Source organism: Etheostoma spectabile, chromosome 1, assembly GCF_008692095.1.
Source record: "Etheostoma spectabile isolate EspeVRDwgs_2016 chromosome 1, UIUC_Espe_1.0, whole genome shotgun sequence".
NCBI lineage: Eukaryota > Metazoa > Chordata > Actinopteri > Perciformes > Percidae > Etheostoma > Etheostoma spectabile.
In genome coordinates, this window is record NC_045733.1 from 10,945,880 (window position 1) to 11,218,962 (window position 273,083).

General features: G+C 39.0%; 1 protein-coding gene and 4 long non-coding RNA genes across 5 annotated transcripts; 2 read left to right on the top strand and 3 right to left on the bottom strand.

Annotated features, from left to right (window-relative positions):
* Positions 1-1,624: 1,624 nt before the first annotated feature.
* On the bottom strand, positions 1,625-18,078 carry LOC116689880 (uncharacterized). The gene is made up of 3 exons (XR_004332117.1): positions 18,067-18,078; positions 7,083-7,090; positions 1,625-1,844 (listed from the first exon to the last, which is right to left on the bottom strand). It is a non-coding gene; the product is annotated as an uncharacterized LOC116689880 (long non-coding RNA).
* Positions 18,079-34,505: 16,427 nt separating this feature from the next.
* On the bottom strand, positions 34,506-218,030 carry luzp2 (leucine zipper protein 2). The gene is made up of 12 exons (XM_032515646.1): positions 217,768-218,030; positions 130,241-130,358; positions 124,372-124,442; positions 118,296-118,377; positions 112,237-112,299; positions 82,757-82,819; positions 66,208-66,270; positions 57,230-57,304; positions 56,392-56,559; positions 49,207-49,311; positions 45,418-45,492; positions 34,506-35,364 (listed from the first exon to the last, which is right to left on the bottom strand). The coding sequence occupies exons 1-12, from the start codon at positions 217,827-217,829 to the stop codon at positions 35,257-35,259; spliced, it is 1,053 nt and encodes a 350-aa protein (XP_032371537.1). The 5' UTR covers positions 217,830-218,030; the 3' UTR covers positions 34,506-35,256.
* LOC116689233 (uncharacterized) lies at positions 42,635-50,468 on the top strand. Its single transcript, XR_004331956.1, has 3 exons — positions 42,635-42,766; positions 48,682-48,684; positions 50,456-50,468. It is a non-coding gene; the product is annotated as an uncharacterized LOC116689233 (long non-coding RNA).
* LOC116689220 (uncharacterized) lies at positions 60,419-76,315 on the top strand. The gene is made up of 4 exons (XR_004331953.1): positions 60,419-60,831; positions 71,437-71,442; positions 73,018-73,022; positions 76,304-76,315. It is a non-coding gene; the product is annotated as an uncharacterized LOC116689220 (long non-coding RNA).
* Positions 197,693-214,934, bottom strand: LOC116689225 (uncharacterized). The gene is made up of 4 exons (XR_004331954.1): positions 214,827-214,934; positions 210,603-210,618; positions 208,664-208,666; positions 197,693-197,704 (listed from the first exon to the last, which is right to left on the bottom strand). It is a non-coding gene; the product is annotated as an uncharacterized LOC116689225 (long non-coding RNA).
* Positions 218,031-273,083: the final 55,053 nt, after the last annotated feature.

Sequence of the window (273,083 nt, forward strand, 5' to 3'; positions counted from 1 at the left end):
GGACACGGATATGATCTATAAAATGTCAACATAAACAACTTCTATTGTTGTATGGTTTAGACTTGGTTGCCCTACTGTGACATCTTGCAATTGCTACTTTTGTTTGACAAACTAAAATCCAAAATAATTTCAATAGTAATGACAAAACTGTCAGCGAGTTCACACGATACAAGCCTCCCCCCGAGAGATATGGAGAGACTTGTGTGGAGCTGATAGTCTTCATTAGCTTAAATTAACATTCAGATCAAATTGGAAGTGAGACATTTTGTTGTAGGCATCACAGGTATTTTCCAAAACAATGATATAAAAACCTATTCTAACCAGACACAAATCAATTAGACTTTAACAGTTTTTCCTAGCAAAGACTTAACCAGTTACTCTAATTACTGCCAAAAGAATGGTGTCACAGTGGGTGGCAGAACTGAGAAGATGTTTTGCATATGTGTGTTATTTTACATCTCTCTTTCAGTTTCAGTCAGTAACAATACATCATCATGGATTTTGATATTATGAGACAAGCCAGTCAGGCTGTTCACAACTCCTGCTAAACACACAGAGACAGCTCATGGATGGACTCATTCCCCAGGTTTAAAGCCCACACATGATTGTTGCTTTTGAAGTTACCCTGGAGTACAGGTATATTTTGTAGTTTTTTTTTAAATAAAAGAAAAACTCAATATATGGAAATACCGTGCTCTGTATGAGAACTCTACGTTCCAAACATAAAACCTTATGACATCTTTATAAATGCATCTTCCACATGGGTTATATTGTGTTCAAATGGGGAAACAAAGAGGCAGTTGATCTCTTGCCTCATTTAGTTTCCTCTGAAAACAACATCATTTACATGTTCAGCTCCAAATGGCCACTGAATTTGGAGTTGCCGCCTGAGACTTTGCCTTTGGTTTTGTTCAAACATGACAAGGTTAGCCTCCTGAGAAGAGCGAATGGAGGAATTTGGCAACTACCTTTTGGTAGGAGGACCAAAAAAAAAAAATTACAGATGTACCATGTATTGACATTTTAGTAAAGGAAATGCATTTCGGCACACCATATAAACGCAGGTGGAAATAAATGTTTTATTTTCTGTTAATTAAAAAGCACAACAATAGCTTAACTGGTAACATTGTCAAGCTTACCAACATTTAATACGTTAACAAAGCTACTAGAGCTTTCCAATTTGGGTTGAATTCCCCCTTGCGGCTGTAGCTGTTCTGAGGTCAGGTTCTGCATGTGCCTGGTGTTTGCTAACTTTATGTAACAATATATTGCAGTCATAAGTTATCCCACTACGGGGAGCCATTATACTCCACATACACAAAAATCACATCTTTAAAAATCTGAAAACGTAAAAATGGCTGTTAATTCTCACACAGTCAAAACTCCACATATTTTCAGTTTACTATCATATGACAAGGAAAAGCAATACATCCTTCCATTTGAAAAGCTGGAAAATATTTGGCCTTTTTGGATAATCTGTTTGTTGATGATGCATTATGTATCACGCACACAGACAGATGGACCCACAATACACAACTCAGGTATGTAAAATGTTTATTTAGCAAGTATTATTAGTTTATTTAATATACTTACATCAACAGTGTCCTAGTCAGCAAGCAAAGGGAAATCCAAACATGCAGGCAATGGTCAAAAATCCAGGGAAACAACAGAACTCAAAATAACAGGACACAGGGGAAAAACACTTTAAAGCTGAACACAGAGAAGCAGACAATGGCACACTAGGGTAAGGGGAAGGCTGAACTTAAATACACACGACAGGCGGACAATGAGACACAGGTGCAACACATTAGGGAGGGGACAGGTAATCACACAGGTGGGAAAATCTACAAGTGGAAGTAAAACGAGACAACACAAGGGAGAACAGAGAACTTTCAAAATAAAACAAGAAACAGGAAACAGAAAACATGAAACATTGCATTGTAGATCTATTGACTAATGGATTAACTGTTGGAGCTTTACTCATATCCAAACATTCAAGCTGCAAAACCTTAAACTCAGGCTGAAGCTGCTGTTTTTTTTGCTGTTTTTATCGTGTTAATCGTTGTGTGGTCTGTGTTGTATATTTTTATGTGATGTCTTCCTGCTGCATACAAATTGCCCTTCTGGGACAAAGAATAAACTGAACTGAACCGAACAGAATATTCTGCCTAACAACATACCTAAGTGTGTGTTCTTTGTAGACATAAAGGATCCTCTCTGGATCAGTAATCATTTGGTCTTGTAATAGTCCATGTAACTAATTTAAGACTAGGAAATAGCTTTATCTGGATTTCTACTGGACACATGAGATGGTTTTTATTCAGTTTGCCTTAAGCTGCTACTAAGAGTCCCTTGCAATTACTGACTGTACCCGATCCAGGTCCAGAAATGAATAGTGTACGTCCTCGGTGAATAGAATAGAAAAATCTATTGTCATTGTACATACCAAGTAAGTATACTATATTATTACTGGTCCAAACACTGTTCATTTCAGAGAATATATAGTCCTTTTACAAACATGCAATGTTATACTGCTCTAAGACTTGTCCTGTGCTCTTCTAAATTCTGTAAGGTTATCCTCTAAAAGCTCAGCCATCACCCTTGGGGTTAGAAGTGGAGCTAACAGACATCTGGAGCCTCTCGCTAGTCTGTTTTAATATCAGATATGGGAGATTATGGAGGAGAGAAGTCCTTCACCTACACTGTCCCCACAGTTGTAAAAGCACATACAGATACTTAGTGTCCCTCTGTATAGCACAGAGATTAACAAGAGAGAGTAAGCTATAATGAGAATATGAAGTGAACCCCTCTATCACTGAAACACAGTTTCTTTGTGGCTTACCACCCCAATTATTCCCAGTGTCTTATCAGGATACAGACTGAAAACTGTGTCTCAAAATGATTTTATAAATTGAATTTTACTTCGATGCCCGATACAACAAAAAAAAGTCCGATTTTTACCTGCCCGTTTGAAAAGGTGTTTTAACGTATTGAGCTCCATACCAGAAGAGGACCAGTATTTAAACATGTGTGTTATCACAAGATTATTGAGTTAAAATATCAATGGCTCAGACCATTATGGTTTTAAGATCTTCTGACCTAGTGAGGTGCCAGTGACCTTCTCTATAATAATAAAAAGGACCTTTAAAAATGTAATTTTTCCCAATAGCAGAGTCAAAGTGAAAACACGTTCTATTGCTCACCCTTCTGGGTCTGGATGCATGGGTGCTTTCAATTCCAAACAAAATCCCATTCAGCCAAATCAATGAGGACGAACAAATTGGAAGAGACACTAACATACAAGGGCATTGTTCATTTGGGCCAATTTGATGCAGAGTATTGCCAAGGCTGGGATTGTCCAGTCGAGGCAGGTCAATGATCTACTAATCCATCATAGGGTGGACATTTCTCCTCTTGAAGCACAAAGCTGAGATGTGGTGCAACAAATATGCAGGTATATTTTGAGCGGCAGAATAAACTGAATAGCTGAATTAGCATTTCTCTGAATTCAGTTTGCACCCATACAACACAAAGTTGCCATTTCCAAAACTGAACGCACAGAATGCAATTAGGGAACAATAAATAAGCTTTTGAATAGCATGCTGATGTCAGGTGGCAAATACAGACAAAGCATACCCAATTCTGGTGATAAGATGCTTTTCTTTTCAAGTTGTCTTACATTAAATCTGCTGTATGGAATAATGTATGCATGTAACAATTATCAATTGCTGTTTACAATTAGCGTTAAAACTAGTTGATTTTGGTCCATAAATTCCAACAAATAATGCAAAATGCCTGTCACTGTCAGTTTCAGCAGGAGGACCTAAATGCAAGACTCTTTCAGGAAAATGTGCAGAAAAAACACTTTATTTTGTCTCTACAACTTAGAAACCACAAACGAACAGGACTCTCACAGGTGCTAACAGAGAGATGAACTGAACAAGAGACAGAGGAACAGAGGAGTGTAGAAATACACAGACCAATCAACAGAAAGACAGGATTGGACAAGACAGTAACAACAAAACAGGTGACAGCACAAACGGACGGAATCTAACAACACAATAGGGAAGAGGTGGGAGCAGAACTGGAGGGAAACTAACAAGACAGGAAGTGCAGACCATATGTGGGGATGGGCGGAGACAAAGACACATGACAGACAGGTAACCACAGAGTACATGGAAGACATCAACAAGCACTAAACACGACATAATACACAAAATGGCCACGAGAGTGGCACAAAGACAGTCAGTCACAGCAGGATCCTGACAGTCACAAGTGTAAACCCAATCTGGCATCTGTAAATATCTTGTCTCAAACAACGATCCAAAACACAATGAGACATGGAATAGGTCAGGCTAATGGTAAATTAAAAAAAAAAAAATCTCTCTGCTAGTCACAAGAAAACTTTGTCATATGTTATATTACGTTAGAACAGATCATTACAGTTTGAATAGTACATTTTTCCCCACATGCAAGCAGAAGGTAACAATCAGTCTGATTTATGATGTTATATGTCATTGCAAACTAAATAATGACAACGATCAATGTTTTTTTATTTTAATATTGCTGGGACACTGGATGTCTTTAAATGTGAAGTATTTATATAGCGCTTTTCCAGTCTTAACAACTGCTCAAAGCGCTTTTACATCTACAGGAAACATTCACCATTCACACACATTCATACACTCTGGCCGGGGCTGCCGTACAAGGTGCCACCTGCTCAATAGATAAATACTCACACACATTCACACACATTCACACACCGATGCGCAGCACCGGGGGCAACTCGGGGTTCAGTTCTTACCCAAGGACACTTCGACAATGACTGCAGGGGCGGGAATCGAACCACCAACCTTCCGATTGGCAGGCAACCGCTCTACCACTAAGCCACAGCCGCCCCTTTAGCTGTCAGTTGTTGTAAATGGGCTAAAATCACACCCGGAGACAAGGCATGGCACTTTAAGGGAAGACTGGAGGTGATGGGAAAATGGGTCCTCTCATTTGTTCTTCTGCTTGCTGTTTGCTCAGGTGCATTCTATATCAGGTAGTTATGGAGCATTGGAACTCAATACAGATTAATCTCAGTCACATAATATTATGACCAACTTATAATAAACCATGGTTATCTTTTTGTGAATGATTAAACCCTTAATAAACAAAAAATCTCATCTGCTCGTATTAAATACATCGTTAATTTAAAATGGACTCCTTTACAAATAAGATCTGGAATGTATGTCAACAATAATATTCCTCCTGCAGAGTGAGATGGGGGGTGCCAAGTTTAATGGGCTGTCAGGTTTCTGTTTGTTTTGTAAATGTTGAGTAACCTAGAGCAAATGAGGATTAATTCAGCACAATGAACACTAATCAACATTCCAATGGGGCATCTAAAAAAATAAATAAGCCTTGCGTCTGCAGAATAGTAAGACTTGAAATTCGTCACCAGCTATCTGAGCTAAAAATATAACAGCATTGTTAGTTTTATCTAAAATATCATTTATTTGTGTTTTCAGGACAACCAACCTCTCATGGCTGTGCGAATAATGATTGCTTTCTCTGAGAAGAAAACATTGTTAGAAGTGGGATGCTGTTATACAGCAGCAACACCTCAAAGGGAGGAGCGGTGGGTGGAGGTGAGAGGGTCGGGTGTCTGACTTCGACACCAATCCACAATGTTTCTTTCCACCATGATTATGGTTGATTCCTGACCTTTACCAAGTATTTTCTTTTGACCATGACTCACCTCATGTTTCTCACTGAATTAAGAATTTTTAGTTGCCTAAAGTTAACCAAGTCTCAACCATAGTGGTGGCGTTAGGTCATAAAATGGTCATATCATTTTCTATGTGGCGGTTTGAAAGGCAATAATAAGGATTTTGTGGTTTCAAAAAAAAAGAAAAAAAGTGCTGTGCATGAAATAGAGTGGGCTGGGATTGCCTCCACTTGGCTCCCTTAGACCGTTGGCCATGGCCGCGGAAACATATTTTGAGTTGGGGGTGCTGACAAATTTTCGAGAGTGACATTTTTAGCCAACAACAAGTCCATCCAGACCACCACACACCACACGCATCATTACTAAATGTACTAATGAAAAATATATAATATAATAAAATCCAAGAATCATGGGGCAACACCAACAAAAAAACACATCACTGAATAACATTAAATCAAATCATATCAACAGTTAGCTGCCGGGTCGTCTGTTGCTAGCAGGGTCGCTGTGGGAGTGACAGGTGGAGGTGCTGCTGCTACTTCTTTTGGGTAAAGTTGCTGGGTCTTCTGACCCAGGTCTATTAGGCTTTTTAGCCTGTCATTGATTAATGAAGAAATCCAAAATGTGCTTTTGTGCCATGTTATAGGCAAGCTAACTTCTGTACTGTTGAAAGTTTCCACAACTATCTTCACTCGTGAACAGTGTTGGGTAGTAGTGGAATACATGTAGGCCTACCGGCGTTACGTATTCAGAATACAAATTATGAGTAACTGTATTGTGTTACAGTTACATTTAAATAGTTGGTATTTAGAACACAATTACATTGTTGAAATCAATGGCTTACATGACAATACTTCTCTTTCATGAGATTATTCACTGACTAAATAAATTAAGGCAACTCCATGCATTTCCTAGAAGCGGCAATATCAAAACAAATTTTTTTAGCTTTTTGGGTGATCACTGACAGAGGTAGAGATGGAGCCAGAACCGGAACAACAGAGCCAGGGCAGGAATGCGGGTCTATCTTGAAAATTTAAACAACATTTCACATTAAAGAAAGAACAGGGAGAACGAAATATAACTGTGCAGTGCAACCTCTGCACGCAGCAACTAACTTGCTTTCAGCGTTCAAATGACTCCACCTCCAACCTGAAGCATCTTAAAGGAAGTTATTTGTTTAATTAGCCGATGGTAGTTGTCTGCTGTAGTTTTACAGGTCACCTTGCTATGTTATAGTTGTATCAGGTAGCTACCTGCTTAGTTGATCTTAAGTTTACATTCTCCTGTGTGCTGGAGCCATTGAAAGACTGACTAGCCCTGTTGGACATGCTAGCTAACGTTAGCTAAAATTAGCTTGTGGTAGCAAGACTGCGGTTACTGTTGGGGACTACAAATACAAAAATCTATCTACGTGTTCATGTACACATACAGCCAGTTGGAACCAAAGAACACACCAGAATAGGCATGTTTAGTATGCAGTACTATGTCCAGCATACACTTATAAAATGCAATTAAATATGGAAGTAATCCAAGTATTAACGTAACGGAATACATTACAAATTACATTTTTGGGCATGTATTCAGGAACGGAATTTGTTTTGAAAGTATCCTTCCGAATATTGCTCATGGATGAGTGTCAGAGAAGGGCAACGCGCCTTGCTTTTGACAAAATTGGCAGATTCATTCTCATCAAATTATGTGTTTATCTCTTACCAACCAAATTTTAAAAATATATTATGTAATTATATAATTTTTAGTTATGGTTCTAGTTTGTCTACCTTTCGCTAAGGGGGTGCTGCAGCACCCTCCGTACCCCTAGTTCCTTCGACCATGCCATTTCCATACAGTATATGAAAAGTACCTACAGTTTTCACTGCCACATGCACCAGCATGCACACACGGCCGGATCGGTTATCAAAACAAAACCAGAGAAGCTCGGATTATACACACAGAGGGAGGGTGAATTAATTATCTGCTAACAACACCATTACTCCACTAAATCTTTACACAGAAAATATTTGTTTGCCACTGTGTTAATGTTGTGGATGTTGAGTGCAGCCAAGGTAGAGGATTTGTTGGTGATGGTCACTGTAATACATAGTTTTTATTGCCAACATAATTGTGACAGCTCCTATCAGAACCTCAAAAGATTTCATGCATCATTGACAATAAACTTCCTTTACCACACATTGCATTATGTGATAATGTGGTATACACTTCAGGGAAATCAACCAACTTTTAGGTTTTGTTTACGCAGCTAAAACTTTGTCTATTTCACCTTGACACCTTTAGGTTGGTGGCAGTCAGCCAGTCAACAACAACTCATGTGTTTTGTCCCCTCTTTGTCCTCCCTTGTGCGTGTAATTTACTCCACTCCTTTCTCTCCTCCTCTATGCCTGATGCAGGGTGTACTGTTTGAATAGCTGAATTTATTGAAAAAGTCAACAGTAGTTGTCTCAAACGTGTTCATGCATATGTCACGGTCAGTCCACACTTTGCTGCCACAGCAGACCTGCCTTCCGTTACACTCTCCAACAACCAGAGGTGGTAAACAGAGAAAACTTATCAGGACAATTTCATGCTGGACAGCTTAGAAAACATTTAAGAAACATAATAGAAAATTGCTCTTCCCAACAAGATTCTGAGATGTAATTTAAGAATCCACTTACTGTACAAGAATAAAAGAACTTCACAAGTTAAGGTATAACCAGGCTATTTGTTTCTAGAGTCAAAAAATTAAATGGCCAAGACTGCTTCTCTTTTATCTTGACAGCCAATCGAGAACATATTCTTACTTAATGCCTCCTTTCTCAAGTCATACATTTTAGCTGTGAACAGTAAGAAACATTTAGTAATCTGGGCCGACCTGCTTACCTCAAAATGTCACTTACAGTAGAAAACCTACTGCAGTGTCCAGTTTTCTCTGAAACGCTTGAGAGGCTAACCAGACTGCTCCACGATTTAAATTACTTTTCTGTTACTTCTGGTCTGCCTTACTTGCTTTAATCGAGCTATTTTAGTGTGTATCTGTTGTCTTCTGCTTGTGTTATTCCTTGTAATAGTGGGAAACATATGCAGTATTTTTGAATTTCAAGTCCCTGGGTTCATTTATTAATATATGAGAGACCCCACATCTATAGTATCTGTTTTGCATATTTAAAAAAAAGGCTGATGCATGCAGTTTTAATGTGTTTTGCTATCAGAGTTACTAGCCTACATTATCTTGAATAACAGAAAACAGGCCTCACACTCAAGTTAAGGGAAATGGGTGGGGTGGTTATCGTTTGCTGCTGCAGTTTGTATGTTGTAACAGTATCAATTCTGCTCTACCATTCATGTTACAGAAGCAGTGATGTGCATTCATTTTAACAGCCTTAAAGCTGCATTCATCTTTTTTATGTTAAATCAAATGGCAGTAATGGGAAAGGGGTGATTCAGAGAGACAGAGAGAGAGAGAGCCCACAGAGACGTCACATACCACTCAAATCTGCAGGTTTACAGAGCTTTTTGGCCTGTTTTAGCTGATTGTTTTATGGCTCCGTCTCACCGCTTTTATTACATAGCTAAGTATACATTTTAAGAGATTTCCAGCAACAATTCCTTTCAGCACAAAATGGCCAACAAAGTAAGTGACTAGTTTGTCAGAAAAGTACAATAATTAGCAGCTACAGACCCAAACACAGTTGGTGGAGACCAAAGCAGAGCTAAAAGACGAGTGAATGTTAGATTTACCTATATATATGCCCAAAACACGACTTCAGAGGGATGTTGTTTTGCATCAGCTTTCCAGGGCAGGAACAATAGTTTAATATTGATTAATCTGCTGATTAATGTGATTTTTTCTCTTGTACAGAATGTTAGAATTCATACTTTGCACACAAGCGATCACCATGGAAACCTGGCGGGCAAGAAACGCTGACAAAATGGCAACAGACAGTGGCCAGCCAGCGGAATTGCAGCCTTGGAAGATTTCCAATACTACAATTAATCAACTATTTAGACAATATGTTACCAAATATTAAATTTAACTAGCATGACAAGATTAACATACTCGTAACTTGTGATCCGTACACAGCACCTGTCGATGTTTTCATTGCTTTGAAGCTGGCAAAGTCTCTATGAGACTTGGAGATATTTACATCTATCTTAATAGAGAATATGTCACCTTACACCGTACAAAAAATGAAACCCTACAAAAGTATGGATAGTGATCTTTTTTTCAAGTGTGGATGAACAGGAATATTTTCATACTCAAAGGCAAAAAGGTGTGTGTTACTAGCTAGCTACCCACTAACGTATGCTAACGTTTGCTAATCTGTTCCATTGTGTGAATACGTAGCGCTACACCCTGCCTACCCTAAAATGTTATTATAGAAATTACATCCCATTCACTAACTAAACCCACGTAGAAAGACTAATAAAGCGCCCAGCGTATGATTTCAACTGTGCATGTGTGTGTGTGTGTGTGTGTGTGTGTGTGTCGTTGGTTACTTCTGTGTTACTGGCTTTATACACTATTAGAATAACATATAGACACAGAGTTTGTCATAATGTAGTGCTGGTTATCAGTTTTTTTAAACTGATTGTTGTTGAGTTACCAACTACAGTATATTAAACCTTAAAGCAGCATCAATTCTGCCTTCTTTTAAGAAAGAATTATTTTCTGTGCCAAACACTGCACAGTTTTCTCTCCAGACATTATTGCTAACAAATAGCTTTTTATGATCTAGCAAAAACATGCAAATGCTTGCTCGCAGCTGCACACAGTGTTGGGGGGTGGCCCCTGCTTAATAAAAAAGAACTTACATGCATCTTTATTGTAATCTTTACTGAGCCGCACAAATGAAATATTAAAATGAGGGTCCCTTCATTCTGTGATCGTAATGCAGTCATTTAAAAACCCATGGTATTGCTTAAAGTAAAAATTTAATTTTCTTGCCTCTCCTCTCCAATCCTTGTTGAATAATGTAGCGTTATTCTCTACCACATGTGACATTATCTCCAAACTAGGGTGTAAATCCTCACAGCTTAATCCCACCTGGATACACAGTGACATTTGTCTGGAGTGTCTTTTGCTTTGTAAGTGCTAACTGCTTGAGAGAGAAGAAAGATGCGTCGGTCTAGTACATATTGCTGAGCATTAGGCCATTGAAGGCTACCCAGAGCCATGGATGCGGTAGGATGTATTTTTATGGTGTGGGCCTTAATGAGACAGTTGACAGCTGTTATACATTTGGGATGGCTGAGGGGTTTAATGAGCATTTTCACAGCATCTAAGATAAAGGTGCACAATTTCCCACAAAGGCCTGCGTATGTTATTTGTAAATTATTCAAAAAGTGGTGTTGTAGTTGGTATTCATCCAAACTTTAATGGTGCCCAGTTGTTTACTAAACATATTCTGCTTGATTGTAGAACATTTGTGCTGAGAGCGGAATCCTTTGCAGCCTTTTGTTCAAACATGCAGAGCATTATCAATTATTTTGTCCTTCTGCATAAGGAATTGCATGGCGTGTGGCAGACTAGGGATGTCACAATACCAAAAATGTAGTAGTCTGTACCGATACCACCAAAAATACACAATAACTGTAATGAAAAAGTAATTGATAACAACACCTGTGACATTTCATGATTATTGATATCCAATTTGACTCCACGGTAAAAAATTTAACAATAAATCCCTTGTCCTCATTTAGGATAACATTTAGGGGTCTGCGATTGGGATAGTGTCATGTCACTCTTTTTTCATTGTCAGGTTTTTTTTTCTCTCTCACCGTTTTGGTGTGGGGTGGAGGGGGCAAAGAAGGCATGATTTACATGAAATTTGAAGAAAACATAAGTGTTCTGGACCAACAGCCTGCTGCTCTGAAGCCTGGCATCACTACACAGCCAGTCGCGCATTGCCAGACCGCTGCGAAGGAAGGTCTGGCGAGTCCACACAGCATTCTGGGATGGGAGAAAAACATGCTCTGGTTTATTGACATTTCTTTAAACCAATCACAATTGTCTTGGGTTGTGCTAAGCATTGGCACCTCTGCAAAACAGCCTTGAGAAAGAAGTTTTAGTGGGACACGTATACGTTCAAAAGTTGTTTTAGTCATGCAACAGAAAACTCAGATTGGAAAGATAGTCTAGGTAGCTGTCTGGATTTACCCTGCAAAGATCAGAAGAACAGTTAACTATAGTCCTCGTAATATCCTTAGAATTTCCTGTTAGGAATGTTCTTTTTACTTGCCTCAATTAAGTGCAAAGCAGTGGCAACCGGAACAGAGAAATAAAGTGTGCCAGCGCCTGGATGAGTAGCTAGGTATTGTCAGTTTATTAAAAGATAACAGGGAATATTACATGGTGTTGGAATAGACAAGTGTATAAAATCAACCTGATGACGGAAGATGAAACACAGAGGTGTCCCCACGCCAGGGATGGACTGGGATTCATCCAATCTGCCCAACGCATGGATGAAATTCTGCCAACATGTGGAGCTGATGTTCTCTGTACTGCCACACAGCCAACGGCAGGAAGAAAAGTGCAACTATCAACTTCTATGGATCTGCGTAAATGGAAGGAATATATTAACACATGGAGATAAGATAAGATAAGATAAGATTCAACTTTATTGTCATTACACATGTACAGGTACAAGGCAACTAAATGCAGTTTCGGTCTAACCAGAAGTGCAATAGCAGTAAGTGCAGGATATATACAATGGTCCTATAAGTGCAAGACATGGATATGTAATGAATAAATATAGAAAAGAATACTATTATAAACAGAGTTTTACAGATGGGTTTGTCCTATGAATACAAAATATAGATAACAAGTATTGTGAGCAAGATTACAGCTAGGAATTTGGTGGGTATTACTATAATTGCAAATTTTACAGATATGTGCAAATAGCATAATATACTAATGGTTTACAGATTTTACAGGTGAGTATGTACTATGAATATATATATATAGGCGGCTATTATTATTGACAGAATTTTACAGATAGCTATAATAAGTTAGGCTAAAATGAGCAGAATAACAATGATCTAAAGGTAGTACAAATAAAGTAAAGTTTGGGCAGAAACTATCCGAATTAAAGTGCAGTGGAAAGTAATTGCATATTACAGTTAAAGTACGGTAGTGCAGATGTAAATGTAAACAATTGGTACTGTAAATAAACAGTCAGCAGTGCAAATTGAAATGTAAGTAGTGCAAAAAGATGCCGATGTAAACAGTCGTTACTATAGTAACAGTCAGCAGTGCAGGTGAACATTATAATATTGCAGATAACAAAATGGAGGCAGGTGTGAGGAGGGAGAGGACAGTCTATCTGTATTTGAGGGGAGTGGGATCAATGAGGAACGGAGTTCAATAAAGAGACAGCTCTGGGGAAAAAACTGTTCTTTAGTCTGCTGGTCCTGGTCCGGAGGACCCTGAAACGACTGCCGGAAGGCAGGAGAGAAAACAGTCTGTGGGCTGGGTGAGAGGAGTCCTTCAGGATGCTGCGAGCTCGATGCAGACAGCGTTTCTTCTGGATGTGCTCGATGGCGGGTAGTGGAGTCCCGGTGATGCGCTGGGCGGTTTTCACCACCCGCTGCAGTGCCTTGCGCTCTGCCACAGAACAGCTCCCATACCACACTGTTGCACAGTTGGTCAGGATGCTTTCTATTGCACAGCGATAGAAGTTCACCAGGATAGTTGAGGAAAGGTGATTCTTCCTCAGTGTCCTCAGGAAGAAGAGGCGCTGGTGAGCCTTCTTGACCAGGCAGGAGGTGTTGGTTGACCAGGACATGTCCGCCGAGATGTGGATCCCCAGAAACTTGAAACTGGAGACACGCTTAACAGCCATTCCATCGATGTGGATGGTGTCGTGCATGCCTCTTGGCTCCTTTCTGAAGTCCACGATGAGCTCCTTGGTTTTGGTGGTGTTGAGGAGCTGGTTATTTTCAGTGCACCATGTGGCCAGGTGCTGGATCTCTTCCCTATAGGCAGTCTCATCGTTGTTGCTGATGAGACCAATCACCGTAGTGTCGTCCGCAAACTTGATGATGGAATTAGATTCGTACACAGGCTTGCAGTCGGAGGTGAAGAGGGAGTAGAGAAACGGGCTCAGCACACAGCCTTGTGGTACACCAGTGTTGAGTGTGATGGACGTGGAGCAGTTGGAGCCTGATCGAACATTCTGGGGTCTGTTGGTGAGAAAGTCCAAAATCCAATTGCACGTGGAGGTGTTGATGCCCAGGTCTCCAAGTTTGGCTATTAACTTGGCCGGGATGACAGTGTTGAATGCTGAGCTGAAGTCAACAAACAGTATTCGTGCATAAGTGTTCTTATTGTCCAGATGTGTGAGCACAGAGTGCAGTGCCATGGAAACCGCATCCTCTGTGCTCCTATTGCTACGGTAGGCAAACTGGTGTGAGTCCAATGTTGATGGTAGCGAGTCTTTTAGGTGTGCAAGGACCAGCCGCTCAAAGCACTTCATTACAATGGGTGTGAGTGCTACAGGGCGGTAGTCGTTAAGGCACTTCGGGCTGGAGTGTTTTGGCACTGGCACAATGGAAGTGCATTTAAAGCATGTTGGTACAGCTGCTTGGGCAAGAGACAGGTTGAAGATGTCTGTAAAAACTCCAGCGAGCTGCTCCGCACATGCCCTGAGTACACGTCCAGGGATGTTATCCGGTCCAGCCGCCTTGTGCGTGCTGATCCTGCTCAGTGCCTTGCAGACGTCTGTGGAGGTCAGCTGAGGGTTTGAGCTTGGTGGCAGTTTCTCTGTTGTCTCTTTCAAAGCGAGCATAAAAGTCATTAAGCTCGTTCAGGAAGTTGACATCAGTGGCTGTGGGGGTGGAGTGAGTGGGTTTGTAGTCACTGATGGCCTGAATGCCCTGCCACATGCGTCGAGGGTCAGCGTTGGAGAAGTGTCCCTCTATCTTCAGCTTGTAGCAGTGCTTGGCCTCTTTAATGCCCCTTTTCAGATTTGCCCTGGATGTGCTATAGGCCCGTGCGTCTCCTGATCTGAAGGCAGTATTGCGTGTCTTCAATAGGAGTCGCACTTTCCTGTTCATCCATGGCTTCTGATTTGGGTATGTGGTGATCTGCTTCTGGGTTGTAACAGTGTCTATGGTGGTGTTAATATAATCCAGTACAGAGGAGGTGTAGCAGTCAATGTCCGTGTGAGAGCCACTGGTGGCTTGAGTAGCAAACATACTCCAGTCTGTGTGTAGAAACCTTTCCTGAAGTGATGAATCTGCTCCTGCAGGCCACACCTTGATGGTCTTCACTGATGGCTTCACGCGGTTGATGAAAGGTGCATATTTGGGGGTGAGGAACAAAGAAAGGTGATCTGACTGTCCCAGGTGGGGGAGGGGTGTCGCGACGTAGGCTCCAGCCATGTTTGTGTACACATGGTCTAAAGTTTTGTTTCCTCTGGTGTGACAAGAAACATGCTGGTGAAATTTTGGTAGCACTGACTTCAACTTTGAATGATTAAAATCACCAGCAACAATAAACGCAGCTTCCGGGTGAACGGTCTGTTGTTTACTGATGGCTGCGTGAAGTTCTTTCATCGCAAACTTGGCGTCAGCGTCCGGGGGAATATAGGCTGCAGTGATAATCGTACAAGTGAACTCCCGTGGTAGATAGAACGGTCTACATTTAACCATGAGAAACTCAAGGTTAGCTGAACAATGTCTCCCGACAATAGCAGAGTTTGTGCACCAAGCTTTGTTAATGTAAATGCACAGACCACCACCTCTGGTCTTGCCGGAGCCATCTAGTGTTCTATCCGCCCGGAATGTGTGGCGTCCCGCTAGCTCGATAGCATTGTCCGGTATTGCGCTGTTTAACCATGTTTCCGTGAAGATTATGACATTACAGTTCAAAAGTCTCATACTGTGTGTAATGCTGAGTCGGATCTCCTCCATTTTGTTCATCAGCGACCGTACATTGGCAAGGAAAATGCTGGGTAAAAAGAGCCGGTGTGGTGTTAGCTTTAGTTTAGCTCTTAGTCCTCCGCGCTTCCCCCGCCTTTGTTTACGATCTCGACGCCGCCTGCGTGCACTTCCGCCCGGCCGGGCAGAGCGCGTAGCCTCGGGTCTTCTGGCGATCTCAGGAAGGAGTTGAAGATTGTCCGTAAAACTGTCGGAAATTTTGAGAGTCACACTTTCTAAATTCCACCAGAGAATACAGGGGGAGGGTGAAAGTTTTGACCTTGTTTGTAACCAAGCTAAAAACTTGTGAAAGATTGTGATTTCCCCAACAGTGACAAAATGATTAGAGACAAAATCGTCTTTGGCACAAACTCTTCTTAAGTGCGTGAGAAGCTGTTATGCCACACAGACTTTATATTAGAGAAGGCTATTGATATTGCACGGACACATCAGCTGTCACAGCAGCAGTTAGAAACCATGCATAGCCCCACTGCTAGCACAGCTAATCAGTCAGCTCATGCAGTTAGCAGAAAACCACAATCAAACTACGCTGACTCCAAAAATACAGTATGGAACAAGGACTGTGGAGCACACGGTGGAGAGCTCAGACACACAGAGGACTGTGAATGCCCCGCCAAAGGAGGCCACTGCAACAAATGTAAGAAGCCCAACCTTTTCTCTAAAGTGTGCAGACAGAGTAGAGCAACCACCAGATGAACTGTACATATATTGCTACTATCACAAAGCTACATGCTAACACCGCCAAACAACACGCATGCAGAGGTGCAAATAAGGGAAAAGAGGGACAAATTGAAATTTAAAATTGACACGGGTGCTGTTGGGGCCCCCCCACCAAGTTGGTTGATAGAAAGGGACCCACACGAGACTTCAATCACACGTCAGAAGTTTATTCACCAAGAAGATTTATCTGGAGACACAACTCCTACCCTTACACAGTTATGTCTGAAAGCTAACTTACAGCGTAGCAGATTATGTAGAAAAACCACTCCTTGTTACACACATTTAGTACTTTTCCATATCCCGTGCACCCCGCCCCAGTCTGTTGAGCTGACCTTTGACTCACCCTTTGTCTTCCTGCTTTTTACTGACAAGTGCCCAACTGTGTTGAGTGTGGCTGAAACCAGGGTGCGATTGCAGCCTAAAATGTAGCAGATAATGTCACACGATGTACTGTTTGTTCTCTTTTCTGTAACAGTCAAAATAAGTCTAAGCAAACAGCAAGTTGAAACTAAAACATGTTATTTTAGCTCACAGTGCCCAGGCCAACATAATACCAGCCAGCACATTCCACAAAGTGTTTGGCAATAAAGTTCTAAGCCCACCAGACAGTACTATCTCAGGATAAGGTGGACAGAGACTGGTAGTGGAAGGGTCATGCAAACTCACATGCAGATACAAAGAAAAAATCATCAAGTCATGCTAGACTTTGACATAGTCTGTGCAATGAATGCACTTCCTCTTTTGGGAATGCAAGCATGCCTAGATCTGGACATGGTCAAGCTAGTACATATGGTCAACACACTGCCACACACTAGCATTAGAGATGAGTTTGCCAACGTATTTGAAGTCATTGGACTGTTTCCTGGGGAGTGCAACCTTTGCTTTCAACCTGCCATAACACCAGTGGTGTGTCCGCCTCGCCGCATCCCATATGCCCTGCGAAGCAGACTCAAAGATGAACTAAAAGAAATGGACGATATACATAAAGTCACAGAGCCGACTGAGCAGGTAAATGCCTTAGTTGTGGTAGAAAAGCCAACAACAGGGATGCTTAGAATATGTTTTGACCCCCCGCTCTCTAAACAAACCATTCACAGACCCCACTCTAGATGATGTCACACCAATACTTCAGCATACTAGATGCCAGGTCTGGGCGATAAAACGCAGCCACAGGTTATCCATCTATTCAACACCATCTATGGCAGATATTGTTTCAAGAGGTCCCCCTTCAGGATCATATCTGCACAGGATGAGTTCCAGAGGGGAGTGAATGAGGCTTACGAGGGGCTTCCAGGCGTTGTCGCTATTGTGGATGACATCTTGGTGTATGGCCGCGCCAAAGACGAGCATGACGCCAACCTAAGTGGCATGCTGGAGAGAACAAAAGAGAAATGCATAAAGCTGAACAAGGATAAAAGTGAGCTACTTTGAGTACAGGCTGACACAAGAAGGTATCCGACCCGACCCTAACACGATCTAGGCCATAAAAGACATGGCTCCCCCATGCAAAAGCCGCAGACTAAACTGGGCATGCGCACTTACCTCTCCATGTTTACCCCCAAACTCTCAGAGGCCACAGAACCACTCTGGCAGCTGCTAAAAGAGGGCAAATTTGTATGGGACTCAACCTTAACGTTGCATTCACACAGGTAAAAGACCTCTTAACACAGGCACCCGGCCCAGTTTTCACATACTTTGACCACACCAAAGATGCCAAACTTCAAGTTAATGCATTACAATGCGGCTTAGGAGCAGTCCTGGGAGAGAGAGAAACCAGTTGCATATGCATCCAAGGCACTAAATGAGACTAAACAGAACAATGCACAAATCAAAAAGGAATTCTACGCAGTGCTCTTTGAATGTAAGAGGTTCCACCAGTACCTGCATGGCCGACAAGTGATCATTGAATCAGATCACAAGCCACTAGAGGCAATCATCCGAAAGCCACTGGCAGCTGCACCGCCCAGGTTACAGCGCATGATACGACAGTTAAAAAGGTATGACATCACCACTGCACACAAGTCGCAGAAAATTTGTGCAGAAAGCCAATTGAAAGCAGTGATCAGTCAATGAATGAAGGTACGGACTCACAAATACACACAGTGATCAGCAGCGCTCCAGTGAACGACAGAAATTGGCAGAGATCAGAACTGCAACAGCCCAAGACCAACAGCTCTCAGTGCTGACACAGGTTACCTTGTTAGGATGGCCTGAGTCAAGGAAAACATGCCCATCTTCTTTCCCCGAATACTGGAATCATCGAGATGAGATATCCCAGATGAACGGCATCCTGCTAAAAGGAGAAAAAAACATTATAGCACACTCACTCACGGCTGAAATGCTTGCGTGCATACACTCAGGACATTTAGGGATAGAAAAGTGTAAACAACGGGCAAGAGATGTGGTATTCTGGCCCGGCATGGGGAAACAAATGGAGGCGCTAGTTGGATCCCGCAACATCTGCCTCGAACGACGGAGGCAGATGTTGAGCATTGGCTCCATCCCTGAAAAGCCTTGGGAAGTAATAGCCACCGGCTTATTCACATGGAATAACACTAACTACATAGTGGCAGTTGATTATTACAGCAAATATTTTGATGTACAGAAGATCAGCAGCCTCAGTTCCACAACCCTCATCCAAAAGATGAAAGCCATGTTGCTAGGTTTGAAATACCTCAGACCGTAATCAGTGATAATGGACAGGAGTTCTGAGCATACACTCATGCATGGGACTTTGAAGATGTCACAAGCAGCCCACTCTACCCATAACGGGTTGGCTCATTGATAAAGCACATGCACAAGGGACAGATCCTTCTCTCAGCTTATTGGAGTACGGAAACACCCCGGCTGATGGACTGAAGTCACCAGTGCAGCTGCTGATGAGCAGGCCTTCCTCCTGCAGTCGCAGCAGTCCACTAGAGGAGACAACTGTGCCAAAGGCGGCAAAAGCAGTACTACAACTGAACAGCCAAAACACTGCCAGCACTACCACTGGGTGCCACAGTTTGCTACCAGCTCTCAGCGTGGAAACGTGCAACTATCAAAGAAACAGCAGGTACCCAGAGGTCATACAACATCTGCACTGATCAAGGCCACAAACCCAGGTGAAACGGGCGTCACCTCTTGCAGACTCCAAAAGGTGGTACAAACCACAAAGGTCCACCAACTGGCCATGAACTGGAGCCTGTCACTCTGCAACACAACACTGAACACACACAAGACACACAACCAGCCCCCACAGCATCAGCACACTACACTACACTACCACAAGTTCAGGCCGCATATTATGGCCTAGAGAAATTTTGAAATTTTGAGGTTAAAAAAATAGACACAAAAGAGTGAACAACGATGTTTTGTGAAAATGTTTAGGTGTAGAAATGCTTACTTGGTGTATACTTACCTTGTTTTGTTTAAATGATACAGCAACGTTCTATCAGAGAAACTACCTGATAAAGTTTCAATTTCAGTTGTGTTGTCAAGGTTCAAAAGTTAAAGTTTACATGATAATCTTATTATCCCATCGGCAATGCAAGGTAGTTTAACGTGTTGTGTATAGGTTCATTTAAATTCCTAAATGGGAACAGGGACGTCTACTGGCGTAATTTTCACATTGCGCTGCAGTGCTAAAAGTAACAAATTCTGGGTAATCTACAGCAGAACTCCTGATAACTGCGGTGCTAAGTTGCACATTAAACGCTGCAGAGACAATATTAGCCAAATCGTTTTAAAGTCCACCACATATTTTATTTTGCTGTATTTTTGTTGGGATTAGATTAGAGAGGAATGCTGTTAGTTTGGCGTCAAGTGAGGCACCAATTTTGAGCTCAGAGCTGAATGTTAAATTTAGCTAATTTTGCATTGATTCTGACGCTCGTTCTCCGTCTGACTCACTGTGCGTTGTATAGGGCTGCTTGTGTCTCTGTCCTTGATGAAGTGCTTGCCCTGATTTGGTCTGGTTTCCCCATATGCAGGAAACTGTTATTGAATTTGATGTTGACTTTTATGTGGAAAATGTACAATGATAATGGAAGAGCTGTATTCCGGTGTCAAAGACACTGTAACCTACTATTTAATACACTGTATTTCTAATACACTAGAAATGCCTTTTAGGAGTTCAGGATTTTATTTCATTTATTTTATTTTACTTGGAAATAGACAAAGCATTGTAAACCATTATTGTTATACTTCTGTTAAAAATAACCCTTCCGCTATCCGATCACAGTTAATGTGATGTCAACGTGCTCGCCCTGATTCGGTCTGGTTTCCCCATATGCAGACGCAGCTTCACACACACAACACAGCGAGACTGTCCCACAGAGGACCGTCCCAGTAGCAAGATAAATTGACTGATGAGTTGAATGCCTAAAGATGACATAGTTCATTAATATATATGGCAGCTACTCTATGTATGTTGATGACCATGTTTTTTTTTCAAAAGAAGGGGGATATGTAATATCCTAGTATAGGATTTCCTGAGAAATAAAGCGTGGCAGCGCTTGTATGAGTAGCTAGGTATTGTCTGTTTAGTCGTAGATAACAGTGATTGTGACACTCAGAAATCAACCGTTGATCAAAATGCCAACATAAAGAAAGTGGAAGTAAACGTACATCCTACCGAAATGAAAGACATATGGCAAAATTCCGGCGGCACCAGACCAATCCTGGAAGTGGAACGTGGTGGATATAGACCTCCCCTGGAACTCACAGACAGAGAACATGTTTAGTAACGTATATTTCTCTCTGCCATTGTCGTTTTTCACATTTAACCGAGTTGGTTAAAGTGAAATTAACTGACATAATAAAGGTCTGCTAAAACAAGCGCTAAATTTAGCTTATGTCAGCTATCGAAGCTAACTGCTTCGATAGGCTGCAAGAGACAATGGCAGAGATGTACACATATACCTTTTGTTTTGGAGCTCCAGGTGAAGTGGGGAAGCTGTAGCTGTAGATATACGGTAAAGCCAGAGGTTTACTGCGGTTGGCTGAGCAACATGGTGTGTGTTCTTCTTCTCCAGCATTGAGCAGCAGATTAGAACAGTCAGGTCTGGAAGAATTGCATCCCCCGGTGTGAACGGTACTCTAGAAAACAAAGTACTGCCACGTTTTTAGAGTTTTCGTACTAACTTGGTACCAAAGTTCTCGTGACATCTTTATGGTGGACTGTATTTAGGGATGTCAAAGTAAAGGCTGGCTAATTAAAGAGCAGAAGCATTTTGTGACTATAATCATATTGTGAACATTGTCTTTTTCGAGAGCTGAAAAGGTTACTTGAATAATCAATTAAGCAACCGACACAAAATCAACCTGCAGCTGTTTTCATAATCAATGAAGGATTTCAATAATTTTTTTAAGGAAAAATGAAGCTTCTCCATCGTGGTGGTAAAATGCTTTTCTTCATCCTACATGGTGGGGTTGTAGTAAATTGAATATGTTTGGGTTTTGACTGTTGTTTTGGTAAATCATGATTGGATTTTCTTGAGTTGTTGAGTTATTATCATTTCCTGACATTTGTACGCACAAAACAATCCAGAAAACCACTGGCAGATTAATCAATAATGAAAACAATCATTAGTTGCGGCCCTGGCTTTGTCATATTTATTGCCTTTTACAAAATTGCTTAAAAGCCCTGTCACTCGCCTTAAGCAACATCTTCTATCTTCATGCTGTTAAATGCAAGTAGGGAGGAATAATGGTGTCAAACTTCAGAGGACAGAGAGTTTAGTTTGGGTTCCAATAGTGTAAAGACCGGAAGACGAGTTTTGTAAGCCAGAAATCTCACTCGTCTTATTGGTATTGATCAACAACTCCATCCACCACTGGCAGATATATTAAGGTCATTTTGTGCTATGAGGCAGTAAAACCTTGAAAAAGCTTATTTGGAAAAAGCTGTGCCAGAAACCTGTCAATGTTGTTGCAATTCCTTGGTAAGTACGTGACTGTGGAAAGAGTTACTACAATTTGAATTCATCTGAAGTAACCTTATGATCTTTTTATGACATTTATTACATCCTTTAATAGTAGATTCATAATACAATTTATTACATAATATATACTGTGTATATATATATATAAACACAATACAGTAATAGAAGCTCTGATCTTCTCTAATATTGCTCACTACTGTGTTCAGACTACTTACCATGTCAGACCGTGCATGGGCAGGATGAAAAGGTAGGCCATCTACCGTCTTCAGGTCTACGAACAAGAACCTGCTTTTCTGAGAAGTCCCAGTATACGCTTGGCTAAAACAAAGGAATTATTGCGTTTATATGAATAAATACTAAACACCATCAAAGAGGTGTACTTGCCAGGCTGACATATGCTGTGTATCAATGGTTTTAAAACACTGTGAACATGGTAATTGCAATTTGTTATTTTTACTTTCATTGCCTATTTGATAAGGAAAGTTCATTTTTTTGGACACTGTCCATTTGCCTTAATTAAGGAAAGTGCTCATCATTGTTGCTTAAGAATTTCTCCAGACTGGAAAACAGTTTTTACAATATCCGACCTTGCCCACCGGTCTGCTTTAAAATGAGAGCATATGTGACCAAAATGAGGGTGTAATTACAAAGCAAATGCAATTGATATTGGCGCACGGATGTGAGTTTTTCTTATATTAGAATACAAACATTTGTTTTTACATAAAAAATTATATCCGTAATCTGTGTGTAATCTATTCAGTCTTGGCTGCCTTTGGTGTCTTCTGCTTCATACTCGTGCAGAGATTAATTGAGCTTTATTATTTCAGCACTCGGGCTGATCACAAAGGCTCTTGTGTGGCTCAGGTGGCCCTCTTGTGTGACATTCAGGCAGTGTCTCATTAGGACACAAACACATCTTTGTTGAACAAAGGTTTCACAAATGGGCATGCTATTACAGGATGGTGTTGAAATATGTTTTACAGTTGGTCACGGAGCGAGTGTAGGGAGTGGATAACTGCTGACGTTTGCAAACACAGGGGAGTAAAAAAGGATTGAAATGACATCATGCTAAATAGAGATGGAATGAGATCAAAAACCAGTCTGGTTAGCAAGTAGAGAGATGGTCGGTGCAGGTTGTATTGGCTTTGTCAAACTTTGTTCTGTTCAGGAACAAGGCAAAAAGCTCTGCTTAATATGTTATCTTCAAAAACATATTTTTTTCTACAGTTAGAACTTTTGCTGCCCTTAACAAAAAACAGTTTGGCATCAATGACTAAAACAGTTTGGCATTATAACTCAGTCTATACATCTTATTTACCTATAAAACATTTTAAAATGAAAATGGGATTATTGCTACTCTATAAAAATACATTTTTTGTGAGATGAAATATGCAGAATGTAGCCAACTTTTATATGTGCCAATATTGTAATGTCTCTTTAAATGTGCTGCATAGATGTTTACACTCATACAGTAAATTAGATAATCCCTCATGGTCTTATGAATGAAACCTCATAAGGAAATGAGCTTTTAAATTTAGAAGGTAGGGAAGATTTATTCCACAAAACGGTTAGAGTAATGTAATGGTGGCTAAGGTTACATAAGAACAGGCATGTCATTTAGTCAAAATAATGTTATATTCTCTTTCCTTCCAATTTGAAAGAAAAATGAAAATTATAACCTCAATCCATGTCCTCCTTAATAATTTTGCCTAATTGGTTTAGCTTTGATAAATTAAAAGACAATTGAGTAAATGAATAAATTTTAACCCCCTGGGGGCACAAGGAGGTTACAAAACATATTATTAGTAAATAGGTTTCTACTGCTGCAGTCTAATTAGGGGGCCAGTGGATGGTGTTCTGGGACTAATGAGTGCTAGGCTCTCATCAGAGAATATCAAAAATTAAAGCAATGCTAATCTGTGCCATACATCTTACCGCTCGCCACTTGTGCTTATGTGGTAATTTTTCTGGTACTTAACACAGGTTTAAAACAAGTGCTTAAAAAATGTTATCCGCACCAGCTTTTTGACCCAGGTTTGCCTACCACAGTGTTCAGAATTGATGGGAGTGCAAAGCAGCTCCTCCATCACAACCCTCCACCTCATTAAAATCATTTACTCTCTCAGCGCATTAGCAAGCTGAGCGTTAAGAGCTGTGGAGAAAGGAGCAGATGAAGTGGGCAATCTTGACACACTCGCGCGCGCACCATAAAGATTTTGCAGTCATTGGTGTATGTAACTATTCAGTATCAGCCCCAACAGCAAGAGTTTAAATAGCGAGGGCTATTCACTGTCATTATACAGGTGACCTTTGCCGTCTTGAATTATAATTCCTCATTTGTTATTGTAAAAAGAATGTTAATGTTATCCTCAAATGTAAACCTGGGTGGGCAGCTGTAGAAAATGAAACCATGTAAAAAAATACTCCTAACTCCTATCCATACCCTCAATGGTTATTTAACTGATGCATTTTGAATACTTGAGATTTGGTTAGATAACAGATTGCCTACAAAACACATAATCAGGAGCTAAAAATTCAAACTTGATTCATATATTTAAGAGAAACAGAGCTGGTATCAGAAAAATCTATCTACTCTGGATTATGAAGATATTTTATAAACTTGTGCTGCTGTCACTTAACTTAAACTATTAACCACAGGGCCATTTACTTTTACTTACTTTTCATTCATGTCACCTTTCATCCCAGACTGTGTTCACGTTTACATCAGCGTACACAAACTATACAGCTGAGATGCATGTAGTGATTACAAGATAATTTTACTTAGATGAACCCAAGACTGGTTCAAGTGGGGGATTGTGATATTTAATAAAAACATACGAGATGAAGTCACATGATTGGCTGGAAAGAGATGGCGGCTTAAGGTGTAGCTCCTGGCCACAATTTGTCAAATAGTTGTTTTACATGGTTCCAGCTTTGATGTTATACCACTTTGGGCTTGTTAGAGTAACTTGAAGCAGAATGGCAAACAAAAAAGTCCAACGTAGCATTACAGATGCCATTGCAGAGGCTTCGCTGGACAAACAGAAAAGCTACCTCAAACCACGTTTTTGCTCAGATTCAATCTCAGATTCAACAGATGGGGGGCGACAAAAACAATGAGCTAACTGATATCCATGCCCGGCTAGCATCTCTAACGGCAAGCTTTGGCTCTATCAGATAAATAAACCCTTTTAGACATGCTATTCCAATCTGTATGAATCTGAGGTTACTTTGGAAAAACCCCACTGACAGTTGGTTAGCCACAATTATCAGCAGAGGAATCAGCTAATATTGGCAGTACAGAATATGCAAAAAGGAAAATCACTGGGCTTTGTTGGGATAACTTATTGTGAACAGTTGGGCCCTTTCCTGTATTTGATATGATTAACTTCTCTATTGAAAAGGGTGAATTCTCAAAGGATGTTAACACAGCCTTAATTTCCTTACTCTTTTAAAAGGATAAGGATAAGGATCCTACAGAGTGTTCTAGCTATCGACCTCTGAGCCTGCTTAACGCTGACATAAAAATCTTTACCAAGCTCCCAGCCCGTTGTTTTGAGTCCCATATGGCGAAATTACTGAACTCCGACCAAACGTGATTCATACTAACGAGACTAGCAGCAGATAATGTTAGACGCCTTCTCCACATCGTTGATGCGGAGGACAGTAAGACCCCTATGTCATTTCTTTTTCTTGATGCAATGAAAGCCTTTGACAGGCTTGAGTGGCAATTTTTATGGTCAGTCTCAAAGGTGATTGGCTTTGATAAAACTTTCATTGGTACAATTAAAGCTTTGTATTCTAATCCCTCAGCTCGAGACTTAACCGGACGCACCTTCTCCTATTTATATCCAGTTTCTAGATCCATCCGCCAAGCTTGAGTCCCCATTAGTCCTGCATTATTTGCCGTCTCTCTAAAGCCGCAGGCGCAAGCCATTTGGCAATTGATTATGTTGTGACCAATATGCATTTTTAATACACAGCATCATCTCTCATTATTTGCGGACAATGTTTTTTTTTTTTTTAGAGAACCCCTCTTGGTCTCTCCCTCACCTTGTCTCATTATGCGAGGAGTATGGAAGCTTATCAGGCTTTAAAATGAACTGGTCAAAGTCTACATTACTTCATTTAAATGATTCTGCCCGCAACACAACCATCTCTGCCAACATCCCCATTGTTAAGCAGTTTAAATATTTGGGCACTGAGGTTTTGCCTTAATAAAATCAGATTAAACATAACTATAGTGTTGCTTCGACCAACGTTTTGAAGGATATGGAAAAGTGGATGGGTCCCTCTCTTTGTTGTTTGGCCCTGACATGCATCCATTGTCCCAGTGTATTGTTTCTAACTGTGTGTAAATGTTTATAGCTTTTGAATTAAATAATAAAAATAAAAACTTACAAATTACAAATCAAAACATATGAGATGTCACTGTGGGGCCGAGTGCGTTGGATTTGTTTGGTGCATCCTGTCCCAGGCACGTGTAAGTATAAAAAAGAAAACGTATAGATAGCAGATATGGGATTCACACAAGTCATAGGGAAGGTTGTGGTGGAGGAAAGACATGTAAATGAGCCTTCTTTCTGCAGAAATCTCAGTGACATTAAGAGTGAGCACGCCAAAGCAATATCTAGCAAGTAAGATAGGGTCCTGGTATCGTGCATGCTGGCTCCCTGTTACGGCTTACTGGGACAGTTGAAGAACACTTATGCTTTTCCCACTATGACAAGTCCAAAAGCTTGTCAAGTGCTGTGAAGAAGGCCAGCACTTGACTAGTAGAATACATTTCAATGTAACTTGAAGTTAAAAACATGCCCCCGAGGGACTTTTTTACAGAACGTTTTCCTTCCAAGTGTTTGTGATTGATTTAGGGATTCCATTGTTATAAATCCAATTTGCATGAACAAGAGCTGACTTAATTTGAATGCAGTACACTAATCCTACAATAAATTATGTTGTAAAATTAACATTCTGTTATAATTGTACTATGTTGTGTATGTAAATTTGCCAAGTTTTTTGGCCCTGATGCTGATCAGTGTCTGCAGGACTACATTTTTAGAACAGCGTTTTTCTTCAGGAAAAGATTCTTTGATATAAGATTTGTTCTCATCTTTTGCTGGCAGTAGTCATCGCCAGTCAAAATGGTCATTGGACGAGTGTTTGTAGCTGCATACTAGCACTACAGTACTACAAATTCAGCTTTTCCGTATCCAAAGGTAATGTCTATGAAAGCTCCACAAAGTGTAGCTCAACATTCTGTTGGCACACTTTGGAAATGTGGAACTGAAAATCTTTTAGACAACACAAAGCTACGTGTTCTGTACTCCAACATAAGAAACTGTACTCAGCACTCCACTCTCCAACACTCTCACTTGTGTTCCACATCATATTCAGCACACCTGAATATGATGTAGGAAGACCAATATAATAACAATCTGAATATGTCAGGGGCACAGACAAGCACTTTTAGTAGACAATGAATCAATCTTTCCGATCTAGATGTTTGTTGCAGCACTGTTTCTTTTCTTCTACTGACTAGCAAAATATCCCTGCCTTTATAGGACTGGAAACGTCATCATTCATGTCACTTCATTTGGGAATCAGAGGTGGTAAACGGGGGTTAGAGTTTGCTAAAAGAGTTTCCCAGTTGGCGATGCGTTGTTGACCACTGATGCACAGAAACACGGCCGACGATCATTCAAATGTGTTAAATTGTTAGAAATGTTTTCTAAATTCAGAAAATTCACGCATACATGTGATATATTTTGCCAATTTCCACAATGTCCTATCAATTTAGGTTGTAGTTGTCCATTGGTTTTAACAGAGTAACATATACTAGTTTTAAAAGTTGATATTGCCAGTAATAGGTAAACCAATTCAAGTCAAGTAGGCCTATAAAAATAAAACTGTCTATAAAAAGCCTTTTTACTCCCTATTTAGCCCCATTGTACCAAATTTGCTTGGAGTTCCATTTGATTGTAGTTTTTGCAAGTTTAACATGGATTATAGGTCAAAAGTTGAATGAACAAGTACTTACATCCTTCCGATTTCTTACAGGTTGAGTCGTTGTTGCCCATGGGGTGCTGCGGCTCAGTGCTGGAGTGGTCGCCTGCCAGTCGGAAGGTTGGGGTCATTGTGTCCTTGGGCAAGACACTGAACCCCAAGTTGCCCCTGATGCTGCGCATTGGTGTGTAAATGTGTATGAGTGTACACTCACCGGCCACTTTATTAGGTACACCTGTCCAACTGCTCGTTAACACTTAATTTCTAAGCAGCCAATCACATGGCGGCAACTCAGTGCATTTAGGCATGTAGACATGGTCAAGAGAATCTCCTGCAGTTCAAACCGAGCATCAGTATGGGGAAGAAAGGGGATTTGAGTGACTTTGAACGTGGCATGATTGTTGGTGCCAGAAGGGCTGGTCTGAGTATTTCAGAAACTGCTAATCTACTGGGATTTTCACGCACAACCATCTCTAGGGTTTACAGAGAATGGTCCGAAAAAGAAAAAACATCCAGTGAGCGGCAGTTCTGTGGGCGGAAATGCCTTGTTGATGCCAGAGGTCAGAGGAGAATGGCCAGACTGGTTCGAGCTGATAGAAGGGCAACAGTGACTCAAATAACCACCCGTTACAACCAAGGTGGGCAGAAGAGCATCTCTGAACGCACAGTACGTCCAACTTTGAGGCAGATGGGCTACAGCAGCAGAAGACCACATCAGGTGCCACTCCTTTCAGCTAAGAACAGGAAACTGAGACTACAATTTGCACAAGCTCATCGAAATTGGACAATAGAAGATTGGAAAAACGTTGCCTGGTCTGATGAGTCTCAATTTCTGCTGCGACAGTCGGATGGTAGGGTCAGAATTTGGCGTCTACAACATGAAAGCATGGATCCATCCTGCCTTGTATCAACGGTTCAGGCTGGTGGTGGTGGTGTCATGGTGTGGGGAATATTTTCTTGGCACTCTTTGGGCCCCTTGGTACCAATTGAGCATCGTTGCAACGCCACGGCCTACCTGAGTATTGTTGCTGACCATGTCCATCCCTTTATGACCATAACGTACCCAACTTCTGATGGCTACTTTCAGCAGGATAATGCGCCATGTCATAAAGCTGTTTCTTGAACATGACAATGAGTTGGCTGTACTCAAATGGCCTCCACAGTCACCAGATCTCAATCCAATAGAGCATCTTTGGGATGTGGTGGAACGGGAGATTCGCATCATGGATGTGCAGCCGACAAATCTGCGGCAACTGTGTGATGCCATCATGTCAATATGGACCAAACTCCCTGAGGAATGCTTCCAGCACCTTGTTGAATCTATGCCACGAAGAATTGAGGCAGTTCTGAAGGGAAAAGGGGGTCCAACCCGTTACTAGCATGGGGTACCTAATAAAGTGGCCGGTGAGTGTATATCGGATGAGGAGGTGGCACCTTGTACAACAGCCTCGGCCACAGTGTATGAATGTGTGTGAATGGTGAATGTTTCCTGTAGATGTAAAAGCGCTTTGAGTAGTCATTAAGACTAGAAAAGCGCTATAAAAGAACAGTCCATTTACATTTACATAACATGCTAGCATTCTACTAATGAATGCTGATTGGTCAGTAAAGAACTGGTTATGACCAGAGATCCCGCTTAAAGGCATCTGAAGCGAAACCAGAATGTTAGAGTAAATAACCTAACTTGTCAGCTGTGTTGTCGATGCCTCAATAGAACAAAGGAAGTGACTCAGAGCTTGAGCTTGAGCATTTTAAAAGGCTTTTTAGAAGAAAAAAAATTAAACCTAACTTCCAGCAGGGTGTATTTTCTTAGCCTCCCCTTTCAAATGCAATATTTAAATAACTGGACAAAAAAATGATATCCTGAGAAAAGTAGATTTTGAGGGCTATGGCTCCATAAAGTCCCATTCATTCTGCACTCACCTGCGATCACCCCCAGTGGAGCTCTGGTGAAATTGCAACCAGTTCAGAATCCAAAAGTATTGAGAGAAGTGGAACTTCTTCCCTCTTTAGAAATTCTTTGGCCTAAGTTTTGAGCTCTTGTACAAACTGTAGTGTAGTGTAGTGAGAGCTTTGGGGTGTCTTTTGTTATTGTGGGCTCCATGTTTTCACACACCTGATGCTCTAGGCTATGCTCTAGGCAGTAATGCACAAGTTGTTATGCCAAACGCCAGTATAACAGAAAAGAAGAACACACATCCAGACCATGTGAAAGCTGGCAGTCGGAAAAACAACGTAATCCCGGGGGCGGTCCCTGAAAGTGCCAGGTGGCATGAACGGACCATCTCAATCTACCTTGGACAGCACCACTATGTCCCCGGAATGGGCCTACAAAACATATCTAACATTACAAAATCTCCACAAAGCTAGACTCACTTTGTGCCTCTCTACACAATTAAAGCACACTTTACGAGCTAAGTAACTCCCTCAATTACCCCTCAAATGCATTGAACAAACTCATGAAGTCTCTCTACACACAAGAAAACCCCTATCAGTTGGTTCTGTCCTATGATGTCAGTGATGACATCAGGAAATGCTCGGCGGCTCCACCCCAAACATGGTGGACCAGAAAAACAGCCTACAGGCTAACAGGCTAATTAAATTAATCTTGCCGCCCTTTCTGTTCACTCAACAGTCATACCAGCACACACTTACCTTGTTTTTATAAGCCTGCATTAAAATACAGCAGGTACATATTGCTGTTCAGTTAAGTACTGTTATTATTTGGTGAATATAGCATGGGAGTAAAGATTTTTAGAAATGGCTGATAAAGTTGCAAATTAGTTTTCATTGAAGGAACACGCCACCGTTTGTAATAGGGTTTATTACGGTCTCTCCTAGCTGTAGATAGGTGGGCCAAGACATTTTTTATCTCAGTTTATGCATCGTTTTAGGCTGGTGCAACACCGGTAGCACTGGCGCTAGTTAGCTTAGCTACCGGTTAGCATATTTTGATTAAAAATAACTAATTACTTCTTGTGGTCTGCATATTGACAACAAGAACAAATAGCAATGCAGATTAAGACTAGACGATTTCATAGGCAGATATTGATTTGGGACTACATTGGGTGGAAACCCCCCCCAAACACCCCAACATGGGCACCGAATACCCAGAAATTGTTGCAAGACGGTCCAATATGGGTTATTACCTTAAAAAAACCATGCGTCATGTTTACAGTGATACAAAAAACTCTGTACTTCATGAACAAAGGAACCTCAATTTTTTTTTTTTTCCCTTAAATTTGCTTTTGGGAAAAAATACGATGAGTATTTCGTGTTAAGCCATTTTTTGTGTTACAGTGGCATTTTAAAAGTTCATTTAATTTTCTTCATAGTTCCCATTTCAGAGTCAAATTCCCGTGTCTTTTTTTTTTCCCTAATCAAGGTAAAAGCATAACTGTTAAAGAAAACCTTGGCCCCTTTAAAAAAAAAGTCTTACAAACCCTTAAAGGGTTTTTTGTCTTTGCCAAATAAAAGTTGTAACTTTGCCTTAAAGCGAGCAGAGAAGTTAAAGTTACTAATTTTTTATTTGCAAGAAGGAGAGAGAGAAGGAGAGTTTTTTGCACTATTCTAGGAATGTGGATTATGTTTAAAATTTATCCCGGGAAAAGTTCCTGGTAAATCTTCTGCCACTTTTAAGGCAAAAAAGTTCTTCAATTTTTCCAAAGAAGGCCTAACTCTTTTTTAATTTTTATATTATAGGTTCAGTTGAGGCGCTCGTGAAAAGCATATTTTTTGCAACTTCCTCGGTACAAAATTGTCTGCCACGCTTTCTCTTGCTGTTTCATCACAGAGGCAATGTTTCTGTTTTACAAATGATGGTGTTTCATTTTATCATACTTCCATTAGAAGCTGCTGCTCACTCTGTGTAATATTATATATGCACAATGTGTATTCTCCATGTTAGCATCAGTAAATCTGTGCTCGACCTCGCGGTCTGTTAAGTAAAGCCGTGAATGCGCGTCTATCCAAAGGACTTTAACCTGCACTGATGGGTGGCACTGATTAGACTAGGTCAAGATTATTTTGTGAAATAGACCCTAGTACACAATGTAAACAATATAACAATTCTAACACAAAAAAACAGTGATAATAAGTGCCGAAATGTGACACAAAAGCGATAGTAAAATTGTAGTTAACTGAATGTTAATAACTAGAGCTATGTGTAAAATAGCTGTGGACAAAATTATGTAGAAAAACACTGGAGACAAGTGGTGATGCAGGGAATCTCCCCCATATTGTCACAGATTCTACTATCTTCTTTTCATACACATTTTTTATTTTGATAAAGAACCACTCTTGATTTGTTGATCAGCCTAAACAGCAATTAACATAAATAAATTGTATTATAATGCAATACAATAGGCAGTATTTTGTATTCATGTTACACAGAAACCATTGGCTGGGTGCTCAGCAGAGATTAAGTCTGAGTAAAAATACATTATTTCCGCAAGCTGTGAATAGGATGCAATAAATGAAGATGGCATACAAAAATCACACTGTCACTTTGATCAAATCCCAAGCCTGTTTACTTGATAGGAAGCTTGACCATCTTTCTTCTCCCCTCCCACCGCTCCGGCCACTGGCAGCTCTGAGGTTTAATGGCAGCATTTGCAAGGTCTGTCATTGGTCTCCAAATCCTGGCTACGGGCCCTTTTGTTTGCTCTCAGCAAGATGTAAAGCTAACCTGGAGGAGGCTCTCAAATTTGCAAAAAAGATGGATTACTGGCCTTAAAATAGAGCTGTGCACCTGTCGCCTAACATTTTCCAGCATGGACACTGTTGGATCCAGTGGCCGCACCGAATGTCACATGAAGGAGATGCTGTGACCACAAAGCTGATTAAAGCTTTGAAAACACAAAAAAAACAAGACATAACATAACAAAACATTGTAGAATTACACTGATGGCACGACTCTGCAGCTGGAGACTGATGGGTATTTTATGGTAATAAAGGCACTGGAAGGGGAGGGTGTAGCTGTAGCTTTTAAAAAACTGTTTTTATGCTTTAAGGTTTTTTCTTGTTTCTTTACGTACATTCTCTCTGCAAATTTGACCGCCAAAGTGTTTTTTAGTTCCTTGGTTAATCACCTTTTCTATTGTGTGACTGCTGTCTGACCCTGACTGATCTTGAGAACTCCACTTTTTTGTTTTCTTACAGTCCATTATCCCATCCCCTCCTGGTAGACATTCATGAGACAAAGTCATTCAGCCTCGACATAAGCACAACTGTTTTTTACATTTGAAACCTTTGTTTCTTACCTGGGCGTGTCTTTGCCTCAGTCTGTGCCTCACAGGTATAATTGCATCCACTTTGCATTGACATTTGAAGCAATCAGGCCACCTTAAAATTTGCTTGTTTTCAGTCTGAAAGCCTCTTAAGAGTTACATGAATGTTATTAAATACATATTAATAAAACTTATTAGTTTACAATTCCAATCCAAAAAGTTGACTAAAGGTTGCAGCTCTAGTGCTTTATCAATTAATCTATGTTTTGGTTTACAGAACGCTGCCAACTGTTTTGATATTGAAATCATCATTAAAGTCAGTTTTCAAGCGACAATCCTTGACATTTATTGTTTTCAGCTTTTCAAAAGTGAGAACTTATTGCTGTTCCTTGTCTCACAGAATAGTATTTTAAATTGAAAAGACAATTGAAGACGTTTCATGACTGGGTCTGGGTTATTGCAAGGGCTTTGTTTTAACCAAAAGGTTAATTAATGAATCCAAAAAAATCAGCAGATTAATCACTGGCTGGTTTGGCTGGTGTCACGTTTATACAGTATACTAGAGACAGTTAGATGTAGTTTTCAGTGATGAAGTAAGACTTTAATAAACCATAAACAACATACTCTGACAAATGCACCTTCTTAAACAATCTTCAACAATTTGTGTGTTTTGTGAAGATTTGCAGTAATCCACGTCAGTGAAAATTTAGATGCAGTATTTAACATTTTGGACAGCTAGGACAAAAAAAGGTCATGCTGTGACTTTCCTCATTTGTATCAAATGATTGTTCAAAGAGTCAAGGCTTTCTAAAATTATGTGATGAATAATTTCTCTTTTAGAAAATACTACATTTGTTCTGACTTCAGACGTGTCGTCTCTCTTCTACTGGTGTAGACATCTCATTAACATTCACAAGGTGTTCATCTTGATTGCTCTCTGCACAGGCAACCTTTTCCTCTGTTGATCACAAACATACTCACTCATTTCTTTCCCACGAATAACCATTTATTCTTCACACATTTACTGAAAATTACAGTTTATTGAAAGGACACAGAAAGGTCAGATAACACAGATACATGTAGCTAGGAATTACTACTCAGTGCATGGCACATTCTCAGGGAGACGACCCATTGTGAGTCTTTGGCTCTTTGCCTTGAGTGCTGAAATATTAAATGTTGAACAGTTGGCCAGCCAACTTGAGCCTCTATAATTCAAAATGTAGAGGAGTAAATTAACCTTGCTACAATGAGTGACAAACAATATTTTAAGTTGGGTAGTAGTAATAGTAGTAGTATTTTTTTATGTGTCAATTGATATACTTATCACAGGATACAGTGTCAGACCTCACCAGTGCAAAGGGATTTTTCTAGAAAGATCACACATTTAGAACGCAGTGTCCTTACTCAGAATAAAACTCAGATAAGTAAACAACATATGAACAATCATGAAACAAGTTACCAGTGCCATTGCTACCTTTTTAAAAAGAAGTTCTAGAATGCATGCCATTTTACTATGGAGGTTTGCAGATGACAGTCTGAAATTCGTTGACAATTCCAGTGTCTCAGCTTTTGCAAACAATGCTGATATGCGTATGTGTAGTTCTGTGTGTGTGTGTGTGTGTGTGTCAGTGTGTGGGCGCACATTTGTTTTTTGTGAGAGTGCGCAAGTGTGTGCTCTTAGAAAGATCCTTCAGGCAATACAGGAGCTCTGCATTTGGGATGATATGCCGTCCGCTCAGTTGGATTCATGTGGCTTTGTCTTTTTGCTGATGCCTCCCTCTGCCTCCACGCTGTCGTCTGAGAGCTTTGTGGTGGATTTTTCAGTCTGCTCTTGGCTCCTTTGCTGTTAAGTTCAGAAGATAAAGATTCTTAATGAGGCCGACACAATAACATTCCACCGTAGACATGTGGTGGTCTGTAATCCAAGAAGCAAATGCTCCTAAATATATCTGTGGGATGCAAAGGAACTTATTTAAAGAATATTGATATTTACTATTGGGCATTGTCACCAGACAGTTTTATTCATTTTCTAAGCACACAACTTCTGTCTAATTTTAGGGGCTGCTACTTCAGTTGATGCAGCTAAATGAAGGTGTTGCCTTTGCAATGACTAAGTGCTATTTGTCTGAACCCTCTCATCTTCTCCTAACAGGATTAGTGGATAATTCACCATAGAGTTGTTGTTTGCTTCTCTCTAGTCGCACAGATACCAAACATAATACTGCGATAATGCAAACCCCTTTAAAAGAACATTTCCAACTGGGCTCTCAACATTGCTCTAAAACACTCAATACTATTGAAAACCACCCTAAGCATGCCCTGTGGAGTTTTTTCTTTAAACAGATGTTATGTTTACATCCATTGTTTTCATACCAAAGCATATTATGTGTATTATTGAGTTCAACATATACATTTCTTTACACCTAAAACACTTGCTAAACCAATGTCTATCGTGTAGACAAACAAAGCATGGACCCACTCATACATACCCTTCCCAATAACACTGCTAGAGGTCGAAACTACACAGGGGAACTTTAAGGGCCCAAAGTTCAACCAGGTCAAACTTTGCGTTTTGCCTGACGCAGTGAAACGCCGTCGTGCAGCCTCACTTAAAGCTATAGTAAGCGGTGTTAATCTAATACACTTTTGGTTAACCCTCAAGTCAAATTGACCCATTTTCCTATATCAATGTTCTTTTTAACTACCCAATTGTCACTCCCTAAAATAACATGATTGATTCCACACAACGCTCTTTGACAAGTACAAATCTCTACTTTTATTAATTTCAATAAAGTCTTATTCAATTTTATATTCAATTGGAAAAAAAAGTTAAAGTGGTTTAGAAATAGTATTGAGTAAAAGTGGACACATTCCACTCTGAGATTATTCATCAACATACAGTACATTCCTTTAAAATTAAAATTTCTGCTTTTGCAAGTCAAAAAACGTCAAAAAGTGACAAACTGAAAAAAAAGCCTGTGTATTAAGAAAAAGTTAAAAACATCGATAAAAAGTGTTGATTTTCAATTTTGACGGGAAGACAACACAAGGGTTAAATTCAGCAAATATTTCCTCACGGTCACCAAGCTCTCTTATTTTCTGTGTACGCTGAGAACAAAATCTGGTGTTCCTACACAGACCTGAGGCCTGTATTGCAAAGGAAGATTTGGCGTTATCGAGATAACTTCAGGTTCAACCCAGGGTTTTCTGTATCACGGCGGTGGATCACTTGTTACTGGGTTAAATCACCGTGGTAACTCATGCAGAACACTGACTTGGCTAGGAGCAGGTTATGTTGGAAACTGGATATCAACCAGTTTAAAAGCACCGCCAACTGACCAACCAATACTCGATTGATAATGGCGTCACCATTCCTAAAAGATAAGCTGGAGCTTGGTGCACGGAGAGAGATAGAAAAGGAGAGAGAGAGGGGTATGCTCATAACATTTTAACATTCCCTGATGGGTATCTTTATGAAAGGTATACATTTTCAATGGAGGGAATTACATATAGACTATTTGTGTTTTACAATAATAAAAGTACTGATCATTTAAAGGGAGTCTGGTGGGTTTGGTGATGGTAATTTTTCCCTTAAATTAATAAATATAAAAATATATTCAAATGTTGGCTGAGTGAGTTTAGCCTATGGGATTTCGTACAGGCTATTTGTCAGCTTCTTCAGCCGTGTGCAGCCAATGAGCTCATCGGTTTAAATTATGTTTTTATATTTTTTATTTGCTCTCAGATTGCTTACCACTGCCAGGGTAGCAACTGAAATAATAGGCTAAAGCAACAACAGTTCATGGAAAGCACAAGTGTAATTATGGTCAGATCTTGTGCCTGACTGATGGGGAACTGATATTGATAAGCGCTGTGATTTACACGTAATGAAGGGAAGCTTTCCTTCCTGTTCTAGGAAGTAGCGACTGTATTGGCTGTAAAACCGTGTCTGTGTTCTTCATATTCGTGTAGAATTGTAGTTTGCTCTTCTGATATATAAGAGATATTCTAAAAAATGCGGCTCTGGTCGATGTTTGTGATTGATCATGCAGTGCAAACACCGCCTCTTGTTTGGGATTGGGAAACTCTGGGTTGATTGAACTAGTAGTTAACCACCGTCGTGACACAGCTTATTTTTTGTTTGGGTTAGTGAAGCCAGGTAACTGAAATAAATGCAGGGCATGTTGATCTGGATTCATACTACAGGCCTCTAAATGCAAAACAAACATAAAAGGACGCAACAGGCGGCGCATGCAAACGAGTGACGGGGAGGGGGGAGAGGGGGAAGGCAGCAGTTGGCAAGAAAACAGCTAAAGAGGAAAATGACTATATAATACGAGAGCTTTGTTAACATTGGTGTTAGCACTTTTCTGAACAAGGTCACAAAGTGCTTCCAGAAAAAAAGGAAACAAAACCAAGAACAACACAGCCAACAACAATGAAGTAAAATATACGAAAAACAGGTGTCACCTGTTTTTTTATTTATATATAAACACACACGCGCACACACACACACACACACACACACACACACACACACACACACACACACACACACACACACACACACATATACACATGTAGCTGTAAATGTACACAGACATACATTAAATGGGCAAGGCACGGTGGATGGTAAAACCCAACAGCATATTACATTTTTATAAACGCTTTCGCGTGTGGTGTGTCTGATTTCAGACCTAACATCAAAGACCTGGTCACCTTTGGACACAAGCCTGGATCTCTGGAACAAGCAGAAGAGCTGCATCCACTAATCTGAGGGAACACCCAGGCACACAGGGGGACAAATAAATCCTCAGTGGAATTTGGAGCAAGGCCATTCTATGCTTCAAAAGTGATTGTTACAATTTTAAAATCAATACAAAACATACAACAGCAAAAGCAATGCTAACTTTACCTTTAAGGTCCCTAACTGTTGAGTTTACAGTGTAAATAGTAAAATTTACAAAGTCTACCAGTTTTAGCTTTAACATACACACAAATAAAAAAATACATTTTGGGTGGATAAGGTGAACATTGTAATTTGGGGGCATGGAGTTTACCTTGTAAGGCATTGATATTTACTATAGCCCTTTCAACCTGTTAAGATGTACTAGGTTTTGAAAAGCTGACCCGGAAGGGGGTAATGCCCATGGATTGGGAGACAGCTACAGAGTCCAGCTGGTTTTCATTCCAGCTATCAAGAAAATGAGTTACACATGGGGAAAAATGCAATTTACTACCTGGTGGGACGGAAAGCCAGCAGCTCTGAGGGTTTGGAAGACCCGCACTGACAACCACAGCTGTCTGTGTACAGGTGAGTGGCACATTGAAACAAAATGCAGTTTAAGAGAGCGTGTGTGTTTTGTTGGGGGGGGTTACTCTTATACAAAACACTTTAAAGACAAAATTATTGGGTTCCAATGTATTTCATTAATGGGATGCAATTATCTTTGGTATTTTGAATAATTTAGTCAGTTTTTAATCACATGTTTAAGCAAAGCACACTGGCTCTGGAAACCAATTCCACAAGAAAAGCATCTGTCTTGTGTTTACCAATGTCACTTAGGAGAATGCCTTTAGGCTTGCTGGCTGCTTGCAAATTATTGAGTTACACATCACTCTGCATGGCAGTGGGTTATAGTTCTATTACCTGGCTTGAGGCAACAATAAAAAAGAGGCAACACACACTTCTACATTTATCGGATCACTTTCAGGAGAGCTTGAAGGTAAACTTTGAATTTGACCATACTATAATTGGGCAGTTATGTAATTATAAAATACTACTTGTAGTACATTTTTTATTAAAGTATGTGCAGGGAGTCAGTGACTGAGACTGCATTCAATGACTCTCCCTTCCATCTACAGGCAAACGATTTCTCAGTGAATACACTCCTGTGGCTTCTTGCCAACCAAGGGTTGCTAACCACTTTGATGTGGGTTTGGGAGTCTTCTTTTTTATCCCCAGCTAAAACTCTCTTAAAGGAAAATTCCGGTTGATTTCAACATGTAGCTCTGTTTGGAAAATTTGGAAATTTGGAGTGCTGTCAGTAGAGAGAAAAAGGAAACCAATCGGTGCAGCCTATACCGAGTTATCCTCCTGCTAGAGTTAGCACCCAACAGGCTTAAACAGGGCAAGTTGTAAACGTGTTTGTAGCCTCTAAACATGTTCAAAATGTCATTACCAGTGCCTAGCCATGTGCAGTGATTCCTTCTAAGTGAACACAGTGAATCTGACTGCAGTAGATGTGACAGAAAGGCATAAAGGTTGTGACATTGGGCTAGCGTGGACATCACCGGAAATCAGACAAAAAAAAACAGAGGTATGTGCACTGGATGATTTAGCACAACCTTTATGCCTTTTTGTCACATCTACTGCAGTCAAATTTGCTGTGTTCACTTGAAAGGAATAACTGCACATGGCTAGGCACTGGTAATGGCATTTTGAACATGTTAAGAGACTTAAAACACATTTAAAACTTGCCCTATTTAAGCCTGCTGGGTTCTAACTCTAGCAGGAGGATAACACGGTGTAGGCAGCACCGATTGGTTTCATTTTTCTCTCTACTGACAGCTCTACACATAAAAAAAAAAAAAAAAACAGAGCTACATGTTGAAATTGACCGGAATTCTCCTTTAAGGACATCCAGTAGTTTTTTGCAAGGGTAAAAAAATTGACACAGCTCTCGCAGTAGCAGCTTCACCAATGTCGGCAGTCAAGCTGATTTCTAAACAAATATTTGACAAACAACAACTTCTTACTTCTGTATTGCTACATACACACAATTTAGACTGAGGTTGTCACTGTCATCCTATGGATTTCAATAAATAGTAAAAAGAAAGTAACCATCTCCAATGCCCTACTTTATTGTGGGTGAAAATGTGAGTGCATGCCAATTAACTAATTAACTAATTGACTGTGCCACAGCATGTAAATGTAGTGTTCTTATTTCTAATATTTTGGCAACTAAAACACATCACACAACTTTAGTTTTTTTGAGATATTGAGGCCTTCTCATTGTTAATTACAAAAAACAAACATCACCGGCAGAATAAACTATTTTTAAGAATCCCAAAATGTAAAGAATCAAGAGTTGTCAGACTTATTTATTGCTTTTCAAATTATTTTGAATGATAAATTAATAATTCATGATTTTGCCCAACTGCATATCCGGCTGAGTAGAGTTTGTTGTTGCTTTTCCCACATTCACTCTTTTTTTATTATTATTCCAGCTTCTACTTGCACTTTTTAAAAATGAAATCAGGAATGTCGGAAACCAACACTACTGATGCCACTGTGCTTCAGAGATTTGCTCTGTTGTTTAAGAATGCCAGGGTTTGCTGAAATGTGTTATATTTTTGACTGAAGAAGAAAAATAAAATCTTGACTCTTAATGATGGACTCAAGCTGATTCACTTAACAGCTCAATAAATCTATTAGGCTAGATTGCATACTGTGGCTTTATAGCAGGGGTCTTCAATGTTTTTCAGCCAAGGACCCTTTAACCTAAAGAGGGATGGAGCAGGGACCACTTTGTATTGTATGAAATTAAGTTGGATATTAAACTTGGCTTGGGGTGGTCTAAAGCCTTTACACATTTTTTTTGCATAGAATAATAATTTATAAAAACTGTTGGCATGATTTTATAAGCCTTCTTTTAACGCTCTGGGCCCTGAGGCCATTTTTACAGTTTAATTTCCGTCTGGATTTATTTTATATAAAAGCTCGTAAAATATCAACCCTGTTGTCTACAGTCAAGATATGAACATCATTTTTTTTAGGACAAACTGGGTTATTGGAATATTTGGGTTGCAGTGAGGTCACGTGCTTTTTAAAAATGGTTGTAGGGCCTTAAAGATAAACAAATAAATAAATAAATAAATGAATCTTCCAGATATGTATTGATATCACAGACATATAAGTGAAACCTAAGCCATTTTCCTTTCTAAAACACTTCTCATATGTCTTGGGAGTCACACTGTGAAGAAATAATCATTATAACTTATACAGTTGACAAAATACATTGATTTTTTTGCAAAAAAGTCAAGACGTTTTGCTCTCATGACATTTACTTATGCCAATAATAACATAATAATGTCATATTTATTGATATTACACCCACAGCAATGTTATACAAGCAAATATGTGTCTAAATAATGCATTATTTTGCCTTCCATAGAGTCTATAGGCATTTTTGTCCCCTCTGGCCTTCCATACAAGAGGGGTGCTTTTATCTCCCATATATGGGCATGTACTTCCTGAAAAATACACAGGACCGACACAGAGCGGGGGATCAGAGATTAGACGAACGATACAGCGGCGGAGATGAGCCAAAACGCGATGAATTATGGATATAAAGTTGACCAATCTTGGATATAACAGTATGGATTTAAAGCCCAAAGAGGCTGAAGTTCCAGGCTGGACAGAAAATCCCCTGTAGAGGCTAGAAAGACACGGAAAAGACCGCCGTAAACCCGAAAACGTCAGGATTCAAACGAAACCGAAAGTGAGTAAATCGCTTGTATCGTTCAAAAGTTATTAAACTATGAATCAGAGGTACGTTTTTACTCGTGGGCGAGTGTCTCGGGCTCAGAGGGTTAAAGTAACTATTTCTGTGGGTGTCTAGCTTAGTGACCACCTTACCTATAGGCAAGTAGGCCTGTCATCAATTAGGATTTATATTTGCTAATACTATGTTGGAATTATGTAATGCCTATTTTTGTAACCTTAAAAAAAAAAAAAAAAAAAAAAAAAAAACTGTCAATAATTTGGAGGCTCCCCTGCAGAGACTCTCACTGCAGGGGGCCTCCAAATATTGGCAGTTTTTTTGTTTTTTTTCTTGGGGTCCCGGAACCTGCTGTTGGAGATCTCTGCTTCAAAGCCTACACTGTGTACTTACCAAGCCAGAGAATTGTTTTTTTCCTCCATGCTGTTGAGGAAAACAACATGTGAGTCTAAAAAAGCCTTAAAAAGTCTGAAGTTTGGTGAAGTATGTTGTTTTTAGGTCTTAAATAATTTTAAACAGGTCTTCATTATGCTAATTTTTGAACATTTCGTGTTGTTGTAGTTCTTTCTTTCACTAGTCTAAATATAATTTTGCTGTATTGCAACTACAAATGAGACCAAACGTGTACCTTATATTGCAGCTTTCATATTATTGGTGTGAGTCTCTTTTGGATTGTATCACAGACACAAAACTGATTTTATACTTCAGCTACGGGGAAGTGCATGTTCAGCGATACTTGGCGTGATAAAATCCCATTAAGACTTAGTTGATGTTGTGATAAAGGTCTTCATCTTCATTGATAATGCTCTTAAAACGTCTAAAAACGGCTTAAATTTGCCTTGTTGAAACCTTAGAAATCCTGCTATAGTTAATCTGGCTGAAAACTGCTCTGTGGGTGTTGGTCTGTCAGCCAGCCCCATCGATGAGAGCCTCTTTGTCTGATCACTGTGCTATGGGAGACTGAATGAATATATTATTGTGCAATAAGTCTTGCCTAAAAAGTGCCGGTGTAATTTAAACACTTCTTTGAGTTGTACGAAAACACAAACATGTACAAGACTACACGAATAGCCTTTTCTTTCAACAGCAGTTGAACATTAGGCGAGATGCCACTCAGGTTCTCAGTCTCCCAAATCGAACATGAGAACACATAATGAAGGTAGTGACAGGAATAGAGGGCACTTTAATGCAGATTGATCCTCAAAGACCAGGATGCAAATCATTGCTAATCAAATTGTTTACAACACCTGGAATGGCAAGTGCAGTGCATGACGGATACCACCTGACAACAGGAAGAGTGAGTTGGTTGTTGATTCAGTGCTGCGACACAATATGAAAGTCTCCCAATGAATGAGATAAAAAAAGTATTCACAAGAAAAGGTCAGATGTCTAGAAAATGAGTAGCACAAACGAGATATTTTTTTTGTTTTCAACGTTGCTATAACTGCAAAAAAAAAATAAAAAAAATAAAAATACACTGGAAAAGCAGAAGAAATCATCTTTTAACATAATTTCGGTTACGATGTACATGGTTAACTAATTTTTGTCTTGCATCTTGTATTCATACAGATCAGCACAAATGCCTCTGGGAATGAGATGCTTTTGACTTCAATGACGTGTAACATAATGTCGAAATTTTTCACTGCATTGCATCTAAAACCCAATACCGTCATCATGTACTGTTATGAATCAGTGACACAGGGCAGTGTGAAAAGCAAATTCAGTCAGACCACCTCTCGGAATGTCGCTCTGGCACAAAACAAACAAGTGAAGTCAAATCTGCCCATTTGTCGAGACCTCTTTTGAAATATTCTTGTATTCTCTTGCAAATGTGTCTAAAAATGGATCGCTGCCACTTGGAATGCAAGACAGTTGCTCAGTTACACAGTATTGCACTGCATTGAAATGAGATGCATTGTTTTGTTGTACCATCTGCCACCGCCAAACAGGTGTGACTCAATTCAATAATATGATGAGGGAGGCAGTTATGCATAGGCGTTGGCAGGGCATTGATTATCACATATACTATATGTGACTTTGGCACACTTAATATAAGGCTTCGGCAGATTGGTTGCCCTCTATTAGGAAAGTGTTCAAGGCGTCGTGTCTCTCCCCATCACATTCTATCATCTGCTGTGCTTCAATTCACTTCTTTGTGCTGTTCTTAGTTGCATACTGAGTCAAATCATTTTGGGTTATTAGTTATTAGTTATGAGTCCCCGTAGCCACAGTGGGCCAGTTACATCTGCTTAATTCTTCTTTTCTTTAATTTTTTTTCCAACATGCTTGTCTTGCAACATGTTTTTGTTTGTTTTTTTACATTTTGACTATGCAATTGTCGGGTAATGCAACAACTTATTTTTAAAATAGCTATAAATAGATTTCTTGTTGTCAAAAATATCCATGAAAAGGCAAGATTTCCTTCAAAAGACCAAAACCAACAATGATCCACTATGTGTTTCCCTGTGCTGCTTATTCCTCTGTGCCATAGACTTTAAAATGGTTTTTAAAGTCACATCAAATTAGCTCCAAAGTTGCACTGGTTGACATGTTCCTTCATTATCAGGAACCCACGCACTGTAGTTTATTCTGAGTCCCAGATACACGTCATTGACGGTGCTGTAAATACTTAATACTATAAATCCACGGCTGAAAATAGTCCCCAACAATGCACTAGTTACTCATCTTAGTCATGTTTTTTGATTTAGGAAACTGAGCCTTAAAAAATAACCTATTTGATAGGTTGGTATTTATGCATGCAGGTGTTCGAATGTATCTAACTATTCTTCAGGAGCTTCCATGGCAGGGTCAGCTTGAAGGTGACACTAGCTCGCGGGAATAGATTGAAATGTGTAAAGCTATTAGAAGTGTCTTACAAATAAGTAGTAGTTTGAAGGCAACCCTATCCCACAGAATTAAATAGATTGCCATGTGTGAGGACAAGAAGAAAAGTATAAAGGAGGAGTTATTCTGATGTTCATAGAGCATTTGGGGTACACACTCGTGTGTGTTCCAACGGTTTTCTTCCTTGTTTAATAATTGAATAATCTGCATTTAATCTAAATTAATCAAACTCGTCATGTGTGAAGTCTCCACCCTCATTTCCGGTTATTACATCATTACACTATTTATAAAGATTTATGTATTTATTTGGAACCAATGGGCTTTTGGCTGAGTGCCACAGACAAGGATGTCAAGTCAAAAAGTATTGTGAGAGAGACTACATTGTCGATTTTGGTCTTTTGTGGGATTTCTTGAGCATAAGAAAAATATGAAGAAAAAAAAAACCTCACATCCCGTACGCCATTCCTACTGATGACAAATTCCCGGTGGGGCCAAAGAAGAACATGAATTGACCTGTATGTGATTATAGAAATTTGAGTGACGCTCACCTGCTGTGGCTCTGGTAGCTTTTTACTTGCTGGGGTTGATTCCGCCGTCTGATTGTGGAAGCAGTCGCCCCCAGTCTAAAGGAGTAGTGTAGAGGGAAAATATTTCAGTGCAGTGTGGAAGTTGTGTCAATTTCCCAGCTGTCATCAGATGAATAGACCACTCTAAGTGACATTATTATGCACGTTTGATTTTCCCCAAAAAGCTACCAGAAGTTTCATTACTTATTCTACGGCCATAGAATCATCCAATTAACATTCTCATTCGATTTATGACAGTTTACATGAGCATGGACAAAAACTGTCCAGTTTTCTGGTGATTGAACCATTAGATCATTTAGTTATTAGTCACTGAAAGGTACAGTACATTAACAACAAAATTGATAAGTGAATAAGGGATAATTGTGAAGCAATTTACCAAACAAAAAAATGCCATTTTGCAAACATTTGGTAGTTCCAGTGAGGATCTGCTGCTTTCCTCTGGCTTTTACAGCAATTTTTAAGCAAATTGAAGACGTCTCCTCCGGCTCACAGAACCTGAGATGGCCATTTCTCAGCATTTTATAACATTTATAGACTAAACAATCAATCATTAAATCACCAATACAGAAAATATTGATTAACTACAGCCCTACAGGATGTGTTATTGTTATTCTTTTACAGAATTGCACATATGGCTAGAAGCCATGTCAATCCTTTTAATTGCTGCAATACATTTGAGGCCATTTTGCACCCATGGTAATAATTTTGCTTTCATGTAACATTACTACACATTGAAAAACTAAACATGGTCCATAAATTACTCCTCTCTAATCTTATTAGGTAGGTTAATTACTTCATGAACGGGTTTGTGTGAAATCGAACAAAAAATTTGTGCACAATTTGTATGATAATCCTACGAAAGGATGCCGATCGCCACATGACAGTGAAATTTAGTGGCCTTTACAGTTAAATTTAACCAATAAAAGTTGACTGTGAGCCGGGTACAGAGAACCTTGAGGTCATGGTCGTTTCAGAAGCCGATGCTGTTGAGTTTAGCTGACATGCGTGACTGTCCTGCGACAGCGACAGTTAGGTTTAGCCACCAAAACGACTAGCTAGAAAAAAGCTTGTGGTTAGGGTTAAAGGGTCCCCTTAAGTCGCCTTGCTACGCCCTGAACCGCTACAATTTCTAGTCACAGTTCCACTATCTTTATTGTTACTATAACTGCCACTGTTCATCATTCCAACTGCTAATTATATTTATCTATATCTCTAGATCTGTATCTGTGACAGGTGCCGCCCACAGAGAGCCTGGGTCTGTCTGAGGTTTCTACCTAAAAGGAAGACCTCACCAAATGCTTGCTTGTGGGAAATTGTTGGCTCTTTGTAAAATATAGACTTACTCTATCTGTAAAGTGTCTTGACATGACTCTTGTTATGATTTTAAACTATGAATAAATGACATTGAATTGAAGTAGTACTCTAGGGACAGAAACACCCGTTTAACCGGGGGCAAGTCTTGCGTTTTAGGTTTTAGAGCCATCCATCCACCCTGACCTCTTCCCTACGCACATCTTTGCGCTCTTCCACAGCAGCAGTCAAAGTGGTGCATAAAGAGAAAAATACGTGGAATGCATACAGATTACACAGCATTACTTTTTGTAGCTATATGACCGAATGGTTGATGAGAACAGCCTGATTACTTGCTTGAATCACCTGCTGCACAGAAGAACATTTGGATGCATTGAACCACATGTTGACGAATGAAGGTGAACGCCTGGATGTGTCACAGCACTGTGAGTCAATCTCCAGCCCACTAGATTTTGTGTGACATATATTTCTATTTTTCACATATCCTTAACAGTTAAGTGTGACGTCTGTCTATGAAAAGCAAATCAACTGTTGAGTGGAGTAAAATCTATCGCATTTCATTTCCAAACTAAAGCATAGACTGCGAGCTATACACACTCATACAAACTGTCTCTCCTCATTTCCTCCCAGCCCACCGGGGGGATGTGGCGGCGTTCATGAGCAAACACCGTATCTCAGTCTCTGCATCAAACATGTCTCCTGTTATCTGTATCAAAATGGTTCTCTCTTTTGCTGCACGATTTGTTTTACAACCCTTCCAAAATGTTATAATCAATTATGGGACACGAGTGAGCATTGTTTTAAGCAGAATTTCATAAAAAAAAATATTTCTTTGACACGTTGGCATCCCTCCGTACAGTACTCCCCTGTTTCCAGTGGTCTATACACTAATATCTGTAATAGTTCTTGATAGGCACTTGTCAAAAATCCTTATGTATCCAGTTCACTTCTCCTGCTTTATTCAAATCCTATTGGTTTAGTGTTGTGGTCTGCTGTCTTCCCCCAACCTTTGGCATGTTTTCCCTTTCCTTTGTGTTTGTCTTGTCTGTTGTCTGTCTGGCCGTGAGGGCGTTCCTACCAGAGGCGTGGCTACCCATCTCCTATTCCGTCATCCACTCAGCTGTATCCCATCTACTCATCATCTCCTGCCATACTTAAACCCGGGCTGACCACCTCTTCAGCTCCAGATTGTTACAAACTCTCACGTGATAACTTGGCTCACAGTATTTGCTCTCGTGTTTTGCTCTCGTGTTTTTCTTGTGTTTCACCGTTTCTACTCTGCCTCTCCCTACAGATCCATCCGAGCGGCCTTCCACCATCCCTCCGACCTGTCAAATATTCTTTTGGAATTACCTCTGCATCCATTAAACTACCTTTACTTTATCCTGTCTACCGTGCATTTTTTGTATCTCTGTGTTTCTGGGTCTCACTAACCCTAACATTTAGAGATTCCTTCGTGATGACTGACTGCTAACACTTGCCTGGATTGTAAAACAGCATTTCTGTGAGTATACGATACCAAAGTCCTCACCAAAATAATCTAAGTAGGACAGGTCAGTGCTTGCTTCGCTCTCCCCTCCTTCTATAACTGCTTCCAAAGTCCTAGCAATGCATTCGGTTACTTGAACTGATTCAATGAAGATCCCCAGTGTATAGTTCAGTGTATGTTTGCACTGGACAAGTGTAGCTAGGAGTGAAAAGCTCTTTGAAGTTGGTGTGAATGTGCAAATGTTATCTTCACTGCCACTACAGCACTCTCCAACTACAGCACACTCCAATGCAGTTGCAGTTAACATGCATTGCTAGAATCATAACATTTAAGGCTGCAACATGCACATATGTTATTATTGTCACTATTGATTGATCTGTCAGATTATATGTTTGATTCAATTGACTCATTATTTAGTTGTGTAGTTAGTTGACATTGTGCACAAAATGCACAATGTCACAAGTTCTCTCAAACCCAGATAATGTCTTCACATTCCAAATCGAAATGCCCTTAGGTTGATCTAAATAAGAAAAACAACAAGCAGCATGTCTTTGCATTTTGAGATCAGGAAATGAGTCTTCGATAAAAAAAAAAAGCCCAATGGCTTCAGTCCTACTTTTTACCATGGTTTAAAACGAATGTTTGACTGAGGACATTTTTATCCTTTGGTAATGTGCGTTAAGAACCAATTCAACAAAATGATAAGTGTACAAGTTGAACTAAAAACTATTGACTGAAGAATGTATCATCAGGCTGAAACTGGTTGCAGTTCCTGCATACAGTTTACCAATCAATGAACCTGATGAAGACACTTGAAGTAAAAGTGGCTTGTCTGGTTTCTGATGAGGGACTTGAGCATGAATTCAGTGAAAAGGTGAACAGATGAACCTCATGGATACAGGCCCTCAGGTCACATAGGCCATTATAGTTTAATTACTCTAAAGGCTCACCTTTTCCATCTGGCAGTCTTTAAGTCCGCCGCTCTCTCTGCTCATTACTCCGATGTTCATGGGTGATTTACTGGCTGTGACAATTCTCTGAACTTTAGAGATATCCTGTTGGGAAAAAGAGAGAACATTTCAACTCAAGGTTAAAAATAAAAATGTCTGAATGGCTTGTTGATGCAGCAGTGGCTCTGGGGTTCTTGAAAAGTAAACAGTTGTGACTCAAAGGTTCGTAGCTGTTTCATCTATACTTGTACATCCAAACTAATCCAGTTTATTTGTTTGTAGTAAATAAATCATGGCTTATTTTACAACAGGCAGCAGGAAGGGCAACTGAAACAGAGTGCTGAACAACTAAAAAGAGAATTATTGAAATACTTGGAAGGCTTGGAGGTGAACCTAGTAATATTCCACCTTACTGTATACCACATATCTAGTTCTAATATCAAAATATTTCAAAATGTTTATTACTAATGGCACAACTAGTTTTAAAATTTGAACAACTGCAGTTAGAAGCCAGACTCCACAAAGAGTTTCTGAACTATGGTTTACAAATTTAGCATACAATATGCAAAACAATTTTCATCTGACACTAACAGCTACTGTGATGAGGGATGCAGTTATATTTTAGTAAAGTAAGTCTACAACCATGCTAGCGGTTCTGTGAGGCCATTCTTGATTAGCATGCTAAAAGACAATGCTAAGATGCTTATGTTCAGCAGGTATAATTGTTAGCATAGCCAGAATAGGTTAGAGTGTTACCATGCTTAAACAAGCAGTACAGCTGAGGCTGATGGGAAATGTCATTAGTTTTGCAGGTTTTTGATTATAAACCTTGGCCAGTAGTTATTTGCCTGTGAATCTGGGGGGGGGGGGGGCGGAGCTTCTAAAGGGGTTGTATTTGTTTGGCAGTTGAGTTCAAGTATCAATAATCTTTGCCCAGCATCGCTTGAATTGCCAAATGATTGGCATGAACACATCTCTCGTGCAAAAAAGTTAGTGCAGGCTCCCTGACAGTGTATTCCGAAGAAGACTGATGTCAATAACTCAGAGTGGTGGAGAATATTTTCAGCTCAGGGTCCCCTGAGTACAGCAAAGGCCTTCTGCTTGACCCTCATGCATAAGGAATGTTGACACTACTTAGGGTCAGCTCAAGTTTTCACCCACAGGGAGGCACAAACTTCAGCAACAAGCCAATCAAAAAAGTCAGATACTTGGAACGATCTATAGGCCAGTGACTCATGTGGGTGTTAAGACATTTTTTTTTTCTTAGGCTCTTTTAATAATTTCTGAATCCAATCATTAGAATAATTAAACAGTAACACAAAAAAAAGAAAAAAAAACATATGCTTGGACCATGTTCTGTGTTCTTTCCTGCTGTCTACCACATATTGTTCAGTAAGCACCAAACAGTAAAAGTAAACTGAGTTTGTACAGCAGATATCTCTCAAAAGTAACTCTGCCCATCTTTTGCTGTAGGCTGGTACATAGTACATTCTTTAACTGGGTCAAAAGTGTTCTCTTGAGAGCATAAATAAGATGTTTGCAAGATAACCTGTCACTGTCACACTCCATTCTTACTTTCTCAGCTGAAACAACATCCTTTTAGACAGGTTCAGTAGAATTGGCTTAACGTTTGGCAGTGACCGCTTTTGGGCAAACACTTCACGTACTATTTCCTGACTTTTGACAGCTTCCATCAGATCCAGCAACATTTGACACTACAACAGAGGAGGGAGGATATTTAACATGCTCCTCTGTCTCCATACAGCCATTGATCCTTCAGGAGAAACTTGATGAAGTGCTAAAGCTGAGAACATTCATTAGCAAGGAAAGTACCGCTTCACTGTAGACCACATTTATAAATATAAACATATACACAGTATATTTTATCAATAAGATAATGGAGTTTGCTTCTTAAAATACAAATATTTTTTCCTGATCTGAAACCTAGCATTGCACATGTAAGTGTTGTTTAACCCTCATGTTGTCTTTGGGTGAAAGTGATCCATATTCCTATATCAATGTTGTTTTTAATTATTAACGCTCGTTGGCAAATACAAATCTCTACTTTCATTCATTTTGGGGCATCCTATTTAATTTTATAGCATTTGAAAACAAATTAAAGTGGTTTTGAAATATTATTAAGTATAGTTGACATAATCCAGTCTGTGATTATGCATCAAATAATTCCTAATTTCTGCTTTTCTAACTCAAACATTGGATATAATTTCCTATAAATGAGGTTTATTGACCATAAATTCTAAAAATAACTGTAAAACTGAAGTTAATAAGTTAGTGTTACGTGGTGTTGAAAACTTCAAAACAGTGACAAACACTGAAAAAAAAAGCATCAAAATTGTTGAAAAAATGAACAAAAACATAAAAGTAAAATAAAAAGCGTAACAAAAGTGTTGATTTTAAATTTTGACAGGAAGACAAACAAAGGTTAATATCTAAGATGAATTCAATAAAAAGGGTGCTTTACTAGAACGGTTACTTATTTCTTAGTAAGAATTCTCATGTTTGTTTCATTTTATCTCCACTATCCAAATTTAGCTGACAAATATCTTCCGCTGCTTTTTTTTGTTATCAACCACCTACTACCACCTCCTTGCGTGGCAGAGGATGAATATCCCGTTGATTTATATAATCAAGGAAACAATCATAAAAGTAAATAGTGAGTGCTTAGAACAGGGGAGTGAAATGCCTGATTTCTCCTCCGGCACAATGCTCCGAGCATCTAAGACATCATCTCCCATTACGTTGATGAAAATTTCATCCTAACGGACCACACGGCTTGGCTCTTTCCCCGAGACTGTTAAACATGAAGCAACTTCCACTCCAATCGTGCTGATCCCTGCATCTTCACACTAATTAATCTTTCACCAGCAAAAAGAGCTTTGTGTGTGTGTGTGTGTGTGTGTGTGTGTGAGGGGCAAGATCTGGGAGAGTCTTTTCTGTAGCTTCTACCAGAGCTTAAGGCCAATTATGTTAAGTCAAACTACAAGTGTAAAACTCAAAGTGGTGTCAGTGTGTGCTTGAACAAACATCCCTGCACTTACCCACTCTGGATTTCAAAAACACAAAGTGATTTTTAGTCTTAAGTGTGCTCATGGAACTCAAATGTATGTTTTATCATCCATTCAGTGGATAAATACTTTTTCCACATGTTAAAAGCATTGGAGCATTGTTCTTCTTTATTCTCATTGGTGGTAGTGCCCATCATACCCTGCTGTGTGCAAAATAATTGCCTTTTAAACTCCAACAAATAATTAGCATATGATTAGCCATGCATTTTTGGAAATAGCAGCATGTATAACTGAAGGAAGTCAGCTACAGTTCACTTACACTAATATGTCAGCTTCAAAACCCCGCGCAGCAGACACTTGCAGAAAGACTATAATAAAAACATTACTGAGTGCTTTCATGCTGTTAAGCAACACCACGTGGTCCTGAAATAGCTAAGTTCCTGACATTTGCCTCTATGTCAGTTGTTACCTAACTTCTCAGCTGTGGGCTGTTTGGCTGCACAGTAAGTGCTATAGTGAGCTGTTATTTCTTTACTTAATTTGAGATAAATTTAGCAGTGATTTAAATGAGTTTTGACCCGCCTCCACATGCACAGGCAGAGTGGACAGATGGAGCACCCCGGTAATCTTTACAGTGAGTGAAGGCGTGCTCAGATTTATCAGACAGCCCGTCAAAGTGTCCAGCAGCCACAGGAGATAATGGAGCTAGCAACTGCTCACAAGCGGAGTGCTGCTACTTGTATGCTAATGAAGTAGGAAGTATAAACCTCATTAGCATAAAGTCAACCCACACCTACCTTGAGTTTCCTTTACTTGTCTTTTCTTTTTGTGAGATTCTTATTTTGTCCATGTGCATGCATTTATTTGGCTCACAGTAATGAAAGAAGGAGGACGGGAAAATGTAGTTATATAGAGTTTATCCGGTTTTGCTGCCTCACCGAAAAGAGTTTAAATGTGGGCAGAAAGTATCAATTGCCCACTATTGTGTTGTTTGATGCACAGCAGAGGGACAGTGTTGACACTGGTGTAGATGGTGGTACTGACGCATGATGAGAAATGAAAAAAATCAAAAAAATCTTCTAAGGCATGTTAAATCTCTTAGGCACAAGAGAGGCAGAGTAAATTGTGACTGCTTGAAGGGGAGAAAAGCCTCTTAAAGACAGAATTGCTCACCAGGATCATGGCAGATAAGGCACGGCGGAGCTGTGGCGGGCTAGATGATTTCAAAACGACTGCAGCGACTGCTTTTCAGGAATTAGAACTAACCTGATCTTGGATTTAGATTGACATGACTGCTTGGAAGAGGGAAACATAACCACAGGAGAATATTTTCAAGAAACAAAAGTAATGTGTATATTCCGCTGGTTTTCTGTTCTGTTGTTTTAGGGCTACAGAGTCACAGAAATAAAGAAATGTTTTTTTCAGACATTATTATTGGTTGTTTTCAAAGAAGAAAAACATATCGTCTGGGTAAAATCTTTACACTTAAATGTCAATGTGTTTTCATAAAAAAACAAGACGCAATACCTACGCTGAAGGCATAATCCTATTTTACAATGACTACAGGCCAGTTACTTTTTATTTATTTGTTTATCTATTTTCTTTACCCCTAAAAGGGATTAAATCCTGAGCCCTTAGTTGAATCTACTGTGACCTTGACTTTGAAAGGCTCCAAACAAAGCCTGTGTCACACTGAGTTAATAATTTCATAGAGAACAGATTTTAAATCCAACATACAGTACCAAAAGTCCCATAATTCCCCAAAGTAATTGGGCTTTACCTCCAAAGCTACGGCACCACGGAATACAAATACTGATGTAAATGACTTAGGCTGCTGCTTGATTTAGACATGTTATTATTCTGAACAACCTCTGAAATCGTGTTTGCCCAACTGTTATATTTGGTAGTAATTATTTCCTGGGCTATTTCCCTCTGGAGAGATATACTCAAGGCATCAGATAGACAAATAGCCACTTGAAAAGAAGGTAATAATCGGCTAACACTTAAATTCATATTGCAGACAGTGCATTATGTGCTCTCTGATGTGTGGTGAGGTGAATATTTTGGCACAGAGTTATATTCCATGATGTAACTGAGCTGGGAGTTACAGTGTGAAATGAATTTCAATTTCGGAAGTGTTTACACAGAGAGGAGCGGAAAACAGCAGCCTGCTTTATCTTATCTGGAAAGTCAGAGGGACAATTATACTCCCCCATTACAGAGGCAAATCCAAATTCCAAGCTTTCCATTTTCACTTTACAAAACAAACTTCTCTTATTTCTATCCCAAGACATGGTAACTGCTGTGTTTAAACTGGGGTCACTGACAATCAAACCTTCCAGATATTGTGAGGCAAAGTCAACACTGCAGGACTTTCCATTTCAGAACACCACAAGTGTAATTCAAATTATTAATCAGCGTCACACTCCACTTAGCTCTACTTGTTCAAGGGCACTCTCTGACATGGACTGACACACTTAAATGGCATAGAGCCATTGTTAATAGTAATAATAGCACCTGTGATTCCCCCTGCTATGACAAGTCAAAATGTCTGCTGTGAAAAAGGCCCGTTGGTCATGCTTCTGGTAATATCAAAGGGCTGTGGAAATGCATTTTGACATTCAGCCTGCATTTGTCATTCAAAGACATGGTAAGGAAGGTGCTTTGTAGATAAATAACTGTAATCTGCAATCAACCATGATTACCAAACAGACATGTATCCATGGCACAACCTGTGTCGCTTTGACGTTTTTGATTACAGCTGCAGTAAATATTCACCGCTAACATTATTAGTCAGATAGCAGCGTTGCTACTGTAGTTCAACTATAATTGTAGTGATACAATGCAGAAACCCAGAAACTCAGGGTTAAAAACAAACTGGACTGTAGTTTAGCTGTTTTGGTTTACTTCTGTCAATGTGTCCACACATTATAATTCTCCTAGACTGTCCCAAATGTTTTTGTTTTTTTGTCCATGCAGTTATGTCAGCATCTATTTCTTTGCTAATTTCAACTTTAACACTGACAACGTGATAACAAAAGAGTAATTATTTAAATGAAACAATGATGTTGCCATATATCTACTAAAGAGATGTTGTTCATAAATGTTCTCATGGTTGAGAAATGTTATAAAATTAGAAAAAAAGTAGATTGTGACAAAAGACTGCCACCTTGATTGATTCATTTATTTACTGAAGTTAAATATTCCCTTTAACCCTCATGTTGTCCTCGGGTCAAATTGACCCACTTTCCTATATCCTATACTACCCAATTACCCAAATAACCTGGTTGATTCCACACAAAACTCTTTGGCAAGTACAAATCTCTACTTTCATCAATTTTTTGGTGTCTTATTCAATTTTATAGCATTTGGAAAAGTGATGTTAGTATTAAGTATAAATAGTATTGAGTAAAAATTGACATATTCTAGTCTGGGATTATCCATCAACATACATTCCTTTAATTTTAGTCTAAGTAAGTCCTAGTTTCTGCTTTTCTAACTCAAACATTAGGTATAATTTATATACAAATGAGGTTTACTGACCATAAATTCCAAAATAACTGTAAAACTAAAGTTAATGAGTTAGTGTTACGTAGTGATGAAAATGTCAAAAAAGAGGCAAACTATGAAAAAAAATATTTAAAAGTATAAAGGGACAAAAACGTAATAACTTAAAAACATTGATTAACAGCCTCAACAAAAGTCTTGATTTTCAATTTTGACGAGAAGACAAAACAAGGGTTAAAATGTTACGAGTAGTTATTAGAGATATACAGATATATGGGCTTTAAGTGTCTTTTTGAGCCATTTTAAAATCAAGAAAAGTAGAGATGAAGGCTGTTACAACCTCATGGAATGAGAATATAACTACTTGTATTTCAAAGTATGTAACAGGCCTATTATTTCATGATTAAGAATAGAAAGACTTCACATTGTCTAAATGCTAGCAATAAATGCTTATCTTTGTGAACTCCTTGCAGAGCACATGTTGACGTCTTACAGTAAGACAAAGTGTTAGCCCAAGGACAGCGGGGCCGGATCTACAGTAGATATATGGGACACTGAGCGCATCACTCGACCCATTAAAAAAAGGTTGGATTTGGTTGGAGGCCTGATATCATCATGACATCAAATGGAAGTGAAAGGAATGTTGAATTACCTTGGCATGTGGCTGCTGAAAGGTGACTCTGGAGCTGTTGATGAGTGATGAATATCTGAACAAGTGGGTGGGGGAGGTGGGGAATCTGGGACTGCTGCTGGGCTGGTTGTGCAGGACAGCTGAGAAGCAGATGTGAACTGTGTCCTTCAGCGCCTTCAGCTGAGACTCCTGTCCCCAAACAAAATCACACACACAGACAGATTGCTGAGTCCCTCCTTCCATCCATCCACATGAGAAATGTACTTGAGCATTAAAGCCGTTGGCCATGCTTTCAAATGGCTTTAGCACAGCTAGGAGGCATCGTTAGGCAATACATGAAGCGGTACTCACCAGAGCAATACAAAAGAAGGAATGCTGAAAAGATCATTTACTTTTAATCAATAATAATAATGGGCAAAACGATTGGTATAATTATTTTAAAGCAGCCCTATGATGTCAGTACTCCTGAGCCGAGCACTGGAATCACCTGTTTTCCTCAGCAGCACCTTTCCCCCTGCATTTTTAACTCATCTAACTTGCCCCTACTGACAGGTTGTCAATAACTACATATGGAAATAACTGCTGCTGCATGCTTTCAACCTGCTGAAGCTAGCATTTTTGAATAATAGATCCTCGTTTATCAGACAATTGTTCATGGAAAGGTCTAATTTTGGGAGTCATTTTACAATTTAATCTAAAGCTATATCTATACAGACTGATATTACTGGGTCAGATGAAAGAGACATGATTAGTTCAAAGTTATACAACCTACAAATATTACAAAAGCATTGAAAATTACAGCACAAAAAAATCATGAAAATCAGTACTGATTGTTTCTTTTTGTTATTATGTTATTCACCTTATCCAGTGCAGTCTTCTCCAGTTCTTCCTTGGCTACAGTTAACTTGTGCTCCAAGTCCATTAGCTGCTGGCCCTGCACAAAGACAGGACTTTTGAATCAGCTTAAGCCTCTTTGTTCTGTGCATCACAACCTTGTCTCCCGAGCACTATCAATAACACAGATCTATAACGCAAAGGGGGATATCATGTGCAAGTACAGTACATTTCAATTTACCTTTTTTCAAAGTGGCTTTTTCAACATAACTCAGACATAATGAGCAACCAGGAACCTTCAAGAGGCCCCAAATAAATAACAGATGAAGCAAACATTGATGCTCATGCTAATTAATGAAATTACACTAAACATTCTACCCCGACTTTACCAGGTTTCCCATAAATCCTAAAGTCCTTTCTTCTGACATAATTTGGTTTTGAACCCCGGCTAACGCTCCGTGATTAGATTGCTTTATTGATTGTGCCGGAGCCGTGAAGGTCAGACTATCACTTGACTCATGGAGACCGACCTTCTGAGGAACTCTGGCACAGATAGTTGTCTCATTTCATTTGACAGGGATCCTTTACAGCAGTTGATGTTTTTTGATATAAGATATACCTTATATAAGATATGTGTTTTTGTTAAAAAAAGAATGCATGTTATAGAAATGTGCAACTCACATTAAATATAGTTACTCCACAGATTCTTACACATGAAGATCACTTTCATATCCATCCTGTCTAAAAAGTTGTTTAATGACCTCATTGGCACCAAATGGAGCTTTCAAAAGTCTGAGAGATCAACACTGACAATGTCATCACAGATATCTCAAATTGAGCTTGAGTCTTTTGAAAGACATTTACTAGGCATGGAGGTCCTCACAAAAGACGCCAATGATAAGCATTATCAACAATGTAGGACCCGGTGTTTTGGGAGCTTACTAAGGACTTAAAGTCTGGATATTGTTGTCTCTGTTGCTTCAATGTTGACCTTTCTTTGATTTACTTTGTCTCTTGTGAGCATCCCAACTGACAGAGTGCCTTCTTAAATTGAATTGCGTTGTACTTTTGTGATAAAACAAATGGAATTGTCTGGGAATTGCAGAGATCAATAAATGGTCATAAAGTTAGCAAACTGACTCAGTAACTTCTGTTATCATACACTGACCAAAATTATAAACGCAACACCTTTGTTTTTGCCCCCATTTTTAATGAGCTGCACCTGCAGTTCTTTACTGAGTGTCGTTCCCAGTCTCTCTCCCCTTTCATGTCTTCAGCTGTCTTGCCGAGGACTGTCAATAAAGGCCGAAAATAAAGGCAGATGTTCACAAGTCTGTCTAAATCTGTTAGTGAGCACTTCTCCTTTGCCGAGTTTTACTGTCAGTATCTGGTGTGACTACCATTTGCCTCACACAGTGCAACACATCTCCTTCGCATAGAGTTGATCAGGTTGTTGAATGTGGCCTGTGGATTGTTGGTCCACCCTTATTCAATGGCTGTGCGAATATGCTGGATATTGGCAGGACCTGGACCATGCTGTCATATACGCCGATCTAGAGCATCACAAACATGGTCATTGGGTGACACGTCCGGTGAGTAAGCTTGCCATGCAAGAACTGGGATGTTTTCAGTCTTCCAGGAATTGTGTACAGATCCTTGCAACATGGCGCTGTGCTGCAACATGAGGTAATGGTTGTGGAAGAATGGCAAAACAATGGGCCTTAGGATCTCTTCAGGGTATCTCAATAAAGTGCACCTTTGTTTGTTTTCCATAACATACACCTGTCCACAACGTTGACATCAGCCACACAATGTAATAAACTCTGTCTGCCATCTGCCCTGTACAGTAAAAACAGGGATTCATTCATGAAGAGAACACTTTCTAAAGTGCCAGACGCCATTGAATGTGAGCATTTTGCCCACTCAAGTGAAGTCAGGTCGAGACCCCGATGATGACGAGGAGCATGCAGATGAGCCTCCCTGAGACAGTTTCTGACAGTTTGTGCAGAAATTCTTTGGTTATGCAAACCGATGGTTGCAGCAGCTGTCCGAGTGGCTGGTCACAAACGATCTTGGAGGTGAAGACGCTGGATGTGGAGGTCCTGGGCTGGTGCGGTTCCATGTGGTCTGCGCTTGTGAAGCCAGTTGGATGTACTGCCAAAATCCCCAAACCCCAAACTTCCCTTTCCTGAGCCACATTATCCAGCTCTGACTGGGGGAACCCCAGGCGTTTCCAGGCCAGAAAAGAAACTCATATTGGATCAAAATATGCATGCAGTTTCTCTAAAACTGGCCTTAAGGTGGTGGCACCGTTGCCACTAGTCGCCCCTCTTTAACCTTTTATTGCTGTTTGCCTTCTGCCCTAACTTTTCCTAAATACATATTCTGCACATACCTATATTGTCATAATAATAGAATAGCGTTAAGAAAACTAAAAAGATGTTTTTTCATAATACCCCTCGTTATTGGCCAGGAGCAGCACCGATTAGCATTGGTACTCTCTATTGCCTCTCCTCTTCCACCGAATTAATGCATTAGCATAATGGCTGTACTGCACATTGAAAACACGAACTAGACAAAGAAACTCATTTGCACGCCAGTATTTACTCACATACACTTATAATCACTTATTATCACAGTAAGGTACGAAGGCCCACAGTATTCATCTTTTTTTTCAAAAATGAAAGCAAAACTAATCCCACTTTCTGTCTGACTATAAAAGTTGTGTCTCGGCGTAGTACTCCCGAGTGTGCAATCAATATATCAGAAAAGTGATTTATGTGACTAATTTCATCAAATCCCTAACGTTCCTAAATTGTATTACTTTCATAGGTTGGTCTGGATGTGTGCAGTTAGATGGCAGGCTGTGTGTTGATTGTTAAACAGGAAAACACACTGCACACAGAAAGAGGGAGAGAATTATAAATGATGAGGTGAATTATTGTTGTACTTTTATTAAACAAAAGGTGATAATGTAATAATCTGCAGCATGATTGTATTTACCATTTAGTTTACTTGCTAAAATGCAGGATTTGATTACAGTGTTTCATCATTTGTTAAATGTCTTTTATGTTGTACACTGCGGGAAATACACAGGATATTCCCCCTTCCTGATCTTTATATCCCCGTCTCTGTTGAATTGATGTATTTCCCCCTCAAAGTGATCAATGCTACTTCACCAATAGACCATTTTATACCTGAAATAGAAGTGTTTTTTTTGAAGATTAGTTTTGGGGAGCATTTCCGCCTTTAATGGATAGGACCGCTCAGATATGAAAGGGGAGAGAGGGGGGGAAGACTTGGAGAAACCCATCACAGGTCTGATTCAAACCTTTTGTCGAGGAATGAACCTCTATATACTGTATGTATGCCTGCCTTACCAACTGAGCTAACTGTCCACAAAATAGGATTAATTTAAACTAAGTAAAGCACTGTAACATGAACATAGTGCGACAGAATGATAAAGTCTGAGCAGCAGTTGCTGGTTGTATTTAGCCGCTACAGAGCTCCGGAACACCGGCTACCAGTTTAACTGCCAATAGGTGACTGTGAGCCGGCTACAGGCACCGCCAGATGACGGTCCTTTCAGGGGCCGTGGTAGTGGACTTTAGGCAGGAAAAAGTGAGCGTCGTGTGGCGATGGCAGTTAAGTTTAGGCACCAGATTGACTAGTTAGATTTAAGAAAAAGACTGGTGTGAAACACACTCGGTGTACAAACCAGCGCTTTCTGGGTGAAAGGATCTTGTTTTCGCCGCAGAGTGAACTTAGCTCCCGGGCTTGAATGCACCGTGTTTTATGTTGACACCACGTTGTGCTATTTCATTCTGAGATTCTTTTCCATTGAACATTGTGTATAGTGCATAAATAAGTGTTTTGGCATGGCTGGCCGAGTGGCACTACATCCATGGTGTTAAAAGGGGGATTTAATTCCTTTGTTTTGTAGTGCATGATCAAAAAACATCCCCCTTTTTACTTTTTTCACAGATCACCCCCAGGATATACACATGCTTACAACAACACACAAACAAACAAATGTTTGTGTAGTGCAAGGCAGATGTATGAAATACAATGTTTAATGTGTATTTCAATGTTAGACAGTCTGATTGTGATCAGTATAGTTTTTTAGCAGTTGTACTGCTTCATTTTCTTCCGTGTGTTTTTTGTGTATTGTTCAGTTCTGAGTGTTTTAGTGAGCTAGCTTGCATGTTTTCACATGTATCTGCATCGGCATTTGCTATTTTGTGTCCGTATAAGTATATGTATATCTCTTTATGTTGTTAGGCATGTGTTGAGGGCATATGACCAACGCTGTGTTTTCTCCTCCTAAAACACTGAACAGGTATGTTATTTGCCCAGAACCTATTGTGATTTAAAGTGTATATTTTGTAATGCTGTGAGGAAGTGTGAGTGTGAGTCATCTGAGAGCAATTTTATTTAGGCTACACATTACAAAGCATTCTTACATTCTTTAGTTACATTTTTGCATTTGTTTCGTATGTGGGATTTTTATTGTATTGAGAAATTAAATGATCTCGTCAGACGATGTTGCATCTGGCTGTGAGTGGCGTTTGTTTTTGCATATGACCAACGCTGTGTTTTACAGCAGCAATAAATTTCCTGTGCCAAAGCCTGAGTCTCTCTGCTTCACTCGTTAGACACAACACAGGTAACCGGTATGTTGTGTCTTTTACTGGCCTCTCAAAATGAAAAACTGCATGTCTTACATTCTGAAACACCCAAGGTCAGCTAACCCAACAAACAGCATCCACAATCTTTGAAAAACAAACGTCTGTGAAATCTCAGAGACGGCTGATGAGGCTGATTGATGGTTTCTGGTGAGTTTTATAGACCTATGTGGTACCTCAGTGACTTTTGTGACACTGTCACTTTTGTGACACTGTGGGGACTCCTGGAATGTTTGCCAATTTCATCTCATTTTAATCTCGATTTCTCCTGGCAAACGATGGACTTGTCTGTCACTTCTACCACTCACGGGGCAGCTGAAATGATGTTTAAGTTTTTACTGATAGTTGAGTCATGCAGTGACAGTCAAGGACAGACCAACATTCACCACTATGGGTTTTCAAAGTCAAAATTAAGTCTTTCTCTCAGAAGCTTTTTTTTTTCCATTTACAGGGAGTTTGGGACAATCGCACAAAGCCATTTTTAGCTGTCGGGCTGCACTCAAGAGGGAATCCAAAGGTAAAAAAGTTTGAGTAACAGTTCTTTAATCATCAACACAAAGGATTGCATATAATCTCTTTGGGGCAAATGAAAGGTATAAGTATTCACTGATACACATTTGGATATTTTTCAGCATAATGGGATACTGAAGGTTACTGATAAAAAAAATATTAAAATTTCAAAGAAACCTACAACGTATTATTGGATATGTGCCATTAAAGCACTACATTATAATGTGATTTTACAATCAGCTAAAAAAAGAGAAAGTAGACACAGATACAAAAAGCCGCTCTCTGAGCTGCTGTAAATGTAGCTGAATATGGATATGGGTTTGGTTGAGAAGAAAGTGTAGATTAAGGAATAATCATGGGTCCAGAGTCTCACAAGCACAGAGAAAACAAATGCTTCTCTCGTAAAGGATCTCAAGTATGTGTTTTTGTATGTGCATGCATGTTGGATTTGTAACATTACAGTATTGAGCCATTACCATCCATTACACTATAAGCATCATCAGTGAATAGTCCTCTAAGGATTGTGGGCGCATTGACCCAGAAATGCTGACTTTCAGGGTTAGTGCCTCCAGGTCTAAAGCTCCATATTTCTTTGCCGAATCCATTATGGAGGTATGGGGTCAGTGGGGTACTAGCTGCTCTGCTAGACGAGGCACGCAACTACATCAAGCCGTCATTTTTCTTTTCTTTTCGTTTTCTTTTTTTCTAAGCTGGAGGAGAAACAGCTCTAGGGTTACATTTAAAAGTGGACTGGCGAAGTGAAGAAGATGTGAAGGCTTGAATGCCGCTCCTCTGCCAAAATGTTGTCTCATAGGGAAAGGCGGGGAAGGCACCGTCAGTTCATCTGAAGTTTTTAATGTTTTGGCTGAGCAAGTGAAGGGAAACCTGCCTGTGGGTATACTGTAATTATTGGCTGTGAAATCTACAGTCATTTACATTAGATTTCACAGTAACATTACTGTAAATTATTTTTGCAGTAGCATGCTGTAAAGTTCACATTACAACCATAGATGGTCAATATATATACAGTCTATGATTACAACCGTGTCGACCTGATACAATCACAGTAGTCTAAGTATTACAGTTGAAATCACAGTAGACAAAGCATTACTGTAAACAAATCATAATATAGCCACTATAGTACTGTAAATAGTAAACTACTGTATTTTTGCTTTTTTATCTTTTCTTAGCTTATCTTTCTTTTAACTCATACCCAGTAAGCACAAATATACAAAAGATCGCTTCATCGGCATTCAGAACATAATTTATTGAGCACCTGGACATCTTATTAGGATGGAAATCTTTGCATCGGAGCAAAATATTAACTTGGTTGGTTAGATCATTTGGAGGCATTGTTCATTGAGTGTCTGGACGTCTTTACGTTACACACACTGTTGATGTGATGGACAGAAAATCTGAATTCTGCCCAGCAACATATTCGCGCCGAAGAATCTCACCATCTACTACAAAATGTCAGGAATACTCTGTGTTCTTTGCAAAACAATATTTTGCAATACTGGAAATACTGCATCCTCACAAAAGAGCAGTTTTTTTTATAGTAGCTTTTTTTTTTTTATGTTGGTATGATGTGTAGCGGAAGATCAGAAGACGTGGGCAGGAGTTGTGAGAGAAGGCAATGCACAGATGATGGACGTCCATTATCCCTTACGTACCTTATGTTTTGTCATGTTCCTGTTCACCAAATCTTAAGTACATAACTGTTAGAAATTTTCTTGTTGTCTGTAGTTAATTGAAATATTTTAGAATATGGGTGATTCTATTGATGCTGGCTAATATTAAATCACGGTGATACAGTAAACAGGGACGTTTGGGGTCCCCTACTGGAGCTGCTGCCCCCGCGGATAAGCGGATGAAGATGGATGGATGGATGGTGATACAGTATTTAAATTGTACAGTGAGAAACTGAATTTACAGTAATTAAATGTTACATACTGTTAAGAGTACAGTATTGCCATACACAATACATAAAAAACTGTGTTTTTATTCGTACAGTAAATAAACCAGCACTGTAAATGTAACTGAAATCACAGTATTTAATTAATATTTAATTTACAGTAAAGCAATACTGTAAATACAACTTAAATCACAGTGTTTAATTGTTTTGTATTTTAAATACTGTAAAAGGAAGTGTGGTACCTTTAATTTACAGTAACTCGATGGCCAAATGTTGCCAGTAAGTTACTGTAAATTTTACTGAGTTGGGTCTCCTTTAACTTGTCCTTCAAATCGGAGAGCTATTAATGAAAAATGATCCACTGAAGAAATGATTGCCGATTTTGGCACGTTTTCAGGCACTTTAGGTGCAGGATGTCTTTATTTTGTGAATTCTTTTTCCTTTATGAAAATACCTGCCAGATCTAAGAAAGACCAAATTGTGCCCAAGATGAAATTGGAGTTATGTTTGGAGGTTGTTTTTTTCTGTTTCCAGTCTTGTGAGTTTGTGGTCTTTGTGTACTGTTACACTGTGCTGCAAAATGCAGTTTAATATGGTACAACAGCCGTCATAACCAATTCAAATGCCTCCAGGTCAAGGTGCCTTGACTGACATCCCTCCTGTGAGGCTGATGACATTTCAAATTTTGAGTGACTCTTCTTTACTTCCTGCTCTCTTGTCCCCCTCTGGGATTATAAACAGAGCATGTGGAATACAGTTGAGTTTTCAGGAATAGCAAAAGAAATCAAGGGAGTCAGAGGGACATGATGCATTTCCCTTGGTCCTTTCCATCAGGTTAAAAAAAAACTAACTGTCATCTCCCAAAGATGACTTTTTTTTTAAAGACAAGTGTGGAATACACTAAAATTAGCTTCATCCAGAATGCAACTGCAAATCACCATAGACCATAATGTTCTGAAGGTCTACACGACATGCTCGGTGACAATGAGCAATAAGGTTGTGTCATGTGAGTTACTGATGCAATTTAGAGACGTTTGTGAGCAATGCCACCAAACAAGCAAGTCATTGCATCCATCATTCACAGGCTAGAAATAGAACAAGGAACAGGACGTCCAGGGACAATATATTCAGGTGTGGGGCTAGAGGCATCAAATTCCCTCTGTGAGGATTGAGGCCTTTATTTTCATTCATGTCTGACACAGCTTTAGGAATGATGGGTCTAAAGGATCAAAGCATACATTTAAGAAATGACATTACAGGGCGTTGTGGCAGAAACGTGGACTGACATTTTAACACCGCAAACAAGGCCTGAAAGGTCAGTCCATGTACCAGTAAATGCCAATAAATATTACGCAAGTGCTCAGAGCTTTCACAGAGAAGAGAATGTTGAAATCTCGCAATACATTGGGCAGTGGAGTATGAATGGGTGGGCAACTGCTTGCCACTGTTTATAATGTTATTGCAGAGGACGGATGTGTGGGGGAGGCAAATTTCTGATGCCCTATAATATATGCTATCCACTGACTTATAGGCATACACGGTGTCATCTGTAATATGTGTCTGGAAGATTCCTTTTACATGATCTAATGCATAAATCTGTATCAACCACATCCACCACTGTCAACATAATTTATCCACATACCTCCCACGATTGAAAAGGATGGGATGGATCTTGCAGAGGGGAAATCAAAAGGGCAGGACAGAACAGTACGTGGACTAAGCGTTGGCCAATTGGCTTTGCATGCAGCTGACAGGGAGGGACTTTGTAATTGCAGACTGAATTAATTGGAGTACCTCCTGTGATGGGATCATCCCTTTCAAGGTGGTCTGAAGTACCTGTTTACCCCTGGTCTGGAGCTGTTATAAAGCCACCCCCCTTCAGTTTGAACTTACCTTAAAAATTAAATCCTTTTTCCCGTACCGCAGTTCTTTCAGTTGAGCCTGGATTTTTTTGGACTGCAAGGGGGAGATAAGAAAATAAGTGTTAGCTTATTCAAATAGAGAAATTGGTTTTAGATCATATAGCAGGTTTCTGCCAGCTGCAGCAGAAGAGTCCTTTGTGAGTGTTCCCTGGGTAAGGCTCTGGCTTAAAGGAAGACTCCACTGAGAGGAAGAAAATATCAAATCTCCCCTTCACTGAACAGCATAGTCCACACAATGATGCAGTCATGCACTGGCTTCTTGCCCACTGTCTAAACCTGTATTCTCACTCCCACTACACACATTGCTGCCACCATCACCACACACATGCTGGTTCCTAGGTTACAGCGGGCTCTCGCCTGTCAGCGGTAAACAGCGCACACACAAACAGAGCAGATCTTTATTGCCACCCCCCCAAAACAGACACAGTGACCAGCCCTGCCTGACATTCACTCTGCCGTTCCACTTCAGTACGCACATGGAACAGAGAGGCTGTCTCCTAGATGGACTGATACCGTACACAGCCATCCACAAAGCTGCTCATGATGTGAGCATGAACACTGGAAGCCTCCACACAGGACCCTGCTGCAGTTCAGAGGGTTTCTCCCTGTGTCTGGAAGATATTTTGATATGGTTATTGTGAAGCCTTGCAGGATTGTAACTGTGATTAATTGGAATGCAGATAAATCTGCCTTGACCCCCAGCAAAGTATAAGGCTAAAATGAAAGGATGGGTAGGTCGGTGCATGGTATTTCAGTCGTTAAGGGTTAATTGGAGCTCATAAGAAAGAATATAGTATAATAAAATGATAACTCCTATAATCTATCCATCCATCTAGTTACTGTATATATTTAACATGTTTTGTTAATCTCTCTATAGCTCTTCTTTCAATGTTTCTATATCTCCTCCTCTGTATTACACATTAGTGACTTTCCATCTACCGATTTTTTATGTCCATTTGTTTTTCACAAAAACATGAGTGAGAAATTTGAAAAACATCAAATATCGCTGAAAGGTTTCATGTTAGGTCGAGGTGGAAAAGTTGCTGTATTGATAAAAACAAAATGCAATGAAAACAGACGTGTGCATGTGATTGAAACGTCACGCAAATCGCGGCCACGCCGAAGAGACAGAAGAGGAAATTTCATATAGGTTAATCAATGAAGAGACTATAACGTACCTTAATGAAAGGTATGAAACGAACAAAAATGTCTGCCAATCTTTTATTTATGTCATTTTGTCGTTCTCTCTTCTTCTGCAATGGTTTAACTGCAACCGAGACTGTACAGTTCCTGGAAATGCGGTTGAAATTTGCATTACATTTGGATGGAAACATGACTTATGTCTCTTTCTTTCTTACTTTCTACCCACCTATCTATCTTTATGTGCGTCTTTACATCTCTACATATAAAGTATGTCTTTTTTCCACCTGTCTGTCTATCTGTCTATATCTCTTTCTTTACATGCATCTTCACGGTAAACATCGTTCTTTTTTCATGTCTATCTCTATAAACCTCTCTTGCTCCCTTCCTGTCTATCTCTACACATCCTTGACACTGGCAGTAAAAATATGACATGAGTTCTAATCTTTCACCAAAGCACACTGAACCCGATTATGAAGGACACCTTCTCTTCAAAGGGTTTTGTGTACTTGACAAGCACCTGCACCTTTTTATGATATTCTTTATCTTGTTATTCCTCTTCCTGGGGAGCTTCCGTGTCCCAAGACACCCATCTCTGTCATGTGTAACTGGATCCAAAAATTGCATCCTGAGGCTCAATGTAAAAAAAAACAAAAACTGTAAGGTTAAATAAACACAGGGCGAACTAAAACTCCAACTCAGTACAGTGGGGCTCAAAAGTTTGCAGACACTGGAGTTGTGGTACACCATTCCACTATAAAGAATCATCAGAAGAAAGCCTCTTGTACTACAAAAATCAGCATTTGAAGTTTGCAAATGAACATACAGACAAGCCTGATGCATTGTGGGAAAAAGTTCTGTGGACCGATGAGGTTCAAATAGAACCTTTTGGCCGGAATGAGCAAAGGTATGTTTGGAGAAGAAAGGGGACAGAATTTAATGAAAAGAACCTCTGTCCAACAGTTAAGCATGGGGGGGATCAATCATGCTTTGGGGTTGTATTGCAGCCAGTGGCACAGGTAACAATTCACAAGTAGAAGGAAAAATGGATTCAATAAAATTTCATCAAATTTTGGACGCTAACTTGATGCCATCTGTGAAAAAGCTGAAGTTAAAGAGAGGATGGCAGAGGGTTGGGGCAGTACAAGGTATTAACTCTGCAGGGTGCCCAAACTTTTGCAGACGCCATTTTTTTGCTTTCTGTTATTTTGAAAGTGTAAATGATGGAGATAAAATCTAACTTTTGGTGACATATTATACGAATGTCTAATCTGTCATTTGATGCCTTTGGAGATTTTTCCATCTTCTCTTGGCTTCTTTATACACATTAATACAAATTTTTACCTGGGGTGCCCAAACTTTCGAGCCCCACTGTGTATTTGAGTTGAGATAGTCTGTGGTCCAGGTCATAACATAAATTGTTAACAAATTTAGTTTATTTGTATCAGTTAAGTGGAGCTTTTGAGATACTCTCTGGTAATAGAATGAATCATGTTAAGTGGCCGCAGAGTCACTGTACTCTGTGGAGTGTTAACTTATAAATGCAAATATATGACTCTCTAAAAGTACTGAGCATTCACACTTGCCAAAGCATTGGTCTATTATTTACTCAGAATAAAGCATGTGAGCTGCCTTCTCGGCCCAAGAGAATCACAGCAGCACCTCTGCCTTGTTGTTCCTGATGGTCCAAATCCTGCAAGGGGGGGGGGGGACCTGCATTTCAAATAGTTATAAGCAAGACAAAATGTAGCGACATGGTATTTTATAAGCTTGGTGTAGTTAAACAGCTCTCCCTTACTTTTTCAAAAATATTCAAGTAATGTATTACTGTGAGTCATCGTCCTTTTGAGAATGATGACAAAACTGTTTAATTCCAGCAGCCTGTCCCAAGGACAGACATGTTAATGTGTGTGAAAGTACACTAATGTTCTGCTAGGTTTAATATTTATTTATTTATTTGTGACAAAATCAGACAAATTGAGGATGCCAGGTTCTGAGGGATTTGGTCTTTTAAGATTAGAATTTAGAATGATGTTTTTGTGATTAATTTACTCTTGTTAAGTGTCAGTTGTTCTAGACTCAAACTCTATTGACTAAGTTATTAATATTCTACAAGTGACAGTATTGTGTAGCTTTATATTATTTTTAAGTTGATGACAAACCTATCTTTTGTTCAGTTTTTTTTTACCCAATTGTAAATACAAATATACAATAGGCAAATGAAAAATTTAATTGAAAAGCCATTTCCTAACCAAAAACTGTAGCACCTGTTTCTGAACCCACAGAAAAGCACACAATCCCGTAGTCACTGTTAAATAAGGAAATTACCCACAAATGTTTCTTTGAAAATTTACTCTTCTTTAAATTTACTTTCTTTTGTCCCCTTATCTTGACACATTTTCACCTCTCGACAGGCACGTGCATTTTGTATGTCCAATGAACGAGCCGTTTTGTTAGATGCAGATTCGCTTTTCAAAAATAAAGTTTTTTGCTCTTTCATTTTCAGAGTGTCAATGACTTTGAGTTAACTGCATCATTTAGTTCTGCATCTCAAGACATAACTCCAGAAGTATGGCACAACAGCCTTTGTGAGTTTCTCATTATCCAAGTTCAAATAGCCTACAGTATACAGTATATGACACAGTGTATGAGTGTGTCTTAAAATGGAAACATAAAGGTAATATCTATGAGAAAAAAAGAGAAGCACAATCAGGGCAAGACAGACAGAATTTGGTTCGGTCACAAAGCAAATTTGTCTAAAGTTTAATAGGAGTGTGCATAATATAACTTCTCAAACACTGATGTTTTCTAAAAATCTGTTCATCTTTTGTAATTGCACAGTAGCTGTCAAAGCTATATCAAACCATTGGATTACACTGTTTGTGAGAAAAAAAGATCTGTTTTGTATCTACAATCTTGTGTCCATAACATAATGTGTCACAAATCCTTCCTGTGAGACAACAGCACATCTGCTCACGTCACATAAAAGCAGATACAAACAGGTGACATGACACTTTAACACACCTACCACCACCCTGGTAGGTGTGTTAAATTGTCCGGACACCCCCAATTCAAATCAATTTTATTTATAATATCCATTCATAACAAGAGTTATCTCGAGACACTTTACAGATAGAGTATGTCTAGACCACACTCTTCAATTTCCAAGGACCCAACAGTTCTAGTAGTTCCCTCCAGAGCAAGCAACAATGGCGAGGAAAAACTCCTTTTAGGAAGAAACCTTGGACAGACCCAGGCTCTTGGTAGGCGGTGTCTGACGGGCCGGTTGGGGTTGAGATGAATAGTGGCAATAACAGTTACAGTAAAATATAATGGAACAGTTACTAAAAATAGTAGCTTGTAGTAGTTCATGGCATAGCAGGGAACTGCATAGCAGGGCTTGATTGATAGATATAATTGGGTGAAATACGCATACCAATGAAAGTTAATTGAGTGTTTCCTAATAATATTGCCTAGAGAAAGCATATATAAGGACAATAGAATTGTTCCAAGCACTGAGCCTTGTGGAACGCAATGGCTAACTTAAGCGTACTTGGAGGATTTATCGTTAACATTAACAAATTGAGATGATCAGATAAATATGACTTACACCAACTTAGTGCCGTTCCTTTAATGCCAACCAAATGTTCTAGTCTCTGTAACAGGATGGTATGGTCAATGGTGTTGAATGCAGCACTAAGATCTAGTAAGACAATTACGAAGACAAGTCCTTGTCCTTGGCTTAACTGAAGAGACCTTTGACATTAATTGTTGAAGGTCTATAGGACAGGAGCAGTCTAAGTATATGTCAGGTCCTGTCATTATTTCTTGTGCTACTGCGTTTAATGGTGAACCATTAGAAATTGTGGGCAAAAGGTGATACATTTTATCTCTAATTGTTATAATTTTATCATTAAAGAAGCTCATAAAGTCGTCACTATTCAGAGTCGGGTAGTAAGAATTCAAAAGTTATTAGAGAATGGTCTGATAATAAAAGATTCTGGACGAGGATGTGGTTAAACAGTGCGTGGCCTTATCCACACTCAAAAGCAATACTAAGGCTATTGTCAGCATCCACATGGATATTAAAATCACCTACAATAAGTACTTTGTCTGATTTAAGGACTACACCTGATTAAAACTGAGAATTCAAATAAAAACTAGGAAATGTGGCTTTCAAACGAGTTATAATTTAGTTTAGGTTTAGGATTAATTAACAAGCTTGAATAAAAGATGGCTGCAACTCTCTCCCCCTCGGCCTGAGCCTCTAGGAATTTGAGTATTATTATGACTGGGGGAGTGGCTTCATTTAGACTAACATATTCTTCATCGCCCAGCCATGGTTCAGTAAGACAGAATAGATCAATTTGATTATCTGATATCAGATAGTACTGCTTTAGAAGACAGAGATAAAATATTTAATAGTCCAAATCTAATTTTCCTATTCTGTTTTATCATTGCAGTGGTAGTTTTAATTCCAATTAGGTTGTTAAGTATAGCCCCTCTTTTGTTTACCTTTGATGTATCCGATTGGGGGACAGACACCGTGGTTATTAGACTATGAGTGGACAACTGACCCAGTGGAAGCACAGAGGAGGGCATTGTACTGCACCTCTGATTACTAATATCAGACTTGGGTTGTCGTGGTTTATGGCCAATAATAGACTTGGTCAGATTTTTTGATATGAGAGCGGCTCCGTCCAAAGTGGGATGAATGCCTCTCTACAAATCAAACCAGGCTTTTCCCAGAACACCCTCCAGTTGTCCAAGTAGGCCAAATCATTAGCTGGAAACCACGCTGACAACCAGCAGTGGAAGGATGACATGTGGCTGTACATGTCATTGCTGATGACAGGTTTGGTGGGGGTCCAGAGAAAACTACAGTCCAACATTGTCTCTGCATATGCACAAAGTGACTCAACATTCATTATAGTGATCTCTGATATGCGTAATTGGGTCTATGTGAAGTATGATCTTACTGTATTTACGGTTAGTTTTAGCCAGCAACTTTAGATGGGATTCTATATCTTGCCCCAGGGACACACACGACCACGGCCGCTGGAGCCACCAACTTCATGTTCCGCAGTATAGAGCTCCCAATAACCAGAGTTGGCTTCTCAGCCGGTGTGTTACTGAATGGGGAGAAATTGTTAGAAAGGCAAAGATGTTGTCGGCCAGCCATAAGCTCAGATTTGGAGCGGACGCCGATGTGTGCACTCCCGAGTTTGAAGCTAGCGTTACGCTTCCTTCAGAGAGTCATCCACTCTCCCGGCTGCTCGGGGCCTGCCAGAAGCTGCAGCATGTTGGCCCCCACTGGCTACGGGGCGCTGGCTAGCTATGGAAGCATATGATTTTGATTCCATGGTGCGGAACCGTGCCTCAAACTCACTAAGTCTCGCCTCCAGAGCCGCGAATATACTACATTTATTACATACTGTATATCTTTATCACTAAAGGAGGCAGAGGAATAGCTAAACATCTGACACACAGAGCAAGAGAGAGCAGGATAGGGACAGGAATTAGCCACTGCTAATGGTTAAGCTGGAGTAGCTAACAGCGTTCTAACAAGTGAGATAAGCATAGAAGTCGCTGTAAGATAATAAAGCAGTGTTGAGTACGTTTTTGCTTGGCAGAAAAGTAGCGTCCGTAAACAAATATGCCCCGTTGATGCGGGCTCTAAGCAAAGCAAGTGTAGTTTAATGCACAACTCTAATCTCTAATTCCAGTCACTTAGCCACCAGAATTAAACAATAAAGCAGAGTTCAGTAAGTTTTTGCTGGAGCAGAAAAATAGCGTCCGTGAGATTGGAGCACCGGAAATAAGACAACGCGCTTACCGTAAGCGTCAGCACGTCCAAGAGATACAGCCCCTGCCTCAGCATACATCTGTATGCACTTGCAGGAGAAGAACAGCAGCATCACAGAGCTGATATATCTCCTTCCCCGTTTGAACAGATATTACAATATTTGTGAAGGGTGGCTGAAGCTTGTGAGCTGAGGCGGACCAGTAACTGGCTGGCAGCCAAAACTTACTGACAAAAGTATATATTTTATTTCAATCATTTCAGTAAGGGTAATCTGATTTATTCAATATGGATGGTGAATGAAGTAGAGCATAGTAATACTTTTTTCAAGGATCCACTATGCTCCCTGTGCACATAACCTATTTTACTGTAGGGCACATCACTGAAGCTGGGAGCACACAACATGTGGCTGACCGACAAATTATCAAAGCTGCCAAACATCAAACATTATGTGTATTATTTTACATAGCATGTAACTGCACATATGTCTTATTTTTGCTGCTTCCTGATTGGACAGAGAAACCAATGAATATTGAAATTTAGAATAAAAAAGTGGGGTGACTAGGACGAGGTTCAACACAGATACAATATATGTTAGCGGTAATATAATAATAATAATAATAATAATAATAATAATAATAATAATAATAATAATAATAATAATAATGATACTCTTCCTTGGTTCTCATTTCAAACCCACATCTAAACTTACCATCTCTAATGTAATACATACTGTAATTGTTGATGTTTAGTCTGTAAAATGTCAAAAAGAAAAGAAAAATGCCCATCACCAAATGATACAATATGATAATGATATCCACTTCAGAATCAATGTTGTAACTTTAGTTAAATCAATATGTAGAAATCACTTGTATGACATTCTAGACTCGCTTGAGATACATTTAGCAGTGCAAGAATAAAACCAGTTCGGCCAAGTGTCTGAGTTTACAACATACATACAACAGACGATGTAATCAGTTTGATTTATTGCCCCAAAATACACAAGATGATGGTGATGACAATGGCATGCTGCGCCATTCAATAAGCCATGAGGCCATTCACCTCGAAATCAGTCATTACAGGAAATCCTTCCAAATCCAGCGTGAGATATTGTATCAGCATAAGGTTCTGGTTACTAGATGTTTTCAATAATTACTGATGCAAGAATTAAATGCATATTCTAGTGATAACATGGAGTAAAACTGTGCAGCAACACCATAAATCTGACATAGTAGGACACGTGTAATAAATGTATGCTCTTGAGGAAAAGATGCACCATAGATTGAATGGCATCTCTAATGCCACATGCCGCTCTCCTTCACCTTGACAGTGACTCAGGTTTTTGAGCTATCAGATGTTTCCCTTGAGGAAAGCACCGTCTGGTTCAGAAAGGTTGCATGACATTTCTTCCAATGAATCGGATAAAGAGCGAAAATAGCCAGATAGGCAGCAGGAGCTTCCCCAGCAGCAGTAGCACACAGAACATGCAGCATCACAGACCTGGCAAGTATCCTTTCAAATTTAAATGGTTTGCTGAAATTTGGGAAGTGTTTGTGATTGGTAAAGGCAACAAACACACAGCCGAATCAGGCCCCGTGGCTGCCAGCGAGTTGGCTGACTGAACTTCACTAAGCCCGTGATACTGTTTTTTTAGTGACCTATTCTCATTCCTGCAATGACAATTGAAAATTCCACTATTGTCTTTGCCAATATTTTTTGAGATTAAGAAAATGGATTGGCGTGGAACAGTGCTTCTATCCATCTGACTATGAAATACTTCCCGGTTTTAGTATTGTTCATCATTCTCATTCTCATATCTAACTTATTATTTACTATTTACTCATCATTCCCATTCTCACATCTCACTTATTATTTTTTTTTAAAATGTATTCATCATTCTCATTTCCTATTTCAGAATTGTTCATAATGTTCAGACTGTTCATATTGTAATACAATAACATAATACTATTTATCCCAGTCTCCTTGCACTATGCTCCATATTTAAATATTTTTTATTGAACTCTTTATTGCACTCATGCCTCTATATTGTTTCTGTTTAGAGTATGTATATATTGTGTATATATTAGTGTGTATATTTTTGTTTTGGTTGTTTTTGTATGTGGAAGAACATTGTGAGCAACGATGCTCCAAAGAAAAATTCCTTGTATGTGTCCTCATACCTGGCAAATAAAGCTGATTCTGATTCTGATTACATAGTGTAACCATTATCAATCATTGGAAATTAATTTAAATGCTAACACCGACACATCCTTGAATTGTCTTCACTCAAGCTGCGGCATAAACATAACATGGCCAAGAGTCTTATTAGCCCTGGCAACACTCATAGCAGCTAATAGAGTCCAAAAGAGGTTGAACCAACTGACCAAATTACTTAGCAACTGCACAACCAGTGTGACTGTTCTTAAAACCTCACACGCTTACTCAGAAGGCAGATGATGACCACAAATAGTATTATAAAGCAGCGCAATATTAAAACTCAGGGCACAGTATACCTTCAATATTGTAGACATGGATGTGATATCATTGTTATTTAATGTAATTAAACATATGCCAATATTAACTGACAAATACATACAGTATAATATAGAAATCATGGTTCTATGAGATTAAATACAAATTCTATCCTGAAACAATCAATTATCAACATTAGACAGATAATTGGTTGGAGAAAACAACTTGAAGATGTCAGTGTTTTAGAGAATTGCGATGGATATTTAATCAGAAAAAGAATTAGCAGATTTTCTAATAATTCAAATAACTAGTAGTTGCAGCCCTACCCCACACATCGGACGTTTCCTCATAAGATAAACTACCAACCAAAACAAGCGCTTTTATATATTTAGAAGCTACATTGACAACAGGTATGTTGTTCATAATCAAGCACCACCCTATTGTGTTATCTAAAAGCATGCAATTGTTTTGATGGTTGTTTATTTCAATGTATTAATTCATATTGTTGATTGTTGAAATGTGGGGGGCACCTTTAATTGCAACATGAAATGTGACAAGCAAATCAGCAACGTTGTTAGAATGAGCTTTTTCCAGCTTCGTCTCCAGGCTAAAGTTAAGCCTTTCCATAACAGGCATGGCATGCTTTTATTAGTTCAAAGTTGGATTACTGTAATGCTCTTTATGTTGGTTTGGATCAGACCTCCATCTCACGTCTTTAACTTGTACAAAATGCTGCTGCTCGTTTTTTGACAAATACTGTACATCTAGACGTGCACACATCACTCCCGTTCTCTACACCCTACACTGGCTCCCGGTGTGAATGGAATCGGTTTTAAGATTTTATTGTTTGCATGGCCCCGGGGAATTGGACTATGGTCTGAGATTTTAACCCTGCTAGAGCACAACCGGTCCTTGCGGTCTTTAAATCAACTGGTTTTAGAAGTCCCAATGTGAAGGGGGGGAGTGATCAGGCTTTTGCGGTTGCTGCCCCGAGATGCTGGAAGAAGTTACCCCCTGATATTCGGATGATCACAAATGTAGCTCTTTTTAGGTCCAAACTCAAAACAGATTTGTTTAGAATGGCTTTTAATACCTAGTAGTAGTAGTAGTAGTAGTAGTAGTAGAAGTAGTAGTAGTAGTAGTGTGACAGTTTCCCTCTCCTGGTTCTATGTAACCTTTTCTGATTTTACTGTTTTCTATGTTTCATTCTTTATTGTGTGATATGTTGTTTTATTCTTGGTTTCTGATGTAAAACACTTTGGATACCTGCTGGTTACTGTAAAGTGCTATATGAATAAATGTTGATTGATTTTGTTTTCACAATATAATAGCCAGTTTGTTCTAGACACAGGCTACATCACTAAGTTAGAGTCAGTGAGGATACAGGATCAGTTCATGCATATCACTGTAGAAGCAACCATACAACCTCCTTTACAGTGTTGTTGACATATAATTTCATGTCTTTTCAGCTAAGTAGTTTTCACTACGCAACACAGATTAAGAGCACAAAGCTTGATCCTCCACCTCACATAAGCGGAAGTAAAGCACAAGTTAAAGCAGCTTTCTAAAAACGATTACCACACCAAATCAAATGTATTCCAATATACAATGCAGGAATTCCCAAAGCCAATTTTCAGAAGATGTGAATGCAAATCACACTTAAAGGAAACACTGCTCTTTACTCATGAAAAAGGTCCTAAAATGTGTCATTTGCAACAAAAGAAGCTTATGTTTAGAACGTCTATCCAAGGTCAGCTAAAAAAAGATCTGATCAAGCTTGGTACTTGAACATGGCTTCAAAGTCTAATTTAAGATTCACATTTCAATGCTCTGTGGGACTCTTAATTAACACGGTTTTTAAAGCATGAAAACGTGATTTCCAGACAACAATTCAGTAAAAGTTTAAGGGTAAACATGGCCTTAAGGGTTATTCTAGGTCCAACTTTTCTTGTTTTTGGACACCCAATCTACAGTGAAAGGTGCAATAGGTCAATAATGTTTCCATACAGACAGAGCACATATCAGATTTTAGAACCCATAAACAGAAGTTATGTTTGAGTGCTTATATCTTACTTCTTTACCAGTCCCTCCAGGATTTTGCAGCCTTTTTTTAAGATTGTTGCAGCCCAAAATGCCTGATGTTGCAGGAGCTTTTGTAAAAAATTGTGATAAAAGTTGCAATGTTTTTTGTAGGTTTGTTGCAATTAAGTTGCGGGAGACAGAGAAAATATATAATGGAAAATTCTTTAAAAATAAAAAAAAACCTATTTTGAGGAGAAAAAAATTACTGTAGGCTGACTTTTCCCTTTAACAATAAGGCTGAGGATGCTGCAAATGAAAATGACAAAAATAGTAATTTATTAAATTAAATCAATTTTGAACATGTCTGTCAGTATCTTGTTAATCTTTACATTGTTAATTTCCTATGCTGGCCTAGGACACACATACGGTTTAATAAAGGACTTATTGGACTTTAACTTATGATTGCACTTACAATAACGAGTGTAGCTGTCCACAATTTAGGTCATCCTGTACGTCTCATCTCCGGTTTTTCCTGCATCCATCGTGTGCAGCGGCTTCAGAGTGAAAAATTGTTACAGCGTAGGTACGTTGATATTAAAATGTATATAGTTTGGCAGGAGGGTCTGACATGTTTTGCACGTTTTGTTGGTGAATGTGAGATATTCGCGTCTCATCAGAAACAAGGAAATTAATTTGGTAACGTACGTGTGGTGTCAACCCGTTCTCACCCCTCCTTGGTCAGTGGCTCTCAGAGTCACGTACTGATACAAAGTCTGGCTCGTAGGACTGCTGGGATTGGTTGAAGTCGCGGTAAACTACGGTTAGTGGTCAAATTTGCGTAAAAGTTGCGGTGATTGGTCAAAATCGCAACATTGCGGAATCCTGTAGGGATTATGCTTTACCAATAGACAAACTTGTAATAGAATAACAATGTTTGCAGTTACCTTCTCAGGTGGCAATTGTTTTGCAGCTTTAGTATCCATCTCTTCCTGCGACTCTGCAGTCATTACAGTGTGATTACAGGTTCAGTCCCTCACCCTTCCCCTTCAAACATAAATAACTTTCCAGGATGAAAGTAAGGGCATGTAGGAATGTTCCTCTCACTGATTTACTGCATTTTATAGCCGCCGAGGGAATTGAAGACATGGACCTCCAGTGATACCTGTGTTAAAGGAAATTCTAGTAGCGATTTGCCCCCTACAGAACTCAAAGTCTATACTTGCCTTTATACTACTTCTGCAGAAATAATCACTGTCACACAAAGAAGCACTTGGTCCAAACATACTGTACACTGAACATAATATATTCTCGTCTACAAGCAAAAAGGCCACCAGTCTTTGCGGTCATTAGGAATATTCTGGCTCTGAGTAGACTGACAGAACTTCAATCTGGACCTTGACATAGCATTTCTACTGTTTCCAACTCTTTTCTGAAATGTTATAATAAGACTTGGTTGTTTAATCAAATATGCCATCAACATCTCAGAGCTTGAATATGTGATGATGACTTGGATAAGCTTAGCTGTTGAAATATGGAGGATGGAAGATTTGTAGAAGAAAAGAAGCTTGCAATTTCCAACTCCAATTTCCCCTGTCACAAAAGGAACTGAAGAATAACTTAAGTCGAGTGTTCGAGCAGACTTCAGAGTCAACGAAAAGCTCTTCAACATCAAGAGCTTCCAAACACTAAATTCTCTTTGTGGACCTTTGGGCCGCTGCGGTGCACAGGTAACTATCCTGTTAGAGCCATAGCGTAATGGGCCAGGATTTGCCGAGAAAGTCTGCATCTACTGTGCTTAGTCTGTTTATCCTCATGTTAATTATGATGTGCAAGTCAAAATAATAGCATTCAGTTATTGTAACAAGAGGAACGGAAGTCACAGGTTGTGTGTCATTTAGGGAAAAGCACCAGCGATAAGCAACATGTCAGCAGCTCAGTGCTCAGGTGTCAGCTAAGCAATGTTCAGACTTGGCATCTTTTTTTAAACTGCCAGCGTCTGTTTTACATGATAATCCTACGGAGTAAACCGGGTTTTCAAAAAAGGTTCTGAGCACTTCGTTAAACGCCATCGCTGTTTCTTTCTGCAGCTCAGAGCATTATTTTTGACCTTGAAAAACGTGCATCATTTCTAAAAAAACACCCTACACCAATCGCTTTTTTGACAGCTGGCTAATGACACACAAAGTAGAGAGATCTGTCGTTTCCATAACAACAACGAAAAATGGAGAAGGTGCTGATAGATAGACTTGTCTACGTCTTACTTATAACTTATTCCCTGTTACATAATGTTCATATTCTTATTCAGTCAGTCAGTTTATAGGTTATTATGTTTATACTTTATAGTCATAGTCAATATTTCTATCATGATCTACTGCCTGTTCATCATTACACACAGTCTACAATAGTATCTCACCTTATCATGGTCATTGCATTTCTGGGAGTGATTTTTAATTTTATTTTTATTCTTATGTATGTGAGACATATGTGTATATGTGTTTGTTGTGTTATGGTTGTCTTCTTCCTGGATGCCTAAAATTTCCTTTGGGATGAATAAAGTATCTATCTATCTATCTATCTATCTATCTATCTATCTATCTATCTATCTATTCTATCTATCTATCTATCTATCTATCTATCTATCTATCTATCTATCTATCTATCTGTCTATCTATCTGTCATTCTATCTATCTATCTATCTATCTATCTATCTATCTATCTATCTATCTATCTATTGTTCTATTTATCTATCTATGTTCTATTTATCTATATATCTATCTGTCTGTCTGTCTATCTATCTATCTATCTATCTATCTATCTATCTATCGTTCTATCTATCTATCTATCTATCTATCTATCTATCTATCTATCTATCTATCTATCTATCGTTCTATCTATCTATCTATCTATCTATCTATCTATCAATCTATCTATTGTTCTATCTATCTATCTATCTATCTATCTATCTATCTATCTATCTATCTATCTATCTATCTATCTATCTATCTATCAATCTGACTATCTATCTATCTATCTATCTATCTATCTATCTATCTATCTATCTATCTATCTATCTATCTATCTAGTGTTAGTGTTGAGTGGGTGCTCCCTTTTAGGGAATGACAATTGGGAGAACTCGCTCTGATTTATCTAACGCTAGTAGCAGCACCGCTCCCTCTCTCTGTTCATCCTCTAGATCGCTCGACCACTTTGATTTATCTCACACCGCATAGTACTCTTAGATACTGTAGCAGTTGTTATAGCAACAAAAGACACTCTTGGCTGCTTTTTGGAACCGAAATGCTGCCAGCTATTTTTTTTTTCTACAAAAGCGCTTTAGTCAACTTTTTTTTGTCAAAGATGACACCAAGTGTGATAAGGGCCTAATCATTACATTAATTCCCTTGCGATGATCATTTTCTTTGCATTTGTCCTTGTCCCTTTGTCTCTTTCTCATGCAGCTGTCAAGCTTCATAGGCCGCTGTATCAGCACTTTGCTGGACAGCTTTGGTTGCTTGAGCATGTAATGGCTGTGTAAAATAAACAGTGAAAGCTGATGAGTCATGTAACTAACTGTTTTATTCGGATTATAGTGGATGCAGGTATTTGAAAGTGGAATAAGCTATGTTTTGAGATCCTAGAGCTCTTGATGCCCAATAGAGAGCCCCATTTCAAGATAACCTTTGTGGTTAGTATTTGTCTGACTTTATACACTCAGTTGCCAGGTAATAAGATGAACTTGTTGATGAAGGTAGGATTTATTGCAGAACCTGTTGCGTTAGACTGCATTAGTTTTAGCTTGTGGATCTACTACAGTGGTAACTGAGTGTATTTCCCCATAGAGCATAGTGAACAGTTTCGGACAGCACTTTAAACTCAAGAGGTGCTCAAATTGGAAAGAAAATGTTGATAGTATCATGTTTCAGGTTTTCAAAGGACAGACAAAAGAAACCGTCAAAGGGAAATTAAAAGCTAGTAAAGGAAAGGCGGACCTGTGGGAAAGAAGTGGCTGATCAAGAGAGAAGGAGCAGGCATATTAACTAATTTGTGAATTCAAGGGCATATTTTTTTAAAGGTACAGATTACAGTACAAATTTAAATTCCTTGTCTTCACCTAAAACTGCAAACCCCTAACTGTCTGTCATTCAAACACCTTGGGAATATTCTCCGTAGCATTGACCAAACAAGCCAAGCTGCCTTTGAGGAGGTCTAGCCCAGGGTCTTTCTTTCTATCTGCCTATCTGCACAACAAGGTTGCCATCCATCAACCTGTCTGCATCACCACACTGCTCTATGTGCTACATGCAAAGGATTTCAAGTTTTTCTACATACTGTAGCATGGATACAGGAAAGTGCTTGGAATTGCCAACTGCACAACTACATAACTATTGAGCCCTCGATTACACAGCAGCAGCTGCACTCACATGGGCATGTCATCAGACGCCTGCAGGACCCGCTGCCTTGTGAGATGCTGCATAGCTAAATTACAGCATGAGCATTGGTCAGCAGCATGGCCAAAGCAGCAGTTCAAAGCTCAGCTCAAGGCTTCACTAAAGATGTGAACCTGGTGGACGCTGCTGACCGTAACAACTGGCAGCAGAGCCAAAAGTAGAAAAAGAGGAAAAGTAGGTGAAAGCAAAAATGACACAGACGGAATGTACTCGAAGCCGCTCTCGCTGCAAGCCGAGCTCCTCAGATTGATCTGTACAGCCATCAAAGACGCTGATGTTAGAGACAAATTGTTCTGAAATTCACTGGACAGCCAAAACCAAGCAAGTTTGGGTGTTTATATGTGTGAGAGAGAGTGAGAGTGACAAGACTGGACTATTTTTAACCTTTAGTGGGTCTTTTTGTGAATCTTTCAACACTTACTGTACAAGTACCACAACTCAAGACAAAATGTTCTGTTACATGTAAGAATCCATATTTGTTAACATCGCTTGCTCAAAAAAAAACTAAATTTGTCTGCAAAATGTTATCATGAATTGCACCTTTTTTGTGAACAATGAGCAATTAAGTAGCTGGAGCTGGGGATTAATCATGTATGTGACAAAAAAAGAGAATACTTATTTGAAAAAAATCTTACCTCTTCAGCATAGGCGTCACAAAGTTTGTGTCCCGAAAGCAGTTTGTTTTTCAAGCTCTTGTTCTGAAAAAGAGAATAAAAAGAAACAAGTGATGCCATTGGTGTCTGCCCTATTTTCTGCACTTCATGTTCCTTTAACATTTTTGCTGCTTCATAAAAAGTACTATTTACTCAATATGCTTCTGTTGCTCCTTCAGGGCACTTGGCTGTTGAAGAGATCTGACAGCACCTCTCAATCTGAGACTAGACAAGCCAGGAGGGCCCAGTATGAGGATCTGAAAGTGCACTCAGGCTCTTGGGCAACTAAAAGGTCAGCATTGTAGCTCAGGGCCAAACCCCTACTGAACTTTAAAGGTGATCAGTAAAGCCATAAACTCATTTGACTAGCAGCCAGTGGAGAGAATCCAAAGTAGGGGTCATAGGGTCTTGATTTTTTGAAGAAGTTAAGATCCTCGCTGCATTTTTCTAAAGAATCTAGAGGCCTGAGAGGGATTTTTGACTTAGCAATACAGTGTGTGGCATTTACTTACATGAGATATGTTGAAATCAGAACTGTACACTCTCATCACCAGACAACATATATGGCAATAGTCTCAAGTCTGAAGAATACAATCTCTGAAAAATATTTCTGAATTATTTTTTTCTCTGTCCAATTTTCTAAATTTTTTTGAATCATGCTTTAACTAAAATACCTCTGGTGAAACGAGTAATTATAGCACAGACTGTAAAAGATAGCACAAAGGTTCGTGGCCACAGGCTTAGTGGGCCACAATACCAAGATCTCTCTCTCTCTTTCGCTCTCTCTCTCTCTCTCTCTCTCTCTCTCTCTCTCTCTCTCTCTCTCTCTCTCTCTCTCTCTCTCTGAGTTGAGTTTGAGTCAAATGCACGGCTATGCATTTAAAAAGATGTGTAAAGACACAAGGGAATGGGACCTGAGGATAATAAAAGCATTGGAAGAGAAGGGATTTCCCTTTTTAATTGACAATGATCTGTTGGTAAGACTGCCCTAAACCAACTTAATGCTTAACCCAAAGTACCCATTGACATCTCATGCAGAACCAATAAAACAGCACGATCAACCATGATGCAAGCTTCACTAACATCTAACAAAACTAAAATGGTACAGTCTCCAGCATTTGCAGTTAAGAGAAGGTCATTCAAGGCATATAGTCTCTACTGGCAAATTAGATTGACTGTCTCAGGAAATGTTATTATAGTGCAACAGTAAAAACAGTCTTATGCAGTGAATTGAACATATTGCACTATACAACACAATGTACATACCAATCCATCTCATATGATGTAAGGGCTTACATGTACATGCTTTTATTGGTTTGTACTGCAGCCAGTCTCAAGCTAGCATCATGTTTTAACAGCTATTTTAAATATGACTAATATGTCAAAGTTAACTTGTATCTGCAAAAAATAAAGGGAGGAGCTCCATGTTAACACTTCTCAATTGTTGCATCTTTGCTTTCACATGCTGTTTGATAATAAGACGTTCAAAGAGAATGGATTGTTCATCATTCTTACACAATGTGAGTGTTTACTGAAGGACTGGGGAATTATAGTAACATGGGATCACAGAGCCTTATAATAAGTTGAGGGAATATAAAATGATTATGAGGACTGAGGAGACCTAAAGGTGAAGGTGAGCCTATAACACTGGATATTGACAGGAAATGACTGCCACTGTTGCGTAACTAAACCTGTACCACTTCTGTTTCATCTAAAGAAACACATCCAACTAGATGCAAATTCTTCATAGCCTGCACTGGGGAATTAGTAATGCTTTTCATTGACTCAAAAACACATTTAAAATTCTTAATGAGTTTATCAATGAGCCAATTACCTGTCGAGGGTCTATTCTTCATACCCATTCGGCAGAACTCAAGTGAGAGCAATGAATAGTCACTTACTTGCTTTAATTCAAGGAAACCAACTCAATGACCAAAGGTGACAGAAAGCCCTTTCCTTATACAATACATGCAGTTTTTTATGCTGCAATAAAACAAGTGAACGCAACAGCAACTACTTTTCCACGCTTGTTTCACTTGTGAACAGATTACAGTGTATGAGCTTATAATGTGATCCAACAGACTTTGAAACAGCATGATGGCGGATGCCAGGAGGGGGGTCCTGAGCATCGCCAAGACTGTAGTGTTGTTGCAAAGGCAGCAATCTCCTAACTGCACAAAGCATGGACCAGAAAACTTGATCACAGCGTTTGCTATGTGGGAGGCTGCCCTGAGAAGATCCACATGGCTGCAAGCAGTTCATCGCTATGCAACAGTAAGACACAGTTGACATCACTAAATGATTGTGCAACACACAATGCAGTTCATTAATATGACAAATCTCAACTGAACCAAGTGAAATCAAAAATGGAGTATTATCAACACTGAGGAAGCTGTTTTTGGTATGATGATTATTATGGTCGTACCACAATTAGGAAAAATAATGATTTCAAATGAATGTGAATGTGTGAACTGTGAATAAACTAAAACTTGAAACGGTAGAATCAATGACCACAATACAGAGTTAAGAATATGATTTGATTTAATTTAGGAAATGTGAGGATGTTTTAAAACTGAAGGGGTTTCACTGTTTCCATTAGTCAAAACTAAAAGGAAATCTAACAACGCAGATTGGGAATACTCATAAAGGCTGAGTGCTTCCTACACTTTTGTATGTTTTTTAACAGATTCTTTTTTTATAATCACACCACATTTTAGATGTTGTTAGCAGGTCTGCTTGTCTGTCTGCCCGTCAGAATCAGCCCCAGTCAATGCTTTTGTTTTTGGCTCCAGTGCAGGTGAGGTAAGTTTGTTTTCACCTTGAGTAGCAGGTAATTTGGAAAATACAATATCGTCGTGAGCAATTATGACTTATAGATGACAAATTAATTTAATTTAGGTGGATATAACACATTTGGCTATTTCAGTATGTTGCTGTGCTCTGATGATGGATTTGCTGCTCCATGTTGGAGACAGCTCAATGGTGACATGTTGGCTGTGCACCACAAGGACGATGTGGATACAAGGAGAAGGGGGAGTGTGCTTCCACCAGCTGGCCCTTCACATCTACTTATACATTATGTGGCCACATCCACAATTCTCACTATGTCATGGCTCTGATTGCATTGCAAATCATTGACAACACAGCTGCATCTGTATATAGTTATATTGATCAATCTTATTTTATTTGCCATGCTAACGGAATTGGTCCAGTTGAAAATATTTCAATGACTATGTTGACTATTGGATGTATTAACATGACATTTTCCAAACATTTAGGGTCCCCAGAGGATCAATACTATCTACTTTGGTGATCCCCTGGGTTTTACAGCACCCCCTCAGGTTACAGTACTATAATTTGGATTTCAGGAAAAAGCTACATTAAGTTGAACAAGTGGTCGTTTCTCAAATTTTGACCCCTGTCTTTTCCTTTGCAATTCAATTCTCACTCCCACCACACACACCCCACACACACACACACACACACACACACAACCACACACACACACACACACACACACACACACACACACACAGACACACACACACCTGTGCAATGTGTACTCCAAAACATTCACACATAGATGTAATGAGCTGGGATAGTTGTTTCGTGATTCAGAGAGGCATAACTGTCCGAGAAATCAATTTCTCACAGTTGCACCTCCTCTCGCCCCTGCTGAAAGACCACAATGAGGACATGTAGAACTGGCAGCTGTCATAAAATATGACGTAGTGTAGCCCCGGGAGATACTTAGAGGGAAAATGAGATCCTCTGGAGCTTATATGCCACAGTGCATTATGCAAAGGGTGATACACTGAGCCACATATGTCCTAACGTGTTATTCCTGCAGCGTTGTCATTCTGTGGCCCTGGAAATAAAGGAACATTTTCCATTTAGAAAAATGCAACAGCACACACGTTTTACAAAATCTTTCTCTCAGTATGCCACGGGGCCTTTATCACTGATCCATGACTCTGATCACTGATCCAGGAGTACCATTTTGACTACAAATCACACAAACGAATGATAGAGCACTGGCATCATTTGGTTATGTGATGATTTTCAGTGCACAATCACATTATGTTCCGTTTCGCATGAAGTAAAATGATATTAAATAAGATATAGTCAACTAAATATATATTGTCACACACAGCAATGACTAACCATCTATGGCCTATACTGTCAGAGCTCCTAAACTCTAGAATGCACCTACTGTAGGGATTCAATCATCTACCTCCTTTTGTTTTTTGCAAACAAGCTTTTTATAATTATTATTTATTAATTATTTTTCATAATTATCCCATAGTTGTGTCCATAGTATATGTGTGATGAAGCATGTGTACAGAGCATGCTCGCATGGGTATGTGTAATATGCATTTGTCTGTATGCATAAAATGTATAGACATTCATGTTTACAAATTTCTTTCTTTTGACTAGTATTACTATCTGTATTCTGTTATTGACATACGCTGCTGTTTTAACAATTATTTTTATTATTGCCTCATTCAACTGTAAAACACTTGGTAACAGCTGTTTTGAAAAGTGCTACTGTACATAAATATATTATTATTGTCATTATTATTATCTAGGGGACTTCAGCACTCAAACAAATTCTATCTGACTCAATTCAGCAGTTATTGTCACACATTACAAAGTGCTGCATGTGTGGATATTTACTGTCCGCAGGTCAACCTTCACACTCGACACACACATCAGTGTTGGATCCTTTTAGGCCTGAGGTGTGAGATGGCAATAACAAACTCTTCAGGTAACACATTTTCTTAATTTCATTTCGATCGAGTTTTTCCCACATTAACACCATGAAGTGTGAATGTAGTAATGTGCAAATAAAGCTGCCTTATTGCATATTTCATGTCTTAAACAAATTCTATCCCTTCTGTGACTACAACGTATGAATAAATCATCAAAGTGCAATGCAGGTTGCCGAGTTGACTTTTATTTTCAATGAGAAGAGGCACATCAGCCACACCGCCTGACACCACTCAGGGGTGGTACAAGCGAGAGTCAGTTGTCAGAACATTTTCAGCCTAAAACATCAATAAGCTTCATTGTTATGACAAAGAAAACAAAATGGCAAGACGTTTCTGTTCTATTACTGATTTAATAGCTTAGGCATCTCATTTGTGAGAATATGACATTATTATTAAAGCGCCCATATTGTGCTCATTTCCAGGTTCATAATCGTATTTTGAGGTTGTACCAGAATAGGTCTATAATAGGGTGACCAGACGTCCCCGGTTTCCGGGGACAGTCCCTCGATTTTGGCTACCTGTCCCCGGCTGGATCTGTCCCCGGAAATGTCCCCGGTTTTCACTGTGACTGAAAAACCCAAAATTGGAATGAAAGAAAGAAAAAACTGACAAAACGTAGCCGATAATCGCACACCCAACACACGAAACCTCCAGGCGCCAGAGCCCGCTCTGCTAAAGTTTAGAAGCCTGTGTTACGATGCTAAAATCACGATTTTTATGGAGTCGTTGCTTAGCGAACGCAATTTCACGGACTTTTATATTTAAAAGGTCTTAACTTAAAAAAGTCGACCTCCTTAGAAATCCTTCCTAAGTTGTCGACTTAGAATAAATTGAGTCTGTTAGCAGCTAAACAAGCCTTTATGAACGAATACAAGCTGCAATTACCATTAACTGTCCATGCAGTGTTCGTTTAAATTTCGCACATGTAGGAAATATGTCCCGAGTTATTGTATCTGATTCTCATGAATTTGCAAAACAGCACTTGAGCAGTACAGCAAAAGCTGTCACTATTCAGTAACTTCACATTATGAAATGACTTTATCTTGAATATTAACTTTCTATCTTGAAATATTAGTAGACTTTTTTATTTTGAAATATTAAGACTTTTATCTTGAATATAGACTTTATTGAAATATAGGACTTTTTATCTGGTATAAGGTGTTTTTATCTTGAAATATTAGGACTTTCTATCTTGAGGTGTAGTGGAGTGGAGTAGGAAGTAGCAGCAGGGGTGGGTCTAGGATCATACCTTGGGGGGGGGGGCTCAGCCCCTAATAAGAACAGCTCTAGGTCTAGTGTCCCCGTTTTAAGTTTAACAAAAATATAAACATTACTTGTTTTGGAGGTAAATACGCTTCTGAGCTGAAAATGTCCCCGGATTTTGTCTGAGAAATCTGGTCACCTTAGTCTATAAGGTTTCATTTTAAAAAAAAAAACATAATTTTTGTTGTACCGCACATTGCTGCAGTTCCTGTTTTCACCCTGTGTGTTTAGGTCTCTATTTTAGCTCCAGGGTGAGACATCTCACTTCTATACTATCTTTGTTGGGAGTCACACATCTTCAGTAGCTAGGTAAGACAACATCAGCTAGATAACTCTTTCTCCAGCTTTGGTCAGTCCAAGGCAGGATTAGCTGGGAGACTTCTTCTAGACGGGGGCACTCTTGTAGAATACCTGCAGAACAGGGACATGGAAGTAGTTCTTTTGGAGATTATGGTGAACTAGTGTGTGTTGTAGTAGTGTTTTGCAATTGAGAATGAGCTAGCATGTTAGCACTGGCATGCTTGGGTTAGCCACCTCGTTTCTAGTGGCGTAGAAAGCCGCCCAGATGTTGAACAACTCACCAGGAAACTGAAGGCAGAGGACATTCAGAAACCTGTATCTCACATAAAACTGTATTGGCAGTTTTTTTTCCAAGTTGCTATGCATGTGGAAGCACCAGAGGCACAAAATAACACCCCAAATTCCAGAAAATGTGATTTTTTTCACAAGGCCCTGAATAGTCCGCATAGAGACAGTAATCAATCAATCATCAACATTTATTTATATAGCACTTTACAGCACCAGCAGGTGTCCAAAGTGCTTTACATCATCAAGAAAACAAACACAACATTCACGTGAGACACAAACAAACAAAACAAACAACAGACAAGCATAAAAAAAAAAAAAAAAAAAAAAAAAAAAAAAAAAAAAAAACAGACAGATTAAGTAACCTATAATCATCAGAAGAAGAATTGTTACACCACTACTGTGTATTAAAAGCATTCTAATAATAAGTTTTAAGTTTTGATTTAAAATGAACAACATCCGTTACAGTGCGAATGTCTGCGGGAGCTTGTTCCAGAGTTTTGGGCCAGCAACAGCGAAAGCCCGATCGCCCCACTGCTTGTACCTCGACCTCGGGACTTCTAGAGTCCGCAGATTGGAAGACCGCAACAACCGATTTTGCCCACCCAAATTAAAGCTCGGACAAATACTTTGGGGCAAGGCCATTTAGGGCTTTAAAAACAAACAATGCAATTTTAAAATCAATTCTAAAACGCACACGAGCCAGTGTAGAGTAAAAAGAACGGGAGTGATGTGTGCACTCCGAAAGTATTTGTGAGAAGCGAGCAGCGGCATTTTGCACAAGCTGCAGACGTGCGATGGTTTTTGATTGAGGCCACCATAAAGAGCGTTGCAATAATCGAGACGTGAACTAATAAAGGCATGAATAGCCTTTTCCAAATCGTGCCTGTTAAGAAAGGCTTTACTTTAGCCAGGAGACGAAGTTGGAAAAAGCTTGTTTTGACACATTGCTTATCTGTTTGTCAAATTTCATGCTACAATCAAATGTCACACCCAGATTTTTTACAGTTTGCTTGGCGCATGAAGTCAGAGCTCCCAGACTTAAAGTTTGATTGTTTGACATGTATTTAGTACTGAAGATAATACATTCGGTCTTGTCCTCATTCAGGGTCAGGAAATTGCGAGATAGCCACAACTTGATATCATTAATGCCATTTAGGAGGCAGTTTAGTGCAACACTGTCATTGGGTTGTATAGGCGATAAATTTGCAGGTCATCTGCATAACAATGAATGACAGGTTGTGCTTTTCAATTATAGCTCCTAATGGCAACATATATAAGAGAACAAGATAGGGCCAAGATTGAACCCTGGGGCACCCCACCAATAAAGAGAGCAGATGAGGAGGAGAAATCACCCATTGTGACAGAGAAAGTCCACTTGTCAAATAGAGCTAAACCATTTAAGTGCAGTTCCTTGAATGCCTACAAAATGCTCAGGCGTGCAAGAAGGACTACATGGTCCACCGTATCAAAAGCTGCGGTCAAGTCCAACATCACTAGCACAGTAGGATCCCCAGCATCTACAGACAAAGCTATGTCACTGTGAACTCTTAGAAGCGCCGACTCAGTGCTATGGCGCGTTTTAAAACCAGACTGAAATTTTTCTAACACTGAGTTCTGTTGTAAAAAGACCTGTAACTGATTAAAAACAATTTTTTCCAACACCTTCGAAAGAAAGGGCAGATGTGAGACTGGTCTAAAATTGGACAACACATTGGGATCAAGATTAGGCTTTTTAAGTAGTGGCCTAACCAAAGCATGTTTAAAAGCTTCTGGGACAGAACCAGAACTTAGACAACAGTTAAAAAAGGTAAGTAGACTTGACCCAATGGGGGTAAAAACCTCCTTCACCATCCTGGCAGGAATGATGTCTAAAGCACAATTGGTAGGTTTCAAGTGTTGTACAACCTCAGTGAGCAGCGACAGAGAAACAGGCTTAAATTCCTCAAACACAGCAGAATGCACAGGAACAACAGGTACAGACACATTAAAATCAACACTGGCGTTTTGCCTGACTGAAGCTACTTTATCAATAAAGTAACAGAGAAACTTCTCACACATACTGGTCGAAACCTCTGTCAAAGAAGAGGTGCATGGATTTACAACAGAGTTTATAGTGTTGAATAACACCCTAGGATTATGGCTGCTGTTAGTTATGACAGATGAGAGATAGTTCATCTTTGCCACCTTTACAGCTTTCTGATACTCTGCAAGACTATCCCTTAACAAGCCCAGAGAAACTTTTAACTTGTCCTTCTTCCACCTCCGTTCAGCTTGTCTGCAGCGTTGCCTAAGGGCCCTCGTGTTGTCGTCTAGCCAGGGGTCCGCTTTAGGTTTGATAGATTTAAAGCGATGAGGGGCAATATAGTCCAGGATTTCCACACTTGTAGAATAGAAAGCTGAGAGAATGCTGTCTGGGGAAGATGGTAAAACCAGACCATTAGTAGCATAAAACTGAGAGCCAAAGAATTTTGAAGCAAACTCTGCAGCTGAGGAGGGAGTGATACAGCGACGCCTGGAGACTGAGGATACAGGTTTACTAGGCGGTGGAGGAACGCAAATGGCTTCATTGTTGGCAAATACAAATACGAACAGTAGATAAACAGCAGAACAGTAGTAATTTATTAAATGAGAGGTGGGCTGTCCATGACCAAAGTAGCAATAGTAATTACTTAATTTAAGTTAAACATTTTCTAAATGATATCTTCTGTTAAGCTATTTGCAGATGAATTAGAAGGTTAGGGTTAAACAAAGGGTTTAGTTCATGTGAGAGACCAAAACAATTTATGAATCATTGTGAAACCAGAGATGTACTCTTCAATTTTTAGTAATCATTGATTAGAAAAAGGCTAATTCATTCTGCATTGGAAGACTAAAAGTAAATAAAAATAAATTGGTTAAAATAAAATATGAAAAATGAATAAATATGGTAATAATACCCTTATAATTTAAGACCTGAATTAAATAGTCAATCAGCTACTTAAGACAAAACAGCCCTAAATAAAAGTGGATAGTGGTTAAACTGATAAAACTTGAGACTATGTTATGAAAACGCACTATTCTTCTAAAAATAAGAATAGTGTTTCTGACGCCATAGAGTCCCACTTAGCTGATGAGTCTGGAACATATGAGACTGAGCAGGTGTCTGATCTCCCCCAGGTCTGCAGGGCTGCCAGCAGTGGGCGGTGTGAGTGTCTCAGCGTAGCTCCTCTGGCCCGGGTGCTCAGCGTGGTGGTGGTGGTGTTGGGCTAGGCCAGCAGGGTGGGGTCCAGGGTGAAGACTGGGGAATGAGGGCGCGGTGGATCTCTGCCGGGCTGGTGCTGCTCTGGTCCTGGAGTGGCTGCCTTTTGTATAAGAAGGTGGATGGTGGGGGCTGGCAGGGTGTGGGCTTGGTCTGTGAGGTGGTGGAGGGGGATTGGGCCTGGCTCTGTGCGGTGGTGACAGCTGCAGGCCGACTGGTTGGAAGCTGCTCCATCTGTTGGTTCTGTCTATCTTTTAATGTCTTCGCAAAGGTGCTGACGGTATCTTTGCGGAGGTGGACATTATCTTTTCTATTAGCAGCGTTTGGGTATTTGCTTGTGTTTTGTCTATTTGTGTGTTTCATAAGGTTGGAGTGTGTTTGCCCCTGTCAGCCACTGTAGTCAAACTTAGAGTGTAGAGTAACACAATCATAAATGAATGTCTATAATTCAACTGAAAGACAGGTGTTGCGGCTCAGAGTTTTCATTTCAGCTCAGTGTGAGTCTTTGGAGTCTGCTGTCTTTTCTCTCTTCTTCTTCTGTGTTCAGCTGAGCACAGGGTTTCACACACACACACACACACACACACACACACACACACACACACACACACACACACGCGCACACACATACACACACACACGCGCACAAACACGCACACACACACACACACACACACACACACACACACACAGCTAACCTGTTGCACTTGCTATCAATATTAGCTATTTTAACAACGTGTATGCAGGCTGAACTTACATTTACATAAATCTAGATAATCCAACATTGCTTGGGTACTGAGCCATGAGACAGTTTCCAAAGATTTAAAAAAAATCTGAAAACGTTTGCTGCTCAACTTCTACTTTTATAGTTTTGACAAAATTTATGTTAAACGGGCTTCTGGGGAAAAAAAGTTCTGTTAGTCAAGCAGAATGGAATTAAGAATGGGACAGAAACTTGGCTTGTCGTTTAATGTCAGCTCAGCTATAAAACAAACCTAAAACTTAATGATGAATAATTAACATTAAATAATTCTCAGGAGACCTTCTTTTCCCCACTTTTCCATTGTCCCCCTGACCATTAAAGATATGTATTCATGAATAGCAGCTATAGCAGTTTAACTGCTTCTTCAATTGATTTTTTTCCGTGGATCTTGCTCTCCCCTATCAGTTAAAAATGTATTTATGTAGTAAAATAAAAACACATTCTTGGTTCTATACATTTGACAGCCTCTGTCAAATGTTATTAGGCTAGATTCCACACATTACAGTCTGTGCCCATGCAGTCTGACAGTTTGTCTGCTTTCTCAAAAAAAAGAAAAGAAAAGAAACTCACAATGCAAGAAAGCTGGGGCTTAGCATCTGCACTTATGTAGCTATGTAACCCTGGCACTAGCCAAGCAAATGTGTACTGTGGAAAAGCTTTTAAAAATGACATCTTACAGAGTATTTGGCAGCTTGAGCTTAACGTATCCAGGCGGTTTTTAAGGACTCTTGAGGACAAAGAGGGGTGTAGGAGCCATTTGTATCCACCGTTTTAGTTTGGTTAATTTAGTTATTTATTTTACCCACACCTGGGTGTGGCACGTCACTGGGAATTAGGTATGTACAGGTGTGCTAATCTGTGAGGGAAAGGTGTGGATGGCGGGGAACACACGGTTCTTACCATAGCCGTGAGCATACCACAGTTCTTTATTAATCAGCACGCGGTGAAGTACTATTTTAGGTAAATACTCCTTTTCTACTTTTATAATAAACGGGAACACCACCCAAAGAGAACTAATGCCTGGACCTAAGATCTTTTGCTACGCGTTGAGAACACCGTGCCAGCCATACCGAGGCTTATAGGATAGCCTCAACGGAGGGATTATGCATTAGGAAAGTGAAAAGATTGCTTTCTTGTCACTGTTTCATTGTTCTGGCACATAATAATATGCATGTGGTAAGCATGCACTGTGTATTAGAAACACTGCGGTCTTGTGGTTGTAAGATTTCAGCCTTCTCAAATTATCTTTGAGAATGACATCCCCTTATGTTCTTATCTGATGAATCCAACAAGGGTGTTAAAGGTGCTCTAAGCAATGTCACGTGTGTTTTAGGTGTGTTTTATTTGTTGTCACATACAGCAAACATCTCCTCACTATCTGCTAGCTGTCTGTCCCCAGAACACACTGTAAAAACATCTCCTCACTATCTGCTAGCTGCCTGTCCCCTGAACACACTGTAACAAACATCTCCTCACTATCTGCTAGCTGCCTGTCCCCAGAACACACTGTAAAAAACATCTCCTCACTATCTGCTAGCTGCCTGTCCCCAGAACACACTGTTTTTCCTTGCCACTGTGGCACTGTTGCTTGCTATGGAGGGAACTACTGGAACTGTTGGGTCGTTGTAAATTCTGACGTATGGTCTGGACCTACTCTATCTGTAAAGCGTCTTGAGATAACTCTTGAATTGAATTGAATTGAATTAAAAAACGGCGGTCTCTGTTGACAGCCCAGGATCTACAAACGTCAACAAAAACAAACTGCTCCCACCTGAACCACGAAGGATACACAAACAGTGTTCCAGCGTTCCAGCCAATAACTGACAAGAAGGATTTGTTTGGGGGGGGGGGGTTAGTGCACGGAAGCACAGGAGGGAGGGGGAGGGGACGGGAATTAAGCTAATTAAGCTAAGCTAATTAAGACTATCAGCTTCACAAAACACTCTCTCTGTATTTCTCAGTATGTGTATGTGTTTAGGAGATTGTGTCGTCCGGCAACTATTGAGCGCAGAAACTTGAGTGAAGATAATGACCTCTTCTGCAGAGTCCATCATGTGGATCATGTTTTTAATCATGTTTTTGTGTCCTTCTTGGCTACTAGCAACTGCGTGAAGAAGGGGTGCTCGATCACGGAAGGCTTGTATAATGTGGACAGTTTTGTTGTCATTACTTAGAATTCCTCATGGGGGAGACAGAAACTACACACTATAGCTTTAAGGGGAAATCCAGAAGTGAAAGAAATGAGCCAAACATCTGTCAAATTGTTTGTTTTTTGCAGAAGACATTATTGCCCTCTGAAATCACAAACTTGAATTACAGTTGATTATAAATTTGTGTTTAAATTAGTAAAATGTAACTAATTTTTTACTCATTCACAAACTCATTAACATTTCGTAGGTTGCATATTCTCCTAAAGGAGGAGGTTTTGTCATTGCCAGACCAGGTCCATACACACCAACCTGCACCACCCATTGGAAAGAAAATGTAAAAGCAGCAGTAATGTGTCAATGTCGCCTACGACAGGCAAATAAGGTAACTGCTTCTGCAATCTGAATACTTCTACTTCCATCTGCAGGCAAAGTGTACTACAGCTGCATCTTTTTTTAAATAGCTACTCTTGTGTGTGTGTGCTTTTTGGAGCTGTTGAATTTTTACCCTTGTGCTACCTATTTGACCAAAACAAATATACTCCCTTAAAAATAAGGGACAGGTAGCTTAACCATACATAAAAGATTAAAGTCCCTAATTGTGCTTGTGCTTCTCAGAAATAATTTTAACTTTTAAGGATCAGATTAGGTTGACATGCAATGTATAAAGGACTTTAAAATATGAAGTTTGTGGGTTTGTCCCAAACAGAACAATTACTTTATATATTACTTTATATGTAATGTTGTCTGTTTTTAGGCCATTATACTGTATTTATTTGTCATCTGCTGTTATTGGGAACTTTACATTTTACATGCATAATATTCCAGCTCATACATTGTTAAAAATTAAAGGACTCAAAAAACGCCTACCTGACTCAACTCAGCAGTTATTTTCACACATGAAGTGCTGCGAGTGTGGATATTTACTGTCCATAGGTCAACCTTCACACTCGACACACACATCAGAGTTGGAACCTTATAGGCCTAGTGTGAGATGGCAGAAGCAAACTATTTAGGTAACACATTTTTTAAATTTTATTTTGATCAAGTTTTTGAATAAAACTTCCCAGACACTATATCTAATTTGTGCCTTGACCAAATATACCGATAACATGCTACTTTCACATGAATGCATCAGTAATAATGGTATATGTAAAATAATGGCATATTATCTTACAGTACTTTCAATACTTACATTTTGCCAATATGAACATAATGTGGTTTTACTCAAGTGGAGGACCTCTGTAACATTTTGTATCTTTACTGTATCTTTTATCTGTATAATTCCTTCACTACTGGCGCGGGGTGAACATATCAGTCTTGCACCACTGTATTATTATCATGTATTAGATTTTGCTTTTAAGAAAACATTGTCCATTTCCTTATTTGGTCATATACATCTGTGCAGTGCTTCTTTCCAGGTATTCCTCATTGAATGGCTGGTGAGTTGTGAAAGATGCTTGACAAGGCTGGAGGCTAATCGTTGAAAAGATTAGATGCACTCTATTGATCCTCGCAGGGAAATTGAGATGGACTGGCATTTCAAAGAATAGTTGAAATATTAGAATAGTCTAAATTCCTATCAGCATTATAATAAAGCTGTAGCCCACCTCTGCAGTTACCCACCCACCTGAACACTAATCCTTTCTGGTCATTTCATTCATTGTCATTCCTACAGTGGTATTTGTTCAAGCTGAATCCAAACTGGCAGACCCATCTGATGATTCAGATAGAAATGATGTCAGTGTAGTCTCTAATGCTGAGAGGGAATTATCTGAGAGATTAATTAAAGCACTACAACTGTAAAATATGAAGAATGTCTAGACAAACTGACTTCAAATTGAATAAATCAAACCTTGATATACACAGTGAGTTCAAAGCATTGCTATCCTCTCTCTGAATTGTAATAGTGGAACAACATGGAGTTCCTTTTACTGTGACATTTCCTCTACAGCTCTAAGGGCTGCTGCACACTGCCTGTGTGGTGTGAGCGTGTCAGCTGTGTGGCGTGTTCGTTTTTATTTTGGCTTCCATGTTAACAGGTTAGAGCTTGCACAGTTCCTGAGTTGCACGCAAGTCTCGCGCCAAAAACGCATGCATGCTAGAAATAGGACCGACACCTAAGTTTCACGCGACAAGCAAGCGTGTTGGAAAGGGTTCTAGGAAAAATGGAATAGAAAAACATGTCATTTTGAATACACTAAACAATAACATGGACTTTATTATCTCAGGAAATGAAATTGAAATATAAAAAGATATACTGTATATCGAAATGTGTGCAAACAAATGTACAAACACCAAAATACTGACAAAATAAAGCGTCAGACATGTTTCTGGTGTGCAAAGACATAGACATCGCCACGCAACTGACACACAACAGAAACGTCACGCTCATGCCAGCAGGCTGTGTGTTGGAGCCCTAACCTCTAATTTCCACCAGGCACATCTGCGCTGCGTTCCAGATAAGCCGAGCCCCCCGTGAGCAATCGCTGCCTTCAAGTCAATGTTTGGTATTCCACCAGCCGCCAACGCCACGTCCCAGGAGCGTGCATGAAGCGTCTCTCCGCTCCGCTAAAGATATGCGCCAGGTGTATTGTGACGTGAGCCGCAGGGCACTCGGATAGCCAGGCAGAAAGTGAAACAGCTTAGTCTATCCAGTCAATTCCCCAAAAGACACCCCCTAATATCGTTTATGTCTCCTCTACAACACCAAGGGCAACAAGAGATTCATCTTGGAGGTTGAAAAAAAAATACAACATTACAGATCTTTTTTTTTTAAAGACATGGAGTTGAATTCCAGAAGAGTTTGGAGTGGAAGGGAGATACTAGCTTAATAAACATGTGATTGTTCTGTAAAGTACTTTTAGAGAGAGTATGCTCGGGCGATCGGGCAGCAACATGCTCCGCTTCTGAGACGTTCCCCGTGTGGTATGGCGTTTGGAGGACGGAACATAACTAGAACGCAGCACAGACATGCCCAGAAGCTTTTACTGTGCACTCCAGAAATTATGAGTATTTCATCTCAATCAGTCTCAATTACTAAATATTGCATTTCTCTCATTAAGGTTTCAGAGTTGCAATAAAGACAATTTAACAAAAAAAACAATAATGTTTTGAGTTTAAGTAAAACTGTAGCCTGCTCAAGTAATAGAGCAGGTTCCACATAAATCACATGGTTAAATTGTAGTAGAGGAAGACACTGAACCTTAAACCGCTCTCACGTGTAGGTAAAAAAAGCTAGGTAATGAAAGATTAATGACTGGCACAAACTTTGGTCTCCATGGTCAAAGCTGAACATTCAGTTCACCACACTTCCTATATTGGCAACACTGGCAATGATGAATTTTGTATACTGAATAGTGCAATATAAGGATATGCTGGATACCAAAACTTCATAATGGCAATTTGGTATTTGGAGCTTGTATGGTTGTTAAGCTGTGTTTGTAGGCAGCTCCTTAATATCATCACAGTTTGAGCTGTTAAGCATGATAGGTACTTATATTTGTATTTTTTGTGCTTCAGCTGTGTTGCAAGCAAACTAAGTAAACAATATGCAAGAGCAATTTTCAGTGAGCAAAATAAGAAAAAGAAACTACTGCAACAGAATGCAACTAACTTATAGGGATATTTGAAGGCCTACCACCTAATTGGAGAAGTTGTACATATAAAAAGTACATTTTATAATCATTACAAATACTTCAGAAACTTTAGAAAGCAAAGAATATTATTGCATTGATAACCTCTGTCTTCAGTGATAGTTTTAAGGTAATTTTGCGGGTACATTTTTACTTCACACATTACAGACATGGTAGATTTTCACACAGATTAGATACATCTATACATCTTGTTAGAGACAAGCATATATTAATCTGGTCAGATGGGGGCTTCAGCCTGATTATACTCGAAAGTGCAAACAAAACACTGAGATAATTATCTAATCAAGTTGTATCAATTAAAAAGTTCTGAAATGTCATATTAAACTCAAAGAGTTTCTGTAAATAGAATTTTTATCTTTTCAGCAATTGTATGCTTGACTACTTGAATTACTAGTAAGTAGCAGTGAGTAAGCATTTGTTTTCCCAGTAAGTTTCCGTGTTACATCCACACCTTTTACACGGTTTCTCAATTTGGTAAAGAACATTCCTTCATGTCGGTTAGAACAGGTGGACAAAGTCACACAATCTGCATGCTTGAAAACCTGTTCCATGTTTTGTATTTCAGATTTTTTTTTGTAGCTTTTAAATCTATCTTCTTCTTTAATGGCGGTCCATGCTCTCATTCCCAGGCACTCCACTAAAGTTTCCATAGTAAAGAAGAAGAGTTTGTCAAAAGCAAAACATTGTTTTAATTGATACATTGATTTATTTGGTATTAGTGATATCAGATGTATTGCTTTGTCAGTCAAATAGCAATGAGGTACATTGTTATAGAATTAAAAATGAAAGAAGGATATTATGGTTTTCCTTTTCTAAAATAAGGCACTGTTTTACTGGTCTGAAAATATTTTCGGATGTCCTGACACTTTCTCAGGGTGTCATGACATTTTGAAATTGAACGTCCTATGTAGCCACAGAGTTTGTTATGAATGCCTCTGGCTCCAATAAAGTAGGAAAAAAACATTGAATGTATTTTTGTGAACATGTCAAAGAAATATTGGCAGTCACTGCCTTCATCAGGGTTGAAGTACTTGGATGTATTTCTGGAAAAAATTGAAATCCACTTGATAGTGTCACAGCTGAATTCCACAGAAAACTGGTCACTTGTCTGAAAGCAGAGGGCCAGAAATCAATATCCATGGCAGACTGAGGAATAAAGAAACGCTGCTAAGTGACAGCATGTCACCATGCCTCTGCATGCATGTGGCCTGTCTTTACTTCTCTCAGACAAGTTTCTATGATTTGAGTTCAGTGTCAGTGGCCACAAAGCCACAGAGGCAAAACTTTTAAGTGCAAAAGAACGTGGAGAGTGACACAAATTTAATCCTGTTTCTAAAAGAAATTCTAAGACTTATGCATGATGTAGAAGCTGACAGCAGGTGGCTGAGTTACCCAGACAGACATCCCACACACTGCAAATGAGGAAGTGTGATTTTTCACTTCAAGTTGACGCAAAGCTCAGAGAGAAGAGTCTTCTTGATGGCGGGGGTAACTTTGTGGCTGATTGTTACTTTTCTTCCACTGTGGAGTTGAGGGTCGATATGATTCAGAGTCTTCTGATGGCTTGTCAAATGCAACAATATATATAACGTGGGATAATCAAAGCAGCGTAGGGCAGCATTGTACATCAGTCCTAGTTCCTACTGTGTAAATAAATACATCAGACTAATTTGAGCAGGCTGGATTGGTGATTTGCAGGTCCATATATGTCAAGCCGTGAGGGCAAAACTTGACGTCTAGGTTGCACGTAGTTATGGCATGCAGCATCCAAATATAGTCATTTAAATGCTTTTGAATAAATCGTTTTATGTTCCGTAGACGTTTTAAAGATTATGCTTTTTGACCCAGTTTTAACTCTGACTAGCTGTCTATAATCACCAAATCAAGACATGTTTCGAACTTTGATAAGCGTATAAGTACAGCTGCATTTACGTGTAGTTACTGCAGTTTTAATATAAATTGTACAGCTGTAGAAAAAGGGACAAACACTAACTTCCATCTATTCTGTAACTGTAGGCGTCAGGATATTTTAGGCTAGTATTTAGGATCGTATTTATAAACTGCCAGAAACGGAAAAAGGAGTTTGTTTCCACTCTGATTATCACAGAATAAGTTACACGGAAAATAAATCGTAAACAATAGATAACCTGACTGTGACCGCAGTGTTTTTGTGTTTATGAAGGAGCATTCTGGAATAGGGAGTGCTGCTAAATGTGGAGATATTTTGGACGTACCAATTCATTAGGAATGGAGCATCCCTCAGCTGGGCAGTAAGACAATAGATTAGAGACTTGTTTCTGTGATTTCTAATATTGTTAGTAAATGGTTTATGGTTTCAAACTAATTGGACAATCCCAGGCTGTGAGAATAATATATGGAAATCGTAAAAGTGAGACATATTACCTGTAAATAAAAGAAGATGCTGCATTGGCTATTTCACGGTAACTGCAATTTGTCTTTTTGCATATTACAGTACTTTGACAGTGTTGGGTGCAAAATGCAGATTTACTACGAGCTGCCCCCTGCCTCCCAAAAGGAACATGCCCTCTTGTTAGCATGAGACACTCAACCAACACATTCTGCACTCAGGTTTACCTCCCACTCCAGATTTCATTACAGACAAGCTATGGCCGGATGACTGTACTTCAGAATTTGAATATTCTCTAAACAGCTTTTCTCTTAACTCACAAAGTGCTAGATTTGCTCTCTGTGTTTATGTCCAAACTCAGTGTCCCTGGAAGACCTTATATTTACTTCTCATGCAGGGATTTAATAAGGCCTACACCATATATGCCAATCCCCCAGCTCTGTGTTATCAGTTCCAAATAAAAAAAAGAATAACACATTATAGAACTGAATGGGGAATAGTTCACAACGTTCCTCACCCTGATGCCATCACTTGCGTAAGCGGCCCTACTGATAATAAATCAACAAACAACAATGCGAGAAAACATCTCCAGCATAGCGGCCTCAGCTATGGATGACACAGTTTGCGGCATAACCCAGATCACATAAACACTCAAATCCACTGCAGGTATTATCCATACCGCTCATGGCATCTAAATCCCAAAGACTTTCACTCTAAACCCTGTCACTGCAAAACTTGTCTCTTTATATATTGGCTGCAAGACGTTTCCGCATCGTGAAAATTTACAGTACAATTTCCAAAGTGTATTTTATAGACACAGTTTTTTTTAAATTAATTTTACTCCCTACAGCAAAAGTGAACAGTGAATATCAAATAAATTACTTATCTTTGTGCAGAGGTAAACAAATCAAAACTGCCTATTTTGCACTAAGGAGAGAAGAAATCACTCAACAGACTTGGGGTTCGGACGTAGAATTAATCCAAGAAAGCATTTTCCCTCTAATAATGAACCAGGGGAAAGTAACCTATGGTTTTGTTTTTTACAGAATTCATTTTTGCTCTGATGTCAGTGTCAGAGAAGCAGACACTGACTCAGTATTATCGCTTAACCCAGAGACTCATTTATTTAATGCAGCACTCAAGAAATAATGGTTCCATGATTCCAACAGAACCATTTTCTTCCAAATTAACCCTGATCAATAGTATAAAGTTAGACCAGTATTAGCAGCTGTAGGAATGTGCTGGTGTTTGGTTGGTATACACTACCGGTCTAAAGTTTGGGCTTAATTTCCATTCCACTCCATTAGACAGAATACCAGCTGAGATCAGTTTTTTTTTTTAACCAGGGCAGCAGTTTTCAGATTACATTGTTATTGCAAAAGGTTCTCCAATGTTTTCTCAGCAAATAGTTTAAAATGATCTATGATGATAGAATGTGCCTTTGGAACATTGGAGGAATGGTTGCTGATAATGGGCAATGTAGATTTAAAGATCAGCCACCCACTCAGATCAGCTGGTATTCTGTCTAAAATGGAAAATTGTAAGTGAACCCAAACTTTTGACCAGTAGAGTACATATTATCAAACAGTAATGTGCAGTTATTTACTATTTACTCCTGAATCGATTTTGACACTGATTGAGAAGAAGAGACGTGTCTACAGTCAACTCAGAGGTTTACCCCGAGCCACATTTGATTAACTGCTAAACTGGCCTGTGTGTGTGTGTGTGTGTGTGTGTGTGTGTGTGTGTGTGTGTGTGTGTGTGTGTGTGTGTGTAAAAGAAAGGATTCACTGACAACTTTCCAGGTTTCCCCCTGATCTCAGTGGAGGTAGCATCAATGCTACGTGTGGAGGGCTGAGATCAGACCTGTGCTCATGCTGCAAATTGTGTGAAATGAGCATAATGTCACAAAATGCAAGTACATGCTCTCTGCATCAAAATAGAGACAAAGACAAAGGATTATGTGTAAGGTAAATGCCAAATATAGATCTGACACTGAATCAGCAGGGTGGATGTGGGGCATACAGTGTACACATCTGCCTTCAATTCTGACCAACCAGGCATATTTTCAAACAACCCATCTCACTCCTTAATAAAATAAAGTTTGCACCCTAATCAAAGCTTTATTATGCTGTTGATACCCTCATTCATAATGATCTAAAATAGTACAGGAAGCTCTGAATTTGTAACCAAATAGGTGTTGATTGCATGGGTAGTCTTGCCATCCGCTCTTAAAAATGTAATCAGCTGCTGTTGATTTCAGCTGTGTGTTACTAAAATGATATCTTCATGTTCTGGTTTTGCATGCATGGCATATTTAAAACGGCTCTCATCTGGATGTTGTCTTTGGTGAGTGATTGACAATCAGAAGCTGCTCTTTTGTATTATCAGTTCAGGTTGTTGGGGGGGTCAATCCTATAGTTTTGGCAGTGAGAATATTGTGGTACTTTCCCACTGTCTGCTATGTTTGCATATTGTCGTAGCAACCAGAGACACATGGATTTTCTATTCAGACTTTATTTGGCTCTAAAAGAAATGCCTGTACCATCCCAGCATCTGGACTTCTGTGAGAAAAGTCTGAATAAATTGTGGTGATTTTAGGCGGTGCTTTGATGTTTTGTGTAACGTTAGGGTTTTGCACAGTACGTCATAAAGATGTATGCTGGTAGCTTGACTGTTCAGTTCACCTTTCAAAGGGCGAACAGGAGACAACTTGCTAATTTCATATTATCTACATCACCGTGGAGGAATTCAATTTGCAACCACATCATACGTATCATTTGCTTCAGAGTTCATGCTCAGTTCACAATAAGTCATGGATGTTTTCTTTTAGTATTCAGAGCACAACACACACACATCATATTGAGCTGCACAGATCTGTTTCCACATACTTTAGAGGCCGACATATTCTTTTGTCTAGTTTTCTAGTTTACAATTTTTGGGTTCAGGTCAGAAGAAACTTAATTTACTCACCTGAAGTGAACAAGGAACATCCTAATTTAGCCATGTAGCTAGAATTCCTACCAGGTTTTCAAGGAGGGGGTTAACTTTTCCTGCTACAGATTTCTTCCCGTGGTCAGAAAGTACGGGCAAGATCCTTTGTTTCTCTCACTACGCCTCTATAGTCGGTACTCGCTCCCAAGGGGATCAATCAATCCATATCTATCTATCTATCTATCTATCTATCTATCTATCTATCTATCTATCTATCTATCTATCTATCTGTCTATATAAATGATTCAATTTCATAGATGGGGCATGGAAAATCTCTCTGTGGCTAACTCTTCACAATTTGCAGACCAACCCCTATTGACATTCCTTTGTTTTAAAGGGTCAAGTGCTGTAAAGTGCACCATTCAAAAGTTCCTAGGTAAACCCATAAAAAGTCAGAACTCATTCAATGTTGTGATGGTGTTTGGTTAATTATTTTAGTGATTATTTAGCTTACAGAACCATCACGCACGCAGTTTCTGAGTGATGCATGCATTGAAGTCGCCACTGAAAATACACTTGTAATTGTGTGTACCGTCATAACATTTCACTGCACTTAAATCGATCATTGCTGTCTAACTAGACCTTTTTCATTTACAATAAACACTGTCACTCTCGCTGGATGTCGAGTTCACCATCGCTCTTGCATAACAGGTCGGCCTGCTGTCTCCGAGATGTGAGTGTAATCGATCAGGCTGTGCATCAGCCTGTCTATTCAGTTTAAAAAAAATGACATGCATGTCATCACCCATCCCACTCCATTTCCAGTAACCCTCCATTATTGTCAGTACACTTTTGCGCCTAATTCATCTCAGTGATCACAAGTGTAAGATGAGTTGTGATGGAGTCTTGATGATGTTGAGAGCCTCTTTGTGTAAATGCAGTAACTTCTCAATCGTTAAGTTTTTCTTCACAAGACAGAGAATTAAGGCATTTACTAGCCAAATTTACTTTGTTATTTAATCTGTGCCTTTGTTACAATTCGGCGCACACTATGAACACATAACTGTATGGCTTCAATCAGTGGTAATTCAATTTTTTATTTTTTTTAACTGCTCAACCCGTTCTCACTCCAAACGCGTAAAATACGCACGTTTGGACAGTGGCTGTCCGCGTCTGATGTGACAAATAAAGCACCCCTTGGCGTGTGTGTAGAACGTACTGGGGAGAGCAGCATCTAGACGGGGCGTAGCGAGTAGTATGTAAGGGAGAAAATTCTGCGTTGGGCGGGGGTGTGGATGGGTCAAACACAGGATTTTCACCCAGGAGAGCGGGGTTTGTGTCCCGCGTGGGACCTTAACCGGTTATCCCGCGTGTCATGGAATTGTAAGCCCACCCTCAAGCTTTTCTTTAACCTAACAGTGTCAAAAGGGACCCCAATAGTCCCGACCTTTGCGTTTAGGTAAAGCTTGTTATTAGACGCTAAAGAACAACGACAAAGGCACCTGACCAAGTGTCCGTATTTTACGAGATGGGAGTGAGCATGTGTTGACTTGCTAGACTATGAAATTAAGCTTCTTCTAACTTTATTATTTTCATCTGTTTGGTCTTTGTCCTGTTCAACACATAAAATGATGCAGTTTTTATTTTCTGCCTACTTTAATTGCTTGTCACTTTTTTTTTCTTCCAGTAAGAGTGTCACTGAGCGAGCCAGTAAATGCCCTGATGCACAATTCTTTTCTGCCATTCAGCCGGTGAAATTACATCAGGATCACATAAAGGAAAAAGACAATGACGGGAAGACATTTTAGAAGAAAAAAAAGCATTAGCATCAGTAGCAAGGAGCTGAGTGTGTGACAATCTGTCTATTACAAAGCTCTGCAAGGACCTGATGAATCCCAGCAGGATCCAAGTCGGTTGGCAAATCAATCTTCCTCAAAATACTCATAATAAGCCCTGAAAGCAAATCATTGATAATGACTTCACAGTGAATTGCAGCCATAAAGCTTCCATGTTGACACAATTTGCAATGATGTGCGACATAAAAACTGAATGCTGGTGTAAACAAAGAATATGGTTGTCTTTACAGATGTTCATTTCAGTTCTGTCAGGAATTTGTATACACTTTACAGAACTACTCAGAATAACAAATCTGAGTAATGGTATAACATTAGAGTTAGGGTTGATGGATAATCAAATTTTAGGTGTGCCAGTTCATTAGATACTACTAGATACTACATGAATGCAGTCTAATACAACTGCCCTGCAATAAATCCCACCTTCATGTGGTTGTTGTTCCATGTTCATGTACGTTAATCATAGACAGAAATGGACCAACAGATCCCGTTGTTCTGGAGCGAGACCAGTGAAGGATATTAGAAGCACTTTTCTCCAGTAATAGCTGAGCGTTACTGCGCAGCCTCCAACTGAGCTTGACAACGTAGATGTGACCTGGGCAACCTGTCTGAAAGTTGTAAGTCTTCTGGTAGCTGTGCCAAGAGAAATCTCAATCATTCCCAATCAGCAGAGACGGAGAGCATAGGTATCTGTTAGGTGATAACAGAGACGCAGGCTAATTAATGCTAACTAACATGCTAGTTAACGTTAGTAATTAAACCTAAACAGCTAATGGAAGTCCAAACTGTCTGCGAGCTTATCCTGTACTGTTCAGTAATTCCTCTACTGTGCGACAGTAAGTCGCTTGGTTATGACATAATTGTTAGCCTAATTTTACAAAAAACGTCTGCTACGGAGCCATAACGTGATCTACAAGGTAATGGAGCTTTTTATACATTGTTGTTTCTTTAGAAATAAACAACAGACAAATAGAGTCTTGAAACGCTTCAAATGTAAAGTTATTCACTGTCAAAATGAATGGCAGTCAATGGGATGCTAGCGACATGATGATGGCTTGTTAGCCACAAAATGGCATCAAGGGCGCTGCACATTCCAGAGAGAGGTTTACCCCTTGGCATTAATAAGGGCTGTAACAATATGCAATATGAAACCGAAAGTATGACACTCAGATACACAAACCGGTGTCACGCTGTGAGAAGGCAGAATCCCCCAGAGTTATCCTTCTGTCCAGATCACCTCTTTTTTCTGTTTGTGGAGAGCTATGTGACACATGAAATTATGTTGATGAGGACCGGCGAGTTAAATCGGCCGTCCGAGAGTAGGCTACACAAGGCAGACAACAGCTGACAACCAGCAGGTGGATACTAGCTAATTACTTAGCCTGAGTTAAACGCTAGCCAATGCTAACGCTAAGGTAGTGGCTGGTGTGTGTGCCAGTGTTTCTGCGTTTTTGTTTTGGCCCACCTCCACATTTGGTGAGTGTTCATTTTGGACCCTGCACAGTACTGGGAAACAGCAGCCATTTAATTTACTTTATAAATGTCAGAGAACTAGACTGAAGAAGAATTTTCAACATGCTTGATTTATCCCCACAATGGAGTGTAATCCTGTTTGTATTTAGTTACAAAGAAAACAAAAGTGTTATAGCTTTGGTTATTTATTTATTTTACCTAAATAAGTTGTTAATAATTTGCATAGTTAATATTGTTCTTTGGTGTTCATTTCATTAAGATTTTTCTAACGTTATTTAATAAAATAACATCTTGTTTTTTCTCAAAATCTTCCCTCCTCCTTCAACATTACAACCTTCATGAAGATAGGATTTATGCAGGACTGTCATATTACACTACAATTGTTTCAAATAGGTGGAAATAGTAAGCTGGAAACTCAGTCCAAAGATATTCCTGAGCTAACGATTACCATTCTTTTTTGTCTGTCATGTCAAAGTACCTTTTTGTTTGTTCTGTAAAGCGTCTTTGAGTGTTTAGAAAAAGGCTAAAAAATAAATGTATTATTACTGTAAAAATAATATAGTGATATAATCTATGCATTTACTCATGTTAATACTCAGGGAAGAAATACTTTGTATTTGAGCGGGTCCCAAGGAGTGCACTGTATCTTGAACTGGAACATGACAGACTAATTCAAGCTCAAAATACTGTCCACAAGATACTGTTTTTATCTGACTTTTTATTTTATTTTAGCTTTGCAAAATTGCACAAAGTTTTATTTACTTTAAAATGTAAATATTAAAAGGATACTAACAGTATATGATGAGTACTGTATAAAAACTATAGTTCAGTTACCACTACCACTAGAAACACATGTTAGAGGTTACCGTAGCATCTTTGATGGTGGTGTTCAATGATATGTAATGTGTGTCATTATGCAAGAATTTTGTCAGATGACTTTCCTTATAAGATGAAAAATTTAGAACGCACTGTAAGACCAATGTTAGCGGATTCTGTAGTATTAAGACAGTGGACAGTGGATTCTGTGGTAGTAAGACCGAGGATAGAAGATTCTGTATTAGTAAGACAGTGGAGAGTGGATTCTGTAGTAGTACGCCCGAGGATAGCAGATTCTGTAGTAGTAAGACCGAGGCTAGTGGATTCTGTAGTAGTAAGACAGAGCAGAGTAGATTCTGTGGTAGTAAGACCGAGTATAGCGGATTCTGTAGTAGTAAGACCGAGGCTAGTGGATTCTGTAGTAGTAAGACAGAGCAAAGTCTGTGGTAGTAAGACAGAGGAGAGTGGATTCTGTAGTAGTAAGACAGAGGAGAGTGGATTCTGTAGTAGTAAGACCGAGGCTAGTGGATTCTGTAGTAGTAAGACAGAGCAGAGTAGATTCTGTGGTAGTAAGACAGTGGAGAGTGGATTCTATAGTAAGACAGAGGAGAGTGGATTCTGTAGTAGTAAGACAGAGGAGAGTGGATTCTGTAGTAGTAAGACCGACGATAACGGATTCAGCGGTACCAAGGCAGAGGAGAATGGATTGTGCGGTATTAAGACAGGATTCTACGGTAGTAAGACTTTAAGGCCGAAGAGTGCAGACTCTGAGGTAGAACATTGATGATACTTAAATACTTTTGAGCACACAATAACATCTCTGTTACTGTAACAGATGGAGGGGGATGATTCTCAAGATTCTCTGCATGTAGCCATGACTTAAATGTCAGTGATACAGATGTCAGAAAAGTTCCCACACTTGACTTTTGAGCACAAATGACCCCTACGTGATTATAAAGACCCTTAAACCTTGCGTCCAAGATATAGAAAGATAAGAAACCGCAAAATGTCAACAATCAAGCACTTGTATGATAGGGGGGCAATGGATCTATCAAAAAGGTGCTTCCCATTCTCGTACTCCTGCTCTTTGCTGTGTCCTCCCGCCTGCAAAGTAAGTCTCAGTGACTAACCTAATGTTACTTCAGTTCATATGCAAAAATATTTACATGGAAATTCTATAGTTTATTTTTCGAGTCTCTTCAATTACATTTCAGTTCACTGTAATACAGATCTAAATGTTGGCAACTTGCCAGGTCCTTGTTTTGCAAGATTAGTGTATATGTCGATGACTGACTTATGTGTCAGAAAACTGAACTGTGTTTGACAAATATCAGGGCAAAGATAATTATCCTACCTCTCTGTCAGTTTCTTGGTACCTGTTCTATTTCCAAATCAAGATGATGTTTACGAACAAAGTTATCCCTAATTATTCATTTAAAAGTCAAATCATGGTCTCCTTTAGTCACTACAAGCGATCTGCCTCACAGTATTGCCAACATGGGCAACCTCTTACTGTGAAAATGACTTGATTGATGGTGGAAGTGTCTCTACAGTTAGATCTGATTACCCCTTACAGAGTTAGGCATGCAAGAAGAAATTAAATAGATAACAATCAAAAATTCATGTATAATAAACTGCCAGCTGAGATGTTACTTTTTAAATGCATCCATCACATATTATTCAAGGCATACCAACTTTAGAAACTCTTATTATATTGATTTTTTTTAAACAAATATGTTATTAACTTTTCTTTTTTAAATGTCAATACTTTCATCATTGAACAATTGGCTCATTCCATGAGATCAAACATCACAATCTGTGAAATTTAAGACAACTACATGCTAATCCTTTTTATTCTCTCTCCAGGTATGACTTCATTTGCTCCTTTGTATCAACTTTGACAGAAATACAATTTGGCAGGGTATGATCAAAAGAAGATTCATCTGATAATTTCTGTCTTTTATGATCAACTGTGATGTTTCATGTCTGATAAATCCACAGAAACCTTCATTCTGGCAGGCACTTCCCTAAACAGTTTGATCGCAGTAAACTGATGTCATTATGTCATATTCTGGTTCCCGTTTTCTCAGTCCAGCAGTGAGCAGTATGGCATGGCAAGTTTTAGAATCTCTTCATCATTTTTCATGATCTTGTGATGTAATGAAATTGTCTGCCTTCAGTTCAAAACACAACAAATAACATCAACATTACCAGGGGACCTCATGTGATTTACAAATTGCGCCCACATGTCTGTGTTTCCCTGCGACGCGTTGGCACAGGATCAGCAAAGTCTGTCTTTTACTGAAACTTACTGACATTATCCCCCACATATGATGTAAAACTTGTATTTATAATTGGCAACACAGCGAATACAACTCTAAATCACAGAGATGCTGATTCACATTCAATAATATTTTAACACAACTTCTGTGATTGGCAAATTAAGGGAGGTAATTTGTGGTGGAATTTATACTTTACTAAATTAGAGAAAATTATAGACATCACATCTGTGGTGATTACAAATTACCAGAGGTCCCCAGGTAATACTAGTCCTGTGCGAATAGGATTTATGAACGTGCTACAAGTTGTTTGTTGTGCCATTAACGTTCCAGATGACAAAGTAATCACCTCAAAAGCTTGTTTGCTCAACAAATGCAGTCAAAATGAGCTCAAATTTGTTTTTGCATTTCTACTGCAAATGGAGTCAGTTAATTTGACTGAAAAACAAAAAAGATATACAACCTTAGTGTCCTATGGAAGCAAGCTCTTACTACTTGTACACCTTGAACTGAGTCTTCCATTAGTATCATTCAGTAAAATCAACTAATTGGCTAGAGCTGCACTATTTCATTTCATTTGTCACGGTATTGGTCTGCAGAGGTCTCACTGGGATATTTTCTCCTCCTTTTTTTAGGTTACACAGCTGACAGGCAAACAACAGATACAGTACCAATGGAACATCAGACTTTAAACATCTTGCCGAAGTATCTATGTTGCATTTAATGGGCAAATGTTGTTTTGATATTTTTTATTCCCACCAAGCAAACAGCAGATAATGTGGTGTCACATATCATCAGTACAGCTCAGATGGTATTTGTTTTTTTTCCCTCTCTCCAGCTGTCTAAGGCAATAGAAGGTAAGAAATTTGGTGTCAGCCCCTCAGAATCAAAGAGAAAAACACCTTCTTTTGCACTGATATTCAACAATCATGCAGTGAGAAATCCATCGCAGAAGAGACAAATTTCCTTAACCAACACACACACACACACACACACACACACACACACACACACACACACACACACACACACACACACACACCACACACACACACCACGCCAGCGTTTGTCCACCTTTGATTGAAAGCAACAAGCTCTCTCTCTGGAGATTGTCAGAAGGCATTTGGCAAACACAGAAAATCTCAAAATGAAATGGAAGTAGACAAAGCAGGGGGAGTGGGTTCCTGATCAGTAAATTAAAGTTAATTCCTCCTTTATGGTTACATATATACCTCATGAAGGCATTAAGTGAGAATTCATTATGTTGAATGCAGGATTCTAACCAGCCTTAAATGAGACTGTGATGACTCACCTCTTGCTGTAAATCCTTGATGATTTTGGTTTTTTTCTCCATCTCCACTTTAAGAAATTTGATCTGAAGACAGAAAGGAAAAAAAAAAAGACAGATGATCATACTGAATGCCCCGCTACATTGTTTGTTTGTTTTCCATTCAGTGAACACATTTAATGAAGGTTAGGGTGCTGAGCGTGGCCGTTTCATGTATGTGAAATTAAGTGTATTGAATAAAAGCGATTATGATAAGCGGTGCCTGTATGTGATTTACTGCCTTCTAAAGACAAAGCAGGCAATATTCCGGTATTTTTGGTTGTTGTCAAAAAAATTCCATGAAATGTTTTTATCCATATTTAAAAACGGGTGAAGAATGTAGTTTTTTTTAAAACCTCACTCAAACAGGAATAACTAGTTCATTTTGGAGGACAAATTACACATTTAGTGGTTTATTAGGCCTACCTGTTTACAGTAGCAGGATGGAGGGTTTGAAATGAAGGAACACATCACCCAATGCAACAGTATGGCTCACTGATTTAAAGACAACAGCTTTTGGATAACAATAAAGCTTTATGACACAGCGAATTGAGCTTTAACAGGCTTTGGATAAACTCTTATGTGCAGTATTGATTTATTGTTGCTCTGTTCATGGGGTTTGTTGACAATAAGAAAAAATAGAATGTCACCAGACTTCTCCTGTTACCAATATTTAAAATCTTGATTTGTATGTAATAGGTGCCATGTTGGACAGGAGCACAATTTGGTAAGTCATATACAATTTTTTTTGAATCTTCTAGTGAGGCACAATGGTGAACTATAAAATAGACTGCACCCATTGCCTCACATCCCCAGGCAGAGGGCATGATAACAGACACACAAAGATACACAATACATGCACATACACAAAGGCTGTGTTCAGTCTCGGCCCCCGAGAATAGTAAAACAAAAAAGGATAGAAACAGATAAAACAGAAACAAGAACACCCTGCTGCAGCATTTACAAACAACAAATTGCTAATTAGCAATTGACTACAAGGATAAATTAAAGCGGCCTACGTGCATAAGCTAAGTGTACTGAATGCTTGTGATTATGCCAGTGCAAGTTGTTAAACAGTGTTTGATTTTTTGTCCTTCATTTAACCAGCATGAGCAGTGCTGGTAAGATTACACTGAGGCAGGATATTGAGGCTCCCACTGTAAATAAACCCTGTCCCTGTTAAACTGACAGTGGCAAAAAGGCCCCACGCAGTTTTCAGCTGACCTCCCATTAAGGCTTAAATACATTTTATCTCTTTCAAGTTTTAAACCTCTGTCAGATATTTTTCTCTTGTGTCATACAAAGTTAGTTTAACATACAGTAATAAGTGTCCAATAATGTTCTTCCGAGGCTCTGTGATTGCAGTACATGTGGTACGCTGAGGCATGTGTTCCTGCTGTGAGCAACTACCTTCTTTTCACTGAATGCCTGATTTAATAGATCATATACTTACCATTCCAGAGTGATATCTTTGTTTATTGCAATCCTTGTATCATGAACCCAGCATGTCATACTGACACAGGCCTGTGGCTTGTGTTTAGCAGCCAGACAGAGGTTCAAACACCAACCGCAGATGGCAAACTGCTGCCATGGGCTACTGCATATTTAAAAAAACAAAAAAAACTGTATTCTTTGGTGTTTGTGTGGGTGAGATAGATATGCCAAGGTTCTGTCTTTCTTTGTGTTCTCCATTTTGAAAAGAGGGTTTAAGAGTTGTGTGTCCTTCAAATGTAGATAGTCTGGGGGACAAAAAGGAAAAGATTGGTGGGGATGATGACCTCATACCTGGTAAGTACCCTAGGGAACTGGAAACTAAGCCTTTCCCAGTTGGCCTACATCCCAGAGCAGGGCATGATAACATCAAGGTTCATGTTTGAGCCTTTGAGTCACCGCCACAGCCCCAGGGAATGGTTTAAAATCACACACACACGCACGCACACTCACACACGCACACGCACACACGCACACAGTTAAAAGGAGTAGAAAGGTAAAGTAACAAAATTACTATTATTATTCATTATTTTATCTATTTTCAAGATACAAAAAATTGCCAAGCTCCATTGGGGTTTTTTAAATGTAAAGAATGGAAGTGAGCAGGAAGATGAAACATAGTAGGAGCCAGGTGTTGTTTGAACTAGACTAAATTGAAAATATTTTTGTCTGATACATAAATTATGTAGTGATGAAATGATTTGTTCATTGGGCATTTCTTGAGAAAATGTATGTAGAACAATTTTAATAACGATTAATCATTTGTCAAACAACAGTTTTGTATATATTTATGGACATTTTTTATTTATTTATTTTGTATTTATAGAATCAATTCATTACAAGAGTTATAAGAATATCATAACTCTTATACTAGTATAGCAATACTGCTATAGCCATGCTAACACCCTCAACATGACTATACTAACATGCTTTTGTTTAGCAGGTCATGTTTACCATGGTCACCTTCGTAATTTAGCATGTTAGCTTGCTAACATTTGCAATGTAGCACAAAACACAGCACAGCGGAAGCTAACTGGAATGACCTTAGGCCGGCTACACACTGGATGCGTGGTGTAGTCGTTTTTATTTTGGCTCCCATGTTGACAGGTTAGAGCTTACACACTGCCTGCGTGGCACACAAGTCTCAGGCGCAGCATGCACACGTGCATATTAGAAACAGAACCGACGCTTACTTGTTACACAACATGCAAGCGTGTTGGCAGGCAAAATTTAATAGGAAAAGATGTTTTTATGCCATTTTGACACAAATGCATATTAATAAATGGCGTGTTGATGTTTGAACGTCTCTAGGTTTTGACATCAATGCAGATGTAAATGTAATTTATTTAAATGTATTTGTTTTTTTGTTGTTGTTTTTTTTAAATCGATTTTGTGCATTGGTCCAACATCAGGTGGCTTACAATATAGGTTCTTAACAGCTGCACAAAGTTGTCAATGTTATTGAAGTATACAAACAGCCCACTTACCCTTTTTTCAGAATTTGAATGTCACCTAGCAGCAGCAGACCCGTTTCTGGTGTGTGGGACATAAAACAAAACCACGCAGCTGACGCAAAACCACGTGCAACGCAGCCAGTGTGTAGCCAAGCTTTGCAAGTAAACTCTCAAAAATCAAAGTATTGGACATATACAAGTTTTGACCCAATATTGGCGCTAGATGAACGGGAACAGCAAAGGGATTACAATTCATCCTGAAGGGGGCACGAATGTCGAGCCATCTAATTGTTGTCAAGACATCTGGCTGCACTGTCAGGGGATCATCAAAGTCATTACGATTCATCCTCTGGGCACCACTGATATCTGTACCAAATATTTACGACAGTCTATTCAATAGTTGTAGAGATATTTCAGTTTGGGTAAAAGTTTTTGACTGAAATGTTTTTGACTATTGATCGGACAAAATAAGAAATATGAAGATATTTCAGTGCAGTATTCTAAACCAAGGCATTGGAGAGGCACCTTGCTTATAAAAATGAAAATATTTATTACAGCTCCTGATGTGCAGACACCACCAAATGGACTCACAAATCTTCCTCGTGCAGAATGCAGTCTGAAATAGAGATTGGCTTGAATCTCATTGCCTATACCTATAGGCATATTTAACAATGTCTTTGTCTTCTGCCTTGTGTGTGCTTTTGCTAGTTCCTGCGCAGCAAAAAATGCAATAAATAATTTAAAAACTATTCTTTCAAGGTGCTTGTAACATTCTTAACGTCGATTCTCTCTCGGGCTTTTGAAAGCCAGATTTTCCAAATCAATTTTATGTGGACATGATGACTTTAAACCAGATCCAGTATTTCAATGTTCTATTAAAGGTTTGTGGCATTTGCATGCTGCAGAGGAGCTCTTTTTTAATCTTGAATCTTAGCGGGGGTGATAAATACCATTTAGCAGGACATAAATGTCAAACTCAAACCATAAAACCCAGCATCTGGGATTTGTCACTGGTCTTAGGAAAATGGCAAGAATGTTACATGAAATGTAACTGTACCATTGTTTATCTCACAGTGCAGATTAATAGACTGTTGATTGTCACGTCACCGTGCTCATTAAATGACGCATATGAAGCCCGGACTATTACAGGAAAAGCTTTTCATTAGCATATATTGCAAATCACAGAAAAAAAAACAAAACTTCAGGGCTACTCTAGATGTCATTGCAGCCTAAAAGTCTTCATGCAAATTTGTTGCTAATGAGTTTATTGACAGAACAACAGGTGGTCATTCTGAATAAGACACAAATGTGTGACAAGTATGATAGAGCCCATGCATTAATAACAATGTAGACCCATCTAGACTAGCTTTATGTGTTTTAAGTGAGATTGTGTTTATACCACTGAACTTGGGCTGGGGCTCTGACAGTTACAGCAGCTTGGGGAACGAGGCTAGTGGAGTTGAGTTTATAAATAGACATACAGGTTTACTTCTACTGAAGAATGATCATTTTGTTGAAAAGCTACATTTTCCAGAGCATTGTCTTAGCAGTGTTTATTTGTATTTACGTGCAGTTGTATCAGCCTTTACCATAGCAGCTACTAGCCTTACTAGGGTCCAGACAGTAAAATAGACTAATTCATGACATTTATTTAATTACATATTCATATTTAGTAGCAATAAGATTGTCTTACTAGATAGAAATAAAAACTAACAATAATAAGATAACTGCTATAATGGTTAGACACTAACGCATAAGGAACAGTTGGACTATATAAATAAATATAATATAATATATATATATATATACATACACACCACACACACATATACATATATACACATATACAATATATATATATACACACACACACAAATATATATGTATGTACACATACATATATACACACACACATACATATATACATACATACATATATACACATGCATGCATACATACATATATACACACATATATATATATATATATATATATATATATATATATATATATATATTTACACTGTATATATATATATATATATAGACCTCTTCACTCCAAGTGTAATAAATCATACTCACTTTAAGAGACAGATTAATAATTGGATTTAATGAAGAGCAGCCTCTATGTAAATTGAATAATAGTCACCAATAAATTCATTTTTCCATAATTAATAGAGTGAGCAAAGGTAACATTTTCTGTTGACATTAAATGTCTCTTCCCATTTCCTTTATTATAATGTCAATATGTTGTGACTATGGAAAGGCTCGTCAAGAAAATTCAGTTGTAATTTAAATTGATGAAAGTGCTCCAGGTCAAAGCCTCGTTACAAAAACACTTCCAACTCATCTTAATATACTCAAATTTGTCAGAGTTGGATTTACATTATGCAACTTAACCCCAAGTACATCAGTTAAGTCCTTACCCATCTGCATAGGTAATTATTTAAAAGCTTTGGTTTTTATAAATTATTACATTTGAAAAATCCGAGCAGAAGTAATACATTTTTTGATCAACAGAAAACTAATTATCAACTATTTAATGAACCAAATGATCTTGTTAGTCAACAGGTAAAAATGCCAACATTCACTTGTTCTAGCTCCTTAATGTGATGCTTTTTTTTTTTTTTCAATATATTATAGTAAACCTAATATCTTTGGTTCAGGACTGTTTGTCAAACAAAATAAGCAATTTCGATACACCACCTTGGGCTTTGAAAAACGTTTGCAAACTATTTTATAAACCAAGTGATTAATTGAATTTAATTTGCCAGATAGCGTTTAAGGTACCTGTGTGAAATTGAATTAAAAGCAAGAGGATAGATGGAAAGGCAGATACTCTAGATGGATGGATAGATAAGTACATGTTCTTAGGTTATAACGCCTTTGTCTCTTCTTATTTTATATATGGGTGGAGTTGGAGGAGAAGACACAAAGCTTTCTCTCACAATTTCTGAGAGTTTCAATTAAGTGGTAAGGCAAGGAGGCTAGAGAGCTGGCTGCTGGGTAATGAGTGTGGATCACTGAGGGGCCTGTGTGACAGGTGACGGGGCTGGTTAGAGGAGAGCGGATGCTGATGGTTAGGTCAACTCGGTCTTACCGTGGCCTGCTGCTTCTCTGCTCTCTCATTTGCCTCATCCAGTTGCTTCTGCAAGGCTGCCTGGAGGGACTTCATCTCCTCTCTGTCAAGTGAGAGGGAAGTGAAAAACACTCTGTTAGCTGCACGTCCTCCTTACCCCCTCAGAGGTCTCCACCACTCTGCCACAGATTGGCGTTCTTAAATATAACACTTTTAAGAACCATTTAGCACGGAAAGTAATTTGGGTAAAGCAACTCTTACTTGGTAACTTGTGATGAACAAAGAAAAAGAATGGCGGTTTCACATGTCATCTCTCATATTGTAATAACTTAAGTTCATTAACTTTTAGAGCGGTTACAAAAGTTTTGACAAATGTTTTGCCAAATAAGTGTGGAAGAAGAAAGCTGTACCAATTTATTAAAATGTTCTTGGCGCTTGCCTCTTTAAGCCCGCTCCAAAAAAAAGGCCAGCCTGCTCTGGTCAGTGTTTCCAGGTCTTCAGGATCTGCGCTCTTGGCATCACTGCATCGTCAATGCAGCCAGGGAAGGACTGTAACGGTACTGTCACAGAATATTATATCTATATAAAGTATAGTCGTGAAATCACAACCTTACGGAAGTCCTGATGGCTTTTTTAAGGGCACAGTTTCTAAATACATACTGTGTGCATTTATCTGAGGATTGAGCATTTTTATACTTAAACAGTATTTCTAAAGCACCCCGACCTGTTTTATAATAAAACATAAAAATCTCACTTTTCTCTGTTTGGGACCTTTGAGAATAAACACTGATTTAATCACACAAATCATTACGTGAGTCAAAACTGTAATTGTACAAAGCAGTTTGTTATAATCAATATGTTAAATACATAGTGATTGCAAGTGACACAAATTCAAGACTCAACAAGCACATATTTTACTTGTAACAACCTTTTAAACATCACATTTTGCCTTTACCTTTTCACAACACTTACCAGCTTATTAACCGTGAAAAGGGGGACAATGGGGATTTATTTCTTAAATACATGTAGCTAAACTGAGCTAAATTGCCAAGAGAGCTGTAAATTGATTTTATTTAATTACAAATTACACTCATACATTAAACTTGATTGACTTTGGTTACATATTTCGTCAATGGTGTCAAAACATTTGTTTCTTTAATTAATAAAGTTTTCAACATATTCACATTCTTTCATTAATCTTTAATATTCATTCCCCTGTTTGAATATTACTGTTAAACTGCAGCCAATTTTTCTTTAAATGCAGTAATTCCTAAGACAAAGTGCAGTTTAACAATCACACACCAAAGCAAATATCATAAAGAATACAGATTGTAGGTCAATTAGGAGATGTATAAGGAAAACATAGTAGTATTCATTATGTGGTATTACATTATGTAGTAGGCTATGACCATCTGGAATGCTCCCCACTGTTTTTATGCATGCTGTATGAAGACTGGTGCTGCATTCTTTATGCATTTGACATAAATGTTAATGCATTGGTATGCAATGGGTATTTCTGTATCGTTTGATGTTCCTGTGCACAGATAACAGCAATGCACACTGAATTATGAATCAAGTGAGCAATCGATGTGGGTCAGTGGTTTCAAAAACGCTTGTAGAAATCACATCACAAGGCAGCCCAGATAAATTAGAGGTAACAGTCTATTTACTGTTTCCGTGCATGGCTGTAAATTTAAAAAGTATATGACGTAGTCGTAGTTTTTTAGTGATGAATCCAATCGGCCAATGTTTGTATAGAAAGATTCTCACTGCTCAACAGCCTATACCCTTATATGTTACATGCCAATGGTCTTGTCTCTTGGCATATGTTTAGCCTAGCAAACATTTTCCTTCACAGCAACCAGCCAACCACCATTACTTTGGCATTTCATTTAAACCCTGCATCTGAGGCTTGGAAACATTTTGTAAAAAGATGATCAGATTGACATATTTTTCAAGCACAGAGTAGTGAGCAGGGTTGGGAAGATTGCTTTATAAATGTATTTGGATTTAATTACTAATTACCTAACCTAATCCAAGTATCACATTATAAAACAACCTTGATTACTTTACTTTTACCTCAATAACAAACATGCAAATAAAGACAAGATAAAATACATATCAATAAACCTACTTTTAATTTCAACTTAAAACACATTTGTGTATTTTGTAAGCAACAGAACAATGGAAGAAACCAATGGAGAAACTATGATTTTTAGTATAAAAAATGTGTCCGCTGTTCAGTGTATGTTAAAAGAAAAACTTAATTTTAGATTCATGTGCATGGTAGTGTACCATAACCACACCTCTGCCACAGCCACAGTCACTCAAGGTATTCCTCAAGGCTCCGTACTCGGTCCCTTCCTCTTCATCATCTACATCCTTCCCCTCGGTCAGATACTCCGCCAATTCAATCTGGACTTCCACTGCTACGCCAACGACACCCAGATCTACCTATGCATCAAATCCCCCCACAATCCTCCCCTCTCCCACATCAACTCCTGTCTGTCAGCTATTAAAATCTGGATGCAACACAACTTCCTCAAACAAAACAGCGATAAAACAGAATTCCTCCTCATAGGCTCCAATTCCAAACTCATGTCATTTAGCTGACACTTTTATCCAAAGCAACTTCCAATTAACCTTGAAGGTGTAAACTCCAGACAACAAGTAGAATGTCCAAGTAAATAGTGTATTGTTATTTAGTTAGATACATACATTTTCATTTATTTTAAAATGTATTTTAAAATCTTCATCACACTGAAAACCCCATTTCTTACTAAATGTATCAGTAATCCCATTGCATCTTTTTAATCTGAAACTTTAACGAAATAAAGTTACTTTTTTCATATTCTTATTATATAACAGTGTTTCAATTACTTTGTTACTCCTGAAGCCAGGTAGTGAGCATGTTAAAGATATTTACTGACCTATCCATAGATACTCAATAATTGAAAAAAAAGCAGAGAGAAACATATGTCGTCAAATTGATATATTGCAAATATTTTGTGTGATCAATCAAAGGGAAGCCGTCCAGAAAAAAAGTTCAGTTCAGTTTTTCCTATCGTCTCCCAAAGATCCATACTTATACATAAGGGTGTTATACTTGTTACAGCACAATGAAAACTCCTCTTTACACCTACCATGTTCAGGACCCAATTGGCAAGCTTTTTACATGTCTCAATAGAATTTTCCAAATTTAGCGTTTCTTTTTATGGTTTTCAGACTTTCTGTGTGCACTAGCGATAGACTGAGATATATGTTTATCTCAATTAACAAATTTCTAAAATGGTCCCAAGCTATAGCTCAGGAATGTACCTGCACCTGTCATAGTAAGCCAAACCTTCTCCATTGGCCTCCCACTGCATCTCAATTAAACAGTTCAGAGAACAGTGAGACAGTGTTTTAAAATAGTACAAAACAAAATGTTCAAATGATAATTAATAAAACTTGATGAATCTTAATTTCTTACCAAACATATAACAAAAATAATGAGTAAAAACAACTTGACAGCAGGTTAAATTAATTGTTACTATTTCATAACCTTGACATGTTACATTTTTACTGTCTGTATCTGGCCTGTAGGTAAACATGTTTGTTGCATTACAGTTTGTGGCAAACTTATTTTCAGAAAGCAATCAAATTGCTGTTAAGAGATGTCAAAAATAAACGACTTGCAATGAATCACCTGTCTGCATCCACCATGATGGAGTCAGCTAGTAATGACACTTGGCAGATACAGAACTCCAGTGTTGGATTAATAACACTTTGAAAAAAACGAATAGGTAGGCAACTTTGAGCCAAGCTGCTGCTTTATGTTTTTTAGCTTGATGACATGTGGACTCGTGATAGGCTATTGATTGGCTATCAAGATACCGCACACAGAAGACTGGACTTCAATCAGGCTGACATTTCAGAGGGCAGGAAGGCCACTAATGACTCCTAATCATTAAAAGTCTCATTACACACAGCATCAATCAGATAATTCTAACTGGTGAAGCACTTTAGGTAAACACGTTTCCAGCTGGCTTGCAAAAAGATAAAGCATTAAATCACAGACACGTTATGTGCTTTTTCACTTTTTCAAGGAGCATTATTTTCAAAAATACAAGAAGGATTTACGATTGGATTATGCATTATCCACCTGCTCCTGTGCAGTGATGGAAATAACGGCGTTATAAAATAACAGTGTTACTTGTTTAGTAACGAGTTATCTAATTGATTACTCTTCCCATTTTAAAAACACTGTTACCGTTATTGCCCAAAAAAATATTATTGAAGCTGTTTTTTTTATCAGACCGACAAGATCTCTGAGCCGAGAGGCAAAGACTTTTTTCTTCCTTGGTTAGAGGGCAGTGCACGAGACAAGCGCATAAATGCTGACGATTGGCTGAGGTTGAGTAAAATTTCTTTGTAAGCCAATCAGAGGTAGAGCTGGGTGGGTGTTCATAAGCATGCATAGTCGGACACAACTAACAACACAAGCGAGTCAGTCAACGAGGGACAGGTATGGGGTTATGAGATCAAGGGTGGGGGTGGTAAAGATTTCCCACCATGGTCAGAAAACACGGGGGGGATACTTTGTTTCTCTCACTCTGACTCTTGAGTGGCTACTCGCTCCGAAGCTAATTGCTGTCACCGCTCACTTCTCCCTTGCTTCTCACTTACCTCTCACTACACACATTCAGATTTATCATAAATAATTGAACATGCACATGTACTTTATGTTCCATTAAAGAGGAGTGGAGGGGGGGACACAATTGAACATTTAAATATTTACTTGAAAGTAACGTATTAGTTACTTTCTGAAGTAACTAGTTACTTTTAAAATTTGTAACTGAGTATCTAATTCAGTTACTTTTTGGAAGAAGTAACTTGTAACTGTAACTAATTACTTTTTAAAGTAACTTGCCCAACACTGTTCCTGTGTATACTGTCATGTAAAAGCAAACAGGGCCACACCTCAAAATAACCAGCATCAATACTGATAAGTGAGCCATGATTTAAAAGCCTGTAGATTTTTGAAGTGATGTGATCCAATATGAACACAATATTTTCTGTCAAAAGGTGGAACAGTTATTTTAGCATGGCAGACGTCTCCATATGCTATAACTCCCAAGAGGAGAGAAGCCAGTCAGAGGCACTGTACGAATCAGAGCTTCTTTTTTTTTTGTCAATACACGTTCCAGAATTGTAAGCTCAGTGATTGGATTATTGAAAAAATTCACCTTGAAAGTTGTAGTTTGTTACTACCCAAAAGTTTTTATGTATCTAGGCTTTTACTTTAACATTTTTCTCAAAGAACACACAATCATTTGCACTGATAATTAAACCAAGAGAGTTTCATGCCCATCCATGATGTAAAAAGAGCACCATCTCTGATTCATGTAATATTAATCTATGACGTAAATAAATGGGACTTTAACTTTCTGATCCAGGGTTGACCAAAATAGCTGCTCCAACTTTTCAACTTGATGTAGAATGATTTGAAAGAAAGTTATCCCAGGCTTGACAATGTATTACTATATGCTTACATAACATTTAATTGACGGTTATGATTATGGACATTACATTTCTGAGATTTGAATCCTTCATTAGTCATTACTGTCTCTGGTTATTATAAAGACCTAACGTAGTCTGGCTATCACCAGACCAAGCCAAGCTCAATAGATTTGAGACTGAGCGTTGGGTCTGCTCTGTATTTTCTCTGCTTAAGAGACATGACCAACGGGCATAGTTCAAATGACTCTGTACGCAATTGGAAAGTCCTTCAACCAATCAGCGACAGCGGCATCAACCGGTTGCTGCCATAGACTAATATACAGTCCTGGGTTCCTGCGCTTTGGTGGCGTTCTATAGCCGCCGTTATGTTGAATGTAAACAAAAAGCTGCTTGGTCCCATCTCTATCGTCATCGTGTTAAACCCACCAATGGCGTGCCAGGTAGATAAGCCAGGTAGATAAACCAGTTTGTGACCAAGCCGCAGGGCGGAGTGAGCGGGGCTTACCCAGTCTAGTCATAACCTACATATTTGATGACAACCGTGAGTAGCATGGTACTGTTGGTAGTCTAAGTCTTCCATGATGCTTCACTTTACCTCTGTTTGTGGCTGAGCTCCAGAATCCGCTGCACATCCTTCTTGGCCACAGAGTCATCATTTTTCAGCGACTAAAAGAAAACATAAGAATTATTTTAAAAAACACCAACAACAGATAAAAAAGTAAAGCAACTATACTGTATATACCTTCTTTGAACTGTATAGTAAATGTTTCAAAATGTTTTCAAGGTTCCAAATTCCTTACACTGTTTTCAAACAGTCAAAAGTGTCATACATGTAGAATACTGAAACACGTCAAAAGCACCAGAATCATACAATTATTGAGGTGAATGTTATTGAATGATGCAGCTGATGTAAAATTATATAACAATGAGGTGACAAATGTTTTCTAAAAACTAATGAGGGTACAGATCGGGTTCTTCTGGCACCTAAGCACCTCCCTGATGGCTAAGTATGGAGTAGTGAGGTCTCTGATTGCCCTACAAGCCCTCCAAGATATGTTTCATTTGTTATGAGCTGGACAGAAATTTCCAGCCTCCTAAGAAAATGTGAGAAAGCTTCTCTTTAAATTGCACTTGAAGGTGACATCTATTGCAATTAACACCACATTTCCATGAACCCTGTTTCCGCCTGATACAGAGGAGATGTTGCCCTTCCTTGGCAGTTCCTGAAATCCCTTCATGTACATTTATGTTGAAGAGAAGAAGAATAGAAAAAGGGGCCAACAAAAACTCATGACAATAAAGAATGTATATTCACTTCCGATGCAGAAAGTGCAGTAAGAAAAACAGCTTGCGATTGTATATTGGTATCAGTTGTCTCTAGTGATATCCCCTTGAATTCGTTGATTTGTAGCATCAGTCATAGAGCCACGAGCCAAATGGCCACTTTCCTACCCCCTGCCACCGCCCCATCGATAAACACTTAGGCAACACATTTTTAAAAGGCACTGGCATTGTGGCATCTAAAAACTGGCTTACTGTCGCAAAGAAAATGTTTACAGTATGGATGCACATACAACATACACAGATTGGCCATATTCCAAAGCAGACTATAGATTGGAAAGTAGAGACATACTTAACTTCAACAAGCTTACTGTGGGTTTCCATGCATTTCAGTGTCATGAAATTGAAGTGGTATTCGACGCATGCTTGAAGTATATATATATATATATATATAATATATATATATATATATATATAAACTATCACACAGCATACGTCCTTTGATTTTAATTCTTTGTTATTTTGTGTTTATTGCTGTTACGATTTTGATTAAGTGGGTATTTACTTGATAATTGTTTTTTCCTGGTGTGTTAAAGTGCTTACAAATCTATAAAACATGTTCATAAATAAGGTACTAAACCTTAGTGGTAAACATCCATTATTCAGTAGATTTGAGATCCTGGAGATTTTTCAGTGCCTGTATCCTCCACTCTGCCTTAATCACTTTGTGCCATAAAGCAACCAATATAATTTCACACCAAACTTGGCCCAGTGCGACGCATTGTAAAATGCAGTGTAGAGGCTTTTGTAGTTATAAAGTATTAAAGTGAATATGGTGATAACTTACAGCTCCTACATTTTTTATATCAAAACTAAATGGACAACATATTCACTGAATGATATCAGTGACTGTCCTTCACATATACCACTGTAATATTATTATACTACTGTTTCCATTGTGAAATATAGTTGTATACAAAGATCTGATGCACAATATAACTGAAAAGCGTGTGGCCCGCACAGTATGGAACTACAATCATTTTAAGTAATCATTTAAATAACAAACCTGCTCCTTTTAACTACTGTAAATGTCTCATTAATTTTCAAAGAACAATGCAAATGGTTGACAAAGCCCACAGTTAGGTGCAGAGCAAAATAACTCTTAATCTTGTACTAACTATTTCAACAACTACACAATCTCCCCAGGGAGCAGCTGCCAAGAATATTTCCCCATCACACAAAGCTTAATTATGAGGGTGGCTGACCCAGGGCAACTCGTTAAAACTATAAACACTTGGTCCATCAAATCTTACCAGAAATACTAACTGCTTCTCCCTGTTGACTTGGTTCTCTACTTAAAAGTTGACGGATTATTTTAACGTAGATGCTGTTTTCCCCCAGAAGAATACATTTCTAACCCAACCTCTGCCCTGCCCAGCGTGCTGGCGCAGGGCCCAGGGCGAAGATAGATGCCAACCTAGCTAGCCCGGAGTGAATAGACATCAAAGCCTGCCCCAGGAGTGATGATAGCCAGTCTGCATGAGCTTTTTCCAGACACATGGGACATATCTCCCAAACACATATATGCAGGAAAAATGCGCTTATCAGTTTGTTGATTATTGATTTTCGGACTATTCTATTGGCCCAGTAAAATGTCCTGAAGCCAGAAAACATCAGCATCCTGCTAAGAAGAACCCATCACTCAGACTGCAGCTTTGGGAGCGCTGCATAGAAACACAGCGCATCTGGCACCCACGGTCTAAATATCCAAGAGGGAGGCATGTTTTGCAAGATCATTGTTGCATACCCTAATGTGACTGAAAAACACTAAATGATTTAAATATCTGAATATATAATAGTTGAGTTTCTTTTCATTTATTTTCATTGCCAGGAGCTATAATGAAGTTGACCTAAACTGACTTGTGGGAAGTAATTGGCAGTATCTGGCACTGAGATAATTGTGTTTTGTAGAAGACCTATAATATCTAAACTTTAATATGGTACATTACTGGATAAAATGTCCAAGACCAGTATTTGGTGGAACAGATACCTCCCTTTGCAGCAGGGATAATAAACTTACTTACTTACCATGCACCTAAAGTTGTTTTATGAAACCAGTTTTCTTATTGTTTCTTATATCATGCAAAATTGCCCTAGCAGTAGGATTAAACAATTTTTGCATTTTTGTTTTAAGGACAAAATTTAACTAGGGCAAAAAAGAAACTTTAGAAACTTTACAGCACACATTTGCATGCAAAGTGATGGGCTAAGTGTAACTTGTCATTAGATGACAATATGTTGTCTTTTCTTTTTATTACACACCTATCGGAAACCTGAATGGGCATTTCATGGGAGCCACAGGTTTGTTTACTGTCTGGGTTAAAAAGAGCAAGAATGTTCTTTCAGAATAAATGTGTTCCATTGATTAATGAGGAATGCAATTAAAAAAACTCACCTACTGTATGTACCTGTGCACTTATCTCATTATGGGTGTTTATTGTTTTCTGTGTGGTATTACAAATTGTATTTATTGAATTTCTGGACTGTATGTATTTCTAATGTATTTATTATCTAGCACTCCTTCCCTTCCCTAAGTGGCTACGCCATTGTAAATAAGAATTTGTTTTAATGACTTGCCTGTAAAAATAAAGGTGAAAAAAAGAATACAATTAAAGAAAACTACAGTTTATTACAACTAATTGTTGTAGCTTAAAAGAGGTCAAACATTGCAAGAAACATTAACAAACAGTTTTGTCAGTTTACAGGTTTTATAAATGTTAACAAAAAAGTGAGTAGAGCCCTAGTTTTTCTTTGCAAGACCCTCCTCCAAAGCACGCTGGTGGAGGGTCTGGCTCCTCCACACATAGCATTTGGGGATGGAAGCATAGACTGTATATTGATATAGACTGTATATTAATCCATCCATAGACTGTGTATTAATATACAGTCTATGGATGGGAGGAAAACAAGCTCTGGTTACTGGTATTTCTTTAAATCAATCACAATCATCTTGGGCTGTGCTAAGCACTGGAAAATAGGCTTGGAAGAAACTTGTTTTGGTGGAAGATACGTACATTTAAAAGTAGTTTTATTTGTGCAACAGAAAACTCAGATTGGACAGAAAGTCTAGGTAGCTGTCTGGATTTACTCTGCCAAGATGTGAGAAAAGGTTAACCATAGTCCTCAGAAATCTACCTGAGTTTAAAATGCAAAGGAAGCAGAAGGTGTGAATGAGTGAACAAGTGAAATCCGGCGGATTTTCCGGCAGCAACAGAGCAATCAGGGACGTACATCAAGGACATAGACTAGTAGACCCCTAATGCTATTATAGGATAAACCTTAACAAGAAAAGTTGATTTGTAAATTGAGTGGTTATTGTAAAGGACAGTTGGGTTGTAAGTTTACCAGTAGGCTCTCTTTTCTGATTGCTCTGGTTTGTTGCCCCATTAGATCTATTTTCTTGTGATGTTGCCCAGAACTCCACAATAACTTTGGTGAGTACTGCTATCATTAATGATATACTCAAGGGCTGGAGCTTTGTGCCGTAATTAACTGTAGATGCAGAGTATTGATGCTTACAGCTAAAGGCTTTGAAAATTGGATGGGACAGTCTGTAACGGAGAGGGTCGTGCTAGACCCATAACAGCACCTCTGACTCATATTTGAATCATTTGATAACCATACAAGTCAAAAACTTACAGATTGTTGCAGCTAACAGCTAACAAGCTAGCGGTCACGGAGGTCTCTTCGGGGCCTTTCTAGCCTCTACAGGTGATTTTCTATCATACCTGGAACTTGTACCTTTTCCAAGGTCATTGAGCATTAAATCCAAACTGCTACATTCAAGATTTATCCACTTTATGTCCATAATTTATGACGTTTTGGCTTATTTCTGCTGCTAGCTCTGTGCTCCGTGTCTCCTCTCTGTCTCTGTGCTTTCACTGTTGTTTTTTTACGGAAGTGAAGGCAAGCATTATGCCCATATATGGGCGGCAGTGAGAGTAAAGAGTATAGATCGGGAAAGATTGTAATCCTCCAAGTCAAACTAGTCTAACGTGATCAAAGATATTATAGAGTGGACAAGATAGATATCTACCGTTTTACAGAGGAGAATGGCGTCATTGGTTTGAGATTTGGCATATATTTGGTCCTTTTTTGAAGAAGTATATATATGTAGAATAGTTTTTGCTTTATATGAGTTAGAATGTTCATTATGTTTATTTTTGCATATAGAAAACTGTTTTAGACAACACAAATGCTTGTGTAGCATTACTGTGCGTGTAATATCAATAAATATGACATTATTATGTTGATTATTGCCATAAGTAAATGTCAGGAGGGCAAAAGTGTCTGGACTTTTTTTGAGAAAAGGTATGTATTTTGTCAATTGTATAAGTTATAATGATTATTTTTTCACAGTGTGACTCCCAAGACATATGAGAAGTGTTTTAGAGAGGAGATTGGCTTAGCTTGTACTGCTCTGTGTGTGATATCAATACATATCTGTAAGATTCATGTTCCGTTTTATTTATTTGTTTGTCTTTAAGGTCCTACAACCATTTTTAACAAGTGACCTCAATGCAGCCCAAATATTCTAATAACCCAGTTTGTCCTGAAAAAATGATGCTCACGTCTTGAACGTTGGGTTAATGTTTACAAGCTTTTTTAGAAAATAAAACCAGATGGACAATGAACTGTAAAAATGACCTTAGGTCTCAGAAGGTGTCAATTGGTAGTCCTTTCAATCTTTCCTGTTACAGAAAAACATGAAATATTTTATTGAATTTGCCCTCAGGGAAATACAGAGTATGTTGTCTTGTTTGTGTCTTTCTATTCTCTAAAGTTTTTTGTAGGTGCTGGTGTCATTAGTGCTAAAAATGTGCACTTTCTAACTGCTTTCAATCTGCTTTTCCATTCCTGCATTGCTTATTCAGCAGCTACATTTCCAGTAACACATCCCATACATAACAATGGGTGGGCTCACCAAATTGAAAAGCATTTGCACATTAATATTTGATAACAGTGAGTTGCTGTACAAACAGATTGATAGAATAAGTGAGAAGAGTCATGTGTTTCCCGGTCCTCAGATTGCTTTCAAAAGAGGATGGAATATAACCTCTGTCCCACAACTCACGGCCAACTAAGCCTTCTAACATTGCTGTATCTTTAAAAAACAAACCAACCTGAAGGTTGCCTTTTATGCTGTCAAGCTCCTTTGATGTCTTGGAGAGCTGGTGCAGGATGCTGCTCCGTTCACTGAAGACTTCTTTTAGCTTCTTCTCCAGCCCATCATAGCTTTGTCTGTTGAGAGAATGAGAGATTTGACTATTAAATGTCTGCCACAGGCTTAGAAAATCCACTCTTTATTGGAACCTTTGGAAGAAAGAGGTGTTTTAAACTGGATTAAAAGCACCATCGTTAAAGCTAAAGGGTAGAGCAATAGGGGAGAGAACTGAAATCCTTCAAGCACAGTCCCTGGATGAATAATAATAGCTTCTATTCCTTCCAATCAACCAATTTATCGGAGGCTTGTTTTACAGAGATGGGTCTTTTGACCAGAGGTATTCTCTTGCATCTTCAAATTTAAATATCCACCTAGTCTACCAATTACAAAGGGCAACATTTTACTTGGCACGTTTGTCCAAATCTTTTTTTTCTTTGTAAAACTGAACTATTGAATTGCACAGCAGAGGTGTTCCTGCCATTTTTAACTGAGCTTCGAGAGAGAGGCAAAAATCACTCGACAGCATTAACCACACCCATTTGTTTATATTGTGAATGACAAACTGTTATCAACACATCATGCACAGAAGACCTGGGTGCAAAGAAGATCAATCTACTAAAAGGAGAGTTTAAATGTCCCATGGCATTAAAATCAACATTAAAATGTGTTCCCCCAGCCTGCCTATGGTCCCCCATTGGCTAGAAATGGTGATAGGAGTAAACCAAGCCCTGGGTATCCTGCTCTGCCTTTGAGAAAATCAAAGCTCAGATGGGAATCTGGAATCTTGCTCCTTATGATGTCCTAAGGGGGAAGGTTACCTCCCCTGTCTCTGCTTTGCCTGCCCAGAGAATTTAGCTCGCCCATGAGAAAGAGATACATCATGGCTTTCAAACAAACAGCATTGGCAGTTGGTCAAGGTCAAACTCCCACCCTCCCCCTTGTCCCCCGTCTCTCCTCCTCAATAGCATTTAAAGCTACAGACTCAGAAATGGCACATCCTAAGGAAAGCTCATTGTGGGACTGGCTCTAGTGTTTGGAATACTGCATCAAGTCTGAATTTTGGGAACAAGACTATGAGACTATGGTATTAGGGGACCACTAAGGTCTATATAAAATAGACTTCAGATATAGTATTAGGGGACCACTAAGGCCTGTATAAAAGCATCCAAAGAGCAGCATGTCACGGGACCTTTAAGAGACCTAGTCCATAAGTTAACAGGTCTGCAAGGTAATGAAAGCTCAGGAATTGGTTCATAGATAATCTAACAAATTTGCCATTTGGTGGCTTCATAGTTAACAACTTAAAATTCATTTTTACTCCTTTGAGTGACACAAACCGATATAAGATGTAAGAGTTACCACGTGTTCTCTTTTACTGCTGATTTCAAAAGCTGAAAAATCTATTTAATCTAACGTCCTGGTTTACTGACTTAAGGACAGCCACAACTCTTCTGGGAGGTGTTTAAATTCAAGCACATCCGAATGTGTTACCCTGATAAAAAAAGAGCCCCACGGCCCTACATTTCCCATAATGCCCATGAATTTGATTACTTTGATGACCCCTTGTGTCTTCAAATAGTTTCTAATAGAAAATAAAGGCCCCATCCAACCCGTCTCTTCTGCAGATAGCAGGGAGGGGACATGTCCAAAGAAGGGGTTATTATAGGATATTATGTGTCAAAATGTAATCTTAAGAATAGAATTGTAATCAACTTGTGTAAGGTTTTTTTACTGCCAGAAGCTATGTTTTTATCATGATGTCAATAAGTAAAATGGCTCTGCCTTAGTCATCCTATTTGGCTTCGACAGTTTCTTTGCAAATAGGCTAATGCACAAAAAAAACTGATTTAAAAACAAAATTGCATACTGGAACTGACAAAATAAACACCCAGAGAGTGGCGCATAGAATAAACCAATTTCACTCTCCAACAGGCACTATACTATTATATGAGAGTTAATTTAAGGAATGATGTGTTGAGGTTAATACACATAGGGAGCTGCAGAATATGATTTGAACAAGCTGTGGTACATTCAAGGTTTATTTGAAATTAATAATATATAGGTAGAGTAAAATGGGTGGGTAACAATGAAAACAAGGTTTTTCAGAAACATGTTTACATTCATCCTTTCAAGGTTTCTGTGATAGTTTTTTTTGTCATGTTTAACATATACTATGTTAAAGACAACACTGTGGCTCTTTCTGAAAGTGCCTACTTGCACAATCCAAACACTTAGTTTTGAATATAGTGTAGATAACGCAAAAAGTCAGTGCACTGAAAGTACCTGGGTGACCCCATAAAAACGGTCAAAAAGCTCGATGGACACTACGCGCACTAAACCTATGCCATCTTGACTACAAATCGGAAAGGGGAGGGACATCGACTGGCAGCTGATTGGACAAACCTGTCACGTGGGTCTGGCTACTCCCGGATTTCACAACCGAGTTTTATGGAAGCCAGATGGCGGCTCGTTTGGAATATATCTCGAATTTTACAAAAATAGTTCACTGAAACGTGTTTCTGAAAACATTTTAAGTGAGAAATAGGCCATTAAAGTTGCTAAATCTGTCTGTTCTTTTGATCGACAAAGGTCAGTTTAATAGATTTTAGTCTGCGACAAAGCCAAACTCTTAAAAAATGATGTAAAACATATTGGCTAAAGTTAAAGAAAAATGGGTTGGTTTTGGTTAAATCATGAACATGAAAAAAACATGAAAAAATGTAGACGCTCTTTTTGTTGTCACAGGGGGATATTAAAGGCAAATGATTGCAAAGGAAAGATTTGACAGTGACTATTTTACTCATTAAGTTGATAAAAAAAACAAGATTTGGGTGAGATTATGTTTATTTTTAACATACTCTTGCTAATTGGCAGGATTATGTAAACTTTAAGAGACAGAGTTGATCAAGGGGTAAACCTATTCACAGTTTAAAGTCTGGGTTATGGATGAAGAAATAACCACAACCCCAGCAAACACCAACACAGCTTTTTGTTAAAGAGAGGCTTTTTTCAAGAAATTCTAAAGACCAAAATAAATGTTGCTGCTTATTGCCATATCTAATCAGGACCCGCAAGTGACAGCAACAGCTTCAGTCAAAGCATACACACTTGACGTAGCTGAATAATTTCTTGCTAAATACTCGCTGGCAGTTCCAAAATCTCTCACTTACATTCCCATGGTACATGAATCACTTTTTATAAGAGAATCTGTTAGACCATTCCTAACTTGCTACTGTAAGTCCAAAAAAAAAGACAACTGAAATGGCCGTGGAGTGCTGACACATTATTTGGAATCCATGGCTTCCTTTCAGCCTGGGCCGTCTTCCAAAAACCCTGTACAGTCCATGTCCATAGATCCCAGAAGCAGATCATACACAATAACACATAAATCACTAGTAAAAAAAGCAACACCTGGGAAATAAATAAATAACATGGCATACTGAATTCCACACATGACTTGCCACCATATGGCATTGGTGGGAAATTTACTGCAGGTTCAGGCAACTGGGGAAAATGGGGTGAGAGATTCCTCCTTGTTTGCCATATTATTCATTGCCCAATGGAATAGGCCTTTGGGTATCTGTGAAATGAACAACACCTATAATTTGAGCCCCACTGACAGTAACATATCACGAGGTTCTGAAATAAAGTCTGGATTGTTTTCCATCCAATTCACTATAAAACAAATGTTAACAGCTGCATGATTGAACCTGGATCTCCTAAGAGTCCGATGCTTTACCAGCCTCCTCTCACACACAGATCTTCCTTTTTCAAGTCAGAGAAGTGTGATAATGAGGATCAGAATGCCAGACAAAAAAGGCTTATGGTCAGAGACTGCACCGCCAGGCACATGGCCATAAAGCACTGGTGATGACATAATGAAATCTTTCATTTCGGACATCTGCAGTTTGAAATCAGTCCCTTGATGTCTTCACGAAACTCATCAAACTTCCAAGCCTGTGAGGGAAGCATCAGGACAAACATTTCTTTACCCTTGGAGTCACAGCGGGTCTTATAAGTTATATGAGGTTGACCCTGCAGCGTGGAATAGAACTGCTGAGGCTAAAGGAAAAACCACTGAACACTACAGTCAACATCCAAACAACGGCTTAATAAGGGAAGCCGAGGCTGTGGCATGTGGCTTCACGGAGTAAGCTGCAGGAGTACAATGGTCCAATGTGGACAGAGCCTGGCCTGTAAATATTGCGTACATATAGTAAAACATGGGTGCAGTTTTTTCTGGACAGCCTACTACTGCAAGTACTCATCATGTACTGTAGCTCAGACCATGATGATGTAGTTTTACATGAGCAAAAACCAGTACAACCTTGCAGTTAAAACCCTTATCCTGTGTGGGCGAGTCTCTTTCCGTACCCACACAATTTTGTCACAGACAAGCACCATTTTTCATCACATTAACTAAAATATGTTTCTTTAACATTAGAGGTTTGAATGTGCAGTGAGGCGAGCAGAAAGCCACCCATAATACACTGACAGCAGTGTTATTTTTATGAAAATGGTAAATGGGGGTATAGTTAATGTTCAATCTTTCCTTGGTATCGGAGAGTCATGATGGTTACATCTTCCTGCGTACATCCATCAACACAGGCTGATGTAGCCTATTATTAAGTGGTTGTATACTTTTATTCTTTTTTCATCTTTATGTTTTATTTATTTTTTCCCCTCCATCGCTTTTTTTGCTTGGCTATACTTTGCGAGTGTAAACAGGGGAATTATACCTCGGCCCATGCTGTTCGTTCTGCTGATACTAAAACAAACTGAGTTGATAGCAGTCACAAATATATGGCTCCATATTTGTAGAGACCAGTAAAACGTAATACAAGGACATTCAGGATATCATCCACCATCTTCTGCTTAGCAATTAGCTCCAGTAAAATTATCACAGAGGCGCTCAGTGTGTTAGCAGGTTGAGTAATCTAATGTCTCCCCCTCCCCGACATTAACTTTCATTGCTATTTTTGGAAAATGTGCAGGAGCTAGTCATCATTTCAGAGAAGGACAAATGAAAGGATTCCCCATGGGCTCAGTGTCTTCGGAGGCCCCTCCACCACCAGATCTGTTATTTTAATAACCAGCCAGAGCAGAAATCCAATCAATCATTCATTCATATCAAATGTCAACCATACACATAATCCAATGAGCACAATCAATACACAGCCAACACACTCAATATGTGTCGTCTTGAAAATTAAACAACCTGAGGAAAATCCCGCTTCTCTTTCTTATTTGACTTTAGGCTTTTAAGGCTCATTACGGACACATCTATCATTCGTAACGACAAACAAATGAACAAAATCTTAAACTGAATTGGCCATCGCAATCTTTTATCAAAAGAGAGACTTGTCCGTTACCATCATTTATCTATTTTGGAACATCCACGTCATTGTCCCCTTAGAGTATCTGTTACGACTTAGTCTGCAGGAATTTGTTTAACCTTACTCTAAAAATCCACCAAGGCTGGCATGTCCACCATAGAATCATGCTTATCACCGTTTTTTTACCGTTACTCTCCATATGTGTTCAGGAGTCAGCCTGTGGTTCAAAAACCAATCTGTGCTTGCCCGATGCATGTGTGCAGAGTGGAGGGTCGAGAATTTCCACAACTCCTCACAGAGCTGTTCATTCCCCCCGGCTGCATTGTATTTATCAGGTGAACGGTGCCCGGCCTCCCTCCCTCCATGCCGCCAGTGCCCGTAGCTCCTCGTTCACCCACCAGCAAAAAGTCAGACGGATGCCGGCAGTGTTCCGACATGGAGGGAGGGCGGGCGCCTTGATCTGCATGTACTATACAACGTGTAGCCTCGGGCATGCTTCAAACTCACGGTGTGAACCGTACCGGAGCGGGAGATTAGGCGACGCCACAACTCCTTAAAACATCTGCTCTGTGCTGCATCCAAAATCTCATGCTCTGTGTGTCCATACTCTATATGCTGTAAAGAATTACACCACTACAGGAATGAATGCATTAGACAAAGTTTATTCAGGTAAGTTTTCATAACGAGAGTTTTTTATGTTATTATTTATGGTTGTTAGAGATTATTTTTTTAGGCCTTTTTCAAAAAAATAGGACAGCTTAAAATCTGAAAGGGGAGAGAGCGAGGGGGAATGACATTAAGCAAAGGGCTGCAGGGCGGAATTGAACCTGTGGCCCTGTGGAATTGTGGAGTTAACCTCTATATACGGGCACCTAAATGAGTGCTATATGACAAGGTCCATGCAGGGAAATGAAGTCTGTTATTGAAGTGTACTCCTAGAGTGCCGTAGGGATGCCTTGTGGGCTATTTCTATCCCTGGTGTTATTTGCTCTCCCTTGTGTCCTGGTTTGTCATTTTATGTACCATGCAAAATCAGCCAATACAGCACAGGAGAGAGAACTAGTGTCGGCCATCAGGTAGTAAGCCAAGCTTTCATACAAGCTGTGCAATATTAATAACATATACTGTAATTTCTTGGGTGAATTGAGACTCAATGAAAATGAGTGTGAATACGAAAAAACAGAGGTACACATATGTCTCTTTTTGAATAGCAGCAACATGTAATCCCATTCTTCTGTTTTTCTTTTTCAATAAGGCAGAAGCAGAAAGTTAGCCAACAGTGGTTAGGGGGTTGAATTTAAACTGTAGCCACATGCAATGTCTTAGCTACATGAACATCTGATGAAAGTAGATGTCCAGATTGTGTCGGTATTTATCAGAAGTCTTGGACTTGAAAATGAAAACACATTACAAACAGTGAGTGCAGGGCCAGCGTTACGCATGCTAACACGCCATGCCGTGTCCCTGATTATAGGATCATTTTTATTATTTTATGAAGCAGCAGTCACAGAAACCAACAGCTCCTGAGCATAAAAAGGCATTTATTTGCCGTCATGCAGATTATAGGCAGACAGCAGTTTATGTGGTACTTCCAATTTCAGGCTGGATTAATTATGCCATTAAGAGGGGGCAAATAAATAGTTTTAATAAGGGGGACTGCTCAGGGCCTGTCAATGAATTAATATATTCCTCTAGCAGAGCATGACCACCATCCAACATCTGCAACAAAAGTCAGTCATGTTTACCAACTGCTGTATAAACATCGCAGACAGCAGGGAATATTAATTGCATGCATGTCAGGGGATGTCGGGCACTAAATCTTCTTTAATTGTTTAGCGGGGGACATGGTGAAGCAATTGGAGGGGAGGATGCCAATTTTGCTTTGTCAACAAAGGTCAAAGTGATGCACAACATATCCAGAACACATTGAACATATATTGAAATCTAATTTAATACACCACAAAACAATACAAAGACAAAACCGTAATTGTAAAGTCATGTCATGTTTTATTTGTATTATTTGTATTGTAGGTATGAGGGAGACTTGTGTCTTCGCATTTTGTTGAACTAATGCATTTTGGTCCTGCAATGCCAGTGTTGTCTGCAGATTGTCAATGATTACCCATCTTTTATCTCGTACGTTATCCTTCTGATGGTAGACTACAAAGAGAGAACGTATTGTCTTGTAGTGCCCAAAGCAACCCTAACCTTCTAAAACTTATCTCAGCTTGCTGGTTTTTCTGAGGAAATTTGAGTTTATTTATGAGGGAACCTTTCTCTTTTCTTTTTATGTGTTACTGTCTGCATTCTTTTCTGTGAGTATAGGTAATTTAGTTTTTTTGATAAGCATAAATCAAACTATGAGAGCCCCTCTTGGGTATTACTGCTGTACTGTTGTGGCAAACAACGTTTCCATCTTGTCCCTGACACTGCAACAGTTGAGGAGTATTTTCTTTTTCCAGCCCCACCAATATAAAGTGCAAAAAAATAAACCGTTTATTTATATATATATATATATATATATATATATATATATATATATATATATATATATATATATCTTGATAAAGCTGTTCACCAAATGAATACATTGGTGTTCCAAATGAGTTATATTAAAATGCCAATCTCATCATATAACTCGAAATAATGATTTGGAAACAAGCAGTATCCAGCAAAGAGAGCCTGTATGCATCTGCAAAAATAATTAAGTGGAAAGCAATTTACATTTAAGTATTTTATCATTTAGATAGATGAAATTATAGTGTAAACTAATTTTACACGTGCACTAAATGCAGATATTCTGCATCTCTCACTTGTTCTAGTGTTATGTGATTGGAATTGAGAGCATGCAGAAAGCAAAGGATATTCAGATGGGTTTTTGTGTGGATGTAAAGCTCACAGGAGAGAATGTTGACCTTTGGTTAATCATCTAAACTGTCCAGCAAATATTTAAAAAGAGGTTTTTTTATTATTTCAGGCTCAGTTTGATCAGTTGGTATAACATTACAGTAGCAGGAAATTATATAAGATCTCTCCCTTTCCACATCCTTGATAGTGAGTCCTTCTAATTTGTTCATCACTTAAGTTATGTAATTTTTCACCAAGGGAGGTTTAAGGCATTGAAATAGAAATACTTAACATATTAGATGAATAATTCAATGATTACTTGCAGGCATTTTCATGCATAAGTAGATGCCAATTACTTTCCCTCGACATTTAACACTATTATTCCCTGCATGTACTTGGAAACAATACTTTTCTCGACCGATAAGTACAGTTGTTACAAAGGAAGCACGAATGAGACAAAATGCTTAAAAACAAAGCTTAAGCTGATAAAACAAAGAATAAAAAATGCAGCTATTTAAAATACCTGAACATATCCACCACCAGATAACTATATATTTAGCATAATCATAGACTTTCAGTGAGAATAATTACAATAAAATAACTACAAAAAAAAAATTCTCTCTTTGTCTCTCGCTTAGTTTTATCTTCAGCAATATCTAAAGAGAAAAGTAAATACTGAGTTTATTTTCTCTATTTTCTGCTGTTGTCATGTACAATCCAAATCATTTTCAAAGTGTCATGAAACCCAGCATCCTGAGAAAAGCTGCATTTGTTTTAAAATTAACCAGGTCATAATCAAGCCCATTTTTTTTCTGGCTCATTATATATTCACAGAGTTTGTTTACTATACATTCCTCCTGTATTTTGCATAATACATGCATTTGGCATCAGAGAGATGCTGATGTTTCAAAGTTGTCTTTCTTCAGCTTGATGTATGTTGATGTGACTCATTCAGTCGTCATATGGCAGAATCTCTCATCTAGGGACCTATATCACACAAATTACGGCTTTAAAAGCATCCCAGGAACCTCTTACGGTTGTCGGCTTCAATTAAATCTGGCATTTGAGTGTATCTAATGCAATTCCGCCCGTCCTTGCTTTTCAAAGCAATGCAACACTGTTTCCAGCTTTAGTAATTGTTGTGCTACAATCAAGCTGGATTGAGCCTCGACTTTTTTGTACTCTAAAAAGGCAGACTCTGCCAGACATCAATGCGTACTGCTATTGCAAATGATAAAGCGATCCCTTTTACGTGGGAGTTCATCACCTTTTCCTTCAGAGACATTTTTTGACAACATTTAATCCAGCATTGTTTTCACTGCTACAAGAAGTAAGCTCTTTAACACCAGGTGCAACATCTAAAGAGCCTCAACAAGTGCAATAGTTAATATTGATATCTTAAGTTGATAGAACAACATACTGTACTATGACAAAAGTCCCTGACACGTAAAATGTAACTCACAAATCTACATAATCTGTTCTTGATGTATGTAAACCTAAGCATATTTAATACCTCTAAAAAAACATGTAATTATTTGTTCAATCATTCAGGCAATAAAATGTGATTTACTTAGATAAGGGTGGGATAAGCGCTATGTTATGCAATTTCCACATAAAGCATTGCAGGCTCACATAAAAAAATTACAATTTTAACTAGAGTAGAATATTGTTTAAGGACATTTAAAAACAACATCTTAAACTCAAGACCGTCCACTGGTGTTAAACATGGATTTGCAAGGTTTCCCCCAAGGTGATTGGTTAGCAGAGGCGGTAAGTGCTTAATGGATGATTTTAACCACAGGATGACACAAAGCACTTGTTAAAATACCTCTGTGTGTGATCACAATTAATTTAAAGGACACAGAGCCACGGTGTCCAGCTGGTCAATGTGAACTTTAAGCTAACATCAACTGGATGCACACTCTGCTGGGTAAAACGTGTGTCCTGCAGGCAATTCAAAACTTTAGCTTTGTGTTTGACCTGCATTGTAGAGGTGAGTTTGTAACGCATTCTCATGAACAAGCTCGTAGGATATCGTACAAAAAGTTATGCACACTAAAATGTATGATGTCATATGAAAACTAGGAGACCGCATGGTGCTCCGTCAGGTCAGCCATAGTTGGTGGTTCAGTTACCCAAAATAGGTGATTGTGAGCCGGGTACAGAGCACTGCAAGCTGCTGGTCATTCCATTGGGTCATGTATTAGTCTCTAAACTGTCAGTTTCCATCACAATATTTAATAATAAAGCCCAAGGTTACATCTTTAACCCTCATGTTGTCCTTGGATCAAATTGACTTGTTTTCCTATGTCCATGTTCTTTTTAACTACCCCAAAATAACATGGTTTTATGCTAATAAACTAACACTAAACTTAAGTAAAACTAAATTTATAATTTTTGGTAATCGTGACACAACCTTACACAAAAAACTTATGATAAATGCTATTGAAATTGAAAGAGTAAAAGAAATTAAATTTCTGGGCATCATAATCTACGAAAAATTATGTTGGAAGCCACATATACGCTATATTAATGGTAAAATATCTAAATCAATTGCTATACTGTATAAAACCAATTATTTATCAAATCAACGCTCATTATATATGCTGTATTGTTACTTCATACTTCCATACATTACTTATTGTTTGGAGGTATGGGGAAACACTTACAAAACCACCACTGAACCCATATTCATTCTTCAAAAGAATTATCAATAAAACCACTTACAGAGCACCAACTAATCCACTGTTTATTAAATTAAAAGCACTAAAATTCAGAGATATTGTTGACTTTAAAACTGCACAAATTATGTACAAAATAAATAATCATCAGCTGTCGAACAGTGTCCAAGGGATGTTCCAAATAAGAGAGAGCAAACATCATTTAAGAGGAATATTTATATATAAAACAAAACCTATAAGAAAAAATGCTAAATATCACTGCATCACAACTAAAGGAGTTACTTTATGGAACAGCTGCAGTGAAGAGATGAAATCATCTATAACAATGAGCAATTTCAAGAGATTGTTTAAAATTAATATATTAACGGGACACGAAAAGGACTTAAAGTAATGGTGTTGTAGTAGACTGTGTGGTTTCTTGGCATTTATATGCTGGTATGTCTATATACTAATATATTTATATACCGATACGTCCATATACTGGTATGTTTATATGCTGGTATGTCCATTTGCAAATATATCTACATACTAGCATGTCTATATACTAAGTCTAGTATGGCTGTGTTATGTAATCTGCTATAGATGGTATAGAAAGTAGAAGAAAAAAAAAAAAAAAAAAAGGGTTTATACGTGTTTGTGTATGTATGCATCGGTGCATGATGATGATGTGTAAATAACAATGTGTAAATAACTGAAGAATAAGATTTACTAAAGGATAAAAGTAGAGAAAGGGGGTTGGACTTGATAAGTTGTTTATCAACTTCTTCCTACTCCTTTTGAACATGGAACATTTTTGTTCCTTTTTGAATGACTTTCAAATTTGGAAGATTGTGCTAATAAGTACATGACCTTATTTATTTGTCATTCTAATTATATGTATGCAGGAATGCATGTATATAATTATTTTTATTTTAATGTTGTTTTTTGTTGTTTTTTTGTTTTTTTTATGTTCAAAAACTATAAATGTTCAAATAAACTATAAAACTAACTAAACTAAACTAAATGATTGATTCACACAACGCTCTTTGGCAAGTACAAATCTCTACTTTCATTAATTTTGGGGTGTTTTATTCAATTTTATAGCATTTGGAGAAAAAATTAAAGTGTTTTTAAAATGGTATTGAGTAAAAGTTGATATATTCCAGTCTGTGATTATCCATCAACATACATTCCTTTAATTTTAGTCTAAATAAATCCTAATTTCTGCTTTTCTTACTCAAACATTAGGTATAATTTACTAAAAATTAGGTTTATTGACCATAACTTCCAAAAATAACTGTAAAACTAAAGTTAAAAAGTTAGTGTTAAGTAGTGTTAAACGTAAAAAAAGGGATACAAAAATTGTCAAACGTGTTGAAAAAGGGACAAAAACGTAACAAAAAGTTAAAAACGTCGATAAAAAGCATCAACAAAAGGGTTGAATTTCAATTTTGACGGGAAGACAACACAAGGGGTAAATTGCTTGTTTTGTGTGACTAAAACCCCCCCAAAAAAAGATTCTGACTCCTGTCACATTAAATAAAGGAATCAATTGTGTTGAAGCACATGAAAATTAAAAGCTTTTTATGATACAGGAAGAAATGTGGAAACGAGAAATATAAAGTTTAATCCACCAATTTTTGTGAAGGCCAGTCGTTTGTGTAATCCTGCAACCAAGCCAAAAACACAACAGTCCTTGGCCGAGGTATTGATTGTAATATTGGAAAAATGCACTCATCTACCCGTAGCTTTTTGGCTCCGTGTCTTGTTTCCCTTTATCTGACCAATGGGTAAGAAGTTGGGAACTGGCAACATGCAGGCAAATGCATCTGATTCACATCAAGGGCAATCAGTGAGCCTCTCCCCAACTTCCAAGTGTCACTCAGGGAAAACACACAAGGATGAGTTAAGCCACGCAAAGGGGAGGGAGCAGTGTGAGGCGGAGAATTTGGAATTGGATGATGGATGTGACTTGATTACTGGTTAACTACCCTGCTGGTGCATCACTGGATCTGGATGAGAACCCCGCTGGCAGCTGGATTATCAATTTGGAGTAGGCAACACTCTATTTAAATCTATTGTTCCAGGCTGGCTGACAGTTACAGGGCCCTTGTCTGTGACCAAGCTTAGGAGTTGGCTTTCTGGTTCTTATTTGCCTCAGTGATTTGCTACCTTACCAACTCTTACCAACTCTTTATTAAAATCTCCTAGCAAGTGTTTCATAAATTTGTATTAGTGTTGTGTCAGTTATTAGTGAAGAGCCTGCCACAATGTTCCAGTTCACACACAAACCTGCTGGCCCCAGTTAGGACTGACATGATGAAATGCGAAGCAAAGTCAAACATGCGGAGAAAACAAAGTCTTTTCTCACCACAGCTAAGTGGATCGTTGGAGAGAATGAGATGACTGACAAGAAGAGATTATGCAGCTTGGACACACATTTACATTAAAGAGAATTTCAGAGAGGTGTGGATTTTATTTTGGATTGGTATATCTTATGAACCACGATGCACCTACTGAAGTAGCCAAAACACCGATCTGCTAACTTGTAAAGGAACTGATGGAAGCAGAAGTTAGACTCTTGAATTTAGCGTCTGTCATGTAAAGATCCTATATACTGTAGATCCAATATATTTTGCCAACCAGCTGGTCCGAAGTTCAAAGTTTACCGAATATTATCATAGAGAACTCTTCTTAAAGACTACATATTTTACACAAGACATTTTGTACATTCATGAATTTCATAAATACATTTAAAAATGTTTGTAGGGAGGAGAACAACACCAAGTTCTGTGCTGCAACAATTGATTATTAATCTAGGTTTCAAGGGTTGTTCATTTTTTTAACATTGGAGGAGTCCACGGTGATATACAGCCTTTTAGCCAGAACCTAATTTAATACATTTTTTAAAAAAGACCCAAGGTAGACACTGTCTTCCCAGGAAGAACAACCGCATCAGTTGCTTCAGCCAGTGTGAAACTGCATATAGAGGAGGTAAAGATGGAAGAAAACAACAGACATTAACACAACCCGTTTCTCACTTTAAACCAACAATCATTTTTTAAAGCCTGATCACATCCTATCCTAACTTTAATTATGCATTTACCTTATCACTGTAACCATGACAATAAAGTTCCCCTCAGATTTTTGTGCCCTCAACTGAACCTTATCCATAGCAATAAAACAGATGTATTATTCAACAGTGATTTATAACGGCATCAGGCACAGACAAACTATATTTAAACTATATTCAATCAAACTGTATTAGGTGTCAACCTACAGGTACAGATGACACAATGTGTTGTCTAAGTCGGAAGACTTATTGGAAGGTGTACAGAATTTAAACTTGCCTTAAAATTTCAATTTGCTAAATATTAATAGTTCCACTCAAATTCTTTTCTTTCTTGTTGTTGCTGTCAGCACGACACAGCATTTGAAAATTATGTTGTATAATGTCTTCTGTGACGATCCTTTAGGGGGATTTATGCATTGGTACCTGATACTGAGACCCAATGACCAAGCATCAGGATTTGACCCGTTGGAAGTGAGAACGGGTTGAAATATTAAATTATTTTAATGTGTCTTATCATATCTCCCAATTCTTCCGCACATATTTTTCTTTACCGAGTTGGGAATGAGCCATGGTCTTAACCACCCACATGTACACCACCCCGCATGGGTTTTGTGCTTACTATAATAATAAAAACACTTATGTTGGAATGAGATGTTATAACCTTGTGTCTTTCCCAAAAGCCTATCTTCTGTACTACAGAAGGTTTAGCATTTTCATTCCTTCTCCCTGAAAAATCGTATTAACCGTGCGGGTTTTGAGCTCAGAAAAGCTCAACTGTCTCTGGTGGATATTTGTTTGGGTGTGTTGTCTCTGATGTTGCTGGTTGTCCACAAATCATCCTCAGGCAAAGAAAGCAACTTACACACAAGTTTAGGACTGGGATTTTGTGCACTTACAAGCTGTAAGCAGTTTTTAGTCTGACCCCAACAGCAGATTTGACATTGCTTTAGCGGGAAGTTGAGCTTTCTGAGTTTACAGGCGTTTTACAGAGGAAAGTCATTTTTTGATTTCTTATAATCCATAAAATCTTTGGAATAAATTCAATGCTTATTTACATAAAACTATATTTTTGAGATACCCTTCACTCTCAGAAAATAAAAGCACTTCATTGTAACTTGAGACATACACCGGCTTGACACTGGGACAGTACCCTCGATGGGACAGTTGTTGTTGTCTTGGCATTGACTTGGGAACATACAGTATTTGTAGCTTTTTGGCCCCCTAGGTACAGATATTCATATTAAGGTCTAATAATTATCCCTGGGGGTGTACATTAATGTACATTGTACCATGGGGGACAGTAATAAACTCCTACTGGACCCCTATATCTGACAGTTTTCATTAGGTAACACATTATAATACTTAAGTCTGGCACAGTAAAACAGTAAGTGTATAATATCTTTCCAGTTTTAAGATGTGATCAGTGAGCAGTTTCTTAAATTTTATTAGATAATACTAGATTAGGATTTTCACAGATGTCATTTGCTTTCCAATGCATGTGTAACATTAACAATGCTGACGTAGAAGTAGAAGGATCAGTGCGTTTAACACAGTACAACACTACAACAAATTGGGAGATTGATCAGATGTTTGCCTGCTGAAAATAATCAATATCCCAATCGGTGTCATAGTGGAATGCCGAAATCAACGTGAATAGCATTTTCCCATTGATCACAGTAAAACAGATGACATAGAGAAACTGTGATCACCATCATCAAGCAACTGGTTTTTCCAAGAAGGAAAAATCCTATCTAGAATATATCAGTAGCCTAAAGTGGCTCTTAGCTTCTAGCCTGAACCATCTCTTGCATATAAAAATTATGCTATAAACTATGTCATAGGATCAAGCAGATTTAAGATGATGCAGAGAATGATGACAGGGTTTCTGAACGTTTGAAGTGTGTCTTTAATGAACAGCTGTGTGCTTGTGCTTTGCAGGGACTCGGAAGGGGCACACCATGCTGCCACCTGTTAACTCCAAAGGGTTGCATATCAAAATGGTTTTATATATAAGAGAAACCTTTGTTTCGCTTTCGTTTCATTATTGCATTGATTGCACCACAGACAAGCTTTTAGCAGCAGAGCACTCATGTCCTCAAACTCCAAAGTGATGGAAGTGAGTACAGTGTTATTCTAACCTGTTAGGCAGGAATAAAACAAGGCTGCAAACCAATCATCAAATATTATTCTGAAAAAAACAAAAGTGTTTCTCTCACACAGGGCTCTTGAGAGTCTGCACAGTTTAAAGAGTGCATAGAGGGCGGCTGTGGCTCGTGAAATGGAGTGGTCATCTACCAATTGCAGGGTAGATCCAATGGTTTGATGCCTGGGCCCCTGCAGTCTACTGTGCATTTTGAAGTGTCTTGGGGTAAGATACCTAACCCCAAAATCAGTAAATGTTTACCTGATGAGCAGGTACAGGTAAGAATGAGTGGGTTTTGTTACTAAAGCTTCAATATATACAGTGTAGGAAGGAATCAAGACGAGCCAACCACTAGAACAACTACAGGATTAGTGCAATAAACAAATTGGGAAATTATAACATGGACTGATTGGTTGTTAACATATTTGCCTGCTGGAAATAATCTATTTGTCAATGGGAGTCATGATGGCGGTATACTGCAAATAGCATTTCCCCCATTAGGCATAGTAAAAAGGATGAGCAGGTGGCACCTTGAATGGTAGCTTCTGCGTGTGTGTGTGTGCGTGTGTGTGTGTGTGTGTGTGTGTGTGTGTGTGTGGTGTGTGTGTGCGTGCGTGTGTGTGCATGTGCATGTGCGTGTGGTGAATGGCTCCTAGTTTAAAGTGATTTGGCTGAATCTCACTTCTCTTATTTGATAGCTCCTCGCTACTCGGTCCTTGTTTGAAGTGGGGGTTGTTCTGGCCTTCCTTTGTGAAGGCCTTCCAAAAGCTCTTCCTGCTTTGAGGAGCAAGCATCAAAGAGGGATCTAAAAGGAGCTATGAGCAAGGATACACAAGAGCATCCTTACCGTAAGCCGTGCAACTGAGAGCTGTTACTAACTCCACCCATACAGCTGAAGTATTCATATGACGCTTCAGAGAAAAGGACGTCTCATCCCTCTAAAAACACATTTCCTTGTTTCCCCTCTCCTCCTATGACTTACTCCATCTCTCCCATGCTTCCTCGGTGGGATGGACTAAGACACGAAAAAGGGAAGCAAGGGGAGGAGCCGAGGATGCAATTTAAGGGAAGTGAGAACCAGCAGCAGAGTGGTCACTACGACTAGAAAAGCGCTAGAAATGCAGTCCATTCACAATGTCCAATGCAAAAATACATCAGAAGCGCACAGTCTCATTAATGTGCTGAAGGACGAGGTCCTGTTTGATGAGCCTGATGACAGACAGCAGTATGCTGATAAAGGCATTCAGGTCAGAGGGACAACCTTGAGTTCGGCACGTAAACAACAGCCACAAATCACCTTTAACAAATGCAATTTCGTAGGGACCAGACATCAGTCTTGTAGGTGAAAGCAGGTTATTGTGATGCAAACACTCAAACATGACCAAATCCGCCTTTTGATCAAAGCCACGTTGAGCAAAATTCGATCTAAACTGACAGTAGAATAAGACACATTTAATGTGTTGGTAGATTACATGGTTGAAGCAGAGATTCTCTACTTAATCTGTATGGATTTCATATCATTTCATAATTACACTTATTAGCATATCTAGTAAAAATTCAACTCTAATCTGTAGGTCATTTAGATCGCTTTTCATGAACTATGCCACATTGTGCTACACTCAAACCAAAATTATCTGTCGTGCCTGCAAATACCACCAATCTGAAAAAAGTAGTTTAATTGAGGTCTTCACCCTAAGCTGAAGAGAAATTATGTGGCTAAATATGATCTTGCTCATGAGTGGCAGGAAAACCATTGGAAAGTATGATTTGCTTGTAGCCCTGCTTAGATAATAATCCAGCCATATGATATGTTTCTTCATTAGGATGTGAATTGCTGCATACAGGAAAAGGGCTATGTATAATAACACAGCGTAGCAGAAAATTAGGCTTTTCTAAATTGATTATTTGATGAGCAGACAGAGCAGGGATAAGAAGAACATACCACCACATGGCTGATCATCCTCTAACAGCCTGCAACAAAATCATTTGAGGACCTGCTTCAAACAGCATATTATAGAGCTACTTATTATTCATTATTTTTTGGTTTTGTTTTTAGAAAAATTGACTATGGAGAATTGAATGGACCCAAATATTCTCACTAAATAAATTTAGGCGAGTCATATGCAATTTGTTCAAAGAGTTATTTAAAAGTCCAGCATTAATATTTTTGTTTTTTTCTCTACATATTGTCGGTTGTACTGTTTTCTCTTGAGAAAAATTGCGAAATATTACGACCACTACTGAAAGGCATCTGTTTTTTTCAGTCAGAAACAATAATGAAGTCAACAGTGAAATACAAATCCAACGGTTGCTTTCAGGCGGACATTTGCAGGTTGATTCTAAAAGCATATTTCCCCCTGCCTTTGTATTGGCAGAACTTACTGCAGCTCCTGCTTATTGTGCTGTTTCAGAGAAACAGTCAATCAAACACACTGCTGCTATGCTCCCTGGCTCCTGGCCTCTTGCGCTTTGCTGTCTGTTAACATGCTTAATGTGCTGGATTCTCTTTCAGCTTGACCCTGTCTCAAAACCCATTTCTGCATTGAAAAAGCATCCATCTCCTTGTGGTGTACTGTGCTGGACCAGTATCTTTTTCACTCTAGTAAAGAGGCAATGGAAGGTTTCTCAAATTGCTTGTCTGAAGAATCAACTACTACATGATTATTTTTTGTTGGGGGGGGGGGTGTATTACAACCATTTTGCCCCAAAGCATGCAGCAATTTGAAATGGGTTCATCATTCATTACTAAAATCTTCTGTTATAGCCCGACTTGTCCATGAATATTAATAGCGTAAAAAATAGTCATATCTTGCAGCTAAATGATGAAAATGCAATTTCAGTGATTATTTGCATGACAGTGAGGTAAGATATGGGCATCATGTGCTGTCTTTAACTGGGCATGAAACAGGATTATACAGATTTATTTCTAAATGGAAAGATTATGGTCACACTTATTTGCTGGATTAGATTTACCAGCGTAAACCCACCCATCGTATATGATTACTTAAGGTGTTGAAGTGTTTACTCACAAAACATCTTTATAGATTTAAGTTAAATCTAGTGAACATTTCTAAAAGGTATAATATTTCCCTTTGAGATGTGGCATTGGAAAGTACTATGAAGCAGCAAAGAATGGATCCGTGCTTTAAAACGGTATATGCTTTAGTAAATGTAGTTTGACACAGCTGACCTCTGCTCTTCAGTATTCACTACTGTAAATCCTGCAGTGATCCTGAGAAAATGAATTACAACACCAAGCTTCATGTTTTATGTTTTATTAGGTTATGTTAAAAGCTTTGAAGTAGGCCTGCACGATTAATCGTTTTAAAATCGTGATCTTGATTCAACCTGTTCATGATTTAATTTTTAAATGACTTTGATTTAAAAAAAATGATTCTCATTTAATTTTACGAGCTTATTGCATCACAAACGCTACTACTTTCTTCTGTGAGTTTTAAACACAGACTGTATAAAATAGGTTTTAAAGCGCTCCCAAGCTCTGAAATGCTTTCCCTTCTCTTCATTGAAGCCTCTATGTTTACGGGCTGTACAATGTTCTATAGGTGTCAAAAAAAATCTATGTTTGGTACTGCTGATTTGTTTTGTTTTATTATGGTCCAATAAATCGTGGCAGAGAATCGTCATATCAATTCTAAGCAAAAATATTATGATTCATATTTTTCCCAGAATCGAGCAGGCCCACTTGGAAGAGACCTAAAGGCATAGCTGCTTTGATGGTTCCATGATGATAAATGTTCATAGAATAATAAAATGATAATATTCTAAATGATTTATGCATTATTCAACTATCTGCACAAATATTGCACTTTAGCATTAAGCACTAACCTTTAAAGGGGCAGGGGTGAAGTTAAGTTCTTGACTGCCTCGGCAGATCAGTAGACCAAAGTGCCGGCCATGGACTGAACATGGAATAACATCTTGGATTTAAATCCTTTCTGAGACCTATGCTGCATTTCCAGCTCTTTCTCTCCAATCGTTTTGTCTCTCTTCACTGTGAACTGTATAAAAGAGCAAGAAAGCCATAAAAAAGGTCCTTAAAAGTGCATTCATCAAGAAATGCTGGAGGGGTCTGAGGGCATGAATCTCCCCATTAGACCTTTTTTGCAAGTCAGCCTTCTAAATGAGTTTTACACGGCTACATGCAAATGTCCTTTAAAAGGAGAGGTTGTACGTCTAAACTCACATAATTACTATTTATGAACTATTTACTGTTAATTAAAATGTCCATTGGTCCGTTTCAGGAAGGAGATTTAACAAACTCTGAGTCTAACCCTGATCTCTGAGTTGATTTACCCTGAGATGGGAAACTCTGAGTTTTCGGTTCCAGAACAGCTAATTTAAGCTGGTTCAATCAACTCTAAGTAGGTTGACTCTGAGTTAAGTGTGTGTACCACCACTATAAAAAGGCAGTGTGAATGGAGCCATGATACTATGATTTACCATGATAACAACCACCAACAAACTGGTCGGCGGATATACTCACATACAGCAAGGTTGAACACATATTTAGTTAAAAAAGGAACACAGCGGGTAACCTATAATATTGCTGGTGAAAATTAGAATGGTAAGACACCTATCATTTCATTTAGGTGCAATCTTGCGGACGAAAACGTAAACTACTACTAATCCCATTCTGAGGTTGGAGCACCATCATTAACAGAATTATGATTTTAAATCATTTATTTATTTTTAATGTCTCGAACTGGTTTTTGTCCAAGGGAACTCTACACAAACATTTAAAACACGTTTCAGACCGAGTCCCACTCTTCTGAAGACGCTTCGCTACAGTGGCTTTACCAATATGCTCCGCATCAACAATGTTGTAAAGAAAACTGGTTTGCAAAAAAATCATAACACGACTCAAGGAATGTGCTGGGATGTAGAGCATGTCCACGATGGGTGGCGTTAGTGATATAAGGACAGATAAGGTTATGTAACTAATAGACTGGGAAGAAAAACGATACCGCTCAAATAGGCAGTCACCTGGAAATTAAAATACATCTATAGTCTGGGCCTCAATATCACCTCACGACGCCTGTTTAACTCCCTGCGAAGTAATGCAGCTTCTTCATCAATGGGATCTTCGACAAAAGCAAATGCCATGTTCGGACGTTTTATAGTTAACATGGTTAATAAACCAACACGGTTCTTTATTCATGCAGATGACAACACTGCGCTAAAATGCGCCTGCTATATGAATGAATGAATGAGAAAATGAAAGAGCGATGTGTTAGAGGCCGGAGACTGAGAGAAGAACACCTGCTCCCGAACAGGTTAGGTTCACAGTCTCGGTTACCATAGTGACTAACTGAGGTTAAGTTACATCTCTTTCTGAAAGGGGCTGGATTTCCCACTCTCTCTCAGGTTTAATTAACCTCCCTTTCAGAAACAGAAAACCCAGAGTTTCCTTCAACTCAGGGTTGACTAACTCAGAGTTTTCACTAAACCTGCTTTTTGAAACGGACCCCGGTTATTAAATGAAGTGCATGAAACTAAACTTTTACAACAAATAAACTAGACTGCAGTTTCTCTTCTGGTTCGTGTTCAATCAAGTAAGAAATTGGATAGGTGATAGGTGTCGGCTTGGGCTTAATTTCTCCTAATAGTTTCCTCAGTGCACACTGCATGAAAACGGAAAGGACGTGTCCGTTCACTCAATGGAGAGGATGAACACATCTCTGTGCCCTTTAAATGCTCACCACTTACTAATGTAGGCTCTTGAAGTAAGGTGCACTGAGGCTGATTAGCCGGTATATACACACACTAAAGGTTCTTTCACACTTATTACGTGGATCTTTTATCCTATAGCTCTTCAAACAATCGATGTCAGCAATGCCCCCCCAGAGCAGGGTCTTAGGGACTAACCTATGGATGTGGAGCTTTAGAAATGACAGGATACAGAGGAGGATACAGAGGATGCATCAAAAGTTGTAACATCTCTCTAAAGCTTAACATATTAAAGAAGACCAAAGAAGAAGCAAAATGGCATTCAGTGCCATATAAATGTAAATGTAAATTAATGTAAATGACTGTTCTTTTATAGCACTTTTCTAGTCTTAACGACTACTCAAAGTGCTTTTACATACAATGCATGAACCATTCATCATTCACACACATTCATACACTGAGGCTGTGGCTGCCGTACAAGGTGCCATCTGCTCATCAGATAAACACTCACACACATTTAAACTCCGATCGTGCAACATCTGGGGCAACTCGGGGTTCAGTGTTCAGGACACTTCAACATCGAAACACCAACTTTCTGATTGACAGGCGACCGCTCTACCACTGAGCCGCAGCCACCCCAATGAATGAATGTACCAGAAATATAAGAATTAGAAGGTTCTAAAACCTTGACTGTTGAGGCTCATGCACACCTTCAATATCTTGTGGAAGAGGGGGAGAAAAGATAAATTCAATCACAATGTCCTGTTTAAACATCATCAACATTGCCACGGACAGAGCCTTGGTGCCTGTGCAAAATAGCCTCGGGAAAGCACTTGTTTTAGTGGAAGATGTTTATGTTCAGTTGTCAGTTGTCTTAGCTGTACAACAGAAAACTCAGACTGGACAGATAGTCTAGCTAGCTGTCTAGATTTACCCTGCAGAGATCTGAGGAGCAGGTAAAGGTCCCATGGCATGAAAATGTCACTTTATGAGGTTTTATAACATTAAAATGCATTCCCCCAGTCTGCCTATGGTCCCCCAGTGGTTATAAATGGTGATAGGTGCAAACCGAGGCCTGGGCATCCTGCTCTGCCTTTGAGGAAATGAAAGCTCACATGGACCAATCTGCAATATCTTGCAGGTTACCTCCCCTTTCTCTGCTTTGCCTGCAGAATTTGGCCCACCCATGAGAGAGAGACATCATATCTTTCAGACGAGCAAAGTGGCATTTGGTCAAGGCCACACTCCCAGCCCCAAAACAGTATAAGGGGACCACTAAGGTCTATATAGAACAGACTTTAAATACAGTATGGGACCTTTAACCATAGTCTTCATAAATCGTCCAAAATTAAAATTCCAACACAAAGAAAGCAGAAGGTAATGGACATCTGGACCAAAAAGGAAGGACATTTGGCGGAGGTTCTGGCGGCAACGTCGCACTCCCGGAAGTGGAACGTCGTAGATATAGATATACTAAGAGCATGATGACTTGATTTCTAATTTTCTGATTACAAATGGCTGTCAACCTTTGTTTCATGGTTTACCTAACGTAACCTTGCTGCCCTTTCACATTGTGTAATTTTCTTGCCTTTCTCTTTTAGTTCACTCCATTGGATTGCAACCTCCCGATCATCATCCTAAGCAAGCACACAGATGAAAGCTGAACAAACTTGAGGCAATTGCAAGCAAAGCTCTTTCAAAAGTATTTTGTTCAACAACACAGTCAACACCAAAAGTAACACCAAGTCAAGCCAGTTTCAACACAGTGGTGTCACTGACTTGCTCAAAGCTTATCCATCCTCTTCGGTGACATTAATTAACTGAGCATGGACTGGCAGTAGCTAATGCTTTGCACTTGGAGTGTGAGCATGTTCAGAGAATAAAATGAGAAGCTCCAGAGAGGCTGTGGGATATAAAAGGGGGTCGTAGTGCATCTAACAAACGGCAGACACTGTCTAATAAACAAATTCATAACACTTGTTTTCAGGACGAATCCCAAGAGATGTTCTTCTTATTTGTAAGGAAGCAATCTAATAAGAGAACATTTATTTTGACATTGAAGCATCTGCATCATCATGTTATGACAGCTGACGTGAGGCTTACATATGCAGGAGCTACGTGAGAGCTCTATTTGATTTCAATACGGTTTAACATTCATGAATGGTAATGTGTGAATTACATTAGATTTTTGGCATGAACATGAACAACACGTTCCACGAGAAGCAGAAACCTTAAGGAAGTGCTGGCTTTGTCCGTTTTAAATGATCGAAACAACTTAAATGCGTCATTTTGAGAAAATGCTTTACGTTCTTTACAAGTCTTGCTAACCTTAATGTTATAATAAATAATACATGGTGCCTGTTTATACATTACGCATTGGGAAGTATTATTTTTTTTTACTTTCAGGTTTTAATTTGAAGGTTTTTGTCCACTGCCAATGAAGGGTCAGTTCACCAACAAACACATACAGTATATTTGCTTGGTATCTACTGTAGCCATGTAGTCAACATTTTAGTCTGGAACTATTTCTCCAGTAGAAAATTCTGTGGCAGATGTTGTTAAACATCAAGCCAATTAAGCCATAACCTTGTTTTAACATAAAAGACACCAATGCAGTTCATTAAATGCCATGTATAAGACATGACAGCAGAAACAATGGTTGTGCGACACAGAATCACTGTGAATCAGCGACAATGACTTTTACCAACATGGAATTGATTTAAACTGTCATCTTACTTTGGAGACCTGTACAATGTGCTTCTGAATAGTAATAAATGTGATGTATGCCTGATGAGCCCCATTTTTCCTCTTAAATTGGACAAATGGAAGAAAAATTGCTGGGCACGAGAGACAATTTAATCATAGACAAGTCTTTAATGATGTCTCATCTGCATTTCTCAATTTAAGCGGGGCCAAAAATAGATCATTGTCCAGGCTTTGTCGAAATGAGTCACGTTTTATGGATAGCAGTGAGACAATCACTTATCTAAGACCTACGTGTCTTTTTTTACAAATGTCTCATTTATATGTTAATCATAACCCCAGTTATGATTACATGACAATTTCCTGTATGAACAAAGTAAATACTATCTAAGAATAGCAACAACAAAATGAACTACAACAATCAAGTTAACAATATGCCTATTGTGCTGAACAATTAATTAGCTGATGTACAAATAAAAGATAGATAAGTACTTGTTTAAGTAATTTATCAGGAAATAAGCTTCATAAATATAAGGAGTGGCTACGTTTCTCAGTTTATATATTTTGGGGTATGAAGTGTTGGTCAGACAAAACAAGTGCTTTGATGTCATTTTGAGCTCCAGAAAGGTGGCATGGGTGACATTTTTTCCAAATGATGAATCAAAAAAAAAATTGACAGATTACTCAGTAATGAAAATAATCTGACACTGCAGCCCTAAATAATAATACATTATTAATGTACACATTCATAGACACACATTGACTGTAAAACCATCAAACCTGTATTGCATTCTCATTATGTGGAATCATGTTACTAAAACTAAAGTCTTAATGATTTTAACTGCAATATATTACACGTGTGAACCAAGTATTGCCAACTAAAATCCAAACCCAAATCCCAAGGACTCTTGCCTGTTGATGCTAAGTCATCTTATCGTCTGCTGCTGGATGAAATTTGCATAATACAGGGATGCTATTTGAATATGTCATGTGCAATATTAGGCACTCTGTACACAGATAGTATAACGTTCCCCAGAGAGCAGCTTGCGCTGCTAAAAGTAGGGGCAGAGGCTCGGTTTTCCACTTCAGATATTGGCTGAGCCAGTGAGAACACTGATGCAATTTTGCCAATGCTACTCCGCAAAGACCATTACACTTTGGGTGAATTCTGCTGGGAGACTCAAGACCACATGATGCTAAGCTGATGCCTCTGATGAAGTGAGACAGATAATGGCTAAAGCTCACACTGTGTTGGGGTCAGAATGCTTTGTTTGTCGCTCTGGATTTTGCATTCTTCTCTCAACATAGCTCACACTGTAAGCTCCTCACAGTGTCTTCACTTCATCACGAAGGAAGCAAAGGGATTGCTGGCTTAGGCTCAACCCACCCACCCACCCACCATCCCTCCCTCGTGGCTCTTATGTCTCTTTATATGAGTGTCAAAGTCAGGAGAATCTCTCATTCTTGTTTCTCTGGCTCCTCAGTTCATTCATGACCTTTAAGATTAAAGACAAGCCACAAAGAGTTAGCTTCAGTCCACCAGCCCTTTTCCCCTTTTTTCTTCTGCTGGTTGGTCTTCAATTAAAGATTCAAAATAGCATTGGAAGGAGCTTCAAAGTGGTCTGATGTGCAAATGAAGCATTATGTGCTGATAACTAAATCCTGAGAAATAGGTTTGAAGAATAAGGGGTGGCTGGCTGACGCAGAAAACTGTGATGGAACAATACAAAAAAACACAGAGTGGCCTATTCCCCTCTGGCAAGTCAAAATAATCTCACGTATTCCAGCAGATTGGTTTGTTGTTGTTGACCTGTTGAGTAATTAAGCATAAATGTGTCATTCCGATCAGCTTTTCATAATCAAGAAACAACAAATCTCTCATCAGTAAGCGCCACTTCCCGACTCAAGATTTTTTTTATTCACTTTGCATTCATAAAAGTAACCCTGTTGAAGTAGTCAATATACTGATATCAATTTAATTTTGACTTTAAAACACAGTTAAATATTTGTTCTCTGAGTTTGCAGTGAGAAATAAATAATCCATCTATAAATGTGTGCAAATAATTGCACAAACTGTACGTCAGCTGCCGCATTAAAGCTGCACAAAAAGGAAATATATGGCAAATGTCAGGTGTGTTGTGTAGGTGTAGGGAGAGCTGGGCAATATTTCAATCATATATCGATGTTGTGATATGAGAATATATATCGTCTTAGATTTTGGATATCGTAATATTGTAATATGGCATACAGTAAAGTGATGTCATTTTCTGAACTTACCAGACTGTTCTAGCTGTTCTATTATTTACCTTTTCCCACTTAGTCACTATATCCATGTTGATGAATATATGTCCAGTGTTGATTATTTATCAAAAATCTCATTGTGTACCTTTTTTTGTGAAAGCACCAATAGTAAACACTAGCAAATCATTGCAGTGTCGATATCGAGATATTTAGTCAAAAATATCGTTATATTTGATTTTCTCCATATTGCCCAGCCTCAGATGGAGGTGCTTTTTTTAAGTAAGGCAAATATTGAATTGATAATAATATTTAATAATAATAATAATAATAATAATAATAATAATAATAATAATAATAATAATAATAATAATAATAATAATAAGATTATAACACCCTTCCAAGACCTACTCTATCTTTAAAGTGTCTTGAGATGACTCTTGTTATGATTTGATTCTATAAATAAAATTGAATGAATATAGTGCTTTGCTACATGAACATCCTCTATTACATGCTCACCTTGGGTGTTTTGTGATTTAGCTGATGGCACTTATACATTTACTTCATAAAACAGAGTTTTTTTATGTTGTTAAGAAATGTAAGTTAACATCCGTCATAGAAAGTAGAGTGAAAATGCAAACAGAAGACACACACTTTCATTCGTTAAGCTTGTTATCTTCATTAATGTCTGTTTTTTGGAACAGATGACCAGTTTGTAAGAGTTGTCAAGGAGCATTTCCCTACTCACTCTCTCCATTGTGAGCCTACATGCTTGGCTGTGAACGGTGATGCCGTGTCAGACTGAAAACCTTAAGACTGATCATTCAAAATCACTCAGCTTAATTGTGGAAAGATTGCCAATGACAGTTGATAATACTGCTGTCAGCATAGACTATTGATTTTGTTTTCTCAGTGACTGTGAAATCTTAAGGAGAACGATTATAAACAACATATTGTGACTCAAGTACTGCATGTATCAATTTCTATGTATGAGTATTGATACCATGCCATGCTTTATGTATACACATGTAAAAGTTGCTACTTGAGGGACACAATTAAAAAGATTCTGTAACTTGTTAGGAACAATACAGTACAGACACACAATAACTATTTACCAAGAGCAGCAGGGCAATAATGGTTAAATGTGCAACATTAAAAAAAAAAGATAAATTATGGTAACGCAAGTCAATATTCAACTTATGCTGGTTTTACATGTCACATAATAAACTTTTTAGGCCTTTGAATTTCAAGTTAGCCAACTAGAAATGTTATAAAATTTTAACTCTGCTGGTGTGTAGTTAAGTTTTTAAAAATGGAGTATGGATGGGTAAAGTTAATTAGATGTTTTCAACTTCCATTGTTACCAACTCAGGAAGTCCCCTGGGTTGTGTGAGCTCACCTCGTCTTCAAACTTTGACACTATGCAGGCAATTAAACTGATATCCTACTGATATATATTTCTATTGAAGTTGTTAGATGATACAACACAGGGGTCTGTGACACATTCATCAGTTTTGTACAGATTCTGTACACAGAAGAGTGATGTGAAAAATAATTCCCTTATTACTAATCAAAAAGAATGTCCATAAAACACAGATGAAACAAGTTTCCTCTAGTAAATGTTCAGGCTTCTATGTGGAGGCTGCAAGGTATCTGTATCAAGGCACATCAAGGCATTTACTTTCTTAGGTCATTTTATTTTCCAATGTATAATATATAGTTATGCAGTATTGAATAGAATATATAGAATCAGTGCATGGCATGGTTGTCTCTCTGTTCATCTTAAAGCTACATCGGCTGGACTAACCTGCTCTCACAGAATTCCGTGAAATGACCACGGCCCCTTAACTCAAAATCTGTGGCAGTGTCATGGAAATGCAAAAAATTCTGTGATGGGCCCACGGGAGAATTCCATGAAATAAACACGGCCCCTTAAGTAAAGGAAAAGGTCGTGGGTGGGCTTCCGGTTCTGTGACATGCGGGTAGAACGGTACGGATGGGTTTAGGGAAAGAAGAGCAACTTTAAGACACAATACACACGGGACACGATCCCCGGTCTCCTGGGTGAAAGTCCTGTGTTTGACCCGACACCTCCCCCAACCAACCTCCTTCCGCAGATTTTCAAGCTTTCATACTACTCTCATCCATTGTTGCTCCTAGTGCTATGTCATCTTCTCATTGACTGTAAATTAGCATTGTTTTCAGTGTTAGCCACACAGACTTTTCACACGTTCCGTGCCACCACCAAGTAATGCGGTGTTAACAGTTGGTGATCATTTCACAGAATTCTTTGAGATCAGGCTGGGCTAGACGGTTACATGTCTGCTTAAAGACAGTGCTTCATCTGCTTTAGTCAAGTTTTCAAGCAAAGAAAGTTGTCTCCAATATAGCATCAAACCATCTCATATTTCATTTGAAAAATATCTGCTTTTGCAATCAAAGAGATTAGAGGGAAAGATTCAGAGGAATTCTTTTGTTCATCAGTCTGTCAAACTGTTAAATCAGAGTTCGGGTTCACAGGAGGTCTCAGTGTATCTGTAAAAGAGCGATTTCATCGATTGCACTGCAGAGACTTATTCGAAAAGTGTGTTTTGCTGTTGGATTAAATCTTTTGTTTTGTTTTGTATGTAAAAAAGTGCCGGTGTTGGGATGCAATACAAATTTCAGAAAGATATTCTGATACTAAAGTAAAATCTAATTTCACATCTGATTTCAGCTTGTCAAAAAAATAATGCAGCATAAACAAATTCCAATGCCCAACACATTACATTTAATTTAGCTTGTATGTAAAGTACACACACACACACACACACACACACACACACAGCAACCAACTCTGATGATAAAAAGTTTTTTCTTTACTTTACATGCTCCTTAGCTCAAAGACAAAGTTCAAAAAAGATGTAAATTCGACAGCAAACACTGATAACTCCCATAATGACATGTTGATGACAGTTTATACAGAAAACTGTATAGGCAATATCAAGCTGTGCCTTCTGTAGGCATGAATAATGAACATTTTCTAAATCAGGACTATGAGACTGTAATAAAGACTAAAGTATTATCTAATGTAATCTTTAAGCCTGTCAACTTGTCTCTAAAGAGCGAGAGCAGTATGTTGCCAGCTCACCAGCGCTGCAATTTGTAAAGGAGTCTCAACGGAGAGTGGCAAGTAGAAAGACAGAACAAAACAACATCTATGATTAATCCTTATTTAAGATTACATTGCCAGGTTCCACTGGCGGTAGTCAGTGTTTACCAAGAAAAAGAAAGTTATTAGTGGTAGGTGCCTAAGTCCATATTAAGCCATCAGATGTTGAAGTCTTGTGGTAATCTAGCACTTTATCGCAGAATGTGTGCTCCTACACACTGCCCCTCCTCTTTGCACGTTAAAGGCTGATGTAGTATAAGGGGAAGACTCACAGGAAGGATGTGATGTCACAGATCAGAAGAAAACTGTCGAGTTTGCACACATGAGAGAGTCCACACTCAGTTCAACATTAGCTAGTGATGTGAAACTCAAGAGTTTACTTTTACAACCAAGTATGAATGCACTCATCCAACTTTTTGTCCTCTCGATAGGATTTGAAAACATCATCTCAGCGTAACTTCTGCTACAGAGTACAATGCTAGGGCTCGCTTTTCCCTAAATTGTATTTATGTATACCTCACTGTGTGGTACTCATTTGTATTTAATGTAACAAACACCGGGTCTATATAGTTTTTAAGGGGGTTGGCATCTAGCTCAGCCAGTAAGAACGTTTGCCCCATGTTGACTGAGTCCTGCAGCGGCCCGGGTTCTAATCCAACCTGTGGTCCTTTTCTGCGTGTCATCCCCCATCTCTCTCCCCCTTTTATGTCCAGCCACTGTCAATATAATAAAAATGATACATATAGTTTTTAAGGAAGCCAAATAGCCGCTCATTAAATATCAAACTGAGGATGTTCTTCCCCAGACTTTAAGTTTGATTGTTGCTCATTAAGTCTGAATGAATATTTAATGTTATAAACAACTAGAAACCATCTTGCGATGGGATCACACCAGCTGCTACACTAAATGGGCATAAAGTAGGGGAGATCCTTCCCTGATTCCTATCTCCCTTCTTCCGGTGCCCTTGCTCAGACCACACCCATTTATAATTCAGGCCTTTATTTTGATGTCAACACATCTGTCAAGTTTTGTGACTGTATTCTATAAACAAAACTCATTTAGTTACCAGTAAATATTGCTTAGTATTTTTGCTTTGAATTGCCTATCCCTAATAGTAGCTTGATGAACCTTATCATTAGACCCTGGGCTAATTGAGCATGTTGAAGATGGGATTCATGTTTGATCGCATCTTCTTGATGGGATGAAACGCAGTGACCTGCCCGGCACTGTTGGACACAAAGAACTCTTCTAGCCAGGATGCTTTGATAATCGGTTCTGTAAATTGGTGAGAAATTGATCAAGGTGTCATACAACGTCTGTGGTCATTGCAAGAAAAATGCTCTCATCTGGTTTCTGGCTGTTAGTGATGGTTGTTCCCATATACTTTAAATGTCTCTGGATTTAAAATAGTACTGAGTTTCATGAGAGGGTCAACAGAAAGGTTCGTTTAGATGTCAATGCTCAAGTCGCAATGGATAATACCAGTATTCCGCCATCTTGTATTAAACACAGTCACACACTAAGCACTGTACATTCTTTATGATTGCTGCATCAAATGGTTTGCCAAAGTTGTTTCAAAATGCATGGCACCACATGGCACAAAGTGGTATAATTTTCAGAGTCAACATGTTTTTTTCTCTTTTAAAATAGATCTTGTACACGCTGATGGACAGTCTTCCCCTGATGAAAGGTTTTGTGGTCTGCATTGCTAAAGTAAGTACATTTTGTTGTTCAGCATGTAATTTGCATGACTTTATTTATAAACACAAGTCAGCTCAAAACTAAGAGTGCAGATGTGAAAAATGAATGAGTTGCAAAGCTGACAAAATTAAAACAAATGAGTTTTTCTTTTTTCTTTTATATATACCTTTAGTGTGCCAAGGACAATATTGTTCGGACAGTTGTACACTTCAGTGGCTAATTCAGAGTACAGTAGAACATGACAAGTAATTTGCAACACTTTGTACCGGACGATTTTAAAGAGACACACTAATAGGTGCTTGCTTGCACAGGTGTTCATATCCATTTTATTAATTAAATACTAGACATTACAACAGTGTAGCAGCCTGCTCGGATAAAAAAAAACTAACCAAAGGATTGGGCCCCTTGAGACAGTCTGAGCAGAGGACAGCACGGCTGCTGGTTTGACTATTACACTACATGTGTTCTGAGGTGGATACAGTTGATACAAAATTCAGATGTGCAACCTTGGTTGTTGACCCTCATTTCACCTCCCACCCACAACCAATTTCATTCTGTCTCTGTCTTTCAATCCAATCTACCTTATTGAGTGATCTGTTGTCATTTACAAATGTGCATTGCATCGTATTACAAAGTGTGACACAAGAAGGGATCATGTCTCATTGCTTAGAATCAAATACCCATTAAAACGATCTTAATGAGGCACAGGTGGTATAGGAGAAATTCAGCTGTTAATTTCCAGTGAATTTTGCATGAAATCATGTTTAAGTATGTCAGGGGATGGATTTCATAGCTAATTCCAGCAACAAGCCTTCAATGCTGCAAATTCACCGGATAAATGTAAATGTGCAATATTGCCTTTTGTCTTAATCACTGGAAACATGAAAGGCCAGCCATGTCAAAAAATAAAAAGGAAACTCCTATAATGACAAACACCTATGAGTGGATGAATTCACAACAGCATCTGCTGAAACTGTATATATACTGGGAAGGCAGAATAGGTTTGCTCAGCTGAATCACAGCTGAATGGAATGTGTATGATAAATAACATGCATGGAGCCGTTTTCATTATTCATATTAATGGACTACAATGAGGTCCAGACCATGCAGTCTTGCACGTTTGTAACCTCAAGGGAGCTGACAAAAGCATACGCATATAAACCCAAGGCAAGCTTTGCAGAGTCTGTTAGGTTTTATAAATTGCATGTGTAAAATGTGTTTTCATTTAATACTTAAAATGAATCTCCAGGCCAAAATGTTGCTGCAGCTGCGAGACACCGACTGTTGGCCAAAGTTCACCCTTTCCATGTAGCAAAAGTATTTATATAATACATTCTACATATTAAGGACTGATCTGAGTCTTGTAATGCAATAGCAGACAACTAAAACAGGAAAAAAAAAACAATGTCAATCCTGACTGAGTGCCTCTCGTTTTGTGTTAGAGGTTGAAATGAGAGAGCCCACGTTGCATTAATCAAGCCGATAGCCCTGCCATGTTGCTGCTGACCAACCACACTTAGAGGAGCGCTGGGGTCCGTTTCAGAAAGCAGGTTTAGTCTGAGTTAGTTAACCCTGAGATGAGGGAAACTCTGGGTTATCTGTTTCATAAAGGGAGCTTAATCAAACCTGAGAGAGAGGGGGAACTCCAGCCGGAAAGAGATGGAACTTAACCTCAGACTCTGTTACTATGGTAACTGAGTCTGTGAACCTAACCAATTCGGGAGCAGGTGTTCTTCTCTCAGTCTCCTCCCTCTGACACATCGCTCTTTCATTTCCTCATTCATTCATTCATTCATTCACGTATCAGGCGCCTTTTAGCGCAGTGTTGTCATCTGCATGAATAAAGAACCGTGTTGCTTTATTAACCATGTTAACTATAAAACGTTCCGAACATGGCAATTGCTTTTGTCGGCGATCCCATTGATGAAGAAGCTGCATTACTTCGCAGGGAGTTAAACAGGCGTCGGGAGATGATGTTGAGGCCCCGACTATAGATGTATTTTAATTTCCAGATAACTATTTGAGCGGTATTGTTTTTCTTCTAAATCTTTTAGTTACATATCCTTATCTGTCCTCATATCACTAACGTCAACAAGATTCTGGATGGGAAGTTTACTCACTCAACTCACTTACTCTGCAGCTGATCTGAAGATGCAGTGAAGAAGTTCAAACACCTACAGCGGTTTCTGGAATTTCCATTAAAAGGGTATCATTGGGATCTAAGAAGACAGTATGCGATACGATTCTTATAACAAGCATTAATTAATAATTGTAATCATTTTGTAAATCTGTGTAAATCTCATCGTGTTTAAGTAGGTGTGTCATTTTTAATCTTCCATTAATATTAATAAGTGACCCGCCTTATTGCCCCCTGATAGGCAGACACACACACACACACACACACACACACACACACACGCACACACACACACACACACACAGACACACAAAGAGGATGTCAGTCAAAGGTACTTGAAATATTTGATAACGTATTTCAGTATTTGTAGTTGTGATTTAAACTACAGTGGGCCGACAATTTTATGATCACTTAAATGGGAGTGATGAACGGAATGTAGCCAGTAATCTACAACTAATGGTGCTATATCCATCTACAGTACATACAGAATGTTTATCCACAAATTAATTTAATACAGGCAATCAACAATTACGGGGTTTTCATCGGGACATAGGCTTGGGTCAGTTCCCATGGAGATGGCTTTGTTGTCATCACTTGTCTGGAGTACCATATGTAGGAGTTGATTTTCTTCCATTTCTTTTCCCAAGGTCAAGAGCTACTTTCAAATTACTGTTAAATAAATAAATACGGACAATTTAGGGTTGTCTGGAAAAGCAGAAACATGGACTGATGTTTCCACTGAATTACTTTCATATTTTACCTGAGTTTTTACTAACAAACTACTGCTAATAAATAACTATTATAAAAATAATTGTGCCTTAAAACAGACACATTGTTCATAAATAAACTGAGATCTAAGACTATTAACACATTTCTTTGCAGATGTTTATCTTGTAAGAAGTTAGAAAACGATCCAGTTTGTATTTATACATGTTTCACCCCGGCTAGTTAACCTGCCATCTTATTATTATGCTGATGGATAGGATTAGGCATTACCAGCTACTTAGGACTTCATTTAAATAAGCCAATAAACCTTTGTCCTTAAACTGCCTGCCAAACTGCAGTAGACAAACTGTACAGTAAATTACCATGGAAATGAAAAAAACAAGAGAAATCTAGATTAGTGCTAGTTATAGGCCTGTCAGCCGTGTGCATCCAGTCAAAGAAATGTAGTCCCTGAATGTGCTGTCCATTAGAAAAGATTCAGACAACACTTGAGTAAATCTTTTTACATTAAGAAAACAAAAGCGTTTTAATAGAAATAAGCCAGGCCTACGTATCAAGAAATTAGGAGTCCCTAAAATGAAACTATTGTTACCTGCATTCAATAGCTTTCAGCTAATAGACTTAAGACAGTATGTTTACATTGAATAAGATACAGAATATACACAGTACAAAACACATTTATACTCTCTCAAACACAGCTCTTGCTAACAACAGAGCGGTGGCAAGCAAAAGTTCCCATGCAAACATCAAATACAAAAATGACTCCTCTTCATTTTCATTGTAAGATAACACAAAGGTAGACACATCTTGTCAGAAGCCACTGAAGAATTCATTGCTCTAGTTTCACCACCTTAACACATCATAAGTGATTCGCTTACAGAAAGAGACTTTTGCCAGGTGTAAAAGCAAAGCGAAGCAAAGGCGAGAAGTGGCCAGAGGGAGTGTGCTTTTATCCATCTGGATGAAGACGATTACAGGTGACAGGAAAACAGTCAGAGGAGCTTGTCTGGGCACGATATCAGAGATCCCAGGTACAGTACTGCTCTAGCCTGGTTCAGATATGTGGCGTCCCATTTCTTAAATAAGTAACATGACAGTAAAATTGACAGAGCGGAACAGTAAATGCAGTAGCCTGTGAACTCTGCCTGAATGTCAACAGTCAAAGAGAAGCGTGGCAGACTCTACATCATTTTATTGAAGATATGAGAGAAATTATCGCAATTATAGATTAATCATGCTTATTAATTACATTTTTTAATTAATCATTTAGTCGTTTGGTCTATAAAATGTCCCTCGCAATTTCCAAAAATCTCCAAATGTCTTGTTTCAGTCCAAAACCCAAACATAATGAGAAGAATAGCCACCATTCGCATTTAGAAACCTAGGACTAGGACTTTTGTATATGAAAATGACTTTCAACTATTAATCTGTAGGTTGATTAATGGATTTTAAAACTTTAAAAGAGAATGAGATAGAAAGGGAGGCAATAAAGAAAAAAAAATGAGACAGAAAAGGAAACCCAAACAGAACAGGTTCTGATTACAAAGGTTATGGAGGCTAGCCTGTTTTTCAAAAATGATTGAGCGCATTGCCAGAAATCTGACTTGCAGCTATTATTTTGGTTGATTACTAGGTGTCTTTAAACCCCGACTGTGCTAGGTTGCATATCCGATATGCAATCTGCATAATACTGACAAGAAAAAAAAGAAATCACTCACAGGAAGTCTCTTTCTGGTCTCATTACCGCTCTTATTACAGAACAGAGTTAAAGAATAATACAGTGTGCTTATTTTTTTTTTTAAGATTGGGAGTATCAACATGGTGCCCGCCTCTGTATTCCTGCTTGCTTCTACATAGAGCAGTCAGATATCAGGGCTCATTTTCCTCCTCTTAGAAGAAATGTTTTGCTGTCAGTCATTTTTCTATAGTCAGAAAAAAAACCTTCAAGACTTGAAAGTTGCCCAACTCAAATAATCTACTGCAGTAAACATAAAGCACTAATTTGGTTTATGCTTCAATTCCTCTTTTTTCTAGAGTTGTGCTCTGCTTATATCCGACATCCACAAAATTGTTAATGTTACTACCGAGCTAAAAGTAATGTAACAACCCTGCAATGCTTCCTCCTGTCTTAGGGTTAATGTTCAGTTCTGTGGGAGAGAGAGGTTTTTTGAGTTGTTTTAAAAAGATTGAAAGTTGACCTCAGTCTCAACTTTTAAGCCAACACTGACTTGAGTGAAGTCCTTAAAATGCTCAGAAAAATGAAAATGTGAAATATATTATTCAATGCAAACTGTATCTACCGAGGAAGGTTAAGATTGAAAGTTATAGCTAACAGCTAAAAATGAACATTGGGGTGAGATAGTTTTGAGAACTGTTTAAGGGATGGTCATTCATCTGGCCATTTTAGGAGCTTCAGTTTGTGGTGCGGATATATTGCATTGTGTTGTGTACACAGGCATCGCCTGGGTCCAGACCTTTGAATCCACCCACTCCACCGAGTTGACTGATTTGTGTGGCATTGTGCCACGCCATGATGCCACACTCTGTTTCTTATTCTGTTGAATAAGAAATTGATCCAATGAGCACCACAGGGCTTTACTTTCCTCCACTCTACTCTCACATCCCTGGCAAAACCAGTATGTTGGCAAGGCTACGCAGCAGTGTTGACTTAAAATGATGTGAGATTCAGGCACATATGTTGGTTTCTAGTCTGACGGACATTGGTTAGAAGGGGGGCAATGTCAGACTGAAGATGGAAAGGGAGTGTAATGAGATGACCATTGTGTCAGATATCAGACAAACAGAGGTGTTTCTAATATTTGTCCAACACCAGACCTCATGTATCTTTTATGATACAACATAAACATTGTACAAATATTCAACCTGTGTGTGATCACATCTACAAATATAATCTCAAATCTGTAAAACACTTAGAACACAAAACACTGAAACAAGACTAAGCTCGAGCTACGAGCATCTGCAAAGCTGCGCTAAATGCTATCGTAAACATGCTAACAATGTTATAACATGCTGGTACAACAGCTGATGTGTAGCAGGTATGTTTACCATGTTCACTATTTTAGTTTAGCGTGTTTGCATGCTTTTGTTTATAAGTACCTAATTCAAAGTACAGATGAGGCTGATGAGAATACTATTAGTTATGCAGGCATTTGTCATCAAGCAAAGTATTGGACAATTTAAGATTTTGATCTGGTGATGGCATTAAATGGAAAATAATTTTTACAAAGTTTTGTAATAAACTAGACAATTCTGCAAGAAATTCTGACAGTGTCCCTACTACTGGTGCTCAATAACACTGGTTAACAGTCTGCTGTTTGACACGGAGGAGTTTGTGTTTGAGTAATCAGAATTTTCGAGAATTTCTATTCAGTTGCACACTGAAAAAGAATTAATTCTAAAGGGGAAGAAGAATGCCTGAATAGTGCCAAATGCCCTGGTAATCCTTTCATTTTTATGATTTTTAACCCTTGTGTTGTCTATCCCTCAACATGAAAAAACACTTTTGTTGTCCCTATCTATTGATATTGTTGTTGTTGTTTTTCTTCAAAAAAAAGTATTACATTTTATTAGGCTTTTTTTAACATTAAAAAAAAATTCCCTCCAATGTCTTTGTCCCTTTTATTGACGTTTTGTCACTTTTTTGACATTTCAGCCGTTTTTTCTAGTACCTTACTTCCAGTGTTTTTTTTCGTAATTTATTTCTAATTTTTTCCAATATTTTTATGCTTTTCCCCCAATGTTTTGTCGACTTATTTGACATTTTGCACCTCCCATATTTCTGATGTAAAAAAAAACCTTGGAAACAGGTCAAATTTGACCCCAGGACAACATGAGGATTAACTCAACACCATGAATGTGAACCTCATGGCGGCGCTAGAGGGAAAGTCAGGGATTCAGCAAAGTAATTTCGACACATTGTCTGAAAACCATGAATGGCTGTACAAAAGTTTGTCCACATCCATTTTGTAGATGTTGAGATATTTACCAGGAAAAGTGAACCCTAACCCTAACCCTGACCTGCTGGTGGCTTAGGATTTACCCTTTGGAGACTGTGAATGTCTTTACAAAATGTAATGGCAATCTGCCCAAGTTTTATTAAAATAGGTTAGTCTGGACCAAAGTGGTGGACCGACCGATAGACCAACATGTCTGAAGCCATGCCCCTATCATGGCTACAATTCCTAACCCTTATTCCTCAGTGGTCAGCAACTCTATGACACTGTCACTATTTCTGAAAAGCAGCAAGTAATCCATAAAAATATCACCTGCAGTGTGGTAAAGAAGATTCCGCAGCATATCTAGAATGGACTGTATATAGATTTCACAGCTCTGAGCCTGTGTGCGTTGCCCTTTCTTTCATTTGAGCCACTGGCCTTCAAGTAGTTTCTGAATGTCCACAGTATTGGCAGAGAACAGATGAGTACATCAGGAAAAGAGGCACGGTGCACGCTTGTTTAGCACAGCGGATTTAAAACGGAGGCTTTCACCCCGGGATGTGGCATCATGGGGCGCTCACGAAGACAGGCGCTGAGTTATGTATCTGTCTGCTTTCATCAAAAACCACTCATGAGATAAAACTATTGGACCTACACACACAAACACAAACCACTCCTACCTTTAAATGATAATTCATCCTGCTGAAATGGGAGTTATTGTCTTTGCCTCTCCATCTCTTTGAGTCATTGTTGCTTTATGGTGATATCAACCATTCAATGTCTTCAAAATGAAATACACACAACTAAATGCGACTGGTTAGTACTATGGAAGTCAGAGCCAAAAGAACAGACGATAGATTCAGAATCTATTAATCTGTCTGTTTTGTTTTTTTTACATTTATTTTTGGATCTACATATTGTCAGTAAATAGTAAAATTTGCCTATCACACTTAAATTTGAGAAGCTGTTCTTTTTGGCTTTGCTTAAAGCTCCATTGTAGTTTCAACTCCATTGGAGTTGATTCTTAGCAAAAACCTTTTAGTTCTTTCACAAATATGGGCTCATTCATGTGTAATTACTTCCACCAACTAATCAAAGTATTCTCGTAAGCGTAGAATCTGCCATTTAGAATCCTTCAGACTACATGAGCGACTCGGTTCTATGTATTCTGCCATGTTGCGCCTCCATCTTTAAAAGACGTTCGCCAAAGAGGACGTACCTCCGCGTTTCATGCTTTTACACTCAGCCGCAGCGGGACGAATGCCAGGGAGGGGGAGAGGATATCTCGGCGACTGCTGGCAGAAATGAAAGCGGTTGAGCATCACGCCTATTCTCTAGGACATGTAGCGAAGTCGCCAAGGAAGTTAAAAAGATGATTTAAGCAACAACGCGATTGGAATGGCTTTTCCTAAATTGAAAGAGCAACTCTCACGGACGCTAATTTTGCGTTCGGCCACCTTAGGAGTTTAAATGCGTTCGGAATAGGAGGGGCTACAAAGTAATATTCAGTTGGTTGTCATATACAATATTCACCGTTGGATAGGAGAAATTCTTACACTGTGTAGCTTTAAAAAATTACATGCACAATTAATTCATTATAAAATGGTTGCTGATTCATTTTGTAATCACTTAACAGACTAAATATCCCAGCTCTAAACTGTTATCAGATACAATGTGATATGAAATTGAAAAAAATATGTATTTATAAAATATAATATAAGTGTTACACAAATCTGGGTTATTTTTCTTATGAGCTGTAGTAGAAGTAATAGTTGTTATTGTAGTAGCAGTAATTTTTATGTGGACCCCAGGCAATTAAAAGTATATGAAATTGACTCCTTACCAATATACTATAGTTGAGTAGCATGCTTGATCCATTTTTCACTACTACCTGACATTATGAGGCTCGACAGAAGGCCTACCAATATGACCATTAGAAGGCCGATTAGACTGTGAAATTGAATTAAATGAGTAAAACTCAACTGCGATAAAAATATTAATGAAACTCATTGATGCATTCGAATGGCAGTTTGAGGTTATACTGACAACTTAAATCCCCCCCCCCCCCCCCCCCCCCCACACACAGACACACACACACACACACACACACACACACACACACACGTACGTCAGTCAAAGTCTCTGTGAATCTGTGTATGAAGTCTCTTGTTGTTGTGTTGTGTTGTTGTTGTGTACTGTGATTTTAGACCGTGTCAAGCCAAACCTTTTCTTCTTCTTTTTTCACTCCTGATGCAAACCAGTCTACACAGCTTCTTGCATTAGCTCATTGGCTAAGCATTATACATAGATGACAGTTTTTTCCACTTCCCTTCATTTCGATTGTCTTGCTTTCCTATTTTTCCTCATCCTTACTTTATAATTTTCTTTTCTGCCGTTGATGCAGTTCTGGCTCAGAGTTAAAGCTAGAATAGAGCTTTTTGTTTTTAACCCGATCTGCATGAAGATCCTGCGTTTGCGAGCATCTGCCACCGATTCCTCTCTCTCTCATTACATCAGCTATGTATTCCCGCTGTAACAGCCTCACTTGATGGTGTCATATGGTCATGTCAGAGTGCAATACACCCATGAAAGATAAGAGAATAAAGGATTGACATGTTTATGTATAAGCTATATGACTGTTACCTGCACACTGCCATGCAATCCCACTGATGCAAAGAAGCTCATGTCTGATTTCCATTATTTTAATGCAACAAATGCACACATGTTCGTCCTACCAGATATTCCATTAGCTAAATGAGGCTCACACACTGAGTGCAAAGTGCAAATTATATTTTCATGTCACTGACAGTCCGAAGGCTTACAGCACTGTCACTAAATTAAATCTTGGGGCAAATGTAATCTTCAGAAAAGGTCAATAAAGTGACACTGTTGGATCCTCCAGATTGAGCTCCTGTGATCAGAGTCTTTGGAGGCACCTGAAGGCTTTTTTTTTGTTTAATGTCTGTTGTCTCTGGGCGGTAATCTTTCATAACAGCTAGTGTGACATTGCACGAATGCAACCCCCGTTGCTCAAATCCCTCAAAGTGATACGCCATTAACCTTGAAATGGTGACTGACTTTCCTCAGATGCCAGTGGTAGCTTGGAGCAATTTGTCCCCACTTCCTGCTTGATGAGGAAGGGAACGGGCGAGAGTCTTACATATGTCAGCATGCAAGAACTAATGTTAAATATGAGGAAGCCATGAATCTGAATGTTAGTCTGTCTGTTTGTTCAAAGGACACATCACATTATCTTATTACGGTTAAAGTAATGAATAATAATGTAAGTCCTGGCAAATCTAGTTTCTTTAAAGAGACATCATATTTTCTAAATGTTATTTCAGTCCTTTATTTATTCATCTCAATAAAACCAAATTCAGAGACAAGATCATGGGGATAGATTGTAGATGTACAAATACATACAACATTACATTTAACATGGCCTTATTTCATCAAGCAACATTATATCAAACCTAATAAAACATGTAACATCCGTGGCAATTAGTATATCTATGTTGGGAATTTTAAGGAAATACAAATACAAAAAAACGGATTCATATGCTGAACATTAAAGTTAACACAGTCCCAGTCTTTCAAATGAAAAGTTCAATTTATAAACAATAAAATGCACCCTAATCAGTTCCATTACCTACACTCTGGATTTTGCCGCTACGGGTGTACGTTGTCTGTTGATCAGCATGGTGGCTAATATAATATAATGCTCGCCAAGCTGCTTGCATACTCATACTCTGCTTCTGACTGGCTAGTAGTCCTTACATAGGTACTGTGCATGTGTGACTTCCAACACAGATGGAACAGAAGTGGGATGTCTCACTCTGTGGCTAAAACAGAGGGCTCAACACACAGGGTGAAAAGAGGAGCTGCAGCAATGTGCAGTACAACAAAAAATATATGGTGTTTTTTAAAAATTAAACCGTGTAAACCTATTTTGATATAACCTCTAAATACAATTATGAACCTGAAAATGAGCATTATACACAGAACCAAATTATAAACCAATCACTTTTGTTTTTGCCCCCATTTTTTGGTGAGCACTTCTCCTTTGCCGAGATAGTCCATAATACAAGGCCACTCTCCAATGCGCAGTTTTATCACACAACACAACTGCCCCAGATGTTGTAAGTTTTGAGGGAGCATGCAGTTGGCATGCTGACTACAGGAATTTCCACCAGAGCTGTTGCCCATGAATTGAATGTTCATTTCTCTACCATAAGTCGTCTCAAAAGGCGTTTCAGAGAATTTAGCAGTACATGCAACCAGCCTCAAAACCGTAGACAACGTGTAATCACACCAGTCCAGGTTTTCCACATCCAACATCTTCACCTCCAAGATGCTCCGGGATGCTCTAGATCGGTGTATATGACAGCATGGTCCAGGTCCTGCCAATATCCAGCATCTTCGCACAGCCATTAAAGAGGAGTGGACCAACAATCCACAGGCCACATTCAACAACCTGATCAACTCTATGTGAAGGAGATGTGCAGCACTGCGTGAGGAAAATGGTGGCACACCAGATACTGACTGGTTTTCGGACCTCCATGCCTGGTAAATGTCTTTCAAACTGGTTTTCTCTTAACCCTGGTGTTGTCTTCCTGTCAAAATAGAAAACCAACACTTTTGTTGACTTTTTTTTATCGATCTTTTTAACTTTATCTTACAATTATGTCCCTTTTTTTAACACTTTTAATGGTTTTTTCAGTGTTTGTCACTTTTTTTAACACTAACTTATTAACTTTAGTTTTACAGTTATTGGAATTTATGGTCAATAAACCTCATTTATTGAAAATGATACCTAATGTTTGAGTTAGAAAAGCAGAAATTAGGAATTACTTCAACTAAAATTAAAGGAATGGATGTTGATGGATAATCACAGACTAGAATATGTCAACTTTTACTCAATACTATTTCAAAAACACTTAAATTCTTTATTTTCAAATCCTTTAAACGTGAATAAGACATGAACATTGATATAGGAAAGTATGTCAATGGACAACATGAGGGTTAAAAAAATCTCAATCGAGGTAACTGTGATGACGTTGTCAGTGTTGATCTCTCAGACTTTTGAAAGCTCCATTTGGCGCCAATGAGGACATTAAACAACTTTTTTGACAGGATGGATATGAAAGTGATCTTCATGTGCAAGAATCTGTGGAGTGCCTTTATTTAATCTCTGTTGCACATTTCTATACAATGCTTTATTTTTTTAACAAAAAGACATAACAAGCATATCTTATATTCAAAAACATCAGCTGCTGTAAAGGATCCCCGTCTAATGAAAAGAGACAACTATCTGTGCCAGAGTTCCTCAGAAGGTTGGTCTCCATGAGTCAAGTGATAGTCTGACCTTCACGGCTCCGGCACAATCAATAAAGTAATCTAATCACGGAGCGTTAGCCGGGGTTCAAAACCAAATTATGTCAGAAGAAAGGACTTTAGGATTTATGGGAAACCTGGTAAAGTCGAGGTAGAATGTTTAGTGTAATTTCATTAATTAGCAAGAGCATCAATATTTGCTTCATCTGTTATACATTAAAAGAACATTTGGGGCCTCTTGAAGGCTCATAATGTTGCATAATGCTTGCAGTTAATCTTGAAAAAGCCACTTTGAAAAAAGGTCAATTGTAATGTACAGTACATGCACATGCTTACTACTGTACCTACTTTTATTCGCACATTTCCCAGGTTTTTACATGCACAGGTGAAAAAGATTCAGTTAATATCCCTATACGTACTCCAAGCTCACGGTGTTTATTAATCAGGTACGCTGTCATGTACTGCCTGGCTACAAGCACCATCAGTCATGTCCATCCTGTCATAAACTGAAGTCATGTTGCTGCCCTGGAATTTATGTTACATCCATGTAACTTCATCACAGTTTGTCAAACAGACTCGGGGCATGAAGGCTGGATATAAAGAAAGATAGCCGGGTGGAAATTGTAACAACTTGAGTTACTGTGTTCATTTATCTAATTTTGTGGTAATTTGTTTTTGTAACAATATATTATTATTATCATTATTATTATTATTATTATTATTATTATATAAAAATATAAACTCTGAACACAACCATAACTGGGGAACATAACTCGACTGAGATAACTTGGTTTGGCTAAAAGTTTTCTCTAAATGACTTATGTCAATGTAGATAAGCTGCATAATGAGGGTCCCTACATGTTGACTAAAGCATTGAGAACTTTGTAAGTGTACAGACAGCGAGCTTGACAACTGCAAGCTTGAGCTATGTTACTGGTTACTGGTTGCACGGCGTTCGCCGTTTGACTGGTCGTGACTGTTTTCCCTAGATGGCGCCCGCCTGTATCCCGAACAGTACTGTCTTTATAATCTATTTTTTTGATAAACTGTCTGTACACTTACAAAGTTCTCAATGCTTCAGTTTACATGTAGGGACCCTCATTATACCACCGTGGAAGTGTGGTGCTATTTTCAGCCTTGTTAGTGCCCCGACTACTAGCGTTATAAGGTAATTTATAGGTTTGCGTTAAGACTGGTCACATTTAATGAAGCATGAAAACCTAACCCAGAGACCGGTCGACTCGGTACCCATGTGTTATTATTAACCCCTAGGTTCATTTTGCGCCAGAATTGTCCTTTAAATAAATAAAAAATGTTAGAAAATGTTTTGAGTTTCTGTACTATATTATTATCCAATCATTTCAACGTGATGTTTGGGGCTAGATTTATAAAAGAAATGAACAAGGTAAGTCAATTTGTTGTTGGATATTGGGTACCCACTTGGGGCGAATGTAGCGTTATCAGCGCCATGGCCAACCCGCAGAAAGTGCACGCTGTGATCCATCAGCTTATGTCGTATTTATCAAACCAGTTCATCGGGTAATCAGGGCCTTTCTCAGCCCATTATACCAAAAATTGCGCACAAAGTGAAATTGAATAGGAGCTGTCCATGAAATCCCGCTTGGTGCGTGTTATTTCGGCATTAGTGGTTTGCAATGTATAAGCGTTGTAGTAAGTACTTGTGCTATGACACAGCTGATGATAGACTGAGATATGCCTGCTGCTGATGCTATGACTGTTTGAAATGATCCTGATGCCAATATTGTATGTTTTTATGTAATGTAGAACGGAGTTTAACATCTGCTGGAATGGAAAGGGAAGCTCCCCATACAGTGCCCTGCATTTATTAAAGTAGTTTACTAAATTGCAATCCATTTGGCTTTATAGCTTGTAAGTACACAATTCAGGAAAACCAAAATAAAAATATGTCTTCCTTGTAATCAGCATTTTTAAATTAAATCCTTAAACCAGGGGGGTCAAACATAGGGCCTGTGGGCAAGAACGGGCCCACAAAAGGGTCTATTCAGGCACACTGGATGACTTTGCAAAGTGTGAAAAGTAATTCCAATTCCAAATACACTACTTAAGTTTCTTCTCTGAATATTACCCCTCTCTCCCCAGGGTTCGTAACATTACTCTTTTTCCTACAGAAAGCGGTAGTAGCAGAAGCAACTTGCATTAAACCTCAAGCTGACAAAAAACTCTGGCAGATAAAGTTTCTGATATTTCTGGAGTGGTTCACTGGTCTGGCCAACTTGAGATCAAAGGGGTATGTGGCCCATGAACTAAAATGAGTTTGACACCCCTGCATTAAACTGTACAAAAACAACATCTGCAAATTACCAGTGTAATAACAAACGTACACATATACAAATATTGTTAGCACAAGCACTGTCATATCTGAAAAGAGACTTATCTTATGGGCCTCACTGTATGGGCCTATCTACAAAGGCAGATAGCAGCACTGCTTTGGTAAGAATCCCCCTTTGAAAATACTTTGCCTTGCCTGTGGCAGATTGATTTTAGGGATTGGTTAGGCCAGGGCGGTGGACATTTCACCCTGGTAATGCAGTTCTTAGGTAAGGTGTTTAGGTTCATTGTGGATTGGACTTGGTATTCATAGCCGGCCGCAGAGCCATGCATGATAACATAGTGGATGTGCATGAGTTACAGATGGGAGGCAGTGCTCATTCAAGACCTGGATCACTCGGTCAGTCAGCTTACAAGGTTCCAATTTTCACACAAATGTGCCTATGGCCAGGAGACCGAGCGGGCAATTTGGTATTTCGATCACATTCAAGGCATTTCGTCACTCTCATCAGTTTCCCAAAGCAGCCACTCTATCAAGTATCTCCTTTGCTGCATCTCTCCAGCTCCTTGAACAGAACTTCTCTATTAAGAGATCGTCACTGCAGGGTTCTTAACTAGGCTGAAGCATGTGATTTCATTGGAGTCTGGGTGATAGTCAACGCACTAACAAATAGTCAATACATATTTTGAGTGGCGCCAAGCATCTGGTCCCAGTTATCTGAGGTGTGCAACATCAAAACCTCAACTCAAAGCTGTGAAAAAGCGTTTACTAAAGAGCACAGGGGCAATGATTTCAAATGTAAAAGGGCCATGACATGTATCCGCTGCCTAACAATTTTTTACTTTCACAGTTCGTATATCCATTCTTTACATCCGGTTTTTGCTACAAGCTCAGAGCACCTATTGCAGCAAGATTTTCTTTGAAGTTACTGTATTTCATTTCTTCACCAAGGGTCCAAGGTTAGTGGAAGGCTACAGAGGTTAGGCAGAACAGCTTTCTCACTACATTAATATGCCACCTGCGCTGTTTTGTTTCCTTCTGTTTCATTTTGTTTTTGAATTGCATCATTTGGTGTGATTTGACAAGTGTAGGCTCTGTCTTTAACCAAATGCCCCCAAAGAAAAAATAATAATCTTGTGTAAAAAACCCTATTCATTTACACTGTTATTGATTATGTTTCACCTGTCCCCCCTTAAATTATAATTGGAATGATAAGGAGATGAAGAGGCAAATAAAAAAAGCATGGGCAAAAGAATGTACAGAGCAAAGTTCAAAATGAAATGAAAAATTATGAATAAAGCATGTTTAAGTGATAATCTCAATGTTTTTCCTTTAAATAAATCTCTGTTTAGTCGCTGTCTATCAACTGACGAGGTAATGGTGATTGAGCCTTTGGCCCACTGATGGAAGCTCTTGCATTTGCAGAATAACAAACATTGGCCCTCATTGATCAACCTAACTTAGAAACCAGCGCACATATGAGTGCAGAAATCCTCTTACGACAGGCGTCACGGGGGATTCCTGAAACGTCGTATCCCACCAATCAGAGCGTAAGAATGGTTGTACGTTGATAAATGCAACAACTGGAAACGATTGTAATTTAAATATCAAGCCCCAATATATTCTCGGTTTTGAGGCCTCGCCCCTACACTTTACGACATGGCCAGACGTAATCCGGCTAAGAAGCGCCACTTTTCAAAAATGGAGATGGAAACCATGTCTCAGTTTAATTTGCAGTAGCGTGCAACCTATTTGGCAGCCTAAAAACTGGTATTAGGCTGTAGGAAGAATGCGGAATGGAAAGAGATCACTGGTGCGATGAACAGTGTTGCCGAATTATATCAGACTCCAGCTGAAGTTCATTTATACATCCTTGATATATGTATACTCCTAATGGTAATGTATTATAAACTCTTAAGCCTACTTGTAGGTGTCCCTATGTTTAAATAAACACACGGTAGGGGAGTTTATGCAGTGTTTTTTTTTATTTTATTGTGTTTTTTCCGTGAGCCAGAGCCAGGCAACAGCTGTGAGAGAGAGTGCGTGTCCTCCCTCAGACATGCTTACTGACCCTACTCCGTTGCCTGATGTGCACCTTCCCAGAAATGCATGCAGACCGGAATAACTGGACTGTGATTGGTCCACTTGGCCGTGGCATGGAAGGGTAACATTTCCTCTTAAACATTTCTGGCTGCTTCTTCTTCATTCAGCAATATCAAGTAGGGGGTTCCTTTTTTCATGCTTTAGATCTCTGGGACGTTAGATCCAAAAACACAACATTCACCGCTCATTGCCATAGGGGCCGCCAACCACAATGAAACAGGTTTTCGAGATTGTAACTTTAATCATATTAGAGCTGAAATGATTAGTTTAATCAATTAATCGGCAGGTTAATCAATGACAAAAATGAATTACTGGTTTCACCCTTACATTCTTATCAGCCATTGACCCTGTAGGTAAACTTGAACTGATACCTTACTGATATTTAAAGAAACTTTCAGTCTAATTGGTCAGTTGTAATCAGCTGCTACCAGGGAAAAGATGAAGGAAGCAGCAGCATATGAAATAGTATCAATCTAAGAAGTATTTAGACATTTTTTGATGAGAATTTTGGGCATGTTGTGATAGAGATAACTGATTCTGACACATCAATATCTTCAGCAATAATACACTGTCAACCCTTGTTATTACAATGGTACTTTGACAAAACAACATTTGCCTCTTGTTTTGTTTTCTTCTGTTGTGTTTTGTTGAATATTGTATTGCATCATTTGGTTTATTCTCTCTAAGTATGTTTGATCAGGGTAAGCGCTGTCTTTAACCAACACCCATGCAGCCCCAAAGGTTTAAAGGCAACAGAAAAAAAATAAAAACAACAGAATTGCAGAAAAACTAATTGACAATTATGTTACCAACATTTGAAGCTGCCTCTCTGTCTCTTGAGTGCATGAAGAAGAAAATGAATTCAACTTGTTTTAAATTGTAAGAGAAAAGGATCTTGGAGCTCCTTTAAATTATAATAAGTTTGAGATGTCATTCATATTTTAGAACGACTCTTGGATATCATTCATTTTGAGGAGTGGAGCTGTCTTGGCACACAGACTGCACAGGACTTGGAAGAAACTAGCACTTACAAGCTTTGCTTCATGCAGTCTTGTCAACACACACAAGGGAGTTGCTTCAGGATCTATCATCTATAATGTAAACTGTATAATGTCAGTTATTTTTAGAAAATTGAATACAATTCATCCCAAGAGAAACTGTGCCACAATCAATCCAATGATGCGCTTCCCATTTTCTGCACAACTTCATTGTCACTAAAAGTGTTATTTTGTTACAAATGCACTGGTTTACAAAGCCCACACAGCTGGTGGGTGTTTTACGGCCTTACAATGTTGATCAAAAACTAAATCAACCTCAGAATCTGTACTACTGATAAGACAAAGTACAGTACATGTTGTACAGACAGTACATACTAGAGTAATGGAAAATATTGGCATCATGCTGAATACTTTAATATGAATTCTTCAATGGCAATGGAGGCCACTGTTGGTCAGTGTACCAAACGCCATGTTTTTCTTCTCAGCTTCTCAACACTATCAGCTTTGACTTTATCCAATTAAGTACAAGTTGTCAATATCAATATCAATATCAATAACACTTTGGCTGCCACCATATTGTTTTGTGAAACTGTGCCATTACATTTCCTGCAAAGAGCCAAGTAAGGTTTGTAAACTAAACAATTCCTAATCCAGGAGTGAGACAAAAAGATGCTGCCTCAGAAGGCTGCAGAATCCTCTCATCCTGTGACTTGAGTTCATTAAGAAAAAACAAACATAAGAGTAGCTTTTTGGTGAAACCCTGAGGGAAGCTAAATGAAAACCTGCAATCCAGCGCAGGCCTTTCCAATTAGCTCTGTGCAACCCCTGTGTCTGCTGACAGCTGGAAATTATGATGGATGCTCTTAATTTCTCCATCCCAAATCCATATCAATCAATCAGGGGCCCAATTCAGGTCAGAGGGCTCCCACACTCTCATTCTTCACCCAAGTGTAAATATTTTTTTATTTTTTTACCTAAGGATTATGAGTCAAACCGTGGAGTCTGTCTTGGGAGGCCTAGATGATGCGCCAAGTAGAGGCTAGGGGATAATTAACTCAGCTTTCCAATTAGGACAAAGCAATCCGCTGAGGACACAAGTAGGGAAAGCATAAATACTCAAGCATCAGTATGGGAGGAGGACAAGGACATGCAGACAGATAAATAATGATAGGAAATACTCAGGCTAATGATAAACATAATCAAACGCCACATAATGTGATTGATGCTATGTCATGTGCCTGTTTTATCGTGTACTCTGTCATATGACTTTTTAACCAATACTTTTCCATTCTCATTCTCATTCCATTCCATTCCCATTCTTCATATTAGGATAGTGTTACATCTGATGAATGCATACACTTATTTTAAATTAGGTATATTTTGTAAGTTAGTCACATACTTGCATTTTATCTTTATTCTTAATTTGCCCTGTGGTTTGGCAAAAGAGAGCCGTGAACCAATGCACAAATAAAAATTACTCAAAACGGACAGATGTGGATCTGAGCAGATTAATTTCCCCCAGTAAATCTAAAACCTCCAATGCTGAAATAAATAACTAGTCCTACTTAGGCTATTATGTTTTGCTCCGTTTCACTGAATAGACTCTATAGACCACTGAATGTATTAGTTCCTCTTCCAGTAGCCCAAAAGTATTACAGTATATAACATTTAGTTTGCTATAATATATGATATAATATCTAGTCTTAATAACAAATTTACTTTATGCCTGTTTTTTTTCAAAATAGAAAATGTATGGTGTGCAAAATGCCCAGAAACAGGATTTAGTGGGCTTTCATTGCAGTTTTAGGGGGTGCAATAGTTTGAAGTGTTACTAAGAGCATTATTAAACCAGTCGCCACCGTAGATCACGTGGCTTTTAGCCTCTGTCTTGTGTAATGACTTCACTCGGAAGGTTAAACTGTGGTCAATCTGTTTGTTAGCTGCTGCTTAGCTAACGGGAGGAAAACAGTACACTGAGGAATAAACAAATCGGCATACTCTTGCCGATGCTCTTTTCTTCTTAGCAAGATACCACACAAATTCAGTCTCATGTGGTGCAAGGACAATTTCAAAGGGAAAAATACACTGAACAGGATTCATATCGTTCCAGTCGTGTTACACACCCCAGTCTTGATTTCTCCACAATTACTGATCTGCTGGCAGTGAAGAGAAACCTGGCATGGGAAAATGAACATTTGCCCTATTAACTGTTTAACACCTGAAAAACATTCAATGGAATAAAGCTACATTTTGGACCCAATTGTACAAAACAAAAGCTCAACCATTGATGTACAACCATGCTTTGTTTTTGTTTTTATATAAGTCAGATATGAAGAAAACCCCCCCGTCTGTTCTGTATTAATGTTTTGAGAGACAGGCCTCATGTTCATGAATACAGGTTGAACTGTTGAAGCGAGCTAATAACAGCATTCTGTGTTGGAGCAGATTGTTTTTGTATACCTGAAGCTATTGTTGGCTCCGTTTCATCCACTGACAATGATTCATTTATCTATGGATATTTATCATCATATCCAAATCTAGTGACAGATGGGTAAGAGTCGTAAATACAAATTAATTTCAGAATGTACACTCACAAGTCAGCAACTATGAGGATAAATGAGAGAGCAGTTCAAGGGTCTCTCAGCAGGTCCATTATTCACTTCCTACATAAAGATTAGGGCTTAATGTTTTTGTTTTTATACTTTTAATCAAAATCTCTTGAAGCACGAATGTTTATCTGGAATTACTTAATACAAAAAATAAGTTAAACCACATTTAAAAAGTGAATACAGAAATAAAAATAAAATAAATTTGAAAACTACAATTTCTCAATAAAGGCTTTGACAACTAATTAATTTTCCGTTACTACTCATACAAACACTTACTTGTGTTATATCCACATTTACTTCTGAACTCGGGCAGACATGTTTAGTTTTAAAAAACTCAAAATTGTGTTGAAATTCCAATTTGTATTGACAAAAAACTCAAACGCCTGTGTTTTCTGAACTGTCATTGCAACATAATGTTGTGTTCTGCAAGATATGAGGCAGGAAAGTCTTTGAAAGAGTGGGCACACAACATATGGGTAAAAAAACAACTGTGAAACCACGCCAAAGTGAAACCAGGTTCTGTGCCACGAGTAAAAAAACCTTGTTCAAAATGTATGCAATTTTTAAAAATTTGCATTTATGCAAAAAAGCATATTACTAAAAATTCTGTTATCCACAGTATGGTATGTAGCTCAGTTGATATGTCCATATACGCTCTGTCGTTTAAAAAAAAAAAAGCATTCCAATATCATTGTTGGTAGTGGACTTTACAAAACACAATTTCCTATAAGCCCTAGATGCCTATCTGCAATGGATTACCTGTCTGTAATAACTAGTCTGGCTCACCAAATGTACATTGCTGGGATAAAGCCTGATATCCGGCGTTCACAAAGTAATAGTTTAACTTTGTTAAAAGCTTTTTATAAGCAGAGTTTTGAGCCAAAAGCAATCTCTGTGGAAACAAGTATTATTAGCTCCAGTAGAAGAACTAATCTCTGTTTAAACTAACATGGCCAAAACTCATATTTCATCAACATTCTGGCATGTGACATGCTAGATGGACGGCGATTGAAAAGCAACAGTTACAGTGAGTTGTTAAAACCTCTTTTAGAATGTGCACAAACAATGTTCTCAATGCTGAGTTCATGTGTAGAGCCCCTGGTGATACTTGGAGCAAAGTTTCATGTTGTGTCGAGCCTTCTTAGTGTTTTAAAAATAGTGATTTTGAGGCTAGCGTAAAAGTGCCCCTAGGACTCCCATTCAAAAGGCCATTTGACTGAAAAACGAAAATACAGTAAATCTTCAAAGTGGCGCTTCCGTCCTAATTATGCTTTTAAAGAAAGTTTGACTCTGTACATTCAAAAAACATCTTAGGTTGCATTTTAGAGAGAGTTACGCTTTAAGAATGGTTAATTATTAATTACATATAAATAATTGAAGTTGGAAATGCCCCCGTGTACAAGATAAGGCTTTTTTGAAAAATCCTACCAAAACGCAGGAAGTCCATGGGAGGCGTGTTAGAGGGGGGAGGTCAAGTATAGCAGAGTACTACAACACATGACAGCGAGACCACTTGAGAATGGAAGTTAAAAATCCATCAGCCCGAGGGTTCGTTGTTTAGTGACAACCTGTCAGTGTCTTTGAGTTCCACTTCTTTAGTCGACAGTGCAAATCAGCCACGCTTCATTCACAGGGTGTCATCGTCCATCATTTAAAAAATGAAGTGTCTAATTCTGAAAACACATCAGATGTGAGAAATATTGCAGGAATAGAATAGAGAGAGATGTATCTATGGCTGCATAATTAGTACTGTTGAGTGCATTAATGTCTGAGAAGTGGTAGTGCCAAAAGTGTTACTGGCAACGGCTGGATCGTGCTTCATTAATCTCATTAAAAGTTGCTGTAGTTTTGATTCTTCACATAACAATTGACCTAGGAATTTGTGTTATACAGTATATATATTTTTTTGCTTTGCATATCTTGTAATGGCTTATTGAAGCAGAGTTAGCAAACTGCCAAGTTAAAAACGTAATCATATATCTTTATCTATCCATCTATAAAATACAGGAACGTCTGTTTGTCTGTGTGTCTGTTATTTGCATATCTCTCAAATCGTTAGTCTGAGGATGAATTTCAAACTTGACGGGTGTCCTGCTACTGGCACGAGTAAGTTCAGTGCCAAGTTTCATGTTGTTTGGATTGGAAATGCAAAAGATATTGTTAAATATATGTCGATAAAAGAAAGCTGTAGCCGCTGGCCACTCCACATCTCACACTGCACACTGTGTGAGCACAGAGCACGACCAGAGACAGAGAGGGTTGAAGAAAGCAACGGAGCTTTGACAGCTACAAATACAAAATACACCTCGGACCCACAAAAAATGTGCAAAGTTGCACTTGGACTGTCTTTGACTTTGAATAAACAAACGACTCTCCAGAATTTAAGTGCGTTTCAGAATCCCACAGATGCAAAGCACAACGAGCTACAGACAACAAGTGGCTGACAGAGCGTGATGCCACTTACAGGCAGGCTACCACACACTGTTTTTGAGTCACATCGCTGTCCCATGATGATGCATCATTCCACCAAATGGTTTGTCTTCTGTATCATCAAGTTGTTCAATAGGCTATCTATTAGGCTACAGGAACGTCTATATGTCAGTGTGTTTGTTATGACACTTATAATGTTACCGTCGGCAAAATACCCCCTCTGAATAAAATCCATACTTCAATGTTAATCATCAATCCTCTCAGCCTGTTAGGAAATGAACATAAAGTGTTAAATTTGTCAGTGATAATATTAATGAGACAGGTTTACCGTCACAACTGTGACAACGTGCAATAGTGTTGATCAAAAAGACAACACTAAAATGTAGTTTAACTATCTCTTCACACACACACACACACACACACACACACACGGCTGACTGTCTCTGTACTTGGTCCGTTTCTGGTGGTTGATTAACGCAGATGTGCTGATTAGCTCTCATAACGGGCCAGATGGACTGTCTGATTATTCCACATTTTAATTATGATATTTTTTTAAATGTAGTAGTATAATGTCCTTCTCTGATGTAGAAGTATGCTGTAAGTTAGTGGTAGGCTATACAGTGGAGTTGCATATGAAGTAGTTGGCGTTGTTCTGTAAGTAATTTTGGGGTACAATGGTTCTGAAGAAAGCTACACGAAGCAAAACAAGCAAGCGGCCCGTTCCAAACAGCCACTGTTTGGAACATTTTTAAAGGGCACTGTAGTAGTCTTTTTTAATTACACACTTACTCCTTAGCCTCATGTTCATATCTGTACTATATAAAGTGACCCTGGCTTTCCCACAAAGCAGATATTTTACATTACCTCCTTTAAACAAACTGCTGTGCTTTGTGACTAAATAAATCAACAGATAGGATGCTTTTATATAGGCCTTAGTGGTCCCCTAATGCTGTATCTGAAGTCTTTTTTATATAGGCCTTAGTGGTCCCCTAATACTGTATCTGAAGTCTCTTTTATATAGGCCGTAGTGGTCCCCTAATACTGTATCTGAAGTCTCTTTTATATAGGCCGTAGTGGTCCCCTAATACTGTATCTAAAGTCTCTTTTATATAGACCTTAGTGGTCCCCTAATACTGTGTCTGAAGTCTCTTCCCCAAAATTCAGCCTTGGTACAGAATTACAGCCAGTAGAGCCAGTCCCACTTAGTGTGTGCCGTTTCTGAGTCTGTAGGTTTTGAGGAGGAGAAAAGGGGGGGCAAGGTGGAGGCTGGGGGTGTGGCCTTGACCAACTGCCACTTTGCTGGTTTGAAAGCCATGATGTCTCTCTCTTCTAGGGCAGGCCAAATTATCTGGGCGGGCAAAGCAGAGAAAGGGGAGGTAACCTTGCTCCTCATGACCTCATAAGGAGCAGGATTCCAGCTTGGCACATCTGAGCTTTCATTTTCTCAAAGGCAGAGCAGGATACCTAGGGCTCGGTTTACACCTATCACCATTTCTAGCCACTGGGGGACCATAGGCAGACTGGGGGAACGCATATTAATGTAAAAAAAAACTCATAAAGTGAAATGTTCACGCAATGGGACCTTTAAGAATAAAGCAATGGTGCAGCGCTATCAATAACACAATGTAAAATGCATAGATGTCATTTAAGCTCACATTACAAATTGTTTTGTAATGGGACCACTACTTTTTCGTAACTTTTAAAAGAACACAATAAACCATTAGATGCTTAATCTGCATTAACAGCAAAAAACTAGTACCAGTTTTGGTTCCTGTGCTACAGTTCCTGCCCCACCTCAAAAGCCCTGTAAAAAGTTACCATCACAGGTTAAGAATCTTCCCAACAAGGCTAGCATTCAGGTGTGTGTCAGTGCAAAATTGACTATATTTTGGTATTTGATTGATTTATTCAATTTCTGACAAAATACAGTTTTTGCAATCACTCTGGCACTAATTTCGGGCCCTTGATGTAATTGTTCAAAAACACAAAACTCACAACCAATGATCAAAACTTACCCTTTTTTTCAGTAGCTTGGATACAACACACATAAACCTAAGACCATTTGTTCATTTAACAAAAATTACCTGTTCACCATGACACAACATTAACGTCTATTTCAAAAGGCAATTCACACATTACATTTTACCTAACTATCAATTTATACCAGTGCTCAATATGATAAGTAACTGTTGGATTACTCTTAATGCATAGTTGTATGGAAACAGACAAACAATATTCAATGTTTACATCATGATCAAGGTAATCAGTTTCAAGATAAGGAGATTCCTTTGCATCAATTAGCATGGAACATGAACCAATTAGACTACATTATCTATGAATGTAATATTACATCATCAATCTTTACTGTATTGTACTACTTGTTATCAGATATTGTTTCTATGGTCCCGTGTACCACCTTTTCAGACTATTTACAGTATTGACAGTACTGCAGTGGATGGATGCAGGCCCTTGTAATTGCTTGTCCAGTTATGCCAACTCGTTACTGATGATTGAGTTCACATTGTGGTTTAGTATATAAAGACTTGATTGGGATCCACTTGCGACAACATAGCAATACGTAACATGGAGCCGGTAGGTGTTCCAGGTCACAACAGAGGTCAAGCAGTGGTGGGAGGAAGACGAGGAAGACGCGTTGGTCAAAGGAATGCCAGGGGACAACCACACATTCTGAGAGGTGTCCAATGAAATCTGAGCAATAGTTGTAGACTATGTCATAAATCATGACATGACAATGCCTGAGGCAGTTACAATGATTCAACCAAACCTCAGAAGATCCCCCGTGGCCTCAATAAATAGAACCGGTAAGTCTTCAGCATGCATTAAACATTATGCTACTCTCAATTTTCAAATGACTGCAAACCAATGTGTATCACAGAGTAGTTTATGTGACTAATTGTGTCATTCCTGTAATGTTCCCAGTATAATTGAGATCAGGCCAAATGGGGGAGGCAGAAGCAAAATTCTGACTGACCAACAAGAGCAGGCTGTGGTCGATTTGGTTTTGGGACAGAAATGATATTTGCCTTACAGAAATTTGCCAGTATATCTTGGACAATGAAGACATGTTGAACAATGTGGAATCCATACATTTGCCGACTATTGCATGCATACTGAGAAGGCACCAGGTGTCTTTAAAACAACTGTAACGTGTGCCTTTTGAAAGAAAGGTTGGATGCTGATTACGATCATCACAAATTCATATATTTGGATGAGGCACGCTTTAACCTGGCCAAGACAAGGAGGAGGTCATAATTTCATTGGCCAGTGGGCCAAGTACCTGGGCAACGTGGGACCAACATTATCATGTGTGCAGCTATATCAGAAGATTGTGTTGTGGGACACAGACCTCGTATTGGATCATATAATGCAGATCTCTTTGTAATCCTCCTTGATGAGCTTGATCAGAGGCCTGTGCTACGAATCAAGATCTACATGCCCTGGATTTATTTCAGTTTCCCAGTTTCACTAACTCTAACAACCGCGGTCCCGCATAAGTTGTGTCACAACGGTGGTTAACTACTAGTTCAATCAACCCAGGGTTTCCCAATCCAGCGATGCACATGTTAACATAAAAGAGGCGGTGTTTACACAGCGTGACCAATCGCCAACATCTACCAGGGCCACATATTTGGTATCAGAAGAGCAAACTATAATACTACATGAATATGAAGAACAAAGGCATGGTTTTACAGGCAAAATGCAATACAGTCACTGCTTCCTAAAACAGAAAGGAAAGCTGGCAAAAAAAACAGCCGACGCTGTTATGTGTAAATCACAACGCTTATCAATGTCACTTCTACATCAGTCAGGCACAAGATCTGAACATAATTACACTTGTGCTTTCCATAAACTGTTGTTGCTTTAGCCTATTATTTCAGTTGCTACCCTAGCAGTGGTAAGCAATCTGAGAGCAAATAAAAAATATAAAAACATAATTTAAACCGATGAGCTTATTAGCAACACAGGGCTCATGAAGCCAACCTAGAAAATCCCATAGGCTAAGATCACTCAGCCAACATTTGAATATGTTTTTATATTTATTAATTTAAGGACGAAATCACCATCACCAAACCCAACAGACTCCATTTAATTAATCAGTACTTTAATCATTTTAAAACACAAATAGCCTATATGTAATTCTCCGTGCTTAAAATCTATATCTTTCATAAAGATACCCATTGGGGAATGTTAACCGTGTTGTTTTTTTAACTATTATGAGAGCCTTTCTCTCTCTCACTCTCTCTCTCTCTTTCTCTCTCTCTCTCTCTCTCTCTCTCTCTCTCTCTCTCTCTCTCTCTCTCACTCTCTCCCTCCAGCTGATCTTCTAAGAACGGTGACGCCATTATCAATCGAGTAATGGTTGGTCAGTAGGCGGTGCTTTTAAATCTCTAGTCTCCAACTTAAACTGCTCCCCACCCGGTTAGGTGTTCAGCATAAGTTACCACGGTGATTTAACCCGGTAACAACTGATCCACTGTCATGATACAGAAAACCCTGGGTTGAACCTGAAGTTACCTCGTTAACGCCAAATCTCGATTCGTAGTACAGGCCTCAGGTCTGTTGAGAGAGCTGATAGCGTGACCTATGTCATTGTGTGGGATAATGTCAGGTTCCACCATGCACATATGGTGCAGCATTGGTTTTTGTATTTTCCACAATAATCTCCTTTCCTTAACCCAAATGAGGAATTTGTCTCCACATGGATATGGAATGTTTATTATATGCGCCCTCATAAACAAGTCACTCTTCTCCAGGCCATGGATGACGCATGGAATGACATCACGGCAGACCAGTGTCAGGCCTGGATTTGCCATGACCGAAGGTTTATTCCAAGATGTTTGAAAAAACGAAAACAACCATTGTGACGTATATGAGAACTTGTGGCCAAATCCACAAAACAGAGTTGATGAAAATGTAGAAGTAGAGTAACCACTCCTTTGTTTTACATTTTACAGTACAAGCAAGTTGCGGTACACTGCATTTGAGGTTTTACTGTCTTTTCTATGTTGTGATGGTACTATATTGTTTTGCATCAATATGTTTCAGATTTTGTTCAATGATTCCATTGGATCTGTAGTAGTCTCTCTACTATTGCAGTACTTTTACAGGGTTGCATTTACATGTTGGACAATAATGAAACATGTTTCCCCTATTCTGTGCTACATTATCTAATGATTTTAGGAACAATGACAACGTGAAAAAAAAACTGTAATTGGCACCAACAAAAACAGGAGTAAAAGAAAAAAACTCAGTGTGCCTCAGTGTGAAGATATTTGGACATTTGAGGGTCGCCATAGTGATGGTGCATATGTGTCCTCAGGTCTGTACATCACTGACAGTCTTCAGTAAGTCCGCAGATCCTTTGAGAGGTGTATAATCTGATCAAAGTCTTTAATACCAGAGGGGAACACAATATCAATAGGTGTACAAATTCACACAGGCGTTTCACAAAAACTCCATGAAGAGGAAATGGCTATCAGTTAGTGTTAGTTAATATTGGCTTCAAGCAATGTCATGCTTTTAATAACTTCAAAGTTGAATTTAATTTGTCAAGTTTGTACAGCTGAAAATGGACAGCAGAGGGACGGATTTACCACCTCTGTGAATCAGGAGTGTGTGCTTGTGTCCGTGTGTGTTCATGTTGGTGTGTTTATGTCTGTGTACGTGTGTATGGATGTGTACCTGCGTGTGTGTGTGTGTGTGTGTGTGTTTGTTTGTGTGCATTTGTGTTAAACTACACTGGGATATCTGCTTTGTCATGTTGTACATGATAGCAGTTTTAAATAAAATTATAAGGCATGTGTGTTTCTGTGGATGCATTGAGAGGTAGGAGTTGGTGTTGAAAAAGTCAGCCTACAGTCTTAAGTAATTAGATCACAAATTATATGCATTTCTCTGTATAATTCGGAAAATATGTGTGTAGTGCACGTCTACATCTTGAATGCATCAGTATAGGATTTATGAATTCTAATATCTGTAAAAATCTAACTTTAGAGATATGAAAACCAAAGAATTCAGTATGCTTTCCAGACATATGTTTGGAAAGCTCCTCAGCTCATGTGTGACCTTTTATCTATGAGGCATTTTGAAGTGTGGAGGGGAAGCCGATTTATTGTAAATGCCACACCAATATGGAGCCATACCAATATGGTTTTGTCCTCCAAAAAAATCAAATGATTTAATCTGACGGCTGAGATAAACATCAAAAGCCTGCTTTCAATCTGCTAAAATGTCAGTTTATTTTGGCATTGTTTTAAAATGAACTGAGTTGGCGAGAGATTTCATCACTTTTACTTTGCTGCAAAGCAGTTTAAGATGACAATCTGTTTATTATGTGCTATCAAATGGACACACCTTGAGTATACATAATTTCGATTTTAATTAATTTAAGAACTCTCATATGCTGTCTTTGGTTTGTTTTTTCAATCTCTCAGAACAAATGCCTTGCTTAAAATATGTCCTTTAAAAAAAGACCCTTAAAGAGCCACGGTTATTATTTGTAGCCTTCAACTTGGCTACAATTATGAGATGCAGAACGCTTTCCAGAAATGTGACACATTCCCCCTTCACCTCCGACGCCTCAAACAAAGGCACTTTTGTTGTCTTGCATTTGACATTGTTTAAATCAAATTATGTAAATACGATTGACAAGCAGCACATTTAAATAATCATGGGTGGACTACGAGGTCAAACTGAACTAATTCAAAGTAAATATAAAATTTGTGAGGAGATGAAGGTGATGATGCAGACAGTTCAAATCCCTGGAGGAGCCATTATTTACTGTCAATGTATGTCTCAGCGGCCTTCCATTACATTGTTCTTGAGGACAGCTGTCTACTGACAGATAAATATGTACCCCTGACTCCAATAGGGGTCATAGCAATCAATGCCCTCCTGAGGAGTGGCTGTCACATTAGATGTTGGGGTAAAAGCATACTTAAGTATATGATGTAGGCCCAACAGGAGGTCTTGTTGCCTGAAGGACAAGGAGGGTAGCAGCCGTTGATTAGGGAGGTTTAAAATGCTCTTTATTGGGACCATGTATTGTTTGTGTAACTGTGACTAAAACGCACACTGCGTAAATATCTCAGCATGACACGCCTTGACCAAAAGTAGCTTAAAAAAAGAAGCGCTGTCTTCAGTGTGACGTTGCATAGCCATACAACAAGTGCACACAACTGTTTAAACAAACTGCAGGCATCCTCTGGAAAACAGACATTCCTGTTGGAGGCGCCTGTAACAGGGCACCATATGTGCTTGCTGAGATAAAACGGAAAGGATGAGCATACCCCCTGTAGGTAAATACTCATCAGACCAGCGTATTGGCTGCTGTGTTTCCAGATTATTCCATCATTTACAGGCAGTGCCAGGCACTGTCCTGCAGTCCCTGATATCCTCTGAAGAGCCTGGGCCCTTGTGGGCTAAAAACTGGCTCAAAGAAATTCTTCCGCATCCCTGGAGGGAGCACATATGTCTTATTTTGAGTATGTGGCCTTTTAATTGTCAGTCATGGTTCTTGTTTAAGGGACATGCCTGGACTAGTAACATTGTTTCAGTGCGCTTCAGTTTTCCTCAAAAATATTAAATGGGAGTGCCTTGCCCACAGGATGTTATCATTTATATGTGTCCCCATAATATTTTCTCGCTTTACTTTTTTAGATTCTTTATAACTCATATGAGTACAGTATATTGTGTCTAAATTGCTAGTGGGATTACTCTCTTGGTGCATGACCACTTCAATATATGGTTTTGAACATCTGTTAAATTTAGATATTTGCACAGAATAAATGGATCTGGACATAATTTGCAAATGAAAGCTGCACGGAATGAAAGATGCAACTGAAGTTGCAGATCCCACGGCAGCCAGGCATGCTGTCTTCGTGAACCATGATATTTTCTGTTTGCATGCTGCGAAGCATAGGCAGTCCTGCTGTTCACATGGTCCCCATCAAAATTAAATTAGAAGCAATTCCATAGTCGCATACATAGAACATTGGATTATTTAATGAACTTCATTACAGCTGCATCACATGCAATGAGTTTGTCATGCCCCGATGAAGATTTACTAATAACAATTTAATAACAGATTTTTGTTTAGTAGCCACAAAGATAAGTAATCTACTCTGATTGAAGATGGAGGAAGACAGATTAAAGTATCTGCATAGATACAACATGTATATGCCCTTCTCCTGATCATTTTGATTCAACAGCTCAGGATGTAGGCCCTTTATGACCGATGTGATTACATTGTCACCCAACTGCTACTATCTGCTGGGTGTGTGTTACAAGTCAAAGACCCCATAACTCAGAAATAATGTGCTGCCTATTCTTTGGGGACGGGGACGACCCACTTGGCATTTGTGGCTCACAGATTTTTCAATACCACTGGTGATGAATTGCATTGTATCCAGCACTGACCTTTTCCATTAAAGTCACAATGAAAATGACTTTTATTTGCATATCCACCAGAATATACAGCATAATGAACACCTGCTTGTAACAATCAGAGATAAATTATGTGCAAAATATTTATTTTCTTGGGTTTTATTTCTTAACATAAAAAGGATGTAGACCAGCACTGTGCCAATAATACCATTGCAGATTTCTCAACACCCTCACCGCCCCTCCCATCACATGAACAATCATGTGTATTGTGTTGGGCACAATATTTGCACCCTGGTGTGACCGCACTAGATTATTCACAAACAATCCACTGGTGATTACTTCACCAGTTACACTTTGAAGTGGGCTTCACTGCTTTTGTTTGCTAGAGTCCAACCCACCCACCCAGCTCTGTTTCAAGCAGGAACACCTCAAAGTACTGAAGCAAGACACCGATGAGATGCCGGTTACTGGTTTATGAATAAACAATGGAAAAGGGTGTATTTGTGGACTCAAGCCAAATTGAAATATAGCATTAAGTATATGAAATATATATTAAGACTTTCACATTTACTTTAATAAACAAAAAAATATTTGTAATGCAACAACGGTGTGACTTTACAACATTATGAACATTGATATGCCCTGCTACGTCCTGCATGCCCTGCTATGTACTGCAGTGCCCTGCTAGGTCCTGTATGCCCTGCTATGTACTGCAGTGCCCTGCTATATCCTGTATGCCCTGCTATGTACTGCAGTGCCCTGCTACATCCTGCATGCCCTGCTATGTACTGCAGTGCCCTGCTACATCCTGTATGCCCTGCTATGTCCTGCAGTGCCCTGCTACGTCCTGCATGCCCTGCTATGTACTGCAGTGCCCTGCTAGGTCCTGTATGCCCTGCTATGTACTGCAGTGCCCTGCTATATCCTGTATGCCCTGCTATGTACTGCAGTGCCCTGCTATATCCTGTATGCCCTGCTATGTACTGCAGTGCCCTGCTACGTCCTGCATGCCCTGCTATGTACTGCAGTGCCCTGCTACGTCCTGTATGCCCTGTTATGTACTGCTGTGCCCTGCTACGTCCTGTAGGTTGTGCTATGTACCGCAGTGCCCTGCTATGTCCTGTGTGCCCTGCTATGTACTGCAGTGCCCTGCTACGTCCTGTATGCCCTGTTATGTACTGCAGTGCCCTATTACGTCCTGTATGTCCTGCTATGTCCTGCAGTGCCCTGCTACGCCATGAACTACTACATCTACTATTCTAGTCATGTTTCCATTATCTTTATTGCGACTATTATTGCCACTCTTCATCACAGCCCCAACCGGGCTGTCAGACACCACCTACCAAGAGCCTGGGTCTGTCCAAGGTTTCTCTTAAAAGGGTCAGAAACCATTTCTGAAAATTCATATTCAGGTTAATTAACTTTTTTCACCTATTTTTGTCTCTAATATAAAAAAAGTAAGAGCACAAGATACAAGTGAAATTTCACTGTGGAGAGCTTTTGGGAAGTTGAAGCCTGATGTAACCCAACATCATTTCCTGTATATTATACTATATTATGCTGTGCCAATTCAGAGGTGCAGCCCCTTTATTAAAACAGAAATGAAAAAAATGAACCCATGAAGGTTAACTCTGAAAAGCACATGACTGCACATCTACTAAGTGTCATTGGGACAGCAGAGCTGTCAGACATCTCATCTCGGTAATAGGAAACCCCAATTAGTGGCATTGTGCCAGGAAAAGAGAGTGACAATAACATAGCATCAGACACATGAGACTGCAGTTGCCGGAGGGTAAATCTGCTGTTTGAAAAGAGTGATGCAAACCACTTATTCCATATTCACATTCATTAGATTTGACCAAAAACACTAATTCCTTGGCTTGTTTGTTTTGATAAAGTTGCCATAATGTAATGTGTGCTACCCTTATAACCAAACATGTACAGGAGAAGTTTGCTTTCATATTTTAACACACAGGTGGACATACTGTCTGAACTGCCCCTTTCTGTCTTCTCAAAGCTTTCCAGAAATCTCCTACTTTCTCTGTTTCTCAGTAATGCGTTGTTCTCTTTCTTTCAGCTTCTTTAGATATTCCTTTGCTATCTGGCAGAAAATTGTTGATATACTTAAAGAGTCCTTTCATTTATTTCCTTCTCCTTGTTAAAATATATTTTATACTTCAGGGGCTCAGATCTCTCGGTCAGTATTTCCTAAAACTGTCTTTCTTTCCTTAAATGAATCTTGGAGCTACCAAATGTCAGCTCTGTACAAATGTTTACAGTACATAATTTCATGTCATTCATAAATAAAATGGTTTCAATCCCTTAAGTCTGTTTAGGTTCGAAATGGAAAAAAAATATAATTTAAGAAATGTCAAGAAATATTGGCAGCAGTTGTGATTCATTGGGTGTTGAGATGGGGGGTGGTGGTTTTTCAGAAAAAAAATGTCTGCAGCATATTTGCTAATATTGAGGATATAGAAATGTCTTCTGGGGCTAGCCTACTAGTAGGTATTCTGTCACTACATTTCTCCAATGGGATCTTGACATGTAACACATCCATGAAGCACTGCAGGGAACTGTTATGTATTTATCTCAAATGAAAAAAAGTGTCTGGATGGATGATGCTGAACACATTACATTATGCATTTTCTTTGGTTTCATTCTCTTATTCATTCAATCAATCATTAATTTATATGTGTATTAATGCCAAATACCATAATAATAGCATGCACCTGTTGAGAAATGTTTCCAGCAGATCAACGTTGTTGCAGTCTTAAAGTTACATGGTTTTGTTACATCGTTGAAAAGGGCATTGATTGGGTGTGTGCATATGATAGGGTGTAGCCAAAGCTCACAAAAAACACAGGTATACAACAGCAATAAACGTTTGCTCGGATCGTTTGAGGGAAGACAAATTCATCCTGCAATGTTGCACTTTTCAATGATATAATAAAACCTTCAGATCAGCTAGGCTTTTTGGTATACTGCGGGTAATTCAGAATATCTGGAGGATAATCAAACTCGGTGCATCTGAAGTTATTTTTGCTTTTTTAAGTGAGACACGCTACTCTAACAGTACCATGATAGTGGGTATGTTTAGATGTAAGTAGTCTATATTCACAACCTTTCACTTCCAGGATTTCTGCAAAGATTCCAGAAATTTCACAGTATGTCCTTAAGCTTTCTTTATGTTGTAAAGTTGAACTCCGGTGGATTCATGAGGACTAGGTTGACTGCTCCTCAGATCTCTGCAGGGTAAATCCAGACAGCTAGCAAGACTATCTGTCCCATTTTGACAGTTTTATCATGTCACTTTGATAATCCAGATCTGCCAGTTGACCTGTCAACCATTATAGTGTGCCCTACATTAGTTAAACCCGGAATTCAAAGACGAGGATTGAGGAGGTCACTCTTCTACCACAATTACTACATTTCTGGCTTAAGGTATCGCTCTTTCTGCTTTAAGTGTTCGCCCAATGGAGGGCTGTGACTGGAATGGCAAACATGTATCTCTGCAGTTAGAACCCCAGTTAGTATTCTGCAGGGCACACAAAACTACCTTTACCTGCCAAAAACAAGTTCTCAGCACTGCCACAACATAAAACCATTGTGAGCTTATATCCATTAACTAATACAGAGGATCTGATGCAACTATCATGTGTGCTATGAAACTGGGGTTAAAGGCGATGCAACATAATATGTGGTTTGCATGGTGGAGAAAAGGATTGGTAACTGCTACAAACTAGTTTTTTTTTCTATTTTTATTATTTCCACTCTTATTCTAACCCCAACCGGCCCGTCAGACCAAGAGCCTGGGTCTGTCCGAGGTTTCTGCCTAAAAGGAAGTTTTTCCTCGCCACTGTTGCACTGTTGCTTGCTCTGGAGGAAACTACTAGAACTGTTGGGACCTACTCTATCTGTAAAGTGTCTCGAGATAACTCTTGTTATGAATTGATACTATAAATAAAATTGAATTGAATTAAGAACGGGCGTCTCAGTGATGGTACCAAGTGGTAGACTCCTGTCAGACGTTTCTTTAACTGAGGTCCATGATACCCCCAGAAGCCTCTGCAGTGGTTTACAACAGCTCTTACTTATATATAGAAAGTGTATATACACATGGCTAATTAAAGTGAGAATCCCACTAATATTCCTGTCTATGTCTATGCAGCCATGCAAAACAGGATTTTTTCAAAGTTTACCAGCGGCGGCCCCTCTTTCATTCCACCAACTAGTTTCTTGAAAAGGTCAGCGTAGCAATGTTTGCACACATCCAAAAACCTGTTGATATCCAAGTCTTTGATAATGTTTAAATAGAGCTTTGTTTCTCATTATTATTGCGTCTTCAGTCTTGCAAACAGTTGGCTAGTTGTTTTGTGTATAGTAACCATAGCAATGCACAGAGTTCACCATAAGCCTGCGGTAAAAACCGTGATTGAGACGCTTATTCTGAATGCGCTGTGTATACATTTTCAAAGAATGCCTCTAAAATCCAAATAATACCGGGATATGTCTTAATCGGAAAATGCTATATTTGGGAAAAGGCATTATTCAGAATATCCAACCAGAATATGCTGTTTACATAACGTATCAATTTTCGGAATAATAGTGGAATATTGGCATGTGTGTGTAAACGTACTGTCTGTTGCAGACAGTTTCAACCGCCTGTTGAAACCAAACTCCTTTTTAACCCATAATTAGTGTAGAAGATCTTTCTGCTACCTCAGTGAAACTTCTGATGGCTTTTCTTTAAATGCATCCGTAAGCACTTTGCTGAGGGACCTACCTGCGAAGCTCCTACATTCTCCTTTTAAACTGGATAGAGCCGGAGGCCGCAACACTGGTTGCGACACTCGTCCACTAGGTCTTCATACTTGGCATATGTTGGGTGAAGAGTAAGCTTCAGAAGGAAAATGTTTCTGTTAAAGCATCTATTTCCGAATTTAGTATCAGCCCCTAATATCAAATAGGAAAGGGTACTTTCTAGGGTACTTATTTTGTGTAAACAATCACACAGGAAGAGAACATTGGAGTAGATGAAGAGATACCAATCAGCCTAAGTAAACCAGAGCCCTGTACACAGTGTGTCTCACCGTTGAGACTTGGTTGCTGATTTAGTGTGTCTTACCCTTTTCTTTCATCTGCATTTTCTGTGGCGTGTGAGTCTACACACTGCTTGTATTTCCCTGTGCTTAGCATTCCCTAGCTGACCTGACGTGCATGTACTTTAATTCAGCTATACAGTGAGCTGCAGCAGTAAGCACATAAACAGACTTTTTAAAGAGCCCTGCCTTCCAACCAACCCCCCCTTCACACACACACACACACACACACACACACACACACACACACACACACACACACACACACACACACACCACACACACAACTCCTTGTTTGTCCAGCATGCATTTATTATCCCTCCTCCAGTCCATGAACACAAAGCAGAATAAGTGAAGTAAAGTTGCTTAAAAGCAGTGTATATAAAAAAGGTGTTTATTCGGAAAGGCAGCACAAACTCCCAAGAGCACACGATCATTGTTAATCCGGTTAGGTTGGAAGTAATATTTTATTATTAGTCCTATCCATTTAAGTAATTGGATTCTGCTCGCTGTGCAGCCAAGCACTTTATTCAGAGGAACCTGTTGTCAACTCAGGTTGGGAGGTGTTGGATTAATGTAAGTTGTACAAGCTTTGAGAGACTCACGGGATGAATAGTCAGAGAATGGGACACTCCAATATGCTGCAGTGACTCTGCTAAATACTCTAGTTTCTCTAATAGTAAACACTGAGTATGTTCTACCATATTGTTAAAGCCTCCGTAGGAAATGTACAGACTTGCTAATTATTTTTTGAACAACAGGGCACGACGTATTCTGAACTACATCTGAATGCAGTGGGGGGATTTGAGGAACGGGCTCTTTAAGCATCAATTCAAGGAACGACAGGCATACTGAGAGTTGCTCCCACTGAGTTGCAGTCAATGCCCACAGCAGGTGACACTGCAGACCCTTTGTCTGGATTGGGCCTGATAAGGAGAACATTGACAAGGTCATGTTTTAGCATTTGTTTTAATTGCCACAGGTGTCCATTGTTTGTGTCTTTTCAAACCTGTCATGTTTCCAGATCAACGCCATTGTTGGACATTCTCTCACACAGTATGTTTTAGATCCCACAAAGAGCCTTTGTTTCTCTAGGATTTCAAATTATATCATTTGTACGGTTGGTTTAAAAAACGCATTGCAGCAACCAAGAAAAAAACAAAACATGTAGCACGCTGACATAACTTGTTGTTGTTGTTGATTAATCTGCTTTGGTGATGTCTTGCTTTGTCCAACATACAGTCCAAAACCCAAACAGTATTCAATCTACTATCAGAGGAGAGTCAGAAACCCAGAACCTATTCATAATAGAGAAAATTGAACCTGCAATTTTCTTCTAGACATATCACGTGAACAACTTAATTGATATCAAAAAATTGTTTTAGATTCATACTCTGCTGTCTAACAAATCCACTGACCATTGGATCTATAACTGTATAATCTAATGTAATTATTATTAGCAGTAATGATAATTACTTTTGAGATATAGGTGCTCTACGAGACATCTGCATCCCTTTTTGTTGCTCAAAAGTTCTTTGTGAACACCAACCGGTTCTTTTCAATTTAAAAACAAGCAAGAATAATGTGCTCACCAGAATGAACACATTAAAACATTTCTAGCAACAGAGCAAATTATTCATAATGCCTGCAGGTGGGTAGACATGTTGCGCTTTGTAGTGCAGATTCTCACTAACTACACATTATTTTGTCCTAACATGTGACTTTGTGATGAGTCTTATTAGGGTCTCTATGTAGCAGTATGAACATACTGAGAAGCATGCATCACCCTGCACACGCTGTATGAACTTTCATTAATTTTTAAAGCATATTTCAGGTTGCCACTCTGCAGGTGAGGAAAATAAATAGTCTCATCGCATGCTGTGCCATGGAGTTAATGTAACAAGGACTCAAGGAAAACTGCTTTAAGGTTTTGGTAATTTAGGCAATCTTTCTCAAATATTTTATTCTTATGAGTTGCCTGCTTGGGCATAAAAAATGATGAAAGATGTCTGAAGTTAAAGGGTAGATATCTTATGTAAGTGTTCACATTTTTATTGTTTGAATGTGGAAATTTAATGTCTGGTGGTTGCAGATGGCACATTTGAAAAAACCAAAATAAGTCATGTTGGCTGAAGGTAGAAGCAATATGACAAAACAGCTTTGTTAGAAGAAGAGCCTGATCTCACAGGAAATGGATTGTTTGTACAATGATTGTGGTCTTACCCTTACTATTTATACAACTATGGTAGACTGTGTGGGCTTATCTAGCTATTACATTAAATTGAAACCCTGGCACAAAACTCTAAAGCTATGCCTGCCCTAACCTCAACCACAGCAGAGTCATATTCTCGCTAAACAGATGAGTGAGCAATTAAGTTTTTCTTGAATGTGTTGTATGAACCAGAGCTTATAATCATGAGAATACATTGTATACATTCCGTCATTTCCTATAAAGGCACTAGCAGAGTATTGATTGGCTAGTGATACAATAATGCCACAGAGAGAAAGTAGCAAGCATTCATGCATGTATTAATGTAATAATTTCAATTAAAAGAGGTTTGTGAAAATAAAAGCGTTAGCGTTACTTTAACTTAATGCTGCCATCAAAATCGGCTCCTGCAACACTGCCAAAAATATCCGGGCTACCTTGGAGACTGCTCCCTTGTAAACGACCTTGTGTATGCGTTTCCATTTAAGCGTGACATCGAGATGAAGAATGCCATCATGGCAATCATTTTACAAAGATTTGTAAAGGAATCTAATACTCCCATATTGTGAGATTCACATCTCAACAATACAGGCATTGGTTCCACTTGCACAGTAGTAAAAGTGGTGGTGTGATGTTTTAGTGTTGTGTCCATGTCATTACCTGGTGTGCAGATAAGGGCACGGAAACATGAAATGGATTTGGAGCACAGACGTTTTTATTTGTTTGTTTTTAACAGTATCATGGAAGTGAGTAATCTCCAAAACCACATTCATCCTCCAGGGATTTCCACAAAGCTCATTAAATCAGGGTTAATCCAAACACCGGTCATCAAAATGCTCATTTTAAAAACACACCAGGGAGGTTGTTTAGTATGACTTACCTAACAGCTGAAGTAAGTAGTACAAATGTAACAGACGATTAATGTATTTACAAAAACTAATGCTCTGTGAATTCCAATGTCAATCTCATAGATTCAGATGATCTGTAATAAACAGTGCCTGAAATTAACACACAACAATGTGGCAATTGAGGGTGAATTCAGCCATTGGTGATTGAAACTGTCAATTTCTTTGCCACGTCGGTAGTGGCTGACATACAACAGCAGTACAGAACAAATGTACTGCAGTGACTGTGTATGGCTCAGAGAAGCAGGCAGTATTAATCATATTGATTTCGGCATTAACTTGACAGCACTTAAATGTGTATCCTTAGCAAGTTTGAGAACGATGCTCATGCACTCCCTGTATTTCACTTGTACAAGGCCAAAACAAAAAAAAATGCCTGGAAAAAAGCCTGTGTGGCTGGTGGCCAAAAAAAGTTAACTTCAGGCTCTGGTAATAAATGTCCCCAAAAACCTCCTCAATCCCCCAACTCGATCTGTGTATATTAAAGGGCTCCAGAGTGACTGCGTTCCTATTAGACAGATTATAAGATTAGAGACACATTAGAATGTGTCTCTAATCCCACCAGTCAAATCAGGACAGTAAGCAAGCCAAGGGAAAGCTCAGAACACAGTATCTGTTTGAACGAATGACACTGAATCTGTGCTTAGACACAGACCACCACCACCTTGTCATAACCACACAACGTCCAACAGCATTTGGATTGTGACGTTTTCTGTATGCCAGCTAATTGCCACTGCTGGGATATAATTTAACTCTATGTGCGTGCGTGTTATGCTTGTATAGGAGCAGAGAATGAGCAGTGTATGTTGTTATGCAAGCATGTAGCCCTGTATACTCTATGCAAATCTTCAACTCTGTGGGGCTTACCTTTTATAAACTAGAGCTCTCTCCTTGGTCTGTTTTGGTGTGTGGGAGCTTCAGCGCTCCTGGGGAAACGGAGCTATGCAGTGAAATTGACATTCATTGGAGTGTGCCCCCCCTCCTGTCATTTTGTCAACACCATCACTGTGTGGAGCTCAGCCAAGCAAGACATCTGACAGACAGGCAAATGGGAGTGGTGGACTTCAGCAACATAACACTTTCTCGCTGCCCTCTCTGTGCCCAGCGATGAGGTTCAATGCACATACACACACACACAAAAGATAGAACGGCCATATTTTGGAAGCTGGAATTCCTCTTCACTTCGCACTTGTTTTTGGAAAAAAATGAAAATCTCAGGGACAGACATAGATTGATCAGAGAGATGCAATCAGCAAGAGGGTGAACTGCATGAGTGGGTTTCCATTCATTGCCAAATAGTAAACCTGACACTAAAAATTGATTGGCAAGTGACAATACCCCTTTTATCCAGAAATATCACCCGGAAAGCACTGTTTCAGGGTCAAGAATTATGACTCAGCGTCCCATAGGTTGGTTGTAATGCCAGAAAGGAGGGCATTTTTCAATCTGTTTGGAGAATTGCCAAACTGTTAAAAATGGCACATTACTAATGTAATGCCATAAATGCACAATAAAATTAAATATCAACAAAGGCAGAAAATATAGCTGTAATTTAAACCTGGCATTAGTTTCACAGTGGCCACAAATTCATGCAAATCGAGGCTCCTTTGACCGAAGCCTGTGGATTAACGACATCTCTGACTCTCCACATTTCCTCAAGACACCATTTTTCTTCTGCAGTGATTAAGCAGGAGCCTCAAAAGTGCCATCAAAAACTAAGGTCTGCAGGCATAAAATCCTCAATCCAAATATAAAACAAAAAACATTTATGAGATAAACTGTCACCATGGGCAATACAATACTGAATACAGAATGACTCTGTGCTAAATGCTGTGTGTCAATGCTGAAATCCTTCCACTTCTACATGCACACTGAACAACACATTTATCAGTAAGGTGTCTTGGCAAAACACTGGAAAAACAGGGCGATAGGGGACTCAAATGGAACCAGCACTTGTCAGCCGGGATGGATCCTGACACCAGAATATGCTCAGGAAATGATTAGATAAAAATAACAGAATCCACCCTTGCGTCTTCGAGGAGGTGTGCTGGCGGCTGATAAAGGATTCAGATTTATGTAGCCTTCACCAAAAGAAGGATATATTATGTACAGTATGCTCAGCAGAGAGCACTGAACAAATACAGAGGGGTTAATAAAAGACAGGAAATGAAAAACACAGCACCAGTTTGGCAGCTCTGTGTGATATCTTTGGGAATTAATTTCAGCTCTTGAACGTATTGTTTGTTTTGCTTGTACTTGAATATTGACAGTACCTCTCTGTCAGACACGTTTTTCTTGACTTGGCCCTAAAAAAAACGTGCAGTATACAGTAGAATGAGTGCCTTTGAAGGTAATGTATTAGAGGAAAAAAAGCTTCGTAATCAAGTGGGAAACTCACATCAAATATGTTTTGTTGAATTATCCTCAAGACCTCCGACAGCTGTGGAGTCAATTCTGAAAGCCGGTGCTCTCAACACTGATCAGACCTCAATTACTCAACGACATGGTACCTACACGAAGGCTTACATCAAATTAATTTCAAATTTGCTTCAGTCTAAACTGCAATAACCCATAAGGGACAACTGTCACAAAATTGCTTGAAATGGCCCACCACAGTTCAGAAACAAGAGACTAATCTGATACAAATACTGCTCGCTTGAAACAGCCTGCTTCCCCCTGAATGCAGTAAAGAAAGCAAATCCACGCCCCTCAATATTGTGCTGTGTTCACACAACAGCTGTACGCACCAGCTTTTGGTGCTTGTTTGCTTGCCTTTAACAAAAGTGTCTCTGTTGGGTGACATAATGATTAGATGTAAACAAAAGAAAGAAGTCAGTCGTCACAAACTCTGCCAAACCGTTTTTTTTTTTTTTCCTCCAAGGCACAATATCTATTCCTCTAAAATCTCGGGGTATTTCTTAATGAAAGGTTTGAATCAAGGTCCTAAAGTACATACATTCTTCTAGCCATTGGCTTACTTGGATCAGCAAAAAAAAACAAATGCTTGTTTAATTTTCAGAACACACACTATATCCCAATATACAATCAGTTGGCAATGTGTTGGGTACACCTAGGTAAAATGAATGCAGTCTAATACAACGGTCCTGCAAGAAATCCTCCCATCATGAAGGTTGAGATGTAGAAACGTTTAGCACCGCTGTACTGTTGCATTGTTACTGAAAATACATTGGTGGTTGTGTAATAATATCTAAACACTTTTTTGGGGTGATTCAGATTTTTTTACCCATTGATTGATTGAGATTATTTTTCAGCATTTTGTCAAAAATAAAATTTGGACTTGAAAAAAAATCTCAAAATTCCATCCTGTTAAAGAAAATAAAACCCAATATGTATTGATGTTTTGAGAATCTGAACCCGTCAGGTTTGTGAAATAGACTTAAAATATGGAGAACGATACTCCAGTGTTAGAGTAACTCTGTGGGCAAAGGATACAAAAGAAATGTTTTTCTCTCGTACTTCTGAAAGGAGACGTAGGGCGTAATTTGACATAGAAAAATGGAATTTATTGAAGACTTTGACCCTGATTTAATAGCACAGGTGTTTAAGTGGACTACTGTACATTATGTACAGGAGTTCCAGGTATTGTGCCCAGCACTTTAGCTGCAATGGATTTTACATCACATCACTCTTTGTTTACTGACCACTTGTTCACTGAGTTTTATGTCCCTAGGCAAGTTCTGTTGTTAGCAATGGGTAACAAGACTTTTTGCTTTCATTCCACTTGAACCGTCAATAGGCAAATCATTTGGAAGCCATGGCCAATAATTTACCAAATGTAGATTTGATTATTGTACATCACCTTTAACTTCATAGATTTAGATGCTTATTGCTCAGGGAAAAAAATTTTTATTGCCAGTATTTAGTAAACAACGGTGAAGGATGTTTTTCAGAGATGAGCAAATGACAGACATCTTTCAAAATGTCGATGATTCAGGAGATAATTCAAAACATGGGGGGAAAAAAATAAAAAAAACAGCTACTAAAGAAAGCTTTTCCAAGACAGAGAAATCTCAATAGACAGCAACAACAGAACTAGAGCGCAGACAAACGCTTTGACACAAAAAATATATTAATTAATATTGATAAAAAGGGACCAACAACTGAGCGCTTGTGTTTTTCTTAGATGATCTAAGCATTGTGTGTAAACCTGTATTATTAATGATAGAATAGAATAAATCTTTATTGTCCACCAGGGTGGAAATTATTCTTTGGCTCAACAGACCTGCAAGACAGATAAACATTCAGTACATACAACATCTCAAACATAGTAAGTAAAGTATAAAACGATTAAAGAAAAATATCAGGATAAAAAAGAATGCATATGCTTAAATTCATTAAAATAGCAGCTCACTTGATTTGGTTGAGGATACTGATGGCATTTGGAAAAAAAATAATTTTAAAAACACTTTTTTTGCCAGAGGCACTCTGAAGCGCCTCCCAGACTTCAGGAGCTCAAAGTGTCTGGAAAGAGGGTGTGTACTATCTGCAGTGATGTTCCTAGCTTTCTCCCTCATTCTGTCAGCGTATATTTGGGTCAGATGATCCTCATCTGCTATTCAATCCAAAACCAATAACTCCACATTCTCTTATCCCTATTCTATTTTGTGTGTAAAGCTTCTGAGCACTTTGGTTCGTTCCATAGTGAGCCAATTATACTGCAGAAAAGACTGAAATTGGGGATTGGATAGATTGCTGGTGGCGACTTAATGATTAAAGAAAGAGCCTAATCCCACATCCCAAGAAAGGTTGAGGAAAATAAAAGGTGGGGAAGTTGAACATGTAACCCAACCTCCCTCAGGGGCAGCCCTGATAACTACTGTAGAGGTAGTCAGGAGCCAGCGCTGTAGTGACTGCTTCACTGGAGCTGTTTAACAGAAAACCATGTGATCTATGAAGGGCGGCTCCCCATGTAAAAGAGTGTAGCTTTGTGAATGTAAAACATGCATTTTTTGGAAAGACAGTGCCTGATTAGAGACTCCTCTCCTGTTAAATTAAGGTGAGCAATATATCAGGGCTTCAAAATGCTAAATTTTCAGTTTATAGTATTTCTTTAGCTTTCTTTCTTTAGCTACACACACTAAAAAAAATGTAAAATTACTTTTGTATTATTTTATACTACTTTTAATGTTTACTGAAATTAATTGTAATGTTTAATTTTGTCTAAAGTGATATATTTGGCTTGAAGCATTAAAACTAAATGCTGAGATGTGCTTGATTCAATACATTCATGAATGCAAAAATCAAGTGAAAAAAATAACTAAAAAAGTACACATAACCCAGAATGTGGGTTGTATTTTTCCAACCCATTTTAGATAGTTGTACCCCAATAACATGGTCATTTAAACTAATTGTTGGGTAGAAAATACAACCCAACATGCTGGGTCAAAGCCATAACCCAACCGTGCTGGGTTAGAACAACCCAGGGATGGATCGGCCCATACCCACCACTGGGTTACCAATATAACACAAGTTGGGTTATTTCAACCCAGCACTTCTAAGAGTGCAATGATTAATCATCAGTCTTCAGAAGAATGAATTAACGGCTATTTTAAGGTTACATTTCTCATTGATTAATCATAATTTCTTTATCAAATACTCTCTTGTTCCAGCTCCTCCAATATGAAGACAGGCAGATTTCTCAGTTTGATATTCATTGTAAACTCAATCTATTTGGGTTGTGGCTGGGCTGTCAGAGGAATCTCTGGGAACATGTGAAGGGTATTTCTGACTATTTTTTGTCATTATATAAGCCAAGCAAATAATCAATTAATCCAAGTTATTAATCAAATCAAAGCAAATAATTGATTAAGTGCATTGATCTGTGATGTTTAGCCCTAACAGTAATCAGCCTTAGTGTTATAATGCAGTGAACTGATTCAGATGTTACCTGTCTTTGAGACTCAGGGACAGCCAAATGAATGTCTAAACTGAACAACTGATTTTAGAAAATACGAATACTATATAATATATGGAAGATAGATACACTTTGACTGGAATCTATATGTCATGAATGACATCCACAGTAAAAAACAAATGTGAAAGTCCTCAAATGTCAGTCTACATACATGAGCTAATAACTGACACATTCTCCTTTATAGCTTCATATGGAATAGCTACCCGGCCACAACTGTGACAAGGAATGGTGCTCAGCTTTTATTGATTATGGTTATACATCTTACACGTCACTGTAAAACAAAAAGCCAAGCCTTCCAGTAATTCTATCTCTTGACGACTGAATTGCCTCTAAAGCATTGAGTTTCAAAAAAATGCCTCGTGATTCAATACCCAATTGCAATATCTCAAGGAGTAAATCACATCAGCGCCAGTGAGCCAATAAGCATGCAGCATGTTTCTCCCAAGATCTCATAAAGCGTGTGATTGGCTGTCTAATGTTACACGTCGTAGAGGCTCGCAGGAAGAACCATGTTACACAGAGACAGGGCTCACGTAGTAGGAGCTGAAAAACGAGTTATACGATTGTTGCCATACTGTGGAATTTTGTCATTTCTTTTTGTTTTTTTGATTTTATAAAATTGGTATTGGAAAAAGTATGGTTCAGGCTTCGGTATCAAAGTCACGGTATTGAATATTTTTTAAACCATGCTCATGACTAATCTTTATAAAAGGTTGTTTGTTCCACTTCCCACGTGTACAATACAAACTAATGTATTTATCTGTAATAGTTTTTTTCATTCTTTAAAGAAAGAAAAAAGATCTTTGAGACTTGAGATCTTTGCACTTCTGATATTTCAGCTGGAGAGATGTCTATGTCCTTGTTTGACTGACAGCAGCTGGCAGGCTGCCAGAGTGCCAGTGTTACAGAATCCATTATCCACTGAGGAAATAGTACTGTTAATATTGCCTGTTTTCTAGTACCACACAGGTTTAGATCATTTTAAATGTGCAGTTTATCTGAAGTGCAAGCATCTGTCAGTGCTACACAGTATGCAGCAATGTGACTAGTTTCTTTACTGGTGATAATGTGAAGGAACATCTCTTAATTAAGGAGAATGGTACTTTTGTTTTAAGCCTTCTGATTGTAGGTCAGATACATCTAACTGCAGAGGTCAAGCCAAAATTATGCTCACCGTTTATTCTACATTAATATTTTTGACCAAAATATCAATACTCTGTATGACATGATGAGACAATTCCAGCCTGTTAATGTCTGTTAATTTGTGAAAACTCCCTCAGTCATAACATCCCAACATCCTTGGCTTTTACATGAAGCAAATACTCACTTTCTAATGTGCCACATCAGAGGTTGATGCTATCCAATGACAACATTTTGTGTTCCGAAAAGCATTATAAAGTAATCTATGACACACACTTTCACTGTTTAAAAAGCAGACACTTCTGTCATTTCAAATGGCTTCCAAGAGCAATAAGTGCAACAACACAGTACCTGAAATGTGGTTTTGAATATAAAACGTGTGGATAATCTTCCCCCCGCACTGGTCGTGGTCCTTTTAATTACTTTCACATTTATAGGAGCCACCCAAGGTTATGTTTATTGTAGCTCACTAAATTATTGCCATGTGGTTGCCATGGTGTTAGCATTATGCCATTTCCTTTGAATTTCAATTATCATTCACCGGCTAATTTGGGCGGAGGACATTACCGGGCTGTTCAAAATATAATTTTCTCTCATCTTGAGTCATATTTATATTCAAGCCTATGCTGCTGTAGATGTCATTTCAGTGCGGATGTGAAATCATGCCAGTTTTATTCTCAATGTAACGTGTTTTATGTTGCATGGGCCCCATGGTGACACAGATCACTGCTGCACATTAAAAGTCATTCAGAGGTTGTCTTTGCATGGTAACTAAATAGATGCACATGTTATAAGGTGCCCCATCGCTCCAGTCAGACATTTTAACCACTTTTCACCAAACCTCTGCTCTGCAAAATGCATTTATGTTTACACAAGGGTGTCAGTTCAAACATGCCAGCCCCTAAATAACTTTCAGTATAAATAAAGCCCCAGTTCATTTAGAATGATGGAGCGCTTACTCAATAACAATCAAGACAAATGGCAACACAGCCAAGCCCCACTTAAAGAAAGAAAACACAGGTGAGCTCTGCACTCCATGCCTACTTAGGTTCGCCTCATTTGTTCACAATAGGTGCTTTTTAATCACTAAAGTGCTAAACAATGCCCAGGGATAAGAGGCAGATTATTTCCACTAAGTCATTATCCCTGCTAACCATGTGTGCTAACTATTTGCAGTCCATCAGTGTATAGATTGACTTTACCATCTCCCCCGGTCAATAGTACAGGACTAATTCCACATCTGCTCCACACTTGACCTCTAGTCAGTTCCCTCTTTCACAATATTTGAGGCAATATTTGTGGACAACATGACTCTGACTTTCATCTCGCCATTATAAAACAGAATTCCGCCTGCAAGTACTCATTTAATGAGACATCATGTGGAGCTTCTCTCCACTGCTCTACATCCTGTTTTGAATGGATTCACTGTCAGTTGGAAGAATGTATTGATCGGATGTACATGATGATCTGTGGAGTGTTTTCAACTCAGCAAACATGTGAAAGATTGAGACAACGAAGGCATCTGCTGTTATGATGAATGAAAATGAAGCTCAGCACCTTTCAGCTGTACGACCACAGTCGCACAATGAAATCCTCCATCCTAAAATAAACTGTTTCTATCAAAGGAAAATGTAAAAAACTTGTGGTCCTTTTCCCACACAAGAAGGATAGATCACCCCAAAATCAATGATACAATTGTTTTCACTTACTTGTAGTGCTATTTATCAATCTGGATTGTTTTGGTGTGAGTCTCCTGGTGTTGGAGATGTCTGCCTTCTCTCAGATATAATCAACTAGATGGCACTTCGCCTGTGGTGCTCAAAGCGCAAAAGAAAAAAAAATACATTTTCTCTTTCCAGAAATAATGATTGCTCAAGATAATCCACAGACCTGGTTGTGAACTGCTTTCTTTCTACTGAACTACAACCACCAACCGAATTGCTGAGCAGAAGTAGGCGTACTCACGGACGAGAGGCTCGTGCTCGTGACAGTTGGGGATGTAAATATTAATGGCGGCCTCCTCGGCTGAGCCGTTAGCTAGCTCAGGTGACCAGTAGCAGTATTGATTAGCTATAAACTAATTGCCACAAGCTACTGTACCAATAAAGAGGTTATAACCATTAGAGGCGACACTCTATTAGGTCATCAATACATCTGTGAGCAGGACCAGTGCTGAGTCGCCGCCCGTTTCAACTGAACAAACAGGCTTGCATTAATAATGGAGTTATGTTAAATATGCCATTCCTACTTACGAGAGGGAATTTATCTGTTCACAACTGTAAATGACGGCCATGGCAGTTGTATAATCTAAACGCTTTTTCTTCCCTTTCTTTACCTGCATGTAGCCATAAGTGACGTTAGTACTTCTATGTTTTGCAATTTATGCAACAATAAATTGTAAAATCCAACCTGCGTTTCCACAGCCAGGTTTATATTGTGAAAGATCATTGAAAAACATATAGATAAGATAAGTGTTTTACTTTGCTTTTATTTTGCCTTGGGGCTTTTATCATGCCCCAATATGCCCAAGGACATTCCTTACATGTAAAAATCTACTTAACTTAGTAAAAAAAATAAAAAATAAGCTATAAAGTGAAAGATCACCACAATCCTGATTAGCCTGTATACATTAAATTAATCATTGACCTGTGTGGTTAGATTCATTCATTTATGGGTGACTGTGGCTGCAGGGATTGGTTTTAATTTCAACCTTGAGACGTTTACTACACGCGTCATCTTCCCTGCACACAGTTCCAGCACCACAAAAGGTGGTGTGACAACAGTGGATCAGAGACCGTAGTGCCCACACCTTTGCAGAGACCTTGCTCCATATTGTGGCGTCAGAGACTTCAACTACCTTTTGTTGTACAATCCTAAGAACCCTGAGTGTTGATTTCACGGATGCATTTTGAACTGAATAATAATCTGAAATAATTATTTGTCATGAAGGCAATCAGACAGTCTTGTCTGAGTTGACCTACTGGAAAAAAGGTCCACCCTAAAGTCGATTGTTTGTAAAGGACATAAAAAAAAACTAAAAAAAAACTTGTGTATCATTAGCTGACATACGGATGCTTTATGCTTTTAACAGTACTATGATATTAATAAGGGCTGCATTCAGTCCAAAATAAAATGGTTCCAACTCAAATCTGGGGATTATCTGGAAAGACACATTACTGTAGAATTTGTTTTTCAAATCTATAGTAATGTGCAAGCCGAGTATCAAATAGTTCCATTATATTGGAGAAAAGGTAGACAACTCTACAGCCAGTATCTCTAACACTGGGCTAAACAATCTAGACTGATCAATAGCACCACAAGTAAGAGGGAAAATGTAATTTTTGCTGTGAACTGTCCTTTTAAAGTAATCATTTTAATGTATATTATGACACAATGTTTGGTTTGCCGAAAGTGTCAAGAATGGTTATAAGGTGAACAACATCATGTAGGATTTATTATAATCCTTACTGAACCTAGCTCCATCATTAAATGCTATCTCAAACTATCTTCATGTTCACGTCTGACCCCATGTAACATTAAAGAGAGATTCATTTGACACATTTAATTTACAACAAGATCAAACTACGGGCCGATGTCAAGCTATTAAACAATACAGCTGCATAGTCTTTGTATAGTCTAAGGCTCTCTGTCGTGCTTTTAATTGCAGTCCAACATACTCATAAATATTTGATGTTGTGGAGATCCCACCAGATATCATCATTTCCAAGACGAGTCTGCTAAGGTAAGAGGCATCAAAGATGGTGTCAAGAAAATGTGCCAAATATGTTTCAAGAAATGCTCTGAAAGGGAATATTTGAAAGTGTAAAAAGGTGGAGCCGTTTGATCTGTACAGAGAGGAAAAAAAAAAAAGAGTCAAATTAAGAAGCCTTACTGTGGCCTCCCAACCCTGACCCAGGGGTGGACAGTCATATCTCATGGGACGGATGTCAATGCAGCCTTGTGTTCTGCCTGAGTACCAATTGATTTCTGCAATGACACATAGCCCTGCACCTCCATTATGTGGCCCGAGTAATCCACTCAATTCATTAAAATCAAATCCTTCTTAATCAAGCTCTCATATGAGCAGGGACTGCAACCAAAATAGTTAGTCCATCCATTCATCCATCCATCCATCCATCTATCCATTGGGTTGGGTCGCGGGGGGAGCAGCTCCAGTAGGGGACCCCAAACTTCCCTTTCCCGAGCCGCATTAACCAGCTCCGACTGGGGGATCCTGAGGCGCTCCCAAGCCAGGTTGGAAATATAATCCCTCCACCTAGTCCTGGGTCTTCCCTGAAGCCTCCTCCCTAAAGTAATTCATTTTACACATTTAACAGAAATAATAAGAAATTAGTATTTCTATATTGTAAAAAAACAAAACTTGTGAATTCCTGTAAAATGCGAATGCATCATTTGGAATGTATAGCCATGTGTCAGCATTCATAATCACACTGAGTAGGCCCACGTGATGCCGTTTAGCTTTGAAGGCTATAAAACAGAAAATACTGCTAACATGCATAAAAATTTAAATGGTTCCCATTTCATTAATTCTCATTCCTTAAGGCGACTCTATCAGGTCAGACAATGGAGGTTGCAGTTAACAAATAAAATGGATTCTCTCACGCACCACTGATGTGATGATAGTGAATAAAGTAAAGCGAGGAAGAGCAATACATAGACTAGACAGCTGGAGTCACAATTCATTTTGCTGCTGCAGATACACCTTGCAGTCAGTCTCTTCAATGTTACACTATTACAACAAAAAATGAGGATGTCGCAATTGATAAGCCTCACGTGGGCCCTGTGACCTCCAAAATAACAACACAAATATGACAGGAGCTTGAGGAACCAATCAACTCAAAAAATAAATAAATAGAAGGTTTCGAGTACCGGCTCCATTAAAAGCAGCGTTCTCTGGCTTTGCTTGTGGCTTTAATGACCAGAAAATAAAGAGGGGAAAAAAGAAAGCTGAATATTGTTTGAAAAAGAGGATCAGAGGTCTAAAAGAGGTCTTTGTACTGCTTTCCATAGAATCTAAATGAATCCATGTCAGTGGTAATAAAACCTATTTCAAATAGTGCTGACCGTTACACTGGTCTATATCATATACCGGGAATCATTTCCTGTATGATTTGAATTTTTCATATATCGTAATACTGATGCATTGCCACAGAGAGCGCTATGGTCAATGTAATCCACATGAGAATTGAAAACGGAAGCCATGTTAATCGCATACCCTTCTCACTTATGGTTGTATCTTCATAACATTCATCAACAATTAATAACCCACAGCTACCTCTCTTTACCAGGATAAAATACCATAGCACGCCACAGAGTGTGTGCTATGTGAAATACAATTGTAAAATACAATTTCTAACACTAATTCTACATTTACAAATGTATAACGCCGGACGGCATGCTGGGTAACATTATAGTTGCTAGCTAGCCAGGTAGCATAATAGTTTGTTAAACTGGGCTCTGGTCCTTAGACTGTTAATGAAATGGACCGACAGATCCTGTTGTTCTGGACAGAGACCAGTGAAGACTATTAGAAGCACTTTTCCGGTGATGGCTAGGCGTTACAGCACAGCCTCCAACTGAGCTTGACGACGTAGATGTGACATGAGCAACCTGTCTGAAAGTTGTAAGTCTTCTGGTAGCTGTGCAAGAGAAATCTCAATCATTCCCAATCAGCACAGACGGAGAACATAGGTATCTGTTAGGTGATAACATAGACGTAATTAATGCTAACTAACATGCTAGTTAGCGTTAGTAATTACACCTGAACAGCTAATGGAAGTCGAAACTGTCTGCGAACATATCCTGTGCTCTATAGTAATTCCTCTACTATTCAATAGCAATTTGCGTCGTTACACAATTGTTAGCCTATTTTTATAAAAGCGTCTGCTACGGAGCCATAACGTGAGATACAAGGTAACGGAGCCTTTTATACATTGTCGTGTTTCTTTAGAAAAAAACAATTGACAGTAGAGTCTTTAAAAACTTCAGATGTAAAGTTATTTGCTGTCAAAGTGACGTCAAAATGAATGGCAGTCAATGGCATGCTAACAGCATGATGATGGCTTGTTAGCATCGAAATGGCGCCATAGGAGCTACTCGTTCTGAAGAGAGGTTTACCCCCTTTCTCCGGTCGCTACTGCACATTCAGGAACAGAGAAGAAAGTTAGAGTACGAAGAGGATGAAGAAAGAGATACACCAGAACAACGTATGCTCAAGAGAGGAGCCGTCTGCTGTTCTAAAGTTTTTTGTTTCTAAATCTTTCTGACATAATTTAGCCACTGTTGTTGCCTGTTGCTCTAACATTACTCGGCCGTGCTAACGTCAAAGACGTGTCACTTCTAGCATGCAGCGGAGAAACATGATGAACGCAATAACAATCCAGCTACGTTCTCGCTACAGACCGTTGAGAATGAAGGAAAAGAGAAAGACGGGTTCAGAGCATTGATTAAAACACTGGATTTAAGATGTATTGTCTCGCTGAAATACATCTGCCAACCTACTAGCTAACATTATTCAAACACCGAAGAGGCTAACAGCGGAGCTACGTTTTCTACAACAACCTAACTTACTGTGGCCAAGGTACTGTTTATACAACTAACTATAGTCTTACAATGGTGTTTTTAAAGGGAAACAATGTTAAAGTAGTTTGTATGTGTATTCCTTACATTCAAGTTTACTTCACTACTTTGCAGTTTGCACAATAAAAATAGTTTAGATTCTGTAACTGTTTCATGCATTCTCCTTCATTTAACGATATTGTATAACGTTGTGGAGCAAAGCAAACCCTTCAATAAAGAATTTTATTAAACATGATGATATTGAAAAGAAAATTGTATATTCTATGTACTCTTGACAGTAGAAATAACCATTAACCTAAATAAAGGGCCAGTCAAGCAAAAGAAGGAAAATAACATGATATATCGTGAAACTGCTCAAATTTAAAAAAATACCGTGATACAAATATTTGGTCATACCGCCCAGCACCACTTTCAAGAGCTTAATTTTAAATGCATCACTGCTGACTGGTACAGTATTGCCTCAGCAGAATCACTTTAGGGCAGCACTAAGATCAAATGACAACATACTGTAATACACTAGCTAATTACTGCTGATTATTTAAAGCATAACTTATTCTGTATATATATGGAGTTACAAAATGCATATCAACCATTGCAGGAATGATAGAGCGGACAGCTGTTATGGTTATGGATCAATTAGTTTCCCTCGTCAGTGGTGACCTTTTTTTGACATCAGAAAAAGAACATTTAGCTCTCTTTGTAGATGCCTTATTGAAGTCCTTTCCATTCAAATGTAAAGACATTGGCATCTGAAGACTTGGGTAATAACACCAAATATTGATGGGATTTAGATTTTTCTTGTTCGCTCACTTTCAATAAACAATTATTTATATTTTTGAAAGCATTCTTAGTTTACAGCATTTTTTACAAGACTTTTGCACAGTGTGAAACTTCGTTGTTAATTTCCTTAACAGAAGTTTGATGAAAAAAAGACTTGACTCAAGGTCCAAGAAACAAGCTTTTTCTTTACATAGGTCACATTATGACAACTGCAAAAACTCCCATCACTGAGGAAACAACTCTGGAAAAAGCTACGGTAGAAGACCTTGAGTTCAGATTTTGGTCGTTTGGCTTTCAGTATATTGTGTAATACCCCAATTTATAGCCTCAAAAATGACTATAGATTTCAATCAAGAGATGAAGTGATCTAAAAACACCCTGCGTGTACCATGTGTAACCAGAGCCTATTTATTATTTGCATAAATTCCCTCCAATTGTATATTTTTGTTTCTCCAATTAAAGCATTTTAAGATGAGCTGGTCAAAGCGTGTGCTTCCTGTCGGCAAAGCAGCGAGGTATGGCTTTACAGACATTTAGTACCTGACACGTTTAGTTTTCATTTTCCTATTTTGGGTCAGATTTTGAGGCATCACATTTGACTGGAAAGCCCCTCTGCCTTTAACAAAACCCAGCCTTCTGAGTCAAGTTTAGAACCAAACTAATAAAACACTGATTATATCTATGTGTTCTGGTAATTACTTTTCATGACATTCCCCCTCATGAGATACAATCTGTGCTGACCTGCCAAATTACCACGGTAATGCCTCCCTCTCCAATTAGCACCCAAAAGATCACCTCGAAGGCTGATGATACACACTATTTAAAAACAAATCTTGAAACAAACTGTGTTCAAATAAACCAAATTTAAACAAGCACATTAGTAGTTCTATAGCTTAAAAAAACATATCTATATCTGTACACAATCAGAAAAATGAGACAGGGATAAAAAAGATTGAATGTTTCTAAAAGCTGTTGCCTGAAGGTAATTTATGATGATGATGTTATTTGTGAGCATTGAAATTGTAGGTGTGTGGAAGGGTGTTAGTAGTTAAATGGCTCACTACTTAACGCTAAAGGTTAATACATCAATACAGCCTCTAGTTATATGACTCATACATCATCAGTGTACCTATCTGGTATCGACAAATATGTAAGTTGTAGCTAGGCCAACCTTGACTTCTTTCTTTACAAATCTTCTTTAACGCCTGAGGCAAAACGAATAACTTGCACAGTACCGTCGCCTTTCAGGTGCTTGGCCACTTACCACAAAAACGTGTTAGTATCTCCCTACTTAATTACCATCAACAACTGTGTTCAAAGCCATTGTTCTCCATGTGCAACACATTCCTCAGCAACTGCATTCAAAAAAAAAAAAAAAAAAAAAAAGATGACAACAGTGTCAAAATGTTTTTTGGGCACTGAGGAGACAAGGGAAAGGCAATTCTTATAATGCATGCCTTCCTGCTTGTGATGTCTCCATGGTATAGTCGAAAGCCTTGAATTTCCTCTTACGGCTCTCATTAAGGCAGTGGTGGCAGGATCTGGCAGAAGGAAGGATGATTTTATCAATGATTTAATTAATCATCACAACTCCCCCTCTCCACACATTTCCCTCTTATTCATTCTTCTTGCCCAGCACTTTTCCTTCAGCTTCTTACAAAGACTAACGTTGCGCGCACACACATGTATACACATACAGTATACGTGTGTGTATATGTAGAGAGAGAGAGAGAGAGAGAGAGAGAGAGAGAGAGAGAGAAAGAGAGAGAGAGAGAGACACACACACACACACACAGACACACCTGCTCTTTTTCAAGACACTGCAACACAAGTAGCCTTGTCCTTTCGCTCAGTTGCCCTGACTTCAACTTGTTCTCTTCCAGACCAGCAGGCACCAAAAGTCCCAAAAAGCAATGTCACTACTATTCAAGAGGCATCGCATTCATTGAATTACCCTGACAAAAGGACAACTGTCTCTCAGCCTGCCCAGAACTGACAAAGATAATAGCCTAGTTCAACCGAAAAGCTTCCGTCCTCCTTTCAAGTATTCCAGTCTCCAACATGCTTAGCACACAGAGAGCCTCTGCCCGGACAAATTAAGGCTTCAGCATTTGGCAGGACTGAACGGACCTTCAGATTAGTAATCTAAGATTGCCCATTGCACGCTTTGAACCTATACACCCCCACCCCCCTTTTTTTGTCCCAGAGTCTCTATCCGGGAGAAACTGAAAAGAAAAACAACCTTCTCTGTTATTTATCTCTTACCTGGTGTTGAGGCTCAGAGCTGGACAGAGAAGCAGTAAGCAAATAGCTTGGATGAATTTCATAGCTGTCTCACACTCCCGTTCCTTTTCCCTTCTCGGATGCTTTTTGCCTTTCCCCCTCGTGTCTCTCTCCCCGACTCTCTAGCTCTCCCACTGGCTGCTGGGTTTTTTAGCGCACTCTCATCCACACACACACGCACACACCCAGACACACAAGCAGCGAGGCAGACAGATGCAACACAGTGGCTCGGCGAGAGGGAGGATCTCTGGCTTTAAATAACACAGGGACACGGACCGACTTGCTAATGGAAAGAAGCGGGTGGGGCTGAAATCAAGAGAGGGAGATGTGGCAGTGATATGATGTCAGTGCCCGTGCAGCTTCAGCTATTGGTGAGAGGCGTTCTTGCCAACAATACACCTCTCCATTCATTTCATTGTTTACTACCTGCAGTCCGGTAGGTGGAGATACAGCAAAACATTCAGCTGAAAGACCAAAACTAAAGGAAAGGAAACACTAAAGGGGTTAACAGTTCAGTAACAGCTAAGTCATAGTTCAGTTAATAAATTTAAAGTGTGATTAGTGATGGAGTTGTGTACTTTCCACTGAAGTCAAGGTTAGGTTATCAGCAAATTAACGAAAGAAATTAATAAATTAGCTTTAAGCACCCAACCTAAGTGAATAAAAAGTGTGATGCCAAGTATTATGAAAATAATGTTTCCCTTTGCCTTTTTCTTTATTAGGCTTGAATGTTTTTCCTTTGCTTTCCAGGTAAATGGCATGTCCAATAAGTAAACTAATTACGTTTTTTTAATTGAGCGACAACTGGCTAAACTTAAGTAGTTTTATTAGAGTGTTGACAGCAAAAACTGAAATACTGTCATCTCGTAAAAATAAACTTAAACTACTAAAATAAAATTGTAAAAGAAAGAGCGTTAGATCTTACTGAAGAAGAAGTGGGAATTATAACTCGCTAGCCATTAAATTCAACAAAGATGACCAATATTGTACATATGTAAAGAAATACAAGTGTAAAAAGAAATACTGATTTAAAATAAATCCCAAGATAGTAAGATTTGGAAATTTGGATAAAATCCTCTATTATAGTGTTTGTAATTTTATAGAGATATATTAATGTACAATATATTGTGATATAGACGTAAACATAAGGTACATTTAATTTGAGAACTAATTATGCATAAAACAACCGGATTAGAAATGTTTGTTTTTGACTAAATTAAATACCAGACAAATAGTCTTTATCACACTGATGCAGGAATTACATAAAATCCAATATTGTCATTATGGACTGTCCATAACAATGCCCCAAAATGGCCCTAATACATCACAAATAGTTACCACCATATACCGCACAGTATACACATGGTAGGGCTGGGCGATATGGAGAAAATCAGATATTGCGATATTCTTGTCTTAATACCTCAATGTGATTGTGTGTGTATTGTGACGATATTATAGGGTTGACAATGGGGGCTTTAACCAAATATCTTTACAATGAGATTTTTGATAAATAATCCTGAGTAATGTAGATATACGACTAAGTGGGTAAAGGTAAAAATAATAGAAAAGCTAGAACAGTCTGGTAACAGACTGCCGTTTACGATATCACGAGTTTCCAAAATCTAAGAAGATATCTAGTCTCACATCCCCATATCAGTATAATATTGAAATATTGTCCAGCCCTAGTACATGGTATGGCAAAATGTCTTACAGCAGGCACATTTATATCAGTTTGGGTTAGATGTAGTCATCCCCCACCCTTACAAAGTAGGATATCAGTCTGTGGGGCACAAAAACAACTTGCTAGCAAGATAACACGTCATACAAGTTTGCCAAAAAAAAAATCCCATTTTTGTAAAGTAAGACATGCATTATACCCCTGGCCTCACTTGCCCCTGCGAATCGCTTTGAAATGTGAGGTTAACCTCATGAAAGTAAAAGTGGCTCAAGAACAAAATGCTAGAGGACTGAGAGGATGTTCCAAGTGAGACTCCAAGCCATGTGATACAGGTAGAATGTTAAACAGTCCATACAAAAGGTGGAGGTCACACACCATAGGCATGATAAATGATTTCCATTAAAGGTTTAATAGAGTTTGGAGTCTTTTGTACCCCACCAGTACCCCCCCCTTTCTGTACTGAAAGATTCCCACCCATTTATTTGGTCTAATTAGAAGTTCATGCATGAAAACCCATGGTGACCAGCTGTAATTAGTCAGTTGGACCTCAGCATGCATTGGTAACCGGGGAGAGCGTCCTCAGTGGACCTCGGTAATCCGTCTCAATCATGTCTCACATCAGCCAGAAACTTGTAGTCCCAGTACTCTAAGCCAACCTGTTGAGCATCTTCTCCAAATGAAGAATAATTACCATTAAACGAGCATGAATTGTTGATATAATGCAAGATAACATTTGAATAAATCCCCATAGCTAAGCCTGAATGTCACATCAATTGATTTGTTCATTTTGTTTACGAATGCTTCATTTGAATTTTGCTCATGTTAATTGGGATGCTTTGAATTAGTCAGAGCCATGCACTGTTCAATGTTGCATTCTGCATGAAAACACATTTTTGTAAGCCAATAGTTGGTATATAACATTAGCGGACTTTTCTTTGTACGTTTTCCGTCCTTAACAGATCACCTCCTCGGCACTGCCAAGAACAGATCCCTTGCTCTGTGCCACTTAAGCAATGGACATACCGATTCTTTTATATTTCCAAAACACACACAATCACAACAGATGTCAAGCGATTCCAGTTGTCTCCCACAACCTAAACCACAGTGAATCACAGTATTCCAGCTGAGGATGTTGCCTTTACAGAAAAAAAAATTAAACGGCCGCCGTGGAGCTCCGTAAGGCATAAAAGAAATATGCCTTATACGTGCATATTTTTCTTCTTGCACTTCCTCTAATCATTTGTCAATGCCTGTAAGTCCTGAACATCAACGTGTGATGCAACAAAAAAAATCTTGTGCAGGCAATTTTCATTTTACTTCAAAACATTTTGGCTGTGAACTAAAAGTATAAAGTTCATATCTCAGATCTTTATTCCTACGGTGGACATTGCAGAAAGAATGATGAAACATTTATATATTTATTTATGTATTTATATTTAAGCAGCACAGTCAGGCTTTAGTTGAAGACGAGCTGATAGAACGCTGTACTGTAGCATTGGTTTGCATAAGTCAGAAATTAGGCCTATAAGTTGCTTAATCACTGGTTTTGTGGAACTTATTTCAGTGTTAATTGCTGCATTTGTTTTTAGTATGAATTATTACATTATCTGTTTTCTGTTACGTTTTCTTGCTCCTGGGATTCTATCGTTCCAAGGACCACTTTAAGTTGTGGGGACTTAGTTTTGGTCTTGAGGTCTGAACTAAGTTAAGGTCAGGGTAAGGGTTGGGGTTAGGCATGTTATAATTAATGTTTTTTACATATTTAACACTATTCATCATGTCCTATTTATTTTATTATGCAATTTCAAAAGTACTTTGAACTGCAACTGTGTACAAAATGTGCTAAAGACAAATGTTTTAAAATGCGCTATATATGTAAATACTTTGTCTAACTGTCAGTGTTACATTTGGGGTTAGGGGCTTTAGAATGCATCAAGTCAGTTAATGTCCTGATAAGAATAGAAGTATAAATGTGTGGAAGGCTTTATAAGATTTTATAAAGTAAGGAAAAGGCAGAGCTTGCCACACCAGCTGTCAAAATATGGTAGGCACAGCCAGCAAGTCTTTGAAGCCACACAGTATATTCTTCAGCTGAATCCTGCATAAAGGGCCACAAGTATGTTTTCTTTTTTAAAATCATTATTTAGCCATGAAAGGTGTTTTCAGTTACTTTTTTGTTGGTAGATGCTTCAATTTAGCAACAACCTGCCTCACATTTGAAACATTTAAAGCACATTCAGCAATAGAGCTGACAAAAAAGACCAGTACCTTTTTCTACTATGGCTGCACTGGGCAAACTGGGTTATATATCCTGCTAAAGAGCGCTTCCTGTAGATATTGGTTCTTGGGAATTGCACCGTATGATTCGATCACCGCTTTAATCCACATTTCTCTTGTCCAGAAACTTGTTTTTTTAAGCCTTCTGGTCACAAGCCCTTGTCTTTACCTTCAGGCTACAATGGTCCCAGCAGGCAACATTTCCCACTTGTTGGCAATTACACATCCAAGGTTAGTGATGTTGACCGACAGTTGCCTGAGTAAGTCAAGATATCTTGATTCCGAGCAAATGGCATGTCAGCCACGTTGCTGCTCGCTTTCTAAAAAGATGCTCCTCGTTCCTCTTCTGCTTTTCCTCTACATGAATTTTAAGCTCAAGAAGATATGTTAGCACATGTTGCAATATCCATAGTGTATTATGTATGATTACAGAGGGTTTGCACAAGGAGACAGAGATACAATCCAGCATTCTCTTGCATAAATTTCCATTCTCAACATCTACAGTGCTATTCAACATTGTGTGGAAAGAGAAAACAAAAGAGCTTAAGGCAGTTCCCTGTCAGTTGGTTCATTCTCTCAGTGCGGGAGTATGGAAATGTACTTTCACAGAACTAAAGCTGAAATAAACTGAGCAGCATGCGTGGAATCTTTAATTTGTCAACATACGTTTAGAAGTAATGAACAGAGATACTGGAAAAAATATGTAATGTCAATAAAGACATATACAACCGCTGTTGAGTGTCAGTAGTCTGCCATTGAACAAGAGGTAGTAATGAAGCACACGTGAAAGCCTTTAAGGAAGATGGTAATTCATTTTAATGTGCTGCTGCTGAAGAGCAAAAAGACTAAAAAAGAAAAACATGCATGTACATCCAACATCAAAAGGAACTGAATAAGCTAAAGGAAGTAATGGACACAAAGTGAGCAATCCGAATCACATATTCAACACAAAGACAAAACGCAAACATGTTCAAAGCACTGGCTCAACCCACAGAAGATGCCAAGGCTGAGTTGCCAAACATGTCAGGCTGGATTAAAGGGAACAATGTGTCAAGATCTACTATGTATTCATTTGGGGTGGCTGTGGCTCAGCGGTAGAGCGGTTGCCAATTGGAAGGTTGGGGGTTCGATCCCTGGCCCTTTTTGAAGTGTCCTTGGGCAACCCCGAGTTGTGCATTATGTGTAATTGTGATTGAGTGTTTATCTGATGAGCAGGTGGCACCTTGTAGGGCTGCCACAGTGTGTGAATTGCTCATGTACTATGTAAAAGTGCTTAAGACTAGAAAAGCGCTATATAAATACAGTCCCTTTTCATTTTTAAGAGAGCAGCTATTATACTATATCTTTGAATATTTCAGTCATTATAAGGTTGGGTGTTGGAATAACACTTTATGGATAATGTGATGTCTCAATCTACTGTGATGAGTATTTAGGATTACATTTTACATTGTGCTAAAAAAAGAGAAATATGAGCTCAGGAGGTAGAAAGATTTCAAAATTAGAAGTTATTTCAAAATAGAAATGATGCTGGTATTCGTATTGAATCTTGAAATCAAAACCAGTGCAAATTTGAGGCAACAGCCCCATAACATAGAACAGCCAAAGTCAGAGGCAGGACACCTACAATCAGAGGCAAGATGCCCTAAAGCCTGTAACCTGCAGGACACCCACATTAAGCTGTAGTAAGACAGCAGAACACCCACTTTCAGCAATAAAGCATCGGCAGGATGTTTAGTGGCAGAACAGCTGTGGATTTGCATGACTGTAATAACAGTACAGGCCTGTACAAACCAGCAAGGACAACCTCAGTCACAGTAGTCGAGCTTTGGTCACTGCAATGCATTGCAATGCTCCAGCAAGAGCACCCGGATGAGAGCCTTGGCCTTAAACCATGGCGATGCCGCCACGGGAGACAAGCATTTGTGTGGGATTGGGCCTCAGTTTATTGTGATTCTGTGTGGTGTTTAGCCAGTGAGCCTCTTACCCTGCATCCTCTGAGTGAAGGCAAACACTGCTAAACAGCTCACAATGTCTGCAAATTACTCACCCAAGTGATTATTATGAGAAGAATATTAGTAATTAAGTTAATTACTGTATGTATAATCAATTCAGTGCTGATTATACTTTACATTTCAGAGCTTCAGCTGGTAATCTTATTCAGAGCAACTCACAGCAGAATGAGCTCAAAGTCCTACATCAGCAGCATTACATGCATCTCATTTCTTCAGAGTGGAACTTGTGTAGCAAGACTTAATGACAACAGATAGTAGGAATATTTCTTTATGAAGGAAGGATCATTTTGAGTGACAATAGCTAGATAATAACATTGAAAACAGAATATTTTACCTGCTTTTCACAAGCGTAGGAGGGATATATAGGAGAGTGAGATGGATAATACAGATCCTTAGTTGATCAACAGTACTCATGTTTATATTACTTACTTTATTCAGGAAAGTCCAAAACTGTGATGTACAGTACTTTAACAATGTAAAGACTGGGCCTGTGACAATTCCAACTTTTGCTAAACACTTTGTTTCCTCAGAAATAATTGCAATTAACAATATAATTCTTAAAATTGAAATAATGTTTATTTATTCATTACTTTGTCAAACAAATTAAAGTTCAAATTAATCTCAGGATACATCTTTTGTTAGAAATCACCCAGGTGTGACCCAGGTGAGCAGGTTGACAGCCTACAAAGTAAACCACGCCTCTTTATTATCACAAAACAATGAAAACATTAAAAAAATAAAACATTCCTTCCTGTCAAACATCAGCAGTAATCATGAACACAAAACAGCCTGTGTTTAATTTCTCTGGCGACTACAGCTATGGCAACACGTGGCAGCTGCCACAAGCTAATCAATCCGACCAATAATCACTTCTATAATTACAATTTAATGAATCATTTTATACTCTTTTATTCATTACAATTTACACACATGCACATAACCTAATAATGCACACATGGAGAGATGTCAGGGTGAGTGGGCTGCCAGTGCTGGTTAAGGCACAAGGTTTGCAAAAACTTAGCATAGCATCATGTATTCTTGCTGAATGTTTACCTAAAAAAACCTCATTACAATATGTTTTCCACCTGTCAAAATACATCACCTGTTTCGGTTTAATCCTTGTATATCCTGTGGATAGCGGCTTTTGAATTAGCATATTATAACATTAACTTGCAGTTTCAATTTCAAAATGTAAAAAACCAGACAGATGCCAAGATTCTCATCTGTCACGCTACAAAATGTAAATTGGAATTGTTCCATAGACGGAGAATTGTGAGAGATTGAATTTGTGAATGCATATAATATTGATTTGAGCACCTACTTTGCACTGAAATGAGGTGTCTGTCGTGGTAGAACCATTGTATGAGCCAAAGAGAGAAAATAAATAACTCAACTTCTCATTCTTTCCAAGTAATTGTTATGGTGTTCACACTGCTGTGCCATCACATGGGTGGGTGTCCGACACCATGCTACAGGGGAGGGAACAGCACAGTTCTAGGAGAATACAGACGGAATTGTCTGAGGTGAAAGGATTAACAACGCTCATAACAGAAGCAGTTTGCTTTTTCAACTCACTGGTGGATTTTTACTTCCATCTTCAGGTCGCTCCTTTAATTGCAAGTAAGACTGACCAAAGCATCAACCCTTAGGAAACATATTTCACTGTGGTCAGATAAAACTACATGATGAAATTAAGCTACAACCTGGGTTGTTTGTTTACTTTTGTAAATTAAATGTATCCTAAAATGCATCCCGGTGTGCGTTTTATTGTTATTGTTGTGTGGTCTTCTTTTTATTCTCAAACTGCTGAACCCTCTCAAATAGGTAGTGAGGCATCTTTAAGACCTTGCATGGTTGCTTCTGTTACACAGCTGCTGCTGCATGACCTGGATAAACAAAATGCTGCAGAGACAGCAGTATTAACAGCATACTGCTGTTATATTGCATATACTACCAGGCAGGGACACAGGCTTTATATTTCTAAAATGTTTGAAGTTAATGACCTCAAAATCCATTATTTAATACACTGAATAAAATTAAAATATCACTTTTTTTTGCCCCCACTTTTCATGAGCTGAACTCAAAGACCTAAGACTTTTTCTATGTACACAAAAAGGTTTATTTCTCTCAAATAGTGTTCACAAATCTGTCTAAATCTGTGTCAATAAGCACTTCTCCTTTGCCGAGATAATCCATCCACCTCACAGGTGTGACATATTAAGATGCTGATTAGACAGCATGATTATTGCACATGTACAATTAATTTGGTGTGTAATAATTTTGTTCAGTATATCTAGCTAAAAGCAATTTACATGAATAACTGCAGGTAGAGCCAGGGGGACATCCACATGCAGGTTTATCCGTGCATCTTTCAGCCAGCCGCACTGCTTGACAAAATGATAAAGACTGACAAACTGCAGCTGCGCAGCTAGAAGGGAAGATAAAGACTCAGCTGATGGGAGTCAACAGTTCTAACCAGCAGAACTGAGTTGATGTGCTGTGATGAGTTCAAGGGGCCATTCACATTCTACGCGAAATGCACTGCGCTCGTCGCTATGTTGCATCCTATTCCCAAGACATATTTGTTGTGCATGGTGCCGGGCTCAGCGCAAAAAACAGGCAAGACTTTCTACATTTACGTCATACATGCGCCAATATTTGAATGCACGTCACGTCTGCGTCCGGTGTTTACATCAGACGTCTAGTATAATTCCTCCAAAACTGGAGCCTACACACTTGGAAATGGGTAGTTATTCTGCGTACTTACTATTATATAAACATACAAATATATCTACAAATACCTGTATGGAGCTGTATAATAAACTTGGAAATTTGGTTTTTGCAGTTCACAACAGTACAGTTCTTCTCAGTTGCTTTTGCGCATTTCTCAGATCAGAGATGACAATATTGTGTAACTTTGTCACGTAGGGAATACTGCTCACTTCCATGAGTATTGTTCATTACTCTATACTTTCAGAGTCCACTGTTAAATATGGACAACACAAAAGTAATTTTACTATCTTGGTATAAACAATATTGTAAGGACTTGTCAGTTTGATTGGGGCATTGGTATAAATGCTTACTTTCAACACATAAGGGACTATTTGTTTTTTATTTAAGGGGCCACCAGAGGAGTTTTGGGATTATAAAAAGACATGACTCTCCCTTCGCAAGTAATATATTTTTCCATGACCCTCCAAAATGATTGGGGAAAAAAAGGCATGACCCTCCCAAACAATTTATTGATGCTGTCTGTTCTGGTTTGTGCTTGGCAAAGATTTACAGATAGCCCTTGTTCATTTTTTACAACCACAACATATGAGACTTAACCTCTGCTTTCTCTTCGTACACACCACACTCCACTGCTATGGGGGCCATTTCAGTAGATTTACCACTAACATTGTTGGAGAAACACAACAAGCATGGAAACTAAATGCACACTTCCTGCATTACTTCAAATACTAAGTTACTCCTCTAGTAAACTTGTATTTACATGAAAAAAAAAAAACATTGAGACGATTCAACAAAGCTCACTAGGTAATAATTTCAACACGTGAGCTGGTTGCTATGGACTCGTCACTAGGCTTCCACAGTGACTGTATATTTTAGCATAGGTAAAGCTGCCAAAGCCGAAGCTTGCATGCTACTCCTTCCTTCTCGAATGATTTGAAAAGGCTGTTGTTTCACAAATAATCACCGGGATCGAAAGGATATTTGAGTTGGATATGGCTGCAGCCTGGAGACCTCCCGCCTCATGCCCTCCCGGCTGGTGCTGTCAGCGAACTTTGACTTTTCAAAGTAAAAGCTCGCATCTAGCCTGCAAAGTTTTCGTAGGTTGCCATTTTGGATGTTTTTTAACTGAACAGCACAGCAATCATGCTAATGAATAAAAAAAATGTTTTCAGCAGATGTCTTAGTTACAACACGATGGAACTAGCAAAGCAGTTTTGTGTTTATATGTGTGTGTGTGTGTGTGTGGGGGGATTTATTCACTTTGGGAAATTGCAAGTCTCTACAAAGCTAGAGCTCAATTGCCTGTTTTCATGAATACAAACGTTGAGTGACCTCCCACCTAGACTAAAAACTGTTGGATGACCTTGCCCTTAACAAAGATTAAAAAGACATGACCCTCCCCTAATTTCTGTCCCTAAACAAAAGATTTCCAGCAAAATACACACTTTTGCGTTGAGTCACTGAGCGGTGGAGTTTACACCAATTGTTTTAAGAAATGTACCCTACTTACTTTTGTGCAAATGCAAATTATGATTTGCCAATTGCAGCAAAAAAAAAATTAAGTTATTTCAGAGGAGACATGTCCATGTTGATTTCACATAGCTATACAAACCTGAATGATTTGAATGATTGTTTTATATTGTAAAGTAGGCAATATGCTCTTTGTATATTATTGCAAAGGTAAAACACTGCAAATACTGTACTTAAGTACAATTTATATCTGTACTTTAAACAATCTCAATTTAATGCAACTAGTGTCCTTTTCAATTCCATCCATTATCTTTAGGTGAGGAAGATACTAGTGACTTTGCAGATTAAGGTGTTCCATTCAAAATATATGATAAACCCATAAAATATGATGAACGAGTATATTTAGCAGTTTGACTCCTTGCCACATGGACCAGTTACAAAACTGAAATGCTGCTTGCAGGTTAATACATCATTATAAGTGTGAAAGAGACCATTCACGTTAATGACCACTGATTTTAACATATTTTGCTGTTAACTTCTTATCTGTTAAAAATTTGAATGGAGGATTACTTAATCTAAATTGCCTGTGGGTGTGAATGTGGTAATCTGATTGTGTCTATATGTTGGCTCTATGACAAGCGTGTTTTTTTTCTTATTTGTCCCTTTTAAAGCAGTTTAAGGTGCTGTATGAATAAACAATAATTTTGTAGTATTACATAAGTTAAGGGGTCATTCATATTTACAAATTGTTTTTGTAAATCTAGGTTTCTGTAATAAAAGCTCATTATAATGCAGTGTACAAGTGAAAAATATGAACTGAATAAGCCTGTCCTCTGAGGGCTGTTTCAACTGGACCCAAAGATAATGATTAACGAAACTGACTGCAAAAAGACAAATAATTGTAGTCTAATTAGCCTAACAAGAACTTTTGAATGGGGACTGTGATAATGTGTTTTCAGGAAGCTTTACAGTACACCGTTGTGACCAGACAATGCGTTTTTTTTTTGCTGAATGAATGAGATGAGAAACCCAAATACATACATGGAGCCACAGCACAGTTCCATCATTTGCATTTGTCTCAAATGGACAAATTCTCCTTTCACCTATGGGGTATAGTAAATATAAACAAAACACGCATGTGACACATAAACCAAGACATAACTAAATGTATCCACTGGTGCAACAACCTATAAACAAACATTGTGGACAGTAGAATCCAGGTTTCTTTGTGTAAAATACACTGACCAGAGCTAAGCACATTCAAAGCATGGGAAACTAGTTTCTCACCCTGCTCAACTAGGTGTGGTGCCAAAGGGAAGAAAATTAAATTCCCTCTTAAGGAGAGGTGGAGGACACTCCAGCATAGGTCTGGCTGTCCTGACAACCTGCCGCTCTGTGACTGTGACAGGTCCAAGTAAATTTGGGCTTGGTCCTCCAGGGTCCCACATAACTGAACTGTTCTAAATGGAAGCAGGGCCCAACCATGGCTCTGTGGAGCAGTCACAGGTCCATTTGCTGATGTGGGGAGTGAAATACTTAAGAGCAAGTAGCTCAAAGCAGCTGTCATGTAAGTCAGCTGGCGTCAGAAACTGATGGTGGTGTTTGAGCTTTGCTTCAGCCATGCTCTTTTAAAGTGATTAAGGCATTACAAAAGCTCTTTGTTCCAACTAAGTAGACCGAAAAGAAGAAGTCAGCAGTCTTGCCCCGCTTCATCAAAACACTCACCTTTGTTAAATCTCGGTTCAGCTCACAGACCACGAGCCAATACTTTCTGAAGTGTGTGAGGTGCCTTTTCTTACAACTACATGGTACAGTGTTGTAAACGGTCTTTGTAGAGGGAAAGGTTTATCATGTGATTAATCAATAACCAGTTAAATAACATAATAATAATAATATGTAATATAAAAAAAGCAAAACATTGCCCATGCTCTTTATAGTTGGTTGTAGTGTCCAGACCCTAAGGAAATACAAAAATAAAACGTATTAGTTCTAACCAGAAATGTTCTGAACATATGCAATTCCAATATCTCTCTTGTATGTGTGTGGAAGATGGGTATCAATATCATTACCAATAATAATAATAATTCTATCATTAAAGATGCCATTTATGGCACTCCACGTTACCTGCCGTACAAAAAAGCGTTTTTTATTTGAGATTGTAAAAATCCATCACATCCTGCATAATTATGTGTATTCCTGCAGGAGTTTTGCAGGATTTTTTTGTAAGGGCTTACATCAGATAAGATCAGTACTAAAGACTACAATAACCACAAAAGCATCAGGAAGTTGTGATGTTGCATTTGAGGGTGCTGGCGTGCTGACGCTTACGGTAAGCGTGTTGTCTCATTTCCGGTGCTCCAATCTCACAGACGCCATTTTTCTGCACCAGCAAAAACTTACTGAACTCCGCTTTATTGTTTAAATATGGTGGCTAAGTGACTGGAATTGGAGATAAGTGTTAAACTACACTTGCTTATCAATGAAGCATAGGTATAAGCTTTTGTTTAATTCACGGGCGCTACTTTTCTGCTCCAGCAAAAACTTACTCAACACTGAAATTGCATAAATCTGGTGGACTATCGGACGTCACTACCGGATGTTACGGTAAGCGGACCTGATTCATTTCAGTTTCCTGTGTTTGTGTGTTGGTAGCATGTTGGTAGCTTGTTGCTGCTCACTAAATACCAGTTCAGTTTGTTAGATTTGCTATTACAGCGGCTAACTCTCCTCTAAACACTTATTCTTATAGTAGTTCTGCCTAAGCACTCACATATATTTTCATTTTTCAGCGACTTTTGTTAAATAACTGTTAATAGCTGTTTTTAACGCTTGGTAGCTAACACTACCGTACTTTAGCTTAGCTGCTAGCGTAAGGTGACCAGATTTCTCAGACAAAATCCGGGGACATTTTCAGCTCAGAAGCGTATTTACCTCCAAAACAAGTAATGTTTTTATTTTTGTAAAACTTAAAACGGGGACACTAAACCTAGAGCTGTTCTTATTAGGGGCTGAGCCCCCCCCCCCCCCCCAAGGTAGGATCCTAGACCCACCCCTGCTGCTGCTTCCTACTCCACTACACCTCAAGATAGAAAGTCCTAATATTTCAAGATAAAAAATCCATCCTAATGTAAATGTGCTGTATTTATATAGCGCTTTTCCAGTCTTAACAACTGCTCAAAGCACTTTTACATCTACAGGAAACATTCACCATTCACACACATGCATACACTGTGGCCGGGGCTGCCATACAAGGTGCCACCTGCTCATCAGATAAACACTCACACACATTCACACTCCGATGCGCAGCACCGGGGGCAACTTGGGGTTCAGTGTCTTGCCCAAGGACACTTCGACAATGACTGCAGGGCTGGGGATCGAACCACCCACCTTCCGATTGGCAGGCAACCGCTCTACCACTGAGCCACAGCCGCCCTTCAAGATAAAAAGTATACTTCAAGATAAAAAGTCCTAATATTTCAAGATAAAAAGTCCTAATATTTCAAGATAGAAAGTCTTAATATTTCAAAATATAAAGTCCTAATAGTCCTAATATTTCAAGATAGAAAGTCCTAATATTTCATAAGTTGAAAGTTTACTGAACTACTGACACGTGCTTTTTTAGCTGCTAACAGACCAGATTCATATTCTAAGTGTCTGACACATTATCGAAAGGTTTCTAAGGAGGTCGCCCTTTCTGTTAAAGATTAAGATCCTTTTAAAAACATAAAAGTCCGCAAAATTGCGTTCGCTAAACCCACCAGACTCCATGTAAATAATCAGTGATTTTAGCATCGTAAACACGGCTCTCTGGCACCGCTGGCTTGGTGTCTGAGTCTGCGTGTGTAGGGTGTGCGATAAGGGCTACTTTTTGTCAGATTTTTTCTTTTTCATTCCAATTTCGGGTCTTTCAGTCACAGTGAAAACCGGGGCTTTTCCGGGGACAGACCCAGCCGGGGGACAGGTAGCCAAAACGGGGACGTCTGGTCACCCTTGCTAGCGACTTTAGCTTAGCAGTTAGCTATGTCATCCCCCTCTCCTACTTTCTCTTGCTCGGTGTGTTAGATGTTTAGTTACTCCTCTGCATCCTTTAGCGGTAATGGTATGTGTAACAAGTGTAGTTTGTTTATAGACGTGGAGGCGAGGCTTAGTGAGTTAGAAGTCCGGATCCGCACCATGATAGATCAGTCGTTAGTTACTGTAGCTAACCCCCCCCCCGGTAGTCGGCGCAGGCCGGCCTGAGCCTGAGTTAGCCTCTGGTAGCCGTCCCCCGGCAACTTCTGAGCAGCAAGGACATAGTGACTAGGTTACTGTGCAAGGAAGAGTTAGTCGTAAGCTTTCAAAGGCCACGGACCGCCAACAGCCTTTTAGCGTTTAACAGATTTTTCCCACTCAGCAACACCCCGCTGGAAACCAACTCTGATTATTGGCAGCTCTATTTGAGAAACGTGAAGTTGGGCAAAGCCAGCAGCCTTTGTTAAGTGCATCCCGGGGGCTAGAGCGGGAAACCTTGGTCTTATCTGAAACTGCTGGCTAAGGATGAACGTAAATACAGCAAGATTGTTATTCACGTTGCGTTAATGACTCCCGGGTTACGCCTAACGGAGTTACTAAGTTTAATGTGGAATCGGTGTGACTATGCAAAGTCAATGTCGGACACCGTATTTTCTCTGGCCCCCGGCCAAATCTAACGATAAACATTATAGCTGCATGTCATCTTTTCGCCGCTGGCTATCGAGGTGGTGTCCAGATAATGATGTGGGCTTTGTGGATCACTGGCAGTCTTTTGGGGAAAACCAGGTCTGTTCGGAGAGACGGCATTCGTCCACTTTGGGGTGGAGCAGCTCTCATTTTAGAAATTGACAAGTTTATTGGTGGGACCCAATCCTTGACAATCCATAGTTGGGACCAGGAGGCAGAGTCCCAGTCTAACACACTTCTCTGCTCCTTTATTCCCGGTGTTACCTATAAAAATCCCATAGTGACGGTGTCTGCCCCCCGACCATTTAAATTATTTAAATCAAAGGTAACAAAAGAGAGCTGTGCATGAAAACCCCATAACAATTAAAAACCCCAAGTGCAATGTGCAAAGAATAGGAGAATTAAATGTGGACTCTAAACATCCGATCCCTCTCTTCTAAAGGTGTACTAGTAATGAATTAAAATCCGATTCTAATATTGATCTATTCTTTCTTACTGAAACCTGGCTGGGTGATGGAGAATATGTTAGTCTAAATGAATCCACCCCCCAGTCATATTAATACTCACATTCCTCGATGCACAGGCCGAGGAGGTGGAGTTGCAGCTATCTTTGATTCTAGTCTACTAATCAGCTCTAAACCTAAACTGAATAATAACTTATTTGAAAGTCTTGTTCTTAGTCTTTCACACCCAAGTTGGAAATCACTGCAACCAGTTCTATTTGTTATAGTGTACCGAGCACCTGGTCCATACTCTGAATTCTTATCCGAATTTGCAGAGTTTTTGTCAAACTTAGTGCTAAAAACGGACAAAGTTCTTATTGTAGGGGATTTTAATATTCATGTGGACGATAAGAATGATAGCCTTAGTACTGTGTTTATCTCTCTTTTAGATTCTATTGGCTTCTCTCAAAGTGTACATAAACCGACTCACGGTTTTAACCACACCCTCGATCTTGTTCTGGTATATGGTGTTGAAATTGAACATTTAATAGTGTTCCCACAGAATCCCTTTTTATCTGACCACTGTTTGATTACTTTTGAGTTTATTCTGCTGAACTACACGCCATTAGGCAAAACCTTCTAAACAAGATGTCTATCTGATAGTGCTGTAGCTAAATTTAAGGATGTGATTCCATTAGCATTGAATTCATTACCAAGTCCCAAAGTAACGGAGGACACCTATGCTAATTTAAGACCCTCCCAAATCGATCATTTTGTTGATAGTGCAGCAGAATCGCTGTGAACGACACTCGACTCTGTTGCCCCTCTAAAAAAGAAGATAATAAAACAAAGACGGTTAGCTCCATGGCATAACACTGAAACTCGCAAATTAAAGCAAATATCACGGAAACTTGAGAAGATTTGGCGTTTCACCAAATTGGAAAATTCTCGTTTAATCTGGCAAGATAGTCTTAAAACTTATAGGAAGGCCCTCCGTAATGCCAGAGCAGTGTACTACTCGTCATTAATAGAGGAAAATAGGAACAACCCCAGGTTTCTTTTCAGCACTGTAGCCAGGCTAACAGAAGGTCTCAGCTCTACTGAGCCAAGTATTCCCATAGCTCTTAGTAGTAACGACTTCATGAGATTTTTCAATGATAAAATTATAACTATTAGAAGCTAAATTCACCAAGACCTGCCTTTAACTGGAACTGACTTACCTCGAAACTCAGGAATCTTAGAAACAGCTGTAAAACCAGATACATGTTTAGTAGGGATGAGCGAGTATAGCATTATCTGTATCTGTTTACCACATTAATTATCTGTATCCGTATCCGTACTCGGAGTGGGCGGGGCCTAAACCGGAAGTGGTCAGATTTAACCAGGAAGGGGGTTGGGTTGTCTTGAAATGTGCGGGGCTTTAACCGGTATGTTATTTAAGCATGCAATTGATAGGAGTTGATCAAAAAATTTTATATTTATTGCTGATTTGAAAACTATTTCCATGACAGCATCGAGCTTCAGATCAATGGTGTTGTCATGGTAACAAACAAACTATATACAGAACGTTTTGCAACAATGAATACAACACATGCAGTTGCAATTATGAAGTAAAACGTAATGAACAAGAGTTTTTATACTCAATATAACTATTTTTTTAACTTTTTATTTTTTTATGATCAGTGTGATTTTTTTTGTTTTGGGTTCTTTTTTATTTTTTTTATTTCTTTTATTTCCACACAAGGTAAATGTGTGTGTGTGTGTGTGTGTGTGTGTGTGTGTGTGTGTGTGTGTGTGTGTGAGTGAGTGAGTGAGTGAGTAAGAGAGAGACACAGAGAGAGGGGGGGGGCAGCTGACAGTAAAAAAAAAAAATCTCCGATGGCAGAGACGCAACGGGAGTTGCATTTAAACCAAGCAGCACGTCTGAAACCCACGTTCACCAGAAACCTACTGGTTACTATGTAAGGACTACAAACCCCACGTTCACCAGAAATCTACTGGTTACTATGTAAGGACTACAAACCCCACGTTGTGACAGTTTGTCTTTATCCCTTTTATAGTTTGTATTCTTAAACGATCAAGGGGTGCCAGCCAGGTCTTTCTCCTGACGTCAATATAGTCTTAAAACATATGTATCTGTTGTATTTTGTAGTTAGGATAAAGATTGAAACCGCATAAGCGTGCACATATACAAATGTACACCCTATACAACCAAAAGGATAAACCCAGCAAAACACCACACAACTCAAGATTCCGATAACATGTTTATATATTTAAACAGAGGAAAAGTAACCAAAACACCCAGGATAAGTCCCACAGAATAATTGTATTTTCCAATAATACAAAAAGAAGAATGTCCACAAAAATCCAACAAAAAACTCCACCTCTGGTTTTCTTTATAGCACAGTTAGTTCATGGAGTAAAACAGAAACAAATCATTTAGACCCAAAGCATCTTTTAGTCCAACAGGTAACAGAAAGTAAAAACCTTTGAAGTAAAGTAAAAACATTCACAGACCTCTCGTCTAGTCTGATCCGTCAGTCAGTCAATCCATAATCCGGTCCGGGGTTTAGTGGGTGTAATGGTGGACGTCAGTGAACAGCTGAGAGGTGGAAGCGGTTGAAGTGGCGTGATCCGGAGTTCCAAGTAGGCAGACCGGTCAGAGCGAGGGTTAACGGAGCAGTGGCGATTTAGACACACGGGTTATGTTAAGGGATTATCACGACCTTCACTTTCACTGCCGCGCAATTGAGCTGTAGCTCTGCCGATTCTGTGTACTGCTTCCCTTTTTGTCTCTGTTCACTCAGTCCCCAGAAGTACTCTCTCCTCGCTGTCGCGCACCGGAAAACAATCGAATCATTAGCGTTTAGGGGCGGCTCCGCTATACTAGCGAACAGGTGACTACAAGTTGTCACAACGTTCACCAGAAATCTACTGGTTACTATGTAAGGACTACAGACCCCACGTTCACCACTCGGCAAAAGTGCTTTATCCGTACCGGATACTCGTTTCAGCCGGATACTCGGATCACCCCTAATGTTTGGCTGAAGAAAAACAAAATGAAGACTTTGGAGTGGCCTAGCCAAAGTCCTGACCTGAATCCTATTGAGATGTTGTGGTAGGACCTTAAAAAGGCCGTTCATGCTCGAAAACCCTCTAATGTAACTGAATTAGGACAATTCTGCAAAGATGAGTGGGCCAAAATTCCTCCAGGACGCTGTAAAAGCCTCATTGCACGTTATCGCAAACACTTGGTTGCAGTTGTTGCTGCTAAGGGTGGCCCAACCAGTTATTAGGTTTAGGGGGCAATCACTTTTTCACACAGGGCCATGATGGTTTGGATTTTTTTTCACCTTTAATAATAAACACCTTCATTTACAAATTGCATTTTGTGTTTACTTGTGTTGTCCTTGACTATTGTTTAAATTGGTTTGATGTTCCGAAACACTTAAGTGTGACAAACATGCAAAGGAACAGGAAATGAGGAAGGGAGCAAACACTTTTTCACACCACTGTATGTACCACAGCACTTTAAAGTAGTTGTAATTAAACCTCTTCTAAAAAAGCCAAACCTTGATCCAGATGTTTTAGCCAACTATAGACCTATATCCAACCTTCCATTTCTCTCTAAGATTCTTGAGAAAGCAGTCGCCAAACAGCTGTGTGACTTTCTGCATAACAGCTTATTTGAGGATTTTCAGTCAGGATTTCAAGTTAATCATAGTTCAGAGACAGCACTTGTGAAAATTACTAATGACCTCCTAATTGCATCAGACAAAGGACATATCTCTGTACTTGTGCTACTAGATCTTAGTGCTGCATTTGATACCATTGACCATCATATCTTATTACAGAGATTGGAACATTTAATTGGGATTAAAGGGACTGCTTTAAGATGGTTTAAGTCTTATTTATCAGATCGATCTCAGTTTGTTCATGTTAACGATGGATCCTCTGTGCACGCCAAAGTTAGTCATGTCTTAGTCCAATCTTGTTCACTTTATATATGCTTCCTTTAGGCAATATTATCAGGAAGCACTCCATAAACTTTCATTGTTATGCAGATGATACTCAATTATATCTATCAATCAAGCCGGATGAAACTAATCAGTTAGCTAAACTTCAAATGTGCCTTCAGGATATTAAAACCTGGGTGACCTGTAATTTTCTAATGTTAAACTCAGATAAAACTGAAGTTATTGCTCTGGGAACCAAGCACCTCCGTGACGCATTATCCAAAGATATAGTTACTCTGGATGGCATCACCCTGGCCTCCAGCACCACTGTGAGGAATCTTGGAGTTATCTTTGATCAGGACATGTCCTTTAATTCTCACATAAAGCAAATTTCAAGGATCGCCTTTTTTCACCTACGTAATATTGCAAAAATCAGGAATATCCTGTCTGAAAATGATGCAGAAAAACTAGTCCATGCATTTGTTACTGCTAGGCGGGATTACTGCAATTCTCTATTATCAGGCTGCTCGAAAAAGTCCATAAAGACTCTTCAGCTGATCCAGAATGCTGCGGCACGTGTTCTGACAGGAACCAGGAAAAGAGATCACATCTCTCCTGTTTTAGCTTCTCTGCATTGGCTTCCTGTAAAATCTAGAATTAAATTTAAAATCCTTCTTCTCACCTACAAAGCTCTTCATGGTCAGGCACCATCTTATCTTAAAGAGCTCATAGTACCTTACAACCCTGCGAGAGCACTACGCTCCCAGAATGCAGGGTTACTGGTGGTTCCTAGAGTCTCTAAAAGTAGAACGGGAGCCAGAGCGTTCAGCTATCAGGCTCCTCTCCTGTGGAACCAGGTTCCAGTTTGGGTTCGGGAAGCAGACACCGTCTCCATATTTAAGAGTAGGCTTAAGACTTTCCTCTTTGATAAAGCTTATTGTTAGGGCATAAAATTGAATATTGTAAGGGAGTGAGGAGTCGCAGCGTCCGCCTAACCCGGCCCACCTGCTTCTCGTCATAGTTGTCAGATTTATCTATCATATAATCAAGCATGTAATAAAACTAAAGGGAGACTTGGCATACAGCCCGATCCGGTTGGGGAGAGTTCTAGCCTGACCAGGCTCCTATCTTTACCCTGTCTCTCTTGGTTTTGCTGTAATAGTTTTAGACAGCTGGGGACATCCTCTTATACACTGAGTTCCTCTCTCCTCTATCTTCCCATCTTTTCATTTATGTGCATCCATGTCCCAGAGATGCGTGTTACTAACCTAGCTCTGGGGAGTCATTCCCCGGAGTCCTTATGTTCTTTTTTCCCCAGCATGTTCCCTCGGATCAGGGATGCTCCAAAATCATGGTAGCAGCTGTCGCCATGGTCCCGCTACACGTTCTGCGGTGCAATGTTCATCTGCTACACTCTGCGGTGCCCAGCTACGTCCTGCTGTGCCTTGTAATGCCCACAGCGTCCTGCTATGCCATGAACTACTACAAAGAACTTCTACAAACTACTATTTTTTCTATTTTTGTTATTTCCACTAACCCCAATTGGCCCGTCAGACACCGCCTACCAAGAGCCTGGGTCTGTCCGAGGTTTCTGCCTAAAAGGAAGTTTTTCCTCGCCACTGTCGCACTGTTGCTTGCTCTGGAGGAAACTACTAGAACTGTTGGGTCCTTGTAAATTCTGGAGTGTGGTCTAGACCTACTCTATCTGTAAAGTGTCTTGAGATAACTCTAGTTATGAATTGATACTATAAATAGAATTGAATTGGTGGTTAAGGTGCCAGATTGTATTTAAACATTAGTTATACTCAAGCACTTATAGTTTCATTATCCTACAGCAACTCCTTTGCTTATCTCACTTGTTAGAACGCTATTAGCTACTCAAGCTTAGCCATTAGCAATGGCTAATTCCTGTCCCTCTCCTGCGCTCTCTTGCTCTGTGTCAGATGTTTAGCTATTCCTCTGCTCCGCACCATGGAATCAAAATCATATGCTTCCATAGCTAGCCAGCGCCCCGTAGCCAGTGGGGGCCAACATGCTGCAGCTTCTGGCAGGCCCCGAGCAGCCGGGAGAGTGGGTGACTCTCTGGAGGAAGCGTAGTGCTAGCTTCAAACCGGGGAGTGCACATAGCGGCGGCCGCTTCAAATCTGAGCTTATGGCTGGCCGACAACATCTTCGCCATTCTAACAATTTCTCCCCACTCAGCAACACACCGGCTGAGAAGCCAACTCTGGTTATTGGGAGCTCTATACTGCGGAACATGAAATTGGTGGCTCCAGCGGTTGTGGTCGTGTGTGTCCCTGGGGCCAGTGCGGGCGATATAGAATCCCATCTAATACTGCTGGCTAAAGATAACAGTAAATACAGTAAGATCATACTTAAGGTGGGTGGTAATGATACCAGATAACGCAAATCTGAGATCACTAAAATTAATGTTGAGTCACTTTGTGCATATGCAAAGACAATGTCGGACTCAGTTTTCTCGGAACCCCTGCCAAACCTGATCAGCGATGACATGTACAGTCACATGTCATCCTTCCACCACTGGTTGTCAGCGTGGTGATCAGCTAATGATGTGGCCTACGTAGACAACTGGAGGGTGTTCTGGGGAAAGTGTCCTGGTCTAATTAGGAGAGACGGCATTCATCCCACTTTGGACAAAGCCGCTCTCATATCAAAAAATCTGACTAAGTCCATTATCGGCCATAAACCACGACAAGTCTGATATTAGTAATCAGAGGTAGAGTACAATGCCCTCCTCTGTGCTTCCACTGGGTCAGTTGTCCACTCATAGTCTAATAACCACGGTGTCTGTCTCCTGACTCAGATTGGTTACATCAAAGGTAAACAAAAGAGGGGGTATACTTAACCTAATTGGAATTAAAACTACCACTGCAATAATAAAACCGAATAGGAAAATTAGATGTGGACTATTAAATATCTAGCAGTACTATCTGATATCAGATAATCAAATTGATCTATTATGTCTTATTTAAACATCCTGGGCCATGAAGAATATGTTAGTCTAAATTAAGCCACACCTCCCTTAAATTCCTAGAGGCTCAGGCTGTCTGTGGGGTGTGTGTGTGTGTGTGGTGTGTGGGGGGGGGGGGGGGGGGGGGGGGGTGCAGCCATCTTTAATTCGAGCTTGTAAATTAATCCTAAACCTAAACTAAATTTTAACTCCTCGTTTGAAATTCTTGTTTTTAATCTTCAACATCCATCATGGTAAACAGTACAGCCAATTATATTTGTTCCAGGACCATATTCTGAATTTTTATCGGAATTATCAGAGTTTATCAGTTTAAGTCCTTAAATCAGACAAAGTACTTGTTGTAGGTGATTTTAATATTCATGTGGAAGTTGACAACAATAGCCTAAGTATTGCTTTCAACTCACTACTAGATTCAACTGGTTTCAGTCAGTGTGCATATGGCCATGCACTGTTTTAACCACACCCTCGACCTTGTGCTAACATATGGCATCCTTTAATATCCAATCCTTTATTATTAGACCATTCTCTAATAACTTTTGAATTCTTAGTACCCGACTATACTAAATTAAATAAAAGCTTCTACACTAGATTCCTGTCTGACAGTGCTATGGCTAAATTTAAGGAAGATATTCCAACAGCCTATCATTTAATTCCATTCCTTAATATAACAGAGGACCTTCATGTTAACTTCAGTCCCTCAAAATTGATAAATTTGTAGATGGTGCTACGACCTGCCTACAGACAACTTTAGACTCTGTAGCACCTCTCAAAAAGAAGATGAAGCAAAGGAAACTAGCACCTTAGTATAAATCACAAAATTAAAACAAATCTTGCGAAAACTTGAGTAAATGGCGTCCCACCAATCTGGAATAATCTCTTTGAGATTGGCAAGACAGTCTGAAAATGTAAAGGAAGGCCCTCAGAAATGCCAGATCAAACTAATACTTCTCACTAATAGAAGAAAATGAGAACAACCCAAGGTTTCTTTTCAGCACTGTAGCTAGGCTGACAGATAGTCACAGCTCTATTTAGCCAATTTATTCCTATAGCTCTGAGTAGTGATGACTTTATGAGCATCTTTAATGATAAAAGTATAATTAGAGATGAAATTCATCACCTTTTGCCCGCAATTTCTAATGGTTCATCTTTAAACGGAGTAGCACTAGAGAGAACGACAAGACTTGACATATACTGCTTCAATCCTATTAACCTTCAATTAATGTCAAAGTCTCTTCAGCTAAGCCATCTACCTTTCTCTTAGATCCCATTCCAACGAGGCTGCTTAAAGAAGCATTACCCGTGGTTAACACTCCATTACTAGATATGATCAATATGTTGCTGTTAACAGGTTATGTACCGCGGTCTGTGATAAACCCCCCCCCTGAAAAAACCCTCCCTCGACCCGGAGGTCCTAGCAAACTATAGACATATATATATATATATATATATATATATATATATATATATATATATATATATATATAGACCTTCCCTTTCTCTCCAAGATCCTTGAGAAGGAAGCTGCTAATCAGTAGGGATGAGCGTGTACAGCATTATCTGTATCTGTATCTGTTAACCACATGAATTATCTGTATCTGGATCCGTACTCGGAGTGGGCGGGGCCTAAACCGGAAGTGGTCAGATTTAACCCGGAAGTGTGTCGGTTCTCTTGAAATGTGCGGGGCTTTAACCGGTATGTTATTTAAGCATGCAATTGATATGAGTTGATCAGAAATTGTTATATTTATTGTTGATTAGAAAAACTATTTACATGACAGCATCGAGCTTCAGATCAATGGTGTTGTCATGGTAACAAACTATATAGGCCTACAGTATATAACAAGTTTTGCAACAATAAATACAGCAATGTGGTTGCAATTATTAAGTAAAATGTAATGAACAAGAGTTTTCATACTCAATATATAACTTTATTTTTTAACTTTTAATTTTTTCTATTATCAGTGTGATCAATTTTTTTTGTATGGTTCTTTTTTATTTTCCCACCAGGTATTGTGAGTGTCTGTGCCTGTGAGTGAGTAAGAATTATATATATATAAGAGGAGAGAGAAGAGAGAGAGAGAGAGAGAGAGAGAGAGAGAGAGAGAGGAGAGAGAAGAAAGAGGGGGGGCGGGGGGTTGGAATGTGTTTGTGTGTGTATCTTAATTTGTAATATTATTCATTTAACCGCAACTGCCTTTATTTTTTTTATAAAACACAGCAAGAAAGTTTCAGACATTCAAAAACTGGTTAGAGCCAGCAGGCGGTTAAAAAATAAAAAAAAAAATCAGACGGCAGAGATGCAACACGAGTCCCATTCTACCAAGCACTGTGTCTGAACCAACCCCACGTTACCAGAAGTCTCCTGGTTACTAGGTACTAGTTCAAACTGAAGTATAAAACAAACCTGAAGCTTGAAGAAACCCTAAATGTTAACAGAAAAAGCCCCGCGGACCAGGAGGGGAGAGCATTTCACTTCTCCGAGTCCCGTGTGCGAGTGAGAGGCATACAGCAACAGAAGGAGTCTGTGTGTGTAGGGAGGGGCGCTGGGACTAGCCAATCACAGAATAGTGTAGGGGAGGGACACTGGGACTAGCCTATCACAGAATAGTGTAAGGGAGAGGCGTTGTGACTGGCACTGTGATTAGCCTATCACAGAACGGAGACACAGTCAATGGAGACTTTCATTGAATCCGAGTACAGATATTGACTCGCATTACTCGGATAATGCTTGTACTCGGCAAAAGTGCTTTATCCGTACCGGATACTCGTTTCAGCCGAGTACTCGGCTCATCCCTACTAATCAGTTATGTGATTTTCTACGTAGCAATAGTTTACTGGAGGACTTTCGGTCAGGATTTAGTAACCATCATAGCACAGAGATGGAGCTGGTGAAAATTACTAATGACCTTCTAACTGCTGCAGACAAAGGACTTCTCTCCGTACTTGTCTTACTAGATGTTAGTGCTGCATTTGACACCATTGACCATGCCAACCAGTCACACAGACTGGAACAATTAGTTGGCATTAAAGGAATCACAGTAAGTTGGTGTAAATCACATTTATCCAATCAATCTCAATTTGTTAATGTTAACGATAAATCCTCCAAGTACGCTAAAATTAGCCATGGCATTCCACAAGGCTCAGTGCTTGAACCAGTTCTATTCTCCTTATATATGCTTCCTCTAGGCAATATTATTAGGAAACACTCAAATAACTTTCATTGTTATGCGGATGATACCCAATTATATCCATCAGTCAAGCCAGACAAAACCAGTCAGTTAACTAAACTTCAAGCATGCATAGATGATATTAAATCATGGATGACCTACAATTTTCAGATGTTAAACTCCAAAAACTGAAGGTATTGTGCTGGGCCCTAAACATCTCCAAACTTCATTATCTAAAGACATAGCTACTCTGGATGGTATAGCCCTGGTCTCCAGCACTAGGATATAGGGAAATATCCTTTAACGCCCATCTAAAACAAACCTCAAGAACAGCCTTCTTTCATCTTTGTAACATTGCTAAAAATAGGAACATCCTGTCTCAAAACTATGCTGAAAAGTCAATGCATTTGTTAATTCCAAGCTGAAATACTGTAATTCTTTATTATCAGGATGTTCAAGTAAGACTCTTTAGCTGAACCAGAATGCTGCAGTGCGTGTTCTGACAAGAAAAGAGATCATATTTCTCCTGTATTACTTCTCTGCATTGGCTTCCTGTAAAATCCAGGATTGAATATAAAATTCTGGTCACCTACAAAGCTCTAAATGGTCAAGCACCATCTTATCTTGAAGAGCTCCCACTAGAGCACTACGCTCCCAGAATTCAGAGTTACTTGTGGTTCCTAGAGTCTCTGAAAGTAGAATGGGAGCCAGAGGATTCAGCCATCGGCCTTGTGATGGCCACAGCCATGGCCACACAACCAGCTTAACAGCGGTAACCTCATGCACTTATATTTTTTCTTTAGGATTAGTTTATGCTTTTTTCATACACATTATACATTTGTTGCAAACATTTATTCAGTTACAAATAACTTACAGGACATTTGGTTAATTTCACATACATCATACTTTATTTAGTTGATAATACAGAAGTATGTTTTAGGGAGCGTACACCAGTAGTTACTTTTGGATTGTCATTTTGTTGTATAATTGTTTTGAGCTTACCAGTGTTGGAGTCCACACTCGGGAGGGATCCAGGAGGTCTACTACCTGAAAGGGGTGGTGCTTGGAAAAGGAGCAGCTTTATAGGGGAATTGGCCTAATTGGACACTACCACTGCTTGTTATGCCCGGGGGTAGCTTTATTCTCTCCTTGAGTATTCTGGGGTTTAGATTTATTATTATTATTATTTTATTTTTGTTGAGTCGGATAAGAAAAAGTACATTTCTTTTGTAATACGTTTTTAGGTATGTTTTGCTGTTATTTGTACAGTAGTTTCTGTAGTAGTGTTTTTGTTAGTCTCTTTACCCTGTCTCTCTTAGTTATGCTGTAATAGTTTTAGACTGCCGGGGGACTTCCTTTGACACACTGAGGTCCTCTCTCCTTTATCTTTCCGTTTGTGTGCATCCATGTCCCAGAAATGCCTGTTACTAACCCAGCTCTGGGAGTCATTCCCCGGAGTCCTTATGTTCTTTTCCCCCATTATGTTTCCTCGGATCAGGGAGGCTCCAAAATCATGGTAGCAGCTGTCGCTTTGGTCCTGCTATACGTCCTGCGGTGCCCTGCTACATCCTGCTACGCTCTGCTGTGCCTTGTAATGCCGTGTTGTGCCCTGCATTGCCATGAACTACTACAAACAACTATTTTTAGTCACTGTTTCATTATCATTTACAGTGACTGTTATTGCCACTATTAATTACACCCCCAACCGGCCCGTCAGACACCATCTACCAAGAGCCTGGGTCTGTCCAACCCAGGCTCTTCCTAAAAGGTTTTTCCTCGCCACTGTCACACTGTTGCTAGCTCTAGAGGGAACTACTAGAACTGTTGGGTCTTTGTAAATTACGAGTGTGGTCTATCTCTCTGTAAAGTTTCTCTCTATCTCTATCTCCATCTGTGAAGTGTCTCAAAATAACTCTTGTTATGAACTGATACTATAAATACAATTTAATTGAATGTAGTTGTCGTATGACAATGCATGTCAGTCCTGCAAGTATTAGTTAAGTGACAGGTATAAATGTAAATTATTATTTTTGGATACTCAGTAAATTATACCACTCTTCAATGTTATTATATTTGTTGTTAGTGCGGTAGGGAACTCTATCTGTAAAGTGTCTTGAGGTAACTCTTATTATGAATTGATACTATAAATAAAATTGAATTGAATAGTGCTAGTAGTATTACTAATGTCGCTGAACTTTTGAACTGCTTTTTTGTTGTTGTTTTTTTTGCCTTGTCCAGTGTCTTCATAAGAAATTCTGGCATGACTATCACAGTCAACACACCATGAAGAAATGGAATAATTTAAAAGAGGTAACCTAACATTGTTGTTCACCTCTGATTCAGTGGTGAAGTTGTTGGGTATTCTTGTAATTTAACGTAGGATTAAGAAGTTAATATGCAACTATTTTGACTCGTGGAGAAAACTCAATGCAAATTCAATAATGTTAATTCATTGATGTTTATGTTTAGGAACTTAGGGATCCTCCTACAGTAAAAGTGGTGGAGTGACTGCTGCCACCTGGTAGTGGTACAGTCAGATGGATGCTGCACTCCAAGGGCAGCACTCAATAAGTCTGCCTCTGGTAGTTGCTGCAAATCTGACAGCCACTACAGGTGGGGCTGTCACCTCCCCGCCCTACTCATCACCCAATTAACAGGCCAACCCGCCACCAAAGAACAGGGCCAGGGTCAGTGGGGCGCTCCTGGACTTCATGAAGTAGCAGGCAGAAAGGGAAGAGGAGAGAGAGCAGCAGGCAGTGGCGAGGGAAGAGGTGAGGGAGAGAGCAGCGTCTGACAGGGCCGAGAGATACCTGTCTCTCTCTTTGAGAGACTAGTTATTAAATTGTAATGTGTTAAAATGAAATATATTATTTTAACATCATACCTGTCTTTATTAGTATACGTATTTGCTTTAGTTACATAAAATAAATAAATAAATAAATAATACTGATAAATTGAGATTCTGTCTTTATGGTAGAGACATTAACAGATGAACATAGTGTTAACATGCTGTGGCATGTTATTTATAACTGAAGGGGACACTTTACAGCCAATAATCGCATGCTTCTTTCTTAGAAAAATAGTTGCTTTAATAAGGTTCTTTTTCCATTTTTATTGCCATTCTATAAAGTCTGTATTGAAAAAACATATTATAAATACAGTAATTTGCCCTTACATATTAATTAATAGCCCCACACCATCACATAGGCCTAACCTTCGCCACATACATAGAGATAGGCATGGTGAACTTTCCATCAGATCATCTCTCAATGCAAATCAAACCAGTTATTAAGCTAACTGAAAAAACACCCTGCCAATCTTTATGTATGGTGAAGGGTATGTGATGATGGGGGGTTAGTTTAATTCCAAAGGCCAAGGGAACTTTATCAGGATGCATAGTATCCTGATCCATGAAATAACTGGCCTTTAAAAATAAAAATGTGTCTGCCTCTATGGGAATTTAACATAGGGGGGTGTACTTATGCCCCCTGTATTTTAAGGCAGAACATTTATTTATTTACAATACAATATTCATTCACAAAGAAAATTGATGTCCTTAAAAGGTTCCTAAGTTTTGTGAATTAAGGCATTAAGATCAATTTCCCAAAAAATGTTTTTTTTATTCCTCTTTTTAATCAACTTTAGCATGGGTTTTTCAAGCCACTGTATAACAATGTATCTGACACTTACAGTCAGAGACAAAAGCTGAAATAGCCAGACACCGTTAAATCCTCCGCCTCCTCCTCCACCTGGTTCTCCTCACTCATTTCCTTATTACAAAACAATTTAACTTATAAAATGAAGAATGTAACTGATTGCAACAACAAAACTTTAATTTCACAGGACAGAATCATTTATTGCTCATAGTCATGCTCCTTTAGAAATGCAAGCACCTCTGCAAGGGCAGACACCTGTGCAGCAAGTCTTGCATGAAGAAGAATATTTAATTGTGTATTCTCACCTGCTACAGGCTGGCGGTATGGCACCATGACGGTGACGGATGCTGCTGGCATGGGTACCCCCCATCTCCAAGGAGAAAGAAGCCAGCTGGTGGATACAGAGACATCGGTGACCTCCGGGGAACAAGGGTGTCATGGACTGACCCTGTGTTGCCAACGTATGTATCCAGAAATTTCCCTCTGCTGTCACACCCCCCCTGAATGACAACTAAAGGGAAGAGCTTGCGATTTATGTAGCACCTCTTTTGTGGTTCAGCAGATAGGAGAATTGGGCTGTAGCATCAATCTATTGCACCATGCAGCCACATAGCAGAAGGCCTCATAACCTGTCATTTGAGCCAAGCCAGCTCCCTCCTCCTCCATCTCATCTGGCTTGGGGAAATGAATTATGTTGTACAGAATGGCCATCATCTCTTTCACTAAACTGTGAACTAGCGGCAGCGGCCGCGGCTCTCGGAATGCCAAAAATGTCAGCTTTGACTCTGTTGAGGTGCCACGTGCGAGCCAGTACAGACAAACGTCTGTCTCTATCTCACTGCTCCATCCGTGCGGCTTTTGCCGTGGCAACATCCAGACCACCACCTTGATGGTGTCCCTCGAGAGCCTAAAGGCTGGCTTTAGGTCAGCCTCAGAGAAAAACGTTAGCAGGATAGGCGCGCAGTCCTTCACTTGTGCATATCTTTGAGGAGTTTGATCCCGTTTAAAAAACAAATTATATAAATATATTCAAAACATATATTTAATATCAGCTGTTATCGTAATAGTATTTATTAATTATTTCTCTTGCAAGGTCTACTGTTAACGTTATGTACATGTCATGTATTATATATTATGTAAAGTTAAATGTAATATTTACTATTTCATTTTTTTAACAGGCTCTTGAACATTTACTACGTTATTAAATTTTGAAAATGTCTGTTCTGTGCATTCCATTAATTCTATTCTGGTAATTAATATATAATTGAAAACAATTTAACGTTTTCAACCTTTTATACAAGGTACTATGCTCCCCATCAATCCTTCCTTTGAGGACTTATTGCCATCCTTAGAATTTAAGATTTTTAAGATTTATGTTTTCCTGTAGTCCATTTTAGAATATGGGCTATACAGAAATATTAACGTTACTTGATTCATGGTACAAAGATTATCAAACTTGTTTTATCTGCAAATTATACCTGGACCTCTTGATATAGGTTAAGGTAAATGTCTGCAGAGTTAGTTATGGAATGTACTAAAATAAATAATCAAACTACCCATAATATTAGATCTATGCTATTATATTACCAAGTCACCATTGAGTGGATAAGGAAGCTATAGTAACCAACTCGATTCATTCGGGATATCTTTTGGAAATTGATCTTAATGCCTTCATTTAAAAAGAACGTAGGAAATCCAAACTTTTAAGGACACCAATTTTCTTTGGAATTAAACTAACCCCCCATCATCAAATACCCTTCACCATACATAGAGATTGGCAGGGTGTTATTTCAGTTTGCTTAATAACTGGTTTGATTTGCATTGAGAGATGATCTTATGGAAAGTTCCGTATGCCTATCTCAGTCTATGTGGTGAAGGGTAGGCCTATGTGATGATGTGGGGGGCTATTTTAATGCAAAAGGCCAAGGCAATTTTCATTAAATAACTGGCCTTTAAAAATATAAATCTGCCTGCCTCTATGGGAATTTAACATAGAGGTGTGTATGCCCCCTGTGTGTATGCCCCCTGTATTTTAAGGCAGTACATTTATTTATTTACATATACATTATTCATTCACAAAGAAAACTGGTGTCCTTAAAAGGTTGGATTTTCCTAAATTTTGTGAATTAGGCATTAAGATCAATTTCCCAAAATATGTTTTTTTTATTCCTCTTTTTAATCAACTTTAGCATGGGCTTGTAAACTTTCTCATGCCACTGTACCTATAGGATTATTAGGATCACCATACTGATACTGTGTTTGACCCCCTTTCGCCTTCAGAACTGTCTTAATTCTACGTGGCATTGATTCAACAAGGTGCTGAAAGCATTCTTTAGAAATGTTGGCCCATATTGAGAGGATAGCATCTTGCAGTGGATGGAGATTTGTGGAATGCACATCCAGGGCTGCTGCCCCCGAGACCCGATACCGGATAAGCGGATGAAGATGGATGGATGGATGGACATCCAGGGCACGAAGATCCACCACCACATCCCAAAGATGTTCTATTGGGTTGAGAGCTTGTGACTGTGGAGGCCATTTTAGTACAGTGAACTCATTGTCGTGTTCAAGAAACCAATTTGAAATGATTCGAGCTTTGTGACATGGTGCATTATCCTGCTGGAAGTAGCCATCAGAGGATGGGTACATGGTGGCCATAAAGGGATGGACATGGTCAGAAACAATGCTCAGGTAGACTGTGGTATTTAAACAATGCCAAATTGACACTAAGGGGTCTAAAGTGTGCCAAGAAAACATCCCCACACCATTACACCACCACCACCAGCCTGCACAGTGGTAACAAGGCATGATGGATCCATGTTCTCATTCAGTTTATGCCAAATTCTGACTCTACCATCTGAATGTCTCAACAGAAATCAAGACTCATCAGACCATGCAACATTTTTCCAGTCTTCAACCGTCTAATTTTGGTGAGCTCTTGCAAATTGTAGCTTCTTTTTCCTATTTGTAGTGGAGATGAGTGGTGCCCGGTGGGGTCTTCTGCTGTTGTAGCCCATCCGCCTCAAGGTTGTGCGTGTTGTGGCTTCACAAATACTTTGCTGCATACCTCGGTTGTAACGAGTGGTTATTTCAGTCAAAGTTGAACTTCTATCAGCTTGAATCAGTTGGCCCATTCTCCTCTGACCTCTAGCATCAACAAGGCATTTTCGCCCACAGGACTGCCGCATACTGGATGTTTTTCCCTTTTCACACCATTCTTTGTAAACCCTAGAAATGGTTGTGCGTGAAAATCCCAGTAACTGAGCAGATTGTGAAATACTCAGACCGGCCCGTCTGGCACCAACAACCATGCCACGCTCAAAATTGCTTACATCACCTTTCTTTCCCATTTTGACATTGAGTTTGGAGTTCAGGAGATTGTCTTGACCAGGACCACACCCCTAAATGCATTGAAGCAACTGCCATGTGATTGGTTGATTAGATAATTGCATTAATGAGAAATTCAACAGGTGTTCCTAATAATCCTTGAGGTGAGTGTGTGTTTGTGTGAACGGCTGCTGTGCAGACCGTAGTTAGTTTTGCACGTGGCTCCAATTGTGCCCACTGTAAAAAAAACAAAAAAAAACTGTTACATGGACTAAGCTGTGCACTTTCACACACTTTCTGTACACTTTGAATAAAAAATAAAAATAGCAAAGTAAGAACTTGATTTTTGACCATGGTAATTTCTACTGGCCTAACACATTAACGTATTATGTAGTTAATATTCATAAAGAAAGAGACCCCATATCAAATTGAGGTTTATTTATCTGTCAACATCCACCAGATTTGTTATCAAGTCAATCTTGAGGACCATTTAAATGAAATATACTTAAAGAAACTCCAAATTCCACAGAAAGTGTATTTCACTTGAATACCATGAAAAATTTGAAAGCTCTTCAGTAACTTTGATCTGAGGAACGGAATCGCAGCATCACATTTGCAGTTTTCTCCTTAAAGTTCTTTACTTATTTTTCAATCTATTCTGTTAACGATGGTCCTAAAATACACATTTTGTAATTTTTTAGTACAAAAAATGTGCAACTGAGGAATTGGGCACTAATTTCCCATGCAAATGTGTTACATTAAATATTGATACAAAATGGTGAATCATTCACTGAACATATTTTTCAAACATCTTGCCCTTACCGGCATCTCTTAAAAATGCCTAACAAACAATAATGGCTGACTTTGGCTAGTAAAACATGGGTGGTCATGAAAACATGGCTTTTAAAGGGGTGATAGAATGCAAAACCGATTTTACCTTGTCATATGTGAATACTGACAGTTCAGTGGGTAAATAGGACATACATAGAAGCTTAAAATCCCATTGACATGCCTTTCCTCTGAAAATCTCACATTTTGAAAATGCCGCTGAAAACGGGCGAATCCCAACAAAGCCAAAAGATGACGTCAGGATCTCAAAACCTGTAGCTTTGTCACGCCCATGGATGTATTGGGAGAACGGTCCAGCCCCAACATTTACATACAGGCTACTGACCTGAGACCAGTTCCTAATGGAGCTGGCGTTAGGTCAATTAGATGTCCAACTGCTCGTGTAGTTTGACGGGATTTACAAAGAAGAAAGTTTGGAATACTTCCCAGGATATTGACAATGAACCAGGGTCGTAAATGCAGCTCCAGGCTGTACAGGGAACGGAGACACTTCTCATAGTCTTCCCAAGGAAGCAAACACTCAACGGGCTCAGCTGATGTATACTTGGAGATCCCTGAGAAGTTAGGGTTAGGGTTATTATTAATTTGCTCAAACTATTTCACCAAAGACAGTTTTCAAAACTTTGGACAATTTAAAGCAGGATTTGCTAAGCTGCGGTTGCTGTTCCGACTGTCTGGTCATCCCAACATCAAGCTGTAAGTATGATTTCGTCGCTAACAGTAACATTAGCAATGCTAACGTATCCTGTAGCTAGCATAGGCTGAATGTGTGTTGATCAACTGTAATGTCAATGTAATTTATTGCTGATTTGAAAACTATTTACATGACAGCATCGAGCTTCAGATCAATGGTGTTGTCATGGTAACAAACAAACTGTTTTGCAACAATGAATACAACACATGCGGTTGCAATTATGAAGTAAAATGTAATGAACAAGAGTTTTCATACTCAATATAACTTTCTTTTTTTAACTTTTTATTTTTTTATGATCAGTGTGATTTTTTTTTATTTTTTTTATTTCCACACCAGGTATATATGTGTGTGTGTGTGTGTGTGTGTGTGTGTGTGTGTGTGTGTGTGTGTGTGAGTGAGAGTAAGAGAGAGACACAGAGAGCGAGAGGGCGGGACTGAGTTCCTCTCTCCTCTATCTTTCGATCTTTTCATTTATGTGCATCCATGTCCCAGAGATGCGTGTTACTAACCTAGCTCTGGGAGTCATTCCCCGGAGTCCTTATGTTCTTTTTTCCCCAGCATGTTCCCTTGGATCAGGGATGCTCCAAAATCATGGTAGCAGCTGTCGCCATGGTCCCGCTACACGTTTTGCGGTGCCATGTTCATCCGGCTACGCTCTGCAGTGGCCTGCTACGTCCTGCTACGCTCTGCTGTGTCCTGCTACGTCCTGCTACGCTCTGCTGTGTCCTGCTACGTCCTGCTGTGCCTTGTAATGCTGCAAAATGCCCTACTATGCCATGAACTACTACAAAGAACTACTAAAACTACTAGTTTTTGTGACTGTTATTGCCACTCTTCATTCTAACCCCAACCGGCCCGTCAGACACCGCCTACCAAGAGCCTGGGTCTAAAAGCAGTTAAGCAAATGTGGATTTACTCTTTTATCATCCTCTTTGGGGACAAACAGGTTTGAACAGGTCTGGGGGCCTCCCAGTCAACTCCACAAAGCTGTAGACCCTCATGCCTTTTCTGATGTGCTGAAGGATAGGAGTCACACGCATTATAGCATGTAGAACTACGGCTCGATTGTGAACAGGAAACATTTGTCTTTATTAGTGGATGAGCAAAACAAACCAACAAAAACTTCCACTAACAGTGTAGATGAGTTTTTATTGTTTGTTTTAATACATTTGTATGCTGTTTTTGCCTTTAATCATCAACCCTCTTTCATACCAAAAGTATTTTGACATCAGCTTGTGTAAATACTCCATAGTGGGCCAAGAAACTCCAGTTCTAAACTATGCCTTAGTCAAGGGCTTTGGCAGTAGAATTTACCTAACGTTTGTTTTATTTCATGTACAATATGAATAACGTTTCTCTCATATCGTCTTTCAAGGTGAGGGACCTCTTCCCCAAACCTGCTTGGCTCAACTCCAACTCTTCCACAGCAGAAGGCGTGCTGGTACCGACTTTATTAACCAAAAAAAAAAAATATATATATATATATATCTATTTATATGCTGAATAGCTTAACGCTAACGTTACAGACTTTAGGTTTCCCTGGAATGGTTTGTAACGGAGAAAAGAAGTTTTTGCCTTTCCTTTTGGAAAAGAAACCAGGAAAGAACCTGCATGTGAGAAATTATGTTGATTTTGACGCTACCATAGAAAGGTTTTGAACGAAAACAACAGTACGGTCAATCTTAAAAGTGGCGCTTCCGTCCCAATTATGCATTTAAACGAAAGTTTGACTCGGGTACATTCACAAAAAGAACCTAGGTTTCATTTTGGCAAGAGTTATGCTGTAAATGGACTGCATATATATTGCGCTTTGTTTGAGTCTTTGTTTGCTGCATTCTTCCTACAGCCTGATACCAGTTTTTAGGCTGCCAAACAAGACAAACGTTATAATGAAAATTAAACGGAGACATCAGGGTTTCCATCTCCACTTTTGATAAGTGGCGCATCTTAGCCAGATTACGTCTGGCCATGTTGTAAAGTCTAGAGGCGAGGCCTCAAAAACGAGAATATATTGGGGCTTGATATTTAAATACAGTTGTTTCCAGTTGTTGCATTTATCAATGTACAACCATTCTTACGCTTTGATTGGTGGGATACAAACGTTTCAAGAATCCCACGTGAAGCCTGTCGTGAGAGGATTTCATTGCTCATATGTGCGCCGGTTTCTACGTTAGGCTGAAAAATTAGGGCCATTGTGTTCAATGAAAAAAGTAGTTTTTCACCCAGACAATACAACGTTATAAATTTATAGCATATGTAATTGCAATGCCGTAATATCATGAAGCCATGATCTTTTGGCTGAAGGTTATACCGTCAGAATCTCTTACTGGCCCATGTCTACTGACAGCAGTGAACTTTAAGAAAAGAACACTTCAAAACTGAAGTTATTGTGTGGTTGGGAAAATATCTATTATGTAAAGTATGAAATGGTCAGCTTGAATATGAACTTGTACTATTCCCGTATATACATTTGTATATACACACACATACCATATCATACATACCCATAAAGTTTTGTTACTTTTGTGCCTTTTTCCATTTTCTTTTTGCCTTTTATATATTGTACACAACCTGTTTTATATTGTTTATTTAACATCAAATTAAACAAATATAAATGTGTATTATGAAACAAGAACTGAATATGTGCTAATGATTAACATGGCATCCTTGGATTTCCTGCAGAATTTTCTGAATCCCCCATCTTCAACTGACACCTGCAAGTAAAAACAATAATTTTTATTTCAGCTTGTGCTTGATCTGAGGAAAACTTTGTAAAACACCAACCAATACAATATGTGCGTGTGTGAGTATGTGTGTGATATACATAATTTACTCAAATGTAGGAACTTTGGTGGATTGAGGTTGGACTCCAGCAAAGTAAAAATGGCAAAAATCTAAGCACAATGAGCCAAAACACATTATACATTCCGAACGGAGAGTGAAATTATTAAAAATACACAAAATCGGTTTAAGTTCTCTCATGTAAAGCAAGGCCATGAGAAATGGTGCATGACTGCCAAGTATGGAAGGTTGACATGGTTCACAGCTTACACAATTATACACACTTTGAACACAATCAGTTCTGGGCCGACTGGCATTCTCCGTAATTTTAGGACAGGTGTTCTTTCTTCTTCATATTCCCTCACTGCAGCAGAAAAGAGAACCATCTTCAGCAGATATGTCACGCTCAAGTAGACACACACAGGCTGTTCTTTAACATTCACCCAGCATCAAGACAGAGGAAGCTGTCTGTTTTCCCTGTTCTGAGATTTATTAACTGAATAAAACTGCACCTGTCCCTGCAACAGCACAACAATCCTTAGCTGCATGTGATAATATTAGCAGCGATGTGGACTCGTTTTTTTTTGTCCGCTGTGCAGCTCGTGTGATTGTTTTAAAATGATAACTAATGATAACACTGCTGCTGTAAATGTAAAACTAATTTTGGCATAATGACAATGTGGGTTTAAGCTGTAATAATGTTTTGTTTTTTGGATATAACATTTTGGTTCTGTATGGCTCCAGGCCCGTGGCAAGAAGCTGCAGGTACTTTAACTTATTCACAAACTGAATGAATGGAAAACAAGCATGGATGCTGGAAAACATGTGCAAAGAAAAACACAGAAATTAAGACAAAAATGCAGGATATAATATAACAATTGTCATTACTACACTCATCCACATGGTGGTGCTCTTTTATTAATTTTGGGCAACAAAAGAGAGGCTCATGACTTATTTCAACAAACGTACCCTCCATATTTTATTGTGACTCAAAAAAGGTGAGTTTTGTTAATTGTTAGACCATTTATATTACACTGCTGTTCACATTTATATTTGAAAAGTTTGACTTTAGAATATAAGCACAGGCTGCTTTAGGAATATTACAAGTGTAAGCAGAACTTTCACAACAATATAACAAAAAATGTAAAGCAACACATTTAGATGTGGATATTAAAACAAGGTCTTTGAGTTATGGGTTTATCTTTTTGTGTTCAGTTCAATAGATTTTAGTGCAAACACCAAATAGATATACAAAACATGCCATACGGAAAAATTAAACTGTGGCAGTCCTGATATAACATGTATCTCAGTGAGTCACAGTATATTTTAGTATGAATATGAATTCATGCTAAAAGATAAGCAAAGATAAGCAAAATGGTTAGAATGGGAAATGACGTTCACTTGAAAATCCTGTCTGGGTGAACAATTTATTCTGATCAAAGTCATGTCAGTCATTATTAATGTGTGCCCTGAACAAAGGTGTCAGCTAATGGAATATTTACTGCCATGTTCTTTGTGACAACTGTCAAATATACATTTTACAGTTCTTTTGGGGACAAATGGATGAACTGTCAGGGAACTTTGAAGATGTTCTTTTTCCTTTACCAAGACAATAGGCTTTATCCATCCTGTCAATCCATACTTTACACTTCAGTTTGATGATCAATGCTTTGTGTGACTGTCTTGAGATACACTTAATTAAATATTGAAAAACATCAGCCTCTTCGGGAACCATCATCTTATTGTGATGGAGAGGTTTGTGTGTCCCTATGAACCTGAGGGCTGTGTTGTCTGGACCTTTGTGCTCCTGGTAGGGTCTCCCATGGCAAAGTGGTCTCAGGGGAGGGACTAGACAAAGAATGTTTCAAATGTCCTATGAGTAAGCGAGGAAGGGATCAAGGGCCCTGCCCAGAGAAAGCCCGGGACCCCCGTCTAGAGCCAGGCCCAGACAGAGGGCTCGTCAGCGAGCGCCTGGTTGCCGGGTTTGCCACGGAGCCCGGGTGGGCACAGCCCCAAAAAGCTACGTGGCTCCTTTCTCTCCAGCCCATGGGCCCACCACCTATTAGAGGAACCAATGGGGTCGGGCCCCTGAAGGTCAGGGGCTTCGACAGACCAGACCCGGGCGGCAGAGGTTGTTTCTGTTTACGTGGAATGTCACCTCTCTATGGGGGAAGGAGCCAGCACTTGTGCGAGAGGTGGATCGATACCATTTGGATCTGGTGGGGCTTACCTCTACGCAGAGTCTTGGTTCTGAAACCGTACTCCTGGATAGGGGTTGGACTCTGTCCTACTACTTCAGTGTGTGAGGCGTCAAGCAGGTGTGGGGATACTCACAAGGGTTGCAGCCTCTGCCGTGAAAGAGTCAAAGCAGCGGGTGTGGGAGAAGTTCGGAGAAGACATGGAGAAGGACTTTTGGTCGGCACCAAGGTGCTTCTAGAAAACCGTTCGCCACCTCAGGAGGGGGAAGTGGGGACCCATCCAAGCTGTGTACAGCAAGGATGGGATTCTGTTGACCTCAACTGAGGAGGTAATAGGACAATGGAAAGAGCAATCCAGCTGACACGTCCTCTATGGTAGGGGCAGAGCTGGAGGATGATGGGGGATTGTTGTCAATTTCCCTGGTGGAAGTCGCTGAGGTAGTCAAACAACTCCACAGTGGCAAAGCCCCAGGGATTGATGAGATCCGTTGTGAAATGCTGAAATCTCTGGGTGTAAAGGGGCTGTTTTGGTTGACATGCTTCTTCAACATTGTGTGGAGGTCTGGGACAGGACCATCCAATCTCTGCATGACCAAAGCCAGACCTGGGTTCTCTGTAGTAAGTCGGACTCGTTCCAGGTGAGGGTTGGCCTCCGCCAGGGCTGCGCATTGTCACCAATCCTGTTTGTGGTATTTACGGACAGGATATCGGGGCGTAGTCGGGGTGGGGAGGGGTTGCGGTTCGGTGGGCTGGGCATCTTATTGCTGCTTTTAGCGGATGATGTGGTCCTGATGGCATCATCGTCCTGTGACCTTCAGCACTCACTGGATCAGTTTGCAACCAAGTGTAAAGCGCCTGGGATGACTCGCGCGCGCAGTGGATACAGGAAAAAACGCAGATGAGATGTACAGGATGACCTAAATTGCGTAACAATGATAACTTAAAGTCCAAAAATACTTTACCAAACCGTATGAATGTGAGTCCCAGCCCAGGACAGGAACTTTTATTTCTTTACGCTGGATAATCAAGGCGCCCCCCCCCTACCACAGCACGTGATGACAGCACCATGTCCACCAGAAGGCTACCATGAATAGGACAGGATATAGTTCTCATAGAGAAACAGCAATTCCTGTTGTTCACCGTTATGAGGCAAAACAAACTGCTGGTAAAAAGTGACTGTGGCAGATGGTTAAAAAAGTTAACTTCAGGCCCTGATGGGCGCGTTTCTATGCTTTACTACACTGGTTTTGAGATTAAAAGTGAGAAAATTGGCCTTGTATCAGCCAAGCAACTTGGCTCCCATTTCTGAGAATAAGCATTTTGACATGCTTGACAGAACTTGCCAGGACCTGTTGGATCAGGGTTATGTGCTTAGATGGATAGAGCAATAAAGATAGCAATAACTATAACACTCGTAAAAGCAAGAAAGCATGAAGACAACAGGAACATTGACAACAACAAGACACCATTTTAAGTGTTCGGCCTTCTTGAAACTAGAGGAAAATCCCACTCTTTCCGCTGATGGAATTATCCCTGTACGACTATTGAACACTGGTCTACTATGATTGATGAAAATGTTATTCCACTACTATGAGGGGCTGTATGAGACATTCATTCTGGTACTCTCACATACATATATTTTCACTCTCACATACAGTAAATATTTTCTCTTCACATACATGTATTTTCACTCTCATACATATATTCTCCTTTCACATACATATATTTTCGCTGACACACATATACATACATTCTCCTTTCACACAAATGTATTTTCACTCATAATATATTTTTGACTCATTCATACATTTTACTCTTATATTTCTATATTTAACATTTGATCTCATGCACATGCAGTAAACATTTTAATACATATATAGTATATAAGAAGAAAATGTATGCATGCATGAAGAAAATATATGACTGTAAGTAGAAGAATGTGTTTATGTGAGAAAGTATAGTGGAAACGGAAGGAGTATAGTAGAAACGGATGGCAGAACATTTATTACGCTGAGATTGGCTGTCAACCTCACGCTGTGATTGGCTGAGAAACTCCAGCAGGGTCATGTTCAGGTCACGATCAGCATGGACTGAGATGAAACCAACTGTTTGCAGCAAGCCTTTGGAGTTTTAAGAACCATTTTAACATCCTCTGAAGCTATTTCTGCCATTGAGCGACAAAGGACGTTCTCATCTGCACTGAACGTTGCTCACAGTCCAGCAGAAAGTGAAATGAGACAACTTTTCAGACCAGGTGGCAAGTCCCTGCTACAGGCCATGCACCTCAAGCTACCTAAGGCCAAACTGGAGGATTACGGCAGTCTTTGCGATTTCAAACGCAGCAACACTTTGGCAGATGGGCTTCCTCAGATGTAAATATATCAATCACGTTACTGTAAATATGATGAAATGGGACTACTACGGTGGCCCTGAAGTGCAAATCACAACGGCAAATAGAAAAATGCAACAGCAAATCATAAAACACAATAGCAAATAGGAAAAACATTTCAACAAATCATAAAACACGGCATTAACTTCTCCGGAAAAGTAGGGCCTATCTAGCAGAGGACGGACCCTCCTGATTGGACAGACTGACTGTGTCTTTTAATCAACAACAACCCATCGGTTGTTGTTGGTTACAACAACTACAACTACATAAATTGTGTCAAGATTGTTGGTGTGGTCCCAATGAGACTGAGGACAGGCCATAGAACTGAAAATGGCACCATGGCTGCAAAGTGCACCCTCATACACAAGACTATTATGCAGGTTCCTTAAGCCACAGTTATGGATCATCGGTTGGGAATCAACGTATCGAGGCGTGGTGGTTCATTTTGAGAAAAGGAAGGTAACCTACCGTTCGTCCATCGAGAGCCTGCTGACGTACTGCATCACAGTCTGGAACGTCAGCAGCACTGTGGCAGACAGGGCGAGGCTGCAGACAGTTGGAAGGTCTGCACAAAAGATCAATGGCTGCCCGCTCCCCTCCCTGACGGACATCTACACGTCCCGCTGCCTCAGCAGAGCAGAGGACATCATCAAGGACAGCTCCCACCCTGGCTCTGATCCGTTTGATCTGTTGCCCTCAGGAAGGCTCTACAGGTGCATCAGATCACGTACTAACAGACTCAAGATCTGTTTCTTCCCAAAAGCCATAACCACCCTGAACTCACACATGCACTGACTCACTTCACATTCTACCCCCGGCCCCTGGACTTTCTTCTCCCACCTACTGTGCAAAAGGTCACTGGCAATCTGTGCAATTTAATTCAGTGCAAAATTTAATATTTAACCATTTCATTTTATTACTGTGCAATATTCAATTATTTAGTACTTAACGATTTCATTACAGTCCAATATTTATTTATTTGTTATTAAAACTTCACTACTTTTTCCATAATGTGTATGTAAAGCCATTTTATGTATGAATATACAGTGGGGCTCAAAAGTTCGGGCCCCCCAGGTAAAAATTTGTATTAATGTACATAAAGAAGCCAAGAAAAGATGGAAAAATCTCAAAAAGGCATCAAATGACAGATTAGACATTTGTATATTTATTTCACAAAAAGTTGGATTTTATTTTGATCATTTACACTTTCAAAATAACGCCTCTTGATGTAATCCACTGTGGATTTTGAGGTGTGTTTAGGATCATTGTCCATTTGTAGAAGCCATCCTCTCTTTAACTTCAGCTTTTTCACAGATGGCATCAAGTTAGCGTCCAAAATTTGCTGAAATTTTATTTAATCCATTTCTCCTTCTAATTGTTAAATGTTCCCTGTGCCACTGGCTGCAATACAACCTCAAAGCATGATTGATCCCCCCCATGCTTAACAGTTAGACAGAGGTTCTTTTCATTAAATTCTGTGCCCTTTTTTCTCCAAACATACCTTTGCTCCTTCCGGCCAAAAAGCCACTTTAACCTCATCGGTCCGCAGAATTTGTTTTCCACAATGCATCAGATGGATCGTGCAGTGACTTTTTGTGAAATATACTAATGTCTAATCTGTCATTTGATGCCTTTTGGAGATTTTTCCCTCTTTTCTTGCCTTCTACAGTAATACAATTTTTTACCTGAGGTGGCCAAACTTTCAAGCCCCACTGTAGTTGCTCTCAGGACTGTGCACCAGGTCCCCCCCCCCCCGCCTCTCTTTTTTCTGCACTACCTATACTTTATCTTTTTATATTTTGTGTTGACACTGTAAAAGGGGTTGCTTCAATCTCATTGCACAGGTACTGCACTTGTGTATAATGACAATAAAGGCACTCTATTCTAAATAATCCACTGTTACGGCTCCGGATGCATTTAAGTTATTGTGTTACAGCAAAAAGTATTCAGGTACCAAAAAGTGATTTCAGCCAAATAAAAAGGTATTTCACCAGGTAAAAGACTTGTTGGATTCTAATCTGTACCACATAAATATAAGTAGATATCGGTCATGGTAACAAGAAGCTTAAGTTTCACAAAGACATGCATTTGCTGTTACCACGGACATGTAGTTATGTATGTTTGCAAATTATGATCCCGTGGAATAAGCACAGGGTTAGACCCTCCAGACTTGCGTCATGTCCTGGGGGTCATGTCCAGACTCACAGGTAACTCCATATCAACTGACAATTAATTCACTACATCCCTTCTTACAAAAATTTGTGTGTATTTAAGCATAAATTGCACCACACATATTACTGGAAATACATTTGTATTAAGAGTCATGTTTTCCCTTTATGATGAATTATTGTGTCACTATGCAGGTTTGGTTCAAGGGACTGTGGATTGGCCATTTAAGGGAACTGGATACATTTCCCAAGTCAAGCCAAACTCTTCATTCATGCAGTGATCCAAACATCCAGGATTATCTTAAACAGACTGTTGAGTAAAATGGAGTACAACAGCCACATGATTTAGGAGTCAGCCTCAGAACTATATGTCACCCTGAAAGAAATAGCTTGCCTATAAATGTGTTCTACTGCAGCCCACTGTTAAAGGCCAGATGTTAAAGAAAACATTCTCAAATGTGGCTTAGCTGTTTATTTATTATCATCAGGTTTGGCAAGTGGAGTTCAGTATATGCAGTGTCATACCAGAGTGGAGACATACATTAAACTCAAATATTGCTCCTAAACTATATACATTTTTTTATTTTCTGATTCACCGTCAAGTTAACTGTGTGTTAAATGTAGATCTGAACAACCAAAGAACCATGAACAATTTTCAAAACACTGTTTCAAATGTGAAACTTCATACAATTTAGCAGAGGAAAACGTTACTGTTACTGTGACCTGTACTTTGCCATCTGTTCTGTGATTTGTTATTCAACCAAGTAATGAACAACAATAAAAATAATTACAATGAACTGAACTGAGCATGCACTCTCATGCTTTGTAAACTGCATGTTTAAAGACTGGGCAAAAATCCAGACTTGGCACAGCATTAAACGCAGCCAAAGCCTAGAGAATTCTGTAAATCAAACTCCATGTTTGTCTTGAAGACACTGTAGGTGTCAAGGAGTGGGCGCTTCAGCGTATTTGTAGCGTATTTTGGGTTTTTTGTTAAGAACTCCATGCATGGTAGTGGTGTTATTCACACAGCTTTTTCTGAAAAGGAAAAGTCAACATTGCTTAGTGTCTTTATCATGCAACAAGTAAATCAAATTAGCAGTGTGAAAACCAAAGGTTTCAGTTTTTACAAATCCCATTTAAAAAAGGCATAACAAACCTTCGCAATCAAGAAGAAAATCTGCCCAAAATCCAAGTGCTTTGCCTTCTTTCTGCCGACTGTTACTTCCTGCTGGACTGAGGTGTGGTCTAAACAGGCGTTCCATGTTGGCAGCTGTCACGTTCTTCTGAGTGGCACAAGAGTGGGGCCAACACGCAAGGATGCTGCTGGAGTGTGGTCAAAAACTGTAGACTTGCAAGTCCTTCTTTGAATCTATTAAGAACAATGAACAAATAACAGATTGTTTCAGTTACCATGGTAACTATACCCGAGTTCTAAGATACTTCTTGGTACTGAAAACTCAAACTAAATACAAACTTTTTACTAAACAAAAACGTTTTCATTTCAAAAATACACCCATTTACCTTGCACTCACCAGTGTGACAGCTAGGTCAGACTCTTTGGGGGTTCTTTTTATCAAAATCTCTGTCAGAGTCAGAAATGTCTGACACTTCTCCAACTGCAAAAAAACAAAACAATTACAATTAGCTTGATTGGTGTCAGTCAAAGACCAACATTTTAAAAGTAGTTAACTCCAGAAGAAAGTGATGAATGGCGAGCTGGTTTGAGACTCTATGGAAAAGAAATTCACTGAATGTGTTTTATGAATCTACAACTCCAAGGGGCTTGCAGTAATTTTAACATGAATGCCGAAAAAAAACATATGGAGCTATATATAAACTTATTTACTTATTTGTCTCTCAAAGGTGAAACATCTAGCCACAGAAGTAAATGGCTATGGCAAAACATGACAACTTACCTTTTTCAAAGCCCTTCATTGGGCAGATAAAAATTGTGATCCTTTGATATGGTTTGCATAATTCTGCCTTATATTCTTCTAGAATAAAGGGTCTTTGTGTCCCAGAGGTATTAATGACTTCAGATCCATCTGGATAAAGAAGGATGAAGGCTCCTTCATCCAAGTCTTGGTTGAAGTCTCTCGTTTCTTTCACCCTCCGATGAAGAAAACTTTGAGCAGTGATATCAGAGTCGGTTGATAAGGGAATGGTTTTCACCCGTACTGGCTTTAAACCACCCGTCTGAGCAGTCATCAAGCCAAGATTAATATGTAAAAGAAAACACAGCAACTGGTAGGGAGGCTCTTCATTCTCTTGTTGGTTGTTTCTCTGTTGTAAAATGTTAAACACATAGACCCAAATTGGATTTTCACTTCAAATGTGACTCAAAGCAGAGCAAGCCTGATCCTTCCTTCAAATCCCAGTAAAAAGCAGTTTTGGAAGACACTGTTGGAATAAAATAAATCAAAGCTTGATCTTGGCCTATTGCTCTTAACTAATTTATGGTAAATATCTTTTTCTAGCCAAAGGTTGTATTGTGATATTGTCATATTTCTCTTTATACTGTATTTTGCTGAAAACTGCTGCTGGAAATTTAAATTTCCTTGCGGGAGTCATCCCAAAAAGGATTAATAAAGAGACTTATCTTGGCCAAATAACGGGTATTACATTTTTTTTTTACTTCCACAGAACAATTGATATTTATGATCAGAAATCAGCTGAAAAGTAAGAAATAGTTTGCCCAATAGCTAAACTCAGTGAATTCTATTTTGTTTTCTGAGTAAATTGACTAAAATACAGAAACCTGTTTCAAACATTTACACATTTTATCTCCCAACGTGACTTGACAACGTGGCAAAAGAGTATATCATTTTGAACATTATTTTGTTTCTTAGCTTGTGGACTGACAGTCATGGTAAACCCATCATTAGGTACAAATAACGTTACATTACCTGAAGTTGTCCCATCGGTGGGTTGAGCCAAAGATGTTGGTTCAAGACTTTTTCCAAGTCTCTCGCCACAACCACTGCAAAGAAATTTGGCTGGTTCTCCAACAACCTTTCCCACAGTGACGGCAAAACATCTTTTACCAATTCTGGCACCAAATGAAGGGAAGCGGTCTAGCAAGCTAGTGAAAGAGTATTTGTTTCCTGTTAAAAGACAGACAGTCCGTCTGTCCAATCACAAGCGTCCGTTGTGTTTTATGATTTGCTGTTGGGTTTTCCTATTTACTGTTGTGTTTTATGATTTGCTGTTGCGTTTTCCTATTTGCTGTTGTGAATTGGACTTTTGGGCCACCGTAAACTACAGCCATTGTGTGGACCGGGTTGAAGTTTTATGTTGGATATTCAACAGACAATCGGCTAACCGTCCTCCGGTGGACTCTTGCTGCTTCTGTTGGTCACACCATGAGGTAAAGCTATTAAGAAGACGTTGATAAAGAATGTATTTCAAATATCCAACATTAAACTATCTTCACCGCAGTCCACGCATTGACTGTTGTTACCTCGTTCATCGCACGTAACCGTCCGCCTTAGTGACGTCAATAAAATACTGTCTTTTGTGTTTACACAAAACCTATTTTTGCCCAATTGATTTAAGCTGAACTGATCATATTGATCATGTTTATAATCTAAAAATGAAAAGACAAATACATATTTAATAAAAGAAAATATGGCTTTGTCTCCACACTTTACCTTTCCTTAGCACATGGCAATTTAATGTGTTTTTAGAAAACTCTGTCCTGAAGTATAAGTAGCCTCAATAAGATATTTAAAATAGAGGCTTGAAGAATTGAATCTTCCATGTTGTGAATGCATAATACATTACAATTATAAAACATTTCCAGGGGCACTGTACACCTATGTCATTAGTTTTTAGGGGGCAGTAATGGGAAAAAAACCTCACTCAAACTGAACTCTGAAGGTGGCATCCCTACATTGCTTTTAAATGCTTTTCCCTGGGATTTTTTTGCGTATCATTATACTCTTTTGGATTGTTGTGCTTTTACAAAATTCCATTTGTGGGAAAGCCTTTTTGTTTTCATCTGTTCGGTATTGCCGTTTCATCAGCTTAATTTAAGAGAATGAAATGTTTCAATGTAGGCCTAGCCTACACTGTCACCAGTTTTAGTGAAATGTTGAAGGATATAAATCATTGAATAACATCAAACTTTAAGGTTGTTGTTGTAGAAATAAAATAGCCTATTATGTGCCATATGTTACATACAGTGGGTATTAATGTGCATAAAGCAGCCAAGAAAAGATGAAAAAATCTCCAAAAGGCATCAAATGACAGATTAGACATTCATATAATATGTCACAAAAAGTTAGATTTTATTTCCATCATATACACTTTCAAAATAACAGAAAACAAAAAAATGGAGTCTGCAAAAGTTTGAGCACCCTGCAGAGTTTCTAGCATGCACCGCCCCCGTTGGAAAGCTGAGACCTGACAGTGTCATGGATTGTTCTCAATCATCGTCTGGAAAGACAGAGTGATGTCAATCTTAAGGTTATAAATGCCCAGACTCATCTGACCTTGCCCCAACAATCAGCACCATGGCTTCTTCTAATCAGTTGTCTGGAAATCTGAAACTGAAAATAGATGACGCTCACAAAGCAGGAGAAGGCTAAAAGAAGATAGCAAAGCGTTTTCAGATGCCAATATCCTCTGTTCGGAAGATAATTAAGAAATGGCAATCATCTGGAACAGTGGAAGTTAAAGCAACATCTGGAAGACCAAGAAAAATATCAGACAGAACGCATTGCAAGATTGTGAGAAAAACAAGTCCAAACCCATGTTTGACTGTGTTAGATCCCGGTAATCCCCTGTTAAGGGGGTACTGGACCAGCTCTCCGTTTAAAGGGTCCGATCCTCCTAAGCCTATGGGTATTACCCTATTAGGTATGACAGAGGACTGTTTAAGCTGGTGCGAAGAGATTTGCCTAGCTTCTAACTGTCTTCATCCAGGCGTCTACCCTGCTTGCTCTGAAACAGCACCTGACTGAATAGCCCTGAGCCAGATACCACCTCAGCCGCGCCCGTTCACGACAGCTCTCTTCTCATTGATCAGGGCACTTGGTAAGTTGCTAGGATATTGTTTAGGGGGCAGGAAAATAGGCCCTAAGGGTATGTTAATTTCAGTGGCTAGAGCAACCTATAAGAGCCTTCAAAGGATGTTTAAAGTCACTACACCCAATTGATTACAACCTCAAAAAGTGAAATAATTCAGTGTCTACTACTTGTACTTTAAATGCAGTATTTATATATTTATTGCAGAATAGAGCAAGGGCATGCGTACAACTTAATGATTGAGAATAAAATTGATCAATGAGTGAAATTCAAAAACACATACCTGATTTTGTAATATTGAATAAAACTCGTTAAAATGATTAAAAATCCAAAACTCCCTTAAAAATGATTAACCTTTATACCCTATCAGCTATATTGGTCAATTATTAATAATTGATGATAATGGTTTAAAAGGCAAAACCTGAAGGCAATAGTTGCGCATGGATGAATTTGGCAATCTTCTTTTCTGTAGAGGAGGGAGAGGAGCGTGTCACCCTGGCCAGGGGGACCGCGCCCTTTTCTTCTGCCGTCGGCTGTGCAATCCGTTAGAATCTCGAAACCTTGTACAAAGTCTTCAAAATGTCTTATAAATCCACAGCCATCGAGGCAGTTGAATCGAAGAAAACAGTCAGAGTCCGAATTACTTCTTCAGCCGGGTTGGCAAAGTGGCTATCCTCTGTGGCTTTTGTCTCGCGTTTCCGATGATGATAAGAAGTTTTCTGTTGCTGTTTCGATGTCCAAATCCCAACTCTTTTTCTAAGACGAGGCTGCAGAAGATCTTTTGTCCAGTTCACCGCCCTCCGAGAACTGCCGAGGAATGAGCCCCTATTCTTGCTTGTTTCTGTCTTTTATACTGTTTTGACACTAGGACCTCATTGGTTCTTTCCAATGAGTCATTTGGTTGCACCCAACTCTGATGTCTAAACAAGTCTCAACAAGCCTCAACTAGCCCGGACATGTTAAATGTAAATGTGCTGTATTTATATAGCGCTTTTACATTCATTACACACATTCATACACTGTGGCCGGGGCTGCCGTACAAGGTGCCACCTGCTCATCAGATAAACATTCACACACATTCACAGTCCGATGCGCAGCACCGGGGGAACTTGGGGTTCAGTGTCTTACCCAAGGACACTTCGACAATGACTGCAGTGGCGGGGATCGAACCACCAACCTTCCGATTGGCAGGCAACCGCTCTACCACTGAGCCACAGCCGCCCAGGCTTGTTCTCCCCCTCCCTCTTCTACTCAGCTCTATCGGACCAGTGGTTACACAGATTCTGTGGAAGCTTCTAGGCTTCAAACTTTGTTCTTAGCAATTACATAGTTAGTAGCAATCACATATTGATCCGACATCATTTCTGACTCGCCTTTTTGCCGTAAACAGTGATACGTATCAATCATGAAATCACACATTATTTCTAAATGGTAATATATGTCATTTGTGTATACATATCAATCATGCGATCATTAACTCTTAAAACACACATTAATTGTAAATGATAATATCATCTGTGCAATCAAACATTATTCGGGATAATATATATCATTTGTGTAATCAACCATTATTTTGTGTAATACTTTTTGCTTCAGCTGTCCTCTTACTCATCACACTTTCTAGCTCGGAAAGTACCTTACAGCCCCGGACAGCCACAGTGCCCCACCGGAAAGTCCCAGACAATCCCATGATTTCTCCTCCTCGTGCGTTTGATCTCAACTCACTTGACACCATGGCTTCTTCTAATCAGTTGTCTGGAAATCTGAAACTGAAAATAGTTGACGCTCACAAAGCAGGAGAAGGCTATAAGAAGATAGCAAAGCATTTTCAGATGCCAATATTCTCTGTTCGGAAGATAATTAAGAAATGGCAATCATCTGGAACAGTGGAAGTAAAAGCAAGATCTGGAAGACCAAGAAAAATATCAGACAGAACGCATTGCAAGATTGTGAGAAAAACAAGTCCAAACCCATGTTTGACTGCACGATCCCTCCAGAAAGACCTGGCAAACTCTGGCGTTGTGGTACGCCATTCAACTATAAAGAGAGACAAATATGGTCTTCATGGAAGAGTCCTCAGAAGAAAACCTCTTCTATGTCCTCACCACAAAAATCAGTGTTTGAAGTTTGCAAATGAACATATAGACAAGCTTGATACATTGTGGGAACAAGTTCTGTGGACCGATGAGGTTAAAATAGAACTTTTTGGCAGGAATGACCAAAGGTACAATTGTAAAAGAAAGGGGACAGAATTTAATTAAAAGAACCTTTGTCCAATTGTTAAGCATGGTGGGGGAACAATCATGCTTTGGGGTTGTATAGCAGCCAGTGGCACAGGGAGCATGAGTAGAAGGAAAACATTGATTCAATAAAATTTCAGCAAATTTTGGACACTAACTTGATGCCATCTGTAAAAAAAGCTGAAATTAAAGAGAGGATGGCTTCTACAAATGGATAATGATCCTAAACACACCTCAAAATCAACGGTGGATTAAATCAAGAGGCGTAAACTGAAGGTTTTGCCATGGCCTTCACAATTTCCTGACCTCAACATAATAGATATGGAGTGTGGAGTGTAAATGATAGAAATAAAATCTAAATTTTTGTGACATATAATATGAATGTCTAATCTGTCCTTTGATGTCTTTGAGATTTTTCCATCTTTTCTTGGCTTCTTTATGCACATTATTACAATTTTTTTCCTGAGGTGCCCAAACTTTTAAACCCTACTGGAAAAGGATGAATACATATCAAGTATGTCTGCATTGTTTTGGATGGCCAAAATTCAACATCACAATACATTCAACAAGGATGTTATTTTGAAGCCATCAAGCAGTGTCGTCGTCAAGCATCGCAGTAAACAACAGTTACATGAACATAGACATATTTTGAATGGGCTTGAATTACAGACATCTTGGGACCAGAAGACGGTCACTAAACTAATAAGGGAAGCCTTTAGAGAAAACACTGTCTGCTGAGGTGAGGTGAGCACTTTTAGTTCATTGGCTATATCATGTCTAATCATCACTTCCCATGTGTGTTGTGCATTTTGCCATTGATCACCAAAAGAAGTTGCCGCCCCTCCCCCTTTTTTGTATTTTTGTATTTTTTAATAAAACCATGTTTACTCTTTTCAGCCTTGAGTTTCTGATGGCATGTGGCAACAGATTGATTTCCCCCAAACTGAGTGTTGGACAGGAATTTGATGCAAATATATACACAAAGTATATAAATCGAAAAGCCCTATACCTCAGACCATCAAAGCCAATTATGGTAAGATATTTCACATTTGAATTGACCTACAGAGTACTCTTATGAATAATAACCCATAAGTGGTGCATACACATGCATACATGATGATTAAATGCTGTCAGTCATCGCTGACCTCTAATCTGTTCTTCTTAAACTTTAATTTCAGTTTAGTAACTATAAACATTTTGTGGAACTATGCAAATAATTTCAATGTTTACAACTTTCAATCTAAGACCAGAAATTGACTTAATTTGGCTTCATTGTTGGAGTAACATAAGACTCTTTCCAAACAAGTAGTTACAGGAACGTATATAGGTCCACTTCTAAACAGTTCTACTAACTACTCTCCCCAACACCGGTTTTGCCAGTTGCACTGGCCAAGTGACCATAGGAGCTGACATTTTGTCATTATAACCCAGCCATCTAATCACCACTAGGGAAAGAAAAGGGAAAGGACCCTGCTTTGAAGTACGAGCTAAAAGAGTTAAAGGAACTACGTTCAGAGGAACTTCGTAATCCCCAAATTGGTCCAGTCGGAACATGAAAAAAAAAAAGGGTTCTAGGAACTGCAAAAATCCCTCTGGTCAGAAAGTGACTATTGTTTGTAATTAGGAGGGGATACTGGTACTCTTTGGGAGATGTCACTTTAAAAGATGGATGGTAGAAGTAACTCTCGGAAATATAAAGACAAATCTTGAGGTTTACTGGATGATGATCCTTGTAAGGATGATTGCAGCAATGACGACAATTTGAGTTCAACTCGCCAACTGCGGTCCTCATCTCTAACACAAGCAAGACACTGTTATGCATCTTCAGACAGTTTGACGCGTCCAACAACTGCCTCCCCATCAAACAGTACTTCTGCAGTTCAGTCTTTTGCCTCATCATTTGGATGTGAAGTCTTATCCAATCATACAACCTACCACAGCAATATCTCACCTAACACCACCATTTCAGCAAGCGGTTCTTCTAATCAACTGCCAGTGTGTCCTTCCACCAATCAGCTTTCTGCTCTACCATTTGGAGGAACAACTTCAGTTAATTCAACCCTGGAACAGTACAAGCTTTCCCTACCAAAGCAGCACTCCAGCAAGTCATTCCTCTGAGTTACCCTCTACCTCAATACACCATCAAGCAACAAAACTATGATAACTGAGAAGCTGAACCAGGCTACACTAGCAAGCTTGCTTAGTGAAAGGTTAGTACAAATGCAAATGTTTTAAGATTTAGAACCTTTTCATTTTGCATTATTATTATTATTATTGATACTTGCTAACACACCTGACATTACTGAAGTCAATGAAGAATACACATGATTCACTCCTACAACTGCATTGTATGATGTAACTTATTTAATTGATCTTGTTTCTAGAACCACAGGATCTTGGATGCCAGCAAGAGATAGCTTGCAAGATCTAGCAACAAAAACAGAAGAGATGCAAGTTTAACATTAACCTATCAGTCTTGGATGGAGCCATCAGAAGGTTTAAACGAGGGACATATGATCCATGTCACAGTATTTCTGTCAGGTTCTCTGGTGATATGGGAGTCCCTGAAGAGGCTGTGGACTTGGATGGACCAAGAAGGGAATTTCTAACACTGCTCATGCCCAGATCTCAAAAGTTTGAGGGAAAAGAAGGCAAAATGAACTTGGCCTTTTGACAAGCAATAGATTGCTTGTGATCATTTAGGTGCTGAACCCCAGATAAGTTGCACTATATTTTTTGGGATGATACAGATACACCTAACTTTGTACACACAGTACGCACTGTCCATGCTTTTTTTCTGTAGCCATGAGAGAGGACCGGTACTTCATTGCAGTAAGCCTTGTACACGGTGGTCCACCAGCACGCTTTCTGTCCCCAACTCTCTTTTCTTGCCTTGTTGACGGCCCAGAATTGGCAAAGCCAGTATTGGCAGATGTTGCAGATGGTGACCTGTGCGTGACAACATCAAAAGGGTTCTTTTTTATGTCTGTTTCTACATTAGGGACTAGTGTGGCAGAGAACACATTTATTAACAACAGTTTTAAATGTTTATTTTTTCTATTTGAAGGTCATTGAATAGAATAGAATAGAATGCCTTTGTCATTATACACAAGTGCAGTACCTGTGCAATGAGATTGAAGCAACACTTTTTCAGTGTCAACACAAAATATAAAAATTTAAAGTATAGGTAGTGCAATGAAAAAAAAAAAGTGTAAAGCATTTGAAGAACTGCTAGCAACAACAGCCCCATTTGAGTTGGCCATTGCTGGCTGCCTAAGGCCGCTGCGAAAGTTGGAAGACAAGAACTTGCTTACAGGTGACATCCTGATGTTTCAAGTGATGCACAGAGTGCGTGGTCCTTTCGAGAGGTACATTTTAATCTTTTTTTTCCAAGTCTTCTTTGCCTCTCCAAAGTTTTTTTTATTTTTTTAAGGCATGCACATTCAGCTTTTTTCTTTTTTTTAAACATGCTGCGATAGGCACCATGTGTTAAAGGTATTGGTGTTTTTCAGAACAGACTTAGTGAAAATGGAATATAATGTTAATAATTAGTGTCTAATATCCTGAAAATAGAAGTTGTTTTATTACCTCAAGAATGAGCCTTTTATATCTACATATGAGCAGGGCCTGCTGCTATATTTCCCTGCTATTTTACTAATTTATCAGACAAACTAGATAGATAGATAGATAGATAGATAGATAGATATTTATTGATCCCAAAAAAATGGGAAATTACAGTGTTACAGCAGCACACAAAATATACATACATACAATATACATGAAATAATTATAATTATAATAACAAAATATAAGAAAAAAATATAAGAATGTAAGAACAAATATTTAAGTATATACAAGATGGGAAAAAACAAAACAAAAATGTGCAGCTTTTGTAAATATGACCCAGTCGTGCCGGTTGCCCTATTGTAGTATTGTGTGTCTCAGAGTCTCATCTACCCCCCAGGGATGACGTGTTGAAGATTTTATGTCTGAGGTAGGAATGATTTCCTGTAGCGGTCCGTGCGGCATTTAAACTGTCGGAGCCTCTTTGAGAAGCTGCTCCTCTGTTGGACCAGTGTGGGGTGGAGAGGGTGGTCAGGGTTATCCATGATAGATAACAGTTTGTTCAGCGACCTCCTCTCCACCACAGCTTCAAATGTGTCCTGTTTGCAGCCGATCACGGAGCCAGCCTTCCTGATCAGTTTGTTCAGTCTGTTTTTATCGCTGGCTCCGATGCTGCTGCCCCAGCAGATGACGGAGGAGAACAGAGCACTGGCCACAACAGACTGGTAGAAGGTCTCCAACATCCTGCTGCACACGTTGAAGGATCTCAGCTTCCTCAGGAAATAGAGTCTGCTCATCCCCTTCTTGTAAACAGCAACTACAGACTTACAGAACGGAAAAACTTAACCACCTTACACATTTTTATCTATAGTCTGTGCCTGCTGCAAATGCATGCACCAGTTGGAAGATGAAGAAGTACTAATGAATAAATAAGTAAATACATCTACACCTCATGACTTGATATTATGGAAAGAT

Excerpts from the sequence above, each read along its gene's own strand:
- luzp2 (XM_032515646.1), bottom strand. The coding sequence starts at position 217,829 with ATGAAATTCATCCAAGCTATTTGCTTACTGCTTCTCTGTCCAGCTCTG. Across the intron at positions 118,378-124,371 it reads GAGCTCAGCCACAAACAGAG|AGAGGAGATGAAGTCCCTCC; the intron begins GTAAAGTGAAGC and ends CTCACTTGACAG. Across the intron at positions 35,365-45,417 it reads AGCTACCAGAGCCACAGCAG|CAAAGGAGCCAAGAGCAGAC; the intron begins GTGAGCGTCACT and ends TGAACTTAACAG.